The 255,008-nt window shown below is 37.8% G+C and overlaps 8 protein-coding genes across 18 annotated transcripts; 5 read left to right on the top strand and 3 right to left on the bottom strand.

Moving 5' to 3' along the window:
- The first annotated feature begins 3,198 nt into the window (after nt 1–3,198).
- On the top strand, nt 3,199–17,611 carry oafb (OAF homolog b (Drosophila)). 2 transcript variants are annotated; one of them, XM_056252916.1, is made up of 4 exons: nt 3,202–3,601; nt 13,285–13,419; nt 13,705–13,885; nt 16,966–17,611. In XM_056252916.1, the coding sequence occupies exons 1-4, from the start codon at nt 3,377–3,379 to the stop codon at nt 17,226–17,228; spliced, it is 804 nt and encodes a 267-aa protein (XP_056108891.1). In that variant the 5' UTR covers nt 3,202–3,376; the 3' UTR covers nt 17,229–17,611. The 2 variants fall into 2 exon arrangements, with proteins under 2 accessions (XP_056108892.1, XP_056108891.1); XM_056252917.1 differs by lacking the exon at nt 13,285–13,419 and having other exon boundaries at nt 3,199–3,601.
- Nucleotides 17,612–30,415: 12,804 nt separating this feature from the next.
- On the top strand, nt 30,416–44,155 carry pou2f3 (POU class 2 homeobox 3). Of its 6 annotated transcripts, none has more exons than XM_056252907.1 (14): nt 30,416–30,694; nt 31,078–31,134; nt 32,983–33,017; nt 33,518–33,619; nt 34,565–34,579; nt 34,816–34,921; nt 35,029–35,117; nt 37,275–37,448; nt 39,019–39,160; nt 39,289–39,422; nt 40,529–40,693; nt 41,985–42,042; nt 42,141–42,255; nt 44,041–44,155. In XM_056252907.1, exons 2-14 carry the CDS (start codon nt 31,086–31,088, stop codon nt 44,078–44,080), a joined length of 1,224 nt encoding a protein of 407 aa, XP_056108882.1. In that variant the 5' UTR covers nt 30,416–30,694; nt 31,078–31,085; the 3' UTR covers nt 44,081–44,155. The 6 variants fall into 6 exon arrangements, with proteins under 6 accessions (XP_056108882.1, XP_056108885.1, XP_056108884.1 ...); XM_056252909.1 differs by having other exon boundaries at nt 30,421–30,694; nt 41,985–42,027; XM_056252910.1 differs by lacking the exon at nt 34,565–34,579 and having other exon boundaries at nt 30,417–30,694.
- A 5,284-nt stretch (nt 44,156–49,439) lies between these two features.
- On the top strand, nt 49,440–51,818 carry zgc:194948 (uncharacterized protein LOC796981 homolog). Its single transcript, XM_056252918.1, has 3 exons — nt 49,440–49,525; nt 51,285–51,343; nt 51,496–51,818. Exons 1-3 carry the CDS (start codon nt 49,455–49,457, stop codon nt 51,627–51,629), a joined length of 264 nt encoding a protein of 87 aa, XP_056108893.1. The 5' UTR covers nt 49,440–49,454; the 3' UTR covers nt 51,630–51,818.
- A 2,512-nt stretch (nt 51,819–54,330) lies between these two features.
- Nucleotides 54,331–57,972, top strand: foxr1 (forkhead box R1). Its single transcript, XM_056252913.1, has 6 exons — nt 54,331–54,687; nt 54,780–54,899; nt 55,600–55,826; nt 55,910–56,178; nt 57,435–57,667; nt 57,740–57,972. Exons 1-6 carry the CDS (start codon nt 54,513–54,515, stop codon nt 57,766–57,768), a joined length of 1,053 nt encoding a protein of 350 aa, XP_056108888.1. The 5' UTR covers nt 54,331–54,512; the 3' UTR covers nt 57,769–57,972.
- A 6,769-nt stretch (nt 57,973–64,741) lies between these two features.
- Nucleotides 64,742–73,270, top strand: cenatac (centrosomal AT-AC splicing factor). 2 transcript variants are annotated; one of them, XM_056252915.1, is made up of 11 exons: nt 64,742–64,928; nt 67,694–67,857; nt 67,934–68,032; nt 68,170–68,236; nt 68,321–68,383; nt 68,556–68,617; nt 71,004–71,118; nt 71,213–71,243; nt 71,629–71,712; nt 72,922–73,054; nt 73,133–73,270. In XM_056252915.1, the coding sequence occupies exons 1-11, from the start codon at nt 64,812–64,814 to the stop codon at nt 73,236–73,238; spliced, it is 1,041 nt and encodes a 346-aa protein (XP_056108890.1). In that variant the 5' UTR covers nt 64,742–64,811; the 3' UTR covers nt 73,239–73,270. The 2 variants fall into 2 exon arrangements, with proteins under 2 accessions (XP_056108890.1, XP_056108889.1); XM_056252914.1 differs by having other exon boundaries at nt 71,001–71,118.
- Nucleotides 73,271–74,798: 1,528 nt separating this feature from the next.
- Nucleotides 74,799–160,686, bottom strand: arhgef12b (Rho guanine nucleotide exchange factor (GEF) 12b). 2 transcript variants are annotated; one of them, XM_056252899.1, is made up of 40 exons: nt 159,979–160,686; nt 123,814–123,834; nt 120,432–120,526; nt 115,295–115,342; nt 112,648–112,746; nt 112,230–112,279; nt 111,093–111,150; nt 110,774–110,967; nt 109,158–109,277; nt 107,208–107,336; nt 106,977–107,102; nt 106,808–106,900; nt 102,237–102,347; nt 101,958–102,050; nt 101,829–101,871; nt 100,575–100,707; nt 100,324–100,461; nt 98,648–98,680; nt 97,498–97,612; nt 97,289–97,405; nt 96,151–96,349; nt 91,069–91,213; nt 89,859–89,894; nt 88,959–89,113; nt 87,833–87,979; nt 87,653–87,738; nt 86,921–87,046; nt 86,670–86,784; nt 85,784–85,884; nt 85,628–85,705; nt 85,423–85,498; nt 83,988–84,155; nt 83,702–83,789; nt 82,720–82,797; nt 82,548–82,642; nt 80,670–80,957; nt 78,758–79,000; nt 77,379–77,605; nt 75,033–75,108; nt 74,799–74,879 (listed from the first exon to the last, which is right to left on the bottom strand). In XM_056252899.1, the coding sequence occupies exons 1-40, from the start codon at nt 160,008–160,010 to the stop codon at nt 74,830–74,832; spliced, it is 4,425 nt and encodes a 1,474-aa protein (XP_056108874.1). In that variant the 5' UTR covers nt 160,011–160,686; the 3' UTR covers nt 74,799–74,829. The 2 variants fall into 2 exon arrangements, with proteins under 2 accessions (XP_056108874.1, XP_056108875.1); XM_056252900.1 differs by having other exon boundaries at nt 74,805–74,918.
- Nucleotides 160,687–164,125: 3,439 nt separating this feature from the next.
- On the bottom strand, nt 164,126–166,541 carry tlcd5b (TLC domain containing 5b). The gene is made up of 2 exons (XM_056252865.1): nt 166,343–166,541; nt 164,126–164,759 (listed from the first exon to the last, which is right to left on the bottom strand). Exons 1-2 carry the CDS (start codon nt 166,536–166,538, stop codon nt 164,227–164,229), a joined length of 729 nt encoding a protein of 242 aa, XP_056108840.1. The 5' UTR covers nt 166,539–166,541; the 3' UTR covers nt 164,126–164,226.
- Nucleotides 166,542–176,579: 10,038 nt separating this feature from the next.
- On the bottom strand, nt 176,580–236,971 carry mcama (melanoma cell adhesion molecule a). 3 transcript variants are annotated; one of them, XM_056252896.1, is made up of 16 exons: nt 236,783–236,971; nt 191,568–191,692; nt 190,205–190,430; nt 190,039–190,109; nt 189,855–189,942; nt 187,282–187,461; nt 186,285–186,412; nt 184,776–184,923; nt 182,591–182,706; nt 182,324–182,465; nt 180,281–180,411; nt 180,050–180,191; nt 179,288–179,326; nt 178,243–178,372; nt 177,057–177,186; nt 176,580–176,939 (listed from the first exon to the last, which is right to left on the bottom strand). In XM_056252896.1, exons 1-16 carry the CDS (start codon nt 236,862–236,864, stop codon nt 176,919–176,921), a joined length of 1,899 nt encoding a protein of 632 aa, XP_056108871.1. In that variant the 5' UTR covers nt 236,865–236,971; the 3' UTR covers nt 176,580–176,918. The 3 variants fall into 3 exon arrangements, with proteins under 3 accessions (XP_056108871.1, XP_056108872.1, XP_056108873.1); XM_056252897.1 differs by lacking the exon at nt 236,783–236,971 and adding an exon at nt 232,900–233,135; XM_056252898.1 differs by having other exon boundaries at nt 176,581–176,939; nt 177,057–177,171.
- Between the last annotated feature and the right edge of the window lie 18,037 nt (nt 236,972–255,008).

The raw sequence follows: 255,008 nt of genomic DNA, 5'->3' as shown, positions 1-255,008 counted from the left end.
GTGAGGCATGTTTCAAGAAAGGCCTTTACTAAGGCGACGTGTCTGAGACGCCTGTTTAAAGACAGGTGTTGTTGAGGGCTGCAGGTGCAAGAGACACGTCTGTTGCTCTCTGTCCTCACTGGATCTGGATGTGACAGTTATTACACCAGAGCCATTCACAGGTTTACAGCTTTACTTAAAGTCCCCCCAATATAAATGTATCCCACATTTAAAACTTAAAACTCATTCATGCCTTAAAATATCTTGAATATAACTCTATACCCTTGCTTCATTTAATATACGCGGATACATGAATATGCTAATTAGCATGACTATGAATCATCAGAAATGATTTCAAACCGTGTTTTTGAGACTGTCTTTAGTTCACTGCAGTTTTAAACAACATTAAAAGCTTGATTTTCAACACAGGGGGACTGTAAATGCTTCTGTTATTGCCCAGCAGAGGATTCAGAAGCAATTAAATACTTTTCACATACTGTACACATGATGATGTTTCCTATTGCCTTGAAAAACAAACAAGAAATGCAATTAAATATATAAGACATGTCAAAGTTGATGAGACCTGATTATACAAAAGGGTTATTAGACCTTAACTACAGTAGTTAGAAAACCATCCGAAATATCGGTCCCACTTTAAGTGTCTTTGACTATAGGCTGTACTAAGATTTTAAAATAATCAATTGATACAGTGCACTTATTGTGTATGTTTTACATTTTACTTGTATTTAAAAATGCCTGCATGTAATTACAACTGTAATTCATTTCTGTATTTACTTACACTGTTGAACCATCCCGTGCACCTTCACCCACCCTTAAACCTAACCATATCACCAAACCAGCATTTGAATTGGATAAACTGAAGAATTACATTCTCCATTGAGTGATTCATGCCTTTAGTTTCAGGCCACTTGTCTGAATCCCCTGCCGGCAGTTAAAGTCTCTGCTCTGAGGGGAACCTCATTTCGAATGACTCCAGAGAGTCTGGAGATTCACGAATTCATGAGGCTGTAGTGAGGGAGGGTAAATATCTCCCTAAACCTCACAGTTTGCAGGGGTCACAGGTCATAAGTTGCTCGGTGGGAGCACTTTACAAGCCAGGGCATGTTTTTCACAGCTCAAGCTATCATGACGTTATGTCATAAATTAGAGAGGTATGCTGTAGATTAATCTGATATAAATATGTGAGCCTGTGCGTGGAAAGCCATTAGAAGGAGTTGAGGCTATAGTGCTCATAAATATTGGCTTTCTGCAAAACTGGACAGTCAGTTTTCTGTTTTATCTTCAATCTTATTTTAATCAGTTTTGCTATAGATTCATAATAATCTGGTGTGCTGCTGTCTTCTTTCACATTATTATAGTGAATTATAGTGCATTCCAGGAATGCGTGTTTAATGCAAGCTTACAATAAGTGGTGAGAAGTTCAAAAGGTTAAAGTTCAGGATTCTGGCGTCCTGCTGCATCTGATGTGAGGCTCAGGCCTTTTTAACACTATAGAAATTCATATTTTTTTGTTGCCCATGTTAACAGGTTACAGTTAAGTAAATATTTTTATAGTGTGAAAAAACATTTAATTTTAAAACATTTCTTTCTTCTAGTGTGTTTGGAGGGGAGTGGTTAAGCGTTTTCAACCCAAGCCGTCAAACTGATGTCATCAGTGAAGGAACGCCATTCCAGAACGGAAGCAAATTTTCAGATTTTGACTAAAGATTACCACAAAAAAAAAAAATAATGTTCACCACAAGACTATACACGCTAACAAATTAAATAGGGTCAATTTTGATCTCATGATGACTTTAAAGGGATAGTTCCCCAAAAAATCATGTCATTCCAAACCCAGAAGACTTTGGTTAATCTTTAAAATACAAATGACGCCATTTTTAATTAAACCTGTGAGGTTTCTGTCCCTCCAATGAAAGTCCAGATAAACAAAAATTATAAGATCCAAAAAGGTCATAAAGGCGTCGTAAAACGAATCCATATGAATCGAGCAGATTAATCCAAGTCTTGTGAAGAGATATGATAATTTTATATGATAAACAGATTTAATTTAGGCTTTTATTTTACATCTAAACAATGATTGATACACATACATCGAGCACATCAGATATGGTAAACATGGAAGCTAAAACATGCGTGTGTGTGATGCACGAGCACCATGAGGTTGGTTTTAGTGCATTATGCACGCATATGAAACGCACTGCCTTCTATGTTTACCATGTGATGCACTCTATGTATGTATATGTGAATACAATCCTAGATTTTATGTGTAAAATGCCTCAGTGTTGGTTATATAGACTTATAATGGAGGGACAGAAACCTAAAATATCTTAATTTGTGTTTCGAAGATTAACCAAAGTCTTATGGGTTTGGAACGACATGAGGGTGAGTAAATGACAGAATTAAAAAAAAAATGGTGTAAGTGGTAGATATTGATAATGTCCCTTGTCTTAATGTTGGCAAGTCTGTGAATTAGAATTTTTTTTAATCATGATTTTAAAAGAATTTGGAAAACAAATAGCTATTTTAATAAATAAAAGAGCTAATTACCTTGATAACAATAATAAAAAAAATATATATATTATTATTATTATTATTAAGGGTCAAGCTTCTACTGGTTATGAAATCTGAATAATGGCACTAACTTCTTAAAATAATGAGTCTGGTCATTAAACAGAAGCTTAATATAATGGGTTCTTCTCAGGAAAAAAAATTAAATTTCCCCCATTGTGTCCCCTTATTACAGGATGTTAACTTAATAACATTACTCTGTTAAGTGTGTAATGCAGCAAAAAAAATGAAATGAAAAACCTGCTTTATTTAAACTAAATAAAGAAAAATAATTTAAAATTATATTTTATTACAATATAAAACAATGTGCATGCACCACATTTGTGAATCCAGTAGGCCTAAGAGGTTTTAAGTCTTGAAATCTGAGGCTGTGTCTTTAAGAAGTGGCCCCATGCAGTGTTGGGAGCCCGAGGCGCCTTCAGCCAAATTACTGAAGTTCAGAGGAAGTGACGGGGAATACAGGAGCTTTTAGAGTTACAAAAAAAAAAAAAAAACTATACGCAGTGAAGAATTTCTAGAAGAAAACTTTTCGTGTATAATTAATTGTGTTTTCCGAATATAGGCAAAAGAAATAGGAAAAATTCAATTTTTGATAGAAGCGCAAATAGTTCGCGATCATCATCGAGCTGCAGAAAGCCTGTAGCCTAACGTTAGTTTACCAACTCGCTTATTTTATTAACGGACATTACCTCTCTCTTAAACAGTAGTTTGCATTCGCTGTCCACAGTTTTGTTTAAAGTAATTTACTTTGACGCTATGTCCCATTGTTGTGTTAAATGAGTTTGCATCCTTGGTGCTTTGTTTTGTAATGAACGCGAGAGTGACTCTACCGGCTTCAGTCCAGATAGCGTTTGTCGTGTTTACTCTGGTATTTTCGGTAAGTGTTTGCTCACAGTTGACGGTGCTTGTTCGTCTCAACGATGGTCAAATAACGGAGGAGCTGTTAGAGGCGGATAGTAAGAAGGACATTATAACAGTGGAGTTCAAGCAGGCAGACGGGACTCTCATCACATTCCTGTCTGATTTCAAGCGCGTGAGTATAAATACAACTAAATAGAATTCAACCACAGCTGTATAACTGAAAATAATGCACTTTTAAATACCAGTGGATGGGATCACTGTCTGGAAAGAAAACATGAAGTCAAGAGAGTGTAACAATTAGGCCTATGTGTTTTTTGGGTGCACTATTGTATGCTTCTTGGAAGCACCTTGGAGTAAACACCAACCATGGTATATGTATTTCACTGTCATGTTATATTAGAGTACCATGGTATTACTATCCTATCTGGTGCCTGTTCCATGCAAGGACCAAGGTATTTCCAAATACCATCATACATTCTAAACAACATAGTGGTACCATGATACTTTTTGGTAGTTTTCGTAAGTGAAATTTTTGTTTGTTTGTTTGTTTGTTTGGTTTAGTATCAGGGTAAACTAATTTCTAAAATCAGGGTAAAATCTTTATAGCATCATTCTCTATCATGGGACTGTAAGTCCCATGGTAACATCTGATAACAACACTGCACCATGGTAGCCTACCACAAGTTGAGTTTTTTTGGTACTTTTTATTTTGTACCATACAGCTAGTACAAGTACATAGGAATTTTGGTAGCAAAGCTCATTGAGTCAAAATTAGTTAACAGTTAACATAAAAGAAGAACTAACAAAACTATACACAAATAGACTTTGAGAAGGTACAGTAAACGAAGAACAGTATAAACCTACAACAAACAAACACAATAAAGATGATTACCTAGGAGTATTGCACTGTCCTGAGATAATACATAATATAAACATTTAAAAAAATACTGTAACTAATAAAACATTCTCTGTTTAACAGAGACAGACACATAAACGTGTCACAGGCATAAACTACCCTTTCTAACATACCTATATAATAAGAGATAACACTTGTCATCTTATAAAGTCATAATGATTGGGTTCTGAACGTGCTTCTACCAAAATTTGTTAATAAAACATAATTTGTGATTCGATAGCACTGCTTGAATCATTTGGTTTGATTTGGTTAAATAACTGAGCTTAGTAAAAGCATCTGAAATGCTTTTACTTTTTTACATAGTGTGATCAGATCATATTACTTTTATGAATCAGACACGTGTAATTAGCTCTTTATGAATGTTATTTTAAACGTTTGAAAGAACTTTAAAGTGGCAGTGTCAGATATTGAACTCTCTAACAGATGTGTCTGTTTGTGTTGATGCAAATAATTTTCAGGATTATATTTTAGCCAAATATAAACAGTTGTTAGACTTTCATCACTCTAAGAGACAGCATTTTTTCCCACTAGACATACTTAATTAAATGTAGAGACTTTTCAGGATGAAATTTTTTCCTATTTAATTTTTTTCCTCCGGGGAAAATAGGAGGATATCAAGCTGTCATTTGCCAGAACGTCTTGCAGCCAAATTCATGCTGTGGGCTGTATGGGGAAACATCAGGCATTATGCAAAGCAGCCAAAGAAACACAGAGCAGGGAACATCATTCATAGACTCCATATTTATATATTATAAAACATTATAAATCAATTAATTGATCCTTTTTGGTACATTAATTAATTACACTAATTACCTGGGTATGAAAGTTAATGATACGGATGCATTTGCAAAGGCAAAATGGTGATTATTACAAAATTAGTTTCACTTCGTCTTTTTCTAAATTAATAAACACAACAAGGTTACAGTGAAGCACTTACAATGGGGCCAATTTGTAAACATTAAAATACCGTTTCAATATTGTAGCCACAAGATAAGTTATATCCATTTTTATAACAACACCATAAACCCTAAAATCTTTTTAAAAGAAAATGATTTAAACAGCTTTAAAGCTAAAAATTAATGTGAATGTCACAAAATATTATTCTATATTATATATCACTTTTTACAATACACATTATTTCAAAGCAGCTTTACTGAAAATCAAGATATTAATGTTTTTAATATCTTACATCTTTCCTTATAGTCACATTTAGCAGGTTAGAGCTGGTTGATTACATTTAGCAGCCAGCAATACAAGCAATCAAGAAGTTGAGGATAAATGCAGATCTATACTGAGGATATATGTGGATAAAGTTGGACATACTTGTATATAAAGAGCTGAGCAATAATATAGTTACATTTTGCTATGAAATAAAGATTAGAAAATTGAGATTTTCTGTATAGTATATCACTTACTGGTTATCCTTCTGGAAGTAGCCATCAGAAGATGGACATGGTCAGCAACAATACTCAGGTTGGCTGTGGCATATAAACAATACTCAATTGGTACTAAGGGGACCAAAGTGTGCTTAGAATATATACTCATAACATCACACCACCACCAGCAGCCTGAAGTTGTTGATACAAGGCAGGATGTATCCATGCTTTCATGTTGTTTACACCAGATTCAGACCCCACCATCTGAATAGCCGCTTTCCGACCGGAGGGACTTTTGCAGTTCCTAGAACCTAACGTTCCTATAACCCTTTTTTTCGCGTGTTCCGACCGGACTAAGTTGGGGATTTTTTAGTTCCTCAGACCGTAGTTCCTATAACTCTTTCAGTACCTAGTCTAGAGCGAGGACTTTTTTAGTTCCCTTTCCCTAGGTCTACGTTGATTGGTTCAACTTATCACTGTCTGTTGCAATTCGCCTATGTAGGCTATGCTAACTCATAACTTAAGACAAACATAACGCATTCAACCAGCTAATTGCTAATGCTTGCTAAACTTACCCGCCGTTTTGTTTGCCTCCTGCGCTCTGCTCTTCTATCTTCTTCCATCATATTACTTAAGATCATATTACGCTGGAGCCTTCGTCTTCTGTGTTTCTCTGTACAGAACTCAAGATCTTTAAACGCCGCCGTTCGTACTCCGTTATTAAGGTCCCGGCAAGGCAGAACAGTAACATTCCGATAGCCTCCTCCATGCTGGTTTGTTGTTGTATGTGGCGCCGCCGCCGCCGTGCTTGCGTCACTCCCTTACCCCTCCTACTATGGCCACTTGGCCAGTGCGAACGCAAACAGCAAAACGTCTCTGGTTACTCACGTAACCGTAGTTCCCTGAGAGGAGGGAACAAGACATTACGTATGGGGAAATCCATTTCTCCTCGAATTATGAAGTCTGATTTGAATAACTCTTTTGCTTGCAAATAGCCAATGGCGATCCCGCCATCACCTGATTGGCTGACACTCCTCAATATAGGTGACGGCGGGCGCCAAAAACCTCAGAATCTTAGCTGAACGAGAGTAAAGAGACTAAGTCTTTCCCACACGGCAGGTTACGTAATGTCTCGTTCCCTCCTCTCAGGGAACTACGGTTACGTGAGTAACCAGAGACGTTCCCTTATCGAGTCGGTCTCTCGACATTACGTATGGGGAACAATAAAACCCCCGCCGCGTGGGAAAAGTCTGCCCAGCTCACAACGAGCTTAAGTAGCAGAGCACTAGTCCTTACCTCACACAGCTCGGGATCAGGCACCGGACCTGGTTGAAACACCTATTAGCACAGAGCCAAGTCGGCACCCGCATCAACGTAGCCCCTCCCATATAGTTAAGCAACGCTGAACTGAAGTGAATGGGGATTGCAGCAATGTGATTGGTGCTTAGGAGTACACTGCCGGCTTATGAATGCGGGCATAAAAAAAGGGACACAAATATAGTGAGCATGATAGCTATTGCTAATAACTTGCACTGTCTGCAAGACTTGGTCGAAACCGCAGCTAGAGCGCACGCCAGCCGGGGCGTGTCTGCAGTCTAGTCCAATGACAGCTCAGCTCCCTCTCCCTACACTGACAGTACATGTGGTGCGAATGAAGGAATATTCAAGTTGTAGAATCTCGCAAACGTATTACGAGACGACCAGCCTGCCGCAAGACAAATGTCCTGAATAGACATCCCTTTCGCCCATGCCCATGATGACGCCAAACTCCTAGTGGAGTGGGCGTGCACCCCTATAAGGCAAACGGCTCCCCGAGAAGCATAAGCCAGTCGCACAGCCTCCACTATCCAGTGTGATAGCCTCTGTTTCGACAGCGCGCCACCTTTCTTGGCACCCGCGTAGCAGACGAAGAGCTGCTCTGAAGTTCGAAAATGACTAGTTCTGTTCACATAAGCACGCAGGGCACGCACGGGGCACAAAGCGTGCTTCTGAGACACTGGGACACTGTCCTCATCGGGGCAAAATGCTGGAATTGTAACCACCTGGGCTCTAAACGGTGTTGAGAGCACTTTAGGCGAATATCCGCGCTTAGGCAAAAGTCTGACCATGCAATCGTCCGGTCCAAACTGCATACATGCATTGTTTACTGACAGGGCATGCAAGTCCCCCACCCGTTTCCCGCAGGCTAGCACGAGCAGAAACGCCGTCTTGAACGAGAGTACTTTAATGTCGCTAGACTCAGCTGGTTCGAAAGGTGGGTCAGACAGCGCAGTAAGCACTAACGACAGGTCCCAGACCGGCATCTGACGAAGGGGGGGGGGGGGGGATGAAGCCGCCTCGCTCCCCGGAGGAAACTCGTTATCAAAGGGTGTTTCCCCACTGAATGGCCATCCAACACATCACGAAAAGCAGCAATAGCGGCTACGTAAACTTTCAGTGTAGATGGCGAACTGCCAACATCCAGACGTTCCTGTAGGAAGGTCAAAATAATGGAAATATCGCAATTCCTGGGGTCCTCCTTTTTGTCAACACACCAGTTAGCGAATACTTTCCACTTCAGAGCGTATAAGCGCCTCGTCGAAGGGGCTCTAGCCTCTGCTATTGTCTGCAGCACTCTCTGTGATACTCCGCGCTGATCTGCCACACATGCAGGTCCCACAGCTCCGGGTTGGGGTGCCATATCGTGCCCTTCGCCTGAGATAGGAGGTCTCTTCTCGGCGGTATCCGCCACGGGGGAAAACGCGCCATGTTCACTAGCTCCGGGAACCACGGCTGGTTGGGCCATTTGGGCGCTACCAGAACCAACGCACATCTCTCCTCCCTGATCTTTTGCAGCACCAGCGGCATTAGTTTGATCGGAGGAAAAGCATACTTCCGACCCTTCGGCCAGCGGCTCGACAGTGCGTCTCCCTCTAGAGTGGCTGTCGTCAATGCAAAGTACAGTGGGCAGTGGGCGTTCTCCTGTGATGCAAAGAGGTCGATCTCCGCTTTGCCAAACAGATTCCAGATCATGTTTACCATCTGCGGATGAAGCCTCCACTCCCCGTGCACAATGCCATCCCTGGACAGCATGTCCGCGCCGTAATTCAAACTGCCCGGCACATGCGCTGCTCGAATCGACTGTAGTACTCTGTCTGTCCATAATAACAACCGTCTCGCTAGCCCCTGAAGGGATCGCGAACGTAAACCTCCCTGGCGATTTATGTACGCCACCACCGCTGTGTTGTCCGTCCTGATGAGAACATGACGGTCTTTCACAAACGGGAGGAAAACCTGCAGCGCTAGACGAACCGCTTCCATCTCCAAGCAGTTTATATGCCAGCGCGTCTGGTCTCCTGTCCACGTACCGAATGCCGGTCTGCCATCGCAGAGGGCTCCCCAGCCTGACAGTGACCCATCCGTAGTGACCACTACGCGTCTGACCACTCTGCCCAAAGCAGCCCCCTGCTCGAACATGGTCGTGTCGAACCAAGGCGCTAGAGTCTCCAGACACGAACGCGTTATAAGGTGTTCCGTTCCCGCTTCCCACGCCCGCGACTGTACTCGTCTCTGTAACCAGTGCTGAAGCGGTCTCATGTGCAACAAGCCCAGTCTGCAGACGGAGGCTGCAGCTGCCATCAGACCGAGTAGCCTCTGAAACGTTTTCAAGGGGATGGCTCTGCCTTGAATGAATAGGGCTAATGTACCCTGAATTGACTGGATTCTCGACTCTGACAGCTTTGTGATCATAGCGCGTGAGTCCAGCACCATACCGAGGAAGGTGATGGACTGGCACGGTTGAAGCGCGCTCTTCTGCATGTTCACAGACAGCCCCAGACCTGTCAGGTGGGCGAGGAGTCTGTGTTTGTGTTCCTCGAGGACACTCTCCACCTGCGCGATGACCAACCAGTCGTCGAGATAGTTCAGAATGCGCATTCCACTGAGCTTCAGGAGAGCAAGCGCTGCATTCATGCACATTGTAAAAACACGGGGGGCCAGGGCCAACCCGAACGCCAGCCACCGAGGAAGCATTGACCGCTACATGAGGTGACTCGTCCGCGGTCTTTCGCACGGGGACATAAATAGCCACCTTCTCGGGTTTCCCCGAGCTTCCGCTCTGCGAAACGTCTCCCGGGGGAGAGGTCTCGCCTATGACGCGGGTAATAGTGTAGGGAGGAAGAAAGCTCTTTTGCTGAGACATGTAATGCACTTTGTTTATTGAAACGGAACACAGCGGTTTCAAAATCAAAACATTCACGTCGAACTCTGGGTGGGAACACGCCCTCTTCGCAGCGGGTCCGACGAACACGTCCCGCGCTCTCTCCTCCCCGACACTCACATCAGGAACGCTGCTCCTTTTTGCCCGCCGGGCGCCCTTGACTGCTAGAGGCCGGTTTCGCACCAAAGCGGGGCTTCCTGAACTGCCTCTGGCGGAAGGGAGGCTCTGGCTCGCGGCGCTCCGCCGCGCTCGGGGACGCGCGTCTGGTATGTCCCGCCGGGGACATACTGCGCAGAAGAAGATCTGGATCTCGCTGCAGGGGGGGCTTGAGACCGTTTCGGCAGTAGATGAGGCATCATCCTGGATTGCTTGACGGTCTCGGCGTACTTGTCGGATAACGACTCCACCGCGACACCGAAAAGGCCCGTAGGGCTTACTGGTGCGTCCAGGAACTGCCTTTTATCTGCATCGCGCATCCCCGCCCATCCTGTCCAGCTGAAGTGTACGCTTTCTCAGCCATGTGGGCAGTAGCGCGACATGGCCTGGAAGGCAGTTGGGCGGTCTTCCAGCCGGGAGAAGACGCTAGATGAGCCGCGATGGCATCCTCGACGGGAGGCAATCGCGCGTACCCCAATTTCTCCGCCCCTTCCACTGAAGTCAGCAGCTGGGTACCTTGTGCATGGGCTCGGGCTGAGTAAGGGGAGCGCCATGATCTGGTGAGCTCCTCGTAAAAAGGGGGCGGGAAAAAGGGGGCGGGTCTCCGCGGGGCTTCAGCCTGACGGCCCGCGCCGAGGAAGGAACCATCCATCTCTTAGACGGTAGCTCCTTGGGCGCTGTCCACTCCAGCTCCATATCCGCCACAGTCTCAGTGAGGATGGCCATAAGCTCCGCATCCAAAGAGGCGGGGGCGCCTTCAGATGGGGACTCGGACCACGCTCCTGGGTCGGAGGCACTGGTAGACATGGCGTCGTCATCGTCATATCCAAATAAGACTATTTCCCGCGCTTCCTTAGGAGGGCGGTAACAGGCCTCAGAGTAAGTTAGGGGCTCTGCCGCTTGAGGATGGCGTGGGTGTTGGGCCGACGTCAGAGCCTCGACAGAATCCACGGATGGGGTTCTCTGCCGTCTCCCGGTCCGCGGCTCGACGGCGGCAGACTGGGGAGAGGCAGGAGACACAAGGCCGTCATTACGTGTAACTGCCAGCCTTGCACGAAGGATCTTGATGGGAAGCTCCTCACAGGCACGACATCCCAATCCCTCGAGCGCCGCCTCCGCGTGGGCCCGGCCCAGGCACAGCACACAGTTCTCGTGTGCGTCCGGGAAATCGATGGGTCCACCACACATGCGGCAAAGAGACATATTAATATAATCCACCGGAACGCGAGAGGGGAAACTCCTTACTATATTCCGCTCTGAATGTGTACATCAACGGTGAAACAGACTCGAGTGAAGAAAAAAGATTCTGAGGTTTTTGGCACCCGCCGTCACCTATATTGAGGAGTGTCAGCCAATCAGGTGATGGCGGGATCGCCATTGGCTATTTGCAAGCAAAAGAGTTATTCAAATCAGACTTCATAATTTGAGGAGAAATGGATTTCCCCATACGTAATGTCGAGAGACCGACTCGATAAGGGAACCGAGTTTGGGGGAGAGTAGTTCTTAGAACTGTTTAGAAGTGGACAGTTCCTATAACTAAGTTCCTGTAACTACTTGGTCGGAAAGCGGCTATTGTCGCAGCAGAAATCGACTCATCAGACCATGCAATATTTTTCAAACTTTCTATTGTCCAATTTTGGTGAGCCTGTGTAAATAGTACCCTCTTATCTGACAGGACTGGCACCAGTGTGTCTTATGCTGCTGTAGCCCATCTTCTTCAAGGTTTGATAAGTTGTGCGTTCAGAGATGCTCTTCTGCAGACGGTAATGAGGGGTTATTTGAGTTACTGTTGCCTCAGTTCGAACTAGTCTGGCCATTTTCCTCTGGCATCAACAAGGCATTTTCGCCCTCAGAACTGCCGCTCACTGGATATTTTGAAAAATGAAATTCCCAGTAAATAAGCAGTTTCGGAAACACTCAAATACTGGCACCAACAACCATGCCAAGATCAAAGTCCCTTAAATCAGCTTTTTTCTTCATACTGATGTTTAGTTTGAACTTCAGCAGAGCGTCTTGACCATGTCTACATGTCTACATGCCTAAATGCATAGAGTTGCTGCCATGTGATTGGCTAATTAGGTGTTTGCATTAACAAGCATTTGAACAAGTGTACCTAATAAAGTGGCCGTTGAGCATATATATATATATATATATATATATATACACATTATAAACTGCAATTAAGTTTTCCCCAGCCTGTTTTTCTCAGTATTTACAAAGGTTACCAGTGTTAAGGCCCATTCACACACCACGAACATTAACTATAATGATAACTTTATCAGCATCCACACCAGCAGATGATGTCATTCTGTTTATCCAGCCGTTTTTAATGCTCGAGCTATTTAAAGCAGGACGGATTCTGATTGGCTGTCAATGTTTTTATCGCTCATAAGCTGGGAAAAAATGGCTCTAAAAAAGTGCTTCCAATGTTATCGCTTATCTGTGCCACTATCATTGTAGTTGTTGTGTGAACTCTACTATTCTTTCATATTTAGAACAATTTTTAGAACTATGTCTTTATCGTTATCGTTATAGTTATTGTCCTTGGTGTGAACTGGCCTTTAGTGGAAGACTGTATGTCAGCACTGCAACATGTTAGAGGTTTATACTTTTAAAAGAAAATCAACTAACGTTAACATATATTCTTATCTTACATTGGATCCCAAGTAAATTAATATTGTGTAAGGATTATATATTTTTACTAGACAATAATGTTTGTCTGTATATGTATGCCTCCCTGTTCTTCTAATTTGCATGTCCTAGAGTTTCATAGGAAAAACATCATGATAATAATATCCCCCTAATTCATTGTTAAATGATTAGTTCACTTCAAAATGTACATTCTGTCATCATTTGCTCACCCTCAAGTTGTTCCAAACCTGTTTGAATTTCTTCTGCGGAACACAAAAGAAGATATTTTGAAGAATGTCGGTAACCAAACAGTTGATGAATGCCATTGACTTCCATTGTATTTTTTTCCTACTATGGAAGTCAATGGATTACAAGTACATCAACTGTCTGGTTACCAACATTCTCCAAAATATCTTCTTTTGTGTTCCGCAGAAGAACTTCATACAGGGTTGAAACAACTTGAGGGTGAGTAATAGATGACAGAATTTTAATTTTGAAGTGAACTATTCCTTTAAAATGTAGGTTTATCTTGTGACTGTGTCTATGCTCACATTTTCTTTTTTGTTTTTTTCTAATAGCGTGTGAAGATCTTTCATGCCCTGGTGCTTGGGGAGCCAGAGAAGGGCCAATCACAGTACCAGGCCCTCTGCTTCATCTCACATTTGGACCATGGAGAGCTCATCCCCAGTGAAGCCATGGCTAAACTCAGACAGGTCCAAATTTAAAAGATAAATAAAGCACCATCTGTGGCACCTTGCTGAAAAGACCAGCTTAGGCTAACTTAGGTCCAGGCTTAAAGGGACAGTTTACCCCCCAAAAATGAAAAAGTCTTGGGACAAGGCATTGCGCAGGCATACACATTCATTTTAAAGTAAAGCCACAAGCTACACAAGTATTGAACCATTGATGGTGTATTGTTAGTACTCTTAGGTATTGTGTATTATTATCAAAGTATTAACCGTATGACTGTTCTTATGATTGTTGTTTGAACTCAACAGAAAAACCCTCATTTGGTGCGGAGTGCGGAGGAGAGACGTGGTGTGGAACAGTTCACTATGAACGCGGTGCTCAACATGAGTCGCTCCTGGCACCTCAGTACTCACATACATAATGTCTGCGGGGATGCACGGGACCTTGTGTACACACGGCAGCAAGATGTCAAACACTGGCTGGACAAAGGTTAGATGAGAGGGTTGCCACTGTGTGTTCTTACACAAGTTGATGCAGTTCTGTAAATGTATGTTTTAAGCCCCTGAATTTTCAGCAATAACTGGGTCATTCTCATAAACTGTGTCAAGAGCATGTAGCTGTAATCGCATCATTAGGGGGACTTTGTTTTGCAAGCAGTGACCACAGAATTCAAGACTCCAATGAATGTGCACAAAAGTTTTATTTAACTAAATAACAAACACATAACTAGTCTAAACATATGATGTTTTATTAACAAAGTTTGGGAGGAGCACGTTCAGTTAATTAACACGAGTGGAGTGCACTCAGCAATCAATGATAAGAGGTGTATATAGATTCAGCAATCTCACCTCACTCCATTGATAGTTTAGCAGCATCCCTCCACTGTCCCTTCTCCACACTTCCAGTCCTAAACACTTACATAGGGGGGAGTACTCTGGGTTCGGGCCAAACTCCGAGCTCACGCATACATGGGTACATGGAGAGTGAAAATGAATGAAGGAAACAGGAACAGGGAAATGAGGCTTTGGAAACGTCAGAGTTAGTTAACCACCTGAACAGAACCATCAGCACCTTGGTAAAAAAGGGTTATATGAGCTTATACTAAATCTCTGTTTAGTTAGTTTAAATGTACGATACTTGCACAATCCCTTAGCCGTTGAACGAACGTCCGAATATGCAGTCTCAGAAGAAAGTGGTGATGCTGCAACAGGTTCTTCCAGGTTTAATGCCTGGTACACATTGTACAATTTCGGGCTGTCCAAAGATGACCAATTTTGGTGATTTCACTGAGATAGTGCCCTTTAAAGTCCCCCTGTGGTGAAATTTTTTTTTTTTATGTTGTTATATGTCTATGTAGTGTTTTTAATGTGCTTTGAGACAAACCATGTGCACAAAACTGAAACTGCATTAAAAAAAAAAAAAGACAAGTCTCAAAAACGCGGTTTGAAATCGGTGGTGTTACTGACGTCACAAACTACCTTGTAACCCATCACGTCAACGTCCTGGCGAGCTTTAGCATATAATTAACAACGAACTAGCAGGGGAGTCTCGAGAGATGCCAAGTTAACCTGGTATATATTTTTTTGTTGATATGAAAAATCCAGCCCGTTCTCATCCTTTGGCGTCATACATTTGACGCTTTGGACATTTCGTTGAAATCTTACGCACATGGCATCCTTTAGCATCAATATGAGACGCAGAACCCAAGGCGTCATAACCGTACCCTACCCCAGACCTAAACCTACCCATAACAGTGCGTGTTATATTGACGCTAAAGGATGCCATGTGCGTAAGATTTCAACGAAATGTCATATGGCGTCACCTATATGACGCCAAAGGATGAGAATGCGTTGGACAAATCGGGTAGATTTAGCAATATAGCGAGTGTATGATGTTTATTACGAAGTTATGATGAACTATATGCCTTTCTCCACTGGCGTTCGGAGTTGTTCAAAGCGTTTCTGATGATTGTTAGAAGGCAGACTGAGATGGCGAATGGGAACATAGTTTGTGTAACATTAGCAACACATTATTAGCTGTTTGATAAAATAGTCAAGCAAAAGGCTTATAATATTAATTACTGTTATGTTCCCGACGTTTGGAAAGAGCGATACCTTTGTGTAGCGTTTACCTCAGTAAGTTAGCCGAGTGAATCCGTGAGCTGGCATGAGTGGAGGCGGGGCTAATTAGCATATTCATGGATCCACGTATACTAAAGAAAAAACGATTAAATATGTAATTTTGGTGATCAAAGATGAGTTTTAAGGGATAAAATTATTGACTACAGGGGGACTTTAACTTCCACAGAGGTCACACCTCTCGAGTTTGGCTTGACCCACTGAGAAACGAGTTATTTTGAAGTGGAAAAAGTTCCTTCGTTTAGAAGCGGTCTCTTTTGGATAATCAGAGTGGGCTGGCAGTTTTGTGTCCCTTCATTCTCTGAATTAATAAAACAAGCATACAATACATGCTATGAGGAGGTGATGTAAACCAATGTGATATTTTGATATCAAGCATGATATAGATGAGGTTTCATTAATTAGTAGTTCTATCAGGCATGCATAAAACAGTATACAATACAAATGGCAATATGCAAAACAGTAATAATACGCACAATGTCCTAAAGATATGCATGTTTATTCATAGAAAGGTTTGTCTTTGAATTAATTAATTAATGGAGAGAAATCCGTTTTATGGGGCTTTGTCAATCTTTCCAATGGCCTTTGCTGTTGCATGTGGCCACCATCCACATTTTTTTATGTCGTAAACGTAAACTATGGGTGGGGGAAAAATCGATTCACATATGAATCGCGATTCTATCTTCTGGCGATTAGCATCGATAAACAAATTTTAAAAATCGATATTCTAAAAAGTGTTACATTTCTTAAACTTTGCTGTTCTAGTTAAAGTTATTGGCACATTGAAGTATTATTAATCACAATAAGCAGCAATTCAGCAATCCAGTTCTCTTTCACAGCTTATTGCACTTGAATGGTCTAATACACACAATTATGTCAAAATTTACATCATGTGAAGTATTCACATATACACACAGTCTGTTATGTCCTACGTGAATGTAAACAGAAGAAAATCAGATGTGTAACAGTATTTTAGATCCTTGCATTTGTTTTTAAAGGGAGAGCAGCCTAATAAACTGTTGCCATTCGTTCCATTAATGTTAATTAATGAAGCTTACCAGTCATGTGTGTAATGATTGCAGTCAGCTTAAATGGCATTTGTTTTATAATATTGGGTTGACATTTTATAATAATGGTTGCTTCAAGACTTCTTTCGAAAGCATTTGTACCGACCCCAAACTTTTGAACAATAGTGTGTGTATTTATTTAGTCAGTCTGTCAGTCAGTCAATTTATATATTTCATATTATGTACCCCTGTTACATTCAAAATGTTTTTGGGTTCAAATGAATAATTATGCACTTAACCTGCAAATACCATGACCACTCTGTATTAGATAAAGTCAACATTTTTCTGCTTTGTGCCATGAAACAATTTTTTTTCTGTTGAATTTTATTCATTTATTTTAAACCCATTTCATTTTTCTTTACAGGGGTTGAAGGTTCAATATTTGAGGTCTTTCCCCAGAGTCTGAATGTGAGTGGCTTGCAGAGCTGCAGCTCCACTACAGACCCATGGCAGCCCTGCGCCTGCACTTACAGGTTAAACCTGGAGTGGTTCCCGTGCCAGCTGAAGTACTGCCGGGGTCAGGGGTCCAACCCCTACAAGTGTGGCATTAAGAGCTGCAGCAAAGGCTACCGGTTTGACTTCTACACACACCATAAACACCTGTGCCTTTGGGATGAGGACACTTAGTACCACCTAAGAGAAAGGAAACTTGTTTTTTGTTTTGTTTTTATGGGAAACATGCTTTTGTAAAGTACTCTACAACAAAGCAGAAGTTTACTTTTACCTCAAGGAAACATTTTGATAATGAGATTATCTAGATATTACTTGTGCGCTTCATTGTATTGAAAGCAACTAAACATTTTGTCTCAACAGAGAACTTTCTCTGACTTTTATGCATTGAGTGAAAGAATGGATATTTTGATGTGGATTGTCAAGCCATTTGTCTTTTCACTTTTGGGCATCACTACAATGATACCTCAGGGCAGACAATTCTGTTTTAATGATTTAGTTCTGCTTTAGGATAAGCTGTCTTGTAGCTCTTGTTTTCATTCCGTTTAGTGTTTACATTGCTGACTGAATTTTTACTTTTTTTTTTACTTTTTTTAAATATTTGAAAAAGTATTAGCTTTCCATAACATTCTTTTAGTTGAGGATATAATTAGTATAAAGGAGAGTATTTCGATAAATATTCACATCCTATTGTACAAAATGTTTACAATATGAAGTCTGAATGTTGTAAACGTTGCCTTCACTTTATGTTGTGTTTAATAAGCTTATGATTCTGCCTACTGCATTGTATTGTCATGCAATAATCTGCAACAGTTTGAAGCTGTAACAAAAGGCCTAAGTGGTAGCTAAGACATTGTCTCTGAACATATTGTGATGTCTATTTATTGCAAATTTATTCAGTAGATGCCAAATTTCTTATTCTCAGCTAAGTTGCCCTCTATAGCCATGACTAATTCTAATTTACATTTCAATTGCAGCTGTCTTATGAAGAGTCTTTTGCTTAGGTTTGTGATATACAACATGAAGCTTTAGTCTGGCTTTGCATTTTGAAGATATGGCCCAGTATTCTCATCTCTTGTTCTCTGCTCTCTTGTGCCTTCATCTTGATGTTGTCTGCTATTTTCTCAGATTTATATTTTTAGTCTTTAATTGTAGTATGAAAATATTTACAAGATAAAGTATTTGTAATGGGTTAATTTGGTTCTGTATGCCAAAAAATTTCAACATAAGTGTACCACCCAACAGAAGAAAAGAAAAACGTTGTGTTGTACTACCAGTGTTGGGGAAAGTAACTTTTAAAAGTAATGCATTACGATATTGTATTATTCCCTTAAAAAAAGTGACAAACTGCATTACTTGGTTACTTTTTTTGAAAAGTAGTGCGTTACGTTACTTTTGTGTTACTTTTCTCATCTGGGCTGGGCTTTCTTGTTTGTTTTTTAATGACAAAAAAAGTTATATTTTTCGTTAATGTAAAGCCTGTCCAAATACCCACGGTCTTTGCATTTGACTATTTGTCTACTTGCATGGCATATTTCCTGTAATTTGCCCATGTGTTCAAGTCACATTTATTTATATAGCGCTTTTTACAATACAGATTGTTTTTAAAGCAGCTTTAGATACAGTAACAGGAAACCGCAACAAAGTTTGTTTCCAGAAGAAAATAGAGTCACAGTGTATGATTATGATTAAGGCAGCATTATAGGTCAGATTGGATTGGAACAATCAGAATATTATAATTCCATTACCAGAGTGTGTGTAGAATATTTGATTACCTGATGGGACAGATGTGATAGAAATGCAAGTGTTTACAGAGCTTCATTTTGATTTTCAGTACTTTTAAAATAAACTTCTAAATGTCTGTTCAGTTGTATGTAACAGATGACACAATTTAATAACTGTGTTACTTCTAATTAAGTGATAAAAAGCAGTTGGAAATGGTGTACAAAATAAATATATTTGCACCAATAAAATGTGCAACACTTGTGACCCTGGATCACAAAACCAGTCACATGTTGCACGGGTATATGTGTGGCAATAGCCAACAATACATTGTATGGGTCAAAATTATCGATTGTTCTTTTATGCCAAAAATCATTAGGATATTGAGTAAAGATCATGTTCCATGAAGATATTTTGTAAATTTCCTACCGTAAATATATAAAACATTTATTTTTGTGAGTGAATGCAGCACAATCGCGAACATAAAACTTTAAAGGCGATTTTCTCAATGCTTCGATTTTTTTTTTTTTGCATCCTCAGATTCCAGATTTCAAATAGTTGTATCTCGCCCAAATATTGTCCTATCCTAACATACCATACATCAATGGAAAGCTTATTTATTAAAAAAAAATTGACCCATGTGACTGGTGTTGTGCATGGTCCAGGGTCAAATTTAATGTTTTACTACCAAATCATGAGTAATATCGAATTCATTTAACTTGCAGTGGAATGTTTTCCTTGAAATCTCGTGATTTTGGGGCACATGAGTTCCTGAACATGATGCATGATGGGATACGCTTAGCCTCGAATACTGTGTGGGTTTACTGTTTTAAGGGCACTGAGCTTCAGCGTTTTTAAGACCTGGGACAGTCCTGCACACATACTTCCTTTTGCGTGCACGTGCTCTCAAGTGGACAAGACTGCAAGTGTGGGTATTTGGACAGGCCCGCTCTTACCTCTAATAAAAACCAAAAGGTCAGCTGCAAAGACATTGGTTAATAAAGTGAGATTAAATACATAAAGTATATTTTTGTAATTTTACTTTTCATTTTTGCAGGTTTGCATTTCACTGTTTTTATTCATTTTGATTATCCTGAATCTGTATTTGTGTAAGAGAGGAGTAAATGCAGGGTGCGTGGGATTTCCCCCTTTCTGGTCAAAGTATCCCTGCCTCTGCTTAATTATTTTTATCCCCGGTGGGGATAAATGTATTATTATCATAGACATTATTATGACTGGAATCTGCAATTTGTCCACATTTTCTGCTCTGTAGAAAACATAGGGCCCTATACCAACTAATGAAACAGATGGACTACACTGAGTTCTATTCTCTTTATCAGAGCAGATTTTGTGAGATACTTCACTTCTTTGTGAAAGGCAAGTTAAATTTGTATCCTTTTATGTGTGCATTTTTATAGGTCTTTCTTTCGGAGTGATTTATGTGGAACATTATGGCCTGTTTTTGCTGAAGCCTAGCTGAATCTCAAGTCATATCACCCAGCTGATATATATTCTTCTTTGAAAAGTGTAAATGAGACACATGTTTTCAAAAAATATAGGAATTTCATTACTTTAAAGATAAATAATTTGTTTCGCAATCAAACATTGCTCTGTTTGTTTGAGAATCCTGACCAACATTAGCTCAACCAATGGAGTGTTTGGGAAAAGGGTTATCTTTTTCTCTGATCAATAGCAGACAGGGGAGTGTTCGGGAAACCTGTTCAAACAGTCATTACTTTTATCATTCTGTTTAGTGCTGCTTGTGGCTCAAAAATGACAGTTGAGCTCAAGCAAACATTTCCCTCTTGTCTATGCTAAAATCAAAATTTTATAAGATGTTCTTAAGGCGAGACACTACAGGTGAATAGGATAATTTTTTTAACTTGCAGATATCACCATGAAACTTTCCCAGTTGATTACCTACATTAAGATGAGAAAAAATGTATTACAAGTTTTCTGTAATTTAATGTTTAAATATGCAAATTAGGCATTATCTAATTAAATATGCGCTAATTTGCATATATTTCAAAAAATGAAATCTGAGTATTGGATAAAGCCAGCTTCAAAATTCTTTTTTCATTGTGTTCACATATTAGATGGGAAAAAAATTACAGAGGGATTTATGGATATCTACTTTTGTTATCCTATAAATCAGAATATACTGTCAATAGCCTTAAAAAAAATATTTTTGCCATGTTTTTTGGAATAAAATGTTATATATATCGGGCTAGGAATAATATATTTACAAATCCCTCTGTAAATGTCTTCATAATATAACTAGGTACAAGACTGTAAAGTTTGGTGTGTATAGGTGCTACCGAAGTGGAGATTTCGGACTTTGAGTATGAGAGAAAAGTCATTTTGAGAAAACGGGCTTTAAAGATTTAGCATCAGCCAATGAGATTGCGCATTTGCGCCCTTTTACTTTCACGATTGGTTGCTGATAAAAAGGAAATGACCATATTTGGATGCGACAGCATTGTACAGGAGAGAGAGAGCTTTCTAACGGTGTGTGTGATGAGAGGGTGCAGATCGCGATCGCGGAGCAACGGATGATTTAGATCGCCAACTTTTGATGAATTTATGAGAAATCTACAGACGCAAACAGACAAAGTGCAGTAAAATAAAGACCTAAATGTGCATTTCGGACTTTTTTTCACCACAAGTCTGAAAGAAGACATGTTACTGAAGACAAATATCCCGAAATCTCAAAATTGACCAGTGAAAAAAAAACTATGTTTTTGCCTGCCGTGTCTCGCCTTAAATCAGTCAAATTTCTTATATTTGATAACGTCTCGGTTACATATGGTAACCCTCGTTCCCTGAAGGAGGGAACGGAGACGCCACGTCGAGATCGACGAATAGGAGTCTCGCTAGAGAGGCCAATCTACTTTGAGTGAAACTAAACGAGCCAATGCACATTGGCGTGCAATTATTTGCATCAGCTGTTCAGCCACGCAGCGCGGGTATATAATAAGCAGCAGGTGCGATTGCATTTCAGATTTTTGCTGAGGAGCCGAGTCGATGAGTTGGCTGCCCCAGCGGGCCGCAGCAAATGTGGCGACAGGACGAGGGTTACCATATGTAACCGAGACGTTCCTCTTCAGCCGGTCAGTCGACGCCACGTCGAGACCAACGAATAAGAATCCCTACCAAAGGGGCACAGCTGCTGACCCCATCCAGTGCAAGCCTCTTGCCACTTCTTGCCTGGAAGGATGATAGGAAAGGGCTTATACAGAGTATATCTGTCACTGTTGTTCCGTGATAACCCATACAGTGAAATTACTGGATAACACTGGGAAGTGTGCCCTTTCTGTTAGGAAGGAGAATGCTGCGGAACCCACATTCTTCCCCGAAGGAGTTATGTGGAGATATACATAAGGACTAAGGTTGTACTGCATATAAATACTTGGTGACTTAGCCCAAGAAAAAGACACGGGCTTCCGTTTAGGAGCAGCCATGGAAGAAATACACATATGGGATCCACGCAGGTTCACACATATTGGACCCAGCCTGGACCCGGTTCTCAAGGATTCAACGGATAAAGGCCTGGCGCCGGATGCTCCGCCATTTCCAGGCCGAGGGTGTTGGAGGACTCAACAGGTTTTTCACTCTGGAGCAATAAGGGGCGCACAGTATGGCGCAGCAAGCCAACAGAGCCGGGCCTCTTAGTGCTTCATTACTAGGATCTCTCATTCAGAAACATTGATTTTCCTATCACTGCTATGCTAGGGGTGGGAGATATTGACAAAAATTAATATCTTGATATCTTTTTTTCAATATCTCGATATACAGACGATATTTTTGCAATCCTTCAAAGAAATGTGTGCAAACTGGCAAAGAAGATCCAGTTGGTCTTTTGACTTGCTGCATTTAACCTATTATTGTATAGAATTACTAGTACATAAAGATATGAGACATTATTGATTTAAACATGAACCAAGTTACTGTACTACATTTTTATTGTAATACAAGAACAGTGCTTTTTCAGTACAATATATGTACGTAGCAAACAGTACTCTATTAGTAATAGACATGCTTTTGAAATTACAAAACACTTCTTTGGAAAACACCAGTGTAAACTGTAAGTGTAAACATGCAGTAGAGGTGGTCAGTAACAGTAACAAAGTAAATTTACTTAAAGCTGCAGTCCGTAGCCTTTATTGGGTTAAAAATGATCCAAAATACATATTTGAGAAAATACATAACCAGCCAGTGTTCAAAACTATCTGCGTGCCTTAGCTCGATTCAAAGCGGTAAGCTTGTAATAATGTAATAATGTTTTTAATTCCAGTGGTAGACCTACTGGTGGATTTCCGCGGGAGATTTGAGCATGTCTTTGTGTCATTACGACACATCTGTACACATAAAGAAGGAGTCTCGGCTAGTAGGCTATATTGCGTGTGAGGATGCTGGAGGTGGAGATTTATAGTCTTTTCTCACAGCACTTGATATAATCAATATAATCAATTTGATGGCGGATCCAGAAAGGTTCAAACGACAATCACCAGTGACAACAGATTCACTTGTTGTAAACTGCTAAAGACTTTGTTCGGACTTCCTAGTGGCTACAGAAAAAAAGAGACTGCAACCGGACCCATGCGAAAACAAGGATACATATCGGAAGGGCATTAAATGCATGCTCACATTTAGTCTAGAACTACGGTACCATGTTTACACAATGACTGCGTCCGAAATCGCATACTGTGTTGAGTAGGTACTTATTTTGAAAAAAAGAATGTTCTATATGAATATGTGTAGTATGAATGTAATTGGAAGTACTACATTCGCTATTTTGTCATTATCATGTGACCTACCAGCTCAGTTTATCAGTATCTCTCCTGATTTCTCTCTGGGGACATAAATGAAAATAATGAAAAAAGTAATCTGACTACGTAACTCACGTTACTTGAAATGTGTTACTCGTGTAGTACCTCACAACAAAAGAGACCTCAATATTTGTATTTTGTATATTGAGACCTCATTTATTTTATATATATATATATATATATATATATATATATATATATATATATATATATATATATATATATATTTAAATACAGTTTTATTTTACTAGCACTTTGGCTCAGAACTCTAATGTATTTTTCAACACTAGACACAGCACTCAAAAAAGTATTTACTTGTAACATAGGCTGCCCAATGTTCAAAACATTGCATTGTGCATTCATATCTTTAAATAAACCTTTAACTTGGAGAACCATTGGTTCAAATACCTTAGCGTGATATATCATAGCAACACTAATTTAGATTGTCCACATACAAGACACTGATAGTTTCATTGTATAGTTGTTCATACAATCATTAAATATTCTAGCACAATATATTTTAAACAAGTATTATCATTATGGTACTACATGTAAATACATCACAGAAAAAGGGAGAGTAGAAAGAATATTAAAGACTGGAATTATTTAACAAAATCTGAAATGGATTTGGCAGTATTGGGAAAAGCAATTAAAAAGGCCTGCTTACTGTTCTGTAAGATCGTAAAATATGGTTTGGAAAAGTGTGGGACAACAGTTTCTGAAGAAAATGATGATGCAATTTTTCATACATAATGAAGTCCAGTTGGTTTATGTGGTAATTTGGTGTCAGTGATTCTTATTATCCTGAAATTTTCATGAACTAAACATTAAACTTTGTTAGTCAGTTTCCAACTATTAGTAATGCAACAGTTACTTATTTTGAGCAATTGTATCAACAGAGAAATTAGTGTCAAAATGTTATAAGATTAAAATGTTCTCTCTAGAGTATCATGTCAAAAACCTACTTAAACATAGAAAGTAAATGTGTTTCTTGTGAAATTGACAAATTAAACTAAAATGACTGATGCACATAGTTTGTCACTGTAAAAAATCCTTCAGTGTGGTCTTTTTTTGTTGTTAGACACTCTATTTATCATAGAGTGATAAAACATAGAACAAGTTAAGATTACAAAAAAGTCAACTTTAACGTGATTTGATATGAGCAAAATATTTTTAAACCGTGAGAACTAAGAACTCGGTTCTGCAAAACCGTGAGAACTAAGAACTCAGTTCTGCAAAACCGTTCGAAGCAGAACAGCTCCACCTTACTTTTAACTACCTATATGACTGTCACAGCTTGTTTTTACTTGATTTGATGATTAATATTTATAAATAATATAATATTATTTAAAATGGAATGTATTTATGAAATGTAAATATTGTAATACAGTAATTACCTGTAGGTTAACAGTTTGTGTTTGCGTTTTTTTAAAGATATAAAGGATAAGCACTTTGAACCTCACATTGTTGAATCTATTACTGAGCATGAGTAGCATTGTAGCTCGGGGTAATACCAATAAACCCTTGCACTTGAATTGTTTAATTTTGTGTGTTTGGGTCAAAACATGGAGAATTATGTAGATCTGTACAGTGATTGTCCTTTAGAATTAAAGGATAAACATCTATTTAGTGTTTTGAGTTTGTTTTATTTTAAAATGTCACTCACCATTAGTGTGAATAGATCTTTTTGGCTTTCTGCGCCAGACCCACCGCCTGTTCCTCCCATCGGAAACCACACTGATCGTCACATGGAACCATGACTACTACCACTAGCCACTTATACTGGTGAGCCACAACTATGTCGATCATTTTTGGCCAACTGCTCTTTGTTTTTTGTTCTTCAGCCATCAGCTTTTCCTACCGAGCAATCCAAGGTGTTAGACGTTGCAGTTGCTGGTCGCGAAGCGGCGTGTGTAACCGATCTGTTACGGATTAATCTATTGAGTTTCGCACACTGACTGCTGAATGCAAGTGGAATGAAGAGGCACAGTGGGATATGTTCCTGGATGGGTTGGCTGACCGTATTCAAAAAGAGATATTTGCCTTGGATTTACCCACTGACTTGGATGCTTTGATTGACTTGGCGATCAGACTAGATGCTTAATTGCAACGTTGTGATTAACGTGCTCTGCAGAGCTTTGTACCCGAGAGGGAGGCTCGCTCTTCGGCTATCTCCAATGATACGGTCTGCCCCGCTTTCGATCCGGAAAAGGCCATTGGGATTATGTCTACTGTGGAGCTGCGGGCCACATCGCATCGCAGTGTCCAGCAAAAGCCAGCCCGTAAGTAGTTTCGAGGTTACTAAGGAGAAATCCTCCTTATCTCCTCCCAGTCAGACTTCAATGGGCTGCTTCTCATCACAACTGTCAAGCGCTTCCATCAGACACTCATTCCACCGGCCCGGTGAGTCTCAACACTTCAGGCAACCACATTAAAGAGATCTATTTCATGTTAACTGACTCCCCATTGCTCCATCAATCCTTGGACATCCCTTGCTTACCCTCCATAACCCACACATCAACTGACGTCAGAGCAATGTCTTGTCTTGGAGTGATCATTGTCATGCCTCTTGCTTGGTGTCTGCGTGTTCTTCTGTGTCTTGTTCTGTGTTACAGGATGAATCTGCCGACCTGTCCAACGTGCCGGAGGAGTACCTTGACCTGAAGGAAGTGTTAGAAAGTCTCGAGCTGCTTCTCTCCCCCCTCATCGTCCCTATGACTGTGCTATAGACTTGTTACCAGGTACGTCTCCGCCTAAAGGCAGGTTATATTCACTTTCTGCTCCAAAAAGGGAGGCCATAGAGAAATATATTTCTGATTCTCTGGCAGCCAAACCCATCCGTCCTTCCTCTTCTCCTGTAGGTGAGGGTTGTTGTTTTTTCATGGAAAAGAAAGATGGTTCCCTGTGTCCTTGTATTGACTATCAATGTTGTAGGAAGCTTGCTTTTTCACGTTTGGCATAAGTGACGGCTGTGGTTTGCTATAACGGGCCACATCGGCGAATGTTGTAACAAGACAAAACCCCCCATTAGGCTTTTTGATAAGAAACCAATGGGCTGACATATTCAACATCGACGTCAATGTCTTCGGGCTTTCGAAAAACACCTAGCGATTCTAGCACGTCGAATTGAGCCTGCATTTCCTGTACCTGGTCCCTGGATTACTTCGGAACTCTTCCAAGTTGGACCTTCGCAACGTGGTCCGTGTCAGGGAGGGGGATGAGTAGAAGACTGCTTTCAATACCCCCAGGGGGCACTTTGAATATCTGGTTATGCCGCTTGGGCTATCCAATGCTCCCACAGTCTTTCAGGCACTCGTCAATGACGAGATATGGTCGATCAGTTCATTTATGTCTTCCTGGATGATATATTGATATTTTCTCATTCTCTCCAGGAACATGTTCAGCATGTCAGATGAGTGCTTCAGAGGCTGTTAGAGAATGGGCTTTTGTCAAGGCGGAGAAATGCATTTTTTTTCATGCATAGTCTGTTCCCTTTTTAGGATACATCGTCCCGTCTGAGGGAGTGCGCAAGGATCCCGATAAGATTCAGGCTGTGGTGGATTGGCCAATCCCAGACTCCCGCAAGGCCACGCAGAGGTTTCTGGGCTTTGTCAATTTTTACCGGCATTTTATTTGCAATTACCTTCTGACCGCCTTGACCTCCACCAAGACGACGTTCAGGTGATCTAAAGTAGCCGATGCTGCTTTTTCCAACCTCAAGAGCTGCTTTGTTTCAGCTCCCATTCTTATTGTCCCTGATTTCTCTCGTCAGTTTTTGGTGGAGGTCGATGCGTTAGAGATGGAGGTTGGTGCGGTTCTTTCCCAGCGTTCTTCCGCGGACTACAAGATGCATCTGTGCACGATTTTTTCTCATCGTTTGTCTCCCAGAACAGTATGTTCAAAACTCAGCAGCAAGAGTTCTCACCTCCACCAGGCGTTCTGCTCACATTACTCCTCTGCTTCATGACCTTCACTGGCTACCCGTGGCATCACGTATTCGCTTTAAGGTGTTACTTCTAACGATTAAGACAATAAATGGTCTTGCACCTCCATATCTGTCTGATCTACTTTACTCTTACTGCCCTGCCCTGCCCAGTCCCTTAGATCAGCTGAACTTGGTTTATTGTCCATCCCTCGTTTCCGGTTGTCTACTGTAAGTGGAAGGTCATTTAGTGTTGAATTAATGCTCCTAAATTATGGAATTCACTACCCCTTACACTTCGTAATATCTCATCTGTGGCTAAATTCAAAACTCAGCTAAAAACATATCTATTTAACATGTATTTTGGTTAATGAGACTATATGTGTCCTTATTGGACTATATGTGTTACTAATGTGATTGTAATGTGTGTGTAGGTGAGTAAATGTATTTTAATGCACAATGTAAAGCGACCTTGAGCTACGGAAAGGCGCTATATAAATAAAACTTCTTCTTCTTCTTAGCGCTGAACGCAATTACGACATTGGTAATAAAGAGTTACTGGCCATCAAGCTTGCTTTGGAGAAGTGGTGCCATTGGTTGGAAGGCTCGGGGTGCCTTTCGTCGTCTGGACTGATAAGCTCAAGCATGCTGACCTTTTTTGAACATCCATGTCATCATCGGTAAAACCACTGAATGGTGAAGTCTCGTCTTCTTTTCCCAGTGCACGCCGTCAACTATAGAAAGGGAGTGAACTCATTGTCCAAAGATAAGTGTAGACAAGGTTCTGACACCAGTTCTCGAACTTTTGTGAGACACCATTGCTTCGGTGCTCTGTGTGTATTCGCCAAGGCTTAAGTCTCGAGTTTCGTCAGCGGAGATAATTCACAACACGGCTCGTTTATGCACGACTATAGTGTGAACTGATCTCACATGAGCTCATCTCACGTTCTCTTTGGGAAGTGAATACGATAACACTGCCACCATGCCAGTGTGTAGAGGAGGTACAATGAATCGCTGACACGAGAGAATAGTTTAGTCAAACCTTTAATGGTGACCACATACCCAACAACAAGCTGTAGCACACGTGCATCCTCCGCCCTGGTCAGCGGCTCCACGTTCAATTTCAAGAACCACTTCACGATCCATGTCACACTCCACATACTGGAGGAAAGTAGAACTGAAATGTTTTATTGTTTTAGTTATGATTATATTATTATTGAGGATTTTGCTGTGTACTCATAAAATGTAACCTGCATTATGTGTTTTTCTTTATTATATAATTTATTTAAATTGTCTTGATCTTTATTTAACTATAACACACACTAAGAAACGTGATATTTAACACATGAGTTTTGTTGTGGTCTTGATCATACCAGCATCCAAAAGACAACATAATGCTGGCGGCTGGCCCACCAGCATTACAAGGTGTTCTCAGAATGCAAAAATACCTTAAGCTGGTCCACCAGCACACCCGCTTCCCATACTGTAACCAGCATCCCATGGCAGCATGCAAAACATACCTTATGCCGGAGACCAGTAATGCTGGATTTTTCAGCAGGGTTTGTTATTATTTTTGCCTCTTTTGTTATAATGGTCTATCCTACAATTTTCAACTATGCACCACCACTGTCAAATCAACCATACAAATCATGCAAATGGTCGAAAATGGCTTTATGCCAGCATTATGTCTCCTCATTTGACAGAGACTGAATGCTGCCCTCTTGTGTAAGTTTTCTGTGATTTTCAGTCTGGATGTGTGACAGTAAAACTCATCTTTAGATGGTAAAGTTACAAAATATTAACGTAACGTGGTCAGTCAATGTAGGCTAATGTATAGGTGGGTCTTACTTTACCAGGCAAAGTGTAAATCTGCACAAACACAAGCTATGGCATCCGTGACAAACAAAACGCAGCTGTGCATTATAACCGATGTTACTCCCTGGTGAGTTTATTTTTTCAGTCTTTATCTCCATAAATGTTTATCGGGGTAACACGATTCGAACCGGTTCGAAAGAATTGTTTTGCGCTGGAAATGAATCAAGCTTAATCAGAGTAAACAGTATAGGCTACCCCTGCACACCATGAGATTTTCAGTCATGAGAAACTTCGTGGGTGAATTCACTGGAATAGTGTGTGGAGGATATTAACGCAATCGATTTATTTACATGATCTCAGAATTTTGGATGGGAAAACCCCCCAAGACCAAGAGACACTTTTAATGGGCGGTTTTGTTTTTAATTATGTTTACATTTCCACAGAACTCTGGCTAGAGAAACAATTCTACTTCATCTCTGTTGGGGAATGATCTGTAACCCTGCCAGGGTTAAAAGGTGATCGTTTAGAATCATATTGTTAAAAAAGATGTGTATTTTGAATAAATGCTGTTCTTTTAAACTTTTTATTAGTAGAACAACCGTTTCCAACATTGATAATAACTGAGTATCAAATCAGCATATTGGAATGATTTCTGAAGGATCATGTGAAACTGAAGACTGGAGTAATGATGGTGAAAGTTCAGCTTTACATCACAGAAATAAATGATATTTTAAATTATATAATAAAGTATATTCAATAAAAAAGCATTATTTTAAATTGTAATAATATTTTACAACATTTACTTTTTTTTTTTATAAAATAAATGCAGGCCTGATGAGCGTAAGATACTTCTTTCAAAAACAAACTTTTGACCGGTATACTGTATATATCCTAAAACTCATTCAGTCAAAACCATTCTCTTATAAAGCCTAGTAAAAGAAGCATCATAATTCCAGCCTTTATGCATAGTGCTAGGCCTACATCTGAATAAATAGAGCTATGCCAGGTTCAATCAAAGACCAGGCACACTTTAAGTTTACCAGTGTACATAGACACAGGCAGAGTTGCACGCACGTTCGTATTCTCAAGCTTTTCGAAGTTTGCTGTCTGCCTATTGTTGTTTTATGCAAAAAGTCAGAGTCTGGATAGGACACACGAGGGCCTTATGCAAATGACGTGTCTATCGGCTGGTGTGGGATACTGGAGAGGTGAATGCTCTTCTACTAACCCACTTTGCTAAATGTGTTTCTCTGAACCTTTTTGAGAAAGGTACACTCAGTTCACCTGAGAAAAGCACCACAGAAGCAGGGATTTAATCTACAGAGCCTGGATCAGTGGATCTTTGCTTTTATAAGGTAAGTAAGTGTAGATGTACTTCTCAAAGTTTTTATAGAAATGCTTTATTTCCCAGATTCCTGCTTACTTCTCAAGTGGAGACCGTTTTGTGGAATCATATTGTTTTGCATTGTACCTGTTCACAGCTCTAGATATTGACAGATTTAAATGTTTTTGACTAGAAGAGATTAGGGTGGAGAGACAGAGTGATTGTGGTGAATGGTGAATGGGGATACCCTTGCTCTTATGAATATTACAACAAGCCCTTTACATAAAGGAGAAAGCTGGACACATTAGAATAAACCTCAAGATCATTTTACTGGCTGGGCCCGGGCATGAATTGCCTCAGTGTCTGCATAAAGTTGTGATCCTGTAGGAAAATCAGCTGTATTTATCATTACAGATATTAAGATGAGCACAGAGGCTGTTGAACAGACAGAATCTCAGCATGAACCAGCTGGTAAGGAGCCTTTTCACTCTCTGGAATATTGTCAATTGCCTTGAAATGGAACAATTACCTCTTAACCAATGTATGGTGACATTTGAATGTAAATAACATGGAAATATAAGTCAATAAATTATACGCCAATTATATTGTTTTAGTTTACACTATTTAGAGTTGTAAAATAACATAATGTGTGGCACGAAACAATTTAAGTGAGTTTACAATATTTAAAAACTATTTTTTTATTTATTAAAAAAATGACATAAACGTACATTTGAAAATATGCTGTGCTACATTACAAAACATATTTGATTATTTTCTTAAATATTTAAAATAATTCCACTGCTTTTATGTCCAAATGTGATTTTATTTTGGGTATTTTCTCACAAATTGTCTACTTTCCAGTTATTAGCCTTTATTATCTGTTTTAATGTTAAATGGTTAAACACAGTGTTTGTGATTCACCTTTAAATGAGGATCATAATTTCACGAACTGCCATCGGGCTTCTTTACAATAACCGTTTGTGGTTATGACCAAAAGTTTAACTCTTTGTGTTGATGGGACACTGGTCACGCTCTCAGGCAAGTTTGTACAAATGGCTTAGTTTGTGCCAAACTTAGAAGTCATTTTTATGTTCTATACATTTTCTTTTTACTTTTTATTTGTCACCCCATAAATTGTGAATGTACTTAAAAAAGGCATTCTTATGTATTGTTGAATACAGAGTACAGAGTGCGTAAGGCGTCTAGGTGTGTGATGCGTGCAGGCTGATGGATGTGAAGTGTACCAGGATGTGTGTGGCGGTTTGTTTGCAGTGAAGCGCTCATATAGCCTCAGGCACTACTGAATCTTGGTCTGGTTACAATGGCTTCTGTACGGAACCATCTCGCTCAATTGAGGAACCTGAGAGAAATGAGAATTCAGAGAGAGCAGTGTGTTGTCCATCATTGTTAAATATATATTTCAATTATGTTCCATCACCTCTGTGGTGTGAAATGTTTGGATATGGATTAGGGTTCAGGTTAGACCTATCAGATGTCCCATCAGGTCATTTGATACCTACAAATATTTGGATTGTACAAAAGAAATGTTGTATGTTTACAAACACCTTTATATGAGCCTACATGAAAACTAGTGAAAGTATATCTAAATTTAAAAAAATTCCACTGTATTGTAGTAAGGACATTTTCTTGTTTTGGACTTGTACAATTGCTATTAAATATCATCACAGTTTATGTGCAAACACGTATGACTGACTATAACCATTCTGACTTTAAAATCAGGGATTTTAACGAAATATAATGCAATCAAAATGGAGGAAATGGGTCACGACAGGTTTTATAATCATAATAATGTGTGTGTGTGTGTGTGTGTGAGAGAGAGAGAGAGAGGGGAGGGGTGGGGGGAAAGAAATGCACCTGGAGGTCTGTAAGTATTCAAATGTGAAGGCCTCTAAAAGTTGCCATGGAAACTCATTTGCATGATCTGATGATTTCCATACTGGAAGTTTGGCTCAGGAGAAGGGTATATTTCCATATTGTGGAGTGAGTGAGTGCCGTTCTAACCACGGCCTCATAGAGATAGATTTGAATTTCAAATGAAGAGAGATTACCTTGTATTGACGACCTTTGAACCGCCGACTAACCCTCCTCGCTCAGTTTAATGGAACATTTGGGAGTTTGTTTTTATGGTATGGTCCATTATAAGTCTTACTATGAAAACCCCTTGAAATAAATAATGATACAAGTTTAAATGAAAACTAAAATGTTTTGTAACATTATCTGGATCCCTCGGGTGGGAGACAGTCTGAATGTTTATGCATAACTCTTACTTTAATACTTTAATCTTTTTTTGTTTTCCAGACATTGAACAAAATGGCATTGACTTCAGCAGACAAGTAAGTACAAACTTTGCTTTACTTAATATTCATCATGTGAAAACGTACTGTTTTTGGTATTCCGAGCAGCGCATTGCTCCTCTCATGAGGTGAAACTCTTTGGTAGTTCAAGTGGAAACGGATTGAAAGGCTACAAAAGTTTTCTAGTGTTGCACTACGTGAGACGTTTGAGTCATTATGAATAAGCTTCATTAGTTCTTCAGATCAGCCTGTCATATGATCTAGTGGTGAGGACAGAAAACTTTCGTGCACAGGAACTAGCTTCAGGCTTCTGAGGGCATTTGCATACTGCGCCTGCGGGAAGGGAAGGAATGTTTGTTAAAGGCCCTTTGCAGAACGAGTCCTGCAGCCTTACTGGTCTCTGAGTACACACAAAGAGTGCATGTACACACACACAAACACACATGCCTGAGGACCCTGAGCACGACAGTGAACAACTACATATCTTGAAATGTTCACCAGGTTTGGGTTATCTAACAAATTATTTGTTTCACCTACAGATAAAGACTGAGAACCTGAACGATTCCCCTCATTCTGGTTCGTCACACAAGACATGCCACTTAACTCAGGGATCGCCGGTGCCTGGTGGCCAGCTTACTGGGGTACGTCTTTATCAACACCGTCAATGAGAGCTCATGCACACACACACACACACTTATGTTTTGTATTAAGAAATTCAAGCCTATTTAGATCATTAGGCCTTTTGGCATTGTTACTTTTTTAATAACAAGATTAAAAAGATAGTTCACCCCAAAATGAAAATTCTGTCATCATTTACTCTGCCTCAAGTTGTTCCAAACCTGCTGAACACAAAAGAAGATATTTTGAAGACTATGGGTAACCAAACAGTTGATGGACCCCATTGACTTCCATAGTATAGAAAGAAATACTAAGGAAGTCAATGGGGTCCATCAACTGTTTGGTTACCGACATTCTTCAAAATATCTTCTTTTGTGTTCTGCAGGTTTGGAACAACTTGAGGCAGAGTAAATGATGACAGAATTTTCATTTTGGGGTGAACTATCACCTTAAGCACCGATTAAGCATTGATTTCAGTCCCAATTCTCATAACTGCAAAAAAATGTCATTACTGTAATGTGAGAAAAATCTATATATTAAATATTTATTTTATTATTCAAGTATTTATGAGGAAAAAACAAATACATTAAATATTTATTATTTATTTTATTATTTAAGTATTTATAAATCACGGAAGCATTTGTTAAATGCCTTTAATTTATAATGACTTATTATAACCATTTTTTATATAATACAGTAAAAGATAATCTAGTTAGAATCGCCACTGAAAATAATGTAAATTGACAAAAAATAAGGGGAAAGCATTATGGTAATGACATTTTTGAGAAATGTCTGCTTAAAGAGATAGTTTACCCAAAAATAAAAATTCTGTCATCATTTACTCACCCTCAAGCTGTTCCAAACCTGTATTAGTTTCTTTTCTGTTGAACATAAAAGAAGATATTTTGAAGAATGTGTGTAACCAAACAATTGATGGTAGAAGTTTTTTTTTTTATAACCTCATACAGGTTTGGAACAACTGGGTGAGTAAATGATTTTCATTTTCAGGTGAACTTTCCCTTTATACTGTCTTACAAATTATTTCTTAATTCAAAATATCTTAATAGACTTTACGCAAAATATTTTTCTTATTTTTTCTTCTTGGATGCAATGTGACCTGAAAATGTTTTGTGTGATTTAATGCTCGGAAGTTCACACAAAGTGTAATTGTGGTAAAACATAAGGCATGCATGTAATGGCTGGGGATTGGTGTTTTTAGGAGCTGCCCTCCCTGCACTCACTGCCCCAGCTCGTCCTGATGCCTGGATCTCATCTGTCCTCTCCGTCATCATTTCTCCTCTCACAGGCCCAATCAGGACACCAAGGTCAGTGGATGTACTGGATCATATTAGGGATGATGTTGCTCTCTGAGAAAGTTATTTATGTTTGACTTAACTACAGTACATACATGTTTAAATGCTGTTTCCTCCAGCACTGCTGCAGCCCAATCTGCTTTCCTTGCCATCCCAGTCCCAGACAGGACTCTTACCACACCAGCCAGGCCTCGCACTCACTCCTCAGGTACATCAGAACCTAATGTTGAATTATTTCTTGAAATTAATTAATTAACTAATTAATGTAAAAGTGTTTAAAAACAAACAAACACCAGAAACACTTTACAATAAGGTTTCATTTGTTAACATTAGTTAACATGAACAAACAAAGAACAATAATTTTACAGCATTTATTAATCTTAGTTAATGTTATTCTCAACATTGACCAATACATTTGTAAGATCAAACGTTGTATCTGTTAACATTAGTTCATGAACTGTGACCTCACATGAAGATAAACATTTGTACTAACATTAGGAAAGGTTTATAAATGCAGTAAAAACATATTGCTCAATGTTAAATTATGTTAGTTAAAGCGTTAGTTCACCCAGAAATAAAAATTCTCTCATTAATTACTCTCCCTCATGTCGTTCCAAACCAGTAAGTCTTTTGTTCAACTCCAGAACACAAATGAAGATGTTTTTGATGAAATCTGAGAGCTTTCTGTCCCTCCATTGACAGCTACACAACTACCAAAAGGTAGTGAAGACATTACAGTAATCCATGTGACTCCAGTGGTTTTACCACAATTTTATGAAGTGATGCGAGTGCTTTGTTTCACAACAACAACATAATGTACCACTTTTTTTTACAAAATATGAATCACCGGCGCGCATTCAGGCAACAGCGTCTGCTCTTGCGTCAACATATCGCGTACATCGATACGAGATTAATATTTTGTAAATAAAATGGTAAATTATGTTTGTTTTTGTTTTTTTGCGCAAACAAAGCACCTGCGCCGCTTCATACAATTGAGGTTAAACCACTGGAGTCACATGGACTACTTTAAAGATGTCTTTACTACCTTTCTGGGGCTTGAAAGTGGTAGTTGTGTAGCTGTCAATGGAGGGACAGAAAGCTCTCAGATTTCATCAAAAAGATCTTCATTTGTGTTCTGAGGATGAATTAAAGTCTTACGGGTTTGGAACGACATGAGGGTGAGTAAACCCTTTAATGCATTAACTAACATTAACAGATGAGAACTTATTGTAAAGTGTAACCAAAACACCTGTTTATTCTTCACTGTTACTATTTTACATTTATTAAATAAGTCATCAACACTATGAAAGAACTGAAAGTATGGGAATTATATAGTGACCAAGAAATGGTCAAAACTATCTTAAATTTTTTTCACCCTTTGTCTTGTTTATAGCTTTGCTCCCTTTTTCCTTTTTAATTTTCTTTATATGAAGAAACATACATTTGGGCAAATGCCTCTAAACCTTTGATTGTATATATCCATTGGTTCATATATTGGTTATTATATTCATCTACCATGATATTTAAATTTTAAACCTATTAACTGTCACTCCCCTCATCATAGATGTAAAAATGCACATCCAAACTTGTAATTCATAAATACTTTGGAATACAGAGCTAAGGTCTCTTTTTCAAGGTCTCTTTTTTAAAGAAGACACGCAGCAGATTATTTATATATTTTACAAAACAATTTGGACTCTAAAACTGCTAGAAAACCAAAGCCATGTGTCTAACCAAGTTTTTGTTTCCCAATTTGAAGTTGATATCATAAAATGGAGGTTACTGGGACCTTTTTTAAAAACATTTCTGTCACAATGTCACTTCTATCACAAAACAATGGCCAAATATGGAACCTTGAGTCTCGGACCTTTCCAACGATATGTTTTTTTATCAAGTTTAGAAACAGATTTGATAATGCAGTAAATTTTGAAACATGACACCATTAACTAGGGGGAGGATCCTGCTAAAAGGTTTTAAAGTACTGTTTCCATCTTAACGCGATGTCCAATTTCATAACAGTTTTCACAGGATGATTTTTTTAAGCTTCCGAATGATCATTTATGATGATTTCTAAAATATGTGATAGAAAAAAGAAAAAAAAAAGAAAAAAAGCATGGCAAGTGTTCCATTACCAGGACACTGACATTTAACAGTGGTACTGTAAGGTCTTTCAATGAATTTCCATCATGGTAGTGAGAAAAACATGGCATATTGCCATAGACTATTACTGTAAGGGTACTTTTTTAAGGGCATGAGAAAGGGAAAACACTAAAACACACCAAAACAATAATACAAATAGCATGTAAGCAAACAAAGGTGCTAACAACTGATTACCTTGACTCTAACAGCTTTATTTTCTCCTAAGGCAATGGGCAGGACAGGGCTTGCTGGCTCCTCTATGGATGGACACCTGGACATGTCTCACTTACAGGTCCCTAAACATGTGGGATCACCACAAGATGAGCCTAATGACCTGGAGGAGCTGGAGCAGTTTGCTAAAGCCTTCAAACAAAGACGCATTAAACTAGGCTTTACTCAGGTAAGACTTTGTGCCTGGTTTTATAACTGTTTTAGATGTATATTTTATGGTATTGAACAGACTGTATGTTACCGATCCTACTCGACCCCCTCCGAGGGGTCTCCGGCGTTGGAGGCGGGTGCTCTAAAAAGGGCGCTAAAGACAGCAGCCTCTAGCATCAGTCGCTAGTGCGCTTCTTGAGATCAGGGGAGTGAGGTTTACACGCACAGCCACAGCTCTTACTGGCCTACGACAGTTACACGCACTCTCCTAAACCTCACTAACATCCGGGTCACGGCACCAATTGTAACCGATCCTACTCGACCTGCTCCGAGCGGGATTCGAACAGGAGTCTCCGGCGTGGGAGGTGGCCACGCTAACAAGGACGCTAAAGACAGAAGCCACTAGCGTAAGTCGCTAGTGCGCTTCTTGAGATCAGGGGGGTGAGGTTTACACGCACAGCTCTTACTGGCCTATGACAGTTACACTCGCTCTCCTAAACCTCACTAACATACGGGTCACGGCACCAATTGCAACCGATCCCACTCAACCTGCTCCGAGCGGGATTCGAACAGGGGTCTCCAGCGTGGGAGGTGGCAGCGCTAACAAGGGCGCTAAAGACCGCAGCAGCCGCTAGAATCAGTCTCTAGTGGGCCTACGTCCGTTACATAATACATTATAAATATCATCAACTTCCGTTGAGTTTGGAAAATTCTTTACACAGTAGCCTATCAGAATATCTCTTCTCCTGTCTCCAGATTTTTAAATATTCTTGCAGACGCTCATTTTAAGTGGTTTTTAGTCAACTGGGTGACTAGAGCACATTGCAAATATACATAACTGGAAATTAATGAATCGTACTATTTCAAAGCGGAAGTGCATCACGAAGCTCAGTGCAAGTAGTCCATCCCAGAAGCGAGAGACACAGATTGTGCTTGAAGCCGCTAAATTCTCATCAGATTGCATAATTAATAGAAAAAGAATAGAAACAACAATTCTATCTGAAGACATATTAAGTAAACGTGTGAATATATCAATATTTCTCCCTAATGGACATTGTTTAGTGATCACACATAAACAGGAGTGAACGCGATTGAATACGTACAGATATTATATTCAAAATATCAATAACTACCAATTGATATTGCATAATTTTGCAATCCTGACAAAAATGAGGATATTGCTGTCATTGTAACCAGGTTTTATCATAAACAGTGGGCAAATATTGAAGCTATTCTGATTCAGTTTCTCAAGCTCAAATAAGAATGCTTTGTGTTTACATGTCAGTGAATAAACAAGCGTACTTAGTCAACATTTATGTATTTTTGTTTTGTCGGACTAATGAAATTCACATATATTGTGACAGTGTCGTTTTTATTATTATTATTATTATTAGTAGTATTTTATTATTGCAATTTTGCATATTTCTTTCCCTGTCATTTCAATTGTCTTTTCCATTTAACTTCATGTGGGTGTATCCAGTCAAATTTAAATGGAAAAGGAGCCAATTTTAAATAGGCTACTCAATGTTGTTGCCCGACCCTTTGTGGATCTCATCCAGTTCTCAAACTCTCCTGTGATGTGTTTGCAGGGTGACGTAGGTCTAGCCATGGGAAAGCTGTATGGAAATGACTTCAGTCAGACCACCATCTCACGCTTCGAGGCTCTCAATCTTAGCTTCAAAAACATGTGCAAGCTCAAGCCCTTGCTAGAGAAGTGGCTGAGTGATGCAGGTATGTGCTGCTACTGCCCTCTAGTGCACAGAACTTCATATTTTTTTCTGTTAGCATCAGTAGGTATTTGTTTTGCGGACTGTACTCAAATACCTGCAATATTAAACCTTCCCTTCACATCACCTCAGAGAACTCGCCATCCGACACCATGACCAACCCCACCACCCTACCACCCCTTTTGGAGGGTTACGGGAGGAAGAGGAAAAAGAGAACAAGCATTGAAACTAACATCAAGCTCACACTTGAGAAACGCTTTTTAGATGTGAGTTTGCCGTTTTGACTCCTTTTTTGATGCTTCAGGCCCTTATATGAACATAATTTGAGAGGATTTCTCATTGTAGGGAGCATGACAGAAGAATATTTTGGTCCATACAGAGTTTGCCATAGAGAGAACAACAGTTTACGATAAGGTCTAACCCATAACTAACAATGAGCAACACATTTGTTACAGTGTTTGTTAATATTTTTAAACATTAGTTAATAAAAATACAACTGTTCAATGTTAGTTCATGTTTTCTCATGTCCATTAAATATTATTAACATTTTTTCCAGTATTTCAATGTTTAGAAGTATTATGCTGACAAAGGCTGCATTTATTTGAATAATACAGTAAAAATGGTAATATTGTGAAATATTATTCCAATTTTAAGTAACTATTTTCTATTTTAATATGTCATTTATTCCTGTGATGGCAAAGCCGAACATTACTCCAGTATTTAGTGTCACGTGATCCTTCAGAAATCATTCTTATATGCTGATTTGCTGCTCAGTTGTTATTATTGGTGCTCAGTTATTAATAATTGTTCTTATAATTGTCAATGTTGCTGTTGATATTTAAGTGGAAACCATGACACATTTTTAAGGATTATTTAATGAATAAGAAGCTCAAAAGAACACCATTTTTTTTATAGAAATATATAAAAACATCTTAATTATTCCAAACTTTTGACCGGTAGTGTAAATGTTGAAATTAACATTAACTAAGATTAATAAATATATTCTTTATTGTTAGTTTACGTTTACTAATATAGTCAACTAATGTTAACAAATTGAACCTTATTGCAAAGTGTTACAATTGATTTATCATTTACAGTAATATATTATAATTTTGTAGCATTTGCAATTATTAATTATTATTATAATGAAGTCAACTGTGTGTTGTGGAGGTTTAATCCTAAATTAACCCAAGATTTAGAGAACTATAAGATGTCACTACTTGCTGAAGACAGTCCCCAACCTGCTCCTGGTAAACTGTACTTTCTGATGTAGTGTAACAGGTCCTTTTCAGAAATGACAACATGTATCAGTTTTCTTTCAGTGCCACCTGCAGGCTGTGATACATAAACACACTTTATTCCCTATATCTAGAACCCAAAACCCAACTCTGAAGAGATTACGCACATCTCAGAGCAGCTAGCCATGGAGAAGGAAGTAGTGCGGGTTTGGTTCTGCAACCGGCGGCAGAAAGAGAAGAGGATATACTGCCCCCTTTCCACTTCACCCATGAAGTCTCACAACTACAACCCTCGTCTGGTGAGTCTGAGAAATCATTATTGAATGAGATGGGGGTCTGTCTGCTACCTCTAGTAATGGAAGGAGGAAATTATTAACAGTCCAGTTAAGCTCCCCCTGAAACTTTGCAAAATGGTAGTGAGCATGATTCATAATGCACATGTGTGTTTCTTAGACACACCCAGTCATAAAAGTACAACCTGAATGGTGACCATCAAGTTTTATTACTAATAATCTCTGGTTCAACATGGATAGAGCCACATAGAGCAGATCTTGTTTCGAATAGAAGAAAAGGACGTTTCTTCTATTCTATTCTATTCTATTCTATTCTATTCTATTCTATTCTATTCTATTACCGTCACGAGTATGTTAGTTTCTTTGTGTTTTGGTTTGGTTCTGTTCCTGTTTGCTTGTGTTCCTGATCCTTGTTAGTTTCTATGGTTACTGATTATGTTACGCACCTGTCTCTACTTCTGTTGATTATCCTCCTTGTGTATTTAAGCCGTGAGTTTTCTTTAGTCCCTTGTCTAGTGTTAACGTTATGTTATAGTGTGTAGTGCTTCTTGGTTTCTCCCTGGGATTACTACTGCTAACAGATAACAATTTCATAATATTCAATACAATTTTATAATATATAATATGTTACTGTATATTATATTATACCTTTCCGTGGTTTGGGGTCAGTACGATTGTTTAATGTAGAAATGAATACTTTAATTCAGCAAGGATGCATCAAATTGATCAAAAGTGAAATTAAATTTCTTAAAATGTAACATTATATGTTGTACAAAATATTAAGCAGCAAAACCATTTTTAACTGTGAAAATAATAATAAAAGAATAATAGTTGAATGTTACTTGAGCAACAGATCAGCATAGAATGATTTCTGAAGGATCACGTGAAACTGGCTGCTGAAAATTCACCTTTGTCATCACAGGATTAAATTACATTTTAAAACATATTAAAATAGAACATAGTTGAATTGTAATAATATTTCACAAAATTACTGTTTTGACTGTGTATAAATGCAGAAAATAATCGAAAACATTAAACCACCGTAAGGTTGACCCCAGACTTTTGAACGGTCATGTATTTTTTATCTCTACATAAAGAAATGGAACAAATGGATAGCCACGATATGTTATAATAAACTTTAAATTAATAATTAATTATGTTGGAATGTTTATAACTTTATCTTCCTCCCCAAACTGTGTGTGTTTTAGAGGGTTTGTGATTAAAGGGATGTATGTTGTTCCTTAAAAAAATGTTCTCCACCTTGTTTCCCACTAATTTGATTCATTTCCTGTTTCAGCCTTCAACTTCACGCTCATTCAGTCCACTCGCCTCTGGAGGTGGTGAGTATAGAGCTGGTGGGATGACAAACCACGCTATTGCCATTGTTGGAAAATGTATTTATAATTTATAACCTTAATGTGTTTTCTGATGTTATAACACATTTTTCTTGCAGTGTCATCAAGCTCCTCCCCCAACAGCCCCAGTCGAGGCTCTTCCCCCAGCGCTCTGTCCACCACATCCAGTCCACTGATGGCACAGGGGGTCAACCAGACGTTCAACACACCAGGGTATAACCACATCAAATACCATCCCTTAAGTTACTTCACACATGCAGCCATCTTATGTGTAAAGAGACCAAATGATGCTATTTTACAAGGTCGTTGTTTTGTTTATTGGAAATAGTAGAATAAGTTAACATGCTTTAATGTTAAAAAATATATATATTTTTCATATACTGTACATTTTTGCCGAAACTCTCTCGGAAAGGCTCTGATTGAATTCCAGTTTCTTCAAAGCCACTCCTTCTGAAAGCCCAGAGTACTCTGATTGGCCAGCTGACCCAGTGCATTGTGTTTGGCCAAACACTTGAACCGTGTGTCTGAAATGTAACGCCCCTTCCCATAATATCAAGCTTCAGCTTCTAATGACACATTGTATGATTTTGGGCTGTCCCAGATGAAAGATGACCAATTGTGGTGATTTCAGTGATAGTGGCTCCTAAACGGTGGTCCTACGTCGAACAGTGAAAGAGGTTCAAAGACGGCCGTTGTCACGCTCTTGCGACCAAAGATAGCTTGCGATAATTTTCTGACAGTGTCAGAAATTTTGTATGATCATCTCACAGTGTGTTTGCTTCTACGACCTACGTCTAGTGACTATCCAATAAAAATGCAACATGAAATGGCACATTGACAGACATACCAAGTCTCCCGGAAGTTCCGGGAGTCTCCCGCGTATTGATAGCGTCTCCCTGATGCCCGCGAATTAGTTCAAATCTCCCGGAATCTAGAGCGCGCATGCGAGACAGAACATACTGCGCGCATAACATAACTAGTGCGCGCACGGCAGAGAGGGAGAGAGTGAGAGACCTTGCGAGTGTGCCTCACGAAAGCTAGTCAAGCCAGTCAACCCCCCCCATCAACAATCCAGTCAATCCGTGAATCAGTGAAAATCGCCCTAAAAATGTGGATGATCAAGCAGATCGATCAGAACCAAATTTTGCAAAGCATGACTTGTGTATAACCAATGTTGTACTCTCCCAAGTTCAGGAAGCTGTCATCCATTAAATGCGCATTACACAAGCTAACTTTTGGGTTGTACTACTCAGGAACAGGAACCACTGATTCCTAATTTCATCAATTTTTGGAAGGCCAAACGGAAGGGGTTTGCTTTCACATAGGAACACACAGCATCTCAACAACATGGCGACAACACTACAATTTACTGAAGCCATGTCTTCTTTCTTTGCATTTGCATTATGCTAATGTTTCAAATTTGTGTCATGCGCTTAAAGGGTTAGTTCACCCAAAAATGAATATTCTGTCAGTAATTACTCACCCTCATGTTGTTCCAACCTTTAAGACTTTCATTCATCTTCGGAACACGAATTAAGATATTTTTGATTAAATCTGAGAGCTGGATCACTCCTCCATAGGCTTCTTAAGGGATCGAAACTGGCCGGCCCAAAAGTTATGAAAGACATCGTTAAAATAGTCCGAGTTTGTTAAAATAGTTTGTTTTTTGCACACAAAAAGTATTCTCGTCGCTTGATAAACTTAACATTGAGCCACTGTAGTCACTCGGACTATTTTAACGATGTCTTTCATAACTTTTGGGCCAACAACATGAGGGTGAGTAATTACTGACAGAATTTTCATTTGTGGGCGAACTAACCCTTTAAGTAAATAATATCGGGACTTTGATCAAGGCATTTTAGGCAAGTCTGGATCAATGTTCTCTTTTAGAATAAATCCCTTTTGTAGGAGAATATGAGCTTTTTGCAGATCTTATACATGCACAAACAGATACATTACACAATAACCAGTCAAACTGACAAATGATGAATTTTACAGATCCTGGTATCGCTGGAACACCACATCATACCACCACTGAGCACATCTGAAGAGCTCCAGTACATCCGGAGGCAACAGCCTCACTTCATAACTCACCAGACGAGAGAGGTCTCTGTGAAAGAAAGGAAATATTCATTCTGTAATGTTCACAACCTGCACTAAACGTGGAGGCAGAAGACAGAGAACCACTATTCTGCTTCTCATGGTCTAATGTTCAAAATGCTTGTAAATAGAGCTTCACTGCTAATTACTGAAGGGAAAAAAGCACTAATATGCAACGGCACATTGTTTAGATATGCAAACTTGCTGCAAAGAGCATGACAGACATGTTCCACATTTTCAGGAGAGCTTTTAATGTGCGTGAAACCTTATTTCACTTTCTGTGCAAAATCTCTGTGCCAATTTTGTTGGAAATGAAGGTTCAAATCTGACTTTGTGTATTGATAACGACGAATAAACTGCACAAAACAAAACACAAACTTTTAAAAAACACTGATATTTGTATACCTTGTTTACATATTGCTTTATTAGAAATTTGTGTCACTGTTGTGTAATTTAATGCGGAAGGTTCATTGACAGTTTGTCGCAAGGTCAAGACTGGAACTGCTGGCTCTAATACGTGCAGTTATTTTGAGACAACATTTAGTTGATTGGTCGGCACAGTTTACAGTTCTTAATATATTTTCGGCTTGCACCTAGTTTTTCTAGTGTTTCTGAATTTTTCTAAGGATTTCTGGCAGGGAAAACATTTTATATGCCTGGTGTGGAATATAAGCATTTCACACTATTTTTTTATGCAGCATTGTCCAAAGCATTTGAAGTGCCTTGAGTTTCACATTTTAGCTTTACTGTATGATTAATAATATTATCTAGATATTGTTTGGTTGTTCTTTGCTTTTTGAAAATTTGTATAACACTGTTGTATATTTCAATTTCACTGTTTGACTGTTATTAAAATGTGCACTTACATATGCCTCTTTTTTATATACTATTCAACACATATGCATTTGGGGGCATACAATTATGTCATAATTAGAAGATAGAAATCAAAATTATGAGATAAACAGCAATCAAACCAACAATAGAGCAACAACATGCAAGTGCTGTGACTATACTCCCAGTTTATCTAGCACAGTTAGAAAGTTTATATATATATATAGAGAGAGAGAATAGTAAGTATTAATGGGTCAAGTGTTGACGAAAAAGATATGTCTTCAGCCATTTCTTGAAAATGGGTAAAAACTCAGCAGCTTCGGTTGAATTAAGGCAGGTCATTCCACCAGCAGGGAACAGTCAAAGTAAAATTCTCTGAAAGTGATGTTGTGCCTCTTTGGGATGGCACCATAAGGCGCCGTTCACTTGCAGGACGATGCGAGCAGCAATTGGAAACCAGTGCAATTGTATGAGGAGAGGTGTGATGTGTGCTGTCTTCGGCTCATCAAAGACCACTCAGCATTATGGATCAGTTGCAGAGGTTTGACAGTCCATGCTGGAAGGCCTGCCAAGAGAGAATCACAATAGTCCAATCTGGATAGAACAAGAGCTTGGACAAGGAGTTGTGTAGCATGCTCTGATAGGAAGAGCCTGATCCTCCTAATGTTGTATAAGGCAAATCTGCAGGACCGGGCAGTTCTAGCAATGTGGTCTGTGAAGTTTAACTGATCATGAATCACAACTCCAAGGTTCCTGGCTGTCCTGGATGGAGTTTTGGGTTGGCCTGCATGGATCACAAGCAGTTCTGTCTTCGCAAGGTTGAGCTGAAGGTGGTGGTCCTTCATCTTGCAATAAATGTCTGTCAGGCAGGCCAAGATCCGAGCAGCTACCGTCGGATCATCTGGCTGGAATGAGAGGAAGAGAAGGGCATCCCAGGAACCACACTCCAATGTTTTCAGGTAGCTCCTTCAGGGTGTCATGGAAGGGTGAGGTGTCTAAGTCACAACATCTAGTTACTGGGGTGCCTCAGGGCTCAGTGCTTGGACCACTTCTCTTCTCCATCTACTTGTCATCACTAGGATCTGTCACTGACAAACATGTTTTTCCTATCACTGCTATGCTGATCATACGCTGAACTCTACCTCTCATTCCAGGCAGGCCAAGATCCGAGCAGCTACCGTCGGATCATCTGACTGGGATGAGAGGTAGAGTTCAGCGTATGATCAGCGTAGCAGTGATAGGAAAAACATGTTTGTCAGTGACAGATCCTAGTGATGACAAGTAGATGGAGAAGAGAAGTGGTCCAAGCACTGAGCCCTGAGGCACCCCAGTAGCTAGATGTTGTGACTTAGACACCTCACCCTTCCATGACACCCTGAAGGAGCTACCTGAGAACATTGGAGTGTGGTTCCTGCATGCCCTTCGTCATTAGGTTTGACAGGAGGATCTGGTGGTTAACTGTGTCAAAAGCAGCAGACAGATACAGCAAGATGAGTACTGAGGGTTTGGAAGCTGCTCTTGCCAGTCTCAGAGCTTCAATAACTGAGAGCAGGGCCGTCTCAGTTGAGTGGCCGCTTTTGAATCCATACTGGTTGTTGTCCAGGAGATTGTTCTGTGGAAGGTAGAGACTTGGTAGAACACAACTCGTTCAAGTGTTTTAGAAATGAATGGAAGAAGGGATACCATTCTGTAATGTTCTAAAAGTGCTGGGTTTAGAGTGGGTTTCTTAAGCAGTGGGGTTATCCGAGCCTGCTTAAATGCTGTGGTAAAGGTACCAGTGTGGGGTGTTGATGTTGATGATGTGAGTAAGTGCGGGTACAACTGAGGAAGAAATGGCTTGAAGGAGATGAGTAAGGATAGGATCAAGCAGACAGGTAGGAGGGTGATTGGAAAGGAAGAGTTTGGAGACTTCTGCCTCCGAGATCAGAGATAAGGTGGGGAGAATGTGTTTGCTGTTAAGATGTTTTTGAAATGATGTTGACCAAATTATAACATAAAAAGTCTAAATTAAGAGATAAAAAGTTATTACAGAATCACGACAGAAAAATCTTTTTTAAATAACTTTTGCCATAATTTTTGCTACTAAACAATGATCCTCCTTAGTTCCCTGAACTGCCGGCTCCGCCATGGTCCCCTGAACTATCGCCGCTTCCCGAGGACGCCCACCCTTCCACCCCATAGATGTATTACAGCGCGAGGACGCGTTACGGGTATCTTTTTTATTTATTTATTTCAATTAAAATAATTCATAACAATGGATAAATCATTTCTAATAAATACTGCAACATTCCATAAAAAATAAGAATTATCCATTTTGATTTCATGGTGACTTTAAATGACAGAACGACAGATGATAAAGTATAACTTTAGACTTATAAGCATAACGGCAATAGAGAGATTAAATGTTCTTAAGAATCAATATTGATTTCACAAGAAGCCATGCTTGCAATTGTAATAAAGAAAAAAATTGGTCTGTTTGTTCCACAAAGCTATCGTATGACTTCAGAAGGTGATGTGGAATATAGTGCATTGGTTGTATGGACCACTTTTATGGTACTTTCGAAGCTTGAAGATTCATCATTTTGTGTTCCACATAACAAAGAAAGTCAGAAGGGTTTGGAAAAACATGACGTAATAAATATTAGTCATTGTCCCTCAACTAGTCAATATAAAGGATTTAAGGCGTCAGTTAGAACATGCACTCCAGATTGAAGGCCTCCCTAAGGTGTATCGAAGGGAAGGGCTGTTATTTTATACACACCTGGACAGACCTGTTCTCTGTGCTCACTGATTGGTTCAATCATTCCATTCAGTCCTGCTTGTCTGGTTTTCAGCTATACTGTTATTCTTTTATTTCCCATCCCACAGTTTTATCCAGAGCATTGTGAGTCGTGCACACACCTGAACTCTACGGGACAATATGCTGACTGTGCTCTTCATCCTGGGGGCGTTGTGTCGCCTAAACTTTGCAGCAGGTAAAAATAATAACTTTTTATAGCTTCACATTACCACTACAAACTACTGTTGCTTAATATTTGGGTAACACTTTAGAATACGGTTCCTTCGTTAATGAATAACTACACAGGAACAAATGAGTAACACAATATTAACAATCTAGTAACTACTATTAACTAACAAGAAATTCTGATTAACAAATTAGTAAGTAACAGCGCACAGATGAAAGTGGTAGTTCACTATTAACTAATCAATAACTACTTTTTTTTAATGCTTCCCAGAGAACTACTGTAAGAATCATGATAACTAACTAGTAATTACCATGTTAGTTACCATGATCTTCACTTTAGAATACGGATCCAAATAATTAGTAATTCCTTTAGAAGTATGTAGTAACACTTGAGTCATTACTAGTTAATTACCATGATCTTCACTTTAGAATACGGATCCAAATAATTAGTAATTCCTTTAGAAGTATGTAGTAACACTTGAGTCATTACTAGTTAGTTATCATGATTCTTACATGAAAAGCCAATCCTAAAGTGTAGAATCTTCTAATCCTTCACAAGATATTTGCACACACGTATGAGGTAGGAGACATTAATAAAATCTTCTTTTTTTTTTTTTTTGAGGTATAGGTTAAATAATAAAATCACTGTATATGGTATTTGGATGGCCGATAACTCAATATGTTCCAGCCGTCACCGTGACTCTGGCCAATTTTCTGGCATTCCTCTGGACTGGCATTGAATCACTAGGACAAGTAAGGTCCCGACAACTGCATTTAAAAAGCCATTTCTTTAAAATTATCCAGTTGATAAATAGTTCTCTAGGAGAGAGCATAGGCTAATTATTTCCCAAATCATAAGTCTGCTATGCTATTACATATTGATAAACCTTGTGTATTTGTTTACAGCAGTTATTAATGTTAATGTAGTGCTAGTCATTTGTCCTGCATTAGTTATTGATTAGTTTTGCATGAACTATTAATCTTCTTCAGTAGTTCTCTGGGAATCATTAAAAAAAAGTAGTTATCAATTAGTTAATAGTGAACTACCACTTTCATCTGTGCGCTGTTATTTGCTAATTCGTTAATCAGAATTTCTTGTTAGTTAATAGTAGTTACTAGATTGTTAATATTGTGTTACTCATTTGTTCCTGTGTAGTTATTCATTAACGAAGGAACCGTATTCTAAAGTGTTACCAATATTTGTTGCCAGAAAGTATTTAAATACTTTTAGTAAGTGTTTATTCAACGGCTTTGATAATTATTTGCTTTTTAGACATCCCTATTAGAGTGCTGAGTCCTGAAACAGACGGGGTGCTGACGGGCAGATTCCCAAACTCTTTTCTACTGCAACTGCCTAACTGCTCTATTTATGGAGACAACCGCGCTGAAGTGGTGTACATAGAACTGGCCGGCACTGAAAGCAGTATGCATCACTTTCATCCTGAATTTGGTTCACATGCCATTGTCTAAAGAGTAAGCATTATGACTTGTGTGTCTTGCAGAATCAGAGCCTTTCATGGTTCCATCTTGTCCTGCCAGTCTGCCGGGGTTCCATCTGAAAGGCCTAAAAAGTGGAACAACTTACAAGTATGTGTGTGTGTGTGTGTGTGTGTGTGTGTGTGTGTGTGTGTGTGTGTGTGTGTGTGTGTGTGTGTGTGTGTGTGTGTGTGTGTGTGTGTGTGTGTGTGTGTGTGTGTGTGTGTGTGTGTGTGTAGGCTTGGCTCATATATATCAGCTTTTGCTTTATGTCAGCAGGCTTGTGTGCTTCAATAAATAATTTTTACAGTAAATAGTAAAATTGTATAAAACCCCACAAACTATAAAAAAATTGTTTGATGGTTTAACTTTAAGGAAACCTAGTTGCTTCATTAATTCTAAAATTCGAGTTAATACAAAAAGATTAGTTTAATCAATAGAAACTCAAAATATTATGTTATCTGAAAAAACAGAGATTCTAATTATTGGACCAAAAACTTCTGCACGTAATAACCTAGAATGCTGTCTAACACTTGATGGCTGCTCTGTCAAGTCTTCATCGTCGGTTAGGAACCTGGGTGTGCTCTTTGATACCAATCTTTCATTTGAAAGCCACGTTTAAAACTGCATTCTTCCATCTTAAAAATATATCTAAATTACGACATATGCTTTCAATGACAAATGTGAAACAGTTAGTTCTTGCGTTCATGACCTCAAGGCTAGTCCAACTAGTCTCTCCCCTGTGAAGGCCTCCTTCCCTTTACCTCTGTACAGATAAAACGTTGTCAAAATGATTCCAGTTTGCATGGATACACGGAAGCGACTAAAAATTCTGTATTATACAGGGAAGACAAGTAATTTGGTGAAGTCAATTTTTAAAGAAAGACTACGCGCCTACACAGATATTCAAACGGGCATACCTATAGACTAATATGCGTAATATACATTCAATAAGCATGTGCACGCCATCACCGTTTTCTCAGATTCACGTTTTTTAAGTTTACATAACGTTTTTCTACATTTTTTAAAACTTGCACCTTGGAACCTATTTCAAAAATTGCGTTCTTGAGCCACCAAACGCTTGTGCAAATGAACGGCCAGGACACAATAAAAGTTTTCTGTTTTCAGTTAACACAGTGTCGTGAAAGCGGCCTCTAAATTAATAACTAATGATCTTTGCAATGGAAGTGAATCAATCAAAACTTTAGCTGGACAATAACTTTATTCTAGAGCTGTAAAGCCAAAACAATCTCTGTTACTTTAATTCTATTATCACTGTAAAGCTGCTTTGAAACAATCTATATTGTTAAAAGCGCTTTAGAAATGAATGTGACTTGAACAATATAAGTGAATCTAAGTTGATTGATTTGACAAAAGAAAAAATTTGTGAAACCATGATTTATTTTATTTTTTTAACAGTTGAATGAAAACCATTGTATCCATTAGAGTTCCTCACTAAGGTCTAGGTCTCTCTCTCTCTCTCTCTCTCTCTCTCTCTCTCTCTCTCTCTCTCTCTCTCTCTCTCTCTCTCTCTCTCTCTCTCACACACACACACACACACACACACTCTCTGTGTACACTTATGAGGACAATATGTTCTCACAAATATGGCAATATCTGAAATTCTGAAAGAGGAGAGCAGCTTAAAAATCATAAGTGAAGTTTTTTGAAAATGTAAAAATGCAAATGTTTTCTGTGATGGGTAGGTTTATGAGTAGGGTTAGCGTAAAAGGATATAATATACAGTTTGTACAGCATACAAATCATTATGCCTTGGAATTTACCCATAAAAAATGAAAACCCAATGTGTGTCTGTGTATGACCATCACTCAGCAAATCAAATCTCATTATAAATGTCTTTATCTTTCAGCATGACGTACAAAATTGCAAATGATATCAGCACAGTCTTGACTGAAACGACTACCACCGGTAGGCCTAATAGACTTTCTGTGATTTGAAATAAGCTGCTTGTAATGAATTATAGACGTACCAATATCTTTTATCATAGCAAAAAATGTAATGAATGAATCCCCAGCTTATTGTGAGATGACTATGTAATCGGGTCTGTTTGTTTTTTCCAGTCACTGATTATCAACAGATAAACACTGGTCTCCCCGCGCGCAGTGGAGCCATGGTGGTCATCACCGTCATTCTGTCTTTGGCTATGGTGGCCCTCGTGGTTGGATTCATTATTAGTGTGTTCTTTTCAGGCTGAGCTCAATGTGATTCACTTCAATAAGACTTCATGAAATCTATTTAACTTCAGAAATAATTCAAACGCATTTTAGATACATTTAGAAAATGTCAGTCTAAATTAACAGTATACCTATTGTGTTGGATGTAAAAGGGAATTACACAAATGTACTATATAGGCTAATTATCAATAATTTCAAACTGAATGGTGTATTTTCAAATAAATTGTGTTCCTTAAATACATGGTTTTATGTTTGTAGGGTTTTTTGTTTTTGTTTATTTGTTTGTTTTCAGACATAAATGAGTTTCTTTAGCATAAGTGAAAACCAGAATTCAACTGAAAGGTTTAACTCTTTTCTCAAAATACACCTCTCTTGTCAAGGGGGGTGTATTTTTCAGAAATAGGTTAACCCATTCAGACCCTGCGTCCATTACAATAGACATCACATGTCAGCCCCCTTTTTTTTAACTTCTGGAGCATTTCACCTAGTTTAAAGCCTGCAGTCCATGAGATTGGACGTTTGTCATCCAATCAAATGGCAGTAAAGCTCTGCATGTAGTAATTATATAAAAAAACACTACATTGAAGAGAAGCATGGCAGCACTTCACTCCAAGCACAGAAGCAAGCAATATTTTATATGGTTTTATTTACATTTTTTATATATTTTTGCCAGTATTTCATAGTTTGTATGTAAAATAGAAAGATTGAACTTATTAATTAAAGTTAAAAATCGATTGTAGAATTGCACGTTTTAAATCAGGATTTTTTCAAATGTGTCTGTCCATTAGAATGGACAGTGGGTTCGAAAGCCTGTTACTGAAATCACATTTTCAGTTATGCTGGTTGAAATTTCTTATATAAAAAAAATCTATATCACAGTACCGATACATTTTTGAAACTTTTTCATATGCAGAATATACAGTTCTTGAAGTGCTTGAACATATAGCTGATGGAAATATCTCAGATGTTGACTTTATGTGGAGTGATGAGGAAGATGGAGATGTAAGAAAAATATCCGTATTTAAAACTTTATAAAGTAAAATAACTACCTTCCGGCCAAACCAACATACGGATTTGACTTAAATCTAAAGCGCGCAACTTGAATATGAATATTTTTCATATTTTATTTTATATTAATATTTTTTTATGGATAGATGCACTTTTATGATGGATAGATGCACTTTTATGATGGACAGATGCACTTTTATGATGGACAGATTCACTTTAATGGACTTTCAAAAGAGAAACAACCATTCACAGCCATTATAAAGCTTGGAAGAGCCAGGACATTTTTTAATATAACTCTGATTGTGTTCGAAAGAAGAATGTCATACACCTAGGATGGCTAGAGGGTGAGTAAATCATGGGCTAATTTTAATTTTTGGGTGAACTATCCCTTTAAAGGTATAGTTCACCCAAAAATTATATTTGTCATCATCACTTACTCACCCTCATGTTGTTCCAAACCTGTATGAGTTTCTTTATTCTGCTGAACACAAAATAAAATATTTTGAAGAATGTCGGTAACAAGACAGTTGACAGTAGCCATTGACTTCCATAGTATTTTCTTCCTACTATATATTTTCCGAATAACTATATTATATTATTATAATATAATATTATCATTATTAGTAACTATTTTGAAAATTACAATAATATTTAGCAGTAATGTATCAATATAGATATTACAGTACAATGCCGTATAATTAATTACAGCAGAAGCAGACCAAATTACGAAATACAGTAAAAATACTGAAAAGTACTCTATTTTGTATTTTACAGTACTGATCTTGTGCACTGTAAAGTGAATTAGACTACAGTTACTGGAAATCGAAATACAGTAACTTGCTGGCAACCGTGCTGCCAGTAATGTACTGCAAAAATACAAGAAAACCGTTAACAGAGAAATTGTTTCAAAGATGCACACAGGAAATGACTCTAACGTGAATGCATTGATTGATTCCTAGGTTTATTTTGTTATGAATAAACAAATGTGCGATCTATAAAGCAAAAACCTTAAAATTAAAGTTGCAATGTTATAATATTCAAGTTTTTGATCTAAAAAAAGAAAGATGCACACAGAAAATGACTTTAATATGACCATATTGATTGATTCAAAGATATTTAGTTTGTTACAAACAATGTGTAATCTGTAAAACAAAAACCTCAAAATTAAAGTTGAAATGGTATACTGCTGAACATTTTTTTGACCTTGAGAAAAAGCTTAAAGTATAGACCAACAAATTTTATGTTTATTCATTTATTTCATGTTGGCACATTTTTGGGAAGTACACCTGTTTTGACCTGACGTCCATTGGAATGGACAAAAAAAATTACAATGAAAGCCAATATTTTTTTTTTTTTTTTTCATTTGGTCTCATTTATAGAAGCCTCATGAGCTAGGAAAATGTACTTTTATATTTTTCAGAAACTTGAAACATAATTCAGGTCTGAAGGGGTTAAGGCAAGTTGCCACGTTTTATGTTTCGAGTTTTATAGCCTATAGCTCATTTATCACTTATATTGAGGAATCATTTTTTATTTATTTATTTTATTTTAGATAGGCCTCTATAGTATTTCAAATAATGACATTCCACTCAAATCAGTGTCAATAAATATAGCGAGGCATGTTGTCACAAAACGTGAACATGTGTTAAACTGTTTGAACTGTCGGATGATCTCTTCCTGGTCAACAAACCGAGTATGGAAATGTTTAACGCCGTTTTTAGTCATGCGCATAAAAGACAAACTGATTTTAGAATGACAATTGGCCCCAGTGATCAGTGAAATCTTATTGAACACTCTTGATTCCTAATAAGCTTAATGATTCCCACCTGACCTGTTATAATGAACGATATCGCCACAGGTGAAGTCTTAATTGATACAACGACACATTTATTCGAATGAAAAAAGATATTTACACACGTTTTGCTGGCTATTCTAACATAGTCGACAAAATGTATTTACAGCTTCAATCGAAAAGCAGAATTCTCGACCTTCATTTAACCAGCGGCTTACATGACTGGGACATGAACGAAGAAATAAAGTTAACGACGACGACTGATCAGTTTTACCACGGTAATATAATGTCAGGGAGTAATTCACTCGAGTCTGGGAAACAGGGCCGTTTTGTTGAGTAGGCCTATCACTAAAGTGTCGTGGTTTGGCAGATGACAAGCGGACTGACCAGTATCTGGCGCAGTGGCACTACGCCAGAATCTCCAGAAGATCATTACCAGTAACACCAGTAGCAGCTCACAGGAGTTTCCAGCTCCCGCTCAGCGCCAGAGGTGTGTGTTCATCCGTCACATCACCAATGATTAGCTTATAGCCTAATATAATCTCCCACTACACCATTTATAGGAACAAAACACAGATCTAACAGTCTATGCTTTTCCACAGAGGTTTATTTTTATTTATTTAAAATGTCATTTCAAGTTTATTTATTTTAAGTCTTATTTTATTTATTTCATATTTATTTTAAGTTTATGTATTTCAAATGTCATTTCAAGTTTATTTTATTACTTTTTTTTTCATGTTTATTTTTATAATATTTAATTCAATTTTTTAATTAAATTTGTGTTTGTTTTATGTAAAATTTAATTTCATGTTTATTTTCCAAATACAAAATTAATTCAAATATTATCTGGAAATTATTCTACTTGCACCTTGACAGGTGGCAGCCAACTTGGCAAGAAAAAGACATTGGTGTGCATCTTGAGACAAAGCAATGGCACTGACATATTTTAAGAAATGTCAGTGCGGGTTGCTTTAAATTACAGGGGTACGAATTCCAGATTATTCTGTAGAAGTGTTTGATTCTCTGAAAGAGGCTCCTTTCTGATTGGTTCCAAATTATGATAGACTTTCTGATTGCAATCTTGTGTATATTCCTTTTTAAGTTGTTGTTGTTTTTTTCAACTCTTCAACTTTCTTCAAAAGTCTGTGTCCACTGTGCCCTTCAAACATAATTGTTTCTGTCTTTTAAAGAGCCCGAAATACAACCTAATCTGTGGTTGATGGTGAATCCCAGTTTAGCCTGCCCCATAAAATACCCTAGCAATTACCCAAAAGTCCCAACACCCCCAAAACAAGCGCTGTCAACGACGTCAAGAACCACCACACCCCAGGAGAAAAATGTGCGTCGAGTGATCCTGCCTGATGAGACGTGCCTGAATGAGTCAATACACGATACCTCCCTCTCCAGCGAGTATCATGTACGAGTAAAACAGCATTACATGCTTTGTTTGCTATGTTAATGTACTGTCATTCAAACCTGACCGTTTCCACCTCGTCCCAGTTGACCGATGAAGATGACGCTTCCTCTGTAGACGTGCCTGTTTGTCGTAAGGTGAAGGGTGTTCGGAAGGGGAGGACTCCTAAAGCGTCCCCTCGCAAACTGGGTCTGACTCAGAACAGAAGGCTTCAGAGAGCACTGCAGGACAGCCTGAACCTGAAGAGCGGTGGATGGCCTCGGCCTCCTGTGAACTACTGCATCCTCATCGCCATGGCTCTCAGCAGCAGCCGACACGGCAGTCTCAACGTACAGCAGATCTATAACTTCACCAGGTGCCAATGCTAGTACATACAAGTATAGGGTTGAGGATTTGAACCAACTCCAAAAGTATATAGATGATATATAACATCTATATTGGGGTTGGTTATATCGGCCAGCAAATCAGTACGGCCGATATTTTTCCATTTTTAATATTTTTATCGGCCCAATAAGAAAATTGGGCTGATATCTTAAAGTCGATCGGTTCCTTCAGCCGAGACGCTTCAGATGCGCGCTGTTCGCCATGATGGTTTTGAAGCGCTTGAAATATGTTTGGAAAAGAAAATTACAGTTAAGTGCAACATGTGCAGTGCAAGTCTGTCTACAAAAAAAATTTCATGAGAATATTGTAATTGTGTGCTTGGGTCATGGCTTTTAATGATGAGACTTTTGTTTTTGTAATCAGGCTCTCAATAAATTACATAAAAATTTGGATTTAAATTTATCGGCCAATATATCGGTTATCGGCTTTCAAATATAAAGAATTATTGGTTATCAGTATCGACCAAAATTTTCATATTGGTGCATCCCTAACATTATTAAAAACCTGTCAAAAGTTTGAAAATATTACAATTGTGTTTGTCTTATGCTCACCAAGGCTGCATTTATTTAAGCAATAATAGAGTAAAACAATATTGTGAAATATTACAATTTAAAATAGTTGTTTTCTATTTTTAAAAAGCGAGAATAATACTTTCATTCATCAAGGATGCATTAAATGGATCAAAAGTGACAAACATTTATAATGTTACAAAATATTTCTATTTAATAAAAGCTTTAATAGATTTAATTAAAGCTGTTCATTGAACTTTCTATTCGTCAAAGAATCCTGCTGAGAAAAAAAGTGCTGAGCAGCAAAAACTGTTTTCAAAATAATAAATGTTTATTAAGCAGCAAATCAGCATATGATTTCCGAGGGATCACATGACAAAGGAGTAAATTACATTTTAAAATGTATTCAAATAGAAAACCGTTGTTATAATTTATTATATTTCAAGAATTCTTTCAAAACCATAAGATGTTGTAATGTTTCCAAACTTTTGACAGATACTAGTGTGTGTGTGTGTGTGTGTGTGTGTATATATATATATATATATATAGTAGTCAACTTTTGAAGTGGATAAAAGTTCATCATGTATAACTTTGATGAAAGGTTTTGATCCACCTTTATACTATATACTGTATACACACAAACAGATTTTTCCCCCCTTTCATTTGTTTTGACTTTTTCCAGCGATTCTCATCCCATTTTCTTTAACTGTCTTTCTAGAGAGCACTTCCCCTTTTTCATCACAGCTCCGGACGGGTGGAAAAACACAATCCGACATAATCTGTGTTTCAGCAACAGCTTTAAAAAGACCCCACAGCAGGTGTCTGGAGATGGCAAGAGGAAGTCGTGTCTGTGGCATCTCACTCTGGACGGCCGGCAGAGACTGAGAGATGAGATCCACACACTCACAGGAGACTCCTTCAGGATGCTGAAGAGGAGCATGAACTATCCAGGTGAGGGTCGAGTGGAGGAATAAGCAGCATTCTGTTGAGCTCATTTCACTCTTAATGTTGTCTGTATCACAGATATGATCCAAGCGTTGTTAGAGCTGTAATCCTGCTTTGACCCCTGAAAAATGAGATCATCAGGCCGGACGGCAAGACCTGCTATGGTTTATTCTTCTTTATGAACTTGTGAATGTCATCAGCTTTCCTTTCTTTAATTTTGTTATTTATGTAATTGTTTTCTTTTTGTGTGCCTGTTTCCTTTTTTCCTCAAATTACTCCTTGTGCCTTATTAAATAAACAAATGCATGTTATGTTGTTTCTTTATTTCCTTAAAGCAGCTGAAAAAAAGGAGTTACTTAACACGAAAAGAACTACTATAGTACTGTTTAAAAGAACAGTTCTTTCTCAAACTTTTTAAACATTGATAAATATTTCTTGAGGACAAAATCAGCATATGATTTCTGAAGGATCACACTTTACAATCACAGTAACGCCATTAACCTTTTCAAAAAGAAATGTTTGTTAATTCTAGTAGTATTTCAGAATACTATTATATATTTCTATTCAGATTGCAGCATTGAGCATATCTATTTCAATGTTTGCTGCTTGGATTTATTATTTTTATTGGTGATAATGTCTGTTTGTTGTTTCAAGAGGTTTAATAAGGATTAAAAAACAAGCTTATTAATACACCCCAACCACAAGAGGGCAATGCTGCATATTTGACAACACATAACATCACTGTGTTTGGGAAAACCACTGTCTATGGGGAAAACATCCAATCCTTTAGCCTGGAAACACTGAATGTGAAAGAAATTATTTGCTACTTTGAGAATGACGATAAAAATATTCATAATTTTGTAAATTTTATCATCTTGAATGGCAAATTTTTCATTCATAAATGTAGATTCTGATTGTCCAAATCTCCTCCTTTATACAAGGTTTTCTCTAACGAACTCACTCTGTTAATGAAGTCTCTTAAAATTATAAAAAATTCAAACGCTTGGTCTATTGTAAGATATTATGAATCTGTATTTGGCGTCTTGTGAATGTCTCTTTTTATTTTATTTATTCATTTACTTTTATTTAATCATCTTTGGAGTTTATGGTATTCATGCCTGTTTTTTCTGTAATGTCATTTAGTCATTTTCATTTAGTCATTTAGCAGACGCTTTTATCCAAAGCGACTTACAACTGAGGACTAAACCAAGCGAGTCATCGTGAAGAGGCAAAAGCAACGCAAGAAGTGCTCAAAATACAAAGTTCAGCCATAGCTCGGAGTAGCATAAGGCAGGCAAGCGAGGATTTAGAGGAAAGGATTTTTTTTTTTTTTTATGTTAAGTGCTCCCGGAAGAGATGAGTTTTCAGTTGTCTTTTGAATGCTGTCAGAGATTCTGCATTCCGGATGAGGGTGGGGAGATCATTCCACCAGCATGGAATCGTGAATGAGAATGTTCTGGAGAGTGATTTTGTGCCCCGCTGTGATGGTACCACGAGCCGTCGCTCATTGACCGATCGTAGGCTTCTGGTAGGGATGTAGACTTGTAGTAGTGAGTGGAAGTAGGAGGGAGCTGAACCTGTGGTCAATCTGTAAGCAAGCGTCAAAGCCTTGAACTTGATGCGAGCAGCGAGTGGTAGCCAGTGCAGAGAGATGAGCAGAGGAGTGACGTGGGCCCTTTTGGGCTCGTTGAAGACCAGACGAGCTGCAGCATTCTGGATCATTTGTAGAGGTTTAGTTGCACATGATGGAAGTCCAGCCAGAAGAGCATTGCAGTAATCAAGCCTAGAAATGACCAGGGCCTGGACGAGAAGTTGTGTTGCATGCTCAGTTAGGAAAGGCCTGATCTTCCTGATGTTGTGCATAGCAAACCTGCATGATCGAGCTGTCTTTGTAATGTGGTCTGTGAAGGTCAGCTGATCATCAAAGATTACTCCAAGATTTCTGACCGACCTTGATGGGGTGATTGAGGATGAATCTACCTGGATAGTGAGGTCGTGCTGAAGAGACGGATTGGCAGGGAGGACGAGAAGCTCAGTCTTTGCCAGGTTGAGCTGCAGGTGATGTTCCTTCATCCATGCCGAGATGTCCGCCAGACAGCTTGAGATCCGTACAGCTACTGTGGGATCATCTGGTTGAAATGAGAGGTAGAGCTGGGTGTCATCAGCATAGCAATGGTAAGAGAAACCATGTGCCTGTATGATGGGTCCCAGTGATGTGGTGTAAATGGAGAAGAGGAGCGGTCCGAGAACTGAACCCTGAGGAACGCCTGTGGTCAGTTGATGTGCTTTGGATACCTCACCTCTCCATGTCAATAACATGTCAATAACAATAATGTTATTGACATGTTCTAAATAAAAAATAAAAAATATATTTTTTTAAAAATCCTTTAGCCTGGATGCCAGCCCGAACCCCGCCCACAACATTTTTTGGTCGGTTAGTCGGGCCAATCAAATTGCCAGGGCGGGCTTTATACGATGATGGACAGATGATCTGCAGTTACGTAATCATCACGTAATCAACGAGCGCTTGGGTTGAACTGGTTTCCCTCAAAGATGACTGCAGCTGGAGAAATGAGATAGGCTATAGATTCCGCTATTGCGTCTGTTGTAAAAGAAATCGACAGCGCATTCATTTTAAAAGACGAACAGAGAACTGCAATCAAGGCATTTGTCGATTGGAAAGATTTGTTTGCCGTCCTTCATACGGTTTAATTTATAAGTTGGCTCCGATGGTCGCTAAGAAGATGGTATGCAATGAAAACCCTGTGGTCGTTGTGGTTTCTCCTTTGGTCGCACTCATGGAGGACCAAGTAAAAGAAGCAACACTCATTATTTTACTACTTCTTCCAGCGTGCGTGCAGTTGAGTTCTGTTGACAATTATTTTGCTTAGCTCATAAAAAAACACTCTGATTGGTGGTTGTAGGTCTATCCAATTGAGTGCAGAGTTTTTTTTCCCTGGTTCGGTTAAAGGTGCTCTAAGCGATGTCATGTGTTTTTTAGGCCAAAACATTTTTTGTCACATACAGCAAACATCTCCTCACTATCCGCTGGCTGCCTGTCCCCTGAACACACTGTAAAGAAACGCGATCTCTGTAGACAGCCCATGCTTCACAAACAGCACCAAAAACAAACTGCAGCGACCCGCTCCCCAAAACATAACAAACTGTTCCAGCCAATGACCGACAAGAAGGGTTTGGGGGTGTGTTTTGGGGGGTTAGTGTGCGGATGAGGAGGAGGGAGGGTCTAGCTAGCCTCCGTTTTGTTTGACAATAGTTCGAACGTCAACAAGAAGTGACGTCACCCAGGATCGCTTAGAGAACCTTTAAGACACGCCTCATAATCAAAGCCATATTATGAAGCAGTATCAGGCCCCATCCACACTACTGCGTTTTAGTTTAGAAACGGATAATTAAAACGAATACGAGATCCGTCCACACCAGCGTTTTAGCTGCGTATTAGAATTGATTTCCGTCCACATTAAAACGACTGAAAACGCAGATCACGTGACCATTCACCAACATTGGGCATGCGCGTGCCGGTGTAAACACAACTTCATTGATAAAATTATCCCACCATGCTCTGGGTTAACCCCAAACCGACGCTCCATGTACGGTCAACGCCGCCGCTGCACACGGGAATTGTCACAGATCGCTCGAATAATAGCTTGACTCCGGCGCATGTAGGCAGTTATAGCGTTGTAAAATGCAGAATTTACTTGTACAACAGCGGCTAGCAAAGATGTACGCCACGACTGATGACACCCAATCATAGAGCCGAGCGTGAGCCTCTACTACGTCGTCGTTTCTAACGTCCTCCGTTTTGACCGGTCTACACTAAAACGCCCTCCGGAGATTCAAAACGAAAAACGGATCGGCAGCGTTTCTAAACTTCTCCGTTTTGGGTCTCCGTTTTTGCCGTTTTAGTGTGGACGGGAGGTGCAAACGTAGCAAAAGGTCTCCGTTTTTAAACGAAAACGCAGTAGTGTGGACGGGGCCTCAGACTCACATTCTGACTAGAATATGAGTATGACGAAGTCAGGCTACCACCGAAAAGTGCCATCTGGATGCATTGGACACAGATTTTACAATGTAGCCTATGAACTGAAGCAGGTGTTACAAGGGGTGAAACGTACATCTGCAGAAAAAGACGAAATATGTATCTTTTAGATGTATCTCTGAACATTAGTTTAGAGGGTTTTTTTAATAAGATTTGGGAGTTGGGAAAACTCCCTACTTGTAAACATGGTGTGATAATTCCAATTGCAAAGCCTGGAAAGGACCACTCCATGGCATCAAATTATAGACCAATAGCTTTAACATCTAATTTATGCAAAGTGATGGAAAGAATGATAATAATTAAACTATGTAATAGAAAGGAAAACCCTATTATGCTCATATCAGAGTGGCTTTAGAAAAGGACATAATACAATGGATTCACTAATATGTTTAGAATCTGAAATCAGAAAGGCAATAGTGAATAAAGAGGTGTTATGGGGGTTTTCTCTGATGTGGAAAAGGCCTATGATATGCTTTGGAAAGAGGGACTTTTAATAAAATTAGATAAAATGGGAATTAATGTATAATTGGATAATGGACTTTAATAATAGAACTATACAAGGGTTGGAATAAGTTACTCTGAGACTTATTCAATAGATAACAGGACCCCACAAGGAAGTGTGTGTAGCCCAGTATTATTTAATGTAAGGATAAATGACATATTTACAATGATTAGGTCAATCTTTATATGTGGATGATGGTGCCTTATGGAAAAGGGGAAGAAATGTATAGCGTATGTGGAAAGTAGTATGCAGAAAGCAGTTAAAGGGATAGTTCACTTTGAAATAAATTTTTGATATGTTTTAGCTTACCTCAAGGGCATCCAAGATGTAGGTGTCTTTGTTTCCGCAGTAGTTTCAATTTTGATATTTTTAGGTCAAACCGTTCTTATCTGTCAGTCATACACTCACCGGCCACTTTATTAGGTACACCTGTCCAACTGCTCGTTAACACTTAATTTCTAAGCAGCCAATCACATGGCGGCAACTCAGTGCATTTAGGCATGTAGACATGGTCAAGACAATCTCCTGCAGTTCAAACCGAGCATCAGTATGGGGAAGAAAGTTGATTTGAGTGACTTTGAACGTGGCATGATTGTTGGTGCCAGAAGGGCTGGTCTGAGTATTTCAGAAACTGCTAATCTACTGGGATTTTCACGCACAACCATCTCTAGGGTTTACAGAGAATGGTCCGAAAAAGAAAAAACATCCAGTGAGCGGCAGTTCTGTGGGCGGAAATGCCTTGTTGATGCCAGAGGTCAGAGGAGAATGGCCAGACTGGTTCGAGCTGATAGAAGGGCAACAGTGACTGAAATAACCACTCGTTACAACCGAGGTATGCAGCAAAGCATTTGTGAAGCCACAACACGCACAACCTTGAGGCGGATGGGCTACAACAGCAGAAGACTCCACCGGGTACCACTCATCTCCACTACAAATAGGAAAAAGAGGCTACAATTTGCAAGAGCTCACCAAAATTGAACAGTTGAAGACTGGAAAAATGTTGCCTGGTCTGATGAGTCTCGATTTCTGTTGAGACATTCAGATGTTAGAGTCAGAATTTGGCGTAAACAGAATGAGAACATGGAACCATCATGCCTTGTTACCACTGTGCAGGCTGGTGGTGGTGGTGTAATGGTGTGGGGGATGTTTTCCTGGCACACTTTAGGCCCCTTAGTGCCAATTGGGCATCGTTTAAATGCCACGGCCTACCTGAGCATTGTTTCTGACCATGTCCATCCCTTTATGGCCACCATGTACCCATCCTCTGATGGCTACTTCCACCATGTCACAAAGCTCTAATCATTTCAAATTGGTTTCTTGAACATGACAATGAGTTCACTGTACTAAAATGGCCTCCACAGTCACCAGATCTCAACCCAATAGAGCATCTTTGGGATGTGGTGGAACGGGAGATTCGCATCATGGATGTGCAGCCGACAAATCTGCGGCAACTGTGTGATGCCATCATGTCAATATGGACCAAACTCCCTGAGGAATGCTTCCAGCACCTTGTTGAATCTATGCCACGAAGAATTGAGGCAGTTCTGAAGGCAAAAGGGGGTCCAACCCGTTACTAGCATGGGGTACCTAATAAAGTGGCCGGTGAGTGTATAATGCAGGTCTATGGTCACCACCTCAAAGAGCATGCACAGAGAAGTCCAAATTAAACATGATTTAATGACTCGTAAATGTATGTACACATTGATGGCCTAAGACACGAAACGAGCGTTTTGTGTGAGAAAACGAACAGTATTTATATCGTTTTTACCTCTTGTAAACACAGCCACGTCCAAGTGATCTGAGGGCGCGGGCGCTTCTGTCTGTGCGTTACAAGAGGGTGGGTGAAAAAATGGGTAAATAAGTGGAGTTTTAGACTGTCAGTAGAAAAAACTAAAGTGATATGCTTCTCAAAAAAGAAATATCCAAATCAAAATACAAGCTTTGTGGTCAAATGTTAGAACAGGTTTCAGAAATTAGGTTCCTTGGAGTATGGATGGATTCAAAACTAACTTTTGCATCACATATAAAGAAAGCAACAGATAGATGTAAAAAGGGAATCAATATTTTAAGATGTTTGGGTGGATTGGGGTGCAACCAGACAGGCTGGAAGAATATTTTAAATAGTGGGGAATCAGATTCAAGACAGGATATTTTATGTGAAATTTTACAGAATTTATATAGAATTAATAAAACAGGAGTCAGAAACAGTTGAACATGTTATTTTACACTGTGGGGCATATAAAAGAGAAAGAAATCAGCATGTTGAAAAATTAATTTGGAAATCATTGTCATTACAGTTCAGAATATATTTCAGAATGCACAGAAACAGTTAAGGGTGTACGATATTCTTCTAAAATATTTAAGAGATACAGATTTGATTAGAAGGATAGTGTTTGTTTTATTTTTTTAATTCTAAGTTTATTGTTCCTTTCGTTCATCGAGGCTTCACGCTCCATCCCAGTAGGTGGCGGTAATGCACCTCAAGCTGGTTTGCCAACCGCAAAAAAAACACAACAGAAGAAGAAAGAAGAAGAAAACATCATGCTAGCGCTTGCTTGCAGTGGCTAAAGAAACAAACTCAAAGCAGTCGAATGGGTGCATTTTATTGCTCGATCTGCGGGAAAACAGATTTTTCTGGCAAAGGACACATTCACGGGAAAAGCCACCAGAGTAAACTTAAAGTGATTCTTGTCAAATTCATGGATAAGGTTAGTGTGCTAACTAAACAACTCAATACTACTACAGTGGCTCCAAATACGATTTAGGCACATAAGTCACAGTCAGATAATATTTGAATTTTATTGTATTAAATAACAAAACATCCAAAAAGAGTGACCCGTTTTTGAATTGCATTTTAATCAAGCCAAAGCGATTTTAGTGGCTATATGAAGTCAGTTCAGTTCATCAATATCTATGAATGGGTCTGCTGATTGCAGAGTGCAGACAACCACAAAATGTCTTCTTAATATACATACTACTTTTTCCTTTTTTCAATGCATGGTAGCTTGTTTCCGCCAAGGAATAAAAAAAAAAAGTTAATTGCGAATTTTTAATATCACAATTCTGAGAAAGTCATGTATAAACTGGCAATTACGTGAAAAAGTAATCTCAATTCTGACTTTATTTCTCACGATTCCAGTCGCAATTTTAACACTTTTTTTTCTCAGAATTGTGAGATACAAACTCGGAATTGAATAAAAAAACAAACAAACCAATTGTTAGAAAGTGACAGTTACCTTTTTATTGTTAATTTAAATCTCACAGTTCTCTGTTTTTGAGGAAAAAAAAGTCATAATTGTGAGAGAAAAACAATTACCTTTTCATGCATGAATTATGATAACCTTAGTCAGGATTTTCCTATGTGTTTTTATTGCTCTTAGGGTATGAAAAACAAGATTTGATTTATTTATTAATTTTTTTTTACAAATTTTCCAAAGAGATTTTCAGGTGTCCACTTGAGTGGACAAGCATGCATTTATGGTTTAAACTGAAGAGATACTATATTAAACATAATACAATAATCAAACAGATAAAGTATGTGTACTTAACAAACTAATCAATACAATTATATAAAATCATGTGAAAACTATAAAATATATACAAAACATATAAATCCGAAATATTGCAAAGGCAATTGATTCGAACTTCATACAAGTTGCACTTCGTGTATCTTTGATATCAGAACATGAGGACGTGATTCCATCAGAAATTTCTACAGCCTGTCAAGGTACAACAGTGGAAACCACTCAGATGCTCCCTCCAGTGTGCCAGAGTATGTCAATTTACCTTTATTAGCTGATAATTCTGATTATGTTCAAGATAGACACATTTCTAGCATAGGCCTCTTCTGAGAAAACCTAGCGATACGTATTTTTCAATCTCATCTGAAATTAGCAGTGTTGGGGCATGCATAACGCATTCAGATTACTTTTTTGATGTTACAAGTAAAGTAATGTTTTACAAGTAACATGCATTACATAATCAGATTTGTTTTAATGTTACGAATAAAGTAATGTATTACAAGTAACATGTATTACCTAATCAGATTACTTCTTGATCTAACAAGTAAAGTAATTAATTACAAGTAATGTGCAATACGTAATCAGATTACTTTTTGTTGTTACGAGTAAAGTAACGCATTACAAGAAACATGCATTACGTAATCAGATTACTTTTTGGTGTTACGAGTAAAGAAAAGCATTACAATATCGTACATTACGAAATCAGATTACTTTTTGATCTAACAAGTAAAGTAATGCATTACAAGTAACATGCATTACGTAATCAGATTACTTTTTGATGTTACGAGTAAAGAAATGCATTACAAGCAACATTCATTACGTAAACAGATAACTTTTTGATCTAACAAGTAATGCATTACGTAATTAGATTACTTTTTTGATGAAATGAGTAAAGTAATACATAAATCACATAAATTATGTAATCCCATAACTTTTTTCGATGTCAATGAAATTAACATTCTAATAATACAAATACATTTATTTACAGTCAAAGATGAAGTATTTTCAAAAACAATATTCACAGTATAAGTATGAATTGTTGCTGAAATATAGCCATTGATGCATGAGGTCCACTACAGTGGACAGGTGATTAATCAGATTTTTCTCCCAATCTAAAATCAAAACTTGGAAAATTTTACTGTCATATGACTCATTAGATATTGCTTGATGCTGCAATATTTTTTTTTTACCTACAAGAGTCTCCTAGGATAGAAGGAATGGGTGGATATTCCGGAGCAACTTGGCATGTCTGACTGACCATTGGCCATGATCTTGGTTTGGAGGGGGAAAACCTCGAAACACAACGGCTTGCAACTTGGTTGCAATGTATAGGATGATGCACCAGGGTCCACTGAAGAGATTGATGTGCAACTTTGCCATCAAAACCCTTGCAAATTCAAGAAAATGCTTTTTTAATAGCTGTCCACTGTAGTGACCACTATGCATGAAAGGGTTAAAAACTTAAAGACAATTACCTTTAAGTTTTAATTCCGTGGAGGAAACAAGCTTCCATAAACCTTATTCAGAGCAGCGCCATGACAGCGAGGCTGTGAGGGATAGACATACCGTGATTTCAATGGCATCCGCTGTAAAAAGCTGTGTAAAGCTCCTAGATCACTTATAACTTTCCACAGCTCATGTTTGGAGTTTTTTCATCTACTGAAATTTCTCGCAAATATAGTTTTACAGTGTTTCGTAAGGAGAACAATCCAAAAACACATTAAATAACAGTACAACCCACGGAAGAGATGTGCTGTACGTCTATCCCTCACAGCCTCGCTTTCATTCCCGTTGAAAATCAAAGATGGCGCTGCTGTGAATAAAGTCTATACAGCAATGACAACAAGTAGCCTATGCATTGAGTGTCGAAGTACTATTTGGAGCCACCACCTGGAATAAACGTGATCATCTCTGCGCCTGCACATATGTAACACTCCCATATGTTATCACAGGTCAAAGAAGCACGGAGGACCATCAAAAATCCTCAGGTGGAGAAATACAGTCCCCATCATGATGTTAAGTTCTGGTGTTACTGCTGCGCGCTGGAGGTGCAGAAACACGTGACCGACAGTAACATCACTGTGCTGTATGGAGGACTGCTGGAGCACATGAGCACGTAAGATCACGCACGAAAACATTTAAGATGCGCGTGGAGAGCTTGCGGTGAATTCACAGAGCGCTTTTCATTTCAGCCCAGAGCACAGGAAAAACACACACAAGTTCTTGTGGGACAATAAAGCAGATCTCAAACTACGAGACAAGTTCATCATAACAGAAGAGGAAACTGAGAGGTAGCTTTATTGCTTATTTGTGTTTTGGGAAATGTCTGTGATTTATGATAGCATTTAGAACACAAGTATACTGATAATAATGTAAAAGTTTTTCAGATGTTCTACATAGAAATAAACCAAGAATCCCTTTATTGTAGATTCAAGTCTGAGGTTTCCAAGGCTCTTGAACAGTTTGAGGAAAAAGAGGATGTGTTTATTAAACAGGTAAAGACATTGTGCAGGTTCTTTGTGTTGTGAATGGTTAGTTGAACCATATTGATGTCTTTTCTTCTCTTCTTTCGTCCTCAGCAAGCTGCAGTGATCCGGTCTCAGGAGCAGCACAGACTGGAGGTCCTTCAGACATTATCTGAGGTTTGTTTTCCTGGGATGCTCCAAGCGTATCCATATCTCAGTACTCCTCCTGTTCTGTTTGTGTGATGAAAATATTGACTGACAAATGCATGCTGTTTTTAAAAATGAAATGGGGAAATGATGTTAAAGAGACATGGACCATTACTATTGACTTTTCCTGAATCAAACTTAGCCGGATCCAGAACTGCTACAACATGCTGAACTGGACCATTACAGCAATAAACCAACAGCCAGGTAAAATATTATGACCAGTGTTATTCTGAAACGTGAGGGATGCACCAATACTCATTTACCAAAATTCTCCAATACACTTGAGTTCAAAAGTTTAAAGAGGTCATATAATCCCATTTTTGTACAAGCTAATATGATTCTTTAGGGTCTAAATTAAAAGTTTGTAACATACTTTAATTTAAAAATCTCATTAGTATTGTAAGAAAACACTTATTTTGCTTGGTCAAAAACAGCTCTGTTTTCAGCATGCCGTTTCAGTGCATATGACTTTAAACGATAATGAGCTTTGCTCACCCCGCCTCTCTGTTCTGTGCGTACACCGTTTGTAACACAATAACCATAACGCGTTGTTCAGTATAAACGTGGGATTATGAATTATATTGAGAACGTCATACATAGAAAACATGCCTTAATGTACCCTGAGTGTAAACCTTAGACGCATTCATTGTGAAGCGTGCAGCTAGCGATTTGCAAAGATTAATATAAATATTAATATAAAGGTTAATAAAACGTTACACTCACTTCAGTTGTTCTAGAGGTTCAGCAGGAACACGATTAGTTGGTACCGATCCTTTATTCATGAGCAGCTTCTTAGCAAAACCTGCTTTATACTGACCCTCGTTTATAAAGCAGTCTGCTGAGAAATGATTCGCGCAAACATGAGAGCATTGACGTTGCTCGTGGGGAATATTCCCTTCGAAAACAAACTCAGCCACTGCGTCTTCAGCGGTTCGGATTTAGGAACATTAAAATGACTGCTGTGTTCGTTATTACACCCAAGAACAGAACACCACAATCGCTTAGACGCCATTCTGCTCATAGACAGTGCTCCAGCATATCAACAATGACCGCGCCGGTCCGCGCAGACTATGATTGACAGCTGGCTCACGAGCGAGGGCGGGTCTGTGTTGAAACGATGCTGTCAATCAACAATCGTGGGAGGGGCTTCCGACCGTGTGACGTCACACGGTCGAACGGCTTGATTTGAGGCAGGGGAAAACATATAAGGAGATTAAAACAAAACCACTGGTTGGATTTTTATCATTATATGATGGTTGTGTACAGGCACTGCCAACACACATTTCAGTACAATCAACTTGTAAAAGTGCATGTACTATTATATGACCCCTTTAAGGTCATTTTAAAAAAATAAATAAATACTTTTATTCAGCATTAAATAAAGTAATTTATAATGTTACAAAAGATGTCTGTTGCGAATAAATACTTTCTATTAATCAAACGTTGAAAAAGTTTCTAATACAATTAAACTGCTTAATATTTTTTTTTTATAATTTATAAGAAATATTTCTTGAGCAGCATATTAGAATACTTCTGAAGGATCATGTGACACTGAAGACTGTATTGAAGAGTAATAATGCTGAAATTACAGATTTGCCATCATAGGATTAATTTACATTTTAAAATATATTTTAATACAACAGTTATTATAAATTGTAATAATACTTCATGATATTACTGCCTTTACTGTATTTTCGATAGAAAAAAAGCACTCTTGGTCTATTAAAGCTTGTTTCCGCCACTAAAAAATAAAAAAGGTATTTGTGATTTTTTTTTTCATTTTTTTTTTTTCAGAATTGCATGATATAAACTTGCAATTGCGTGTTATAAAGTCAGAATTGTGAGATATAAACTCGCAATTGTAAGACAATTTCAGAATTATGATTCCCTCAGAATTGGACTCATAACATGCAATTGCGAGTTTATATCTCACAATTCAGAGAAAGGAAATCTTACACTTTTTAAAATTATTATTCTGTTGTGGAAACAAGCTTTCATATTGGTGAGCATACGAGACTTTCAAAAACATTCAAAAAAATCATATGACCCCAAAGTCTTGATAGGTGTTGTTTATGCTAGGTGTGATTTATATGGATCCAATACCATGCAGTTTATGCAGCGGAATTGCGAAACGGTTAAACAGGGAGTTTTCTGTATTTGAAGTGTTACTAAATGTAGCGTTACTAAAAATACTGCTGCAAATTGATTGGTGCATCCATAATCTTTATACATATATACAATAGTAGTCAAAAGTTTGGACGTGTGAAATTGGTTTTGTAGACAAAATATACATTAACCTATATGAATTTAGTTTTTCTTTTATAGTTTTTTTATGGATTTTTTTTAACACTACATAATTCCCATATTTAAATTTATTTAATAGGTTTGATGACTGTACTATTATAATAAAATGTGGAAAATGATGATAATAAATAATGAGTTTCCAAACTTTTGACTAACACCAGTCAAAAGTTTGTGTAATATGCATTTTCCAGCATTGACAAATAGGAATTGCTGGTTTAGTGTCATTTGATGATGAGAATGGGAGTTTGTAATGCCTAAAGCATGAGTTTTGATGTTTGATAAGAAGTTCCCACAGTCGATCTTATGAAATGGAGGCACAGCCCGGGCCGAGCCACGAGGATCTCGCCTCACACTGTCACCGGAGTGAGCCAGGATTTGGCTTAACTTTCATTGGTTACCAGGTATTTTGTCTTACACTATATACATGCAACAATTATTGATTAGATTAATAAACGAGGTCAGACATCACCTTTGTTTTGCTATCTGTATTTGCAGAACTCGTCCAGCAGTGGAAATGTTCATACTGGTGAGTCTGTCACTCACATGACCATCCAATCAATTCTCCCTATGGACAAAAGTCCCGCCTTCCATTTTTTTTTTCTAGTTCGAGAAGCTGTTTCACTCTCACAATAGGGAAGAAAAGACTATGGCAATATCTGTTTCATGCCGACTTTAAATGATTGGATACAAATCAATCATTTGAACCTTTATTATAGTAATGTACCAACAGACAGGGTTCCCTGTATCGTTTGCAGAGTTAGTTCAGAATAATTTGAGAAAAATTTACGTACTGTACCTGATATACATATCCAAATGAATCAATATCAAAGCCAATCAAGATCAGAATTGAATCCAATCACAATTGTGTCAATACCCAGGTGTAATACTGACCACGCTGTGTTGACTTGTAGGCGCTGTTCCGCCGTGGCTATTGGAGGAGCCAGATGAAGGCCCGCAGGAAATGGGCCCCTCAATGCAGGAGTTTCTCAAACACAGTATGTACTTCACTTCCTTGGTGATGCTTGTTGGTTTTGGCTGGGTTTATATCAAAGAGAAGATCTCTTTGCAAAACATTTTCTTTCTTTCTTTCACCAATGTAATACATAAAGGGATGGTTTACCCAAAATGAAAATTAGCCCATGATTTACTCACCCTCAAGTCATTCTTGGTGTATATGACATTCTTCTTTCAGACGAATACAATCAGAGTTATATAAAAAATGTCCTGGCTCTTCCAAGCTTTATAATGGCTTATATAACTGCCTTTATAATTTTTCTTACACAAACGCATCGCATCGCTTCAGAAGGCCTTTATTAACCCCCCGGAGCACTTTAATCATGGATGCACACACTTATGAAACAGCCATTCACTGCCATTATAAAGCTTGGAAGAGCCAGGACATTTTTAATATAACTCTGATTGTATTCGTCTGAAAGAAGAATGTCGTATACACCTAGGATGACTTGAGGGTGAGTAAATCATGGGCTTGTTTTTCGTTTTTGGGTGAACTATCCCTTTAAAGGAGGAGCTCACCCAAAAATGGAAATGGTCTTAATTTACTCACCCTCATGTCGTTCCAAACCTGTATGCATTTCTTTGAATGTGTGTTTTTTTTTTTTAAATCTAATTACATGATGTACATGAATCTAATTAATTGCATCAAATTTGGCTGAGAAATTACCACCAAAAGATAGTCATTATTGTTAAATGAGAAAAGCATTACAAAAAGCAGCTTAAGAAATACGTTGTTTGATTCAACATAGAATACATAAACGTTTAGGCTACAAGGGCCATGATTTTTTTTCAAAGCTGCATCTGAATTAGTATTTAGATATATTTACAGACCAAACCAGTTTGGTCTCATACAGGGGCATTTTAACTGCATTCTGCAAGTTACATCACAGTGAGTTGTTGGCCTGCTTCATGTCCATCACCAATCAACTGTATGAAATGTAATTTTAATTGCATTATTTTTCATAACTAATTAATGCTTTACATCGACAGCCCTATTAAAAAACATTCTTCCACAGTCATAGTCTTCCTTCTATGGTTATATCCTTATTTATTGCATTTTTTTTGTTTCTTACACTATATATTTAGCAGTCTAAGAAGTTAACCAGGTTTACATTCAAATGCAAGTTGTATTCTGTATATACTGTTACTGTGTATGTTATGAATAAGGAATCTTATATGTTGAATCACAGAGGAGCAAGAGAAGCTCAAGAAGCTTCCGCCCAACCGTGTGGGTGCAAACTTTGACCACAGCTCACACACTGACGCCAACTGGCTGCCATCTTTTGGACGCGTGTGGAATAGTGGCAGGCGCTGGCAGTCTAGGTGAGCGCTAACTTCAGCACAAATATCAGGCTCGTTTCATTCTTCTCGTCGTTCTTACTGACACTTTCCCCCCCTCAGGAATCAGTTCAGGGAAGAAGAGGCAAAAACTAGGGGGAAGAGGAAGTGGAAAGATGATGGGAAAGCAACAAAGAAGCAAAAAGGCCTCAGTAATGGAGAGTTATGAAATGGATACACCCACCAATAACACTGGGAGCAGGAGGACAGTATGTGAAATATATTGCTTTTCTCATATTGAGAATAACTGCAAAGGCTGGACACCAATTATGGTTTGTTTAAGCTTGTGAATATCGTTATGAAGAATTTGTATGAGAAACGAACAGCACCATTTGTGTTTCCAGTTTATTGAATACATTTTTGCTACAGATGTTGTGTAATTTCCTTTTTTGGTCATAAATCCAAAACAAAATATCCTTCCCACTCTCCTCAAAAGGTAAATGTGATAAAATGAAGACACAATGTGCAATATCTTCTTTCCATTTGGAACAATACATCAGTTCAGTCAAATTTAATAGAATCTCATCTATTAGAGCTATTTCATGTTCTCAACGGAAAGCCAAGACCATATTAATGTTCAATAATATAATAAAATACCTCAAACGTCTAGACAGAATAATAAAAATACAGATTACATTAATATTAAAGGATACCTTGCAGTCTTTTATTTTTCTTCTTTTTTTTTAGTAGTTTCTGTTAAAATAATACATGACTGAACGCTTTAGAATGCAAAAGAATAAGAGAGAAAAAAAAAAAAAAAAACGAGTCTCTGTAAGAGATGCAGTGTTGGTCATAATTGTACAATACATTACATTTAAAATGGACCATTAAGGGTCTTCATCAAGTTCCTGCGTTGAAGCTTCTTTCTATTTAACTTCATTCTCAAAACCAAGAAAATCCGAAAGATGGGTCGGGCCGAGCTGCCGGAAATATGTCGCGTCGGCCCGACCCGACGACATTACGAAAGGTCCGGTTTTCCCATGGCCGCGAGCCAGAGAAAACGCTTTCAGTAGCTTCATTAAATAGCATGTGGTTTATTAAGAGAGGAGGAATGAGAGACACCACCACAATCGTCAGCCCATCCTCAGACTCATTTCCAGACTAGCATCGTCAGTCAGCAAACATTGCCCATTCCCCTTTGAGACGTCTCATTTTAGGCTCACGTGATGGCTAGTGTTACAGGACTGCAATCGCCACTCACTGCTGATGGTTTCTACGTCACATATACCACATGCCAGATCGAAACAGAAGTCAGGCATTCGGTTTATGTGAATATCTGTCTGAACTAATCACACTGTCATTATTATTAAGCACATATGCTAGTGAGGCCAAAGATCTGAGGAGCTACCCAAGTAAAAGATCATGTGACCATTCAAGTTGTACTTTGATTGGATGAGTCAATATCAGCCAATGAAACTTCATGAAAAAAATTCATGCAACCTGGGGGTGTTTTGTAGATCCACGCTTACATTTACCCTCAAATCTTGTGGTTTTCTTTTCCATCCAATGTTGTTCATCAGGACAGCATGGTTTTGACAATGATGGAGGGTTGCTGAAGGAACGAATTGTCTTCTGTCCTCAATAAAGATGGTCGAGTGAGAGGTGATGAAACTTCCTTGCATGGCAATCGTTCTCAAAGTACCATGACGTGCGCTTGTCTCTGACGGTGTGCAGAGATTTGGAGCGAGTGATTGGGGTCGTCCTGTTGCGTGAGTGTCTCCAGATCTCCTGTTCATTCTGTCTCGTGCATGAGCATTGTTTCAAGAGGAGCAGGGCTGGAGCAGCCCAGTGTCTCTGTGTCTCCTCCTGTCTCAATAAACAGAAAGAGCTCCACTTCACTAACTTTTATCTGAAAGGAGGATAAAAAAGAAACAAGAGAACTATGAAATGAAAGCTCTTTTAGGGCATTTATAATGACAGCACAACACTGAACCACCGGCAGGAAGGACAAAAGCTGCACTACCTTTGTTTTCCTCTGTGTCAGTAGCTGTTTCCTCTGATAGCCTTTGGCGTAGCTGGTTATACTTGATTTCTGTATCCTGAGAAAAAGAAGAAAAAAAACAGAATTGAGTATTTTTTCAAATTTGTGACCAGAATCAAACGGGCATTTACCCGTTTTATTATTATGGTTTAGTTTTTACTTACTAAAAATCATTTGCCAACATGCAGTGGCCCCAAAAAATGTGTACACTTCAGTCAGACTTGTGTAATGTATGAATCTCCTGGCATTAAATCAGGGGTTTTCAAACCGTCTTCATTTCAAGGACCCCAATATAATGAACCCCTTGCAAGGGCCCCCCAGTCATAAAATATAAAGACAGACATGTATTCTTAGAATACTGACCAAATTATATATTGAAAGAAAAATGGTATATGAAAAGCTAAAAATGAAAATGAAACTTTTGGCTTTTTTTTGGTGGTCATTTAGCTGCCAAAAATATTATCTGGACATTTACAGAAACTACAGCATTTATCTCTCTGCAGAATATTAGTTTTCTTTGCCAATTTTTTGGGGGATATTATTAAAACATTTTCAACTCAAATGTATTTGTTTAGCATGTTCAGTAAATATATTTTTTTAATTTTCCAAACAGCCATAGAACTAGTAAGTGTGCTTAGCTTGCAGCATTGAAAGGAGATTTAAAAATAGAACTGGAATTTTTAAATATTAAGAAAACAAAAGCAAAACACATTTTGTTAAAGTTATCATTTCTTAATTATTACTGCTAAAATGCGTTTCGTAAACCATAGTCTCTCAAATTCTCCAGAGATCCCCTAGAATCTCCCTTGAAAACTCAATTAGATCAAATATACAAAAGTGCCACTTTTTTTTTGCTTACAAACTTTTTTTGAAGATTGGAAAATAAAGTTAGGTTTTTAAATAATAGTAATAATAATAATACATTTAATTTGTAAGCGCTTTTCTAAGTACTCAAAGAAGGCAAGTATGCATAACAATATGAAGTAAAACAATATAAAAGAAAGTAAAAGACAGTATTGCAATGAAGCTTGTTTCTACCACAGAATTAAAAAAAAAGTAATTGTGACTTTTCACAATACATACTCACAATTTATATCTCACTATTCAGAATTTATTTCACTCAATTTCAAGTTTATATCTCGCAATTCAGATTTTTACCCCGATTGTAAGACATATACTGAGGAAAAAAGTCTGAATTGTGACAAGTCTAAAAAGTCGCAATTACCTTTTTTTACACGATGGTGGAAACAAGTTTCCATAGTATTGTGACACTTCCTGGTTGTCAAACAACATGTTTATAGTTAATGTGATCTGTGTAAACTTAAGGAAAACTGACTTCATACATCCACTAAAACCACACAAACACCAGTATATTAAAGGTACACTATGTAACTTTTTGCTATGTAAAATGCACTTTAAAGGGATAGTTCACTTTGAAAGTAATTTTTGATATGTTTTAGCTTACCTCAAGGGCATCCAAGATGTAGGTGACTTTGTTTCCGCAGTAGTTTCAATTTTGATATTTTTAGGTCAAACCGTTCTTGTCTGTCAGTCATATAACGCAGGTCTATGGTCACCACCTCAAAGAGCATGCACAGAGAAGTCCAAATTAAACATGATTTAATGACTCGTAAATGTAAGTACACATTGATGGCCTAAGACACGAAACGAGCGGTTTGTGTGAGAAAACAAACAGTATTTATATCGTTTTTACCTCTTGTAACGCACAGACCGAAGCGCCGGCGCCCTCAGATCACTTGGACGTGGCTGTGGTTACAAGAGGTAAAAACGATATAAATACTGTTCGTTTTCTCACACAAACCGCTCGTTTCGTGTCTTAGGCCATCAATGTGTACTTACATTTACGAGTCATTAAATCATGTTTAATTTGGACTTCTCTGTGCATGCTCTTTGAGGTGGTGACCATAGACCTGCATTATATGACTGACAGACAAGAACGGTTTGACCTAAAAATATCAAAATTGAAACTTCTGCGGAAACAAAGACACCTACATCTTGGATGCCCTTGAGGTAAGCTAAAACATTAAAAAAAATTATTTCAAAGTGAACTATCCCTTTAAATGCCATGCAGGTTTTTTTTTAACCACTAGAGGGCCACAAGTTACAAAGTGTACCCTTTAAAATACAGTATAATTGTCCATGAAAAGTAAACTTACTTTTGAGAAAATATCTAGCAGATGCCACTTGGTTCTGGCATGTTAAATAATATAAATTGATACATTTTAAGTGAGCCAAGTCTCTAAATACTTCTTGGTCATTGTATATTTGTCTATCATTGACCAGTTTTCTTGGTGAGCAACAGGTCACCTTCAGGTGCTGCAGGTTGGCCTGTAGTAGACGTATGTGGGTCATGATCTGTCTGTTGACGTTAGGTCCTCCGCTGCTCTGAGAGGAGGAAGAGAGGAGCTTCTTCAAGTCAATGCCTGAGTCTCCCCCGGCCACTGGCTCCCCGCTGTTGGCCTGCACGTCATCATCTGTGCTGCTCTCACCTGAACCTCCATACACCTCCAGCACCATGTAACTGCCTGCAGAGACTGGCAGAGAATGAGACCAATGGTAACAGGTTATGTCAACAGAAAATGTAAATGTAGTGCAAAAAGTAGGCTGCTTCCAAACATGCATACTTGCCTACTTACAGAGTTAGTGTAAACAGTACAGTATTTTCCAAAGAATAAATCAAGCGTTCAAAACATGCAAAGTGCACACATTTGAAGGTGGTACATTATGTGTGTAGCTGCACATTTCCCACAAGCTGGTAGTTTCACTTTAAATACATTTGTTTAGGCTTGGCGTTTATAATAAATAAACTAAAATACAGTTTAGTATTCACTAAAATACATATTTATAATATTTGTAAACATTTTGTTTTATTTACCAGTATTTTACATTTCTAAATGTAATAATAAAATGTGACACACATACAGTAGATGCAACTTGTCAGTTTTTTTCCCCTCAATATATAATGCAAATGTAATTTTGACCTGGTGCAACTTATTTTCTGTAATATATGGTTTGGGTGAAGAAGAGAGAAGCATGTCCGATTTCACAGTATTCATAAAATAGTAGGCAAAAAGTACCCAGACAACCCACTACTACTGCAGAGGTTCTGAAGTGTGCATACAACAGATCCTTTTCGATCCCATGAAGCCACAGGAGAGAATTTGTAAATGGCAGTGAAGCGGCTGACGCAGGTTGGTCACATGACAATGACAATTTACTCCGCCCGGGTTACATTCATACTACCGTAAACACATTCTAACTATATAGAAATTTTCAATGGTTGCAAAGTAATTACTTATTTGAAACAAGTACTATTTTGAGCACTTGTTTCACTGACCAATTTAACAGTAGTCTTGGTTTTTATACTGACACCTATTGGTGTGGATGAAACATCACATAAACTCACTCCACTATTTATGACCAGTTAATAATTGCCAATTCTATAACTAAGCATGTTTGGTCTTAATTCTTGCGGAAAATCATTTTTCTATAATGACTGTTGAACTTTATTATTGATGGTTGTCCCACACAATCAATGTCCTACATATCTGTGCTAGTTTCATGTCTCTTGATTTACTCTGTAGTCATGTAATAAGCAGGATAATGTGCGGTCAGCTGCGCATTATCCTAAAATAAAGGCCCCTCCTGATGACTTTGAAAAAAAAAAAAACAGGACGAATACACACCACAATCCTCAGACGTCTCAAAGAAGCCTGTGTCTCCGGAGGGCAGTTCCTGTGCGTTCTCCCCTCTGTTCTCGCCCCTCTCTGAGCCGTTCTCAACAGTGGACCCGATCGCAGCGCTGTTCTCCGGCCCCTGCTGAGAACCCGTCCTCGCCACGTGTTCCCGTTTCTCTCCTCTCTCGGGGTCTCTGTCTGTGTCCTCCTGACTGGACATGTGGTTGATCAGGAGCTGCCTCAGTGTCGCCACTAAAGAACACAGAAATGAGATGAGAAATCGACAGATATATTGGGCTGCAACTAACAATTATTTTGAAAATCGATTAATCTATTGATTACTTTCTAATTAGTCAATTAATTCTTTAGTTAACTCTCTCTTCCTGCGACTGATGGATTTTTCCGTCTTTCTGTGTTTTCACTGTTATACAGTGAAAACGCGATTTTCTCAGCTTTTTGCTCAAAATGTTTTTTTTTAAATGAAACTTACCCATATTCATTGGGTTGATTAAAAAAAAAGATTGCATGTTGGCTGAATAATAAGTTGTTTTTGGTTTGTTTGTTTAAAAGCAGAGGGTCTGTTCTTTCTTTTGAAAGATTGCATTTTCAGAGATTTATAAATCAAAATATTATGGGGGCCATGAAACTTTTGTAAAAATGATAAAAAATGCTGGCGCTGACTGGCAACTTTTTTTCAAAAACACTAAAAATTAAAAAATTTAAAATTAAATTACACATCTTCTGAAAGAGTACTGAATCGAAGAAGCAGAAACAAGCCATAGCATTTGTAAGCAGATTCACATGTAAAATAATGCAATCATTAACATTAAACAGCATATAAATATAAATAAATCAAAACCGAATGAAATGTCGACCCAGGACGAGCTATAGGACTGTGAGTGTTGATGGACTCGATCTACTCCATCTATGTTTTGATCAATGTTCTGAATCCGATCTAGACATAGTCTTTGACAAAAACGCGATTTTCTCAGCTTTTTGCTCAAAATGTTTATTTTTTATGAAACTTACCCATATTCAAGTGTGGATTAAAAAAAAAGATTGGATGTAGGCTGAATAATATGTTTTTTTTGGTTTGTTTGTTTAAAAGCAGAGGGTCTGTTCTGTCTTTTGAAAGATTGTATTTTCAGAGATTTATAAATCAAAATATTATGGGGGCCATGAAACTTTTGTAAAAATGATCAAAAATGCTGGCACTGACTGGCAACTTTTTTTCAAAAACACTGGCAGAGAAAGAGTTAACTTACCAAGCGATAGAAGCATATAAAATAACATCAAACATTAAAGAGCATTAAAACCAAATTTGACAAACGTTACCGAATAAAATGTCTACCCAGGAAGTAGTTAGGACGGTGAAGCTTTGGAGGTGTTGATGGACTCAATCTATGTTTTGATCATAGGTCTGAACCCGATCCGGACGTAATCTTTGACAAAAATGACATTTTCTAAGCGTTTTGTTTAAAACATTGTTTTTCAACTAAATTTACCCACATTCAAGTGTTGATAAAAAAAAGTTTTGGGTTTTTTTTAAGCAGAGGAAAAGAGTTAACCAACAACGACGACTTTAAATGCCTCGCATCTCGCACCCAACTCCGAAGGTTCTTCGGATGAACCCAAATCATTTCTCTATCTCTGTGAGTAAGCTAAACCCATCATAATCATCTAGTTTAGTGTGGCTCTCACATTATAAGACATGGCAGACAACTAGTTCCTTTCATTCCGCATGGGTGTGTCGAATCAATCTGTTTTCCTTATCAATGTCAACAATTACATTGACAGCGCTACAGATTTGGGTTACAGTTAATCCCAGAAGTTGCCTTGCTGAATTTAAGTTGTCCCTATCCGAATTAAGTTTTCAGTTACGTGAGAGGGATAGCTCGTAGTAGTCGAGTCTTCTACTCACGTGTCCTGAGAGCTTCATCAGCTCTGAGTGGCTGGAGCTCAAAGGCCTCGGCCTCGTCCTCATCTATGGCGATGCCCAGTCTCGAGCGCTGCTTCAGTAATGTCAGTCGATCGGTCATATCAGCCACCACAAACTCTTCATCATCTTCAGCCTGATCCGGTACTGAGTTTTCTTCCTCTTCATCCTCCTCATCAGATTTGGTCTCAAACGGGTTGGTACTAGATGGCGGGGTTGAAATGACCTCAGTGGACATGACCTCAGTAGACATGACCTCAGTGTCATCTTTTTCTAAGGAAAATATACAACAAAATTGAAGAACACAATTCTGAAACATATTTACGAGGCTCCTAGCCAAATAAACTAGATATTCATGAGTAGGGGGGTTTCACACTGGCAGTTTATTCGAAAAGTAGCAAGGTTCGCATGAAAAATTGGTAACCTGAAAGCTATAATGTGGACCCGGGAGTGCACCACGGTACCGAACCCCAGACTACCTGTAGGACGTGTTCAGATTTCGGTTGCAATGGAACTGTGGCACGATTCGTGTGAATATGAAAGTACCTCAAACTTGGTTCTGCACTACAAAATGCAAATGCGTTTTAGCTGATGCATCAATAATACAACAAAACACGTGAGTGATGACAGCGGTGATGATTTACCTTGAATATGAGTGAGAGTGAGAGTGCAGTGTAAATCGCGCATCAGAGCGGCAAATGAATGGCTACCAATCTGTGGTCTCCTCAAAAGAGTCCATTTGCAAGCCTTCATGTAGACTACAGCTGCACGATTAATCGTTAAAAGATCGCAATCTCAATTCAAACATCTCCAAACACGATCATATTCCTAAATGACAACGATTCGGCCATGTCTATTAAACCGTTGACAAAATCATACCGGAAGATTAACGTTCGGACATAAACACTGATGCCTACGGAAGCAATCAAAATAGAGCAAATCACCTTTTGAAAGTAACTTGGCGCTTCAAATAGTGATTACATAATTACGCATCTAGGTGGCAAGTCAACAAGTGACTGTTAAAAAATGTATTTGTCATTGAATCATTCACTCAAAAGATTTGTTCAGAAATGCTGATTCATCCAGTAAATGAAACAAATGAAGTATTTATGAGTGAGTCATTGAATCATTCTTTCAAACCGATATTTTTTTACAAATAATTTAAATAGACTGCAGAAATTAATATTTAGAGAAAATTACATGTTATTTTGTTTAGTTGTCCGTTTAAAATCCTGGGAGAATCTATTTGAATTGATCCAAAATCGTACAGCTCTACTGTAGACAAGTTTCGTTCACTCTGCTGGACATAATGGCACCAAATTAATAAAAAAAAAAAACAATATATTGACCTGCGTTCAGCTTTCCATCATACGCCATGCACGTTTGTGATGGTGCGTGATGAACGCAAACGCACTGAGGTTCAAAAGAATCAAGTGAGTGTGAAACCAGTCCAACACCCCCTACCAATGGGAACAATCGCACTCACATTCAGACTGCAGTAAATGTGCCCAGTGTGAAAGACCCCTTATATATCTACAAATGGATACTGGATGTGCTGCCAATTGCCATATTTTAGCAGTCAAACAACTGCATTATGTTCATATTTGAATGAACTACCACTTTATTGCTCATCTTCTACTGTAGTATCCATTTCATATTTACTTGCATTACACATCTTAAAAATCTGTCACTAGTTGCTGTACAACAGTGAGATGCTCTCTTCCTGTTTAAGTGAGCAATGCAGACCAGACTTTATGCTGATACTTTAATGAATTACTGAAGCAAATGAATGCCTGACAGTTAAATGCACTGCACATCATCCTGAGTTGAATTAAATGAAATAACGAACAAAAAAATGTTTACCTGGAGACTGAATGCTACCTAAAGAAATGGGCTCAGCGTCTTTGTTTAGTTTCTGAACACCAGAGTTGATCAACTCGACCTCTTCACGCTCCCCACTGCAAAACATGTCATGTTATCACATCAACTTACTGCCTGTAAAACTATATAAATGATGTAGAAACCTTAAACTCACTCAGTCTGAGGTAATGGAATGATGTTGTGTAGTTTGGTCTTCATGCAGTCTGCTCTTTGTGTGATCAAACACTGCCACCTAGTGTTTGGAAGATCAAACCATCAAAACAGGTAGGGGTTATGAGCTGCATTTTTAAAATGTTATGATCTCTGAGGTCCACTTATATTGTTATCAAGATTTTTACATCCTAATCTACAATCAATAAGCTATTTTCTTGGCACTTCAAAATGTTTAGTAATCCTCAGAGGCATCTCTATCGTTTTGTTGCTGGAGTAGTCCTGTGTTTGCGTCGGTCTCGTATTTACTACTACATGACATGTGTAAATTGGTGGGCGGGGCTAAATAGACAATGATGTAGAAGTAGGCAGTGATCTTCTTCTGCAAAGGTGTTCTTTCGTCACACTATGAGGTGTAGCAATGTGAAAAAAATCCGAAACAAGTCTTTTTTACTGAGCTTGGTTTCAATAAAAGCTGTTTTTGGAATAATGAGGAAGTTTTGAGTTCTGAAACTTACAGGATATTTTTATAGTACATTTTTACAATTTACCTCTTGTAATTTCTGACCCATTTAATGTTAACTAAAATGTTTTCAAATTTTCGGTAACAAATAAGGCTGAGCAAAAAAAATTTAGATGGAAAACCTTAAATTATAGATGTTGTCTTGGCAACTAATGGAAATAAATTCATTTACTAAAATTAAAGCTAAATAGAAATATTTAAAAAACTAGAAAAAACAAAAGCACATAACAAAATTTCCTAAACTAAAATGAAAATTGAATATATAAAAATAAAAGCTATTTCAAAATATTAATAAACACTATATGTAATTGTGAATTGCAAATAACACAAACATTCGTCCACTGTTTTAGAGGCTAAACATACTGAGGTGAATTTTGTTCACTTAAACTGAATAACAGATATTTAATGGACACTCTGAAAGGGCAGACAAAAAGGAATTCTAGGTAAAAAGATCAGTACTCACGTCTTCTGCTCAGATACAGTCTGGGCCATCAGCTCATAGATCTGGGCTCCATTATCAGACATCGACAGTACAAAGAATGACCTGTTGTCTGTAATACATTCAGACAATAAAGTTATTTCAACCTACCCTTAAATCTGCTTTTATTTTAATCTAGAAGCCATTAAACACCTTTTATAGTTCAGTTGATTATGGAAGACATGATTTTTGAGGTATTGTTCAAAAGTATGATCTGATACATGTCCATATACAATGTGTCTGATCTGTTTTGAAAAGTAGAGCTCCTTACCGGTGGCGACCGAGCGCACCATGACAGTGCTGAGTTTGATGATGGGGCTGAAGATGTGTTTGGTCTCAGCGGTGCCTGCCAGATTCTTACTGTGGCATTTTAAGATCAGCTTCTCATCTTGCCTCTGAAGTAGCACCAATATATCTTCCAGCAGCAATGTGTACAGCTCTGCACACACACATACCATATGTAATCATTTCACAATAATATTACATTTAAGTGCCCCCATTATGATTTTTCGGACACTATTTAGATAGCGTAGTGTGTTAGATAGCTGTTTGTGTATGTAACAGGGTTCGTACAGATTCAGTAAAATGAAATTCCAGGACTTTCAAGGACTACAATCAGCACTTATCAAACGATATCGTTATTATTTTTATTTGTTTTTTTTTTTTACTCAAATTACATGTTATCTGATGTTTCACTTCATAGAGATCAATCCACTGACCAGCGCTGTCAGGCATGGGAAATTCCCCTCCTGATAGGATACTATGACAAAGATATTGCCTTCCTTATTCAAACTGATTTTTTTCCATGAATATATGATTGACCTGAAGAATGAAAGTTGTATTATATACTTATCATTAACTTAATATCATGCTCATAGCCATGCAAAATAGCTGTATATCTCAGACGGGCTGCTGTGTTTATTTTGCGTGAAAAGATTATTTTTTCCAAAAAAAATATATATATATATTTTTCAATAATTCAAGCACCTTTCAAGTACTTCTATAAGAATATGTATGTTTTAAAGGGTTTTCCAGGACTTAAATTTCAAAAAATCAAATTCAAGTACTTCAAGCACTTATACGAACCCAAATTTTCAAAGATCAAAGTGCACGATAATAGAGTTATTGTTTCCCAAAAAAAATATTCTGAGCCGCCTGAAACGCATTATCAGTAATTCCAGTCTGCACGAACCTACATAGGTTTGTAACAAATTAGCATAATTCCAGCCTATGGTTTTCATTGACTCGTGCGAACAACGTCTATTAGCTAATTTAGTTCCCCCAAAAAGTGTTCCTATACGTTCCCCGTTCCTGCGGTGCAAACATACCAAGAAAGCGGGGACTTCCACTAATAGTTAAAGGAACTATGAAATGTTCCTCCAGTGCGAAAGCCCCTTTTGAAAAAGCATATTAGGGGAACTTTAAAAATGCCGTATTATACACTTTTGCAGCATTACATTTTTGCCCTGATGTACACTTATAATGTTAGTCAAGCTGTCTTGCACCAAACACAAGTCATAATTTAGGTTTTCAAGACCCTTTTACTCTACAGAATTAACGGCTATTTACGCTACTGCACCTTTAAGAGATCTTTATGTAAATGACCATCTGATAATGGTATAAAATCATATTTTCCATATCGCTCATAGAAAACATTTCTAATATGAGTTTGGTCAAGGGTGAATTCTGTGACAAGCCACACCTACCAATAGTTTTATCTTTGTTGACCTTCCAGGATAGTGGTCCCTCATGCACCATCTTCCTCTTAGTCAAGTCCAGGCTCTAGATAGAGAGTAAAATCATCATTCTGTTGATAGCGAGTGATAATTTGTTATACAGCTTTTTCTAATCTCCTGTTTTTTTGTTGTGTTGATAAAATGGATTTCAATTCGATAAATACGAAGGTCTCACCTTAAACTCCGCTATCATGGGGTTCTCGCTCTGTTTCAGTGAGGACAGGTCCAGTCGTCTCTGGTAGTCCTCCAACCTCTGGAGACAACAGATGATCAGGGATCAGTTCAATATGGTCTGATCTGAGGTCAGGCACCCACTGTGTTATTTACTCACCTGTTTGTTCTCGGCTTCTTTCACCTCCTGATTGACGTGGGTGAGAATCTTTCGACAGCATTCGCCAGCCCGTTTCACTTTACTTCTCTCCTCAGGGTCCTCTGTAATATGTGAGAATTTGACATGTCTTGCAATGTGATTTGCTTTACCCCATCCAAAATTTACATTTCATGACAACTTAGTTTGTAATAATTACTGGCCAACTTCAATTGGCCATTTTATCATTTATGGCTGTTATTTTATGTCATCATTTCCTGAATTGAGCTGTAGCAGAAATGCAGTTAATGTGATAGCACTACATCCTTCTGCTGCTGATGTTACACAGATGCGGGATGTGTGAAACAGGGTTCATGCTAATTCTGGCTCATATGCGAATGCTCTAAACAAAAACAGACCTCGCCACATCTGAGTCTCAGACACAAACACAATATAGCACCATTTATTTTTGCTAATGAAACGGACATGAAATACAATTTTCTATTTCAATAATGTATTAGTAAATGATGAAATTAACATGAACTAAGATTAATAAATGCTGTAGAAGTTCAATCTTAGTCTATAAATAGTTAACTAATGTTAAACTAATGAAACCTTATTGTAAAGAGTTACCATGTATTTTCGCTAATGATAAGAACATTAGTCAGATTTGCAGATATATCTTACCATTTAAGATATTAATATTCATTTAATTTGTATTTTTGCTAATGAAAGAACATAACATGGTAAAGATTATGTGTCAGATTTGCAGATATCTTAATATTTATGATAGTAGTAAGTTTAATATTATGTAGTTTTGCTAGTGAAAAGGACATAACATGGTAAATAATATTTGTTAGATTTGCAGATATTTTAATATTTAACATATTTTTAAAAGAGGCTGCTGTACCTGTGTATTTGGCGATGTTCTCTAGCAGAAGGGGATACTTTGTGAGTCTCTGAGTCTCCACAGGAATAATGTCCTTTAACTGCAGCCTGCGACAATTACGGTTACTCTCCGCCTCCTGCAATACAAACACTTCAACATGAAAATGACATGTACCATCTGGCAACAGCCAGATATGAAACACACACACGACCGACAGCAAGTAGAGTTACAAACAATTATGAAAGTAACCACTGGACTAGTAAGCCATTGACCTGAATGAAGGAGTTGAAGCGCTGGTCTTTCTTCTGTTTGCTCTTGATGAGTTCCAGGGCGAAAGGCTGATTACTGCAGTACGTGCCCGCAGCTCTCTTGATCTTCGCCTCTTCTTCCCCACTGAACTGTGGGTAAAGACACAAGCTAATGTGAAAATTCCTCGTTGGGAAAATCTAATGGTAACTGGTTTAAGATGGTTCCTAGCTGGCCAAAGCTACTCATTCATGGTCGAATTGGTCGTAAGCTTGTTCAAGTTGGTTTAGTTGGTTAGATCAGCCACTTTGAAACAGCAACAAACCAGCTACCATTTAAAAAAAAAAACAGCTTGACTGCCTTAGACTAGTACAGGGGTAGGCAAGTTCGGTCCTAGAGAGCCGCTGTCCTGCAGAGTTTGGCTCCAACACTGAAAAAAACCTCTTCTGCCTATATATAGCCTTAGTAATCCTGAAGATATTGATTAGCTTGTTCAGGTGTGTTTGATTAGGGTTGGAACTAAATTCTGCAGGACAGCGGCTCTCTAGGACCGAACTTGCCTACCCCTGGACTAGTACAACCTGGTTTAGCACTGCACTCTCACTCTCATTGCTCATATTCAAGGTAATCATCACCACAGTTACAGTGCAACCGAACTACAGGTAGTCGGGTCCGCATGACAGCTTTCACATTAACAATTTTTCATGATACTGTGCCCTGTTTCAAACTAACTGCCGCTGTATCTCTTTCTTTCTTACCCAGGAAAGCAGATCGTCTCCTAATAAGTCAATGAGCGCCGTCTCATTCTTCTTCCGAACAGCGGCCATCTGTTCCGTTAGAGACACTGAAGTGAGAAAACAAGGAAGACAGTGTTTAGAAGGCATGCTTTTGCAAGGGTTTTGAAGGATTTAACAGGTCTATGAAGTTGTGAGATTTACTGTGCAGCTGAACGATCTCCTCAAGGTTGCTGAAGATGCTTTTGATGTCTGCAGAAGGCAGGATGGAGTCTCTGATCAGCGGCTGGTAAAACAAATTCTCCAGAACCTTCATCATCCGAACGTGTGCTCTCTCAGTGTAGAACAACTCTGTGAAAGCAACGACGTGGAGGAGAAAAGCGGTCACACGGGATGGTTTGCACTGGTAAATTGCCCCTGAGCATGTAAAAAAGCTTCTCAAACTTAATGTATGCTTATACACTGTTGGGAATAATCAGAATACTTTTTCCTGGGATAATGTAAGGAAATACATTTTCAGTGTCTATTTACACCAAGTGCAAATAGCCCGCCTTGTTGGCAGAGGCTATTTACACTGACTCCGCCCACCTTATCTGATTGAGCCAGACAAAATTACAAAAGAAATGACGATGATAACAGGAGCTGTGGCGGAGAGAGTAAGGCATTACTCTTCCATTGATTTGTTTTGTTTTATAAAAAAATAATAAAATATTAGAAAAGTGGAAATAAAGTGCCTAACAGGGAATAAAACAGTGGGAATAATGTGTTTAATGGGTATAGGAGGGCTTTAGTTATATAGGGACATGGTATAAGGCAGCATACATGTATGATTTTAATAAATATAATCATATATACTGAATAGGTTTTTATTATTGCATACTGTTTTATAACATACTACAATACAATATGAGTCTCTGCCACTATTTGCCCTATCACCATTCATTTTTACTAGAACTAAAAGAAAGAAAATAGTAATGTAACATTAAAATAAAATATGTAAAAAAAATATATACATAATCTTACTTGTGTTACATATACAGTTTTAATTAATAATGGTAGAAACATTAACGTCCAATAACGAATAGTGTTTCAATCAAAAATAAAAAGTAATAGGATGAAATGGCAAGAGATCCATGTCGCATAACAGAAGGTGACTTATGTCTTGAACTGTATAACTGTAATTTATCTGATACTTAATAAAAAACAAAGTGCTCATCATTCGTCCATATCATATAGCTGGATTTAAATGTATGAAAAGTAATTAAAGATCAGACTTTAGGAAGCAACTTCCCCAACACTGCTCATACAGTACACCACACTTGTCGCTCACCGTTGATGACTTCTTGTCTCTTGATTTCCTGATGGGTAAGTGTGGACAGGACGTCTCTGCTCACCAGCGTCTGCCAGTTAGAAGGCTCCAGCTCCACCTCAACACACTGATCATCCTCACTCTGCACTTCTCCAGAGCCCAGCAGATCCATCCTGCTGTACAAACACAGTGACAAAACATGTTCATCAAATGCACGTCTAATCAATCAATGAATGAAACTTTATCAAATTAATCATTTTATTAAAATGTTAACAATAATAGGCTTTCCCCTCCAAATTCTATTTTATTTTTTCCTAAATCCTGTGTTGTCTGATGTAATTTTACTGGATTCTGTGTATTCAATGTCGTATTCAAATAAATGTATACATTTTTATCAATTTAATCAATCTTTTTAAATGTAATCAAATGAAAATATAACAATTCCTTTACAACAAACATTCCTCTTTTTTTGTCAAATAAAGTGCTATTTTTTTACTAAATTAAAACATTTTTGAAGCTGGGCTGGGGCCGAGAGCTTTGGGCATTTTACGTTGATGTTTATTATGCTTATATGCCGCAGTCGGCCACTGTCACTCCTTTCGTTTCTTTATTTTATGATTAAAGTTACGTATAATGTTCGCCTCATTCTTCCCTGAACTTGAACTTTGTTACGGTCACTTAAATTCACATTATTTTATTTCATTCTAATGAAATAGCCGCAAGTGCTGAATTACGACTCAGAAAAAAAAAACACTAGTGGTCTCAGAATTTTTTGTATGTTTTATTAACTTATTATATATGTGAATAGTCAGTTTGTTGCCCATATTGTTCATGTTATTGTTATTAATGGCCAAGAGATGATATCAGCATCGACCACTGAAAAACCCACACTGGTCGACCACAAAAGCAAAGAGCACTCACCTCCGGTCAGGCCTAGGAGTGCCGGTGTCCTGCGTCCTGTAAGGTAAATCACATTCCAATTACCCTACAATAGTAACAATCCCAACATACCGTCGTCAGCATTCCCTTTCTCTCCTGAGGAGACCCAGTCATGAGGCACAAGCTTAATTCTCTGTGTCTGTCCCAATAAGATCATTTACAGAGGAGAGCACCACAGAGCAATGCTTTGTTCAAACGTTACATGTGCATCGTCACAACGGAGACATAACGAACAAAATTAGCTGTGAGGCCTGTAAACAGCCTGATTATAAGACAACGACTGCTCGGCTTTTAACCAAAATCCAAATTCAATGCAAATGTTTTGGATTGATAATTCTGCAAAGCACAGGGATGTATAATTAAGGGTTATATGCACTACTATTCAAAAGTTTGGGGTTGGTAAGATGTTTTGAAAGAAGTCTCTATGTTCAATAAGGCTAAATTTACCTGATCAAAAATCAAAACAGTAATTTCATAAAATAATATTACAATTTTAAATTATTTCTGTTTTAATACATTTTAAAAGGTAACTTATTCCTGTGATGTCAAATCTGGATTTTCAGCATCATTACTCCAGTGTCACGTGATCCTTCGGAAATCATTCAAATATGCTGATTTGCTGCTCAAGAAACATTTCTTGTTATTATCAGTGTTGAAAACAGTTGTGCTGACTAATATTTTTGTGGAAACTGATTTTTTTTTTAGGATTCTTTGATGAATAGAGAGTTCAAAAGAACAGCAAGTCTTTTGTAACATTATTGTCTCTTTACAGACACTTTTGATCAATTTAATGTGTCCTTGCTGAATAAAAGTAATAATTTCTCTTAAAAAATAAATTAATAGATAAAACTGACCCAAGGTTTTGAATGGTAGTGCAGTTCAGGATCAAACCTGTTTCAGTTTTTAAAGTCTGAACAGGAAAAAATATTTAAATGTGGTTTTATCCAATAAAAAAAAAATATTTTGGGAAATCCAGTCAGTATGAAATACCAGATTTTTCCTCTTTTCAGGGTGCAAATTATATTCAGCGTCACACGCTTCACGTTGAGGAGGACACACTTTAACTGAGGAGGACATACAAGATACTGACAGAGCAAATGGAACACAGATGAAATTCGATCATTTTGAATTGTGTTTAGTTTAAAATAACGATTTTATTAAAAGGAGCCTGGATGGTGATCGCATGACTCACTTGTCTGTCTCAGCTTCCTCTTCCTGTAGATGCTCCAGTGTGCAGGGGCTGAAGTCAAAGTGAGTGTTTGAAGAGGAGGAGTCCTGCGAATCTCCTGGGATGGAACCCTCTCCCATTCTGGCCAGTGCAGATAAGGGAAGTCCACCTAATCCAGAGTCAGAGAGACGCACAATGTGTCAGAAAAAGAAATGCTCACGAAATCAGTGCTAAATTGAAGGAGCAGTAACAGTTTATTTCGATGATCCACTTCAGAGATTCTACTAAGTTTGCAACTCCATGCCCTCTGGGGTTCTTCGGACCAAATGGACCCGAAGAATTTAAATAAAAAAATGTGTAAAATCATAGCTTCATCGGAATGGTCCAAAATTTGGTGACTTTGTTGGTACTTGGTATATGAACACCCAAAAAAATTGGGGACAGGATTTGAATAGTCTAAGTGGTTGTAAAAAAAATGGTCACACTCAGGGTCTTCGGGTCCAAATGGACTCGCCATAGGAAATGAATGGGAAATTGTACGCACAAAACAACTCTGTATTGTCACATTTTTGTCAATCAACAAATCAGCCACGATCCAGAAAAAAAGCACACAACAGTGAAGGGGTGAATCTATAAAACATCAAGAGTGCAAAACAGACACATCCACACACACACACACACACACACACACTTTTATACACAAACACACTAATAAATTCAGATTACATAAATATGTTTTGAATTTTTAAAAATCACAGCTTCATCGGAATGTTACGAAACTAGGTGACTTTTATGGTATTAGGTATGTGAACAAACAAAAAATATTGAGGTCATGATCCAAGCATGCTAAGTGGTCGTCACACTTCTGCTCTTTGGTCAAAAATGACCCAGTTTTTTTTATTTGCATACAATCTACAAATCAGCCAGGATGCAGAAAAAAGGACTCAACAGTGAAGGGGTGAATCTCTAAAACATCAAGAGTGCAAAACAGACACACACACATACACACACACACACACACACACACACACACACACACACACACACACACACACACACACACTGTATTATATATTTATAATAATCTGTATTATAAAGTAAAACTGGCACTTCAAATTACCATTTAAACCAAACAAACAAACAAAAAACAAGACAAAAATAGTCTTTGAGAATCTGTTATTATATTTTAAAATCAACAACCTGAAAAAAATTGTCAAAGATGTGCAAAACTCACAAGAATTCTGAACCCTTTCTACAGAGAGCTGTAAATCCACTAGTGGTAAAAATGTGCTATTGCGTGATAAAAATGCTCAGTGTGTCCAGCAGATGGCATCCATCTCATTTCAAAAATTGTTTTCATGAGGCCTAGGCTTGACTCTAAAATGAAATACAGCTTTAAGAAAAAAAAAAGAAAAAAAATACATATTTATAAAAAAATTATATTATATTCAATGGGAAAAAATGGGTCATAATTATTGCATAAATCTTAATTATAAATCATAAAATTCTCTCAAAACACCAAAAAATAAAAGAAAAAAAATTATAAAAAACAAGTAAAAAAATATATATATGATTTTCTTTTAATAAATATGAATCAAACCCTTCCGGACCATTTGGTCCCGAAGACCCTGAGTGTGACCCTGAAATGAAGGACCCCAGAGGGTTAACTAGCAGTCATTAGAGTATTTGTAGACTGTGGGATATCTGCAATAACACTTTATTGTAATGCTCCCACAAAAGACATTCTACTGACTATAAGTATCTTTGCAACTAGATGTCAACGTATTCTACTAACCCAAACCCTAACACCTAACCCTAACAGTCTACTACAGTTGACATGTAGTTGCAAAGTTACTTATAGATAGCAGAATGTCTAAAGTGGACCACTGAAATAAAGTGTAGCCGAAGTTAAGGACAGATGTCTTATAATTTTGTCAAATTATGCAGACAATGAAAGGCTTTTCCTATTGACACACACTGGAAAAATTCTTCTCTATAAATGTGGGCACAATTTGATAACTTAAGAAGAACAGGCCAATTATATTCTGAAAAGGGTTATTCAGCAAATCTGAGCTGTGACCCCGATAACCCAGGAGAGCTCAGAAAAAGAAAACAAATAAAAACATCTAAATACAAACCTGAGGCTGTATTACATAAACATCCTAACTAAGAATCCTATCCTATCGGTTTAGTAATCATAGTTCACTTGGTAACTTTTTCAAATCTTAAATCAGGAATTAGGATAGGATGTTTCTCTAATGATATACTGTTAGCGACCGATGCTGGTGACTCTATGATCTTATTACTGTTAGACTTAACCTCGGCCTTTGATACAGTTGATCATAAAACTCTATTATCCCGACTAGAATACTCTGTGGGCATCCAGGGAACTGTCCTCATCTGGTTTAGATCTTATCTAACAAATAGAAGTTTCTCTGTCAAACTGGGTAATTTTTCTTCCTCACCAGCTCAACTCTCCTGTGGAGTGCCGCAGGGGTCTATTCTCGCACCCATTCTTTTTTCCATATATTTACTTCCTCTGGGCTCCATTTTCAGAAAGCATGGTGTATCATTTCACTGCTATGCAGATGATACACAAATTTATTTCCTTCTGAAACGCCACAAAGATACTGCTCTAAAATATCTTTTTGCATGCCTAGAAGTAGTAAAAATGTGGTTTTCTCAAAATGTCTTATTTTTTATTGAATCCAAGACTGAGGTTATAGTCTTTGGCCCCCATGACAACTATAATAGCAGCAACATTGATCTGGACTATCTTTATCCAAAGTCATCTTGCATTAAGAACCTAGGTGTTCTCTGGGATCAAAACCTCAAATTTGAAAAACAAATCAATGCGGTGATTAGTGCAAGCTTTTTTCAGTTACGTCTTCTCTCTAAAATTAAATCCTCCCTTTCTGAGAAAACACTAGAGATTGCTATCCATGCGCTCATTACATCGCGTTTGGACTATTGCAACTCTCTCTACTTTGGCATACCCAAACAGTCTATTGCTCGTCTCCAATTAGTACAGAATACGGCTGTCACTTTTGTGAAAAAATCCTGATCGATTTTTGAGACATAAATGATCATTGATTCGATTGTAAAATCGATTTTCCATGTCTAAAGACGTTTCCATTTTCAACGCCAAATATAGGCAAATCCACGGACAACTAACAGGCGTTAGGACGAGCGTAAAGAGTGCGCTTATGACACGCACAAGTCAGCAATATTTCTGATGATTTATTGGCATGAAGTTTCGTGCACAATGACAAACAGGAGTGCAAGATTCTCAAAAAACAATAAGCAGAGTGGACTGCCATAACATCAATGAAAAACATTACTGCAGGCTTCGACATGGCTGTGTTTACGATTAGAAATTTACAAATTTCGCCTACGTAGGCGATTGTAGGCCGAATCTGTATCTGTATGCATGAGACTGTCTGAATACTGGCTGAATTCACATTTTTGTTGTAAAAAGAGACACATTATGCAGAAGTATAGTATAGTTTGTATGTGTGTTTGTCAGAGCCTGCAGTTGCTGTGTGACGCGCGTTCGCTGCGGGCGTGTCGTGACGAGCTGGACGCGCTCCGAGAGAAGGCCGTTAAAATCGATTCCCTATTTTCGTTTTCGATACTTGTGTTGGTTGGTCCGATCGATTGTGCAATCGATTTTCGAACGTAAAGTGACAGCCCTAGTACAGAACGCTGCTGCAAAGTTCCTCAAAAGAAAACGCAAATTTGATCATGTTTCACCTATCTTAAAATCTCTGCATTGGCTACCTGTGCATTTTAGAATCGAGTTTAAAATTCTTTTATTTGTTTTTAAATCCGTAAATAACCTGGCACCAAGCTATCTGTCTGAGCTACTCTGCCCACACAACCCCACACGAAACCTGAGGTCTGGTGATCAGAGACTTCTGTCTGTCCCCAGATCACGGTTAAAGAATAGAGGGGACAGAGCCTTTGCTGGCCCTAGGCTGTGGAACAGCCTTCCGGTTTACATCAGAGCTGCTCAATCTTTAACTGTTTTTAAATCCTCTCTTAAAACCTTTTTTTTTTTTCTTTAGCTTTTAATTCATTGTGAGCTTCTGTCATGAATGTGTGGTTTGTCCTTGTTCTTTATCTTGTGTATTGTTCAGCACTTTGGTCAGCCCTGTTTGCTGTTTTTAAATGTGCTATATAAATAAATACAAACTTGAAACTTGAAACTATAATACAGCTTCTGGAGAAAAAGGGGAAATATTGAAGAAAGGAGAGGAAGAGAAATCATTCAGGGCAGTTAATAAAAAGGACGATAACAGTAGAGAGAAAAAGTAGAAGAGAGAAAAATTGACATTAAAGGGATACTCCACCCAAAAATGAAAATTCTGTCATCATTTACTCACCCTCAAGTTGTTGCAAACCTGTATGAGTTTCTTTCTTCTGCTGAACACAAAGGAAGATATTTTGAAGAACGATTGGAACCAAACAGTTGTGGGGCACCATTGACTTCCATAGTATATATTTTTTTCTACTATGGAAGTCAATGGTGCCAAACAACTGTTTGGTTCCAATCGTTCTTCAAAATGTCTTCCTTTGTGTTCAACAGAAGAAAGAAACTCATACAGGTTTGCAACAACTTGAGGGTGAGTAAATGATGACAGAATTATCCTTTTTGGGTGGAGTATCCCTTTAAGGTCCTATTAGTTAATGAATTAACTAACGTAGTAAGAAATAGATTTGTTACAGAATTTATTAATCTTTGGTAACATTAGTAATAAAACATTCAACTGCTCATTGTAGCTGCCTGGGGTCCATTAAATAATATTAACATATGCAACTTTTGATTTGAATGATGTATTAGTACATCATGCTTTAAAAGTATTTTTGTTGTTACTGTAGTTCAAGTTAACTAATGTTAACAAATGGAACCTTATTATAAGTGTTACCAAGAAAATAAATAGTGTTGATTTTCATTGGGCAGATTTTCTCAGCCGATACTCACATTTACATGGTCAGCTTGGTTATTAATTTAGCATATCGTGTAATTAATTTGACTTTCTTTGATTTAAATCTGACAGTGGACCAAAGACACTTGACAGCAATGATTCGAGAAGCGTCTCTCACCAGTTTCAGACTCTCGGCTGATGCCGTCTGTGCCCTGTGCTGCTGGAGCGCTGTAAGGAGGTGACGTGACCAGGGCAGTGGTGCCATCTGAGCCCTCACTGGACTGACTGCCCCGTATGGGAAGAGACGACCCGTCTGTCTGCTCTCCAGTGCCCAACGGCAGCTGAGGCTTTGTCAGACGCTGCCTCGGCTCCAGAGCCTTGCTGACTGCAGGGCGAGAGACAGACAGAGAACAACATCAGTGTCAGTGCTTGACGTTAAGGACAGCTGACAGAATTGTCTTAAGTGGATGTAAAGAGTTGGGACAAAATATATATAATAAGGAGAAATGCATTTAATTCAGTGAAGGATATGCAGTCTTTTTACTTTTAATCACCCCATTTAATTTCTGTAGTATTTCTTACCTGAATACTACTGCTGTTAGCCCTACCTGAAAAACGTATTTATTCTATTTGTATTTTTTTGTACTATTGCTTGTAATTTGTTTATTACTGACTGTTTATTCGTCTTGTGTTTAAACTTTATAATAGTTGTGCTAGGAATTTTTGCTATGCTATCGAAAATGGAACTGAGAATTGCGAAATTTCACAGGTATCTAAAATGTCTGTGTTGTACCAGCAACAAACAAAAACTACACAGCAGTAGAAAAATAATCCAATCCTAAATGGTAAGTGTCTCTTCAAGTCTCTTCAAATAGGTAGTTGCCTTTAAAAAATGGTCACAAATAGGGAAGTTAAATAAACCCACGATCACTTCACAAGGAACTGAATTATACCACACACAAATTTCACCATAACAAAAACTGAAACAAATATTTTTTTCAGGGAAATGATGGTAGATTTTTTCCCTCTTTTTTTTTTTTAAAAGCCTTTTTAAGTTCACTTATAATATTCAAGATGTACACTAATATTGTATTTCTGGAATAACAAAATGAATGGTTAATTTAAAATATATCAACACTCCAATTGTCTGTTAATAAAAAAGTCTAAAAAACAAGCAGTCTTGTCAATTAGAGCAGAAATAACATGGGAATGATCTTAGTCAAAGTGGGGGGCCTGCAAATATCTGTGTTGGACAATGGGGGGCCTTTGAGTCAAAAAGGTTGAGAACCACTGGTGTAACCATTCATTAAATTAACCATCAACTTACTTGATGAAGCATCAATCCTGCTCGGCCGTCTCTGAGGAAAAACGTTAGGAAACCGTGTTTTCTTTGATTTCTCCTCACTTCCATCTTTCTCAGGCTTTATACTTTTCTGATTAAGGAGCAAAGAGACACTGGTTTAGTTTATTTGGTTTCATGGAGTCATTTGGAGATCAAGTGATGATTTTTGCTGAGAGATTGTACCTTTATCTTAGGGAAAAGATTCATTAGCTTGGGCTTGTGCTCCAGCCCTCGAGACTCCTTCACTTTTACACCGAGATGCTTCATATATGACAGTATGACAAACTGCACGGTGCTACTGCGAGAGAGAATAACAGAATGAGAGAAATTTAAAGGGATAGTTCACCCAAAAAAATGAAAATTCTTTCATGTTGTTCCAAATCTGTAAGACTTTCGATCTTCTTCAGAACGCCAATGAAGACATTTTTAAATCAAAGAGATTTCTGTCTCTCCCTTGACAGTCCACGCAACTAAAGCCTAAATTTAATATCTGTTCATCATATCAAGTGAACGTGTCTCATCAGAAAATTTGGACTAAATTGCTCAATTCATTTGGATTCGTTTTACAATCTCTTTATGAACTTTTTAGAGCGGCAAAGTGGTAGTTGCGTAGCTGTCAATGGAGGGACAGAAATCTTAGATTTAATTAAAAATATCTTCTTGCTAATGTTGTTGTTCTAATCAATCCTTTGACTTAAACATTGTAGTTTAAAACTGACTGTGTCATTTCCTGCAGGGGGAGCAAGTGCTCGGTTTAGTCCATGTTGAAATACTTTACAGTGCGCAGAAAATTATTCTGACAGCTAGGACCCCAGCCGAAGAACTTACAAAGCTGTTCTCACAAACACTTACAAGCCAAACAGATGACTTGTACAATGCGTAACTGCAGTCAGTGCCAGAGCAGAAATAGCCCTCACAAGCTCCTGTCAGAGGCTTCATGAGGCTCCAGTCTCTTGTGAGCCATCTGGGCGGACACGCAACGCCTCAGTCCCTGCTGTTGCCACCCATATGTGCTCCTGACCGATCATATGCTGACACTACACACCACTCACAAGATTGCAGCTAAAACTGGTGGGAAGGAAACTACAGGGCTAGTGTGTTTTGTAGCTAGTTTTGCCTTTAAAAGCTTATTAATACCTTTTAATACTTGAAGTTTTCAGTATACGGCTTTATGAAATAATGTAAAACTGTACTGTTTTATTAAGTACTCGTACTTTTAGTGTGACGTTGGATTTAGATTCAGCCTATGAGTCTGGACAGTGCATCTGGGGTTAATTTAGGGTGATGTAATATGTCGTTCATGGAAGAGAGAGGACATGTGAATTCCCCTTACCACTTATCTTCCTCTGTGGCCTGCGACGTCAGTCTGAAACAAAACATAAGTGAAGTGTTTATTGAAGTGTGAGAGAGACAACTCTCAGTTTTACATCTCATTTGAATAGTATCTTGTGTACAAATTCACCCATTTTGGTTTAAATCTAAAGATATAATAACAATTAGTTTAATGTCAATGCTATCATTTTAGTCTAGGTTTAATCTTAGTCAATCTTTGGGTCAAATGGGATCCTGTTGTGTCCAATATAAGTGTAAATAATGACCAACAATGAATATGTCATTCATGAACCCTTCTTAAAATAATCTACCGTTCCAAAAATTTGATCAAAATGACATCACTATTCATTTAGGAAGTGAACTCAGATAAGATAAATAAATGCTTCTTTTTTAACGTTATCTTTATTTTTGTTATATTTATCAGTCAGGAACATGCTTAAAATGTCAACCCAGTTGTGATGATTTTGTAAACCATGCCAAAAACCAGCATAATACTAGAATTAATTTCTGCTAAGTTTACATATTGAATAGGCCAAGCCCATTTTTCTAACATTTTTGGCAGAATATTAGAAGTTAGATTCAGAGTGGTTTAGCAGAGCTGTGTGGATTCATTGATGAATCACATTGTAACACGCTCCAGAGAAATGACTTTGAATATCTGGCGAGAAGTTTAATAATAAATGCTTCCCACAAACAATTGAAAAGTTGATATGTAAAGAAGAATGATTAGATGTTATTTTCCAACAAGACAATGCTCCAGGCCCAAATTGTTTAGCCACCAAGAAGTGGCTTGAGAACAAGTCCATCAGGCTCATGTTTTGGCCTGGTCAAAAAGTCCAGATTTAAACCCTATAGTGAATATTTGGTCTCACATTGAACTTTGAATTTCTCACATTTAATTTTTTTTAACTACTCATGAACTGCTTGAAGCCATTAACAATAAGAGGAACAACAATAGCTCTTTTTCCTGTAAAAAGCTATCTACAAGGTACCCACATGGCTTTTACATTTAAAGAAAAAAAAGGGGAAGTCTATTCCGAGCTTACTTTATATATATATATATATATATATATATATATATATATATATAAATAATGAAGAGGAAGAGCTGTGGCAGAATAAGCAAATTTGTTGTAGGTCATCAGCATAAAATTGGTATCTGAGACTATGACAGCAGATTATATGACCATGGGGTAACATGTAAATATTGAAAAGAAGAGGACCAAGAATAGAGCCCTGTGGGACACCCTAAGTGAGAGTAGTGGAAGATTTAGTCATAGTTATGGTAACAATTAATTGTCTATCAGTGCAAAAGGATATTAAATTATGAAAGAGCAGCACCCAAGATGCCTCCAGCTGAAATATGAGAAATAAATATATTTTTTAAATAGGAGAGATCTTTTTTTTTTCTTTTTTTTAATAGTACTGACTGATAAAGTTATTTGACAGTACAATATACTTTAGGTAGCTTCTTCTGAGCAGTACAAAAACAAAAACTTTTTTAATAACGCTAAGCATCTTAAAGATTCTGCAAGGGCTATGTAAACTTATGAGAAAAGGGGTATGTAAATGATAGTGATCTGTAGTGTGTGTGACCACCAACCTCACAGAGACAATAAATTAAAAAAAGGACAAGTATATTCACATACATATGTCAGAACAGATATGTGCACTTACAGTACATCCTCTATCTTAGAGATGATGTGCTCTGCACAGGATCGTTCTTTTTCTGGAGCCACGCGGTCTCTCATTCTCTCTGTATCCAGGCGGGCTAGTTCCGCTTCAGCCAGCGTCAGACCCATACTGCGCTTTTGCCTGAAACATACAATTAATACATGAGAGAACATACTGGAGGAGAAGGTTTCCACTGACACTTGTGCTGATACATTGCAGTCGTAGAGTGTGTGGATTAGATGAGTGCATTTTACCTGAAGTCTTCTAGGTTCTTCTGAATGTCAGGTAGAAGTGTGTCCTGCAGCTGCTGCACGTACTGTCGGTGGACATCCTCTGAGATGGGCTCCGGCCTCTTCCGTTCTGCATTAATTGAGTGTGCAGTCCGCTCTATATTCACGCAAACGCACAAATAATTCAAATGAGATGGGTGACTTTTAAAAAAAATAAAGAGACACAATATATCAGCATCATTTTGGTAATGCGGCGTATTTTTTGTTAATCTGACGATTTTTTTATTTATCAAAAAAAAACATCCTATACCAGTCAATAAATATCCAATATCGGCCGACAATGATGAAAAAAACAATCAAACAAACAAACAAACTCAACAGATATCAGTTGATAAATAATATGGTGCAGATACATATTGAACATACTGGATTTAATGCCTTCTTTCTATTTTCAGATTTAAATAACTTTCAATATCTAGCACTAACCTATGCAGAAAGATATTGCAGAGATATAAATTCACTTGCAGCTTTATTTTTGTTACATTTTTGTTAAAAGATATGCAATCTAATGGTAACACTTTACAATAAGGTCTCACTTGTTAAAATTAGTTAATGTATTAACTAACAGTGAACAATACATTTGTTACAGTATTTATTAATCTTTGTTAATGTTAGTTAAAAAATCCAGCTGTTCATTGTTTGTTCATGTTAGTTCATAGTGCATCAACTAATGTTAACAAATACAACTTTTGATTTTATTATTAGTAAATGTTGAAATTAACATTAACTAAGATTAATAAATACTGTAGAAGTGCAGTTCATTCAGAGTTTATGTTACTAAAGTTACTAAAAGTTAACTATTGTAATGTGTTACCGTTATAATATTGGTCATTTATAGGTTTTCAGTCATAACAGGAAAATAATCATTGACTTATCAGTATCAAGCAGAACATCAGTTCATCCCTATGAGAGAGGAATTTATTGGTAACATCCTAGATTATAATTACAGATATCAACATAACATCTGAAGTAGCAATTCCCCAATTAGCAATCAGACAAACCCCATGTTTTTTATGATTTATCCAAGTAGGAAATATTACTGGATCAACTTTTTTTGTTGGTCCTAAAACATTTCTATGAAACAATGAGATTTTAAGTTGAAGGTCGGGGTTGGTTTGCACAACATTTTTGCCTATCATTTCATAACTAATATTTCCATGAATGCACAAAAAAGTGATTAAACAATGTATTTAGAGTTTATTAGAGGTTTGAACTAACCCAGGTCAGTGATGATGGATTCAGGTACTGTTACTTTCAAGCTCTGTTTAAAAACAAAATACAGCTTAGTCAGAGATCACATCATCTATGACAAGCTAAAGAATCTGAGCCTGTGGTAAGGTCCCTCACAGCTGTTTTGTCTACGAAGAAGGTATCCATGAGGATTCGTCGTGTCTCTTTGGAGCTGGTCTGTTTGTAAAGTTCAGCATAGAGGTAGCACAGCTGCGAAGTGAGAAGGGAGATGAGAGGTGCTTTAGTGATGTGACTCATCTGATCTGAGACCAAACTATAAGCATGCAAGAGAGATTAATGGAACATGGAAAGTCCTTTATAAACATTCTGTTAGATGCCTGGAAATTCCAGGTTTGTGTGAGAGGGTTTGCGGGTAAGAGGGGTGATCGATCTCACCAGAGGCGCAGGGTCAAACTGAGAGACCACATGATGGATAAAAGCTGCCAGGTGAGCAGGCCGAGATTTCAGGAGGTCTATGCTCTGAAAACAGCTACACTGGCCATTCATCTAGAGACAGAGAGAGAGTTATTTACAGTACAAGACAAGCACAAATTCTTATATTATTAAACTTTATGATTCAATGGCAAACTTAAATGTGGTATTGTGAATGTAACGGTGTAAAAGTTTTTGCTATTTTCCATGAATGAATTAATCAAATCTAGTGAGTCTCCTAATTATAAACTGTCTACATAGTCTGTTATCTTCTAAGGTAACATCTATCCTGAAAGGAAGTCTCATAAACAGCGTTGCCTGAAAAGTGTGTGTGTGTGTGTGTGGGGTGGGGGGGGGATGGGGGGTGCATCAACTTCTAATGGGAGTGAAGTAGAAGTGTGAAATCAAAGACTATAGCCTATATATCCCAAAAATGTTAACTCATATTACTATGAATGGGGCTTCGGTTCTCATAGAAACTGGTAGTGTCCCGAGACTAGCGCTTAGGACTGCACGTGTGCATTGGGTAGACCAACCTGAAATATGACCTTTTTTTTTTTTTAAAGCTACCTGTTTTTAAGTAAAGTAAAATTTTCCAAACAAAATAGAAATGGACGTGATTGGGAATTTTGCGTGAGGTCGAAAGATTTCCCAGTGCAGATTTCGCAACAGGTTCAAGTTGGTAACACGGATTCGACGCATTGACCAACAGAAAGCAAAGGCTATGTTCACACTATCAGTCCAAACTCAATTATTTGTTTATTTGATTGGAGTCGGACCTAAATGATTTACAGTCCACACAGTGTATCACAACTGTTTAGATCCGATGATGGATCTAGTGGCAATCTTTTGTTTTCCGGAATATCTGCACTGGGTTTTTATGACAATGGTGCGTTGGTATGTCTATGGCAAAAAAAAACAACAACAGAAAATTAAGGGTTTTACAATACAGTTGTTGTCTTAAAACCTGAAAATGTGTAGCCGCAGCGCTGGACAAATATGTGTGTGGGTTTGTTCAATGCTGCTGCCTCCGTCTGTCTCAAAATTGAAAAAAGGTGTGTAGAACAGGATTTCAAACCACATATGAACTTAGCTTCAAATGGATTTGTTAAAATTGTATTGTAATTTGATGTGATTTTTTTGCCTTTCAGACTTTCTGAATATGATCGGATTCCAATCAGATGAGCACAAAAATCGGATTTGGACAGAGCAAGGCTTCAGTGACTTATTAGCAGTGATTCATGCATTAGTACACTATTGCCATGAGAGTATGGAATAAACATACCGAGTAATGCTTATAGAACAGCCTTCATATCAGAAGTTCACTTATGATGCCTAAAAATGCTATGTAGGGGCCCCGATATACTTCAAGCTAAATTGAAGAACGAACTGGCGTGACATAATATAGAACAAAATGTTTATTTCGGTTATTTCGGAGTTTGTTTCGAAAGTTCGAAACAGCTTGCCAAAGCAAACTACGGAAAAGTTCACTGCAGCTGGTAAAAACATTCATACTACAATTGGTCTATAGATAATAAGTAGATATGCTCTGTGGCTCTTCCTTTTTCATTTCATTCCTTCTAATCAGTCCATCGAGGTCAGATGCGAGTAAAAGCATGAGCATATTGGAGAGCTTCTTTATAGTAGAAATTGAAGTTGAATATCTAAATGAACTTTTTTCATGTTTAACTCTTTCCCCGCCATTGACGGAATTTTCTGGCAATCAATGTTTTCACTTATACTGTATGGTAGGGGACGCTATTGCTTATCTTCTGAAAGAGTACAGAATATCCAGATGCAAAAACAAGCGAAAAAGAAACAGAAACAAGCGATAAAAGCTACGTAAGTCATACGTAAGCTGACACAATCATCAAACATTCAACACCCTATAAATCAAAACTGCATAAATTACTGAATGAAATGTCGACCCAGGAAGAGGTATAGGACTGTAAAGCTTTGGGGGTGTTGATAGACTCAATCTACTCGGTCTATGTTTTAATCATCCTGCTGAATCTGATTCAGATGCAGTCTTTCTCAGCTTTTTGTTCAAAATGTTGCTTTTTATTGAAACCTACCCACATTCAAGTGTTGATAAAAAATAATGCATGAAGCTATGATACATTTTTTTGTTTTTTTTTATTTAAAAGAAGAGGCTCTGTTCTTGATATATTGCATGTTCAAATATTCATACAACAAAATATTCTGGGGGCCATGAAAGTTTTGTCAAAATAATCAAAAAGTCTGGCGCTGGCTGGCAACTTTTCTTTCTTTTTTTTAACGCTGGCAGGGAAAGCATAAAGTGCTATATAAATAAACATGATGTGACTTGACTGGAGTGCCTAATTGCAGAGCTGGTGCAAACAGATCCACGTTGCTATGATCAGATGCTTTCTTAAAGGGTTAGTTCACCCAAAAATGAAAATTATGTCAGTAATTACTAGGGATGGGAATTGATAAGATTTTATCAATATCAATGCCACTATTGATTCTGCTTATCGATCCGATTCTTTAACGATTCTCTTATCGATTCCTGATAGCACTGTGTGGAAAAAAGTAGTCATGCTTTTTCGGGGGGAAAAAACAAGTGGTTTTATTTGTTTTAAAGCTTACACTTGAGTAAGCAAACTGTACTTTTTATGTAATTTATGTAATAAATGGAACCATATTGTAAAGTGTTACCGATTAGTTATACACCGATTAAACGTACCGTGAGTTCAGTGTTGAAAAGCTCAGTTGTTTTAACCATTCATTAAAACGAATCGGTTCAAATGAGTCATTAGTTTGCGAATGGACGTGTCATTATCGGACGTGTGCCGGCGGTTGGACATCCCACAAGATGTGTCATCACAGAAAACATTTCATCACTGGATAGTTTTTTTCGTTTATTTAAAGTGTGGTTTATGTCAGCTGAATGTGCGGAACGCTTTTCAGAGAAGATAAGGCAACGTATTTTAGCATAATTCACACCCAGCGGTAGCTTAATTCAGGAAAAACAAATCTCCGAATGCTCCACATGAAACTTTAGTCTCCCGACCTTACCATCATGTCGTTTATTTTGATTAATATGTGCGAGGGAGAGAGAGCAAGACAGCGCTTAGTTTTGAGACGGTGAAGCTGCCTTGCTCCGAAGAGTGCGCGCGCGCGACCGGGGCTCTCTCTCTCTCTCTGCTCGTTCAGTTAAACATGCGCCCTGTCACAAGCGCAGCAGTTCATCTACATTACTCACCGATCAAATAAGACTTTGGCGGTACAAAAATTAGCTTTGGACGCCGTGCTATGGTGCTTGATAAAGGACAAAAGGGACAGTTGTGAGTTCACGGTCTGACTCTGTAGCCTACATACTATGGCTGACTCAGAGCAGGAGCATCGATAAGAGGACTCGTTAACGTCGAGGGCATACAATATCGATGGATCGTAAAACTTAGAACCGGTTCTCGAGTGGAACCGGTTTTTAATTCCCATCCCTAGTAATTACTCACCCTCATGTTGTTCCAACCCCGTAAGACTTTTCGTTCATCTTCGGAACACGAAGTAAGATATTTTTTGATTAAATCTGAGAGCTGGATCACTCCTCCATAGGCTTCTTAAGGGATCGAAACTGGCCGGCCCAAAAGTTATGAAAGACATTCGTTAAAATAGTCCGAGTGACTACAGTGGCTCAATCTTAAGTTTATCAAGCGACGAGAATACTTTTTGTACGCAGAAAACAAACAAAAATAACGACTTTATTCAACTATTCATTTCCTTCGCTGTGGGCCTCGAGTGAGTTCACGTAGTGATATTGCGCAAAGCTTCTAGGTTGTACGTCACACGCATCACACACATGACCAGCGTCGGCCAATAGTGAGCCTGCGTGTAACGTGCAACACAGAAGCTTTGCGCAGTTTCACTACGTGAAAACTCAAGGCCAACAGCGAAGGAAATGAATAGTTGAATAAAGACGTTACTTTTGTTTGTTTTTTCCGTACAAAAAGTATTCTCGTCGCTTGATAAACTTAAGATTGAGCCACTGTAGTCACTCGGACTATTTTAACGATGTCTTACATAACTTTTGGGCCGGCCAGTTTCGATCCCTTAAGAAGCCTATGGAGGAGTGATCCAGCTCTCAGATTTAATCAAAAATATCTTAATTTGTGTTCCGAAGATAAACGAAAAGTCTTACAGGGTTGGAACAACATGAGGGTGAGTAATTACTGACAGAATTTTCATTTTTGGGTGAACTAACCCTTTAACTTCTATTTTCGCTGTCAATGCTGTCATTTTTGTTGCACGTTTAATTTGTAATTGAGACGACAGTGCTCAGCATATATTTACATATTTCACCTAAACACCGCTCCCAACAGACTGCTCGCTAACAGTAAGGAGTAAAACTTCTTTTTACTCCTAAACGAAGAAGAAACAAGAACTACGGCATGAGTATATCGGGGCCTAGGTCACTGGTGTTTGGAGGAGAGCCCACGAGTACAAAAAACACAAAAATACAAGAGGCAGAAATAAACATACAGACTACAACACCAAGCCACAGTCACCCCTACCTGTTCCTGCTCTGTGTCAAAGTCTTCGTCCTCAGCACCAATAATGTGTGCAACCGGGCGAGAGGAGGGGCTCCCCATACTCGACTGAGAATCCTAAATGAGAAACGCACAATTTTTGCACAGCTCTGAGAAACTACATTTAAAACCATGAGGTCAAGAGGTCACTCACAAGATCAGGTGTGTCTTCGGCGTCCGGTGAAGGACAGGAGTTGAGGCTGTCTCGGGGTGTGGTCTTTGGGCTGTGGCAGGGGGTCTCTCTTTGGCATGGGCTCTCCGGGACAGGACTAGGCGTGACCTGCATGGAGCAATTGAGAGCAAATGTCAATTACACAGAGGAACCACAGATCTTCATTCAAGAAATGTGGAAGGGAAGAGTAATGTGTTCGGGAGGTGTACTGACAGGGGTCGTGATATTGTTGGTCCACAATGGCTCCGTTCCAGCATCACCCTGCCAGGAAGGGGGTCGATCCAAATCTCCCCCTCCATCCTCCTGCTCTCCTTCACCTGGCCTTGGAGATATGGAGCCATCCTACAATATACACAAACTCTCATTATGATTGTAACATCATGATGTTTTGTTAGAACGTGAAGTGTAATTTCCACACCACTAATGGTACTGAATAGAATCGAACAAAATAATGACTGTAACTATAGAGAGGCTAGGCATGTTTTTTTTTTTTTTTGCCAAGTTTTCATGTAAAAAGTTCATGTAAAAGTTTGTTTAACTTATCTCAGAATAGAATCGCAAGAAAAAAAGTAAAACAAAAAAACTGAGCAAGAAATCACTGTATGTTTGTAAACACTGGCATTTCATTTGGTCTCACCAACCTTGCATAAATCATACACACACATAACGTGTCATAACCAGACACAAGTGTGGCAAAACGTGATAAAAAGTGGCTTTTTCATGTTATTCAGAGTTTTTGTCCTAACCAGTCGTGACAGCAATGCATCAAGAGACGGGATTATAGTAAAGTCAAGTCACCTTTATTTATATAGTGCTTTATACAACAGATTGTTTCAAAGCAGCTTAACAGTGATAAACAGGAACATAATGATTCTATTTTTTAATGGTTTCAATGGCGTTCCGTTACTGATGATTTGCTTTGAGATAATAAAATTACTGAAAAACCTTTTTAATATTATGTACTTTTCAATTTCACTGCGAGACAGCAGTGTGCTTGCAGAGAGACTCCGCCCTCATGCTCTTCTGATTGGCTGGGATTTGTAATTGAGTTTGCAGCATCTTGTAGCTGTGTCGCATCTGGCGTGGACAGACAAATTGATTGTCATTGTAATCTTATCGCGTCTGGTTAAGGCATGGTGTAAGACTACATCAGTGTTATTTTAGTATCATTGATGCAATGATTATATTGATATCCTAGTTTGTGTTAATAGTTTGAATTACATTTAATTTTAGTTAAAGTTTTTGTAATTTTGTTGGATGTTTTTATCATTATTATTATTTTTAAAATATGATTGTCTATATATTTTATTGTTTTAGTTTATTTGAGTCACCATGAAACCAAATTTGGCCATTTTTTGCATTAAATATTGCAGTTATAAATGATTTTTGTGTGCACATCATTATTTATTTAATTTTTAAATTCATGTGGCCTCATAAACTTTCAAAATAACTTCCCCTCCCTCTTGCAACGACATCTCTTCTCTTTTCTGTTGAAAAGTTTTTCGGTGCGAGGTCGGGACAATCTGTCACTCACATGACATCACAGCAATAGCAAACCATAACGATCAAATAATCCAATCAATTCCCTATGGACAAAATATATATATATATATATATATTTTTTTTTTTTAAGAAGCTGTTTCACTCAAATATAAATCGCAATAGGGAAGAAAAGACTACCAACTTCTGTTTCATGCCGGCTTAAAACTAAACAAAAATGAGAAATGTTGTAGCTGAAATAAAATAGGTATTTAAAAAAAAATTTAGTTAATGTTTTATTTTATTAAAAAAAATTTTTTTATGGTTTTGGTTTTAGTTTATTAACACCTACCCTGGAAAACAATAACTAAATGTTCAATTGAAGCTGAACCAGAGAATTTCAATCTCTGCTACTTGTTCCACGTGTTTTACTGATTAATAAAATGTCACGTTACTTATTTACACATTTAGGGAAAAAAAGTGATTGTGTGAATCTCATGAAGAAAAGTCTCTGTCATATTTCTCCTAACAAAAAAAAGGAAGCAAAAATGTGATTCATAATGTCCAGACACAATCATTTTTTAATATTATATTAACATCTACATATCTCTTTTTTTTTGTTGAGGTTTTAAAATCAAGAATTTCTCTGAATCAGAGGAAGGGAGCGTGTATATGAGTCTGTACCTGTCCAGTCCCAGTGGGCTTGCTGAGCTGATCCTGGTGCTGAGGAATGTGCTTCTTGGCGTCCTGGTTTTCCTTCAGTAGTTTAGGTGTAGGGTTCCTGCTGTACTCCTCCGTCATGGCCTGCAATTTATCAAACATCACAGCAGCTCTGATCATTCACACATCTCTTGTTAGAGAGGATGTGAAATTGAAGACAGACTCTGTCACAACATCACATGGTTGATAAATGCACACTTATATGTATGAGCTCAATGACAGTCCTAACCACAAATGAGTCAGTCTATAATTATAGCTTCAGTTCTGCAAATTAAGACATTACTTTCCCATGGTTCATAACCAAATGCGTGCTACACAGGTCTGCAAATATTAACAGGTTGCAGAATTGACACTGCGTGTGAAGCAACTGTGGCAGCAGCATTGCAAGTAGTCTTAATCAGCAACACAATCTTTTATAATAATAAAATACATTTCTTGAAGAAACAAAATAATAGATTAAATAAAATAATAATAATACACATCTTGTGTAGGCTTAATTTGTAGATTTTAATAGTCCACTCACAATAACCAATGTACAATACCGTTTAAAAGTAAATATTTTTGGTAACACTTTAGATTGATGGTCCACTTTAGACATTCTACTAACTATAAGTAACTCTGCAACTAAATGTCAACTAACTCTCATTAGAGTATGAATAGGCTTTGTGCTTAATATCTGCTAACACTTTATTTTGATGGTCCACCAACAGACATTCAACTAAGTAACTTTGCAACTACTTCAACTTATTCTACTAACCCAAACCTAACAGTCGACTAACAGTCTACTAATGCACACTAATGAGAGTTATATGACATGTAGATGCAAAGTTTCTTAATAAGTTAGTATTTAATAAGGACCACAAAATTAAAGTGTAACCAGATTACATTTTTTAACATTTTTAAATGTTTTTAAAAGTATAATATTATGCTCACAAAGATTGCATTTATTTGATCAAAAATACTGTGTTAAATATTATTACAATATTATTTTTTATTAAAATAACTTTTTCTAATATATTTTAAAGTGTAATTTATTTATGTGACGGCAAAGCTGAATTTAAGTGTCACATAACAGAAATCATGCTGATTTGGTGCTCAAGAAACATTTCTTATAATTATAATTGTTGAAAACAGATGTGCCATTTATCATTTTTTTGCAAACAGTGATACATTTTTTCAGTATTTGATGAATACAAAGTTGAAATAGAAATATTTTGCAACATTACAAGTTTTCAAGTCTTTTCGGTCGCTTTTGATCAATTTAAAGTGTTCTTGTTAAAAAAAAGTCAATCTGGTACCAAACTTTCAAACTGTAGTGTATCCTTTAAACGGTTATGAGGAAATACTCAATCTAGCAACCCAGAAATTATTTTTGTGTAGAGCCACAGCTCTGTTATCTGTCCGAAACACTGTCTGTATGAAAGCATGTGACTGCTGTTGTATTTTTGCTTCTGTGATGCCTCAAACACACAATGAGTTACTGTAGTAAAAGGCTTACAGTTCTATGATGGAAAAAGAACGAGGGCTGATGGAGATCAAGGCTGTTTTTCGGTGATCTGAGGACAAGACTGAGTTCTTACCCATACAGGCAGAGGGGTGGGTTTGCGCTCCGAGGGGCTGGGGGAAGAAGAGGAGCGGTCTGGACCGATGGGCCCCGGGGAGTGAGGGGAATTGAGCGAGAAGAGAGACCCCTCCTCCACCTCGCCGTCTGAGAGGGGGATCTGCGGCAGGCCTGGCGGTCTCCCCAGCACGGTTAGGGCCACATAGGAGCCCGCTGTAAACAAACACACACACAAATAGGTTATCTGTACAGAGAAACCAACAACTGCACAGTATTGTTCACTTTAAATGTGAATAACTTCAGTAAAATGATTAAAGTGAAAGCCACAGGCTACTTACATTTTATTAGCTTTACAACTTCTACATGATTTGAATGTGTAACTAATGTCCCATTGACCTGCATGAAAAAAACAAAACACAAAACTGATTAAATTCATAATGATACTCAACATTAAATGCAATATTGCCAGTTACTTTGGCTATTTCTGCAGCAGCAACAAAAATAGTGCCAAAATGCTTTTTATTTAGCTGGTTTATGAGTTTTGCACGACCAAACTACATTTCCCATTGTTCTCTGTGACAGCATGATAAATATATATATACACACAGATAAAGCATAAATTACAAACCAAACATCACGTCATTTAGATACACCAATGGTCCACTAAAGCTTCCTGTCTTTGTTGGGTAGTGGAAATGAGAAGAAATATAAAAAAAGGCCCAATGTGACCATTTTATTCTGACAGAACTGATGTGAAGGTACACAACTGTTCAAAAGTTAGATTTTTTTAAACAAATAATATTTTTAATCCGCATTAAATTGATCAAAAGTGACAGTAAAGTCATTTATAATGTAACGAAAGATTTCAGAAAAATGATTCACAATTTAAAAACACAACTGTTTTCATCATGGATAATAATAAGAAGACTTTCTTGAACCAAATCAGCATATTAGAATGATTTCTGAAGGATCATGTGACACTGAAGACTGGAGTAATAATGCTGAAAACTCATCTTTGTCATCACATGAATAAATTACATTTTAAAATATGTTCAAACAGTTATATTAATTTGTAATAGTATTTTACAATAACACTGTTTTTACTATATTTTTGATCAAATAAATGCAGCCTTGGAGAGCACAAGAGACTACTTCACTTACTGAGCCCAGTCACATCATAATTATGACATATTAAGATTTCCAAACTCTTAAGTATGACCAGAGAAATATACACATCTATTTATCTTTATTCCGCCAGCAGGAGGCAGAACACGGCACCTGAGGCATCTTGCCGACATCAGGTGAGCCTGTCTGGAGAGCTTTTTTGCATCATAACCTCAGGGCTTAAAGACACAAGCCCAAATAACAGTTTCTGGGGTTGGTCATACAGACTACGCTCATTTTTAACTGAATCTCAAGAAGTTATATTAATAAATCTGAACTTCATCCAAGTGAAGCCCCTGATTGGTCATCACCTTTATGATCCGGTCGCCTGTCTGAACACCAGCTCGCATGGCAGCTCCATCTACGTGCAAAAGAAGAGAAAGAGAGCTCATGCGGTCTGCTGGAATGAAAAATATTACAAAGTTCCTTGATCTGAAACCATCATTGTGCCATGATACGGCCACAGTCCAGTGTAAGGACGATCACAAGTAGCTTGAATACACATTTTCACTGCCTTACTCTAGTTACTGGTAAAAGCAACTATGTATTTAGCACTGTCAGTGTTGTAATTATACCGTACTGTGGTGTTACACAACTGGATAATTATCTAAGGCTGGATAGTTAAAAGAGACAAGTGTGTGTTTAAGTCACTTGTGAAACTGCTCTGCATGTGCATGTTATGGAGGGCAAAACAAGGACAATGAACAACACGGTTTGTGTCTTTCTTACCCTCTTTTACAAGCTGTACAAACACAGGGTTATCGCCGCTCACTGTCAGCCCAAAGCCATTCTCATCTTTCTGGATGATGACACAACGCTGCACAAGCCCTAAGAGACAAACAGACAGAAAGATAGGGGGATAAAGAAATGGAAAGATATGGAGGGTGCAGGAGAAAGGATGAGGACTTGGTAAATAGCACTCAAGGAGCTGGATAAAGAAGAGTGTGTTATTCCTGGTCACATACAGTATAGTGGTTGTGTGTATGTAAAACCAGCCCAAACGGTTGAGAGACTGAAGGTGAACGCACCGAAAATGATTTCTTAAAAGGCCTTGAGCATGCCAGATGCACTCAGTCATAAAAGAGCTTTAGAAACGACATAAACAACAAAAACCAGTTTCTTTTCTGGCATGCCAGTGACTTTATAGGGAGTCTATGTGAGAAAATGACTTGTAAACTCAAACACACTACTGTTCAAAAGTTTGGAATCAGTACCTTTTTTTCATTATTATTAAAGGAATTCTTTAATTCAGCAATTATGCATTAATTTGATCAAAAGTGACAAGACATTTATATTGTTATATAAACAACATATATATACCCCCCCCCCCCCCCCCCTGTTCTTTCCATTCATCAAAGAATACCCAAAAAAGTATAATGGTTTCCAAAAGAAACAGAATAACTGTGTTCAATGTTTCTTGAGCACCAAATCAGCATATTACAATTGCATTTTAAAATCTATTAAAGTTTTTTAAACTGTAATACTATTTCACAATATTACTGTTTCACAAAGAAATGCAGCCTTTGTGAGCATAAGAGACTTTTTAAAAACATTGTACTGACCCCAAACTTTTGAACAGTATGTGTGAATGTGGAAAATATGCTCAAGGAGAAATAGGAAAGATTTAAGATATCAAAGTCAAGATGAAACAGAGTCTGCAACCCATTTTACTTTTGTATTCAGAAGTATTTCCAAGAAAAACAACATATTCAACAAGGAAAAAAGTCATTATTTTCAATTAATAGAGTATATCAGAAGGGTTAATGGTGTTAGAGTAGGAGAAAGTTATTGCATTACGATGAAAGATTACAAAGAAATTGTCTTAAGAATGTGCACTGATAAATCGCAATTTACATTAAGATCAGGAAGGTATATTAATAAAGTAAATGGGGTCAATTTTGATTGCAAACTAGCATAACATTACAATACTATGAAAATTATTTACTGTATTATATACTTTTTGTACAGATCATAAATTAAGACCCTGCAATCAGTTAATCATATTTGTGCAAACATATTCAGAAAAGAATAAATCCCTCAACTATCAGCACTGACGTCTTAAGAAAAAGATTAAAAATGCAAGTTTATAATAATGAAATATACTATAAGCACTTACAAATAAATAAATCATAATACAGCAGAAGAGAGTTGTGAACATACAAAACACTTGTGTACCAACTACACAAATTAATATTTATTCAGCCCAGATAATAGCCTATATTTTGTTTTTTGTTTAAATTTGAATATTTCAGTGTGTAAGCATATTGTTATTCCAGATCTGCCAATGCAAATGTATAGTACAGAAACTACAGAATGATTTATGCCTTAGCTGACTGGTGTCTTTTAACAGTTTTTACATGGCCGTTGCTTTTGTGAAGAGTGGAAGTGTAAAAAAACCCCCCAAAAAACACGTCAGATAACAAGTATCTCACCAGACTGCATCAGTCTGCAATGTGTTTACATGAAGCGTTTGGTGTAGCTCATAAGCCATTCATGTGTGATGTCTACAAAGCGGATTTCTACATTTGTGCTGCTAACATAAAAACACGCATGCACTCGCAAACACTCGGGCTGAGTGTAGCCATTATATTGGACTTGATAAACCCATGCACTCCAAATTTGTAACAACCACACTCAATAAAACAGGACTAGACGACCTGCCATTGGAATTGTATTGCTTTATGGATGTGACATCTGTCCTAGATGCGTCTTTTCAATTGTATCCTAAATTTTGACAAAAAAGTAAACTTATTTTTGCATGACAACATTCGCACAGGTTTTATGCGCAAAAATAATGTTTGTATGCGTGGTTAGTGGACGAGACCTCCATATGAGAAAACTAGTACTGGTAAGTTGATTGTCAAAATACTGTGAAAATGATGTGCTTATTTTAAATTCAATTCTTAATGAACAACTTGAGCTGGGTGCACTTGGTCAACTAACCACAAAGAATTGGCTAAATAAAATGTTTCAAGCATCTGTTCATTCATTCTGTTCACTTAGATCAAACAGATGGCTGTAAAGTAAGATTAAAAGAAAACTAAAGGCATGAACTCACTATATAATAGATAAATAAAACAGCCAACTTGTAACAGAGAGAGACTGTTGCAAAAAGGCTAAGGCGTTTGAGGAAAAGCCACAGCACGTTACCACAATAATGCAAAAGGACCAAGATTGTTGACAATTAAACAGGTCTTTGAGTAAATCCAATTCCACCAATTTATAGCCCGACACCAAGACATGCTAAAGGATTGGTGCAGGTTGAGTCTGAAAGGCCGGCGGGCATAAAAGGGAAAGAATGAGGCTCACACACACACACACACACACAAACCACAGCAAAACTCCAGAGCAGCGGCAGTGACCCATTGACTCTTACCGCAAGACTCTGGCCTTCCGTCGGCTACTACACTCTGAACAGGCAGTTCTGACAGCAGAAAACATGCGGCACACACACACACAAACAGCAGAAAACAGCAAGAGAAATAATACGATTATGCAACAAAAATCTTGTTAAAAAGAGACAAAGTAACTGATATGTAAGTTTTGTATGGAGGAAATCTGTGAGCCGAATTGATCACATTTGATTTTTTAAACTACAAGTAAGGGGAAAAGGGTTAAAAAAAAACACATTAATACAAAAAGCACATTTTTTAAAATAAAATTTGTATAATAAACAAGAATAATAAAACAAGAATAAATCAAAAATTTTCTTATTCCAAGTATCACTTCAGATTTTTTAAAAAGTCACACTTTTACCAGATTTGAGACGGTTTATCCAAAAAATATTATTTCAGATAAATGCTGAACTTCATTCATCAAATATTCCTGAGGGGAAAAAAACCCCAGTCACAACTGTTTTCAACATTGTTAACAATATATGTTCCTTATTTAGCATATTAGAATGGCTTCTGAAGAAGCCCCAAACTTTTAAAGGGTAGTGTATTAATTATTTTGTCTTAACACAATCCATATTTCCATCAGGACATTTTGAGTTGGTTGTAGATAAAAAAAATTTAAGGTGTCTTTGATACAGTGTACCTTCACCAATTTTTAACCCGCTTTGTATGGTTACAATGTCATAGTATATGTAAATTAACAATGTTTACTCATTCTCCATGTTACGTGGACTGAGAAATTCACATTTTCACAGCTCCAGGGCTTTTGTGAAAACTACAGATTATACATCCGCATTTTTGTATCCCCGTCCACGGACAGTCGAATCGACAGAGGGTTATTAACAGAAAATATTATTGTAAGGGTAGGTTTATCACTGAAAACAGTATCGTACTATGTTTACTCTTTAAACAACATTATGGTAAAAACGGAACACTATGGAACAGCTTTCTTTCTTATACAGGACGATGTTTTGCTTAGGGTGGTTGTCCGGAACTGACAGTTTTCCCTTCAGTTTGGCCTAAAACTGTTTGTGGTAATCCAGTTTGAAATGTTGACTGAGTTTGAAATTTTCATTTTGAAAGCATTGCGTTCTCTAAATATTTACGATTCTTTGCAGCCTTTAGCAACTGAATACAATGTGCTAGATCCTTCACTGGAAACGGAAAGTAACTCACTCCCTCTAAACGTCAGCACCATTATGACTAAATGTTTGCTAAGAAGTATTTCTAACCAAGGCAGTATTTGAGGCAGTAAGCGTATCCATAGCAGACTGGTGAGAGTGGCCTTGGACAACAACAAGCCCAGTGCATTATGGGTGTTGAAGTTTTCCTACCTATTTGGCAAATGGGAAGACAGCAGCCTTTTCTTACGGTTTTCTCTATCAGGTATCACCGATTTAAACAAAAAAAATGTCGCCTTTCTACTGTATAGGCAGCCAAGTTTTATTGAAAGCTCATTTTGCCAGTGGTGAAGTACCCCTTTAAGTACTGAGTAATATTAAATAACAACATTTACTGTAGGGTTAAGAATAGGGTTTGGTTTAGGGTTAGTTAATTATGCATAATTTACTATTATTACTACAGTTAGAACATGTATAACAAGAAAGAACACTAAGTGTTACCTAAATTTTAATCTAAATTTAGAAAAAAACAAAACAATGTAAACTTATTGAAGGTTTAATGCACAAAAATAAAGGTGTAGGTTAAATAAAGGTTGTCAAACAGTCAGTTTATCCATGACCAACAGACACTGCTTCCCTTTCCTCCCGAATCATTTATAAAACGATGACTCATACCCATCTCAGACACACCCTGTATATCCTCCTTGATGACTCAGCTAGATCCCTTACTAAAATAAACTGTCATCATGAAATGAGATTTCCCTCTCCGATGGCCGCACAGCTGTGCGTCTCTGCAGCAGGAAGAGCGAGAGGGATTACAGGCCTGTGACAACATCCGGAACTTGTGATGAGATGGGCCTCCTAGTACATAATGGCATAACCAGGCTGCTAAAACGATATCAAGTCCAAAGCTCTGGGAATGAAAGAGTTAAACTTCCATGCTGCATGGCAACATGGCCTCTGATGTGCTTGATTTGATCACTTCAGTCATGTCTAGTTAATCCCAAGAAAGATTATAAATGAGTCAGGACTTCAAATCCAGGTTTAAAACACAGATGTGTGAGGAGTGGAGTAGAGAAAAGTATACAAGAACAAATTTTCACTGGTACCTGACGTTAATAAATAAATTATACATGCCCACGGATCTCTTCCCATCGAGTGTGAACATGCGCATTTTGCATTTGTCCAATAAGTCATTTTTTTATTGCTCACTTTTGGTTCATGTGTCTGGAACCAGCATTTGATATTGCTGTATGCTGAGTAAAAGTAACATTTAACGCCATAAGGGTAAACTGAGAGAAAAGTAGTAGTGAAATGACAACTAACTGTTTAAAATAAATAAGAATGTTTAAAATAGTTAAGTCAAAAATGAAAAGTGTGTCTCATTTGCACTTACACATTTAAATTTCACATATTTCTGATTTCAAACCTGCAATAGATTTGAAAGGTTTGTGGATCTGTGGTGAAGGAGAAGATTTTTTGTGAATTTAAATGTTAGTCCTCCTTACACAAAGCTATCGTATGAGAGCAGGTTCTTTTTGTAATTTTTTTTTTAGGCTTGACAGCCTCAGTTCTCATTCATTTTCACTGTATGGAGAAGTGCTGTGTAAACATTTGGCCATTGGGGACCACCCCAGTCAAAATAAAACTACACTGCAACCCCACCACACACATAATTTGAGAAAAGTGTCAATTATATAATGATGGTAAAAATGTCAGTTTTCAAGAAGGGTATTTGTTAAAAATGTCATGTTGGCCAAAACTGACACAACTGGGTCGAGTTCCATATGCATTTAAAATGTTAGAATTTTTAGCAAATATTTAAATGTTACCTTTTATATGTTTCCAGTGTCATTTTTTCATTGTTATATTTCATTTATACACCAGAGTTGAAAAGTTTGGGGTCGGTAAGGCTTTTTAATGTTTTTGAAAGTCTCTCATTATGGCTGCATTTCATTTGATACAGTAAAAACAGTAATATTGTGAAACTTTTTTTTCAATTTAAAATCGCTGTTTTCTATTTCAATACGTTTTCAAATGTTATTTACTCCTGTGATGAAAAATGCTGAATTTTCAGCAGCCGATAGGGGCCATTCACGCAGAACGCATTTGTGTGGTTAAAAAAACGCAACATATAGAGACGCATTTTTTAAAAGTTGAACTTGAGCACCACGTTTTTAGAAAGCTGTCAAGCACAAGACCTGCAAAAGTTGCGAGACGTGAGCGGAACGGCCAATGGTTAAACAGGTCTGTCTAGCGCATTTACATCGACAAACAATGGAAAAGTAGTGCAGTGGAATAGAAGAACCCCTTACTCCAGTCTTCTGTGTCACATGATCCTTCAGAAATCTTTCTAATATCATAGCTTCAGGTTGATCTTTGAGAGCAGTGGCACCGGTGACACAAAGTTCTACATATAGTGGCAACAGTACCTGATTTGCTAGCATTGCACATGTAACATTAATACTAATTTAATAATTTTGTCTCTTTGAAATCCACATTTGACAGTAGCTTAAGTTGACAGTAGCATGAGTTGAGATGTGGATATAAATGTAATTTTATTTAAAAAACACATACCTGCTAACATTTTCTTACTGTAACAATGGTAACAACCTCATTTTTATACAGTAAAATTTTAATATTCTGACTGTTTGAGTTAAGACTAAAATTGGCAATTGGTCTGTGGTATTTGTTATGAAAAATCTAAATACAACTGCACAAAAACGATAAAATACTGTAATTATGTTCCACTACTCCTTTAATACATTAAATACATGTCTGCATTAATATAATACATTCTATATGAATATCCCACCTTTCTGCCACAACACCACAGTTACAGTTAGTGTACACTAAATCCATGGTAAATGTTGGAGATTTGTGGATCGAAAAGCTTTCTAACTGGATCACTGTGGCACAATATTTATCCTGTTCTTCACAGCAGTTTTGTTGAGAAAGTTAGCACTGTTTTATCAAACTATTTTAAAATCCAGAGACATTTGTGCTTTGTATCGAAAAACTCTGAATTCGAACGGTCTCACTGGATCTTCTCGCTGTCTTTTGGGCCGAGCTGTTCAATGGTCCGCTTGGCGCAGTTCAAATGAGTAGTGCCGTTTCTTCCGCTTTTGGTGCATTTGTCATCGAATGTTATGTGAGCAAAAGAATAGCAGCGCTTACCAGTTAGGCAAATTGGTAGTGGCATCAGTGTGACCTCTAACAAAATTCAGTCGCATCAACAGTAAAAAAGTTCGCAAAATACGAGCATTTAGACGCAGTCTAGAGCCCTGAACATGCTGAATTGGTCCTCAATAAACATTTCTTATGACTATCAATGTTAAAAACATTTACTGTTTAATGTTTTTTAACTGTGATACATTTTTCAGAATAGAAACAGCATTTATATTAAAAATCGTACAGACCCTAAACTTTTGAACGGTAGTGTATGTTGCAGATAAGCCAATAATATAATGTTTAATGACAGGTTTTATTGTTTATGGGTAAACTATCCCTTTAAGTGTTCCACTGAGTCACATTACTCAGCGGTGGCCAAAAGTCAAAGTCAGTGTTAAACCTTTAAACAAGGTGCTACTCCAGCATTTAAATGATGATTGAGGTCCATGTGGTCCCTCTGATGTCACAGCTTGACATGTTCCTGCTGTAATTATCTTTACACAGACTGAGGCAGTCCAGCAGCACAAGTTGGGTCTGCATTCAATCTCTCAAACAATAAATCTACAGACATGCAAGTTCACTGCTCTTTAGAGCAATGTGCACTATATCTGCACAATATCCCAGCTGTCACAACCCAGATATATGCATTTCATTATAAATAACCTGATTAACTTCGTCAGTTACTTTTAGCTTTCAAACAAAATAACTTGAAAACACTGAAACCTCTTGTTTTGCACCAGAAAATATATTCTTGAAATGAAGAAAGTGAGACAGTTATGCATTATTTAGATGTCTTTCAAGAGGAGGCAAACAGACGGGTTCTTACCTGTGGGGTCAAACTCATGCGAGGGGGGGACTGACGCCTTGTCGCTTTTGGGCTTTTTGTCTGGGGGATGGTCCTTGCTGAGAATACTTCCTGTCCTGTGCGCGCACACACACACACACACACACAAAACGGGGAAAAGGGTCACCATCACCGCCACATCATGCTATTCTTATCCAGCAGCACACAAAAACTAGACAGGAAATTTGGATCCACTTACAAAAGGTCACACTCATGCCCCATGTCCAAAAACAGGCCCAGAGAGAGCAGACAAAACATTTCTGACCAGCACAATGCAAACTACTGTTCACTGTGAATTCACCAATTACAAAAGAGCCATCATGTTGAAGGGTCAGGATGGTTGCGTAGTCCTCCATTAAGGGAATTCTGAGTTTGGCTTTAATATGGTACTTTAAAGGGGATACATTTATAGATGGCACTTCCCAGAGTGGGTTTTAGCATATTGTCCTGATAAATTGAGAAAATTAATTTGTACTTTGCATTTATTTTAATTAAAAACTATTTTTTTGTCTTTATGACTGCAATTATTTAGCCGTTTTGCACACAGACAGCAAAGCTCATCGTATTCCATATAAGTCTCCATCTTTCCACCGGTCACAAAAAAATTAAAGACACATTGCGATTTTCTTCCTCTTATTTTTGTTTTGATGCTACTTTGATTTTAATTTAATTATCACGTGCTCCTGAAGATCGTAATTAGTTGGTTTAGTTGTGTTTGATCAGGGCTGGAGCTGAACCTTGCAGGAAGGTAAATCTTCAAAAAATGACGTCGATTTTTTTGCGTTCTCTCGCACATGTTTTGCGCTCAAACTAGAAACTTTGCATTCACTCACCAAAATGTTTGCATTCCCCCCAGAAACCTTTGAGTTCTTTGCGAGTGAACGCAAAGTTTCTCGGGGGAACGCAAACGTTTTGCGAGAAAACGCAAAAGCATTTAAAAAATATATTTGTTCCTCCCCATTCCATATTTTTTCCGCCACAAAGTCCCATATTCATTAAAACGTTCGGGGTCAGTAAGTTTTTTTTTAAAGAAATGAATAGTTTTATTCAACAAGAAGAACACATGAATCTAAAGTTTATAATGTTACAGACTTCTATTTCAATGCTGCTCTTTTGAACTTTCTATACATCAAAGAAATTGCAAAAAAAAAAAACTTTTAAAAATATGTAATAATATTACTGTTTTACTGTATTGTTGAACAAATAAATGCAGCCCTGGTGAGCATAAGAGACTTCTTTTAAAAACATTTAAAAAATCGTAACGTCCCCAAACTTTCTTCAAAACTAATTCAAAAGGGGGGGGGATTCTTAGATACAAATTATGAAAAATTTTCCTCAAAAAAAACAACAACTTTGGTTGAAGACGATCAGGGGCCAGTTGCATAAACGTAGGCACTATAGTGATTTAAAATAAAAATAAAGGTTCTTTATTAGCATTGGTGGTTCCATGAAAAAACGTTATAATTCTCAGAACCTTTCCATTGCACAAAAGGTTCTTTACAGTGGAAAAAGGTTCTTCAGATAATTAAAATGCTCTTTACATGAAGAAAAAAAATTGTTATTTTATGACCTGTTGACTGAAAGATTGTTTGGGGAACCAAAAAAAAAAAGTTATTCTATATCATTGCTTTAACAATTCTCTTTTGGAAAGAGTGTATGTTAAGACTTTCTTAAAGGGATAGTTCAGTCAAAAATGAAAATTCTGTCATCATTTCCTCACCCTCATGTTGTTCCAAACCTGTATAAGTTTCTTTCTTCTGTTGAACAAAAAAGAAGATATTTAGAAAAATGTAGATAACCAGACAGTTGACGTAAGCCATTGACTTCCATAGTATTTCCCCTTTCGGTAACACTTTACTTGAAGGGGTGTGCATAAGACTAACATGACACCTTCATAATCATGACATGACACATGTTATGAATATGAAGGAAGTTTTATGCATGTTTGTGACAACTGTCATTAAGTGTCATTCGCTCAATTATGACATTTTTAATGCAAATATGAAATTGTTTGAGATGTCTTTGTTATGACACCTTGACATAAACCAATACATCATAACCTGTCAGTGTCTTTGTCATGACAACTTGACATTACTAAGACAACACAACCTGTCATAAACATGACATAGCAGATTAATTATCAAACTTAAGAAACCACTTAGCTTTATTGGTTAACATTACATTATACTGTCAGGTGGTTGGTTTTGACATTGGCTGTCATGAAGCCATTATAACTGTTTAATGACAAATTCAATTTGTACCACTGTAGTTGAGGTCACGAAAAATATTCATAACACAGTTAAAATGGCCTTATGACAGCCAATGTCAAAACCAACCACATGACAGTTTAACTTAATTTAATGTCAAGTTGTCATGACAAAGACACTGACAGGTTATGATGTTATGGTTTATGTCAAGGTGTCATAACAAAGACATCTTAAACAATGTCATATTTGCATTCAAAATGTCATTATTGAGCGAAAGACACTTAATGACAGTTGTCATAAACATGCATAAACCCAACTTCATTTTCATGACATATGTCATGTCATGGTTATGAAGGTGTCATGTCAGTCTTATGTACACCCCTTCAAGTAAAGTGTTACCCTTCTGGTCTACTCGAAATGGAAGTCAATGGATGCCGTCAACTGTCTGGTTATCGAAATTTTTCAAAATATCTTCTTTTGTGTTCAACAGAAGAAACTCAAACAGGTTAGGAACAACATGAGGGTGAAGGAATGACAAAATGTAAATTTTTGCTTGAACTATCCCTTTAAGAACTAGTTTGGCCAACTAGCAGTTAACAAAGAGGTAATCCGTCGTACTTTTCTAATTCAAATTGGACCGATCTACCTTTTTAAGTAGCTGACTTTAAAAACTTAGGACCAGCCTTAAAGAAAAAATCTAGATTACTAATTTTTAAGACTAGTCTAAGCAGTTTATGCAACCGGCCACAGATTCTGATTCTTGATTTTAAATATGTTGTAATTCCTAGAAGTTGGTGAGTTTTGCAATTTTTTAATTTGCATTTGATGAGTGTACGCTTTGGATCCTGCTCGCAAGCAAATAAGCAAGCTAAAATGTTCATTGTTAGTTCATGTTGCATTAACTAATGTTAACAAATGAGATCACCTGAAAGTGTTACCGCCTGAGTTAATGCTGTGAATCTGAGCGTTTTATTTCCATACTGTGTCACTGTGTTCATATCAACAGCAGCATCAGTGTTGTGTCTACCCTCAACCTGCCCATATCGCTGTCTGCAGAAAACCGGCATTAGCTGTCTGTCTGGCTGCCGTGCTTCTCTCTGGGACTATGAGGGCGTTTCACTAGGAAAGAGCAACAGGAAGGAGGAACAGGCACTCACCTGCTCGCTTTTTTGGGAAACCTGGAAGACAAAGAACGTATATTTAAAAAAAAAAAAAGGCTAATAGAAATTTGACAATAGCAATTTGTTTTTCAAAAGTGGTACAACTACCATTCCAAAGGTCGTTGAGATTTTTTTAATGTCAGTAAGATCGGTTAGACTTTTTATAATGAAAGAAAAGTCTTCAAGGCTGAATTTATTTAATCAAAAATACAGTAAAAACAGTAAAATTGTTAAATATTATTACAGTTTAAAATAACGGTTTTCCATTTTAATATATTTAGCATCATTACTCCAGTCTTCAGTGTCATGATCCTTCAGAAATCATTATAATATACTGCTTTAGCGAAACATTTCTTATTATTATCAATGTTGAAAACAGTTGTGCTGTCATTTTTTTTCAGGATTTTATAGATGAATTAGAAAATATAAATTTGAAATAGAAATCTTTTGTGACAATGTGAATGTATTCGTCACTTTTGATCAATTGAATGCATCATTGCTGAACACAAGAAAAAGAAAAATCTTACTGACCCCAAACTTTTAAAAGGTAGTGTACATGTGTGATCTAAACATTAACATTATTTTAGGATAACATTCAACACAAAATTACTAATTTCTAAAGATGTCAAAAGAGCCCACCACCCAAATCTCTACAATATTTATACACACGTTAATATAAAAGTTAATTTTAAACAATTAATTTACTAAAGAATTAGTTAAAGAAATAGCTAAATTATATTATGCAATCACCTACTGCACATACCTCCCTTCTATGACACACCCTCTCATGATGCTATGTATATATAGGTCATTTTATTAATATATTATAAATGATAAAGTAAAAGTAAGAGGTGAACAAAATAACCATCTACATCATGGTGTGTGACAGTTAAATTATGGAAAGTGTATATAACAATCTAGCTATTCCTGCAGGAAATTCAACCCAGAAATCTTTTATATAGGCCTACTACATAACCAATTACTATTTACTGATATTCTAGTGAGTTATAATCTAGTAGCACAGATAAACAGTCCAGTGGAATCTCTACTGGTTGACACCGCCTCAGCAAACACCACTAATGACCGTTTCCAGACATATCCAAACAAGCCCATAGAGGCCATGCATTATTATTTTTCTTGTTTTCTAGGGGGATCATTATTACATCATTATTTTTGCAGTTCTGTCTCAATTTCTCTCATTTATGTCACCGTTATGTTGTAACTGCCTATATACTGCGTGCACTGCTATTGGTGGTGTTGCATAATGAATTTATGTTTGACTTTCCATCACCCTAAACTTTCCCCTGCCGGTTGTGCAGCCCATAATCTGTTTGGTGTGTCTTGCATATTGGCTTCATGTACTGTACAATGATCAGATTCAGCTGTAAGTATTCCCTTCGGTTCCCACACTTTAGTCTGCTATGAGAAAGCACAAGACTGAAGGCTCATCCTCTAAATAATAAAGGATACAGACTGTAAATGCTAAACAGCTAAAAGTACCCTTTGTGCTCATTAGCTTCAGCACACTGGTCATTCTAGAACCAAGTAGTCAATTCGTGAGATTGACTTGTTTAAGGGTTTACAAACTTTATGATACCAAGGACCTCCAAATAAAATGATCAGCTGTCAACTGAGGGATGGAGTGGAAAATAAATAAATAACTGGCTTTCATTATTGTTATTGCACTAAAGCCAAAGCTAATTATTAAAATATTATAATTATTAAATAGTATGTGTGTGTGTGCGCACGTATACAGTTCTGCAAACATACATATATACACACATATATATATATATATATATATATATGAGGCTCTCTCAAGAGAATAAAATAATTGTTATTCATCTAATGATTTATAACCAGTATTTAGAAAGCAGCATGAAAGAGTAATAATATCAAATGTGGTAAATGTGATAACTTAAGATGTTAACTAAATGTTAAATGCAATATAATAGCATTAACTTTGATATAGGTCTGCTCAATTTGGGGAAATATTCTAATTACAATTTTTTTTCGAATTACTTTTTTTGTTTGTCTTTTTTAAAAGCTCCAAGTTTACTGGGTTTTTTTTTTTTTTGCAGAGCTGCACAAACTGGTCGAAAATGTTGTCTCCAGCAAAAAAACACCAATGCATACCCTTTGAAGCACCGCTACAACCATACACATTCAGACAGAATGGTTGCCTCATCACATCTTGCACTTTTTTTTTTAACGTCCCACCACGAGCGTTGATTTAAGGCGTCATGTAAAGGTAAAAACGTGTCTGTTGTTAAGTAAATGGTCTTAAGTAAATGCCCCCTAATGTATCCAAACAAATATAAAGTCTCATTCAAGAACAATTCATTGACTAGTTGATTTCAAAAGTATGTAGTTTTGTACTTCAATTCAAAAAGCAGCCTGAACATGTTAAGCTGGTGTGACCTGGTTTTTCCAGCAGGGATTTCTGCCCTTGACCACAGAGCGGAAAAGACATTGGTGTTGTGTACAGTAAGGCTTTCATCTAACACAAGTATGCATGTTTCCACGGACATCAGATCCTCCATTCTCATGAGTCACATGTATTTTTGAATTTGTGCGTCATCCTTTAACATGGCAGAGTACTGAGATAGATCATAGAGATAAACTCTCCAGCCGAACACGCAAGAGCCGCCGTATCTCATCGGCGAGCGGACCTCTCTTTGGGAAGGAGCCTCTTTACAGAAATAGCTCAGACATCTTGTCCTCCCTCCCTCTCAGCTCCTTCCGCGGGTGTTTTTTGTTTTTGCTGCTGTTCCTTCCCCTCCACAATGGAGCTCCGCACGGGAACAATAGCCTTCACGTCAGAGCCGGCCCACTACACAGCAGCCCTGTGGGCCTGATTCCCGGAAACAGAAAGGGCTTCTGGCAGGGTCCCCTGTTTCCTGAATGTGTGAATGAGGGAGAGAGGGGGAAGGGGGCGTTTGGGGTGGCTAAGAGTGAAGGCAGGGGGCAGGACTGGGCCAAAATAAAAATTTCTCAGGGCTTTGCTCCCTCACGCTTCCTACTTCTCCCTCTTTTCCAAGGCACAGCGCTCTCTTTCTCTGGAAAACTGTCTTTAAGCTTTCAGTGGTCAGAAAACAAAAATCGCAGCTTAAAAATCCTCAAGCGCTGCCGATCCAGGCCAGAACAATCAAAGCGGAGATAAACCGAGGACATCAATCCTCAAGGAAATAAAGGAGAGGTTTTTTTTTTTCCCTAATGCAAAGTGAAATTGAAAAAAATATGGACTCGAGAGAAAAGAGTTTCGAAAATCTGATTCACTCTGGCCTTTTTTTTTTTAAAGAGGGGAAAAACTGTAATTATCTTGTGAGCTTTTGTGGAAACAGGAAAAGCCTCATAATCCAGTTCACAAGAGATTAGAGAGAGGAAAAGAGAGAATTAATGTCATGGTACTTTGGTTACTTTTCTTACAGAGCTGTCGGAGTGATTCAGACTGAAGCACAAACCGAATCAAACCAACTGATTTGTTAACCTGTTTCACTGTTTCGTTATAAAAGAACCGATTCGAAAAGTGATTCATTCGTGTTTGGGCATTGCTGGTTCTGAATCTAAACATTTATAAGAAAAATAAGACATGATTAATGAAAAATGGTTGACTTGGTAATCTCTTTCAGTAATTTTTTTTACTTGCACTCCAGCAAAAAAAAACTCTACGATATGACAAAATACTATTAAGAATGATATTTGTTGGTATCGACAAACAACAGACTCGACAGCAGGGCTGAGTTCACAGAAGAGATTTCTACAGAGCCATGAATGTCACAGGTCTGTGTGCAGAAGCTGACATCACAGAGACAAATGTCATAATAGATACCAATTGTCATTGACATAATAGTCAATGATAATTATCAGTGAATAACAAATTAAATTTGGTCTTTTCCTCACTCAAAGTTATCAAATCACTTAAAGAAGCGATGTAACGGAAGTAGCGACAAATTATTTCTTAGATATGTTAACATACAATTCACCAGTTGTTGATTGGATGGAGGCAGATCTAAATGAGAGTTTGAAGACGATTGTAAGAAAGGTTCATGATAAGAATTGGAGAAGTCCGGCATACGTCGCCAGGGAGAAGTCTGTCATTTCACCGGAAAAACAAAAAAGGAAACATTACTATCAGTTCATGCATTCGAACCCATGAACTTGGTGTGGATAGTGCCATTGTTTGAACAACTGGAATGCAGAACACATGAAAGGATGAATTGTTCGCAATAAGATCATAAATATGCATTTAGGAAATAGGGTCAGTTTCCATTTCGTGCCAACTTTAAGTTCTGGAATATACAGCCCAACTATTTTAATGGTGCTTTTTTTCTATCTGTTTTTGGAAGGCAGTCAACTGAGTATATGGAAAAGAGCAGCTTGGACATTCTGGAAAGTTGTTTGAAACAACACAAGTGTCAATAAATGATGACAAAGTACAAACTATACCTGTTACAGTGTTCAGTGCAAGTTACGGTAACGCTTCCTTTTACAGTCCTGTTCCCCATGTACTTACTATGTACTTATTATAGTAATTATAATTACTGGGTAATAACTAGGTACTAACCCTGAACCTACCCCTAAACCAACCCCTAACCCATGTACTTACATTATATTAGCCAGTACTCTAGGTAAGTACACTAAGTACACGCAAGTACTGTACTGTAAAAGGAAGCGTTACCCAAGTTACTCCTGTCATAAAACCATTTCAGATTAACTAAAACTACGGAACTACATGGATTTGATCAAAACATCAATCAATTCAACTATCACTGATGTCATTTCAGTCAAACAAGAGACGGTTCCCAGGCCACGTCTCTCAAAGACAACATTAGCATGCTGATTTACAAGCAGCAGCGTTAATGACTCTACAATAGCCGCAGATCTGTAATATGATGCCATTGTAACAGAGGGAATAATGATTACGCTAAGCTGCTCAGAGAACATTTAGCACCTCATTTTTCCTGGATTTGATGGCCAACAGCAGCCTGGATTAAAGAGCCATTTGTGGGTTTTTGGTAGTATTTGAAATGATTTGAGCGTCTTTGCCTCACTGAGCTGTTAAGCTTATTAGTGCGAGACTGGACTTTAACCAAACACGATGTATACATTTGTCCATTTGTTTATTGTCTTCGTTGTTTCCATCCATTTTGTGTGTAACACTTATCTTGAATCCTATTGGCTGGCAAGTCTTAAAATATGTATGATCACAGCAGAACATGCCTCAAGCCTGATAGTAACAGCGGCCACACCTTCTGTCCTATTGCCCCCTTTCACTCTCTCAAAGTGCTTGAAGGAAGGGGTCTCATCTCCGGCGCAACCTCTCCTTCTGCCCCAATAAACCCGATGAGAGCGACAGAACGAGTGTGCTCGGGGACGCACATTTCTTCACGCTAGACTGTCTCTTCACGTTTTATTATGATTAGGATGGGCTGGTGGGGGCAGGAGAACGGGTGAGAGGAACATGCATTCGTTGAAACTTGAGGGAATCCTGTTTTCTCAATTCCCCAGAAGATCCAAACACAACAGTACAGTACATACGTGAACCTACATTATACACACAGGGGAAAAAACAATCCCAGCAACACAAACAGAGCTGCCATGATCAGGAAATTTGGTGCGGATGATGAATTGTCAGACTTGTACTATTAATAATAAATTGTTAATATTTTTATGAGTATAATTTAATCGATCATCATTTTGATGAACACATATCGATTCTTAAATCCCAAGAATTGATTATTTGTCTATGCTGTCTTCAGTTGATGATTAGGTGTAGCACGCCTCCCATCCAATAGAGTGCCGAAGTTACGACGTCACTCTGTAGGCCAAAACGCGGAAGTGAGTTAGCATTTTAGCACTCCCGGTTCCCTCGCTCTAAAGTCTATGGGATTTTTGAATGGGTTTTTGCTAAATCGCCTGAAATAAGGTCTGTGGTGAACAAAGCCTCTAAATATTTTCACGTTTTGATCTATGACATAGAACACACAGTTATAACCTGCTTGTGGTTTTTTAAACTTTATTGTGTCTGCATGTTTTTTAAAAACTTTATATAGGCTTCAAAATGTATACATTTTGGATTAACTTGTAAAGATTATCTTGATAGACAAAACGTGTAAGGGTCAAAACTCTTTGTTAAACACAGATCTTATTTTTTGCGATTTTCCAAAAGTCTATGGGGAAAATGCATAGCTTTTCGATCGAGGGAACCCATGCGCCGCTAGCTTCCGAGTTGTCCTACAAAGTGATCCCTTCATCACTCTATAATCGCAAGCTTTATGCTTTGTTAATTTTGTTAATTTAAAAATCATTTAAAAAAATCTCATGCAGAACAGTCTTTATAATAATAATAATAATAATATTATTATAACATAATATAAATATATGAAAAAAATTAAGCATTTACACTGAGATGTTTTGGGACAAACAATGTGTTTTTGTACGTTCAATTATTGGCTACAGACAGCATTAATCCATCAAATTTAAATGTTTATTTATTGCTTATGAATTTGCAAGATTCTCTTTATCAGGTTTTTTTCTAACTTTTTAAATGGCAAGGCACCCTAAAAAAACCCCTTTTGAGGCCCCACTATTAGGCTTTAATATATAATATAATATAATATAATATAATATAATATAATATAATATAATATAATATAATATAATATAATATAATATAATATAATATAATATAATATAATATATATATAATATATAATTTTTTTCTGTGCGGCGCGACATCAGAAGTGTTCCGTCGCACATGTGCACAGCTTACAGGGAACATTGGTTACAAGCTCCAATATGGCTGACTTCTCCACAATAGAAAATGTATCTGGAAGCAAAAACCAACTGTGGCTGTTGTTTAATATGTCAGCTTCCTGTCTTTAGTGGGTGGAGCTTGACCAAAATTCTGCAGAGTGGATGAGATTTCATGAAGATAATTAAACGTCTACACAGCACTATTCAATCATTAAATGAAAGTGACTCCAAAATAGTTTGTTTAGCTTAAACACGAAAAACTCTCGTTCTCTTTTGATTCTGCTCTGAAGAAGCTCAGATGATTATAGAATTTCATAAACTTACAATGGGCAAGAGAACGTCTAATAGGCATGATACTGACTGTTTGTGAAAGCAGATATGCGTTCACGACAGATGTTTGAGAACTGAACTGTGATTAAAGGGAGACTCCAGTGCTTTTTCTGTCTAGTTCCTTTATTGCCATTGTCAACAACACATGCAAATGCTGCGGTCTGTGACTAAAACACGTCCAAAGAAACAGACTTTAAACAATAGCAAAGATATTTTAAATAAACACAATGGACAGCCCATAGAGGGTGAAGCTGAGATAATACATTTCAAGAAACCTTTCAGGAATCTCTAACTGCAGAAAACTAATGTTCATCCATTATGACAGTGTGAAGACAGAGACGAGTGAGAAGCTGAATATGGAGCAGCACTTCAACATTCTCAAGGTTTAAATAAGCAGAATGAGAATAATCAAACACTACGAACTTAATCACAGAGCATAATTATTCAATCAAAGTTCCAAAAAGTCTCGTTCTTAGCAAAAGTCTGAATAATCAAAGTTCCAAAAATAACTTACACAGATTAAATTTGCTGTATAGCTATCGAATCAAATCAGGCATGCAAACTCACAAAGGGTTAAAAAAAAAAGATGAGAGAATTACAGATCTGAGGAAATACTTACATTTCGTACATTTCAGTTAGTTTCATATGCATTTATATTTTTTTATAATATTTAATAATATTAAAGTTAATAAAAATCAACATTATTTAAGGTTATATTTGAAATATAACAATAAATACATTCAGAAACAGGATTGCCAGGCTCACTAGCTGCTATTGGTCTACACGAATCACAGGTGAACAAATGTGCTTTTCAAAAGAGTGAATTTTGACGAAATAAGCCGTTTACACCCCAGTTAAATAACCCATATCCAATTCAGGAAAATTCATTGTCATTCAATTTTCAAGCTGGTAGCTATATTATAAATGATCTTTTCAAGTAATTAATTGAATATAATTCAAACGTTTTATTTGTACACGTTGACAAAGCTGACATGTCTGAGCAGTCGGGTTGGGTATGGAGAAGCAGATTTATTTTAGAACCGTTCCAAATTTCCAAGAACCGTGAATTCAATAAGACGCGCATTTCGATTCCGCGTTTATCGCTTCCCTGTGTGCGCATTTTAATGTGATAAATATAATAACTCAATTTGGCACTTGTGCAGCGTTTTCTATGCTGCGCACACTTCCAAAGCGTGTGAACAAAAATAAGCCGCTCATGTAGTACGCAAACACTGAATTGAGTTCTCTTTTGCGTCTTATTGTGCTTGAATGGAGAGTTACACACAAAATTATGTCAAAATTTCCTTGTAAGAGTCAGTTTTGTCTTAAGTGAATGTAAACAGGTGAGAAAGAAAATGCATACAGTAGGGGTGTAACGATATTTGAACCGAACTGAAAAACCGCGATACACCACCCATGATACGTATCGCGATACTCTCATGGTGAACCGAACACGCCCCGCCCCCTGCGGCCCCGCCCAGCACCGGCTCATTCCACCTCATGTGTTATGTGTACACAACGAATACAGGGCTGTTGCCTAACCACCATTAACCACATACAATCGCAATAAGCTCAGTGTTTTGTTACTTTTGATAATAAGCAAGGTGTAATCTTTCAAATTATGTCTATTTGATCACGAAATGCAAACAATAAATGCCGTTTTGGCGCTCTTAGATGTGGCGTGACAGATATCACTGTATGCATGCGGCAGCGCGATCATCTCTTCCTCAGTTACAGAATAAACATGAATGGACACCCAAAGGTATGTTGAAAGATACAGTATACTTACTGAAAGGCATCATAACTCGTGTAAACACTCAATCAGTGTTTCAACAGCGGAAATACGTCAATAAAACGCTTAGTTTTTCACATAGCTTTATATTTACCTCAGGCAAGTCATTCAGTGTCCACAGCTTGCTGGTTTGCTAACTCTTTCACTAAATAAATGCTAATATATTATATTTTACTTAACCTGTTTATGATATCTTGATTATTTAATGTAGGCCTATGTTTAAAATAGTTGTCATGAAAATAACAGCAACTGTGTAAATTAGTATATAACAATAACAAATTAGAGTAACAACATGTTAATGCAAAAATTGCCTTATGTGCAGTTTACAGGTTTTCATACAATTTGTTATTTGAGTGTTGATTATTATTATATCATTTAGGCTAAAAGTCTAGGCTCTGTTGTTAAGCTTTAATGTTATAGTAATGTGCAAGTAAGGGCTGTAGTTTACAGCATTAGCAGATAATTTTGTTATCCTTGAGAAACGTTTACTTGTAATTGAATTAATTTAAAGACAAGGACACAATTTGTTCATTAAAGCACTGTTTAATAAAAAATAAAAGCAATTTTAGCTTTCTAAACCCCCACCCCACCGAAATGAACCGAACCGAACCGAGACCTCAAAACCGTGGGACGAACCGAACCGTCAGGTTTGTGTATCGTTACACCCCTAGCATACAGTATATTGGTCTGTGCATTCGGTCTTACTAGCCATGTTTCCATCCACTTGTCAATCAAATTATCTGAAGTTCGGTAAAAAACCTCATGCGAATAAAGCTGGTGAAAGTGTTTCCATCAAACGGCTTTAAAGCGGATAAAAACCTGTGCGTAATGACGTCACATGCTGTTTTGCGATCAATTTGGTATATCGAATTGATTTGAGACATGTTAAGGTGTTTACATTCATTTTCTCACCGAATTGCACAACATTCAAGCCAACATTTGCGAACAAAGTTTTACTAGGCAAAATGGATCGCACCATAATAACGTTTCCATCCGCGTTTATCGCATAAGCCGTATATCGATCAAGATAAAATCCGATGAGACCGATCGTATTTCATTTGAGTCGATATTCATGAAATTCAATCGAATTTTACTGTTTCCATAAGGCATTTTTCATTCGATATCACTTAATGCGGATAAAAACGTGTGGATGGAAACATTGCTAACGACAGCAGCCTTTTATGTTAATCAATAATTTTATGTTAATTTTATGTTAGTCTTATGTTAATCAATGAACAAAAGAAAAAGAAAATCACTCACTGATCTTAACTTTTGTAACTTTAATAAGGATTAATCTACATCGTATGTATAAAAAGAAAACTATGCAGTGTTATTCTACATTTGATTACATTTCTGTACCTGAACTTTGTTCAGTCGTATTTATTTGTGCTACTGCTAATTTGTTCTTATTTTATTACTGACTCTTTACTTTTCTTTAATGATGTAATGTATGAAATACGGATGCAACGAAATAAATTCTGGATGCACTTGGCCGAAAAACTTTCTTAAATTAGTTTTTTTGTATATAATATTAATATGACTTTTTAATTAAATGGGTCATGAACTGGCTTTTAAAAAAAATTATATTGTTGTCAACTTATGACGTTCGCTTGGTTTTTACATTCAAAAACATCAAAATGAATAAGTAATAGGCTATTTTCTACCCTAGTTTTGAGCCTAGCTCAAAAACGCTCGGTTTTTATGGGCGTCTCGCATTGAAGACTTGGAAGTAAACGCCCACTGCTGTGAGTGGATAACAGTTTTGCATATTATAATGAGTTTCGTGTAATGCGCGAATCGGTGGGCGGGGTTAAACCGGCCGTGTTGAAGTAGGCGTTGATCATCTTCTATGGGGGTGGTGTTTTATCCTCTTTGGATAACAAGGACAAGGACGTTATCAGTTCTGAAACTTACAGGATATTCTTATAATATGATGACCTCTTAGATGTCAAAAGCTCAAGGAAAATTTGATTTCTCAGTTCATCACCCCTTTAAATTAAATAATTTTATGGAATCTGAATTTAACAAATACAAGGCAATAAAATAAAATAACACTTTTATTTAAAGTAACACACCAAATTGGACAGAAAAGAGAAAATGTATCAAAATAATATTAAATATCAATAAATTATATTATAATACAATAAATTAAGTTATATGCAACAATCAGATTTAACATAAAAAATAAAAAATAAACCAATTATCAAAATATTATTGTTTATAACACTGATATAAGTGATCACCTGGATTTAGACCTACCTATTTTGTATTTATTGTAATTTAAACTAATAATGGTTTGTTTTACTCGCGTTTTCTCAGTTTCCCCCATTAAATCCAGTCATGCAGCAGCTCTTTTGCCACTCAGTCCGGATAAGAGGGCGTTGTCTGGCGGGAAAGTAACGTTAATGCATACCCTCCTCTATAGACATCTTTTCACCAAGCGCTTACACAGATACAAAAGGGAGCATTTGAAAGCAAGCATCTATCAGCAGATCCTTAATATATCTTGCCTGCTTTCAAACGCTCTCGAGTGTATCTGTGTAAGCGCTTGGTGAAGAGCGTCAAAGATGTCTATTTACAACATGTTTTTGAAGCGTTGATCATTGTAACCAATCACAGACAAATATTTTGACCACGTGAACACAATGGCCAATCAGAGACGTATGTTGAGTGCGTGAACACAATGGCCAATCAGAGGTGTTTAAGAATCCGTTCAACAGCGCTCAAAATGCTAGAGGGAAATGCTGGCATCATCACATTTTTAAAATGTCAGTACCGAAGTTGGTACTTTTGACAGCACTAATTTGAAGTTGTGCATCTTCGAAATCAACCTGCATTAACATAAAAAGATGCAAAAGTCTAATGGCAGGTCAGGGGTCAAAGGTCAAATAATCTGGTGGAACACAAGCCGATGCAAACAGCTGATTCCCCAGCAGCTGAACTGAGCTGCCCATCGGCTGCATAGCAGTGCAGTCCCAGACATGAGATTCTGCCTCCGGACAACAGCATTTCTACTCTGATCACGAACCCACTTCACTCACACGATACCTCACTTTAATCATTTCAAAAACGAGTGCAAAAATGGCTCCGGGGCTCTAAAACAAACACGATTTACACTTCAGAAGCTACAGTCTGGTCACAGCGGTGTGAGAGAGATTGATAAGGTTGTGTGAGTGTAGAAAGCTCAAGGAGTTCATGACAGATGCGGCAGCTTCCTCAGGTCAATCCCTTCGAGCCATAATCAATTCCACAATTGACGGTGTGAATGCATGAAACACGCTTGACATGAGTCAAGACTTGCTGTCTGCCACTCTACATGTCAGCCCCAGGCTACTGTTAGTCATTGAAAACTAATGAGATTAACGTATACTAAGACGATATCATGTCATTTAAATCATTACTGGCAAGTATATAATTGAGGCCAGATATAATAATAGTCAAAGAATTTCTATGCGTCTAGAAGCTGTTTGTTCAGCTTTTTACAACTGAAAATCATCAGTATCATTGGAGCATTTCAAAATATGTAGAAACGATCACGCAACTACCTGTAACAACTACCATTGACTCCGGTTTGAACATAAATGGCTACAAGTTTTTGAAATTTTCAGTGCATGTCTGTGTGAGGTAAAATGACACGGCCAGCAGCTCATTTGCATTTAAAGGAACAGACAAAACGGAGCGTTTTTGCTAACCCTCAAAAAGTGACAACTTTAACATGCTATAAAAATATCTGTGGGGTATTTTGAGCTAAAACTTCACATACACACCAGTGTTTCCCCTACGATTTTGTTTCGGGGGGGGGGGGGGGGGGGGTTAACTGCTAGTGTTGCGGAGCGGGCGTGTTACGGATACATGGTGTAATTTTTTTTTTTTATTAATTGAAATCATGTATTATGAATCATTAAATTTATACAACTTTTTCTTTTTTTTTAATATATGAAAAAAAAATTCACACTAATTCTGTGTTGTGTTTTTTCTGGTAATAAAATGAAGACATAAAACACAAATTTTATCATTTATCATACATTTTAATATGAAATTAAATAAACTTTTTGTCAAAGAACTTGATGCACAATGAGCTTTAGCCTACTACTGTTACAATTAAAACATGGATTATTCCTTAAAAATTTCAGTTTTGATGATAATTTATTTGGATTAGTGTTAGTGTATCATTACATTGGGACATATCTAAATTCTAATGTACAACAGTAATATATTTCTGTCAAGTTAAACCGAACTTTTATTTTGACGGGTTGCCGTGAAGACCTTTTGAGTTTCTGTGTGTTTATGTCATGATGATAGTTTTTCTCAAATGAAGCGGTTAAATGATCACGAAGTGACTTTCAGAGTGGATCTAGAGCCTGGAGAGGAAGTTCATGCATTTGTGTCTTCATATAGGCCAAAAAACAGTGCAAGCGTCACACGTGCTTCAGTGTGTGTGTGTGGTAAATGAAACTGCGCGTCGGCGGCACCATTCATTCACACAGAACATACAGGATTCGTATTTAAATAGTCTTTGTGTTTTAATATTCACACACACTAGTTTACATCGCGATTTGATTTCAAGTGTACTGAACTGCTTTCTATTTTTTCCTCAAATTTACAAATTCCGTGAAATTCCGCGTTATACACTAAATTCTTTTTTTATGACTGGATTTCGTCAGCATTTTAGGGGGGGCGGGGGGGGGGGGCGTTTTGGGGGGGCGGGGCGCCCCCCCAAAACAATGGTAGGGGAAACACTGCACACTCTGGGGACATCAAAGACATTTTACATCTTGTGAAAAGAGCATTATAGACTTTAAGACGTAACCTATTATGTTTGCTAGGATACTCGTCAAGATGGGCATGTTGACAATTTGTGTGTGAATTTGTCCGTTTAAGCGCAAGACTTGGAAGAGAACTCAATATTTGCATGTTGTCTGAGAAGCGGCTTTCCGTTTGCATCTGAAGATGAGAGGACACACAAATCAGGGCGCGCGCGAGAGTTCTCTTTCGTGTCTTCTTGCGCTTGGTTTAAATTGGCAAGGCTTAAATGAGTTTAGTTTAAACACAAATAGCAACGTGTGCTGTTCAGGCCTCACCTGTACTCGCACGCTGTCAACATCAGGGTATTAACGGTGTAAATGACTGGTTATATTAGAGCATTCGGCACATCTATTGAAGTTTACAAAGAGTGACTGTTTTGTCCACGTGTTTTATTTTTTTTACATCGTTGTTGTAACATATTGGGAAGCCAAAAATGCGTATACATTGCACACCTAATTAATATCCACTTGCTCTTAAAGCAACACCATGGAACTTTTCCTCTTCGGTCGCCCTACTGGTTGGAAACGAAATTGTGTATTACCGCTGTCGTAAATAATTTAGCCTACCGTCGCACGCACGCTCGCTGTTTATCCAGCACCGGCTTTAGAATGAACAATGTCCACAGACAAGGTAGAGTATGTTACATGATTTCATGAAAGGATGATGTATTGCAACATCAGAAACGAAGAAAAACGAAATAATGTCTATTGTAACGCTTGACGTAAAGCAGTCGAATTTTGTACTTCTTTTTGTGCTCGGGTTACTACCCGAACCCCGAAGTTCCGTAGTGCCAGTAAAAGCGATACATTGCGATGTTATCAGTTTTTAATATAATCGCTGAGCCCCAATCCTTCTTGTTCACAACTGCAATTGAACCTATTTTATAACATAACAGACAGCTCATACATATTTCAATTACACTAAGCTGATACAATGATGAAATAAGTGAGAACGACGTGAAAGAGACAGTGCTCCCATCTTTACTGGCTCTGTCACAACGGTGTTGCTGTCAGTGTCTGTTGTTTGGCAGCAGTGTGTGGGATTCCCCACATCATCTCACAGATCAATATTTCAAGCATGCTCCGATTACACCAGCTCAATTATATCTGCCTCAACCCTACTGAACCAGGCGGTTCATTTAACTAATGGACAAGCCAACAATTGAGCGTCCAGCAGGGATATAATTTGATACCAGTAACCAGAAGGACAAAGAGCTCAAATATAACGTTTAGAGCCAATCCAAACAACAGTATACATAGCCAGAACTCCATTTCAACTCTACAATACACGCATTAACTCCTGAAAAATGAATACCTCAGTAAAGAAAACTCTATTTAAATGTTACTGTTAATGACCATTCCCACAAAACATGCCCAGAACATATCCAGGCCAACATAATCAAAAGAGAGAAATGAGAAATTATGCTTTGCTTAAAGAAAAATCAAGCAAAATGTAAGGTGGAGTAAGCAATTTCTGAGAAACGCTGTTGAAAGTGGATCGGACCGAGTGACACAACACACTTGTAGCCAATCAGCAGCAGGGGGTGTTTACACTCATGATGGGGGAGGAGAGAGAGTGAGCAAGGAGGAGATTTAAAGAAAGACTGTAGAAAGAGAGATTATGAGAGATTGAGGGTTAGGGTTAGGTTTACAGGTGAGCACAACTCAACAGAGACTTCACTGGAGAGCACTCAGATAAATACTAAAAAGAACATAATCCTTTACCAGCTACAAGCAACAGATGGCTGTTTTTTGTCTCTTTTAGTGTAGAGATGAGCATGACATGTTTCCCTGGCAATGTCAGCGTAAGAACTGTTTTTGAGAGTTGTAGGATAAAACAAATTTTGGTAGTATAGAAGTAAATGGAATGGTAAATGGACTGCATTTATATAGCGCTTTCACAGACCCAATGGCCACCAAAGCGCTTTACATTTTGCCTCACATTCACCCATTCACTCACTCATTCATACACCGACGGCGGTGTCACCCATGCAAGGCGCCATCCAGCTCGCCGGGAGCAGCTGGGGTTAGGTGTCTTGCTCATGGACACCTCGACACTTGGTCAGGTGGAACCGGGGTTTGTAGACAACCTACATGAACCACTGAGCCACTGCCGCCCCAAGTACGCATGTTTTATTACTGTGTGTACCTGCGTCTTGCTGCGATATGACCCGTGGAACAAAGAATGAACAAGGGCTCCAGTTTCCCACAGTGGTAAATTTAATCTTTACAGTTGTTATTTTGGTTAGTGGTGGGGAGATTTAAATGCAAAAGCTGTGAGGTTTGGAATTGTCATTCAAAGAATAGGAAAAAAAGATGACCTTTATAACCATTTAAAGCAGCCATACCAGTTTTGATGTCAGAATTTTCAACTGTTTCAACTTACACATAGTAGTTAAATACTCCGAAAAAGTCTCTGGGAGTGTCCAGGACACCGCTCTATTTATAGCAGCTTGATTACGAAAAAGAAAATAAAGGCACAACAACAATACTCTCATGTCTTGAATGCCAAAAATACCAGACAATTCCTGAGGGGTGATTCAAGCGCTGGCCTTTCACAGCCTGGCGCTTGAGTCATATGCTTTTATCTACTCAAGTCTAAAACTGATAAAATCACCTTTTTACCATTAGTTAGAGAAAACTTGTATGGCACATCTACTAATAAATAAACTAATCCTAAAACACATCCTTGACTTCTCAAAACAGCTCTCATTAGCTCTGTTCCAAATCCTAGTGAGCTGCAGGTAGACGGCATATAAAGCAAGCTACAAGTTGTTCGAAACAGTAGGCAGCAATTATGCTCACTTTAACTTTATTTTGTCCAAGTTCTAAAGCAGAATCACTTATATCTTTCACAGAGAGGCCATCCAAGAATGCATTGCAAAAAGCAGTGAAAACAAGAATTATTCCAAGAGAGCAGCCAAGAGAAATGTAGACTTTAAATTTCATGCAATACTGAAAAGAATCAATATATTTATACCCTTCTTTTGTGTGTGCTGTCTTTATGCTCAGGGGGAAGCGAACAGCAAAGCAGCTGACCAAGTTTTAGGATCTCAGGGAATGTAAGGCCTTAAAAAATGTAGTCATCCCCGTCTCATAAATCACTACAGCTTCCTCCAAAACAAAAATGCTTTTGAAAACTTTCAACAACCAATAAAACAACTCGATTTGAAAATTGAAGTATGGACGGAGAAAAGAGGGAACGGACAATTTGAGCACAGGAGGAAAGAATGCTTTCAAGACAAGATAAGCACTGCAGCAGGAATGAGACTGTGAACAACGAGAGCCATACTGAATACCAAAATCTCCCAGTTCACGTCTCTGCTATGAAGTAGTTTCCAGGCAACTCCCAGGTCTGTCAGTAGCCTCTGCCTAGTTGATGGATTTCAGTAGCGCAGGCATGTCCCCAGTGCTGTAACACCGGGGGAGGTTGGCTTGTGCACTTTGTTGGGAGAACAAAAACAAAAGGCTGGGCTCAGCAGTTGCTTTTGTCACCGGTTACTTAGTACACTGAATTTTTAACAGGCCCTACAGCTGGGGCCTATTCAGGTATAACAACCTACCACTCACTCTCTCTGCTATCTGCTATGTATGATGACAATGATCACATGTCCCCTTGATTATATGACATTTGGTGAACATAAAGGGAAGTAATTTTTCCCACAGCCACAAGTCTGATCACTACTTGGATTAAATATTGTTTAGAAATAGCTTTGACATGATACTAATATAACTAGTAATGCAAATCCCAAAGCAATGCTGTATGTTCCTGCATTTAGATCTTTTGTTGCTCCTGGAACATAAATAATGCCAAACAACAATCCTAATCCCAAAACCTCCTGGAGGACCACTATCCTGCAGAGATTTGCTCCAATACTTATCTAACACACCTGAAACAGCTATTCAAAGTCTTCAGGATTATTATAAAATTCCAGGCAAGTGATTTTAGGCAGGTTGGAGCTGAACTATTCAGGACACTGGCCGCTCCAGTAGCAGGATTGGACACACCTGCCCTGATATCATAGAATAGTTTATACAGTTTATACGAATGTTGTTTAAATGCCTAACCCTAGCCCTCAGTCTAACATTAAAATCTGATTGGTTGATGAAAACATTGCTTCAGGACCAACAAATACGGTGATCTGGGAATGTTCTATTTGGTGAAATGACGGTAAACTAAGAATCCATTTCATTTTAAATTCCCAATAAATAGAGTTCAATCACTCAGCATTTGATCCCATTTTGCAAATGTTCACCCTGTTTGCTAGAGCTGAACATCTACAGTGAAAATAGTTCAGAGTGTAGTTCCTAAATCAATTTAATAAGTCTCACAGGTCCTAAGTCTATCATTCAAGGGATCTTTATCACATTCCAAAGGTAATTCAACGCTACATTGAATTTCAGAAGGAGAAAACTCATAATGTTGCTTTTTGCACTCCGCCATGAAACAGTGAATTTATGTTTCATTCCACTTAACTTTTAAATGCACGAAAAACGCAAAAATATGTAAAATATAACCGATCAAATTGCACTGTTCTCATATCCCATGAACATGAAACCCTGAAAGCTGCTCAGACCGAGAGCAGAGATTCATAATGCATTATGATGTCCAGGCAGATGTTGAGACAAGTCTGAATCATGGGAGAGTCCTACAGATACGGAAAAGGAAGACGTGCCATGGCTCTGTGGTCGGGTTTGGTAATGGTCTGTTGGAGCAGGAAGCAGACGGGCACGGACATTGTGTGGAACGTGGCAGGGTGGAGTTGCCAAGCCCTTCTTATCTCCCTTTCAGAAGCAGATGTTGCCAGCTGTGTGGAGCAGAGATACTGATCGGGGTGCGCCTCATGTTAAGATTTGCTCCACTGGACTGGAGACTGGAGAGGTGGGGGAAGAAAGCGGGATGCAGGAATACAGATTTACAGGCCCAACCACAGGTACTGACAGCAGAGATACTTCAAAGATTTCTCCCTCTTTGACAACTGATTCACCCAAACTAAGGCATGTCCAAAATGTGTTTCTTAGGGGCTGTTTACATGACACATTAACTAAAAAATACAGCATGTTTAGTCGTTTTTGCGAATCTGTGTGAATGGGGATTGTTTTGACAAAGTTGTCATCTGTACACGAAAAAACGCAAAGCAAAAACTTTTCCATTTTTAGTACATCGCTGTCATGTAAACATACCCTTAAAATGTTCACCATGAACCTGGTGTTAATATATTTAAGACAATTCTAATCTAAGTGAGATTTTTGAGATTTTTTGGAAAGATGTGTTCTCAACTCTGTATTTGACAACTGAACCACTAGTCTCGCGTAGCCAGACCTTAAGACTGACGGCAGAAGGTCTGGACTCTATCGCAGCTTTCATTGGTCAAGGACCGCCCGAGAGGACATCTGACTGACATTTAACATAACCAATCACAGTTCGGTTTGTTCCGCGTCATGTTTAGGGGCGTAAAAAAAGGAACGCCGATGTCCCTGCGATACCAGACAGGCGTGCATCTATGAATTATTCATTCAAGAACGGAGCTGCGAATTTCATATACTTTTGAAAATCCAGCGCTTAGTTGATCCTGGTAAGCGCTCATTGTCACAGTTTTAAACACGACTGCGTTCTTCTTCCATGAGGGAGTTTGGTGTCACGGCATTTGTTTCCAGACGGACTGTGGAACGCAACACAACGTCTCACGGACATCCTGTAGAATTCAACCAATCAGATCGCGACTTCGAAACTCCTGAAGTGTTTCCAGATAAGTGTGTCATATGCATCAGACGTTCAGCCAACGGTCCATGGGCGTGACGTCTGAGGCTGAGACTACTGAGCCACCAACACTAAGGTACACAACAATGCAACACATTAAACAGACTCTAAGACCAGGTCGTGTTTTTATTCGCATCAAATGAAATATGTAATCTACCCCTGAACTAAGTCCATTAAAATGCTTCACATTTCTCAGGTAATTTCCTGCATGATGTACAATGCATTGCACAATGGTTTTAGAATGTACGTCAACACCTCCAAAATGCACAAAAGCACAACATTTGTCTGTCTGTGAAACCAGTTTTTCTGTCTGTGAAACCATGAACTGTCTATCATGTAATGTCTGTATGTAACAGCAATGTGAACTTATTACAGTGGCAACCTGTGTGGAGCAACCTGAAGGGCCTCACTCTAGGGCACAGTGATCATTTTAGTGGGGATTGAAGCAGCAACCTTCTGGTAACCTGCCTGTTTGGTGGCATGGTGGACAGTAACAGTGACATTAACATCTGTGTTGACGACACCTTCTCCACCGGTGAAGTATGCTGCTTCCCCATCAACATACCCTGGTCATACAAATGACCATTAAAGAAGGGGGATAGGGAGGGGATGAATGCATATAAAGAAAATTTAAACCAAAGTCGAGAAAGAGCAGGGACTCCTACAGGAGAAAGGTGGAGTGCAGATGCAGGACAATAATGTGGAGGATAGTTTTGATGGAAGTAACACAGGAGAATATGGAGATGGCCAACAAGCAGAACCAGTTGTTTAACAGGATGGATTCAAGGTCTTCTGAAGTTCACCATCCAACCACCCATGGCCACTGGCTCCCCGAGACCTCACAGCTCTAAGTACCTTTTGCCTCCATTCCCTCTGAGCCTTCAGCTAGTAAGAAACAGCCAGTCTCACTCACAACCCTGCACCTGTCACACTTTCACACCTCAACTGGCACCGGTAATCCTGACAACTCAGTTCAAGCTGAACGTCACAGCAGACCAGGTTCAGAGGGAACTGAGAGGCACCTGTTACCATTAGTCCCTTCCTGGAAAGAGTCCTTGTACTCTGGAAAACAACATATTGGGTCCAGACACCAAAGCACCCCACTGTTAACAAAAGCTAATGTCACTGAACTCTATGACAGTAGAGAAGTACAGTCAGGCATATCTGGTCGACCCCTGTTTGGCTTGACGATTCTATCTACAGCTTCTTTAATAACTTTTGTGAGATATATGTAGAAATGGAGTGAGGCAGGAGTGAGAGTATAAATCACTAGTTAACAACTTGCAAAAACCAAGGAGCTGGTTTACTTCAAGAGGAAAACGGACAAAACTGCCCCTCTATATTGTCTGATGTAACAGGCCGCTTACAACTAATTTTACCTCAAAATCAAAAGTAAAAAAATAAGAAACTAGGCTATAAGAAAGGACAATTTTAGGACCATGTGTTCACCAGAGATCTTCAGCTCTTAGGTAACAAGAAAACTGAGGTTTTGGCCTCAACTTTTAAATTACAGCTAAAATGGCATAATGCAGTCAGTCAGTGTAATGACTCATTTTGGCTTCATAGTGGCATTTTGAGGCTCTAAAGTCTTTTGGCTTTGGTCTGCACTTTGGTCTCATACAACATGGATGACCTTTGCCAATCCGTAAATCCTCTGGCTCTGAGGCTGATGCTTCTAACGAAAAAAAGTGGCAATTTAAATCTCATTTCTCGTAAGCTCTATTTTCTGTCATATTTTTGCACATGCACAATCTGTTATAAAAGACACACTGTTGTTTATGCTTTGACAAGACTGATGTCACTAACCTTTCACACGTCTGGCATGCTGAGGGAAAACCACAATTATGAGACAAAGTTGAAGCATGACAGCCAAAGATGATGCAAAGAATTATACTTGAAAATAAATGAGCAAAGAGAACAAATATTAAGATAATGCTTGAGTGAATGTAAAAAAAAAAAAAAAACTCTTTTTTTCCTTCCCAACCCTCACTATAAAGCACAAAGACCTAGTGTAGCTGATCACAGATCAGCAGTAAACTTCAACAATCACCTCATCCCGAGGACTGTAGTTTGTCAGCAGGTTGTCGAGCTGTATAGATGGCAGTCAGCATGGCAAAAGGTTAGATCTGAGGAGGTACATTTCTTTCCTAACAGCTCGTCTGGCAAAGGAGAATGGGAAAGCTGCAGCAACATTACTTGCAGTTTCCAAGGTGACGCAGCTGGGAGAGTCAAAGGGCCTGTCACGTGTGTGTAGCACGAGGACTCTGTGTGCTGTTCTGGCCCCAATATCTCCAGCCTCCAAAAGCAGACTGGCTCCCACAGCCACTTCCTACTTTTTCAACACGGGTCTATAACCCCGTCCCTGTCTCTCTCGTTCACTCTCTCTCCCCAGCCACACTTCCTGTGGGAACTGTAGGCAGCGAAGCCATTTAAGAGCTCAAAATCCTACAGTCCTTTCTATTCAAACAGGCCTACTACTTTAGTTATTAAACTTATGTTAATTACACTGAGATTAGGGATGCACGATATATCGGTCACCATATCAATATCGGCCGACAAATGGTACTTTTTAATGTTATTGTTATCGACCCGATAAGGAACTTAGTCTGATCAGGGTTCCAGACTGTGACCAAATTGGTCGCATATGCGACCATTTTTTGAGAATGTGCGAGTTAAAATGTTATGTGGTCGCATTTGTGCGAGTGGACGCTTGAGCAACAGAACGCCGTTGTATCAGCAGCTGCTGCAGTCCGTAACTTATGTTCAAAATGAACGAGTAGGCTACATCATGAATCCATTTTCCAAACCGTGTTTTTGACTTATTCTGAATCACTACGGTACGCCTATAATAAGTGTTTCTATTCGGACTATTTTATCCCGGGGTCGTCTCGGCTTGGGGGTAGCCCAGTGCCTGCGTGACTCGCCATAGACATTAACGGAGAGAAGTTCCGTCTACAATGTTCTTCCGCAAGACACGTGCAGTTTATTTATTGACGAACTTAGATGTCACGCGCATTGCACACTGATGGTGAAACGCGCCAATTACGAATTCACAAATTAAGGCATATAAAAATGATAAAAATGGTCTCACGAAACACAGAGCCCCTTCCTCCTAAGTCTTTTCAGCGGTTATATTTTCCTCTGTCGAAAGATTACTCTCATGATCGCTCGACAGAGGAAAAGGAAATTATTATAAAATGCAGAAGGTAAGGAGTGTGAGATTTCTGCTTTTTGTTACAACTATAAACTTTGATAACGAAAAATCTGTATCAGTTTATTATAATACTCTAATCTTTTAAAATGTAATGCATACATTTGAATGTTTAATGATTTTTAAAAGATAGAAAGATGATAATAGACAGATAGATAGATAGAATATGATTCAAATGTAAATAGATAGATTGTATAGGCTATAATTCAAATGTAAAATGCTTAAAATTACAGATTAAAATTACTGTCCAAAATCCATGAAAATCCTGAAATTTGGCAATGATAATTAATATATTACAGGTATTTCTGCTGCAACCCAGAAAGCCTTTGCTAGCCTTGGTCCATTAAAACCACTAATCATCAGCATACATTGATTAATCCCATGGCATGTAGCAAAAAAAAAAAAAAGAAAAAAAAAAAAGGTGCGACCAAATCATATGCTGGTGCGACCAACTGAGAAAGTTGGTAGCACCAGTGCAACCAGTGGAAAAGTTAGTCTGGAGCCCTGCTGATATATTAAAGCCGATAGGTAATTGATTATTTTCTTTAGCTGAGACACTTCAAATGCGTGCTGTTCGCCATAATGGTTTTGAATCGCTTGAAATATGATTGGAATCACTTCAAAAAGGAAGATAAGTTAAAAGCAACATTTGCAGCACAAATCTGTCATAATAGGCTACATAGAATTATAATAAAAGCATGACTGTAAAGGAATGTTGTGAAATCTTTGTGCGCCGTGTCAATGTTATGGGAAAAAAAGTGATTCCAACGATGTCATTCCTCTGTGCTATTATTGTTATAGTTGTGGTGTTTTTAAACTAGCCTATATGTTTATCGTTATAGTTATCATCCTTGGTGTGACCAGGCTTTAAATCACAGTAATGCTTTGCAACAACAGAGAGAAGTACTGATCATCACACATAAATACTCAAGAGCTGTGACATTTATCAGAAATCCCAGCATTTAATATTGTCTAATATAGTATAAATCACAGAACTTTTAAAGCCATGACAATGTGTCACTTCCTGGAGTATTCAAGCTCCGCCCCCCCTCTTCTACTTTATCATGATTCACTATGACTAGAGTGAGAGTGTGATCTCTCTGTTTCTCTAATTTCTCCCAGTTCTTTCCAACAACCCATGTTTACTCAATCGTACTTTCAAAAGCTTTTTTTCGTCATTAAAAAAATGAAAAATAAAAAGCATTAGTGAACTCTTGTCTTCCAGTGTCTGGCTCGCTGGGGTGTCGGCCACGATTAGTACAGGTTTCTATCTACTCAGCAAGCTGAGACATGTCAGACACACTAAGAAGTGGTATTTAATTAAATGGACCAAAATTACCATGTGGAACTGCTCATATATTACTCATCCTTTCTCGTGTCACTTGTATTTAGGTGAAATATTCAAGAATGTAGGTCTATATGTATGTGGTCATACACAGTTCCAACTGGGGTACTCATTACTAACAGGTAGTGCCATCTCCTCCAATACAGCTATATTCAGAATACCATACTATTAATATATAATATATATTCTGTATTTTCAGCAATACACTCAGATTAACCTATCATAAAAGGACTCATTATTTGATAAAAATCTCAAAACAAAAAATTGATTAAAAAGACAAAGAACACTTTTTGTTTCCAAGATACTACTGTTCATTGCAAAATGCATACTGTTACACATTTGCATTTCCATTTGATTACTTTATTCAATTTCTGTTGTAGGCTTTTACTTGGCTGAAACCCACTGTTAGAACATCTTCATGAAAAACCTAAAGCACTGTTTATTTAGTTTGTAGTTTTGTTCTGTTGTATTTTTTGTCGGTTTTGTTTGTAATTTAGTTTCTTTGTTCTTAATTGTATTGCTGACTTGTCTTCTGTAACTGTTTTGAGGACTTTTACTTTCATTAATTAACCTAGTACAGGTGAAACTCGAAAAAATAGAATATCGTGCAAAAGTTCATTTATTTCAGTAATTCAATTTAAAAGGTGAAGCTAATATATAGACTCATTACATGCAAAGTGGGATATGTCAAGCCTTTATTTGTTATAATTTTGATTATTATGGCTTACAGCTTCAAACCTCAAATTCAAAATTAGAATATTGTGAAAAGGTTTTCATAAGCTTTAAGCCATAATCATCAAAATTACAACAAATAAAGGCTTGAAATATTTCAATATTTGTGATTTCAATATTGAGCAAAATAATCATGATTATGATTTTTGCCATAATCGAGCAGCCCTAATGTCAATCACAGTTTTGCCTACCACGTGTTTGAGTTGACCAATGAAAATGGCAGAGTTTGCACTTAACTGGTAAGCAGTGAGCAGTGTATACTAGTTTCCCATTCTGAACAACACAGCCAAAGTTGGGTCCCATTTATAAAAATGACATTAAGGTTTCTGATTGGCTATTGCATAAATGGCTGTAACCTTAGATCATTGTAAATAAAAGCTTGAATAAATGTGGAAGAAAAGATAAGATCAAAAACAGCAAGCAAGAGCTCTATAACTCATGTCTGTGCCTGAACAAGAAAAATGAAAAAGATGATCTCATGGTATTTAAAAATTAAGGAAATATTCAGCACATCTGTTTTTCAAGAATTTCTCAATCTCTCACAGACAAACACAAACCGCTGGCACGCATTTTTTTGCACAGCCAATGACAGCGGCACATAAAATGCTGACAAGGGCTTCTGACCATCAGCTGACCAAACAGAGCAAAGCCTGCCTTCCACCAACAAAACCAGCATAGCTGGGAAAATCTGAGCATTTCGCCCTGCTCCATACATCTTCTCCATTCACTGCAAATTTAAATCCATAAAACTAGAAAATAATTGAGCCCTGCTTAGGATGAACCAGTTTCAGATCAAAATACACTCCCTGTAATCTGTCAAATCGATCTGGTTGGTTGGAAGGTGTCACATGAACAGGTCTAAAACTTGTTCTAAAACTGAATCTAAAACTGATTTGTCAGACACTAGGTACCAGCAGACTTGCAAGATTAATGTCAATGTGACTTTATATGGAGCAAGCACCTGTCATTATAGCAGGATGTTCCTGATGGTATCTTTTCCCACAATCCTATGTCATGTGCTGAGGGGCGACTTTAAGGGAAAATTACACTTAAGGTGCTTTATGCAACCGGGCACTGATCTTTCACAATCATAGCTAAACATGGCTCGCCTCCAATTTAATTGTCCAAAATGTTGTATTGGTCACAACTTAGTCTTAGACTTATCATCTGATAAAGATCAGATCAGACCGTCGAAAGCTAAAATACTGGGTCAAATTCAGGTTTGTGAGGATCATAATCCTGTACGTGGATTATGATCATGTGACAATATTATTAAAAAAAATATTACTACTATTGAATCTATTCTTAAATTAATTTCTAAAAAATACAATTTAAAAAATTATTAAATTTGAATAAAAACATTTGAGTTTTAAGAGTGCAAACAATAAAAGTTTATTTACATCCAAATAATGTTGTTTATTTATGAAAAAAACTGGGGATCATCAAGCAAAAGTATTGTTAAATCTGGTTTAGTTAAAACCTCTTTTCCTGATTAAAAAACAGCCCACTGTTTAAGATCTCTTTATTAACGTTTTGAAGGGTCAAAGTGGTAGTTGCGTAGCTGTCAATGGAGGGAAAGAAAGCGCTCAGATTTCATCAAAAAGATCACATTTGTGTTCTGAAGATGAACGCAAGTCTTACGGGTTTGGAACGACATGAGAATGAGTAATAATGACAGAATTTTTATCTTTTGTCAAACTAATCCCTTTAAAAGGTGTTAATGACCTTATTGTGAGCTTAACTCTTCGAGGTCGCTGATCACGCCACTTCTGTCGAAAGTGCTGGCTTGAAATTCTATTTTACTTTTTGTTTTGTGTTGATAGACCACGTAAAAACGGAGATATGATAATTTAAACTTTATATAAAAAAACTGACGTGTATATTGACGCGTTCGTAAAAGAACGCAAGATGGGATGTGACAGACGTTGCATTTATTCTAATAACTTTGTCGATTTTTGTCATAAAACAAAACGGAGAAAAACGTGTGAATCTGCTGACTCTGCTCTTCAGGCTGCACATTTTACGGAATGGAGGAGGAGCCAACTGAGCAAAGACGCGAAATTGAAAGGCAGGAGATTTACGGAGTAGATAAAGAGAGACATATATACGTTATATATATAGAGAGAGATATTATTGCTAGTTTGAGTAGATTTTGAGAGTAGTTTGGGAATAGTGTAGATCGTTTAGGAGTAGTTTAGGTAGTTTAGGAGTAGATTTAGATAAACCGATTTGAGGAGTGGCACAGATAAAAAAAAAAAAAAAAAAAAAACTGATATTGTTGTATGTATAGTTTGATTTTGTGTTCATTTTACCTTTAGTATGGTATATTTGCACTATTGAGGAACCCCTCTTACTCAAGGAATGAAAGCCCTGTAATGTAGCTGTCTGTGTAATTGTACATGAAGTGTTTTGTAGAGTTTCTAAGCAAAAAAGAAAAGAAAAAATGCCTATTGCCACACCTGCTTTTTGCTGTATATAGTTTGATTTTATCTCAATTTTACCTTTTTTTATGTTGTATTAGCACTATTTGGGAGCCCTCATACTCTGGGAATGCAAGACCTTAAATATAGCTCTCTGTATAATTGTGTGCACTTTTTTTTTTTAAAGTGGCAAAGCTAAAAAGAAAAAAAAAAAGCCTATATGGCTACACCCGCTTTTTTTGTAAATCATATTTTTTTTGTATATAGCTTGATTATATCTGAATTGTTCCTGTATTTGTTGACATTTACAACTTGTGTCTACATTTTAAACCTTTAAAAATGCTTCATTGAGCATGTTTGTATTTTTTGTAGTAGAAAAGCTATAATTTTTCTATTCGGATTTTGTGTTTTTTGTGTGATTTTGGGTCCAGTATGTTGATACAGTACATCAAAGTGAAAAACTAATTGTCTGGTCATATAGGTGATGTTGTGCTAAAAAAAAATGATACCAAAAATTAGTATGGTAAACATTTGTTTATGTCGCAAAATTAAAAAATTAAAAAGTACTCAAAAAGGGCCAAAATAGCCCAAGACTCTGAAGTAGGGCTGGGCGATATGGCTGAAAACTGTATCACGATATCAGTGTTTCATATCGGTCGATATCGATAATTATTGATTTTTTTTATGACCCATTTAAAATAAGGACCAGGAGAAAAAAATATATTACATTTAAACATTTTTATTTTAAACTTAACCTTCCTCTGATTACAATCCCAAGACAGAAATGTCAACACAACCATGGAAAACTCAAATAATTAAAATGTAAACATAAGTCTAAATTCACAATCAGACCTGCAAACTCCTCAGAGTAAAAAAGGTGACAGTGGCGCGGCGGGACGTGGGTGGTTTTTTTAGACATCACGGTTCGGTACGATTTCGGTACAATGGAGTGAAAAGCAAAACAGAAATATAGAAGGCATTTTTATAAATGTCTTAAGCCTTGTATTTTTTAAATAAGTTTTATTAATAAAGGCATAGAACCAGTTTATTTATAGTGCACTGATAATAGTTTTATATAATTGGTTTATTAATTAAACTTAAAAGATAGATATGAGATATGTTTGGTAATTGTACCTGAATGAATTTAAAATTAATTTGCAATATTTCAGATCAATATATTTGTTTTCCTTAATTTTAATTAACCCTAACTTTATTCTCATCAGAATTATAAATAATTGATTTCCATATAAAATAATACTACCAACAAATTTAATTTTCTTTTTTAATCAATGTGTAACTTAAAAATAACAGATTAGTGCTCTGTTTTGAGGGCAAGAAATGAAAACAAATGCGATATGATGAATGTCCAAAAGATGGAACACACAGACTGTTTTACAAAGGGGTTGGATAAATATGTTTTGCTTTTAAAACGGTGTGTACAGTTGTAGGCTACAGTTTGACAATAAATACAGTGTGACAAAAGGACAATGTTGTGTTTTATTGCGAGTATAGGCCTACACAAATATTGTAAACACTTTGCAGACTGACTGATGTCCTGTATTAACAAAATGACGGAGTATGTTTTTATGTCTCCACTGTTCGATCGCGCCCGCGTGTCTCTCTCTCTCGCGCCTCTCTCTCTCGCGCGCGTGGAGTCGGACACACACACACACACACACACCAGCATTGCAATCTTGACATCGCAGCCTGTTCATTATGCTGTGTTCACATCAAACGCGAATAGAGCGAATTATCCAATAATGTTTCGCAATTCTAGCCTGCATGGCATGCAGATGAAGGGCACTCATTTTCTGCTTATCAATCGCCGGTTACTGATGAGGAACCCAGCAGCACGAGACAACGATGGCGCAACCAAACTTTTTTCTTTTTTTTTTGATGGCGCAAACAAACTGACACATGATTGCCTGAGCTTGTCACTCCCTACGTTGCTAGGTTACCAGAGAGCGAGTGCCTTTGTTAATGCAAACTTGCTTCGCAACCTGTGGTTTCTTCCGACGAAGAAAAAAAAAAATTATCGAACGTTTTATTGAACACATTTTTTATTGATATCGATCACGTGTCTATCGCGATACATATCGTTATCGTTTTATCGCCCAGCCCTACTCTGAAGGGTTAAAGGAATACTCCACTTTTTTTGGAAATAGGCTCATTTTACAACTCCCCCAGAGTTAAACTGTTGAGTTTTACCGTTTTTGAATCCATTCAGCCGATCTCCGGTTCTGGCGGTACCACTTTTAGCATAGCTTAGCATACATCATTGAAGTGGACAAGACCATTAGCATTTCTAAAAAAAAAATGACCAAAGAGTTTCGATATTTTTCCTATTTAAAACTTGACTCTTCTGTAGTTACATCGTGCACTAAGACCGACGGAAAATGTAAAGTTGCGATTTTCTAGGCTGATATGGCTAGGAACTATACTCTCATTCCTGCGTAATAATCAAGAAACTTCACTGCCGTACCATGAGTGCAGCAGGCGCAATGATATGACGCAGCGCCTGAAAATAGGCTACCTTCCGTCAACACAACGGAACTATTTTCAGGCGCTGCGTCATATCATTACGCCTGCTGCACTCATGGTACGGCAGTAAAGTTTCTTGATTATTACGCAGGAATGAGAGGGGAGTTGTAAAATGAGCCTATTTCCAAAAAAAGTGGAGTATCCCTTTAAGCAAAATCAGTGATTTATTGCACTTATTGAAGTTGCAATTTACTACGTTCACACCAATATAAGAGATATAGAGTCAGGAATTTTAACTTGTTCTGTTGTAAAACGTGTTCTCCATTGAAGGATTTTTAAAGAAATGTCTAAAGCACCTGTCTGGATGAATACTACATTTTCTGCTAAACAACAAATATATGTGCTATTCTCTGTATATCTAAAGATGTCATTTAATGGCTGTGTGGAGGTGGCCTATGATGATTTACTGTTGTTTTTTAATAATGAAATGCAGTGGGCTGCAGTGTTTACAGTACTTGCAGGTTGACACTTCTAACTTGATTAATGTAGCAGTTTTATTGGCCTGTTCAGACCAGAAGTTAATCATAAATAAATGAATCCAATATATATCTTGCCACAAGGAGCACATTAAACAGCCTCAACATTCTAAGGCATTTAAAAGCTAAATCTCCCTCTTGGCCTTATTTATGGTAAAAGTAATGCCAATATTTTGAAAAAATTATATAGTAAAAAAATAGTAATAATGGGTCTCATTCACAAAGCATGAGTACGCCGTAAGACCGATTTTGAGAAAAAATCACGATTCACCAAAAATGTTATTCTAATTATAAATTTACGAAAAAATATAGGAACAACTGAAACCACGCGTACGCAAAAACCACTTACTCTGTACGGCCTTATAATCGTGTTAAGAAGTTATATTTCATCCTCAAACGACTATAATTACATTGAAGTTTGTTGCATTAATTGTATTATAATCCATATATAACCTTATATAATATTAAATAATACAGTTTAATTTCATTTTAAATAAATTCCCGTGGCGTTATAGCTTCAGCAGTGAGGTTTCTCTGAATAACACAGATATACGCGTATGTACAGCTGGCTAATGAGAGGTCTGTATAAAAAGGGATTTATTGTGAGAACTGGACGAAAGCCTGTAAGGAAATCGTGTGCAGAAAGCCCTTATATTGAGATGGTTTGTGGGTGTTTTATGCAAATGACTAACCTTGTGCACGCGACCGCTCATTTAGAACTACAAATTCACCAACATCAGAACGATGTTAAGAACAAAATCATGTGCGTACGAACGTGTTGTGAATTAGGCGGAGATTTTTAGTGAGAAGTTCTCCTGTGCGTACAAATACGAAATAATGTACACAATTATTAGTAATGAGAGACTCCTTGTCTCTTTATTAAAAGACAAAATTGTTTATAGATATAGATCATATAACTAAACTACTTTACATATACAGCTTTAACTTTTTTAGCATTTTCTTTAAACAATTTATACATACTGTACATAAAAACGCACTCCGCTAGCCTATAATCCATTGCCATTACCACTGCCTATATGGTTCTCTTATTTGAATTCATACAGAATGGCCATGTGACAAATAAAGTAACAAAGCAACTCAATTTATTCCCATAATGCACTGCTGGTGGCTGGCAGCTCTGTCAGGAAGAGCTTGTGGCCTGGCCCAGTTGACAGACATTGTTTATTAGTGATGTCACCACTTCCCGAGAGGGCCTCGGGGGTAAAAAAAAAAAAAAAAAAGACCACAGATCAGCGAAATGCTGTGACAAAGAGCAAGCTGCACGATACAGCCTTCAGCAAACATTCAATGCCATGATTCTTGCCACATGAAGTCAGATAAGAACACAAACATTTTTCGTGTCTATTTAGTTGATGTTAGTTAGATATATCATTTCAGCTATAAATATCTGGGAGGTTATGAGGACTCAAGCTCATCATGTTTGCATTGCAATGTTTCGTATATTATTTAGTGGATGTTACAGTACATAATACTGAAAACATCTGAATTTCGCAAGTTATAAAAAATAATGTCCCCATCAAACAAGCATACTGTACGAAGCGTCTAGTTATGCTAGCCTAATGTCACACATAATTGGCTGTCCAAAACCTGAAAAATTTTGTCTTCATAGCCAGTAAACAAAAGTAAGACCATACCAAGGCACAAGGAAAATGCTTTTTTTATATATATATATAGGCCTAATAATAAAAAAGAATTGTTTAAAGAGGTAGCCTAAATTTTAAAGTTTTCTTTTTTTCACGATTCTAGTTCTAGTGAGAAATAAGTATTGTAGTCAATAAACATTTGCTTGGATATGACTAATTCGTTACATTAATTTGTTCTAGATCATTAGACATGCAGTTATGGTTTCTGAACCTAGCTTCCTTATTAGGCGTTTTCCCACAAAAACACCACCTGTGAAGTCATCAAGGCAGTGGCCTTATGTTTCGGACACAGCTGTTGTGTTGCTATGAAACCCAACAGATACATAACTTGCTTTCTCACATCTGCACTATTTTTAAAAACACAAAAAGCTTTTGTGAAGCCTTGAGATTAAAGTGGTGTGTGGTGACGTACAAAAGCTTTCCAGAAGAAGAAGGCTTCTGACTCACTCGCTACTGCCAGACAGTTATTCAGACAAATGATGAGAGGTGAGCGGAGCTTTGCTTTGGTGAGACGTCTTCAGAGAAGAGCCTGGAGAAACTAGAATACAGACGAAAGAATAATTCTCCTCTAAAAATGCCAACATGCCCTCTGAACTCACTGCCAAAACTCCAGCCGCCCAGCGAAGAAAAACAGTCTACAAATGCAGCAAATAAAAGCCATTGAGAAAACATCCAAGTCCCTGTCTGTCCATTATGTATAGGTTTGGTCATCGTATTTATACAACTCAATACACACTTTACACCACCATTTATGTGTATTTACAATACAGTTAAAACAGTAATAGTATGAAATATCTTAAAATGGTTTTCTATTAGTATATTTTAAATGTACTATTTATAATATTCCTGTGATGCAAAGCTGAATTTTCAGCATCCATCACTATAGTTATTAGACATGATCCTTCAGAAATCATTGTAATATGCTGATTTTGTGCTTAAGTAACATTTCTTATGTTGAAAACAGATCATCACAAAAAAAAAACATAATGGAGTTTTGTAGAAAAACATTTAGGCATCCTAGATTAGGGTTGGGTATCGTTTGAATTTTTAATGATTCCGATTACGCTTAATATCGATTCCAATTCTGATTGAATCCCATTCTTATCATTTCCTAATTTCGATTCCAATAAGGTGCTATGCTATGCATAAAGCTTTTATAATAAAACAGATCAACATCAATTTATGTAATTTTACTTAAATTATTTTATTTTTAAAAAGAAATATTTTAGGACTGCACTAAAAGGAAATAACAAAACATTGATCATTCAATAATTCGATAATGCAATTGAAACCACACCCCCATTTTAAAAGACTCAATTTGTGAATCAGAACTTGTGTAGCCAGTTCAATTTACAATACTACAGAAAATTTAATACAAAGTTTCAGTGGCAACAAATGTTGCTTTAAAGGGATAGTTCACCCAAAAAATGGGTCGTTTCTCACGTCGTTCCAAACCCGTAAAACTTTCGTTCATCTTCAGAAAACAAATGAAGCTCTTTTTGATGAACTCTGAGAGCTTTATGTCCCTCTATTGACAGCTACGCAACTACCACTTATCTAATGTAAAATTAATCCATTTGAATATGAGTGGTTTAGTCCATTTTTCTCTGAAGAGACACGATGGCTTTATATGATGAACTGATTGAATTTAGGCTTCACATATAACATTTATCAACTCACACATCAGTTCTGGTAAACAGAAGCTCAAGCATGTTCGTGTAAGAACCAATGAGGTTCGTTCTAGTGTTACGCAGCACGTTTGAGCTTCCGCAAGAACCAATGAGGTTTGTTCTAGTGTTACGCAGCACGTTTGAGCTTCCGCAAGAACCAATGAGGTTTGTTCTCGCACTTCAAGCAGGTTCAGTTGAGCTTCTGTTTAAATGTTCATTGATGAATGTTTAAAAGTCTAAATTCAATCTGTTCATAAAGCGATCGTGTCTCTTCAGAAAATGTGGACTAAACCGTTTAATTCTTATGATTAGTTTTACAATCTCTTTATGAACTTTTTGAAGCGTCAAAGTGGTAGTTGCGCAGAGTAGACTGTCAATAGAGGAACAGAAAGCTCTCAGATTTCATCAAAAAAAAAAAAAAAATCTTCATTTGTGTTCCAAAGATGACCGAAAGTCTTTTTTGGGTGAACTAACCCTTTAAAAAAAAATTTTATTTTTTTCTGAACACACGCAACACAGAAGCTTATCTGAACTTTCCTTTTCAAAATAAATGCGTCTCAAATATGCAATAATGCAAATGTCGATCTATGAAATCCTGATAGTAGATGGTAATGTTTACTGAGAGCAAGTGCCCTGTTCTTGCCTTTGAGGAAACGACCTGTTTTGACTATCATAGAACATCACCTTACAAAAGCAGCTAGTCAAGTCAAGTCATCCTCATATAGCGCTTTTAACAATGCTTGACCTGCTGTGCACTACATCTGTACTATTTGCAATATGCAAGATGGAAATAATTTTAAAAAAGCATAGGTGTCAAAACACATATGTCACACAACATACACCAAGGTACAACTGCACACAGATAAGATGACACATTTGCACTCAGCATCTTCTGAGTTTCGTTCTCTAATGTGTGCGACTGGTCGAGCACTGCAGGTAACAACTCAAAACGTGTAAAACCACAACAAGAGACACACTGAGTCTTAAGAGCAGCATTAGCAGAACACAGTGAGATGACAGCATATCTAAAGTGCTTCCTGTCACAAGCTGTGGGCTCACAGGTATAGTGATGGGTCGATCATGAACAATTAGTTCATTTTCATTCCTCTCACGTGACAAGGAACGACTCGAACCAGAGTCAAAAGGTGAACTAGGCCTAATCAATTCTGTTTCTTGTACTATGCATCTGTCATGTGACAAAAGAATGGGTGACTCGGACTGTTTATCATAATTTGTCATTGGCTGCATTATCTTTTTTTTCCCCCTCCATTTTTCAGAATATGATCAAAGTTTGCAGAAAAAAATGTGTTGGAAGAATCTGGCTATTGAAAATGTAGGCTAACATTTTAATTTAGTTCTGCTCAAATGAACGAAATTACTTGAATAAAGATTCGTTCCTTTTACCGAACGGGATTTAAAGATCCAATTCAGATCTTTCCATCACTCACAGTTCTCTGGGTCATTCTGAGTGACTAGTGCACTACCAAAACAATATACAAACACACAAACCACGCACTGTCACAATAAATTAGTGGTTCTGCTTAGAAAAAAATATTCACGTACATTACGCTTATCTGGGAAAAAATCAAGTAAATTTGAGCTGCAAGGTCATAAGGTCACCAGTTTTCTTATCAACTTGACAATTTTGAGAGAAACAGGTTTGACGGCACGTCTCACAAAACTGGATCATCGCACTTGTGACAATGTTACCCATCATGCTCTTTAAGATCGGTTTTAGATCTTAAAGAGATCTTAAACACTGAACATTTTGGGTTTTGTATGGAGAAACTTATTCAGATTTTATACCCATTTCAACAGGTGACTAAGTCGCCTTACTTAAAAAGTACCATGGCAGTACCAGGGTAGGGTACGCTGAGGTGTATTGAGATATTAAATGATTAGCATATTCATGTGATGGTATTTATATGGTACTCAAAGGTATTTCGAAGAATACCGTGCTACCATGTTACCTAACATAGTACATTTCTGTGTATATTTGAGCTCTTTAAAGAGATAGTTCCCCCAAAAAGGAAAAAATAGTAATCATTTACACACCGACATTTTGTTCCAAAGCTGTATAAGTTTCTTCTTTTTAACACAAAAGAAGATATTTTGAAAAATTTTTAGAAGAATGTTGGTAACCAGATGGCACCCATTAACTTCCATAGTATTTTTTTTTTCCTACTATGGAAGTCAATGGATGCCGTCAACTGTCTGGTTACCAACATTCTTCAAAATATATTTTAGTGTTTAACAGGAGGAGGAAACTCATGCAGGTTTGGAACAACTTGAGGGTGAGTAAGTAATGACAAAATTTTCATTTTTGGGTGAACTATTCCTTTAAAACAACACCCATGGTACAGTTACACCATGGTAATTTGCTAATAAACCATGGTAGCTAATAACAATTATATAAATACCAAAGTGTGTACATAGTATCCCGAGGTATTTATAAGAATACCATGGTATTACTAAGGTAAACATCCAAACACTTTATGTATTCCCACAAGTAGCCTACATTTTATTGAAGGCTGCCAGATTCATCTCAACATCAACAATATAGTGTTTTAGATGTGTATAAACAGTGTTATAAACCTATGACAGATCACTATCATTATCATAAACACAATCATGTAAATATGATGTCATCATTTACCTCTCAGCAAGCGTGGACTGTGTGCCGCTCATTGGGCTTTCCTTTCTTGATTTTCTTCAGCTTTTATCCAATTAGCATTTTACCATGGTAAAACACCTTTGTATTCGAAAGAAAATAACAAACAAAAACAACAACAACAGCCGAGTGGCACTTTTGAATTTTGACAGTTCCGTCTTGATGTTTTCGGGAATGTCTCCTCTTGAATGGAAGAGAGATACAAGCTTATGTTTTATATTTCCACGGTTTGACTGTGTTGGTTTTACTATGCTGTGTCATTTGACTGTAGCTCTACATATATCAAAGAGTTAGTAAAGGAAATCGATGCTAAAAGCAAACACAGATGATCAATGGAGGAAAACTCTTTCTGTCTGTCTGAGACGCTTCATCATTTTCCCAGCCAAAATGCCACCACACAGCCCGACAGGCTTCCCCCTCGCCTCTGTCTGGATACAGTCGCCTTTGTCAATCCCAAACCACGACTGGAAGTAAACTCAGATGAACAATCTTTTGTTAAAATGTTGCCTTACGAATGAAAGAGACTGTCCGGTTGCATTTCACGTCAGTCCAAAAGCTCTTGGCTCATTTTACAGTCCCAATTGTTACTTCGTACGTCTCGGTGGTTTTCTATCATTTCCAACACGACATACTTCCAAATCGGCATTCCTAAACAGAACCGAATTCCATAAGCGAATTTCTCTACTGTAAAAAAAAAAACGTAAGTTTGCAATACTGTAAAGTTAGTCTGTAAACTAAATATACATCCTTTTTAGGCCCCTTACACGCTGAATGGACTTTTTCTCCATAAGAATGAGATGTATCCTTCCTGTCCACTCCAATGTGTGGAAATCTGGGGAAATTCGCTCAAACGATGGATTAAAGCAGCCGTACGGTTCAACCTTTCATCGTAATTCCTCTCATACCTAGTCCAACTTCCAGAATTCCCACATTTTCCACTACAAAATCGGGAGAAAACTTTACAAATCGTTTGATGTTTGTGCTAGGACCAGCGGTATAGTTCCCAGCTCAGGAATTCTGCTCAAAAAAAGCTTCGTTTCAAAGCGGCAATAAAATACAATCCACACTTGACGGATGTGCTACACATATTTTCCTCTCGCGAACGGATTCCCGCTTTTCCCGGGATAATTTGTTTGGAAACTTTGGTTTAGTCGGGTCCTTCCCTTCTTGTCTCCATGTTTTCCAAAATTCAGTAGTTTTTAGCCGTTTTTTCCCCACCAGAATCTGTGCACCAAGAATTCAGTCTCTATACAAACACAAATGAAGAAAACACACGCATATGTGTTGTCACATGTGTCAGTTTCGCGCTGTACGAAGATTAAAAACGATTAAGAAAAAAATCACAAAAATCCAGATAATTCCTGACTTTCAGTAAAATCACATCCCGGATTCCTACGCCTGCTGCGAGCCTGCGACGCTTCACCTCCTTTTGCGTATCCTTCCGCAAACAGCAATATCGCCTCCCAAGTGTTGTAGACTAGGTTGTAGACTAGACTAGTTGTTGTCAGTGGCAAATTAAGAACATTACTCACTCACTTAAACCAGTAAATCAAGTTAGTTGGTTTACAGATTAGCCAGAAACGGCAAAGAATAAACAAGTCACTAATGATGTAAGTTAATGATGTATTCGAAAGAAGCATTTCCATAGTTAGGCTAAATGAATGCTGAAATCAATTAAGCATTTGTAACTTTCATATACATTCATATTCATCATATAATTGTATTGTAATATTCATCATCATCAACAACAACAACAAAACAAATATAACCTGGCCTTTATTCATGGTCATGTTGTCTTAAACAAATAGGCCTAGAGCTGCTAGAGTTATAATCTATAAAATACCAAATAAGGAGGAAATAAAACAGAAATAATTAATTTTGAATAAAAGACACTGATACAAGAGCTGTGATTTATTGGTCAATAGTGAAAAGGAGCATATTTAAATCTTTTGCGCCACCTAGCGGTTCAAACGTTTTGAACAGAATGAATGAATAGATATCTGTGAATATCAATGAATAGATTGAATAGATATCAATGAATAGATACATTTCTAGTGTTTCTGATCCCACGGTAACATTGAACAATAATCTGTAAATAATTTAGCTCATGTGTGAACAGGGATACTGATATTGGCAGGGTTTTCCCATCTGTCACAAGACAATTTTAATACAATTATAATAAATAAAACAACTTAAAAAAAAAAAGAAGTTGTAGGTCCAGAAAATATTTTAACAAAATATTTGGTCTATTTAAAGTTTCTTTTACTAATCAGGCCAGAACAAAAAGAAGAAGAAGAAGAAGCAGTTGGTTAATACCATTCAAATAGTATCCCATCTGAATCCACGGATACGTTTAATGACCAAATATATCTAGAATGGTATTTTGTTTGTGCAGAGAGGCTTTATATGTGGACTCATACATACTAAAAAATCTAGGCCTACATGTTACATTCAAAACAGGCCTCTTGCATTATAGTTTGCCATTTTTAACATTTCAAGATTCTTCTATACAGTGGCCTAACACACATATCTTCCATCCTCTTGTTTAGTGTCTATAAAAGAGAGATATACCAGTCCAAACAGATCACAGAAAATATGCTTAAATCTTTTCTTTTGAGATTCAATGACCATTACTCATAACTTTAGCCTCAAGAATATACAAATATGATTCCTAAAGGAAGTTGGTGGTCTTGCAGTGTGACAAGAAACCATTTGAAAATCCACAAGACCAAGAGGTTAGTGGAGAATTTAAGTTGTGTCATTAAACCTGTCTAACCAATTACTATCTGGGAAGAGAGTGTGAAGCGGGTTTAATTCTACAGGCTTCACAGAAGATGTTTGAGAGGAAGGTGGGGGCAAAAGGAAATACTGAAGAAAAGAAATTTCTGTCTGCTGAGGAAATACAGTATCAGCTTTTGCAGTAACAGGCAATGACGTTGCACAAGAAACCCTTCTCTCGTTCACAGGCTCAATAGCAATAGCAGATGTGAAACATGAGTGCACTCTCATTGTCATTGTACTTTTCTGTTTGATTGCACATTCGTGTAAATGTGTAGTGGTTTTGAGCTCTTTGGTTCATTAAAATTCACATTTATGTGGGATTTTCAAAGTTGTTTTCTAGACCTTGGAATGTCAATAAAATATGAATATGTCATGGGAAAGTAATCAAAATTAATAAAATCTTAATATGTCACATAAATGAATAAAATATATTAATACGTTACGGAAAAGTAATGGAAATGAATAAAATCGTAATATGTCACAGAAAAGTCATGACATTTTAAGTCCTAATATGTCATGCAAAAGTTGTGAAAATGAATTAATATCTTAATATGCCATTAAAAGTTGTGTAAATTAATACAATCTTAAAATGTCAAGGAAAATAGTAATATGGTATAAAGCAATGGAAATGAATACAATCTTAATATGTCATGAAAAAGTAGTTACAATTAAAATCTTAATAGCCTATGTCTTGCAAAAGTTGAGGAAATAAATAAAGTCTTAATATGTCAAGGCAATTAATAATGTATTAATATTTAATGGAAAAGTCGTGAAAATTTACATTTTAATATGTCATGCAAAAGTTTTAGAAATTAATGTATTAACATCTTAATATGTCATATCAAATTCATGAAAATGTATATAATCTTAATTAACAAGAAAAAGTCCTGAAAATGATTATCTTAATACGTCATGGAAAAATTGTGGAAATGAATAAAATCTTAATATGTGGTAGAAATAAATAAAATCCTAATATGTCATGGGAAAAAAAAGTGTGGTAAGTAAATATTAAATTTTGGCAAAGTCAGGAATTGGAAATAGCCTAATAAAATATACGTTTTGATATGTTTTAAATATTTCAACTTTTATGTAAATGTGAAAAGGTGTAGAAACCATGTTAAGTTAAAGGGATAGTTCACCCAAAAATGTTAATTCTGTCATTAAGTTGATCCAATCCTGTATGAATTTCTTCACAAAAAAAGATTTACTTAGTATTTTTTTTTTTTCATAGTATGGAAGTCAAAGGGGTCCATCAACTATTTGGTTACCCATATTCTTCAAAATACCTTCCTTTGTGTTCAGCAGAAGAAAGATATTCATACAGGTTTGGAACAACTTGAGGGTAAACAATGTAAATAATGACAGAATTTTCATTTTGGGCTGAACTATCCCTTTAACACGATCCTTCTAGCTACATATATCAACAGATATGCCATTTGTTCACAGAATGGTCTATTTCACTTTAACAGCATGTCCATTACAATCCTCCAGCTTGTACCGTTCCTTCCATCGCCTGTATTTGGTGCGAGTTTTCCTGCAGGCGAAACGTGCAATGTCCACCATGAAGACCCAGGAGAGAGTGTAAATAGCCACCCCGCAAACCTTCACTATAAACAATGGCTTTGGAGAGGTTAATTCACAGTACAGCATTCTGCTCCCGACCCCGATCCTCACAGAGGCAAACAGAAGAATGAAGAGCAGGTCCACCACATCTCCAGCTAAACTGTCGTAGCGGCCCATGCGCTTGAGGAACCAGCGGGCCTGCAGGAGCGGGTTGGTGATCTCACTGCCGAAGAGCACAGCGCAGGTCTCGATGCCCGACTCGCCGAGTCCCAGCGCCAGCAGGATCCCGAAGATGCTCATGGTGTGGTGGGCCAACATCACCAGACCCTCGGTGCGGAAATGCACACACCAAGCCATGTCGAAGAAGAAGTATCCCAAGCTGAGAACAAGAGCCAGGATCTGGAGAGATGTGTTTTCAGTGCCTGGAAACAAGAGAGTCAGAAGTCACATCTAATTCATTCTTAAAGGCTTGACAGACCGTTGTAATTTATAAACAATTACTCTAACATTAAACAATGTGGAGATATGATCTGTACGGATCAGCGATGGTGCTGGTTGCTGCATTCATAGAAACAGCGGTCCGGTCCCTAACTCTCATGAGACAAGGGGATTGAGTATATAAACTAGCAGTTTATACTATTTTATAGCACTTAAAATTCAGTTCTGTATTAGTATTATTAGTATTATTCATTTTATGGAATTTATTGTTAATTATTTAAATTGAATAGATATATTCAATAATTATCATTATTATTATTATTTTGTCTGAAGGTTCTATAAACTGTTCCTAAAGTTGTGGAAATTAATATTTTAATATGTTATGGAAAAGTTGTGGAAATTAATCATATTTTAATATGTTATGGAAAAGTTGTGGAAATGAATCAAATTTTAATATGTATGTAGTTAAAAATAATAAAATGTTATTATGTAATGTTGTGGAAATTAAGAATAAAAAAAAAATATGACTTTTTTATTCCCGGACTATTATTTCATAAGTCATGCTTGACAGGGTAATTTAAATAAAATAATAAAATGAATTGATAATATAATAGTCATGAAACTGCACAGGGAACAAGGACAGAGGTGATCCAAACGCAGGCTTTATTATGAGGAGAATCCAGAGACAGGTACAAGGAAACAGGCAGGGGTCAAAACCAGGTAAGCAGTCCAAACAAACATCAAATCCGTGCAGGGATAAGGCAAACGGGAAACCAGGAACAGGCAGATAATCAGGGAACCGAAACACTAGAATACAAGGAAACTTGAACAAGGCTAGGTAATGCAGTCAGACACATACAATACTGAGCAAAGGTACAAAGGGCCACTCAGGCTTAAGACAGGTGCGCTAAAACCAGATAATCAAACAGAGGTGCACAAAATAAACCATAATCAGTCCAGGGTGAAACATGATGGAATTAATAAACTAGGAAGGAGTGCCCGCCAGAGGCTCAAGCGGGCACTCCAGCCACAGATCGTCACAATAATATAATATAATATAATATAATATAATATAATATAAAATTCTAATATAACCTGAGCTGACCTCACCCTTAAACCTAAGGGGGGGGGGGGGGGGGGGTTCAATAAACTTCCATAAAAAAATGATCTGGTAAATTAATTTAGAAGTCCTGCTTTGGGGTCCAAATCTACAAATAAAAACGAAACCTATTCATTTTATATTGTCTTGTATTTTACATGTCTTGTTGTGCTGAACAAGTATTTTACATGTCTTGTTGTGCTGAACAATTAATTCGTGCAAGAAAAATTCGTAATCTTTAGTCAAAATAGGAAAAATGTGCTTCCCCTCAGGAAGGACGTTCCTTTTCTGATGATGTCAGTTTGACGGCTTGGACAGAATATTGTTATCCTCAAATCATCAGTCTGCTGCAAGCTAGATATGCACTAAAATCAATTCCTCTATTTCTCATTCAATATATCTTTTAATTCGGAAATACGTCACAATACTGAAGTAAAAAAGGTTCCAAAACAAGACAGGACAACTTGCCTGGGTGCGTGAAAGGCCATGGCCCAGCAATGAACCCAATGTAGGCAGTCACACAGACGCTCAGGATGCCATGGAGCAAAGTCACCAGCCTGCAGTTCCACTCGTAATCTCCATCACTGTTCAAGTGACACAGCAACACGTACAGAAAGAACCAGCCAATCAGGCTGCAGCTAGTCTCAATAATCAGCCACGGCATCTCTGCACTGGAGAGACAAAATAGATACAAATATTAATAAGATATTCAGCAAATATTAGAAATTCCTGTCTGCATAGGGTTTATTAGTTAACTAAAACTTTGTTACTTGAAATAAAATAAACCTTAACTGAAAAAAATTAAATAACTCAAAAATTATTGTATTCTAGTTACCAAGACAGCATTCCTCGCTTTCATTTAGCTTTATTTGATATACTATAACTTTTGCTATAGCTAAAACTGAAACAAAATTAATAAATGTATATATTTTTAATGTATATTATATGTATTAGGCCTATATAAATTAAATATATATACTTTTTTAAAGAAAAATTAAAATGACAAAAACTATCAAAAACAACAACAACAACAACAACAACAAAAAAACTGAAATTAAACTGAAAATTGCAAATATGAAAATAAAAACTAATTCAAAATATTAATGAGAACTATAATAATACTAATAGTAATAATAATAGTATCTCATATGGCATCCAATCAAGACACTTCCTTTTAGAAAATGTTTACTCTATTTTTGAGTTTGACAGTGTTTTATAAGATAAAATAGATAGAAATATTAAGCTATACAAAATGCTTAGCGAAAATATTTGAAATACCTGTCTGCATTACGCTCAATAGTTATAGTTATAACCATAAAAATAAAAAACGAACTGAAATAAAATATTAAAAAAATTATTTTATTCAATAGTTGCCAACGCAGCATTCCTAAAATAACACAAAAAATTTTTTAAATAAAAATTAATAAACAATTTATACTTGTTAAAAATGAAAAAAAAAACACACGACAAAATGAATAAAACTTTAATTCACATTTAAATAAATAAAAAATTTATTAAAAGAATAATTAAAATAGCATTTCAGTGGTACTTAAAACTGGTCTGCACACAACCAAGACGCTTTCCTTCAGAATTAGTTTTCTCTATTTTTTTATTTAATTATAAAGTTATAAAAAAAAGACTAATGAATATCTAAATTGAGTGACAACTGCTCAAATGCATTTTGCATGTACGAACCTCAGATACAACTCAAGCGCATGAACCTAAACATCCTGGTAAATCCATGAAAGACGCTCCAGGATTCTCCTCAACCCACCGCATCCTCAATGCATTGGGACGCCCAACCTCAAGTGACATGTCCGACAGAAAAATCCCGAGAGTGGTGTGATACGGCAGACACAATCAGAGTGTGAAACTACACCGCTTCTGTTCGCTCTCTTCCTCTTCTCCATGCGGCCTCGAGCGGCTTGAGCCTCTTATGAGATTAGACTCTTTACTCCCAATATACACAGGGATAAATTCCAAACTACATGGAGCCATTCATCTGCCCATACGATGACCTAACAGTGGGGTGATGATTTGTGCCCTCGTAAACTTCCAACTTTAATTTCATTCAACCTGTACTGTAGTAACAAGGGAATTGGGCCAATGAGGGAAGTATTGTGCAACGTAATGTCAATTAAAAGACACAGGATTAGTTTGAGAGTCACAGTAGGAACCAAGTCTTTTCTTTCCTTATTGTGACGCCTATGAGTGAAACGGCTTCTCGAACAAGAAAAAATGTAGGGCAGAACTTGATTTGGTTCATCTGGAATTGATTGGATTGTTGTGATTTGCTATTGTTGTGATGTCATGTGAGTGACAGGTTGTCCCGCCCTCGAGCCAGTAAACGTGTCATCAGAGAAGAGAAGAGATGTTGCTGCAAAGGTTATTTTAATTAAAGATTATGCGGGCACATGAATTAAAAAAATAATGATGTGGCTACACGGATAAATCATTTATAATAAATACTGCAATGTTCCATTAAGAAACAAGAACTGTCGATTTTGATTTCATGGTGACTTTAAAGGCAAGCATGTGTTTAGGTACTTCCTTGACAGACTTCTATCCATAATCAGAACACACGTTCCCATCATCCTCCTCCCTCTACCCTTGAAGAACGTCCTGAGGATGGAGACGGGTATCTGAGTCCCAGCATTAACTCACATCCAGCTTAGCTATAATCTGAGACAGAGCAAGGTTATTACCTCCCAACAGAGACCTGGAGGAAATAACCTGCAATTCTGAAACCTATAGGCTATACGTTTCGATTGTATAATGTGAATACAAACATCAGGATGCGGTCACTTTTCAAGTTCATCCAAGAAGATTTATAACGATTAATAAACAAAGAAATACGTGTGCACTGAAGTTATGTTATCAGTGTTCTGTTTTCATACATGAACACTATGGGTCTCTTCAGTGTTCAGAGAGACATACAAGCTATAATGATAATAAAAATTTTAAACTCACAATTGTAAACATATGGATAAAGATTGTTCTCTGCTGCTCTCATGCACATAACACATTTATTTAAAGGGGTCATATAATGGTACATGCACTTTTACAAGTTGATTGTACTGAAATGTGTGTTGGCAGTGCCTGTACACAACCCTTCATAAAATGATAAAAATCCATCCAGTGTTTTTGTTTTAATCTCCTTATATGTTTTCCCCTGCCTCAAATCGAGCCGTTCGACCGTGTGACGTCACACGGTCGGACGCCCCTCCCGCGATTGTTGATTGATAGCCGGGTTTCAACACAGACCCGCCCTCGCTCGTGAGCCAGCTGTCAATCATAGTCTGCGCGGACCGGCGCGGTCATTGTTGATATGCTGGAGCACTGTCTATGAGCAGAATGGCGTCTAAGCGATTGTGGTGTTCTGGATTTTAATGTTCCTAAATCCGAACCGCTGAAGACGCAGTGGCTGAGTTTGTTTTCGAAGGGAATATTCCCCACGAGCAACGTCAATGCTCTCATGTTTGCGCGAATCATTTCACACACCAGACTGCTTATAAACGAGGAGGGTCAGTATAAAGCTGGTTTTGCTAAGAAGCTGCTCCTGGACCGGTACCAACTATTCGTGTTCCTGCTGAACCTCCAAAATAACTGAAGTGAGTGTAACGTTTTATTAATCTTTAATATTTATATTAATCTTTGCAAATCGCTAGATGCACGCTTCACAATGAATGCGTCTAAGGTTTACACTCAGGGTACATTACGGCATGTTTTCTATGTACAACGTTCTCAATATAATTCATAATCCCACGTCTATAATGAACAACGCGTTATGGTTATTGTGTTACAAACGGTGTATACAGAACAGAGAGGCGGGGTGAGCAAAGCTCATTATCATTTAAAGTCATATGCACTGAAACGGCGTGCTGAAAACAGAGCTGTTTTTGACCAGGTAAAATAAGTGTTTTCTTACAATACTAATGAGAATTTTTAATTAAAGTATATTACAAAGTTTTAATTTAGACTCTAAAGAATCATATTAGCTTGTACAAAAATGGCGTTATATGACCCCTTTAAGCAAATATGATAAAACGTGATAAAATATTAAAGAATTCAGAAACCCTTGTTATTAGCGATACCAGTGGCCGTTATGTGAACTGCAGCCAGCAACTTATTGCTCGTGCTCGCAGGCCTCGGACTCAAGAACAAGAGGTTGAACGTGATTCAAGGTCCCGATATTCTCACATGAAGTTCTTTTTTCGATCTTCGCTTAGCTAGAAGTTAAAAGAAGTTGGAAATACCTTTCCAGCTGTAGCATAATGTTTACGAACTTCATCCTCACGCCATCCACGCTGGCAGACGTCTCTGCACTGCTCGCGCGCTTTCCTCTCAATAACAAAATAATCACACAACAAAAATGACAGCTGTGAGAAAGCGGCAGTTAAGAACGCATCGGATCATAGCGATGTGGATATGTTTGCACCAGCACTGCAATTAACCGGCATCAAGTCGACAGACGAGGTAATTAAAATAACACTGCAGATAATTTGATTGTAAACTAGGCTTATAGGCCTATTTAAACTATACACTAAACGACGTAACAAATTTTTAAAGATGTAATTTGGCATGCTCTCAGGTATTTTGACTTCTGACTTGGTGGTTGGTTGGTTGGTCTATTTTATTTTCTTGGAAAATTTTATTTTCTTGGTTTTCCCTTTTATTTATTTATCTTTTTTTATTAATGCAAAACAATATACAGACAGGTACAAATAACAATGAGAAACAAAATTAAACAGAAGAGGAAAATGAAGTATATAGTATGTATATAGAAATGCAATGTAGTAAATTGAAAATACAAACAAGTTTTGAGAATTAAAACAGCAAGAGTTTTAAAAATATTTCAAACAACTCTAATGCCTGCAGACAATTATACAATTTGATGAATGGTAACTGCCCTTTAACTAAAACCAGCTCCTTAAGTACATCATCATGGAGGTTACATAGTTTGATGGTTTTGTTCAGGAGCCCAAACAAGCAAAATCACTGGATTTTATGAATTCTGTAATGTTTTGTGGTGTTGAACCCCTTTAAATAGTAAATACTTATTTAAATTAAAACAAAGGTATACAATATATATATATATATATATATATATATATATATATATATATATATATATATATTTAAGTTTGAGTTTAAAAGGACAGCATAACAGAAATGACCCAAATGCACAACAAAGGTCTCCATAATGTTTGACAAATGAATCCTGATTCAGGACAGCTTGAGCCCTGTGTGTGATTTAAGTAAACTGTAGAGGGCAGCCTTCCTCTATATTTCTTCCATACTTTCCCAATTGAAAACTGGATAAGTCTGGAAGATAAATTAGGTTGAATTACATTTCTTTGTTTTGGTGATGTCTTTCAGACAATTCTGATTACTGTTATGAGCAAGAAGTTCTATTATATATATGTTTTATCATTTCATCATAACAATTATGTGTCTGGATGTTTTCAGTCTTATTCAGCACTACAGAATTAAACTCGAAATAAACAGTAATTAAGAAGAATATATTCAATGAGGCTGAATGACAGCAAACGTGCCCTTAGTAATCTCAATAACAGGTATCATGGAAACTGTGATTTAAATAAAACCTGCCTGATATTTTCGAATGCTTCACTTTAGCAGACAGAGACTCTTCTTCGGTTGTATTCAGATCTGCTAGAGGAAACACAATTGGACACCTGGAGGTAAGACATGCATCTAAAATGATGTATCAAAATTGAAGGTTTCCAAGAAGCTGGAGACAAACATTGAATGTAACATATCTTTATTTTTATTTTTTTGGGCCAAAATGTATTTTTAAAAAATGCAAGCATCAAACGCATCAAACCACAAGTACTTAATTTACATCCATAAGTGAAATCAAAACATAAAACATTGCGGAACTGTTTGCGAACAATTTACAACGAGAATGATAGTTTGTGCTATTACAACATAATTTGCTCACAAGGACAGGCAGGAAAAAGGTGCCAGTGTAGTATGCAGTGGTTCGACAGTGTTCTGACAGTCTCAAATGACTCACACTTATATTTAGAGAGTGTAAATATTATTAAAATGCAACATTTGCACAAATATATAAAAAAGATGCCTGTGTTTCTGTTACATCGATAAATGCAAAGCTTTTTTAAATGAGCAAAATAACAAAAAACGGACAACATCAGCCTACTTTTTAGATGTTTTGATGGTATTTAACTATAACATTGAGGCTAAAAGAATGCATGAGCACAGCTATAATCGAATATGAATTGTCCAAGTGTGGTTTAGAATGGCAACAACAGTCCTGAAGATATTAGGTTCAGCTTCCTCGAACACTGATGTAGATAACATGTGTGTCATGTCCTTTTTGAACAAACGTAAAAGCCAAAGCCATCATGTCCAGCCACATTCAACAATATGAAACAAGAAAAACTCTGTACATTAGAACAAATCACATTGACGACTGAATGATCGTAACAAAAGTCTAAAACAAAATTATTTAAGGATCCAAAAGTTTTCAGGCTAAACCATACGGCGTCTTTTTATAAAACGTATAATTATTCATGGCATTTGCGAAAACAACAAAAACGTTCCCCTCACCAAATACAGAGACATGCGCAAAACGGACAAGACAACACAAAGGTTTCAGTGTAACTAACATTGATGTGAAATGAAGACACATTTCCGCAGGCACTGCAGTTGAGGCAAAAACAGAGGGAGCTGCAATTCCCCTCAGCAGTCAAAACACAAAGAGCTACAATTTCCTTCCCTACGACTATTTACAAACAGTAAATGAGCTCTGCAGTAGTTTGAGTTGGACCGTACACACACTATTAAGTGTCAGCTCTGTTTGATTGGCTGAATCCTGGTCATGTTTATCCATTTCCTCCTTTTACTGCCAAGTTGAACGGGTTTCTTAATATTGTGAAGGGCTGTGTGTACACATCTGTTATTCTCAATGACTTTACGTGGGTTTTTTAAGTAACAGCCTTTGAAACGGAATTTGGATTTATTTTTTGGTCCATTAGGATTTACTGGAACTGTTCTGTACTGTACATAGAAAACAAAATCAACTTTCACCATATGAAAAAAAAAAAAAAAAAATTCAACGTATGCTTTCCGCGGCATCACGCAAGGATTTCAAAACTAAATATTTTCTGAACAGAGCTTAGAAAAGCACAAGTGGAACGAATTGGGTCACACAAATAGGATCAATAAAACATATTTATAATATATACATTTTTGTGGTCTAAAAACAAGATGTCAACACTGCAGTCTGTATCGCGCTGATGAACTGAATTAAATTCAATGGGTAGTGGAAGCAAACCAGGTTAAAAAAATGATGGGTTGTTTCAACCTATGTTTGGGTCAAATATGGACCAACCCAACCATTGGTTCAAAGCCCCCCTTGTGGTCAATCATTGTATCCCTTAAAACTCATATTCACCAAAATGACATATTTAAGCGTTTAAATGACATATTTAAGACATCCACTCGTTGATGATCACATGTTGACCTGATTGGTTACAAGGTAGTTTGTGACGTCAGAAACACCAGCGATTTCAAACCGCGTTTTTGAGACTGTCTTTGGTTCACTGCAGTTTTAAAGAGAAAATACTGAGCAATGGTGTTGACTTATGAATTTGCACATGGTTTGTCTTAAAGCATATTAAAAACAACACATATATAAACAATATTAAAACCTTGATTTTCACCAAAGGGGGACCATAAGTTTGTCCATATTTGACCCAAACATGGGTTGAAACAACCCAGCATTTTTTTTAGAGTGTATTTGTTGTAGTGTTGTGTAAGCAATCAGCACTGTGATTGACATCAGCAATTAAATCTTGACATCACTGTGACTGACATCACTAATCTATAATCGGCTGCATGGTGGAGTTTTGTGCTGAACTGGTTTGGGGTCAGGCGTCCACTACATAATGGATTTAATCCAGAACGTCATCGCGCTACAGGCTCCAGCGATGGCAGTCTCTTTAAAAGAGACATTGTGTCTCATTCGTTAAACAAGCAGAATGAATTTAGTCTGTAAAAGCATTTTTACATTCAAATCAATGTCCCAATTTGCACGGTTTTGTCGCATCGCCAAAGCTTGAGGCTGTCTACATTGGATGCGCCAAATCCACTTGTCCTGTTGTTGAAACTATCGCAAGGAGTACGTCAGCACTAGAACGGGCCAACCGTTTACTAACGGCGACTCTAAAGCCTCGTTCACACTGTCAGTCCAAATCTGTTTTCGCATTTCTGGAAATCCGTTTCAGTCCGACCGTTCTGGGGTGCGTTTCCCGTACAATGACGTAACTCGCTGCTTAAAGCTAGGGTATACGATTTCAAAGATTGTTCATTATTAATATCGTCGTTTAGATGCTGGTTATGGTTATATAGTACAATCCTAACAATAGGAATAGAAAAAAGAATGAAAAAAATCCATTCACTCTATTGGCTGTACAGCCGCAGAGAAGTTGACCAATGTAAGGTGTCCGGCCGGACAGCTTACATTGGTCAACTGCTCTCATCCAATCACCAGCTCCACTTGAAACTCCGCCTGGCACTCGCGTCTCCACCGCACCCGCCCCCCTCCTGCGTCATGAAATTGCGCGCGTAAGCAGCTGACAGTCTATGGTAGCTAGCAAAGTAGCATATCAGCAATGGATAAAAAAAAAAAAGACAGCAGCAAGCGTCCCCTGCTTGCCCCTACAGTAAAGTTAGGACGAAAGAGAAAGTCATTAGAGGAACGAGCAGAGATAAAAAAAAAATGTGAAGAACGCCGAACTTTGACTAGGATAAATATATGGACCCTCCACCATTGACCGTTGGAGGAAGCTTCAGGAAGATCTGGGACTGAAGACCGACGCTGACACGGCTGACTTTTTGTTGAGCAGGTAAACATTTATTTATACTTTTATGGTGTGACGTGTTACATAAATAGCTTTTTATCAGTTTGACAACTTGCTCATGCAGTCGGTCAGTATTGGAATGTTAGCCGTTTAGCATCGCCTATCACGGGTCAAAGTAATTATATTTCTTGAAGTCCTTGAATATATTTCAGTAGGCCTAGCGGGTTTCTGTTCGAGCCGATCGAAATTTGAACAAGATGCGCTGTGTGCTGCAATAACAATTACTGAAAACCTTAGCAATACTAGTAGGATTATACTAATGGTGGTAGGGAGTTTAGAACATTGCATGTGTTGCTAATCTTGCGTTGACGTGAACTCAAACGTGACATTGAATTGTTGATGAAGCAACTAAGTTCAAGTGTCTAAAGGCAATTTTACATATGATGTGTCATTATAGCGAGGTCATTAGATCACAGCTTTACTGAGTGACGTAGTTCAGTTCGTTTCCCGGTGGGAGGGATCAGGTAGCACAGAGTGGTGTGTGTGTGTGGAGGGGCGGGATGCGTTTTTTAAAAATTCAGGCTTTCTCGACCGATTTTCAAAATCGTATACCATAGCTTTAACTACCATAGTACGATGCAGCGTTGAAGAAATCAACTAGCTAGTCACGACTGTTTCCCAAAACTGTATTGTCAAAAATTGGTCGTTCAACCACGTTGGTTAATGATGTCACGCACGTGGTGGAGTAAGAACTACTTTTAATGAATCTGTTTGAGATCGAATTAATGCTAGATGTATTGCTATAAATTACAGACATGGCATCTGCATGAGGACTATTTCTAATTTTTCTCAGTTATTTTGCTTTATTTCCAGATTCAATCATAGGCTTGTTCTTACGTTATAGAGCACGTCGCACGCACATGCGCACTCTCCAAAAACTCTTGGCAAACTAAAAGGCGTAAACGACAAATATGTATTCTAAATAAAAGATACAGCGTGTGAAATGTCAGCTTGCTTATGTGGCTCAAGATAAGGATTTATTAAGTCCACATGTCATGAAAACAAACCACAGATCGAGAGCTGTCGTTCCAACCACACAACTTTGCGATGCTGTTTGCGAATGTTCGTCAGAACGATGGTTTCGGGAAACACCGACTCGTTGAACTACGCTGATAACGACGGAACTTGCGACCATAGTTGGCTAACGATGTTTTTGGGAAACGCACCCCTGATCAGATTTCGCGTGGTTTATGTGATTTTCTCACACCACGTAAAATGGAAACGTCAGATGTTGTTATAGGAGACATGCTAAAAGTCGCTGCTGAAACATGGTTGTGTTGCTTTAAAGTGCCGGAGGATCAGAAAATGAATATATAACGGAGACATGATGTTTTGAGACTGGCGGAGACTACAGTACGGAATAAAGCCTCCTACGGTTCTGCCGCTGGCTCATAAGTAGTCCAGCGCGGCGGCAACACATTTACATTTTGTAAATAAGACAACATCTGTATTGCAAACCCTTGCAGTTGTTGTTGTAGTTTTTGGCGTATGCCTACCAACCCAACGTCATTGCCATAAAAACAATGCAGATATTTCGGAAAACAAAAGAGCGGCATGGGACACACAAATCGGATCAGGGGTGCGTTTCCAAAAGCAAAATATGGTCGCAAGTTCCGTCGTTACCAATAGAGTTCAATGGAAATTGCGATTATATTTGGCCAACGATGCTTTTGGGAAACACAACCCTGAACAGTTGCGATACAAAATGTGGACAGTCAATAATTTTAAATCAGATTCCAATCGGATACACAAATAATCAGATTTGGACTGACAGTGTGAACGTAGCCCCTGTGTAGACAGCATCAATGTAGACAGTTTTTTTTTTTTCAACCAGTTTGCTCTGTAATTCATTTTGCTTGTTTTTATGGAAAAGTTCCACTGTCTTGAATTGGTCGATGGTTGAAGAAAAACATTGAAGAACAGTAGAAAATAGAGAACAATCTTCCTTTATGGATCAGCTCGCTTACGTCCCATTTATCCAAGCATGAATGCTCCTGCTCACACACGAGATACAAAAGTACAGTCCACTTTATCCAGAAAAGATGGCTGCTCCACAAGACGGCCTCCAGCTCTGAAGTCTTGATGTTGGGTCAGCAGGGAGTAACAGATGCCATCTTTAGTCGACGACAATCCTCCGTTTATGAGCTATGGATGTTGTTCTTTATTTCAGGAGAAAGCACCATATACGGTAATAAAGTTAAAGGGATGTTCCTGATGGCCACCTCATCTTGATAATTGCTATGTACTTTGAATAAGAGTTAAGTATAGATGGTTACCTGGTCATTGAGAGGTTTCTTTTCCCCATTGACGCCCTTCAGTAGGACAGACTCCTCCGTCTTTTTTGCCTTCATCTCTACGACGATGTCATCTTTGCTAGTCTTCTCCTTGGTGCTGTAGGCATTAATGCTGTAGAGATTACACACCAATAACACACCGATACACAAGACTGCTTTCTGAAGGATCATGTGACACTGAAAACTGAAGTAATGACAGTTTTGCCATCACAGGAATTAATTAGGCCAACATTTTAAAAGATATTAAAATAGAAGACAGTTATTTTAAATTGTATTATTATTATTATTTCACACTATTATGTTTTGTACAGTATACGGCCTTGGTGAATATAAGAGGCTTTTTTCATAAAATAAAAAAACTTGCCGACAACAATCTTTTAAAAGATAATTTATGCTAATACCTATTGAATAGTTCAAGTTGGATAAATTAACATTAATGTAGTATGAACGAACATGAATTAACAATGAACACATATAATTATAAATTACCATTAACCTAGATTAATAAATGCTGTAAAAACATTTAGTTCATGACACCTAATATAAACTAAACCTAATTAAACCGTATTATTCAATGTTTTCATGAAACAGTAGAGATGCCTAAACTTTTAACTGGTATACCATGGTACTTCATGTGTCATATACCATAAAGTTCACATGGTGGTACTGTAGGATACTTTAAAAAAATACCATGGCATCTTTAGATGCAAAAAACTTGATAATACCATATCAACTTGTATATTAATGCAGGGTTTTTGGTCCCCCAAATATGACCATCCTCATGCAGGACCACTATTGCTAAAATGGAGCTGTGTATTTTCATGTGTAAAGACCCAATTTTTACAGTAAAAATGTTATATTATAAATATGAGTCAAATTATTTTGGAAAATATATTACATTATTATGTTTATGTTTCTACATACTATAGTACCGTACTGTTAGATGTATTAATTATTTATTTAAAAATGCTTTACTTATTTTAATCAAAATATGAATTTATTTGATGTAATGATAATTTGTATTATTATTTATTAGTTTTTACTGGGTTTTTTTTTTTTTTTTGGTTTACAGTTTTTCTCTAAACTTATCCACAGACCCTCTCACACTCCAATGCAGCCAGTTTAAAAACCCCTGTACTAATGTATGGGGAAAAAAACTATTACATACATTTCTTGCTTGCCTGAGCGTCCACAGGGTAGCTTGCCCTTTTTATACAGGAAGTAGAAGACGCTGCCCAGGATGGCCAGCAACAGGATGCTCACAATAATCACCACAATAATCACTCCACTATTATCGACTGCAAAAAGAGAACAAGAGACGTCAACATTAGCATGACTGACTGACATATAATAACCAATGAAGTATTACCCTTTCAACAAGACTAATTAAGACTAGATTAATTCATGCTGAAATGCAATAAATGTGCTTTCGGGCAAAATACAAAAGTGAAATCCCATACCAGATCACGAAAAGAACACTGAAGGGCACGTTACACTGCACTTTTAAACAATGGCTGGAACATTTGGATTCAAAATGTGTGCCACATGACAAGGACGCATGTCCTTGTAAATGAGACTAGTTTGGTATATGAAACATATAATTAGAGTGTTTTAGTAAAATGGAATAAGAGACTCATATTCCCCCGAGTCAAATAAAGAAAATTAAGGAGCGTCATTCAGAGGAAGCGTCATCAAATGCTATAAATAAACACTGAGAGACGACAAACAATTGTCTGGGAATGGATTTTATGAGTTAAATCTACTCAATAAAACAGCAAGCTGCCACCACAATGTTCACCATAATATTTAACAGTCTCAGTTGCAGCCCAGCACTTCAAAACATTTGTTAATGTATTTGCATAGAACTAATTATACATTCATCTTGGAAAACATTCAGCGCTTGCTCTGCCCCTGCTATCTGAAGTAATGTCTGCTTCAATTTTTGCTAGGTTTTTTTTTTTTTGTTTTTTTTTTGCAGTATGACTTTTTTCTTCACACAGAATTTTAAATATGCCCAGAGGCCGACACGAAGAGCCAAGCTAACCGAGCTGCTGTGGAGGCTTCACCATAGAAAATCGATGAATTATTCAAGTACATAAGATGATCTTTCATTGTTTGGTTGGGATGGATTTTGCGGGGATTAAATGGACTGGGTGTTGATCTAAAACTTATGATCTGTTATGAACAGAAGATGAAAAAAAAAAAAATGTTACCTGAAGTTTTTCTAGCCGTTGGAGTCTGGGAGAATGGAACTGGGCGAAAACAAGGAACAACATTAACATTTTTGATTCCAAACAGCCAGTATTACCAGTGAAATCAAACAAGCAAAGACATTTATAATGTTACATCTGTTTTTAACATAAGAAATGCACCAAATCAGCATATTAGAAGGATTTCTGAAGGATCATGTGACACTGAAGACGGGAGTAATGATGCTGAAAATGATATACAATTATATATATATATATATATATTAAAATAGAAAACAGTTATTTTAAATTGTAATAATATTTCACAATAATACTGTTTTTACTGTATTTTTTATCAAATAAATGCAACCTTGAAGAACAGAAGAGTTCTTACTGACCCCAAACGGTAGTGTATGTACAAATTTTGATCCCTAATAAATGAAAATAATCTAAATAGATACCCAAATATTAAATTTAATTCTTTTATTAATTTTATACATTTAATTTTAAATAATAAATAATATTTTAATAAAAAATAGCAATAAAATTAATAATGTATGTATAAAATTGCACACAGTAATCGTATGTATAGATATTACATCTACCTATTTTAAAATAAATATTACATTTATAACTATACAATACATTTAGTCAATTATATTTAAATACATTGAATGTATAATCAAAAATACTCTATTTAACAAAATGGATCATTTTCATCATCATTAATTATAGTGATTATGTTTCCTGATTTTCAATGTAAACAAGGAAAATATTGACTCTTACTGCTTCTGATGTTGTAGGTCTTGCTCTCTATTCCAAAGTCATTTGTTGAATTGCAGATAGCAACAATGTCAGTGGTAACTTTAAGCATCACAACACTGTGGACTTGCTCCTCCGTCTCTCTTTTAACAACCTCACGCCAGCCCTGAGAGTACAACACACACATACAAGACAAAAGCGTCAATACAAGCTCTGTGTAACACGAGCAGAGGACTGAGAGGAAATCTGTGTTACCTGGCTGCCAGTGACGCTCCAGGTGATGGTGGGTCGAGGGTAACCTCTCACCTCACAGCTCAGATTTAACCACCCCCCGACCTTTTCTGTCAGCTCAATCTCCCTCTCCGCATCCTTCATCTGAGGCGCACCTAGAGGAACAGATCCAGTAACAACTTTAGAAATATACTGCTACTAAATGTATAGCTCTTATTATGCCTTTTATGATGTTCAAAAAACATTATTTTCCCCATATTTACATTATAAAATGCAGCCCTGTTAAGTTCCTGTCTCTATGAAGCCCCTCCTACCGAAAAGTGCAATGTGCTCTCATTGGTCAGCTAGACCAGTGTGTTGTGATTGGTCAACCGCTTCCAGCGTGTTTCGGAAATGTCACGCCCTTACCATAACTGTGAGTTTCAAGTATTTTTTTTATACAGTCTATGGTTTTAACACACTACTAATGCAACTCAATCAGGCCTCGCCAGTTTTTTTGCGAATGCCTTGGGCTTTCAGGGTTGGGTTAAGGGATGAGGCGAGGACTCAAGATGCAGAAATAATGGGCTTTTTATTTAATAGTAAAACTAAAGAAAAACTACCCCTTAGGGGGGAAATTTGACTGGCAGCAGGGCTGGGCTGGGCTGGAAACCGCAAGACAAGGCTTCGCAGGGCTAGACACGATCACAAGCCATGTGCTCAAACAAAACAAGGCACGAACACTCAGCCAATGAGAGCACTCACCGACTGTGTATCCACACAAAACAAGGACAACATGAAAGCACACGGCTGATGAAACACATGAGCCACGTGCAACACAGAACAAAACACACACATGGACAGAAGAGCGTACGGCCCGACGCTGTAGAGTGAGCAAATGCTCATTCCGTGCGCTTAGACGCTTGCAACAGAAGACAAATACATGGAGCATGAACGTCCGAACCCTGACACAGAACCGAAACCTAACTAGACCGAAGTGCTGGGATCCGAACACCATGCTCCGCACACAAAACAACTCACGTGGACAGAAGAACGCACAGCCCGAGCGAACTCGAAACCGCACACTCACCACCATGACAAGACAAGACAATCGGAGTGTCAGAGCTCTGTTACCAAACCAAGAATAAACGGATCGAAAAAACTCTAAAATGGCCAGGAATTATTTAAATGAGGAATATTTTGCAGTGTACGTTTCCGTAAGAAAACTCAGGACTACAATGGAGGCGTTCCAGGGAGTTCAGAAATAGTGCGCACTGATATAGAGAATAACTCCCTTTGGAGTGTCTTTGTGCTTTGCAAAAAATTGCCATGCTCAAACAGCAAGTTACACACTAAAGAAAGTTAGTGAAAATGTAAAAGAGCATAAAAGGTCCATCTTAAAAGTGCAGTATCTTCTTTCTCAAAGTCGTTGCTGAACATTGTTGATATTTGAAATCAACCCAAACAAACACACCCCTCTCTTCATTGCTCCGCCTCCAAAGCTCCCCCTCCAATCCAAACTGCCCTGCTCCAAGTCGGTCTCGAACCCTGATGGCGAGTGCACTAACAAACAGTAAACACCGCATTCTCTCACTAGCTGGCCTCTGTTACACACGCAATGCAAGAGTGGATGTCTATTTATCGTAGCAGAAGTGCAACAAAATAAGGCGTCACGAAAAATAAAGCGAAGATGATGAACGAACGATAAGAAAGAACAAAAAATGTACATACTTGCACAAGAGAAAATACAAACGAGAGTTCGTTGTTAGATGTCAAAAGCACAGCAGCTCGAGACAAACCTTTTTTTTATAATATTAACGCGGGTCCTAAAGCTCTTTCCTGATCATATCCCTTCAGTTTCCAGTGATATTCATATGAGCTTTTCTCTTTTGTAATGTCTCTCAGCCATCTCTCTTTCTACAGTCTTCCTTCAAATCTCCCTCTTGCTCGTTCTGTCTCCTCCACTGTAATATGCCCCCTAATGCTGATTGGCCACACGTTTGTTGTTGTGTCTGGTTGTGTTGGTCCAACAGCGTTTTTCAAATATCACCTACTCCACCTTTAAATACTTGCTGAGCTCTTCCTTACCCTGTACGATGATATGGACTGAACCGCTGGTCGACAGGCCTGGAAGAGACGGTACAGTCACTGCACAGTCATACTGTCCAGCTGTGTCAAATGTGGCGTCCTGCAGCTGCATTATGTGTCCTCTTACGACCTCAATCCCATCCTACACACAAACAAACGCACGCAAACAAATTTAGCGAGGAACAGATGGGGTGAAAAGAAGCTCTAAACAGAATGTGGAAGACTAAATGAATGTGTCCAGACTGCTGAATCACACTGCAGTGTTACCTTAAACCACACAGTAGTGGTCTCTAAAGACGACAGGGCATTGCAGGTGGCTGTCAGACTCTCTCCTTTCAGCATGACCTCGGAGTCTTTGGGCATCACCACAGCTGGGTCCAGATCTGCACACACACAGAGACGAACACATAAACCTAGGCATCTGTGACTGTACCCGTGGCAGCAAATGAAGCATTCTGGTTGAGTATCATCTGTAAACGGTCAATAATTGACTGAAAGGAATTATTTACAACATAGAAAGTATATATAAAATGAATAATTAAAGCTCCAGTCCGTAACTTTTTTAAGTTAAAAATAATCCAAGATAATTATATTAAAAAAAACTTATTCTGCCAGTGGTCAAAACTATCTGCTTGCCATAGCTAGATTCAAAACGGTTAGCTTGTAATAATGATTTTAATTCCAGTGGTACTGGTGGGTTTCCGCGGGAAATTCGAGCATGTCTTTGCGTCATGACGTCACACCCGTACACATAAAGAAGGAGTTTCGGCTAGCCGGCTATACTGCGCGTGACGAGGTGTTTAGATGTATAGGCTTTTCTCGCAGCACTTTACATAATTAAACTTATGGCATCCAGAAAGATCCAAACAACAATCATCAGTGTCAACTGGAGATTCAGCAGTTATAAAACCCAAAAGACTTCGGACTTCGGATTTAAGGTGGCTAGAGAAAGAGAAAGATACCGTCTCATGCGAACACAAGGATTTAAACATCGGCGGGGCTTTTGAAAAGTGCGTGAACTCCGTGTTTTGAAGGGGTTCAAAACGGAAGAAGAGACGGCTTTTTTCTGCTGAACAAGTAAGACATTTCAATAGTTCAATCGTGTAAAGTACGTTTTCTTAATTCACACAGTTATGGAGTTTCCTTTGTTGTGCCTTTCTCGTTTTGCTATTATGGAGAATATGAATTCTGAACTACACAGGTAACCAGAAAACACATTAAATTTAACATTAGTCACGCAATGCTGATGTTGTTAACATGAACAATTTGAGAACAAAGTAGGCAATAATTTGCACGGTTGCTGTAAATCGCGTTGATTAAATCTAACGAAGCTTATCATGTCGAATGCTTTTTCCCCCTTTGTTGGTCAGAACAAAAATGGATGTTACTTACTTGTTCAGAAGACATTTTCTTATGAAAATTCTTATGTTGGTCAAACTTTCAAAAAGTGAATCTGTGATTCTGTATGACAGTATCCACACAGCGCGGTGACTGACAGCAGCACTCGCCTCAAAGCACTGTGTTCATCCGCGCTGTTTCATGCCGATTTACAACCCACGTAAAGATGATAATTCCGCGAATCACTGCAGTTACAGATTTCGAACAGAGAGATGGCGACAAAGAGGAAAAGCTACGGACTGCAGCTTTAAAAAAAAATCAATAGAGTAACTTCATTTTTCAACAAAAAGTTCACTGCTAATATTTGGCTAACATTTGGCTACTTTATATTAAATGATTTTTTTTTCTTCTAATTTGTTATTCACTTTGGACTAAAGCATCTGCAAAATTAATTAATGTACACTACCGTTCAAAAGTATGGGGATGGTAAGATGTTTTAATATTTTTGAAAGATTTCTCTTATTCTCACCAGGACTGCATTTATTTGATTAAAAATACAGTAAAATAGTAATGTTGTGGAATATTATTACAATTTAAAATAACTGTTTTCTATTTGAATATATTTTGAAAAGTAATTTATTCCTTTGATGGGAAATATGAATTTTTATCACCAATTACTCCAGTCTTTAGTGTCATTTCTTCAGAAATCATTCTAATATGTTGATTTGATACTCAAGAAACATTTCTTATTATTATTATTGTTGAAAGCGTTGCTTAATATGTTTGTGGAAACCATGATTATTATTATTTTTCAGGATTCTTTGATAAATAGAAAGTTCAAAAGAACAATATTTATTTGAAATATATATATATATATATATTTGTAACAATGTACAAATCTGCCATGTTTGATCAATTTAATACATCCTTGCTGGATAAAAGTATTCATTTCTTTAATAAAATAATATTTAAAAAAAACGTTTGAACAGAATAGTAAATGTTATTCAACATTATTAAGATACTAGTTCTAATGGATGATAATATTATGGTGGTGGTGCGCAATTTATTTCTAGTTTCAAAATCAGGGTGTGTAAAATTGAGAAGCAGAACTCACAGTGCACAGTGAGCTGTAGGGTGTCCACCACCTCATCATGGTTCACTGCATCCAGGTCCAGAGAGTGACATTCATACACATCACTGTCTGCTCGAGACACCTCCTTAAGAACCAGCAGCCCATGATAGGAGTCCAGCTCCACATCTGACTGTTAAGAGCAGGACAGAGAGAACAGTGAGAATGTCTATCATACTGATTAAGATTTCCCTTGAATGATAAATTATCATCCTTTATTTCCATTAAATGATCTTAAGTTTCTTTACAGAATTGCAATTGCAGAATTGGGGGGGGGGGGGGGGATATATATAGAATAAATAAATAGAATATATAAAAAATACTAAAATAACACTGCCCTTCACAGACCACAACTACCGGTAATTAAAATTATGTAAATAAATTGTAATTGTCAAAAAGAACCAACACTGAATTCTTTGATGGACTAATCAACTAATGACAAATTGTCTTAACATACATTTTTGACTAGTAAGTGTTAATTTTCATTGTCTCACTTCAATATGTTCTGCATTATAGGTTATTTTATAGCTTATAGACTGGCTGGCTGAAAAAAGTGTGGTAGTATGCACACCAAATAATTGAACTTTAATGCTGTGAAATTATTCTAACAGGGTTTTATTATATTATTGCTGCTGGAGTGGAGTTCCAAACAGTAACGTTTACGCATTAGGTCAGTAGGCGGCGGTCTTCTGTGGCTATATTGACCCGCATTCGACCACATGAGCGTTTAAACTTTACACTACGAAAGCAATCCGGTCAAATTTGTTTTCGACTACCTCTGGAAGTGGTCAATAGTGGACAAGCTCAAAACGTTTTAGACCCCGTTCACTATTTAGCTTCATCCACTTGTGAAGCGATCGACCAAACGCATCTTCATACCAGGTGTAAACAGGGCCTAAGATTGAGAGGCTGTTTACACGACACCATTTTCAACTAAAAACGTGAAACTTTGTATGCGTTTTGGCCGTTCTTTTAACACAACAACGGCGTTTTGGCTGCCTGAAAACGCAAAAACTTTTGAAAATGGGTTTTAAAGTGCAATTTTTTGAAAACAGTCTCCGTGTAAACAACAAAGCGAATCCCTGAAGACGATGACGTAATGCACATGCGTGTTCAATCATCGCCATCTAATGGCCTGGCAGCAGAATACAGGGGGTTTTATTTGTTTTCGCAGATCCGTGTGAATGGGGGATCGTTTTGACAATGTTGCCGTCTGAACACGGAAAACGTTTTAAGCACATCGTTGTCGTGTAAACGTACCCTAAATCTGTGCGCATGCGCGTTTTATAAATGAGGCCCTATGTCATTAAAGCAAATGCATACGTAACACTTACATAAAGCTGCAAGTCAGTAATGGTACTGTTCTGTCTGTGCATATCAAGCACATTGTCTGAGCTAGACGTCTGCTACGTCCGCTTCTTCTCAATGCTTTACAGCCTCCCATTCAGGAAAAACGGGTGCGAATAAAAAGAGAAAAAAAGAGGCTATTCTCACTTGTTCTCGGTTGAAAATGATGGGTGCTGGGGGGTTCCCATCGCCTTGGCAACGGATCTCCACTGTGTCCCCTTCTTTGACCAAGCCCTCAGGCGATTCTTTCCATATCTCCACGCTGCTTGTCGGGTCTATATGACATACGAACATACACAAAGACCAAGGGGCCATGAATCTTAATTCATTCATACGTATCTCGTCCAATGCAACATAATTCTCACACTCAATTATTTAGTCAAAGCTGACAAAGCAAAGAGCTTCATAGCTGTGTCATGACGAACACAACTCAAAGTTTATCATTACCTGTGACGTACTGACGCTATCTGAAATATTAAAAACATGAAACATGTTTACATGTCCATGTTAGACATGTCAAATCTGATGGTGTTCGCACAAAGATTGTCATCAGATTCAAATATAGGTTTTTGTCCACAATGAAACTGAAAACGCTATGTGAAATGATCAAATCATTGCCAGTAAAGTCAAATATGATGTCTAATATGCAGGTATGTAAAGTGGGATTTTGGACCAATGAGATTTCACAGTGGGCGGAGCTATCTAGCCCGATGCAACAGATACAGAAACCAAGCAACCAACAAAATGTTGTAGCAAGGGTTCTGTCAGGTGTTTCATATATAAAAACTTTTAGGGGTTCCCATCATGTGAGCATTTTATGGATTTATTTTCATTAAATTTGATTAATTAAACAGCTCATAAACATACCTTATCACTAGTAAAATTGAAATAACTTGTTAAACATGAAAGTATTATTCAATAATTTAAGAAATGTTTCCTTATGTAGAAACTTTTTGGCATAAAGCGTTCTTTAAAACTGGGTCAAGAATAAAGAAACCTATTGAATAAAGAACGCATCATAGAACCCATTGAACCTTTCTTTCTAAGAGTGTGGTTAGAACAAAAATTCAGATTGTCATGGAAAAGATTGGATGTATCGCATTCCACTTCATCAAAAGAAACTCTCAATTATAAAGGGACTTACAGTGAACTGTAATATTGACGCCTTTGGACTCGGATGTCCTGACAGCTGCTGGGACAAAGTAGCTGACTTCACAGGAAAAGTAGGCGTCTTTGTCTTCCTTGGTCACCTTATAATGCAAATCACTCTGCACTGTATATAGGCCACTGGATTCTCTTGTCACTAGCGTTACCACATTCACCACTGAGAAAACACACACACACACACACACACACACACACATTAGTGGCAACTATTTTTCACACTCATTACAATGTTGTGATGCCTAAATTCATTTGTAGCATGTAAAGCGATTGATTTTAGCTTTTAGGTTTTTATCTTTAATTCGGACAAGAAAATAAATTTGGCACAAAATTTCCCATTTATTTATCTGCTATTTCATAGTTAGCCACAACATAAAAAAATAATTTGGGCTTATTAGTATTGGCAAAAATTTTAAGATCTGTACTTATAGGTTTGGAGCAAGTTATTGCATCTTAATGTAAAATGACATCATGTGATTGTCACGATTTAGTAATCCGTTTGTTTAGTTTCATTTTCATGGACTTTTAGTTTGATTGTCATTATTTTTCTGTTGTCTTTGTTCACATTCCCCGCCACTTGTTTGTTACCATGAATTCATTTAATCATCACAGCTGTCCGTATTTAAGTTTGTTATCATTGTATACTTAGAGGCTGTTTACATGTCACCGTTTTCAGCTAAAAATGTAAAACTTTTTATGCATTTTGACCATTAATTTACATGACAATGGCGTATTTGCTGGCTGAAAACGCAAACTTTTGAAAACAGGTTTCAAAGTGCAAGTTTTTGAAAACGGTCTCCGTGTAAACAACAAAAACACGAATCTCTGAAGACGATGACGTCATGCACATGCGTATTACATGTTCAGTCTATAGTGTTTCAAGGCCATCTAATGGCCTGGCAGCGTAAAAATACAGCGTTTTTAGTCGTTTTCGCAGATCCGTGTGAATGAGGATCGTTTTGACAATGGTGTCGTCTGTACACGGAAAACCCAAAGGAAAAACTTCTCATTTTTAAGTTGTGTAAACGTAGCTTTAAGTTCCTGTGTTTCCTCAGTTCATTGTCGGTTACTGTTTATTTCTTTATAAAATACATTAATTAATTTGTATTGGAACCTTTTGACTCATCTTCATCTTTTAGACTTTCAAACTTGTGACAGTGATCGTGCACAATGTGTACCAAAGACCAGGAATGTGTATTAAGAAAATAAATAAGGTCCATTATTTTAAGCTTGTTTTTTTTATATATATTTTTCATATTTATATACATACCGTTCAAAAGTGGCATGGACACATTCAATTGGCCAAAAGTGACAGTAAAGACTTTTACATTGTTTCAAAAGATTTAGATTTCAAAATAAATTATGTTCTTTCTGTTTTTAATTTATTTTCAAATAAATACAGCCTTGGTGAGCATAAGAGAATTTTAGGAGAATAAGAAAAACATACAGAATCCAAACTTTTGAACGGTAGTATAAAAAATGTATATTCAAATTATATTAATATCAAAACTTAAAATTACTGAATTAGAACTGAATGGTTGCACTTTATTTTACAGCATGTGCACTTATGTGTACTTACAGTGTACTTAAGAAAGTACAAGTTAATATAAAGTACAGTAAGTACATGGGTTAAGGTTAGGTTTAGGGGTACACTAGGTTCAGGGTTAGTGCCTATTATTTCACAGTTATTGTAATAACTTTAAAGGGTTAGTTCACCCAAAAATGTAAATTCTGTCAGTAATTACTCACCCTCATGTTCTTCCAACCCCGTAAGACTTTCGTTCATCTTCGGAACACAAATTAAGATATTTTTGATTAAATCTGAGAACTGGATCACTCCTCCATAGGCTTCTTAAGGGATCAAAACTGGCCGGCCCAAAAGTTATGAAAGACATCGTTAAAATAGTCCGAGTGACTACAGTTGCTCAACCATAAGTTTATCAAGCGACGAGAATACTTTTTGTGCGCAAAAACAAACAAAAATAACGACTTTATTCAATTATTCATTTCCTTCCATGTGGGCCTCGAGTGAGTTCACGTAGTGATATTGCGCAAAGCTTCTGTGTTGTACGTCACACACATCACACACATGACCAGCGTCGGCCAATAGTGAGCCTACGTGTGACGTGCAACACAGAAGCTTTGTGCAATATCACTACGTGAACTCACTCGAGGCCCACATGGAAGAAAATGAATAATTGAATAAAGTCGTTATTTTTGTTTGTTTTTGCGCACAAAAAGTATTCTCGTTGCTTGATAAACTTAAGATTGAGCCACTGTAGTCACTTGGACTATTTTAACGATGTCTTTCATAACTTTTGGGCCGGCCAGTTTCGATCCCTTAAGAAGCCTATGGAGGAGTGATCCAGCTCTCAGATTTAATCAAAAATATGTTAATTTGTGTTCCGAAGATGAACGAAAGTCTTACGGGGTTGGAACAACATGAGGGTGAGTAATTACTGACAGAATTTACATTTTTGGGTGAACTAACCCTTTAATAAATACATAGTACAGGTATGTACATGGGGAACAGGATATTTTAATCTTACTCACGTCCATTAGCAGGGTGGATGGGTATGTGATCACGGTACCATGTGATGTTTGGCTTTGGAAAGCCATCTCTGGTCTCACAAGATGCAATCTAACCAAATAAGAGATGCGTCAACTTAAACCCAGCATATATAACTGCTACAATCGTTACATATGCATACAGGGTGAATTTGAGTGCATGATGTACCTTAGCGGGGGAGTCACTGGACACAGAAACTCCAGAGAGGACACCTTCAATGACAGGAGGCTCTGGAGGGTCTGACAACAGCAATTTAACGTTTATATATATATAAGAAGCAACCATATTAAACCATTTAGTGACGATATTCAACTGACATGAGGAAAAGACTTACCGAAAACCTTCAGGAGAGTCCTTCCCTCTCCATTGCCGGCTGCCAACCCACTGACCTGACAGAAAAACTCTCTCTCATCAGACAGCTTAACGTCCTGAATGGTCAGAGTTTCTCCATCACTGTTAGATTGTACACTGATACGGTCACTGTAGCTCGTGTCCTCATCCACCTTCTGCATGGTCAGATCGCTGTAGGAGATCCTCACCCGATTCCCTTCACGCTCCCGCTGAGGATGATGGGAAAGAAAACGTAGCACATGGTCTGTGGATATGACTCGAGTCCCTCGTTCAATGTAAGTCTAAGGGAATTTTTACTCAATCTATTGTTAGCCAGGTGAAAGTCTGAATACTTAAAAAGTAACAGCAATTCCAACACAATTAAAGGGATAAACTAAAAAAAAAACTTTAAAAAATCATCATTTACTCACCCTTATATCATTCTAAATCCATGAGATCGTTAATCTCTGGTACACAAATTTTGGCCATCCATTGAAAATCTGCTCAACCAAAACTTCCACACATTAAAAAGTACAAAAGTAATTCTTATAAATCGAGCGGTTTAAAATTCTTCTGAAGAGACATGACTGCTCTATATGAGGAACAAATTTAATGCAGGCTTTATTCACATATAAACATTGATATGCGTATAGAGCACATCAAATATGGTAAATAATCTCACACACATGACGTGATGTCACACAAACACTTTCGAACTCCCGCAGGAATCAATGAAGCTTGTACTCAAGCGTCAAACAAGTACAGCGGAGCTTTGGTTTGCCATATTTGATGTGCTCTAGGTGTTTTGATCAGTGTTAATATGTAAATAATAGCCTAAATTAAAAGGATAGTTCACCCAAAAATGAAAATGCTGTCATCATTTACTCACCCTCATGTTGTTCCAAACCTGTATGAGTTTCTTCTGTTAAACACAAAAGAAGATATTTAAAAAAAATGTTGGTAACCAGACAGGTCACGGCAGGCTTACGTAATCTGTCTGGTTCTAACATTATTTAAAATATCTTTTTTTGTGTTTAACAGAAGAAAGAAATTCATTAAGGTTTGGAACACCTTGAGGGAGAGTAATGACAAAATTTTAATTTTTGGGTGAACTATCCCTTTAAATCTGTTCATCAAGCAGCTGTTCAGCAATCGTGTCTCTTCAGAAAACTTGGGTTAAACGCTCGATTCAAAGCGATATTGTCTTTATGAACTTTTTGAAGTGTCAAAGTTAAAATAAAAAAATCTTTCTTCATTTGTTTCGAAGGTGAGCAAAAGTCTTATGGATTTGGTACAACATAAAAGTGAGTAACTGATGAAAGAATCAACTTTTTAAACTAAAAAATGTGAAAGCTTTCGGGACTCACCACAAACCACTGCACCATCACCATCACAGGTTTCTCGGTGAAGGTGTACAGGCAGGGGATCTCCGCAGACTCGTCCATGTAAACCTCCACAGTGTCCTCCATCCTCAGATCCACTACCGCCCAAGCTGCCAAAGAAAACTCATTGAGATTGTGTGCTTGAGGCCATGTGAGAACAAAGGCTGCTTTATCAACACATGAAAAAACACATTAACAAGCGCTTAATGTATTTTAGATTGCGTAGTAATGTTTAGGCCACAGCCTTAGAGAAAACTCAATTTACACTCCTATTAATGAGATCAACAACAGTAAAACACTCTCTTTGTTGAAACTCTTCAGGGTCATTCGAAGACTGTAAATGATGGCAAGATCCTGCCGGATCTGTGGACTGTTTTTGCGTGTTCTGTGCGGATTGTTGTGAGGCGGAATTATTTAGGATGGATTTAAAAAGAGTACAAAGAATGCATCTATTCAGAACTGAAAATGAAATCAAGTCAAAGCAGATAAACAAACATGATTACGGATGTACAAGCTTGTCAATTATGTGATTTATCTGTATCGCAAGTGATGCAGTTTTTTTTATGTTGTCATGCTGAATATGATGTTATCATGTTTTATATTTTTTGTCTTCCCAGCGGCATATTGATTTAAAGTTGTTCCATAGTTAGTTGTGTACAAATAATAAGTCTATGTGACTTCTGCGGAATTCCGTGACTGTAGGTTGCATGCGGGCAAACTGAGGACATGAGACAGTCGATGAGTCATCGGTCTTTGATGCTATCCTGTTGAGATTGAAGATATACAGACAACGCACCAATCTATTTTTCACATTTTCGCCACTGTTTGTGTAATTCCAATGCAAATCTATCAGAATGGATTTCAAATGATAAAATAAAGAGTACCACACTCTTCTGATATCAAATTAGCCAATATATTTAGTAAACTAATACATAATAGGTCGAGGAGGAGCATAACTTGACTGAAGAATGTTTCAATTCTGCATGATCGGCGCAGCTCTTCTGATGGCCCACATTTGTAGATGCATTGATCTTGCAGACTTTGAAAGTTAAACCATACATGGCACAGCTTCACTTGGCTGGCAATATTAGATTGAAGAATGCTCTAGGCCACCATACCACATCAGCACTGACCGAATCATAGGAAAATAGGCAAAATCATCAACTCCATACAAGTTATTCTCCATGCAAGCTATTACATGTAATGGCTCTCAAAAGCATTGTCGTGGGAAATCAAGAAATAAAACATAGCCCATTAACTTGCTTCATAACACATAAAGAGAACTGTCTGCTGGAATATGAAAAACTATTAATATGCATTTAAGCGGTTTCACAAAAGCTGATCGTGGCAATGGTTCTACAATCTTTTCGTAAATGCAGCAGGTCAATTTTACCCACTAATCAAAAGAATGAAAAAATACCTTGCATCAGAAATAAGCACTTTGTAGGACATATTGTCACATTGTGACATATTTAACACATTTGAGCAAATTGTTTTGATTACTAATATTGTTCTTTTCTACTGTATTATATTGGTGGGTTTTTTTTGTTTTTTTAATCACAACATATACATATATTACTACAAATATACTACAGTATATTACTATAATGTATGACAAAAGGTATTGAATAGTTTTATGGCTTTCACCTTTAAATGGATAGTTCACACCCCCCAAAAAATTCTGAAAAAGTCCTGTAATCATTTATTATTTTACACAACCAAAGTTTGGGATCTGTAAGATTTTATTTTTTAAAGAAATTGATACTTGCCTTAACTCGATTAGAAGTGCAAGTAAAAAAATATTTTTCAAATATATGCTGTTCGTATAGTTTCCATAAAAATATTATGCTGTTTTCGACATTGATAATAATAAGAAAAGTTTCTTAGTGTTAGCATATAAGCATGATTTCTGAAGAATCATGTGACACTGAAGACTGGAGTAATAATGCTGAAAATGTAGCTTTACCATCACAAAAATTACATTTTAAAATAAATTTTAAAAGAAAAACCGTTTTTATTGTACTTAAATCAAATAAATGCAGCCTTGGTGAGCAAAACCTTTTGTTTAAAACATTAATAAATCTTAAATGTATAAATAAATGTACTATATTGCAATTCTTCTGAACTCAGACAATAGCTTAGTGTGAGGAACAGGCCAAAATATGAGGGTGAGTAGATTAATTTTTAGGTGAACTATATATTTAAAATTTTCCCTCTCTTTACTTTCTGGCTGTCTCTATTGTGGCAACATTGAGGTTTTGAGTGGCAAACACAGACCTGCCGGCGGCTGCCACCACACCAACTGAAAAAATACTGACCATGTGTCTTTTGTGTGTGATGATTATATTTGGCAGCACACCCCTAAGCAAAGCAGAGAGAAAGAACAGCATTTTTAAAAAACAAGGCCCAGATTTTGTGACCACAGGCTTGGTTTTAATCTGACAATCTTTGTCTGACTCAGACATGAGCGATACCCATTCATCTTCTCATCTTCCATTCCTCAGATAACTGTGTTCAAAACAAGCGTCCAGCCACTGTGACTTTTCAAATGTCACTCGCTGCCCTCAACGGCCTTTTTGTATTAGAAGAAAGTCATTTTTCTTCCCTTCAGCCCTTCTATCTCTCTGCAACCTGCACTCTTGCTCTTTCTCTCAGCATGCAGAAAATAGGCTCGGACTGAAAGGCCTCCTTTTTAATTGGAAACATCTGGGAGGCATGGAGCTGGACTGGTGGGGTGCCGTGGAGACGGGCTATTATGGGATTTCCACGTCCTTGGCGAGTGACTGGTGGAGGAGAGAGACGTTGGCGAGGGTTGAGGGGTGAAGCGGCTCCCTCCCTTCAGCAGCGTGAGGTCAGTGGCACAGCTACTGCTGGGAAGGACGGGGTCTAGCTGTGTCAACAACATCCGAGATGGGTTGAGTGTGTGTGTGTGTGTTTGTGATTGAGTGAAACCATCGACGAGACTTATGGTTTGTGCAGTTTCAGCTCAACACTGCAAAAATCATATGATTAATCAGTATCTTTGTCTAATAAAAATAACTAAAATGCTGAAAATAAGATGAATTACTAAATTTAACGAGGTTTAGGCAAGTTCAAATGCAAATGTTTGGCCAAAGGACATACTAATGTGCAATCTTGCACTAGTAACAAACCTCAAGGAGGCGACAGATTTCCCTTTAAATGCTTGCATCTTTATTCTTTATGTTTCTTTTTAATTTAAATAGCTAGCTAAACATGTTCACAGTTTGAGTAACTTGCTCCGGGGGTTGCTTTCCCAAAAGCATCGATAGCCAACTTTGATCGCAAGTTTCGTCGATACCAACATAGTTAACCGATTCTGCATTTCACGAAACCAATAAACATTCGCAAACACCATTGCAATCTTATATGGTTGGAACTACATCTTTCGTCCTCAAGTTAGAAGCATATCGTTTCTTGTTAATATGACATATGGACTTGCATATATTGCAATAAGCAAGCCAACATGCAGTACATTCTATATCTTTCATCCCATTTAATACCTTTCGATCTATATATTTTAGTGTCAACAATAAGCAACAGTTTTTGAAGTGTTTTTGAAGCTGACATTAAAAGTGATCTAGAAATAATTAATTAGTAGTTATTATAAGTTATTATTCCACCACCTGTGCTTGATGGTATTAATGACTTATATTATTGAACTAATGTGGTTCAAACGATGGAGATGCAACCCTGTTACTGTGCTTGGTTTTGGGAAACTAATTAATTTCTGCAATGATGAATTGTACTAGTTAAGCAGCGAGTTATGTCGTTGTACAGCAAATGCAACCCAGAAATATTCTTTTCAATTAAATACAAATATTGAATATAATGAAATATTCGTGATTTATATGTGGCTTGCAAAAATGTTATATATATATATATATATATATATATATATATATATATATATATTTCACACTAGATCTGATTGAATAGCCACAGTTGTCACTAACAAGACAAATCAAAACTATGAAAACATAATTTCACCGAAACCTCAGTTTACATAAAGCATAAAATGTGAGAAATCTGTGTCTGCAATAATATGGATGATTCTAGTAAAAATCTGAAGAGCTACACATACGTTTAGTTATATATAAATGTAGACATACCATAACCATAGATTTTAGTCTATATAACGCTGATCGTATAACTAACCCCATTCCACATCCTGCCCCACCAAAAATAATGTTTACATTTTTTAAAATAAAACAAATAGTATTTCCTTTTTTTGTAAAGCATTTTAACATTTGTGGATGTTTTCAAAGAGGGCTTTGCCAACTTCTGTCAACAATTTGTTCCCTAAGGTACAGCTAAGTGAACCTCCACACACACAAAGCCTTATTAAACTCACAGTCACATCCCGCTGGTCCCATTCTGCATTCACACCCTATTTTCAGGGCTGCTGCCTTTCTCTCTCACCCCCTCCCTCTACCACCCCACCCCAGCCCAACCGAGACCAGCCGCCCCACTCATTGTGACCAAGACGCTGGCCCTGTTTGCTTAGAGCTCTCTGTCCTCTAGCACAGCTTCACTGAGCCCCCCGACTGCGTCCATCCACCCATGGCCTTCAGATACAAGCCATTGTTCCCACACCTGGGGCGCAAATCTCTTCTTCTCTCAGCTAAGCTTTGAACATCCTGAAGTCTCTCACATTTGTTCTTGTTTAAGTCTCCAGGTAAACACAAAGGTGAGCAGAAGTTCATTGTGTGCCTCAAGATGTGCTTTCCTTATCTTCTCCAACAAACATTTTGAAATAGCCTGGCACAAACAGGTTAACAATGATTTTCCCTTAAACATCATGGCCAGATAATCGGATTAGCAAAGGTGCAGAATATCTTGTTTGAGGCAAAGACCTACATGATGTTTTCTTATCTGAGAGAGAGAAAGAGAGTGTCCACAAAAAAGAAAAAGAAAAAGCTTTTGATGTCTTGGATTCATGGTTTTTTACAAATATCATAAATTATTCATTCATAAACATGATTACAATTTATACATACAGTATTACAACCTGAAATTACTTTGTCATAAAAAAGTTCTAATGATCAAATCTCTTATTTATGATTTATTAAACAGGGTGGGAAAATGATTTAAAAAACGAAACAAGAAACACCAAAAATAATAACAAAAAAAAACAACACCAAAAAGCTTTTAAAAAAAATTGGACACTAAAAATATTATAAAATATAAGTAATCAGTTTAGTTCATGAAAGTAAAGTACTAAAATATACAAAAGATGGATCAACAAAATTATAGGCCCACCAACAAAATGAACATTTTATGGAATATTGCAGTATTTATTATAAATGATTTATGCTTGCGCATGATTATTTTTTGAAAATGAATGTGCCTCATAATCTTTTATCAAAATAACTTCCCCACACTCATGCAACAACATCTCTTCTTTTCTCTGATGACGTGTTTTGTCAAAACAAGAAATAAATAAAGGATTATGCTGAACTATACTTTTTGAGGTCAGATTACAAAAATCATAGAAGAGAAGGGGGTGTATTCAAGTTATTGTATGTATATAGGAAATCTGAATGTATTTTTGAATCAATTAACAGATCTGGATCTGACAGTCGGATAATGAAACACTGAGAAAGAGAAAAGACAGATACCTAAAGCCCACGTATGTCAAACCGCTGCGCTGTGTTATTAACTATGGGGGCAGTTGGCCTACCCCGCGCAAACCCACGTCTGGAAACCACCGGTGAATATTTGGACGTGCTGACAGAGTTTCAAATAACAAGAGTAAGGATGCCTGAAACCACATTGTTTTCACAGGATGATGACTAGCTAGTGTGTGTCTGTGTGTGTATAAGAATGCAGGAGTGGAGGAATTGTGGGTCACAAGCTCAAGCTGTGTTCCACTAAAAACCAACATGATAATACTGCCACATATACATTGTGTCACTGTTACCCACAAAAGTGGACAGTAGTCACAACATCAGTCTGTCTGCTCAGCAACAAAGAAGATCAGCTACTGTTTCAGCCTCAGCTGAGATGAATTACATCTCCAGCTGTTTTTTATTGTTGCAGTGTGACTCCCTAAACTTAAAGACAAATGCAAAACCCAGCAAGCAAACACAAACTCCCTCCCTAACTCTTGAGTCAGTCAGACTTCAGTGATCTGTGATAAGTAAATGGGCTTTACCTATTTTTGAATAGAAAGGGCTTTGTCTTGCCAATATGATAAACATGTCAAAACAATAGTGTAGCTAAAGAAGTATTTGACCCTAAATGAAAGTTCATGTCAATATTTAGTGACCATTACAAATACATTTTTATTTTTGTCATTTTTCTGAGGCATACCCACAATCCACAAAAATGGATGGATGGACAAACAGCAGTTACATGAACAAATCTAGACACGAAACAATGAAACATGAGGGCTATTTACCGCATACAACAAGACTAATGAGTTAACAAGACACACCTGAAAGCAATGAAACAATGAACCAATCAAAATGTGACATATAAGACAAGGAACCAATAAGAACCTAGGACACATGACCAAAAACCAACAATCAGAACATGACACATACAGGGGAAGACATGATCACATGATGGGAACTGGGAATCACATGACAAACAGGAAGCAGGAAACATGAAACAAGGCAAAATTACAAATTAAAAGACACTAAACATAAACGAACCAAAGCCCAAACCAACCAGTCGTATCTCAATAAAAATGGCAAAATTATTATTTTTTTTTTTAAATCCGAGTTCGAGTCCTGGCTCATGGATCTTTCCCGATCCTGTCCTCCTCTGTCTCCCACTTTGCTTCCTGTCAATTCTCTATATTCTCGTATCACAATAAAAAAGGCAAAAAGAAATATACAAAACAAAAAACACACAAAGAAACATTTTAAAAAAGAAAAATACACTGTAAAAGTGTGTTGATTCAACTTAAAAAGTGTTTGTGCTACCTTAAAATGTTAAGTTTAGCCACTTTAGTGTACTAAGTGACAACTTGGATATTTGAGTTGACTAAACTTAAACTTTTAATGCAGCACAAACATTTTTTACAGTGTACATGATGCTTCAAGACATTTTTGCCAGGTTTGACTTCTTCTGAACTTCTTGTGATGTTTAAAATGAATGCAAGCACTAATAAGATTTAAGAGCTTTGGCATATGGCTTCAGAAGACTTGGAATATGAGTGTGAATCACCATCCATTTCACTATATGGGAAAGAACAGTAAAACTCTTGTGTTCCACAGAAAAAAGAAAGTCATACAGGTTTGGAATGACATCCCAGCTCATAACTTTAGATAATGTTGTGGCAAGGTTCTCACAAATTTATGAACGAACGCTCTTCCAGTAACGAAGAACATCATTCATTCAAGTTAATGTTCTCAAAATGTTAGCACAAAAACATTATACATCGGCCCTGGAGATTTTTTTCTGAAATGTTTAAACGTTTTTTAAATAATAATATTTATTTCAGAATGTTCAGAGAACACACAAAAGTAATGTTCCCTTCAAATTCACATAACCAAGCAAAAACAATTTTAAAACATTTAATAAAATGGACATTTTGAATGTTCAGAAAACATTCAGAAATAACGTTGGGAATGTTAGAAAACGTTCTTAGAACATATTTTCGTTAGCTGGGATAAGAGTGAATTGTCATTTTTGGCTGAACTATCCATTTAACTATACCTCTGGGTTGTGCTCTGTTAGCCAAGCTGTGAACAGGCTGGTTTTCAACATGGTGCCCACCCTCCCCCTCTGGCACTAATGTGTCACAATAGACCTCCCATATAGATCACATTAGAATGACTGGGCACCAAATGAACCTCTGTATTCGACTGTTTTCTCCAAGATAACCTGCCCATTGAAGGATTCACTAATCTTGGACTATCTCTGTGTCAATAGCTGGCGTTTGATCTTAAAATCTGAGTAAAGTTTGCTAATCTATACCTTCAGACTTTCTAAATCAAGGATCTTTCATCTGCCTCTTTAAAGTGTGTTGGGTTGGGAATCCGTAAGCTTTGCGAGAGAAAGGTTGAAGAGTGCTGGAGAAAGGCAAGCGTGACCGGCTCTGTGGCAGGGAGGGAATCACCTGTCACACCCCACATGCACCTGGGATCAAAGAGAACACACACACTGGCTGAGTCCACAACCGAAGGTTAACTGCCTTAAGGCCTCCTCAAATCTGTTAATGATTGTTTATTTCTCAGCGGAAATACAATCAAATATTAAAAATATGTACTTACATTTTAAATTTGTTTTACTTTTTTTCCTGAAGCAAATTATCCAAGAACAATATGCATCAGATTGTTGAATATCACAGGCAGCGAAGGTTAAAAAAATCAACCAAGGCATATAAGAATCAGGATGATACACAAACATTGGATTTGAACGTGTTCTGCTGCCTTTCCCAGGATTTGGACAACAATCAAAGATCCTTTACACACAAAAAAACACACAATCTCCACCAGCGCACATCTATTATAACAATAAACTACATATCTTGAAGATGTATCTTATAGTAATATGCACATTCAAATCTAACATAAGTACATCTAAAAAAATTCCCACATTGCAATGCACACCAATGCACGTATGCACACACATTGAGCTGTGAGGCCTCCTGATCTGATCTCTTTTTGTGAAGCGGGAACTGGCACAAATCCTTCACGATGGAGCTTCCAGAGTGAGACGGCCATTCAATGTTTGCTGCCTCTCTCCTCGGTCAAACACACAAATCCGTCTGAGCGGCCCACCGTCAGGCCAGATCCTCTAAACCCTGCAGGACAGTGCATCACTTCACAGCTCACGTTTAAGTGCACAAGCAAAAATCAAAGATTTGAAAAGTGCACAGTCACAAACACTTTGCTTTAAAGGGGTGGTATAATGCCCTTTTCACAAGATGTACACTGTAAAAAAAAATCTGTTCAATTTACGGTAAAATACCGGCAGCTGTGGTTGCCAGAAATTTACCGTATTAAATATGGTAGCAACATATTAGGTTTTACAGACTTAACTTAAAATTTACAGTAATAAATCGTATTTCATTATCTGATATAATGTTGATTTACCAACCTATTGAAGTATTAATATCTGTTTTATACCATTAATACACTGACAACCAACAACCACAGTGCTGATGAGAGTCACATGATCAATCAAAGCTCATCACAAACAGCTCTTTCACTAGAAAGTTAATAGAAGCTGCACAGTTTCATTCACACAAACATTAACCCTCTGGGGACCAAGGTGTTTTTGGGGTCCTTGAGATGTTTTGACATGCTCTGACATTTGTGCTTTTTTCAGTTGCTTATAAACATATTAATGGCACAGGTGAAATTACACTCTATTTAGCACAAACAGGTCTACCATAATGTGTGAGCAACATGTATGTACATGTTTGTATTTTTGAGAGAATATTGTTTATGCATGGTTATTGAAAAAACTAAAAAATTAAGTTTTTGAAATAAGGACACAAAAAACATACTAAATATGTGTCCACAAGACTTTTGACTAATGTACGTTGTCGCCTAGAGTTTTTGCTTCAAAATGATCTGAAAATCATCCTTCCTAATCATTCACATAAAACAATAGATTGTTTTAAATTGTGAAAAACATTTTTTTGTTTGCCAAGGCAATATGCGGATGGGCGGAACGGCCCAACCCCTATCATGAATAATTAAGTGGTTCTCAGACAGTGACCCTGCATAATAATGAGCCTTTCATTCAGGGGTGTCACACAAGAAAGAATGCAAGGACAATATATATATATATATATATATATATATATATATATATATATATATATATATATTATATATATATATATTGTCATTGCATTCTTTCTTGTATATATATAGCCTACATATATATATATATATATATATACACACACATACACACACACACACACACACACACACACATATATATATATATATACAAACGTGTGTGTGTGTGTGTGTGTGTGTGTGTGTATATATATATATATATTGTCATTGCATTCTTTCTTGTATATATATAGCCTACATATATATATATATATATATATATATATACACACACACACACACACACACACATATATATATATACAAACAATCAAAATATAAATGAAAGCCAAAAGCACATTTTTAGTCATACCTGGAAACAAATCCTGGTCAAATGCCATTCTACAGAATTGGTTTAAAGTTACAGTTGGAAACATCTTGAAAAGAAAATAGTCTTTTCCCATAAATGTCTTATAAAGTATTATTTTTTAAAGTAGACCAATACAATAAAAATAAACCAGTCGCATTTCAAAGTCGCTCGCGAAATGACCGCCAGGTGGAGCAAAGGGACATTTATCAAAACGTAAGTGGGGCTAATGTCAATTAACAGTATAAGGATGAAATTCTACAAGTTATGGTAATTTACAAATAAGCCTACAACAAACATTTATTTTTAAACAAATATTTTTAAATATGCAACATGCACGTTTAAACAACAAACAATACAATCTGAACCAGCGCTTCTGCTCCTGTATTGAGACATGCAGCGCGTTTCAGTTACGATCCTGGTTCCAGTGGCCTTAATACATTCACGGCTTTTTAAAATGTCACAAAGCGTTTTGAGATGGTTTTGAATGAAATATTGAAGTTTATAATTAGGGTATTTTGGCACACCACGCCGAGTGGCTATGCATTATTCTAAAATCTGGCTTTATTCTGGCATGTTGAATTAGAGTTTGACAAACGCGGCGGCGCGTTCATTTGAATTTATTTTTCTCATAACAGCTAAAAGAACTTACTGCGTAATTGTTGGTCATACAGATAAGATATCATCTTTTAAAACTGTAAAAGGTCTACTTTTATTCATGTAGGCTAAAGTAGGCCTACACTCACAGGCTAACGACAAAACGTTTTCTCGCTCATGTGAGAAACAAACGTTTGGGCAAGTCTCAGGGAGGAAATTAATATCCATGACACGGGTTCGAGTCTCGAACAAATATTGTGTACTGTAAATTTTATATTTATTAATGCAGAGAGATTTGTCTAGCTCTAAAACTCTGTTACACCATACAGTTTTTTGCTTATATTTATAAAATAAAATTACCATGCATTTCCATTTTACACTAAGGAACAATAGTATCCAACAGAACGACTTTGCATCTGTACCAATCGGGTACCAATCGTAATTTCAAAAGCAGTTCTGTAAAAAAAGTAATTATATATATATAGCCTATATATATATATATTTTTTTTTTATTAGGCCTATTATTATTTATTTATTTTTGATTCCCTACAACCTAGAGTTTTTAAAAACATGGTTTTAAGTAAAGTGTGATTTGCCAGGGGGGACGGGGATTTCCTTCTGGTCTAAACATCCCTGCTTCTGCTGAATTATTTGAATCCCCACACCCCTCCCTCCACAGTAATCAATGCTATAGGCTACTTCACCAATAGACCATATCAAATATAAAATAGAGATATGCAACAAGCACGTTTAAACGACAAACAATAAAATCAAAACCAGCGTTTCAGTTGTTCATTAGTTCCAGTGGCCTTAATGCATGCACGGCTTTTCAAAATTTCACAAAGCGTTTTGAGATTATTTTGAATGAAATATTGAAGTTTATAATTAAGTGTTTTGGCAGACCACGCCGAGTGGCCCTATGCATTTTTCTAAAGTCGGGTTTTATTCGAACTTTTGCTAACGACAAAAGTTTATCTGTCGTCTCTGTCTCCGGGAACTGCGCGTCACAAAAATGAACCGAAAGCCACTTCAGCTCAGTCACTATAAGAAATCGGCTATGTCTAAAGCCTTTAAATGTCTAAATATTCAGGCTAATAAATGTTATCTGATTATGTAATCCATAATGAAAACGAGATGTACAGAGGATCTACTCAAACATGTAGCCTGTAAGCGCTTCCCAATGAGAAAATGACAAGACAAGGGTGAAAATCTCACTCTAATTAAATGTAGCAGGCTAAATCGCCCTGAATTAAAATGTAAAAACAGATCAAATAATGTATTTGTCGAAATGTTGCGATATTGTTTCATTTAAGTTCATAATTATTCTATACATGTTATTTAATTTAGCAGCATTCCCACGAAGCACCGTGGTTCGATATTTATTTGAATAATAAAGAAAGAAAAAAACTTAATTCACAAATTGCATGCCTGGTTGTAAGGATCCAAAGATCCCTGTAGAATTTAATATTGAGTTGAACATTTTGTTCATGACAACAAATTAACATGCGTTTTTTCATATTATATTTAGTTTTGCTTGGAAAAAGCTGGCCCAAACCAGTTTTATTTCATCAATTACTGAAATAATGAAATATTTAGTAATAAACTTTTATGACAGAAATATCACTAGGCTACATGTAACTAAAATCATTTAATTCCTTCATTATCAACACTGTCTAGAATAGCGATTTAAGTGTGAATTGCGACTTCTCTTTGTGTTAAATCAGCCTCAGACTCCGATAGCCGGTGGGGGGTTGGAGGGACAGTTCAGTGCTGTATCGAGCGCGCAGGACAATAGGCCTAGGTGTTAATGTTCCTCTTTCATATGGAGAGCGAGGGAGACTAAATAAACTTGTTAAAAAGAGATTCAGCGCGAGAGAGGCAAAGAAAAACGCATGTTTTAATTTAATTATGTTGCTTTGGACAATTTTCGTTTTGTAGGCCTATACTGTTTTAATTGTTTAATATAGCTGTCATTTCTTTGGCAATACAAATTTAAAATGTCGCAAGAATAAGATTAGCCTAGTGTTTCTTATTTTGCATCGCAAAAGAAATAAACTCTAAACCCGATGCAACCCTGTTTTAAATTTTAAAAAACTGTCCGAAACTTTATTTAAACCTTGAAATGTTCGAACTTGGTTTCAAACTTAAGTAATTTTAGTGTTCTTTTACATTACACAATAATTTAGCAGACTAAAGACGTGCTTCTTCATTTTCATTTTCTGATGCAATCGGCTGACAATCTTCCTTCATCAGTTTTTGTCGTTTGTGCAGCGGCTGCGGTTCCATGAATGTAGCAAATTTATGTTGTAATAATAATTAAACAAAACTCTTGACTTTAAATAAGTAAACAGTTATAAACAGTTAGCTATTTAAGCATCAAGAAGGTAAAATATAAACGCTGTTGGCCAACATCGGTTAACAACATGTAGGCCTATGCTACATTGAGATTCGATCTCGGGTCGATTGAAGCTCCTCGAAGCTCGTGTTGTTGCGGTAACCACTGAGCTATCGTCTGTACGTCTGTAAAAAAATTTATTGCAATGTTTTATTTTTTCATTATTTATTCAATTTCATTTCAGTAGCCTAATTTCAGTATTGTGATTATGAATTATTTTAACTACGTTTCACTTGTTGAATTCATCTGCTACCAGCTTTCAATCGCTCTGAATGAGCTGCGGTGCGGCAGCAGATTACGCATTAGAGAGAATAAACCGGAATAAACGAACACTTTTCAGAGTCTATGATTGTAGCGCCTCTTGGCGGTAAAAGGCAGAAAATACACCCCACATTTTACCGCCGCGGTGGAACGGCTGATGTGGGCATTGTCATGGCTTGCCTCAACATTTGCGTTTGAATAGCGCGCGTCCTCCGTGGGCGTGTCAGATTAACGCGTAATGAAGTGTAATGAGCTGGGGGGAAAAAATCTGACAGCACTCTCTTTTCATACAGATTACATAAACTGAGAATATTTGTTTTTTATATAAATTACTTCATTGAAAAGAAGAGAAATCAAGCTTCATAAAGAAAAATCTCTCGTGCCTGTATGACAAGTATTTCCAGAGTTAGAGTTAATTTTTCCGACGTGTTTCAGAATGGACTGCACTGACAGAGAGAAGGCAAAACTCGCATCATGTTTATTTTTCTTTATTTGACAAAAAGCACAAAACTTTGTTTTTATTGTGAGTATACAGAAAAAGAATAGACAATTAACAGGATCGATTGATGTATAACACTTATATGTACGATCAAAATCAACAGAGTATTTTAAGTCTATTTTTCTGCTATGTGAAAAAAAAACGGCAAAACGCGCCGGCGCGTTTCTGGTCCCCAGAGGGTTAAACACCATCATGGTAGCACATGAAATTTAAAAAAATGCAATAAACATTAATTTAACAACATTAAATGTAACATAAAAGTCTAATGTATTAGAAAAAAACTAAGAAAACTATGAAGAAACATAGATATTTCAACAAAAATAAATAAAATGCGAAGTGTCACGCAGGGAATTGTGGGAATGTAAATTTATGTTTTTTCACTGTAAATGATACAATGAGTTGTTCTTTAAAAGAAAATATCTCCCTTTGCTTTGAACTTTGAGCTTTGTAGCTTTGCAGATGTTGTTTATGCTCAAACAGCAACATTGCACCCTAACTAAAGTTAGAAAACTGAAATCATAATCAACCACCCCTTTAAACCTGTCTTCTTTTAATGTTGGTCACCAAACAGTTTTGGCGACCATTGACATTTCTCAAAATATAGTATTGAAAATGAAAGAATTTTCATTTTTTGGGTGAACTGTCCCTTTAATAATACAAAGATCAATGAAACATTTACAGTATGTTTGCTAGCAACAGGGCAGTTTGCCTCATCATCATTAGCATTTTGCATTCCTGTCATAACAAGCCAGACTTAATGCACCGCTAATTTGCTGTTTGTCACAACAAGTTTAGCACAAACATTGCTGAGAGTGCTGTTTTTTAAAAGAGCGAAATTACTCCCTCTGGTGCAGCACACCTCCTCATGAATATTTCAGCAGCCTGTATGCAAGCTGAGGCCTCTTCAAGAGCTAAATTAATGTTTTATTTACAGACAACACACTGTAAATATGCTGCTGGATCAATATTCTCTCCACCGAGTGTCCGTCGAGACACATAGCAGATTTATGGCAGTGAGACATTGAGTAAAATTTGTGCATTCAAGCCAAAATCATTACAGTGAAAACGCTTGAAACTCGATAAAATCAAGTTGGCTTCAGAATGCTTTGTGATCTCTACATACTATTATTCAGTGCAATGTCAGGTTCTGGGGGCGATGCTCTGTGCCGTTATAGGCTGATCCAGTTGAACGCCACATCTGATCCCAAGAGGCCAATCAAAACATAATTAACATAACAAAGAGGGCCAATCAGGAATAACCCCCCAGGCACATTAAGTAATAACTGCTCTATTACAAGCCCCTGATGAGGGTGAAGCTATTTGCCCAATGGGGTAGTAGAACCACAAGTGAGAATTCCATGTTAAAATGCATTTCCACTTTTCAGTCCCACGACGTGAGTGTGAACAATTTAGACTCAATGTTTCTTCATTCAATGTGAAAGAAGAAAGCAATGTGATGCAAAACTAAATTTTTATATTTTCTGAAGAACACATGGATTAAACACACAAAACTGGCTGCCCTATATTCAATAATTATTCAATAATTGGTATATATACTATATATATATTGAATATATAGATAGTTATTGAAATAAATTAACACTTTTATTCAGCAAGAAGACATTAAATGAATCAAAAGTGACAGTACAAACATTTATAATGTTACAAAAGATTTCAATTTCAAATAAATGATGTTATTTTGAACTTTCTATTCATCAAAGAATCCTGAATCCACAAAAATATTAAGCAGCACGACAGTTTTCAACATTAATAATAATAAGAAATGTTTCTTGAGCACCAAATCACCATGTTAGAATGATTTCTGAAGGATCATGTGACACTGAAGACACTGAAAATTCAGCTTTGCCATCACAAGAACAAATAACAAATATAATTAAAAATATATAATTGTAGTAATATTTTACAATATTACTGTTTTTTACAGTATCTTTGATCCAATAAATGCAGCCTTGATGAGCATAAGAGACTTCGTTCAAAAACATTAAAAAATCTTCCTGACCCCAACCTTTTGAAAAGTAATGTAAATAATTTAAATATAGCTGTATATAGCTGTAGTTTAGTTTCTATAATTTCTTTAGGCAAAATATTATTTCTTATTATATGTCTTTTTTTTTCTTTCTTTTTTTGGGGGGGGGGGGGGGGGGGGTAAATATGATAGTGTAGTTTCTATAAGAACAGTTCTTTGAACATTTACATTGAAATCAGGGCTAGCTATTTGAATATAATACAGTAAAAATGCTAAAAAAGCAGTCATCAAAATAGACGTGTTGTCTTCAGGTCTGTGAAGTAAGTGAAGTCTGTGAAGGTCTGTGAAATGTGACATTTCAGAGGAAAGCTGGGGGTGTTTTTCATGTTATCTTGTCGTAAAAATCACACCATGGAGGATAAGCTTTGCTGACATTAAACAGAGAAGGTCAGGTAAAATGAGACTTAAGACAAAAACCTATATCTGCTGCTCTGACCCTCTGTTATTACGGCTCTATAAATAGCGGCCCTGTATCACGTCAACTCTCGTGATGAGCGGGACTTTAACAAAGGACCGCCTTGTCTGAAAGAGTGTGCTTAAAAGGGTGATGGATTGGCAAGCAGTAAGAAAGGAAAAGGGTGTGAGGAACCCTCCACTGGCAGAGACATTCGGTCCAAAAATAATACCATGCTCACAGCGTGAAAAAAAATCAATGCTTCTGCTCTACTGTATATTTCATAACAACCCTAGTGCGACTTTTATGGGTTGCAGCTTTCATGTAGAACAGCATTATGAAGTTGAAAGTGACTAGAAGATAAAAAAAAAGTCTGAAATTTGTATTTGGAGCCCAGTCAATCATTAGGCTCTCTGTCGCTCGAGGTATCAAGGCGATCGCGTGTGTGTTAACCCCCAATCCTCCTCAATATTCTGACAAATATTAACAAGCCCACAACAAAGCCAGATCCGTATTCCATCATGCCTTTCATCACGCCCTTCAGAGAGCTCCGGCCGGGATGGGGGTTTAACTGTACCGGAGCGGGCGAGCACTGTGCCGGGCTGCTGCCACCCCCTGCAGAGCCAGTCTAATGCCCTCAAAGAGAATTACAGAGTGATCACAGGTTCACTCCGTCTCTAATGAGCTCACGGCTGCCTGCTCCACCCTCCCGTGCCGTACCCCACCCACGGCCCTGCCAGACCCTCTCATTCAGAGTCTCCTTCACTACTTCTGACTCTAGTCTTTCATTCCATGTTATATTAATAGGTTTGAGCAGCATGGCTTCAGTTTGTTCAGCCCAATTTATTCAGAACAATCCAAAGAATGAGTTCGACAGCGTCAGTGGTTTGTGTTCCTGTTATTATTACTCATACTTAGGAATTGTTCAAAACCCTTAAGGTCCCTGCACACTAGTGATGGGGACGAGACCGCCTATGCCGAGTCCGAATCAAGAACGAGTCTTTGAAGGGCCAAGTCCGAGTCGAGATCGAGTCCGTTGGTTTACAAATACAGTCGAGTCCGAGTCAAAACCGAGTCTTTGAAGGGTCGAGTCCGAGTCGAGACCGAGTCCGTTGTTTTTCAAATACAGTCGAGTCCGAGTCAAGACCGAGTCTTTGAGGAAGCAAGTTCGAGTCGAGATTTTGTCTCGACATGTCAGTTTTGATATTCATGATTTAATATCACCCCAGTTAATAATCAACTGTTAGGCCTTTGCATTGCACCATGGGATGTCATTTTCAAATAATGCCCATCAACATTGCATTTTATTATTATTGTTGTTATGTGTTGTGTGTTTTTTTTTATATGAACATAAAAAAATGCGTTAGAAAAAAAATCCAGAGGACTCGGTCTGAAATTACGAGTCCTTCTCCTCCCACTGTGGTCCGAGACCGAGTCTTTGAAGGAACAAGTCCGAGACGAGTCCGAGAAAGCAGAAATCGGTCTCGAGACTCGAGTACTACATCACTACTGCACACTGAACAATCACTTTACCTGTATTTCACTGTTTTATTGTATTCGTCATTCGGCTCTGCAACATGACATCATGACTTTGCGTAAACATACACGCCACTTTCAATTCAAGTGGCGTGTTATCTATACGCATTTTGAGCTATCCGCGTGTATGTCCACGCCGAAATCTTTTGCGTGTATGTCTACGCCATTAAACGTCCGAGTGATTCCGCGTGTATGTGTACGCCGTTAAATGTCCGAGCGAAACGAAGCAAAATCTACATCTACATCTGTGGAGCGATATTTCTTTTCCTAGGATGGTAGGAGAAGACTCATAAATGGTATTAACCCCAGTGACGGGTAGGTTTAGGGACGGGGTTGGGGTAGGTCATATACTTATATATACATAATACAGTAATATAACGTTAAGTCAAAGGCGTTGATAAACACGCTGAAAAGCGATTATGCGTGTTGATAGCACGCCAAAAATGGAAATACGAATTGGCGTGTCATACATACGCCATTTCATGAGATCAGTCTGGGCTCTGAATTGTCAAAACACCTCTGAAAATGCTTGCTACAGATGCGGAAAACGTAGAAAATCGAACCCTGATCCTAATTTTTTTATGACGGACGAAAATTTCGGAGGCAGTGTGTAAACTTGATTGAAACAACGCGAGGTCGTATTTCTTTTTTAACGCCCGAGAATTTCCGACTCTGTGTGCAAGGACCTTTAACCTCAAGTATTAACTCTTTTACCACCATTGACGTAATTTTCCGTCATTTATGAGACAACGCTTCGACGCCATTGACGGAATTTTACAGCTTTCTGTATTTTCCCTGTTATACAGAAGGGGGCGCTATTGCGCATATTCTGGAGAAGAAGAAGCAGAAACATGCGATAGCATATGTAAGCAGATTCATAAGTAAAATAATGTGATATATATCTTGCTTATAAATCAAAACTGCCTAACATTACGAAATGAAATGTCGACCCAGGACGAGCAATAGGACTGTGAGTGTTGATGGACTCGATCCACTCCATCCATTTGTTGATCATCGTTCTGAATCCGATCCAGACGAAGTCATTGACAACAACGCAATTTTCTCAGCTTTTTGCTCAAAATAATGCTTTTTTATGAAACTTACCCACATTCAAATTATTTATTTTTTTAAACAATGCATGAAGCTTGAATAAAGCAGAGAGTATCTTCTTTCTTTTGATATATGCATGTTCAGATATTCATACAACAAACTATTCTGAGGGCCATGACATTTTTTGTGAAAATGATCAAAAATGCTGCCGCTGGCTGGCAACTTAACTCGAGTTAAAAGTCGGCACATAACTCATTGCACAATGTTTGTACATGCAAGGGCCATTTACATTTCTTGCTTCTTGGAACTGTCCTCACTAGTATTAATTTGTTAAAGTGACAAGCTAAAAACACCTTAGCAACTGCACCGTAATGACATGACAAGCACCTTATAAATATCTAGTTCTATGTGATATTAATTGGTTTGAGATGGCTTCAACAGTAAGATTATAAATGATTTCAACAAGATTTTGTGTTATTTTCTAGTGCAAGTTCAGACAAACCATAGCTTCTGGGAAGAGTGAGGATTGGGAGTAATTGAGATTAAGTTAATCACTGAGGGTTCTCAATGCAGTGGTCACATTCATACAAAAAGAAACCAGTCGAAACAGGAAACATTATGGCTTGTTCCGGCTTCTGCTCTCGATGCCCCGCAGGTTTGTCTTGGGCGCACAGAGATTTCAGGGTGATCTCTATACATTAACTCAGTGCCCCAAGGTGAGAGCAACAAGATAAATGATTGTTTTTTTTCTTAATGCTGCTCTTCCCCGAGCTAAGTTCATTTCGTTAAACGCCCACACTGTGAACTCTTGTCCCCTCCAGCTCAGAGCACAACAGACTTCAGCAACACGCTGATAAAACAAGAGCAGAGCCCCATCTGTACTCACAACAAACTCACACTGTGTTTTTCATTACAACAGAAATCTCATCTCTATTCTCATTGTTCAAAAACACAGACATGTTCACATAACATGCATTTCAGGGCTTAAAAACAGCGCTTCAACAGCGCAACAGAATGAAATTAAACAGGGGGCTCAAATTTAAAAGTCAAAATATTTCTTACAAAGTATTTTCTCAAAATATGAACTATTTTGTTTTATAAGAAATACAGTAATATATATATATATATATATATATATATATATATACATATATCCCATAATATAGGCCTATATAGTGAAATAAAATGAAATATCATCACTAACATCAACAGTGCTTGTCTTGTCACACTGAGGCATCAATAGCCTTGAGAAAAGCTTCTGTTTGGGTTTTACTGTGTTTGCTACGTTTCAGACTCACTGTGAAAGAGGTTTATCGGATAAACACTGCATTTAAGCTCTGAGTACCAGAGGAAGGGTGACCCTGACATGACACACAGTGGCAAACAATGGCCTCATCCTTCTGATTCCCATGTAAAGGACAGTCACAGCTGGGCAAAAGGAGTTTCCCTTGTGACACCTGTTGCTTGTCCATTTGTCAAGTGATTTGTGGGATTGGCGAGAAAGCCAGTGGACAGGCAGGGGGTGGGACCACACACCATGAGTGACAAGCACAGCTCCCTATTTTCCGCTTTTATCTTTATTTCTCTTACAAAGCTGTGGCCGAAGGAAGACCCATGTGTCTTCTGGGCAGTGGAGGCTTGAAAACCTCCAGCTCATTTATGGTCTCTCTCACGGCACCGCTGTCCTGGAATCCGGAACTGCCCGGTGTCCCCACTGGGCTCATGGCAGCAGGTGTTTTAGCAAGTAGAAACAAAGATTTAACAATTTGGCTGCTCTCCAGCTCATGTTTCCATCCTGCTTAACTGGATGTGGCACCATCATGGAAAAACAGGAGAGTTGAGACTGGTAAATGCTGTTTGTATTTACCTGTATTTGACTGATTACATCTTATTTTCAATCACTTCCTTTTCTTCCAAACATTCAGAAAACTTAAGCTCTAGATCCTTACCGTTTCACCTGGCAAAGGATAAAACATCCAAACATCAACTTACATTGCAGGAGGAACCCCAGGCATATCTTGAGATCAAAACATCATAAGAGACTTCAGGGTGGGCTCTTCTGACTTGACAAAAACAAAAACATTGCACCCACCCATAACTCAATAGTAACACCTTTACCAATGCCTTATCAACCCAGAACACCCTAGCAACAACATTGAAACCACCCTTAACCCTATAGCAACACCTTAGCCATGCCCTAGCAACCACCCGCACATCCAAGCAAAACCTTGCTACAACTCTTAACCCAATAGCAAAGCTTCTGCAAGGACCTAGCAACAACCCGGAACACCCTAGCAACAACACTGCAACCACTCCTAACTCTATAGCGACACCTGAGCAACGCCCTGGCAACCACCCAGCACATCCTAGCAACAAAATTGCAACCCTGTTAACACTTTTATATATATATATATATATATATTATTATGCAGATTCATATTTGACAATATATTCATTGCATTCATGACAAACCTGCTGTCTTATTTTTAACACACATGAAGATAGATGAATAAAATTATGCAAATAACCAGAAAACCAACCATAATTCTATAACAACTCCAAAGCAACCACCCAGCACATCCTAGCAACAACCTTGTTGCAACCACCCTTAACTCTATAGCAACATCTTAGCAATGCCCTAGCAACCACCCAGTACATCCTAGCAACACCTTGAAACCACCCTTAACTCTTTAGCAACATCTTAGCAATGACCAAGCAACTACCCAGCATATCCTAGCAACAACCTTGCAACCACCCTAAACTCTATAGCAACACATTGGCAACACCCTAGAAACCACCCTATAGCAATAACCTAGCAATGCTCTAGCAACTAGCCAGAAAGCTTGACATGCAACTGCTAAGATGTTCTGGGTGGTTGTTAGGGTGTTGCAAGGTTGTTTGTTGCCATGGCAACAATATTGCAACCACCCTTAACTTCGTAACAACACACTAGCAACCACCCAGAACATCCTAGCAACAACCTAGCAACTATCCTTAACTCCATAGCAACAAACAACCTTCGATTTCGATTTTGTCTTTAAATGATTATGAAAGCGATTAATGTGCCAGCGACACATAGCGACAAAGCAACATGATCCTATTAATTTTCAATGGAGAGCTGGCGACTTCCGCCACAGTGACCGTTGGCGACAGAATGTAAGCGTGTCAAGCGACGGGAGTCATGCGACAAAAATTTTCATTTGAGTTTAATTTGTTGCTTGATCGATCGTTAATCTTGTTAATGATTTAATGCACTGAGCACGAATTCGTCAAATTAGAATTAGAATCTTAGTTTTATATATCACTTGTGATTGCATTTCCTAAAGATATGGCCCGACATGCAGTCTACCAATAACATAAGCGTCTTCACAGTACAGAGACTTGCGACATTCAGCGACAAGGTCAAGTCAGTTATTGAGCTGTAAAAGAGAACTCGCGCTGTTCCCCAGGAGTCTTTCTGTGCGCGCGCTCTGAGATGGAGCACAACATGATGAGCAAGTTATACACTTTGGGACCCATCAACTGTTTGTTTATTCAAAATATTGATTCTTCAAAATATCTTCTTTTGTGTTCAGCAGAAGAAAGAAACTTTCATTTTTGGATGAAGTATCACTTTAAGTGAACATAAACAGTTAGGAAAGAAATCATCCGAGCATCCTTGCATCCGTACATCCGTGCATCCTGTCTTAAAGTGACAGCAGCATAATAATCCTGCTGCTGTCTGTCCCATTAATGTTAATCAAACAACAAAAGAACAGGAGAAAATCACTCACTGGTCTTCACTGAAAAACGTTAGTAGCTTTAATAAGAATTAATGCATACTTATTTCATGCAGTGAAGACAGTGCAGTGTTGCAGTATGCAGTGTTTTATTTGTACATTTGATTACTTTATTCAATTTCTATATAGTAAGCTATTAGCTGAATACTATACTGTTAGATAGACATACATGAAAAACTATTTTTTCTATTTGTCCTATTGTTTGTCTTTTTTATTGTTTTACTGACTGTTCACTTTTCTTCAATAATTGTTTAAAGAATTATTTTACTTATATTAGTTAGCCTATATTAGTTTCTGCTGTTGTATCAAAATTGGTATCAAGAATTGTTAAATTTCCCTGATATCTAAATTTTAATATAGCAACCTTATTTCCAGCAAAATATACTTGATATCACTATTATGTTTTTTTTAAAACTCGTTCAAGATTGTTCATCTCGCCCACTAATTACAATGTTGACCAAAATAATCGTGCTTATTGATTTTTGCCATAATCAAGCAGCACTAGTGGCACGTTTTCCACAGGAAATAACTATTCAGATTTCCTTAGCTTCTAGTTTATGTTAGACTATGTCAATGTTTAGAAACAGGAAACTAAACATTTTTATTCAATATTATATCAGACATACATCACAATCATACAGTAATTTGCATACAATTGTTTGAGCATTTGCAATCTGAACAATTTCACGTCACTCCGCTCAATAGTTGATCTTTTAACACCAGCTAATACCGAGAGAACGGAGAGGCATGTGATATTTAGTTATCTCTCTCAAACATCAAGTTCAAAGATAACACCAATCACCTTGATCTGTGGGCCAAAGCGACCCATAAAGAAGAAGAAAAAACACTCCACGTCATATCGTTCCTTTGTGTGGGGCGAAAGCTGAATAATGTTCAGCTGAATGTTCAGCTGAATAAAAAATTCAAATTCAGATGTCTGTCTAAAGAGCAGAGCCATTCTGATCGTAAGGTAGAAGCTGTTGAGAAACTAAAAAAAATTAGCATGGAATTCTGTGCCAGACCTGGTGGATTAGAATGGGACTTCTACAGTCCTGCTATATATATCCTCAGCTATGTGGTTTGGTGCCATTCAAAACCATTATAAAATATGGCTGGCATTTGTCTTGGAGGTCTTCCTGTGAAGTCTCGCCAGTTCATTTAGACTCTGTCAATCCCAGTGTCAAATTCATTTGCCACCCTGCTGAAATTGGGTGAATCCAAAGAGCTGTTTGGGATTTGGCCGAAATATATCTTTTTCTTCTTTTGCTTCTTCTGTGTTTCATTCTCCATGACCTGTGGACTTTGGAATTTGAATTCCTGTATATTTATATTCATTTGATTAATTGTTCACTAACCATACATCTGAAATCTGGTTTGTTTTAATGGCAAATGCTTATCAAAAAGAGTCAAATACTCACTCTAAACAGGTCATTGAAATTCAGACATAAAGAAGATGTTGCTTTTGCTTTAGTGATTCAGCGGGGAGTTATGTGTTAGAAGAAACCATCAGGGAAAAACTGCTCCATTTACACTTGGCCACATAAATGTAACTCCGCAACATGAATATAAATCGGATAATCAATTCCCGTACTATTTGGAAATTGAATGGATTTCACACAACAAAAGGAACAGATATGAGCTGTATTGTATTTATCATTAGCTAACTTCAAGATCAAAGCCTGCAATAGGAGAAATGGCGGTGTCAGCACTGGTAAGAGAATATAGCGCTCACTACTTTTAATGCATTTGATTGTGTGTTGAGTTTCCGGATGCGACGTTGAACTTTCAGTTTCATTTGCGACAGTGTGTGTGTCGGCTTGCTGAAGAGATGCTCATCTGTCGCGGGTCATATCTGTGACGATGCATGTTGCTGTCATATGTGACCGGTAGCTGGAATAACACGCTCTTACATGTTACATTCAACGCATTCTCATCCTTTGGCGTCATATAGGTGACGCCATATGACATTTCGTCGAAATCTTACGCACATGGCATCCTTTAGCGTCAATATAACACGCACTGTTATGGGTAGGTTTAGGTCTGGGGTAGGGTACGGTTATGACGCCTTGGGATCTGCGTCTCATATTCACGCTAAACGATGCCATGTGCGTTGGATTTAGACGAGCGTCACCTGTATGACGCCTTGGGTTCTGCGTCTCATATTGATGCTAAAGGATGCCATGTGCGTAAGATTTCAACGAAATGTACAAAGCGTCACATGTATGACGCCAAAGAATGAGAACGGGCTGGTTACATTACTCTTACACCTCCTGAAGTGGTTCGAGTGAATGGATTTAAATCCATTCTGGGCATTTACACCTGGTCTTATTTAACAATCGGATGGCTATCCAATCAGAGAAAATGCATGAAGTGACCAGGTGTAAACAGGCCCAATGACTTTAAAGGGATTTGCATTTTAAAGCAATTTGCGAAGCTTCAAGCTAAAAAGATTTAAGGTAACCTCTATCAACAGCATCTGTGGCCTGTTCACTACAGAAAACCATCACTCAGTTTGTTAGAAAAAAAAGTGATGCATTGTGGAATCACATGAATTCTTTAATTATGTTTATTATATGAGCTTTAACTTTACCTACATTGTCAAGTGGGACTACTTTTTTAGGCGGATTAACTTTTAGTTATGCATTACCAACATAATTTATGTGGGTAGAGTTCATTGTTAATCTTATCAATTAAATGCACAGAACTATTCACACGCACTGCCATTCAAAAGTGTGTTGTCAGTTGTCAAGACTTTTTAATTATTATTATTAATTTTACTCCACAAGGAGGATGCACTGTTTAAATGCTGTTCTTTTGAATGTTATCTCTATTTTAAAAAATATTGTTTTATGGTTTCCACAAACATATTAACCAGCAAAACAACATTGATAATAATAAGAAATGTTTCTTGAGCTGCAAATCAGCATATTAGAATGATTTCCAAAGGATCATGTGACACTGAAGACTGGAGGAAAGCCTGCTGGAAATTCAGCTTTGCCATCACAGGAATGAATCATTTTTTCCATATATTAAAACCGAATCAGTTTTGAATTGTAATAATATTTCACAGCATCACTTTTTACTGTATTCTTAAACAAATAAATGCAGCCTTGGTGCACATAAGAGACTAATAATAGACAGCAGGGAGCAGGCTATAGATGATAGAGCTGTTTCTAGGGATGTTCAATCTAGCAAAGTTTCCACAGTTAAATAGCTAAAGAGTTGTTGGTCCTTCAAATAGGTTCCACTCCAGTTTCCCACAGGAGAATGAGAGTCCTGTACCTGTTTCCCTCATCTCAATAATGAAATGCTTTATCACGTTGTGTATTTGTTTTGGTTATGTTGGTGTTGGAGTTCCTGGCGTCAGCTGTGAGAGCAGATGCCAGTCGGTTGGAGGCGGAGCCGGCTTGCTGTGCAGTGAGTACTCTCACACTGACTCATCCTGAACTACTTGTTGGCCTTTACAGAAATCCATACGCCAGGGCCCAGGCTATAACAAAATGTTTTTTTTTGTCTTTATGATCATGCATCAGAATTAGTTTAGGACTTCATTTACACTTCTGGAACACTCTAACAGTGGGAAAAAATGTATATGATTTTTTTTTTTAAACACTTATCTGTGTCCGAACAACCACTGGATAAAATTCTTCATGTGTCAGGGATCAGCATCTACTAGCTGTGCTCCCTCCAGAAAAAAATGAATAATTAATCAGGTGTTAATCATGTATGTCATATGGAGGGTGCTCTCTTATGTCAATACTGTTACACTTGACAGTCTTAACAAGGTTCTTCAGAGCCTGCATGAGACTCTGAATGATTTATTCATAAAGAAAGCCATACACTTAGCTAAGTGATGCTGAGTGTTACTGATGTTAAGGCCCACAATAAAAATCTGAACACTTCTTCACATTTTATGCACTAATTGTGGGAGGAAAAAATGTGGATATTTTAAACAAATCTAGAAGCTGACTTACTATAGTAATGAGCATGATCAAAATTAGTTAATAACCTAAACATTTTACCTTTATTTAAAGGTACAATATGTAAGAATTTTGTAATAAAATATCCAAAAATCACTTGCACAGTGTGATATATTTCCTGCAGTTGTGTACTTACAATATCCCAAAAGTCTCCAAAGATTTTTTACTTCAGAGAAATTCCGATTTTAAATAAGTGGCCGTCCCGGAAAAAAATGTCGCCTGTCAATGACGCAATATCCGCGCTATCCTCGGTTTCCGTTCATACTGCCATAGCCATGACGTAACCATGGCGACAGACGTGGACAACTGTGTAGTGCGTAACGTTTAGCGGCACGCAGTTCTTGTTTCTTTCAAACATAGACCATGGCAAGCAGACTTTGGGACAAACAAGGAGAACTAAAATGAGGATCAATATCAGCGTGGCGTTTTTGAGATGCCGAGAGCTCCACGTCCGCGACTAACTTGGACTTGACAGAGCTTCACGAGTCACGACTTGACAGCTTTATTAGACAGGTGAGCAAATGTACACAAAACAAATCAATGTTATATAACGTTAGCTCAACATGATGAAATTTTAGAATATGGTCAGTATGTTATTCTAATGTTAGTACGTATAGCAAATGAACTAACACGTAGTAAAACATTATAACTTTCAACACGCATTTAAATGCCGTTTAGTGTGATAGTGTAACCGTTAGACCAAGTGAAGCAGCGCAGCGTTACCTCACAAGATTAATTCGTCTAATAAACTGACCTGTGTGAGTAGTAATCCAGCACTTGCGGGTAGTTCGGTAGAATTAAATGTCCTTATTCCTTTATATCCGCGGGACTCGCGTGTGATATCTGTCTCTTTAGCAATCGCGACCTGCTTCATACCACTTTAATGTTAAAAAACATGAATGTTTGCACTCATCCATAAACATTATTAGATCCATCAGCTTGACAGCAAGTCCCATCATTCAGCTCATCACTGCGTCATCAACCTACGCCTTTGTTATTGTTGGAAACTGCGCCCTCTTGTGGCGAAAATAGTGTAATTAATGATAATTACTGTGTAATAATTCAAAATGATTATTTTTATTATATTTTAGAATATTTTGTATTCAATTAAACCAATTTATTTTTAATATTCAGAGACTAGCCTACTAAATAAGCAATTCAGGTTGATTTCAATGAAAATTGTAAACATTGTTTGGCAGGAAAATGGCAGGAGTCTGGGGTGGGACAATCATTTGTCTGATTAATAGTAGATTGATGGAGCTTGGAGTGCTGGTATACACTGGAAAATGTTAACATCTACAAACAACTGGTTTTATTCCATTCTAAATTATTATTACACAGTAAAGCACAATGTCTGGTGGACATGCTCAGTGAAAATTTGTGGAACTTTGTCGCAGATTCCATGTAGGCCTACAGGACCAAATAAAATTCAGTCTTCGTGCAATTCATATTTAGCAGATAGCTTGAAAGAGTGTATGTGACAACAATCTCCTCTCTTTACTAAATAAATCTACAACACTGAGTGGGATTTCATGCATATCTTAGGTTGAGTCGAGAAAGATGCAGCTGCTATAACATTATCATTGTAATCAATCTTTGAATCCAAGCCGTTTGTGTTGACTTTTATAATGAATTAATGGTTATGGAACGGTCTTTGGAATAATTCAATATTGCCTTCAATTGGGTCAAGGGCAGCAGTTTGTAAGGAACATTGAAGATTTCAACAATATACATGCTTAAATGCCACAATTTCTCTTTGTATCCTTACATAATGCTTATACAACAACAAATAATAATAAAAAAGTATTTAATTTGTTCTTTCATTTACACATCAGAAATTTGCAACCATTGGATTATGGGATTTCAAAGCTCTTTAAAGTCTTTGTTTCAGTGTCTAAGCGCATATAAATTACATTTATGAGCAACCTTAATTAAATGAAATAGGATGCAGACCACAAAGGTTACAGCCTGTTTAACATTTGCACACAAAAAAGAAGGTAAAACCTCAAAAGCCAGATGAGAAGGTTTTAATAGACTTTGCTCTTTCATGTTGATTTGGGATCAGTTAAGTTTTCACAATAAATATGTTTTCCGTATATGTGGCAGTGCTCGAACCAAACCAAGAGGAAAAGTGTTCAGTGCAGCACAATGATAGATACTGCTATATTAGGAATGACATAGCTGGTCTATAGAGGGCAGATATCACTACCACCCCATCCATGATGACACACATGGGACCCTGTCATTTACTAAAGAAATATGTAAAAATAAAAGATCTATTGCCTTTGTGAGAGCAGAACCATACAGCTCTGTCCAACATATCATATTTCACATCAGATAGCAGTACCTGATAGTGAAGGTGTGAGGTCATGTTCCAGCCGAGACACACAATATGCACATACTTTTCAAGTGGTTATAGAGTGTCAGGTGATATCTGGGTCACATGAAGTCACATGCTCATTTCTTTGTCCGGATCTATCAATTTATCAAAAATACCAAGGTCAATATATTTGCTTTACCAAGGTATAAAGCAAATATATAACTACTTTTTTGACTTGATGGTTACACTATATAACCTTTTCAAGTCATTAAACACTTTTCTAAAAAAAATTAAGTTTGTAATCTTTCTTAGAAAATTGTAATCTAAGAAAATTTAGTATTTAAACCAGATTTTTTATTTATTCTTTATAGTCTTACATGCTATTGACCTTTTTATTGAAAGCTGGTATCCATTAATTAAGTTATGAAAAATGAAATCACACTGCACTCAATCCAGTAGAACTTGAACCGTTGCAAACATAAAGTGTCTATGTGATAAGAAAGAGTCCAGACTCTTGTGCAGATCATAAATCTGGCCCCTAAGGGACAAAAAGAGGCCCATGAGAGCGACTCAGTAAGCAGACACTTATAGGGTTATAGGTTAAAGACAAAAGACATCAGACATAAATACAGGCCCCAAGACCAACCAAGAAGGCTTCCCACTTTAGGAAGTCCTGCGCCATGGTCTCTGTATAATTTGTGAGGGAAAGGATATACTCCCAACGACTGCACTTATTCACTATCAACAAGGATTTATATAACTCTCTATTCCACTGATGGACCTATTTTATTGTAACATCTTCCCAGCCCATTTAGCCTATTCACAACTTTACAGTTACTCTTCTAAAATGAATTCTGTCAACATGGGTGAGCTCAACTCAGTGCTCCCTGGCTGTTGTCCAGAGCCATGCATTTGATTAAGCCCGACATGAAGACTTTAAATGCATCCACGAGTGTTTCGACACCACCTGGTTGAGGTAGCGTAAAGATGAACAGTATATTAGTGTCCTAAAAACAAGGGTCTCCTTCAAGGTTGAGGGAAACACGTGACAGCTGAGGGACAGCTGCATCTGTTGATTTTTGTCATTCATCTCCTCTGCTAAAACTCAATTTCACTTCTGTCAATGACCTTTCTTGATCTAACTTTTGTTTGATGTTCGTGAAGTTCATTTAAAAGGAATCGGCAGATTATGCTCTTTAAAGCCTTGTGGACAAAGATTCGACATATAGTGCATAAGCCCTTCAGGTGCTGAAGTTCGTGTCCCACTTGTAGTCTTTTCCTGATTCTGTTCCCCTCCCTTTTCTTTTATTACTTTCTGCCTCTCCATGAACTATCCCGTCAAAGGCAAAAACTAAAAAAATATAACTTTTAAGTTCCTGGATATAATGCTCTTCTCCTTCGTTTGTTCACCATTTGATGAATAAACGCTGCTGTAAACAAACAAACTTTATTTTAAATAACATAAGCCTCTTTTCCATAAAAGGAGGCATGTTCGAAAGGAATGATAAATTGGCTGCTCTTTAGCTCCTAGTTAAAATGGATTGTGGGTGGTTAATGAATATGCAGGTTTTTGCACTGATATACTGAGCCGGTCATAAAGGAATTCATAACTGAAACTTTTTAACTGTATTTCTGATCGAATAAATGCAGCCTTAGGGACGGTTCAGACAGAACGTGTTATTGCTGTTAAAGGGGTCATATAATGGTACATGCACTTTTACAAGTTGATTGTACTGAAATGTGTGTTGGCAGTGCCTGTACACAACCATCATAAAATGATAAAAATCCATCCAGTGTTTTTGTTTTAATCTCCTTATATGTTTTGTTGATATGCTGGAGCACTGTCTATGAGCAGAATGGCGTCTAAGCGATTGTGGTGTTCTGTTTTTGGGTGTAATAACGAACACAGCAGTCATTTTAATGTTCCTAAATCCGAACCGCTGAAGACGCAGTGGCTGAGTTTGTTTTCGAAGGGAATATTCCCCACGAGCAACGTCAATGCTCTCATGTTTGCGCGAATCATTTCTCAGCAGACTGCTTTATAAACGAGGGTCAGTATGAGCTGGTTTTGCTAAGAAGCTGCTCATGAAAAAAGGATCGGTACCAGCTATTCGTGTTCCTGCTGAACCTCTAGAACAACTGAAGTGAGTGTAACATTTTATTAAACTTTATATTAATATTTATATTAATCTTTGCAAATCGCTAGCTGCACGCTTCACAATGAATGCGTCTAAGGTTTACACTTAGGGTACATTACGGCATGTTTTCTATGTATGATGTTCTCAATATAATTCATAATCCCATGTTTATACTGAACAACGCGTTATGGTTATTGTGTTACAAACGGTGTACGCAAAGAACAGAGAGGCGGGGTGAGCAAAGCTCATTATCATTTAAAGTCATATGCACTGAAACGGCGTGCTGAAAGCAGAGCTGTTTTTGACCAAGCAAAATAAGTGTTTTCTTACAATACTAATGAGAATTTTTAATTAAAGTATATTACAAACTTTTAATTTAGACCCTAAAGAATCATACTAGCTTGTACAAAAATGGCATTATATGACCCCTTTAAAAACACGAGCTGCAGGTTAAAAGTTTAACTTATTTTAACTTGAGTGCCGCGTTTTTAGAATGCTGTGTAATGCGCGTGAAGCTGCAAAACAAGAGACGTGAGAGCAATGGTTAAAGGTGTCAATCTAACGCGTGTTTACATTGAAAAACAATGGAAAAGAAGCGCAGTGAATGCAAAATCTTTTTTTTTCAACAATTTTTTTTTTACAATCTGACCAAGCCCAGACTTTTGAACATGCATACTGCAAATTATACTGTGAGGACTTTTTATTGCTCAGAGGTTGCTCTTACATACTTCAGGAGATGTAATGGTTGTTCTCAATTAAGTTTTAAGTTTCAACATTAGATGTTTTTTTTTCCCAAAACTCCTTATGAGAAATATAGAGCTATAAAATAAATGTGGATAGCAAAACTGAGATCATTCGTTCTTTGAAGAATTTGATGACACATTTTTGTGTTCATATTGAAAACTCACATTTTTCTTCTGAAGACTCAAGTAATCTAAATTTGCTCTTCATGTAGTCTCATTTGAGACAAAGAGATCTCATTTGTGATTTTTCTTTCTTAGAAGCAGGACTAAAATGTCTAAGCTGTCAGTTTTGATCAGCATAAGTTGCATAGAATAGTCTGATCCGTACATGGAAACTCAATTCTTTGCAATGGCTTTGACATAATTCTGCATGTCATGTCTGGTCTGATATGCTCACAGTGAATAAAAGGCTCGAGTAAGACGTCTCCTTTGGCTGAATCCAGCTGTTCTGACTGGTAACCATTTCCATGTGAGTAATACTGCCTGGTGCCTAGCTTATGAAATGTTAACATTGTCTGTCTTTCTCTGTTATAAATGGCACTTTAGTTCATATTAACAGTCCAAAAGGCCAGGAATTTTAAGGTACACAGCGTTTAAATAAATTACAGTGAATCCATCCAGCAGGATAGTACAAATGTTCACACTAATTGCCAAATTTGTTACGTAATGTTTGTGTATCTCCTATAGTTTAAAAAATTACCTCACCACAAAGACCATCCCTGACCTCAGTGTAAAATATTTGGTGTATAATGTTACCTTTCAGTGCCAGATAAAATGATTATGTCAACAAAGGATCGAATAGCAAAAGTTGCATCCAGAATCCAGGGGGAACCTTGGAAGTAAAATGGCCACTGTCAAGTATTGATATATAGGCTTGCTGCAACCATCCAGTTTTTGGCGGTTTGAGGTTGCTGCTGTAAAATACGGCATTCTGTCTTTAATGATCCTTTTGGTCTTTGTCTGATTTCTGCTAGTGTACTTTTTAAATGTATTCAGACAGCTGATGGTCACAGTACATTCACTACATGTATCCACCATGCAGAATTAACCACCATTTGTACTAGTACAGTTTTGCCACTAGCCACTACTAGTTTCCAAGCAAATATGTTGTATCCGGGCTTGAGGTGTTCTTTACGGTACAGTGTATATGGACTACACTGTAAAAAAAATTATTCTTCAAAGTTGTAAATAAAACAAAGATTAAGGAGTGGGTTTTACAATAAAGTACCATTTCAATCTTTCACAATTTAATTTAATGTATTAAATGCCATTTCTTTGTAATTATTTGTAAAATTCACTAGCAATTTCTGAAAATTCAACTTGGGTCACATTCTGGGGTGTGTTTCCCAAAAACATCGCACATAGTCGCAAGTTCCGTTGTTACCAACTTAGTTGAATGATTTGGCATTTCCCAAAACAATAGTTGCGTCGCAAACTTACGTGGTTGGAAATACAGCTCTCGAGCTGTGGATAGAAGCACAGTTTCTTGTTAAAATGACATGTGGACTCAAATAGATAGTGCTCTTGGGCACAATAAGCAAGCTAACATTCAGTACATTCTATATCTTTCAATTAACTATATATTATACACTTTAGCATTTTCTAGCATTTCAACAATCGGCGTAATTTTTGAGGTTTGCACATGTGCATAAATGCGTACGGGAACCCTGGAGTACGACATATGAGGGAACCTGCGATGAATCAAACACCAATTAAATCAAAACGACAGGGGAATAAAAAGTTTAAACTTTAAAAGAATAAACAGTGAAGTGGTTCTCAGTTCGTTACAGCAGCATGTGAGAAAAATTATGTTACTGCTGACTGAATGAAATGAACCCCATTTATACGGGAGTAAAGACTACGCCAAATACCACGTTAACAAGATTGAAAAATTAATGGCTTTAACGGCTTTAATAACCCTAACCCTAGTAAACCAAAATTTCTGTTGCACTTAGTCACACTTAAGGCCTGTTCACACCGGGACGAATTTCGCGCGCGATATTCGCCGACGTTTAATGCCTCGTGACTAAACAAAGGGCGCCAATGTGAGTGTGCACACCGACACGAAAAAAAACACGCGTAAAAGCATTTTTTTTTTTAAAACGCCTCGGGTTCGTTTTTTTAGTTTGACGCACCGCGTCAAAAACCATCCGACCAATGAGATTGCCGCTTTTGCTCACGTGTCTGGAGCTTCTGAAGTAACAGTAAAACACAACTTGGGGGCGCTCAAACACAAAGCGGTCTTGCCGAGCACACATACGTAACGACGAAGAAGATATACGCCAAGTAGCGTCTACACTGCCCGGAAGAAATAAGACGAGGAAGATGCAAGGCAAGATGAATGTAGAGCTGCTGGTCTCGTTGGTGTCGGAACATAAAGAACAATATGACAAATGCGACAGCGACTACAAAAATCTTGATAAAAGAGAATGTTATGGAGTGGTATTGCAGAGCAAATGGGCGCCATCTAATGTCAGGGAATGAATTTACATGTTCACTCGGCTCATCGTCAGCGAAAATCGCTTGGGTGTGAACACAAAAAACGCGTTGAAAAATGCTGCCGAATAACGCGCGCCGATATTCGTCCCGGTGTGTACGAGCCTTTAGAGTTCTTTAATGGGTTTTAATGCAGATACCAATATCTGCCAATGGATGAAATAATATATAACACAATTTAATGACAGCGAATAATATTTACACTAAAACATGCATTTTACACACTATGTAGACAGAATTTATTGAGAAAACCCAAGAGCAAAATCTATTTAGCCGCGTTTCCACGGCAGGAATTATCCCCAGGAACTAGGAACTATGGGGTGGTACTCGGTGTGTTTCGACCGCAGGAACCAGGGTCTAAATGAAGTTCCGGGTAAAAAAATTCCCCCTGCTGGTGAAGTTCAGGAACTTTCAGGGGTGGGACTTGGGTGCTGAACATGCTTATTGGTTGAGTTCACACAGCATTTTGATTGGTTGACTCCACGTCAAAGTCTGTTGCAGTCAGAGTTGTTTGCTATTCGAATCAGCAATGGAGTTTAAAAAATACGACCGATGGACCGACGACAAGGTTCAGGCTTTATTAAGCTTAAATTCAGAGGATGAAATCCAGCGGGAACTGGAAAGTACCACGCCGTCCTACGTCACCGGACTAATTTGCCTAATCTTCACGGTACTCTAGAGTGCGATGGAAACCTGACAGCAACAGGTATTGGGGGAGTTCGGACAAACTGTTCCGGGTTATTTCAGTGGAAACGCGGCTTTTGAGGTCACATGTCATTTTAACAAGAAATTGTGCTTCTATCCTCAGCTCGAGAGCTGTAGTTACAACCACGTAAGTTTGTGACGCTGCTATTTGCAAATGTTTGTTCGAATTATGGTTTCTGGAAACGCCAAATCGTTCAACTATGTTGGTAACGATGGAACTTGCGACCATTACCATAGTTAGCTAAATCTTCTAAAAAATAACAATTTCTAAAGACAAACTATACATCCAAAAGTAAGCTACTCGTAGGGTGACTCCTGAAATGTGAAAAAAGTGGCTCCGTGATCCTACGAAAAATACCTTACATATGATTACATTTAGAAACGGATCAGTGGAGGAGACAAAAGGATATCGAAAAAGCTTGAAAAAAGACGAAAAAAGCTCTTTTCTTTTTATATATGTCATCAAGGCAAACAGGGAAATGATTCGCGGTATAGTTCTGGTGACATTCTAACAGTGGCTTTTTTTCCGATTTAGAATGCGGCGACTGGGAACTGCACTGAAGTTTTGTTTGAAATACATGTAATGCATAACAAATATGCGAATAAAATTGCAAAGTTTTGGATTCATATAAAAAGAACTTTCAGAATCTGTCATCAGATTGGATTCATTCAGATTGACGAAAATGTTAAATTTGGATGAAACTACTAGTTTGTCCAACCAATTGCTGATAAAAATTACACGCTTGACGCTTCAGCTTTAAATTTGACGACAGAATCTGAAATGGCACCAAATTACATACAGGCCTTTATTACCGGTCCTATTCCCAGCTGAGAGCAACTACAAAGACCTGCATTAGCACAACAGCAGGGTTTGAGTAGGACTATGAATTGTGGGAGTACATTATTGAATATGCATGTACATATGCACACACTCATATCTAGGTACTGGATCTGCCAGTATCAACCCACTATGCTTGATTATCAGATCTACGGGGAGTAGAGGAAAGAATGAAAAGAGGATGGCTGATGGCAGAACGTTGGCACAGTGCCACCAATGTGGGTGTTGGGAGATATTACCCCTTCAACAGATCTCTGATCAGCAACACAGTTTCTTCTACAGAATGCTGTTTAGAGTTTGAATACGAGAAACTGAGCATGAAATAGTCTCAAAGAGCAGCAAGTTTGAACTGCTGAAGAGCATCTGGGCTTTCAATATGACAATGTTCTGGTCAGAAAAGAGCAGTTTATCCCAGACAGGGAACATCTGTATTAATATATATTTGATGGAAGAAACGAAAGCCTACTTTTGTGCCCTTGCACCCAAAAAAAAAAATAATCCAACTCCAACAAGATGCATCTCTTGGAGAGAAAGGGCAAACTGTTCGTGTGGTTCTGGATGACATTTCAAAGATGAAGAACATTCTGTTTACTTCTGTTTCACTGATTTGACTGAAATAAGTGAGCGCTAACCTTTAGCACTATGATATTTATCAGACTGTGTACTCATCACTCTTCAGCCAAAAGATAATTTGCCCACACAATCTGGTGTCTCCAACAACATATGGTACTGAATATATATAAGATGTTTAAAAGCAAAGACAAGTTAAAAGATAACACATTATATAAGTGATGCACTAAAATAAATATTCTTGGTAAATACTGTATACAACAAAAGGTGACAATTATGGACAAACTGGGCCAAAAAGCACCAAGACTGATCTGTTCAGATGACCCAGATTTTGTGGACTATTTTTATTCCTTCAATTTTGTTAGGCCTATTTAAAAAGAAATTCCAGTAAAGTTTGGTTAAAAATTCTGCACATTCCTGCATATTTCTTACGAATAATGAGAACATTTGTTTTATAAATGAGAAGGAAAAAAAGAAGAAAGTATGGACAAGATGGTAACAGAGTATAACATGCTGGAGGACAAAGAGATGCAAAGGGTGTGGTGGTTCTTGAGGAATTTTTGCCTTCAGTAATCAGCAGAAAAGCACAATGAATGTCTCGACAGCTTTTTTGTCAAGAAAGATACTCGTATAGAGACACAGGATGACATATGGCTTGATCATATTTCAAAAAGCAGTGAAATACATCTCATGCCATTCTACCACATAATAGGACGTGTGCAGGATCACATGCCACTAACACCTGAAGAGCTTATGATGATATATCTAGTATATTTAAAGGTGTGTAATTTCTGCCACGCTATAACAGCACCAAACAGAACTGCAAAATGTCTGTTTCAGAAGAAATGAAGGGTGTCCAATAAAGAAAATTAAAAATATTTTAAAAGTCCAGTTTAAAACACATGTACCTTCTTACTACTTCAACTTCATGTTTTTTTTTTTTTATAAAATCCTCATTGTTTTATTTATTTATCTGCATGACTGATTTTTATCTACATGACTGATTTGCTGGACAAAGTTTGCCAAGTTTGTCTTCATTATAATATCAGGACAGTTATATCCCCCTGACAATTTTCACATTTTGAACCAAATAATGCCTAAATTAATTTTAATGCTCAAATTTAAAACAATGCTCATCATAGAATGTGTGTTTGCAGGGCATTTTATGCATGAATAGCATTTTTAATGTATTTTTGAATTAATCAATAGATCCAGACAAAAAAAAAAGTCCAGTCATGAAAAAAAAAGGCTTCTTTAGACTTAAGTTTTTTTTTTTGGAAACAGTCATAAGTGGTTCTTCTTAAAGGGATAGTCCGCCCAAAAATGACATCTAAATAGTTTTGGTTCACATTGACTACTATTATATGGACAAAAAAGTGAGTAAATGATGACAGAATTTTCATTTTGGGGTTTGACTGTCCCTGACCAGCCACCAACGTACTAAAAAAAACACTTAGGACACCTTAGTAACTGCTTAACAATGGCCTGGCAAAACCCCACTAGTAGTTTCTTCCAAAAATACAAAAATCAAGTTAACTAATAACATCACTCAAAGTAAACAGTCTTCATCTAGGTTATTTGGCAGGACCACTGAGAATTACCTTGAAACCACCTGAAACACAAACACAGCAACTGCAGGTATGCCTGCAAAAATCAATAAAGATTTTGGAGAAAGTATAAAACACATGAAGGGCCTGAAGCCCCTGGCTCCCTTTGAATGGGCCGGTAGCCAAGCCTGAGTGAAGGGCATGCGAGCATGAGGGAGATGTGGGAGGAGGCGTCTAAGATCGTGGGGGATGGGGGCAGACAGCAAGACTCGAGGTGCTACTATTGTGGTGTATGATTTCTGTAACATGAGCAACCTACTAACTCACACGCATGCACACACATCCAGAAAAAAAAAAATCCACATCTGCCTCCTCAAGAATGAGTTAGCCACCAGGTGTTTGCAGCTGTCTGTGGATTTTATGGTAAACACAGAGAGAAAGAGAGATGGAGAGTGATAAAGACAGAGGGGTCGATGAGAGGCAGTGATTTCGAGGGAGATTTTGGAGAAAACATTATCGAGGACTTCCGAAATCTCATTTGCATTGTGAGGATTTCTGCCAGATCCCGAATCGGTTCCTGGCCAGTGACGTGTCCCACAGATGGGGCTCTCCAAAAGTGACGGGCTGCGTTCAACCAATTAAATAGTGCATTTTGGACGGGTGCGCTAAGCTGGTTATTAGTCTGGAGAATAATAATGAGATAAAGCCAAAAAATCACAAGGGACATGGTGTGCAAAATTAAGCCTTTTATCAGTACATACGATGTATTTCCCATTTATTTTAATGGCATAAAAAAAAACTGTCTACAGATGTGTCCTTAACACTGTTGCATGAAGCATATAATTGCTATTGATCCAAAAGGAGATTATTTATGAATGGTATTGGTGGGGAAAATGTCCTCCTTCCATTTCAAATAAAGGAATAGAGAAAGTAATAGTCAGCAGTCTAATAATTACATATTTCAATGTTAAAGGGGTAGTTCACCTAGAAATGAATCTACTCATGTCATTTCAAACTGGTATGACTTTCCTTTCTTCTTTGAAACACAAAGTAGATATTTAAAAAAATGTAACTTTTCCATAAAACAAAAGCATGTACACTACCATCTAAAGTTTTAATGTCTCACGGTCTTCTTCAATGTCACAAAATCCTTCAGAAATCATTCTAAAATGCTGATTTGGTGCTCAAGAAACATTTCTTATTATTATCAATGTTGAAAACTATGGAAGCTTGTTTCCGCCACTGAATGAAAAATAAAAAAGGTAATTGCGACTTTTTATCTCACAATTCTGACTTTTTTTCTCACAATTGCGAGTTTACATCTCGCAATTCTGAATTTATTTCTCAGAATTGCGAGATGTAAAGTCAGAATTGCGTGATATAAAGTCAGAATTGCGTGATATAAAATCACAATTGCGTGATATAAAATCACAATTGCGTGATATAAAGTCGAAATTGCGTGTTGTAAAGTCAGAATTGTGAGATATAAACTATTCTGAGGGGGAAAAAGTTAGTCTTTTTTCCCCCTTAGAATTGGCCTGATAACTTGCAATTGCGAGTTTATATCTCACAATTCTGAGAAAAGATGTCAGAATTTCGAGATGTAAACTCGCAATTGTGAGAAAAAAAGTCAGAATTCCTTCTTTTTTTCTCGCAATTGCGACTATTTCTCATAATTGCGACTTTATATCTCGCAATTGCGACTTTATTTCTCAGAATTGCGACTTTATATCTCGCAATTGCGACTTTATTTCTCAGAATTGCGACTTTATATCTCGCAATTGCGACTTTATTTCTCACAATTCTGACTTCATATCTCGCAATTGTGAGATAAAAAGTCGCAATTATTTTTTTTTATTTTTTTATTCAGTGGCGGAAACAAGTTTCCATAGAAAACAGTTGTATTGCTAAATATTTATGTGGAAACCATGATTTAGAAAGTTACATTTCATTTTTTGGTAACATTATACATTTTTTACTGTCACTTTTGATTTAATGTATGGCTGAATAAATGTAAAGATCGTACTGACCCAAACTTTTTTAACATTAGTGAAGAGACTTGTCAAGCTCCAAGGACAAAAAACAAACAAAAAAACATATAGGAACCATACGCATCCATACCACTTGTTCAGTTTATTCATCACAAATGTGATTTTACCTTGTAATAATTTAGACAAATATTACAATTTTACAATTTGTTTAGAAAATCCCAATGAAGTATAATTTAAAAGAATAATTTTCAGTGGTGATTTTCATGCCAGTGTGTCCATGATTTTTAGTTTCGGACAAGAATTGTAATGATATTGCATGCATAATATATTCTAATACAAAATCTTTGTGTGAGGAGCAGACCGCTACATATACTGTATATAGACAAGTCATATGGCCCACTTTATGGTGTTTTCTTGCTTCTGGAGCTTGACGTCATCCGTCCTCATTCACTTCCATTTTATGGACATTCAGCAAAATATCTCATTTTGTGTTCCAACAAAATAAAGTAAGTCAAATAGATTAAATGGTGACAGAAGTTTCATTTTCAGACAAACTATGCCTTTAAGAGAAATTGCTCTTTTTATTATTGAACAGTCTGTAAAGAAAAGAAAAACTGGGACAATTTGAGTGTGACCAATCTAATTTTGGATTCATTTTACAGCTTTCTAAAATAAAAAATAAAAACACATTCTGTGAGAAAGTGAGGGAGAGGGGCAAAAAGAAGCTGGCATCCGTCCACTGTAAATTCTTCACCCCCTTCGTTGCACTTGGATGATTGTTATTCATTCTCACGCTTCATTAATGTGGTCAGTCTCCACATCTGACTCTGATAAACATGCCATCACTATAAGCCCAGGGTTTTACACATTTACTCTTTAGTTGTATCAAAATGTTGCTTCGATGGCAGATTGTGCCACTCGGAACGTCCCTAAAAAAGCAAGATTCTACACAGATCATTGAATAAAGTAACATGAGACATGCTGGCAGCTCCGACGGCCTCGTGGCCACAGCAAGTTTGACACATTTCCCAGACCACCACACTAATATTGTAAAAAGTAAGCCAACAAAAAATAAGGAGCAGCCAGACTGGATTCCTTCACAAAATGACTAGACATAGTTTTCTTTATTCTTGAAACAGTCAGTGCTTTAAAGGTATCTCCTTGTTCAAATACAGCTCAGATGAAGACTAGATGACAAACACAGAGGCTTTTCCTTTCAATGACACAATTGGCAAGTCACAAAAGGCTTTGATAAGAGCAACCTCTATCAGATAGTGATCTAACCCTGTAAACTCACCTGTGGATCTCAGACACGCACACCTCCAACTACCATCCCCCCCATTCGGCTTCCTACTGATACATGCAGGCATTTAACTGAGGAATCTCATGCCATTGTTTTGGCTGAACTCAAAGCGGGTGACTTCAAGGATTGGCCTGCGGTGCTGTCGTCTAGCCTGTCTCAGCTCATCACTTCAGGGAAATCTTAGAAGAAGGATCAAAACCTTGACTTCAGGGATATGTTCAAAAGAGATCTAATACTGATGTTTGAAAGTAAAGGGCTGTTCTGTGGTTGAGCACTGAAGGGTCTAGTGGATTTGATGGGATGATTATTTTGTTTACAGGTTTAAAATATGAAATGGTCACCATAGTTACTGCCTGACCTTTCAGTGATTCATATACAGTGAATTTTTGTGGTTTACCAGGGTGAACATTAATGAATGACTCATTAGCGTTGGTTTGGATGCATCCAAGTACTTTATATGGTAACACTTTACAATAAGGTCTCATTTGTTAAAATTAGTTCGTGTATTAATGATTTGCCTGGTAAGAATTGTTTTACAGTACAGCCAAATATGAGATGGACATCAGGTCTCGTGTAATTTTAACATGGCACATTAAAAATAGTTCTATTTAAAAAAAAATGTGTTGCACTCGATCTAGCTGTGTTTAAATGCAATAACACATCTTCGAAAGAGCCTATTTATGCAGGGCTTCCTTAAGATGAGGGCTTTCAATTACCAATGGCAGACAGGGTGACGGTTAAGGAAACCTGTATGAAAACAGTCATTATTTTTGCGAATCCATTTGGTGACACTGGTGGCACAGAAAATACAAATTTGATTCACGCTGCTTACATATGTTTCATTATTATAAAAATGTTTTGACCTTGTAATTTTTTTTATAACTGAATCTAACAGTGAAACAACAGACTTCTCTCTGATGTATGCTGGACTTCTTAAACCCCACCCCTTTCTTGCATTCGACTGCAAGCCTGCTTTCAGATCTCCCTCAACCAATCAACAAGAAGTCCCTGGCCAAGAAGCCAATGTGGAAAATGTTTCTTTTCGATAAACTGTTTCACTTAGATCATGTTACAATAAGGAAGGAATGTTCTGACTGAGGTAAAGAAAACTAGATGTACACCCTAATGAATACCACTATGAATTAGCACTGCATACCTCAAACTGAACTTTGAAAGGTAAATATGTGCAGTAATGGTGCAGTAAATGTGAGTTATGGTGTAAGAAACAAGTGCACAATTCAAAGCACGCAATCAAACAGACGTTTTACAAATACAATGCATATTTGTTGCATGCATGCATGTTTAATCAATAACACAAGTGTACAGTTTTGTTCAGGTAATTGCCTTCTTGCTGCCCCCTGTTGGTAAGAGTCATTAAAGGCTCAGTGTGATTGGATTAGATAAGAGATTAACTCTTAAACTTGAGATGAACCTTCCAATCAGAAACTTCCCAACAACAATCAGTGTTGTTTCATATTGCATACCCATAACACACAATTGTGCAATATACTCAGCACCACAGTTGCAAATACTGACAGTTTAAACTCAAATATGTAAGGGTCTCAATCTTCGTCTAATCCACATGTTGTTGCTCACTGAAGCTGAACTGCAAAACAACAATGCCGATTATCCCTATAGAGGTCTTCACTGATTTCCACCTTCTGCCAGGCCAAAACAATAAGCCCACAGGGTTTTACATGACATTCCCTGTCAAGAGTGACAGACAGGGGCTCAACCCAAGATTGTGGGCATAGAAACCCCTTCAAACCAGAAACAGCCACTCAATTGTATCGCCTCTACTGTGGGTCATGGGCTGCTATGGGAAGCAGGAAGTCTAAGGCAAGGCATCTTTGTCGCTGGCACACAATGCAGCTCATACGAACTTAAGGGAATGAGTACGGACATCTGGATAAAAATGCATATTTTGGCGGATGTCCTATATTAGGATTTTCACTAGAGCTCCGGTTTTCACTTCTGATTGATATGAAGATTTCTCATTGACTTTTGCTGTGGCCGTGAAAGGAGCCCAATATGTCGGATTTATGAATAATAAAATGACAGAAATATTATTAAAAATGTAATAAAATTAGTATTAATAATGTTATATTACTATTTGATACTGTTATGCTTATAGTTAATTAAAATAAACAGGTTATCCGTTTACACAAAAGGGATAAAATACTATTAATAATTAATAAAATTATTAATAATTTTACAATATGACCTAATAATATTTAATAATTTAATATAATTAACACTACTATTAATATATATATATATATATATTAATAATAGTAGTCATAGTGTGTGTGTGGGGGGGGGGGGGGGGAGTGATATTAATATATAATGTTATTATATACACTACAATTTGATACTGTTTTAATATTGGGTCTTTTATGCTTAGTCAAAATAAATGGTTATTTGTGTGACAATTTACACAAAAAAGGTTTTAAAAAAACGAATCAAAGCCTTTTTTCAGTACATATTCTATCATCCACATCACAGTCCCTATAAATTGTAAGGATGACACTTTCAATGTCAAGTTCTTTGATGAAAAATCGCCCCTTCACATTGAGGGAGCAAGGTGACCCCTCTTAATCATAGGGGCAGTTATCTAACGGGGTGTTCAATAATCCCAGGACAGACAGCTTTGGTTCATCTGCTGGGGAACTGGAAGGACCTTATTAACACAAGGGTGAACAGAAGGTGGGAAAGGGGCTTGTTAAGAATCTTTGGAAGAACCAGCATTATAGGAGAGTCCTGATCTACACTGAACAAAATATGTTGGGAGAGAAAAAGAAAAAGCGATGAAGTCGGAAAATAGTGTAAAAGGATGGACAAAAAAGTAGTCGGATAACACAACAGGGGATAGATATAGATGGACAAGGAGAGGATTATGCAGTGGGGGTCCATCATCTGTTCCCTAATGAGAAGGCCTGGTTCGGTAGTCGTCTATAGGTCACGTACAAGAGACCTACAGGGCAATTTGCACAGATATAAGCTTTATGTTTTGAGGATAGGCCTACAAACGTATGATTATACAACTGAGTAGCATATTGTGAACAGCTTACTTATCACTGTGAGAATCTCTCATATCATCAGATTTTTGAGCCCTCTATAAATGAGTTCCACAGACTGTATCTGAGAACAGACACACAAAGCCTGTATTTGTGACCAGTCCCATGATCTGAACCACTTCATAACGCCAGAGGAAACTGCAAATTGGCTAGTTATTAACATGAAACCTCTTTAAATATTTGCTTTGTTAAATACATATTTGCTTTGCATTACTAGATAAAATAGGGTAATTGGGTTTAAATGTTTTAAGAAATACCAATTCTAGGATGTTTTAGAAAAAAAATCACTGTTTTAAAGCACTTAGTCCACCTGCTGTTTTTGTATCAAGGCCAGTTTTAACAGTTTACGTACAGTTTTATGCAAATTCAGTATATGAAAATGAAATGAAAGTGAACTTTGCTTATTTAAAAGCAATATTGTATTATTGTATAAACAAGTACTATGTATTTTTAGTATAAAGTTTCTATGTTTGTGAACAAGCTTAACGTATTTATTAGCTCACGTGCAGTGTGTTTTGATGAGAAACTTCAGACTTTTCTCACGCGAATACCAAAGCCAAGGTAAAAACGCTTTACAAATGTGGTCTAAGTAACTTTAAACGGACGATATACATGTATGCTATTACAAACAGAATGTTTTAAACACCGCACAATGTGGTACAGTATAACTGCAGCATCCTAAAACAATCGCATGCATCCCATTCAAACGCGCGCGGTCGTAACGCTCCAAAAGTTTCCCATAAAATTAAACCACAACAAAAAACAGCGCCGCGAGGAAAAATGAGGTAAAATTGACTTACCTTGCCACGCAATAGCGCACAGTTGAAGAAGAAGCAGTAAAAGTGAAGTGTTTGGCAGAGCCATGTTTCTGAAGTTATCCATCTGAATGAAGCGCACTAGAGGAGCTCAGCAGTTTTGGCCAGGAGGAGCGCGAGAGAGGGAGGGAGGGAGATGGAGTCGAGTTGCAAATGCTCCCTTTCTGCTCACTATTGTAATTGTACTGTCCCACTGCGAGTGGGAGGAAATTCGGGACATTCAATTAATACTCCCCACCCTACAAAATAAAAAAAAAAATCATATTTGTTTGGTTTGGTCTCATTGGCTATTTTGCCCGCGCGTGAAGGCTAGTGTAGTACGCATTAATGTTTATATGTGATATACTTGCAAAAAGTGCCTTCCGTTCCTTGCATGTTTTGGACATGGTGCCGTGTTGATAACATGTGTATTGACATGTACCTTCATAATACCATCGTATTTTTTTTTTTTAAATATATATAATTTCGAGTTCAAAGTTGTATTTTGGTCAGTACCATGGTATTAATTATTACCATCTGATACCATGGTAAAACCACAGTACTGGTCAGGAATTGTTCCTGGAGCCAGAATTTTATTTTATTTTATTTTATTTTTTATGAAAAAGACTTCTCTCCATTGTTCTGGAAAGGAGGTGTTGTTGATGGTTGTGTGTTGGTTTAGGAGAGGGACTTCTTCTAACCCAATGTGTCAGCATGCAGGTTGTTAACAACCTCTACTGCTATCACCACTCCTCTATCACCTTAGCTAACAGCTGCTGGAGGGAGGGGTGGGTGTGTGTGTGTGTGTGAGAGAGAGAGAGAGAGAGAGAGAGAGAGAGAGAGAGAGAGAGAGAGAGAGAGAGAGAGAGAGAGAGAGAGAGAGAGAGAGAGAGAGAGAGAGAGAGAGAGAGAGAGAGCGGGCCAGAGGAGGGCTGTCCCTCCAGCTGTCTACCCAGCCTCCTGCCATCATTCCATGCGCCTTTTACCCAAAACTGGGCCATAAAACACAACATTCATTCATGAGCTCAAGTGCTCATTTAGTTCTTGAGGGGGAATAAGGTAAACAGATTTGTCTTTTTTCCACAATATATATGGGCTCGAAGATGAGAATGCAGCATAAGCAGCAATAAAGCCCATTTTTATTACGATCTTCAATAACCTTTAAAGAGATAGATGGTTTAAAAAATGAAAAGAAAATTCTGTCATTGTTTACTTACCTTAATGTTCAATACTTGCATTACCTCCGTTCTTCAATAAAACACAGAGACATTTTGCATAATGTTCATGCTGCTTTTTTCAAACAATGAAATCATATTGTGACCAGGGCATGTTAAAAAAAAAAATCTAAATCATTTGAAGTCATGCATAACTTTAGACACCGTAATTAAAAGGAATTTACTCACTTTCATGTCAATCCAAACCTGACTTTCTTTCTTCTGTATAAGACAAAAGAGGATATTTGAAGAATTATGATTAAACTGTTTTTGTCCATATTATGGCAATGGAAATTTTCAAGCTCCAAAAAGGACACAACATGAAACAAACTCAATTCTTCTGAAGCGAAACAATCACTCAAATATGAACATAAATAAGAAATATAAGCGTTTCATATCAATCCAAAATATTTATCAACATAAGCAGAATACATAATCAAATAATGCAAGATGAACATCAAAATCATGACATTTGGTCAAAAAAACCAATATGGTTTCAGTCAGGTGGTTTATGTTTGAGGTTCGTGTTTTCACATTTACATCCTTTTCGGAGAAAGATTGTGAATGAATCAGCTTCAATTTTGTTCTATTCGTCACACAAAGCTACTAACTGTAGAAGACTTGTAATATTACACATTAATCATATGGACTACTTTTATGGTGGTTTGATGGTTATTTTTAGAGCTTGACACCTCAACATGAGGGTGAGTAAATGATGACAAAAAATGTCAGTGTTGGATGAACTATCCCTTTAATAAAATCTGAAAACCTGGAGCACAATCTCATTTTGAGTGAAGTGTAACCTTAATGTAATTGAAAATTGAAAAGTCTCTCTTTTTAAAAATATTTTAAAACTTACAGAGTGCACTATTAGAACAAAAGCTGGCAGTGAACCAAATCCAGGTCAGTAATATTGAGGGGCTCCACACACTGAGCCCTCAGACTTATAAGTGCGCTTTGAGGCCACTGAAGGAAATCATATATGACCAAAGAGGGAAAAAAAGAGAATCGTACGGCTTTGATGTTGACTCAGTCAGAATTCAGATCTCTCTCTCTCTCTCTCTCTCTCTCTCTCTCTCTCTCTCTCTCTCTCTCTCTCTCTCTCTGCTCCCTCCCTTCCCTCTTCTACGTTCCATCTTCTTGTCCACAATCATTCTCTTTCACTCTAAAGGAAGAAATACAATTTCACTGTCACATTTATATATACATTATTCATCCTTAAACAATCCCTGTATTCTTTCACTCCATGTCTCTGTTCCCTCTCCTCTGAATTGTTGCATATTTCCTTTTAAATCTTGTCCAAGTACCAGCATCTGTGTGTCTCATAGCAGTGTAACAGGTTGCAGCAGACAGAAGATGTGGGTTGATTCGCAGAAAAAATATTTTTGAAAAACATATCTTAAAGAGATTTAGTTAACATATCTTAAAGTCCCCATGTAGTCAATAATTGTATCCCTTAAAACTCATCTTTGATCACCAAAATGACATATTTAAAGGGATACTCCACCCAAAAATGAAAATTCTGTCATTATTTACTCACCCTCAAGTTGTTGCAAACCTGAGTTTCTTTCTTCTGCTGAACACAAAGGAAGATATTTTGAAGAACGATTGGAACTTTGGCACCATTGACTTCCATAGTATTTTTTTTTTTTCTACTATGGAAGTCAATGGTGCCAAACAACTGTTTGGTTCCAATCGTTCTTCAAAATATCTTCCTTTGTGTTCAGCAGAAGAAAGAAACTCATACAGGTTTGCAACAACTTGAGGGTGAGTAAATGATGACAGAATTTTCATTTTTGGGTGGATTTTCACTTTAAACGTTTTTTTTCCTGTGAAAAAAAAATTCTTCATGCCTTAAAATAGCTTGAATGTACTACACCCTTGCTTCATTTAGTATACAGGGATTCATGAATGTGCAAATTAGCCCCGCCTCCACTCACTCACACCAGCTCGGACTACCTGATCCACTCGCTTAACACAATGGGCAAGTGGAAATACTGGTTTTATTCAGCCATATTGAACCAGAAACTGATTCAGAAGAAGAAGTGGAAGAGTGAATTATACAAGCTCGTCTATAAGTCAATGTATCAGAATGGTAGTGCGTTTTATGTATCGCTCTCACACATTACGGTATTAATATGATCAGCCTTTTCCTTGACTACGTTATCAAGCAGCTAAAGGCCTGTTCACACCGGGACGAATTTCGCGCGCGATATTCGCCGACGTTTAACGCCTCGTGACTAAACAAAGGGCGCCAATGTGAGTGTGCACACCGACGCGGAAAACGCCACGCGTAAAAGCGTCATTTTTTAAAAAACGCCTCGGGTTCGTTTTTTTAGTTTGACGCGCCGCGTCAAAAACTATCCGACCAATGAGATTGGCGCTTTTGCTCACGTGTCTGGAGCTTCTGAAGTAACAGTAAAACACAACCCGGGGTCGCTCAAACACAAAACGGTCTTGCCGAGCACACATACGTAACGGCGAAGAAGATATACGCCAAGTAGCGTCTACACTGCCGGGAAGAAATAAGACGAGGAAGATGCAAGGCAAGATGAATGTAGAGCTGCTGGTCTCGTTGGTGTCGGAACATAAAGAACTATGACAAACGCGACAGCAACTACAAAAATCTTGATAAAAGAGAATGTTATGGAGTGGTATTGCAGAGCAAATGGGCGCCATCTAATGTCAGGGAAGGAATTTGCATGTTCACTCGGCTCATCGTCAGCGAAAATCGCTTGGGTGTGAACACAAAAAACGCATTGAAAAACGCTGCCGAATAACGCGCGCCGATATTCGTCCCGGTGTGTACGAGCCTTTATAATGTGTTGTCAATGTTACACAAACCATGTTTCCGTTCGCCATCTCAGTCTGTCTTCTAAAAATCAGTATCCTTAAGGGCCGTACACACCAGGACGAATATCGGCGCGCGTTATTCGTCAGCGTTTTTCGACGCGTTTTTTGTGTTCACACCCAAGCGATTTTCGCTGACGACGAGCCGAGTGAACATGCAAATTCATTCCCTGACATTAGATGGCGCTTAATGTAAAACAGAAATACCCAAGTACACAAACTCGGCAAGACCGTTTTGTGTTTGAGCGCCCCCAAGTTGTGTTTTACTGTAACTTCAGAAGCTCCAGACACATGAGCAAAAGCGCCAATCTCATTGGTCGGATAGTTTTTGACGCAGTGCGTCAAACCAAAAAAACAAACCCGAGGCGTTTTTAAAAAAAATGACGCTTTTACGCGTGGCGTTTTCCGCGTCGGTGTGTACACTCACATTGGCGCCCTTTGTTTAGTCACGAGGCGTTAAACGTCGGCGAATATCGCACGTGAAATTCGTCCCGGTGTGAACAGGCCTTTAGAAACGCTTTGAACAACGCCAGTGCACTGTAAAAAGTGCTACACCCACAAAGTAGGTTTTATATATTTTAAATATTTGTAATCTAGTTTATTTTATTGGTTTTATACATACAAGTATCAAAATACTTCCTCTTTACTTAAAATATATCAGTTTTTATATAACAATATATTTTAAATAAAACCCATGCAATTTATTTGGGTAGTTATTTGTATGTGGTTGTTGTGTACAATAAATGTTATAAAAGTGAGTTGACAATGCACAATTTATTTGAGCAGCTGTCGATGTGACAGGTGTGTTCATCAAACGTAAATATTTTAAATTTTATAAGTTGGCATTATCCCTTTTTTACTGGCGGGGACTCCAGGCAGATGCAATATCTTCCTCGGCACTTCAACTGTTTGGTCGCTGCAGCGGATCTGAATTTCAGGGTCTGATTAACACGGTAAGTTGAGCAAATTTAGCCGAATGACTGGTGATGTAAACTAAAGTCACGCAAAATCGCTTACTCCACTAGGGAGCTGAGGTTAGGTTTGCAAATTGTATAGCTAGCTATCCTGCACACATGGTAAGCTAAGATGGCTACACAGTGTGGTCGATCGGCAGACAACAGCAGTGTTTAAAAACACATATAAGTTACGTATGTAATAATTAGTTGCACAAATGCCCTCAGTTATATTTTTAGATTGCACAGATTAAATTTCGGGATCATATGCGATCGAGACGGTCGCAATTTCGAGCCTTCAGTTGTGCGGGCAAGTAAGGGAAAGTAAGATGTGGTGTTTTATGGACAACACTTTGTTTTGTGTGTTGTGTGTCTTTGACAGGTCTATGTTATTATACTTTTGCATTACTAAAGCAGATGCACATATTAGACTGTAGAGATGTATGTTTAGTAGTCTGTCTGATTAACCTTATTTCTAACATCTAACATTTTCCTGGTCTTTAGATACCCAAGCACTTTTGTTACCTGGGGTCTTCGAGCTTCACATCCAGGTAAGACAAACTTCAGAATAGATTCAATTACAATTTGATCAGATTATACGTGTTCTGTAAGTCCAATAGACGTTCAGGGAACCTCCATACAAGGTTAAAAACTATTTCAGATGTGGACATATTTTATGTAATTTAATGTCTCATTTAGACAATTTAAACTGTTTCTGGACCAAATAAACACTTTCAGGATGCATTAAATTAAAACTCATGTTTATTTCAACGTAATTTCTAATTGCAAAGCAACTCACAGACAGTGTTCGTTTGTCCAAAAATCATGAAATCATTACTGTCTACTTAGGGCAGGCACCTTAAGGTCCCTGGTTCGAATCTGATTTCTCTCACGATCCAAATATGTATAAATTACAGATGCTAAACTGTCTAAAGGTGTCAGTGCGTGTTTGTCCAAAAATCATGAAAAGAAACTTCACTGTCTGTGAATTGCTTTGCAATTACACATGGAAATTACATTGAAATAAATGTGAGTTTTAATTTAATATATCCTGAGAGTGTTTATTTGGTCTAGAATAAGTATAAATTGTCCAAATGAGACCTTAAATGATGTTGAAAATTGTCCACATCTGAACTACTTTTCAACCTTGAATGGAGCTTCCGTGAACGTTCATTACAGAACACCTCAAAAAAAGTCGTAAAAACTTTCATTCTGGCTCCTCAATGTACGTCTTTGTGACAAAGACGTTGAAAAGATGTCTTTTGGACATAATTTTGCTTAGTGGGTTTATTAATATTGTGATGATATGGGGTGATTACGTTTGCTCTTGAAAGATATTTAAACTCTGTAGCTTAATTAACAGTAATGTGATGACCAGTCAGGTACAGGCAAGGACAATTGCATTTGTTTTATTGTAATGCATCCTTTGAACCAGAAAAATACAACACTCATGCTAGAGTAGATCATGATATTTTAGTACCCACACTCTATGGCATTGTCATGGTAGACTTCACTCTGGTCACATGTTCTAGTCACAGTATCCATCTTGTATCCACCACCTTTAGCAAAAAAAGTACAATTTGGACTTTGTGTCTTATCTCTTCTACCTGTCTGCTATATTCATCTCATTTCCTATTTGTCTGACCAAACTCTTGTTTCTTTTTTGTCTCCACCAATAGAGTCGGGCTGAAACAGAGGTGCACGCTGAGCTTGGCAGTTGCCCACTGAAAATGTACATGTGCCATCACCCCGACACGATTGGGATTATCATATAAGGACAGCCCGTGGTCAGAGGTGTGCCAAACCTGTCGAAAGCATGCTGCCTCCTGTTTGAACTTACCTATGCTCTCGACCTCAAGTATCCCTCAAAACTGGTGTATACTTGAGATATATCAGAGGCTTTTTGTAGGATTGGACCCTGTGTGTCCTAAACCATCATCAAGTCATTTTTGACATTGCAGTTCCAGTGTGATACAATGTGATGTTATGGCTCACATTTACCTTGATCCTAACATTTCAGATTGGGCAGTTTGGATATTTCACTGTACTGTTCAGAACAGGTTGAAAATACACTTCTACAGTGTTTGTTTTATATTAGAGTGTACATGTGCGGCCACATTTATTTGCTGTTTTGTAGTCACTGTTAAAAGTGACATTGGTTGACATTGAATAAATTATATATTGTCTTCAATCTATCTTCTCATCTTTTTCTTCTTCAATTGAATTTGTAATTGTTATTGACAATTAAAAAAAATATATAAAAATGTTTATTCACATATGATTAAGTTAATTTTACTAAGAAAATAAAGTTCATAAAACCTAATTAAAATGAGTACAGGTTACTTGTAGCAACCCATAAATAAGTTTACTGTACCAAGAAAAGTGGGTTTATCTAACTGAGTAATACTAGTACTATTAGTTAACTCAACTTGATTTTGTTGCGTTTGTATAAAGTAATGTTAAAGTGTTGAATATACTTAAAAAAGGCTGCAAGTTGAATCAACATAAAACATCCAATGCAGCCACTTGCCTCACTTTTTATAAGTTAGATCTAGGTATTACTTTTTACAGTGTTAAAGGCATATATAACATTGTAATATACATCAAATACATATACTCACCTGCTATATTGCTAAATGTAACCATTTTTCATATCAACAGAAAAATATACCGGGATAACCTGCATGGCATCTCTTGAGACACCTCTGCTTCGCAGCATAGGAATGATGATATGCTAAAGCCCGCATGTTGATTACAACATAGGCCTATTTGTGACATATAACAAGGGCAATTTCAAACCGCTTTTTTTAAAACTGTCTTTGGTTCACTGCAGTTTTAAGGAGAAAATACTCAGCAATGTCGATTAATGAATGTGCACATGGCTTGTCTTAAATCATATTAAAAACACCACATAGACATATAAACAACATTAAAAGCTTGATTTTCACCACAGGGGGTCTTTAAAGAAATATATAAAGAAACAATATTAAAGAGATGAAAAACTAAAAGAAAATTTTGTCAATGTAATTATCTTCACACTTTCTTCTTTGATTCACAAAAGCAGATTAATAATTTGGACCAAAATTTGTATGGAGAAAAAAAACTGATTTTGGGGGAGGGGGGTGCACTATCCCTTTAAGACTCCATGAATAGACAGGTGCCACTACTTCCTATAATCTTCTACAGACACATGTAAATGTCACAAACTAACATGGCAAAAAATTTAGCTTTTAAGGATTTTAGCTTGAACAAGCAACTATTGTATGATGACATAGAGTCAGAGGTCTTTGCATTAAGTGATGAAAACTTTAGGAAACTTGGATGAAATTCTGTGCTCTGAAAAGTTGTTTGTCTGTATCAAAACATTTTGTGTTGGCCAGCATGCTGTATTTTCATGTCGTAGCACGACTGAAGATTCAAACGAAACTGCCATGCGGGCATTGTCTGTCTGGATTTATTTACATAGAATGCAATGGATTTTTAGTTGTGAACTATTAATGCAATTGCATTATATAACAAAATATCATATATTAAAAAGATTATGGTTTCAATTAGCCTAGGTTCTGTTCATTAAACAGAATTTGTGACATACAGGTCCTTCTCAAAAAATTAGCATATGAAGAGTTTGGTTCCAAAACGCGATAAACGCCATTTTGAAAAAAAATTAGTTACTGCAAAAATCAGTATTGTATCTGGTTGGTATTGAAAAGTCAATGTTTAATTTTAAGTAAAATGCGATATCCGCCGTGTTATTCTGTCATGTTTTCTCCCTTTCTTTCCAAACCGCGACAAACGCCAGTCTCCCTTCTCTGCAGAATGCGATATATCCGCTCTCAACCAATCACAACGCACCATTCCACGCAATGTAAACAGTAACGGAAGCGCTTTAAATACACCCGGCTTCCTAGTTTTCTTATCGATTTTGTACTTTTCGATCAACAAACAAACAAAAAAATAAATGAATAATTTTGAGGCATTGATGAACCTGTGGTTGTTTCTGCGGTGGGTAAGAAACGCAAGGCATCGAAATCGAATCATTTACGTGAGGAGATTAAGAAGATGAGGCACTCGGGAGGAGGAAAAATGTTTTCAATCTTCTTTACAGTTCTTAATAAAAAATATTATACTAATAAACTTACGTTGTTGTGTATTTTCAACAGTTTCAATATGAAAAAAAAAAACTTTTATATTGATTCAATGGATTAATTGCATTTTGATTTTTTTTTTTTAAATGGATTTATTGCATTTTGGGGGAAAAAATAATCCGTTTTTATAATAAATCTTTGAAAATCAAAACCTGGATTTTAATTTTTTTTGTTATTATGACCTACAAATGCTATGTGAAAGTTTGAAACAGAAAATAGTGGTTTTCATCTTTCCACTTTCTTGGTAAAGAAAACACATTTTTACTCAAATTAATCTAAATGGATTTATTGCGTTTTGGAACCAAACTCTTCATATTGTGATAAAGTTCATTATTTTCCATAATGTAATGATAAAAATTAAACTTTCATATATTTTAGATTCATTGCACACCAACTGAAATATTTCAGGTCTTTTATTGTTTTAATACTGATGATTTTGGCATGCAGCTCATGAAAACCCCAAATTCCTGTCTCAAAAAATTTGCATATTTCATCCGACCAATAAAATAAGTGTTCTCTTTCGAAGGGAACTCAACAATACGTCATCGACGTTATGGGGAACGCCTCAGGCGTGACAGGTGTCTGAAATCAAGTATCAACTCACAGCAATCATGTTGACCGGCGACAGCCCGTGCATCATCAGCTCGAATGATGAGCGCGCAACCTGGATGTATAAAAAGGGTGCCTTGAAACCGTGACAACATCTTTTCGTCTTCAGGGACTGTTTGTCTGTTTTTTGAGTAGTCAACAAAAAGAAAGTGAAGCGTGCAGAGAAGGGGAAAAATACTTTCCGCAAGTGTGCCGACCCGTGTCCTAGATATTTGACACCGGAGGATTCACACGATCTGTGCGTTTTCTGCCTGGGAGAAGAGCACGCGCGGGGAGTTCTCGAGGGAGCTTCCTGCGCAAACTGTGAGCGGTTTTCTCTGAAAACGCTCCGTTCTCGTCTGTCCCACTTCTCGAGGGAAGTGGGCGCAGCATCTGAACCCCGCGGTTTTGGTCCCGCTCGGGCTGAGGCTCGGCGGCGCTTGAGCTCGTGGGTCTCTCAGATGGAGCTGGCAGATCAGCTGGAGAGAGGCGTTAACCTCGCGGATGATCTGCCAGCTGACGAGGATGAGTTACAGGTCGATGTAGAAGAGGTTCTTTCTCTTTCTAATGGGTCTGTAACTGGTTCTCTTCGGGCCGGGCAGGAGGTGGGTGTTGATGATGTTAGTTTGGTTGAGACCGAACCATCTCAGCCAACGTACCAACGTACACTGCCCAGTGTACGCTGAGCTGGTGGATGTTATGGGGCGCGCCACCGACAGATTGCAGCTGCAGTGGAGGCGCGTCCGGGAGGAACCTGTTCGTGGTATTTTGGACGATCGGTTCCTCCCCACCCGTAAGCCACCGGCTCGGACGAGCCTTCCATTCCTTCCCGATCTCCACTCTGAGATCGAGAAGGCATGGAAGAACCCGTTCTCCGCGCGTCTCTATCTACATCAGCGAGCTAGTTTCGCTGCTGTGGAGGGAGCCGCGGAGCACGGGTATGTGTCGATGCCGCCAGTGGACGAGACGTTGGCTAACTATCTCGCCTCTGGTCGGTCGTCTTCACTAGAAGCTCCGACCCTGCCATCCAAGCCGCTCAGGACAACTTCGCGCTTGAATGGCAGAGCGTACACGGCAGCAGGTCAGGCGGGTGCGGTTCTGCACACCCTCGCGGTCCTTCAGGCCTACCAAGCCGACCTGCTGCGGGACCTCGATCAGGGGGCCGGCCTGTCCCCTGACGCGGTCGCGGAGCTGCGCCGCACCACGGATTTGACTCTCCGGGCCACCAAGCAGTCTGCGGTTTCCATCGGTCGTGCGATGGCTGCTATGGTGGCCACGAAGAGGCATCTGTGGCTCAACCAGGCTGACATCGGGGAGAAAGAAAAAACTTTTCTCTTCGATTCGCCGGTTTCGCCTTCCGAGCTTTTCGGACCTTCTGTCGAGACAGTGGTCGATAAGTTCAGGGAGGCGAGGGTGCGCTCTGCGGCGTTTAAGAGCTGCATACCGCGGAGGTCCTCGGCCCAGCCCAGGCAGGCGGGAGGGCCTGGTCCGTCGTGGTCTGAGGATCACAGACGGACCCAGAAGGCCAGTGTCGCTTCCCGTGCACCCCCTCCTCCTAGCAGGGGGAGCAGGGCGCGCAGGAGGCGTAACTCCCGCGGGAGGCAGGATCTCAGGGAGGTGATCCAGAGTAAGCTTTCTCAGACCGAACGTTAGACATCACCTTCCTGGATCTTGTCTCCTAACCACCATCGCTCCCAGGCTCCTCCTACATCAGGCCTGGGGCGGGAACCCATGATGAGTTCAAGAATTCTCTGATGGCCCGCTTCAGCTTGGTTGTTAGGAGCGCCTTCCCTTGGCTTGTGAAACAGTAGAATTCAGGTTTCTGAGTTCCTGTGTCCTGGTGTGCTTCATTTCGCACGTTACAGGTTTTATGTTGAGTGAAAATGTTTTTTCTGCGCAAATAACATTTTTCTCTTCTTTTTCAGAACTCGTCTCCTGTACAGAGCCGGGGACATGTTGGTAAGCAAAGGTAATGTATTGTAAGGTGAGCTGAGCTCCCACATGTTGTGGTCGCCAGGTTACAGGCCTCACACCAGGCCTTCCAGGCTATGAGCTTCCATATGTCAGGTCACAGGCCTTATCCAGCCTTCCTGAATATGAGCTCCCACATACTGTGGTTATTAGGTTACAGGCCCCACCCGGCCTTCCTGATATGAGCTCCCACATACTGTGGTCGCCAGGTTACAGGCCTCACCGGCCTTCCTGGTTATGAGCTCCCACATACTGGGTTTCAGGTTACAGGCCTTACTAGGCCTTCCTGAATATGAGCTCCCACACACGGTGGTCACCAGGTTACAGGCCTGGCCAGGCCTTCCTGGTTATGAGCTCCCACATACTGTGGTCGCCAGGTTACAGGCCTCACCCGGCCTTCCTGATAAGAGCTCCCACATACTGTGGTAGCCAGGTTACAGGCCTCACCGGCCTTCCTGGTTATGAGCTCCCAAATACTGGGTATCAGGTTATAGGCCTTACCAGCCTTCCTGATGAGAGCTCCCACATACTGTGGTCGCCAGGTTACAGGCCTCACCCGGCCTTCCTGATATGAGCTCCCACCTACTGTGCTCACCAGGTTACAGGCCTCACAGGCCTTCCTGATATGAGCTCTCACCTTCTGTGGTCGCCAGGTTTCAGGCCTCACCCGGCCTTCCTGGTTATGAGCTCCCACATGCTGTGGTCGCCAGGTTACAGGCCTCATCGGCCTTCCTGATATGAGCTCCCACATACTGTGGTCGCCAGGTTACAGGCCCCACCCGGCCTTCCTGATATGAGCTCCCACATACTGTGGTCGCCAGGTTACAGGCCTCACCGGCCTTCCTGGTTATGAGCTCCCACATACTGGGTTTCAGGTTACAGGCCTTACTAGGCCTTCCTGAATATGAGCTCCCACACACGGTGGTCGCCAGGTTACAGGCCTCGCCAGGCCTTCCTGGTTATGAGCTCCCACACACGGTGGTCGCCAGGTTACAGGCCTCACCCGGCCTTCCTGATAAGAGCTCCCACATACTGTGGTAGCCAGGTTACAGGCCTCACCGGCCTTCCTGGTTATGAGCTCCCAAATACTGGGTATCAGGTTACAGGCCTTACCAGCCTTCCTGATATGAGCTCCCACCTACTGTGGTCGTCAGGTTACAGGCCTCACCGGCCTTCCTGGTTATGAGCTCCCACATTCAGTGGTCACCAGGCTTCAGGCCTCCTCGGCCTTCCTGGTTATGAGTTGTCACATGTCAGGTTTCAGGCCTTCCTGAATGTGAACTCCCACTCACTGTGGTCGTTAGGGTGTGGTTGTGAGCTTTTGACTATCAGGTTACAGGCCTCATCTGGTCTTCCTGATTATGTTAAAACCATACTTATGGTAAGTCACACGACGGAACGTCTTGTGTACTTTCTAAAATCCATTTTCATGGTAAGGGTCATGCGCTGTATGCTTCGGTCCCTTCCTATGTGGCCCAGACCCAGGTCTTTCACCACGGGTCCCACTCTAGATGCGTCCTGTCGTCAAAGTTTGCTACGACAGACGCCTTTTTCTGATCCAGGCCTTCCTGGATTCGGAATTACTAAGTACATGCACTTTTGTTTCATGTACTTTCTAAAATCCATATTTATGGCCTTTCTGAAAGTAGCCCCCACATGGTGTGGTTGTCAGGTTACAGGACTTGTCAGGCCTTCCTGATATGAGCTCCCTCCTACTGTGGTTGTCAGGTTACAGGCCTCGCCGGCCTTCCTGGTTTTGAGCTCCCACATTCAGTGGTCACCAGGCTTCAGGCCTCCTCGGCCTTCCTGGTTATGAGTTGTCACATGTCAGGTTTCAGGCCTCACCAGGCCTTCCTGAATGTGAACTCCCACTCACTGTGGTCGCTAGGGTGTGGTTGTGAGCTTTCACATGTCAGGTTGCAGGCCTCATCAGGCCTTCCTGAATGTGATCTCCCACACATTTTGACTATCAGGTTATAGGCCTCATCTGGCCTTCCTGGTCATGTCAAAACCATACTTATGGTAAGTCACATGATGGAACATCTTGTGTACTTTCTAAAATCCATTTTATGGTAAGGGTCATGTGCTGTAGGCTTCAGTCCCTTTCAATGTGGCCCAGACCCAAGTCTTTAACTTCGGGTCCCACTCTAGATGCGTCCTGTCGTCAAAATATGCTACGACAGACGCCTTTCTGGCTAACTTCTTCATTCTGATCCAGGCCTTTTCTGGACTCAGAATAACTAAGTACATGCACTTTTGTTTCATGTACTTTCTAATGTAGCCCCCACGTGGTGTGGTTGTCAGGTTGCAGGCCTTATCAGGCCTTCCTGGTTATGAGCTCCCATATTCTGGGTATCAGGTTATAGGCCTCACCGGCCTTCCTGATATGAGCTCCCACACACTGTGGTCGCCAGGTTACAGGCCTCACCCGGCCTTCCTGGTTATGAGCTCCCACATACTGTGGTCGCCAGGTTACAGGCCTCACCGGCCTTTCCTGATGTGAGCTCTCAGGTACTGGAGCTCCCCACATAGAGGGTAATCAGGTCTTTGGCCTCAGCAGACCTTCCTGGTTTTTGATCCCTCTCTTACAGTACTTCCTCAGTGTTCAGGAGGAGCACTGGGTAGACCCATGGATTGAGTGGACGACTTCCGTCTTTTCTTGAGGTTGAGTTACACTCTCCGGGTAATCCCGTCTCTGTGATCCGGAACTGAATGATTTCTGCCAGCTTTGCAGGCCTTCAGTTTTGGATGCCTTTTCCAAGGCAGTTTCCAGAGGCTCTGTCTCGGACAGACAGGCAATGGCCAGACTGTGCGTCTTAGTATAGATCACCAGGCCAGCCTGGTGGCATGTCAGGAGGCATGCTCTCCTGAATAGTGACTGGCTGGGAATCCCTTGAGTCCCCTAGCCACACTCCCTAGAAGGGACCCCTTCTATTAGGAAGTTGTGGTCCTAAGCCTTTGAGCTGGCCCAGATATACCTCCCATGAACTATGTTCTGGCAGTTTCTCGGTTCATTAGCTTGGGCTATGACCGGTAGGGAGTGCTGTCACTGACAGCCCAACGTGACCTAGGGTGAGTGGTTTTAGTGTCCTTTGTATTACTGGTTCTGACAGTTGTCACTGCCATTGGGCATGCACTCCCCTCAGTATGGCGGCGTGGGTATTTCGTTCCCCATAACGTCGATGACGTATTGTTGAGTTCCCTTCGAAAGGGAACGTCTCAGGTTACGACTGTAACCTACGTTCCCTGAGAACAGGGAACGAGACAATACGTCTCCCTGCCATACCTCGGGGCCTGCCTGCAACAGTCCCTTCAGACGATAGGATGTTGTCACGGTTTCAAGGCACCCTTTTTATACATCCAGGTTGCGCGCTCATCATTTGAGCTGATGATGCACGGGCTGTCGCCGGTCAACATGATTGCTGTGAGTTGATACTTGATTTCAGACACCTGTCACGCCTGAGGCGTTCCCCATAACGTCGATGACGTATTGTCTCGTTCCCTGTTCTCAGGGAACATAGGTTACAGTCGTAACCTGAGACGTTTTTAATACAAAAAAAAAAAGTCAACCTTCAAATAATTATGTTCAGTTATGCACTCAATAGTTAATACTTGGTCGGGAATCCTTTTGCAGAAATGACTGCTTCAATGCGGTGTGGCATGGAGGCAATCAGCCTGTGGCACTGCTGAGGTGTTATGGAGGCCCAGGATGCTTCGATAGCGGCCTTAAGCTCATCCAGAGTGTTGGGTCTTGCGTCTCTCAACTTTCTCTTCACAATATCCCACAGATTCTCTATGGGGTTCAGGTCAGGAGAGCTGGCAGGCCAATTGAGCACAGTAATACCATGGTCAGTGAACCATTTACCAGTGGTTTTGGCACTGTGAGCAGGTGCCAGGTCGTGCTGAAAATGAAATCTTCATCTCCATAAAGCTTTTCAGCAGATGGAAGCATGAAGTGCCCAAAAATCTCCTGATAGCTAGCTGCATTGACCCTGCCCTTGATAAAACACAGTGCACCAACACCAGCAGCTGACATGGCACCCCAGACCATCACTGACTGTGGGTACTTGACACTGGACTTCAGGCATTTTGGCATTTCCTTCTCCCCAGTCTTCCTCCAGACTCTGGCACCTTGATTTCCGAATGACATGCAAAACTGAGCAACAGTCCAGTGCTGCTTCTCTGTAGCCCAGGTCAGGCGCTTCTGCCGCTGTTTCTGGTTCAAAAGTGGCTTGACCTGGGGAATGCGGCACCTGTAGCCCATTTCCTGCACACGCCTGTGCACGGTGGCTCTGGATGTTTCTACTCCAGACTCAGTCCACTGCTTCCGCAGGTCCCCCAAGGTCTGGAATCGGTCCTTCTCCACAATCTTCCCCAGGGTCCGGTCACCTCTTCTCGTTGTGCAGCGTTTTTTGCCACACTTTTTCCTTCCCACAGACTTCCCACTTAGGTGCCTTGATACAGCACTCTGGGAACAGCCTATTTGTTCAGAAATTTCTTTCTGTCTTACCCTCTTGCTTGAGGGTGTCACTGATGGCCTTCTGGACAGCAGTCAGGTCGGCAGTCTTACCCATGATTGCGGTTTTGAGTAATGAAACAGGCTGGGAGTTTTTAAAAGCCTCAGGAATCTTTTGCAGGTGTTTAGAGTTAATTAGTTGATTCAGATGATTAGGTTAATAGCTCGTTTAGAGACCCTTTTCATGATATGCTAATTTTTTGAGACAGGAATTTTGGGTTTTCATGAGCTGTATGCCAAAATCATCAGTATTAAAACAATAAAAGACCTGAAATATTTCAGTTGGTGTGCAATGAATCTAAAATATATGAAAGTTTAATTTTTATCATTACATTATGGAAAATAATGAACTTTATCACAATATGCTAATTTTTTGAGAAGGACCTGTACTATTATTAACAGTTAACAGGTTAAAGTTATTTTTATTTTAAAGAAATAGTACAAGTATACATTTTAACCAGAACAATTCACCAAAAGAAGTTTGTTCGGTTTTAAATGATAAAAATAGATATACTCTTCAAAATTAAAACAAACAAATATTGTGACATTTTGTGGTTTAGGCCCCATCCACACTACTGCGTTTTAGTTTAGAAACGGATAATTAAAACGAATACGATCTCCGTCCACACCAGCGTTTTAGCTGCGTATTAGAATTGATCTCCGTCCACATTAAAACGACTGAAAACGCGGATCACGTGACCATTCACCAACACTGGGCATGCGCGTGCCGGTGTAAACACAACTTCATTGACAAAATTATCCCACCATGCTCTGGGTTAACCCCAAACCGACGCTCCATGTACGGTCAACGCCGCCGCTGCACACGGGAATTGTCACAGATCGCTCGAATAATAGCTTGACTCCGGCGCATGTAGGCAGTTATAGCGTTGTAAAATGCAGAATTTACTTGTACAACAGCTGCTAGCAAAGATATACGCCATGACTGATGACACCCAATCATAGAGCCGAGCGTGAGCCTCTACTACGTCATCGTTTCTAAAGTCCTCCGTTTTGACCCGTCTACACTAAAACACCCTCCGGAGATTCAAAACGAAAAACGGATCGGCAGCGTTTCTAAACTTCTCTGTTTTGGGTCTCCGTTTTTGCCGTTTTAGTCTGGACGGGAGGTGCAAACGTAGCAAAAGGTCTCCGTTTTTAAACGAAAACGCAGTAGTGTGGACGGGGCCTTAGCCCATAAAACCACATTCAGACCAGTTCATTAAAAGTCACTGAGAAAATTAGAAAAGAAAAGTAAAGTTAGTTCTGAGAACAGGTCTAACAGCTAACAGCTTGCAGATGCTATTTGGTTTGATATTCTGTATCTAATGCAGTGAGATTAAGATATTTGAAGCGTGTCTTCTTTGTCCAAACACTTTTTGAGGCCACTATATGTATTTTATGTATGCAATTCTATAGCGTAAGCAGTTAATGGGGATTTTTTGGATCTCTGCTGTCACCGCTGGACTGATATCTGGGGTTAAGAGAGGTTTCCCTGATCCACAGGTGTGCACATTCTATCTATTCAACATCAGTTTACTTTGCCAAGGACAGTAAGTTACACATTCTTGCTAGTAGTTATTCTCATGTCACGACTGAGCTTGCACTTTGGACAAGTGCACACTGCACAAGTTGCATGGACCCTATTTAAGGCGGTGCTTTTTTTCTCCTTTTTGGTGCTTGACAGCAAATCACTGCCTACTTTCACTATTGAAAAGAACAGCTTGCAAAATATTTCCACGAAAGTCATTTGCGTTTGAAACGACATGAGGGTGAGTAAATTATGACAGAATTTGCCTTTTGGGAGGAACTGGCCCTTTAAATGTCTTCAGAGTTCCCACCAAAGAAAAATAAGACAGCTGTGTAAGATTAAAAAAAAAAAATCATCCAGGTTCATCACGTATGCAATCAGAACCAAGCAAGGCTTTTATTATTATCTCGAAAGATTTATGTGGTTGAATGAGACCTCCCACTGCATTGGTTCAGTTATGGTAATGA

This window comes from Rhinichthys klamathensis, unplaced genomic scaffold (genome assembly GCF_029890125.1).
Source record: "Rhinichthys klamathensis goyatoka isolate OS25496 unplaced genomic scaffold, OSU_Roscu_1.1 h1tg000099l_1, whole genome shotgun sequence".
NCBI classification, from domain to species: Eukaryota; Metazoa; Chordata; class Actinopteri; order Cypriniformes; family Leuciscidae; genus Rhinichthys; species Rhinichthys klamathensis.
This window is presented reverse-complemented; position numbering and strand designations above follow the sequence as displayed.

Excerpts from the sequence above, each read along its gene's own strand:
- oafb (XM_056252916.1), top strand. The coding sequence starts at position 3,377 with ATGAACGCGAGAGTGACTCTACCGGCTTCAGTCCAGATAGCGTTTGTC. Across the intron at positions 3,602-13,284 it reads TCCTGTCTGATTTCAAGCGC|CGTGTGAAGATCTTTCATGC; the intron begins GTGAGTATAAAT and ends TTTTTCTAATAG. Across the intron at positions 13,886-16,965 it reads CAAACACTGGCTGGACAAAG|GGGTTGAAGGTTCAATATTT; the intron begins GTTAGATGAGAG and ends TTTTCTTTACAG.
- pou2f3 (XM_056252907.1), top strand. The coding sequence starts at position 31,086 with ATGAGCACAGAGGCTGTTGAACAGACAGAATCTCAGCATGAACCAGCT. Across the intron at positions 33,018-33,517 it reads GCATTGACTTCAGCAGACAA|ATAAAGACTGAGAACCTGAA; the intron begins GTAAGTACAAAC and ends TTTCACCTACAG. Across the intron at positions 35,118-37,274 it reads GCCTCGCACTCACTCCTCAG|GCAATGGGCAGGACAGGGCT; the intron begins GTACATCAGAAC and ends TTTTCTCCTAAG.
- zgc:194948 (XM_056252918.1), top strand. The coding sequence starts at position 49,455 with ATGGTTCCATCTTGTCCTGCCAGTCTGCCGGGGTTCCATCTGAAAGGC. Across the intron at positions 49,526-51,284 it reads AAAAGTGGAACAACTTACAA|CATGACGTACAAAATTGCAA; the intron begins GTATGTGTGTGT and ends TTTATCTTTCAG. Across the intron at positions 51,344-51,495 it reads GACTGAAACGACTACCACCG|TCACTGATTATCAACAGATA; the intron begins GTAGGCCTAATA and ends TGTTTTTTCCAG.
- foxr1 (XM_056252913.1), top strand. The coding sequence starts at position 54,513 with ATGAAAAAAGATATTTACACACGTTTTGCTGGCTATTCTAACATAGTC. Across the intron at positions 54,688-54,779 it reads GACTGATCAGTTTTACCACG|ATGACAAGCGGACTGACCAG; the intron begins GTAATATAATGT and ends GTGGTTTGGCAG. Across the intron at positions 56,179-57,434 it reads CAGATCTATAACTTCACCAG|AGAGCACTTCCCCTTTTTCA; the intron begins GTGCCAATGCTA and ends CTGTCTTTCTAG.
- cenatac (XM_056252914.1), top strand. The coding sequence starts at position 64,812 with ATGGGTGCATTTTATTGCTCGATCTGCGGGAAAACAGATTTTTCTGGC. Across the intron at positions 67,858-67,933 it reads CTGCTGGAGCACATGAGCAC|CCCAGAGCACAGGAAAAACA; the intron begins GTAAGATCACGC and ends TTTTCATTTCAG. Across the intron at positions 68,384-68,555 it reads TCCTTCAGACATTATCTGAG|CCGGATCCAGAACTGCTACA; the intron begins GTTTGTTTTCCT and ends AATCAAACTTAG.
- arhgef12b (XM_056252899.1), bottom strand. The coding sequence starts at position 160,010 with ATGAGCGGCACACAGTCCACGCTTGCTGAGAG. Across the intron at positions 96,350-97,288 it reads CTTCATCAAGTAAGTTGATG|GCTCTGGAGCCGAGGCAGCG; the intron begins GTTAATTTAATG and ends GCAGTCAGCAAG. Across the intron at positions 89,895-91,068 it reads GAGGAAGCTGAGACAGACAA|GACGCAGGACACCGGCACTC; the intron begins GTGAGTCATGCG and ends TTTACCTTACAG.
- tlcd5b (XM_056252865.1), bottom strand. The coding sequence starts at position 166,538 with ATGCCGTGGCTGATTATTGAGACTAGCTGCAGCCTGATTGGCTGGTTC. Across the intron at positions 164,760-166,342 it reads ATGGCCTTTCACGCACCCAG|GCACTGAAAACACATCTCTC; the intron begins GCAAGTTGTCCT and ends TCTTGTTTCCAG.
- mcama (XM_056252896.1), bottom strand. The coding sequence starts at position 236,864 with ATGGATAACTTCAGAAACATGGCTCTGCCAAACACTTCACTTTTACTG. Across the intron at positions 190,431-191,567 it reads TGATGGTGCAGTGGTTTGTG|CGGGAGCGTGAAGGGAATCG; the intron begins GTGAGTCCCGAA and ends CATCATCCTCAG. Across the intron at positions 179,327-180,049 it reads GACCTACAACATCAGAAGCA|TTCCATTCTCCCAGACTCCA; the intron begins GTAAGAGTCAAT and ends GTTTTCGCCCAG.